At 33.0% G+C, this 288358-nt stretch overlaps 2 protein-coding genes, 1 long non-coding RNA gene and 1 pseudogene across 3 annotated transcripts in view; 2 read left to right on the top strand and 2 right to left on the bottom strand.

The window, feature by feature from the left end:
* Positions 1-59698: 59698 nt before the first annotated feature.
* LOC130672960 (putative nuclease HARBI1) lies at positions 59699-60388 on the top strand (annotated as a pseudogene).
* Positions 60389-77577: 17189 nt separating this feature from the next.
* LOC130672936 (uncharacterized) lies at positions 77578-259549 on the top strand. The gene is made up of 2 exons (XM_057477753.1): positions 77578-77594; positions 258902-259549. The coding sequence occupies exon 2, from the start codon at positions 258935-258937 to the stop codon at positions 259547-259549; it is 615 nt and encodes a 204-aa protein (XP_057333736.1). The 5' UTR covers positions 77578-77594; positions 258902-258934.
* On the bottom strand, positions 191475-192091 carry LOC130674970 (uncharacterized). The gene is made up of 3 exons (XR_008991191.1): positions 191958-192091; positions 191667-191875; positions 191475-191591 (listed from the first exon to the last, which is right to left on the bottom strand). It is a non-coding gene; the product is annotated as an uncharacterized LOC130674970 (long non-coding RNA).
* Positions 259550-287203: 27654 nt separating the features above from the next.
* The window catches only part of LOC130672928 (uncharacterized), a 1494-nt gene continuing 339 nt past the window's right edge, over positions 287204-288358 (bottom strand). The window contains exon 1 of the mRNA XM_057477742.1: positions 287204-288358. This exon is cut by the window's right edge and continues 339 nt beyond it. Within this exon, the coding sequence (XP_057333725.1) occupies positions 287204-288358 (1155 nt within the window).

Genomic DNA, 288358 nt, shown 5'->3' with positions numbered 1-288358 from the left:
CAAAAAACCAACAAAAGCCCTTTTTTCGTTGCATTGTTAAATTCATGTGACGATAGGAAAAAATTTTTTCTTCGAAAAAGCAATGGCTAATCGTTGAAGGGAGTTTATTCAAGTTTTTGAAACCCACCATTAACTTTCTGTGCGATCATTGGTTTCTGAGATATCGATAATCAAAGACAAAAGGATCCTTTTCCATTTGAAGACTGATATCTCGGCGAGAAGTGGACGTATCAAGGTCCATAAAAAACGAAATTAAAGCTGAATAATAAAGGTATCTAATCCTTATAGTAGTTAATAAAGAAAAATTTTTTTCCACGCCCGTAGACCAAAAAAAAAATTTTTTAAATTAAAAAAATTTTTTGTCGCTGGTTTTTCTGAGATTACTCAAAAACCGCCGAGACTACAGAATTTTAAAGTTCCAATCCAAAAAGTAGACACTTGGAGCTACAATTTCATTTTGTTTTTATTTCTTGTACAACCATTTCTTTCGAAGTTACGGGCTGTTGAAAATCGCAAAAAAATTTGGAATTTTTTTTTGATCCTTTAATTTTTTCCAGTAGTGTATTATACTCATATTATACTCATACAGTAAAATTATTTTCATAAATAAAATACTGGAAAATTGTAATGCACCTTTTACATGGGACAGAAATTGAAGGTCTACCTCGCGGTTTTGTTCCAGGTAGAGTGTAGAGATCTGTGCCAGTCACCTGGTGTTCTGGAGTTAGCTTTTCGAGTGTAGATGGCTTAAGTTTAAGGTTCACAATGTATACGGTAAGAGGATTCAACGGACAATTAAGATTGTTAATTGGCGAATTCGTTTCTGAATAAGAGGAGTCACCAAGATCTGATGAATTAGCACATCTGTAGCTCATGGTCCATTTTAGGCCACCTCTAAAAGGTGGATTCTATCCTGAGACACCACGTGTCTGAGGTATATTCTAACCCCGAATAATACAGGTCTAGATTGAGACCTAACTTCCAATGTTACGTGCCTATGTTATATGAATTAAAAACTACACCAGAAATAATAACAACACTGACACGATGAACGAATAAAATAAAATATTAAAATTTCAGCCAAAAAATAAAACTTCTATTATAATTTGTTAAAAAAATACATAAAATACTCGCAAAAAGTAGAATGTGTAAACTAGCGATGCGCACAGTACGAAGGTTGACACCATAATCGGCGGCAATCTCCCTCAGAAATAACAATACTTCCTCCCTGCACATCTAATTCATCCTGTTCAGTAAAGCAACCGGCTCTAGTTCTCTCCGCAATGTTTTTGTTTTTACTTGTACAACTTAGACAATTCTAATTTTCTCGCTTAGATGTATTTATATCACTTTGTTTGCATTAGACACCTAATCAAAAAATGTACCGTATATCAAGGATCACCTTCCTAAAACTGTACGTAAAAATTTGATAAATAATAATAAATCATTGGACAAGATTGATTTGAAATAATATTATTAATCATTAATCATTAATCATTTTCAATCGGAAAATCTTTTTTAATTAAACTACTTGAACATCACAACGAATTGATTCGAAATAATAATCAATATCATGCAATTAAGGTATTTAATTTAGATTTGGTCACAACGATAGAACATGCTTTTAGAAAAATAAAATAATTGTAAGTATAGAAATTCACTATTGAAATCGATAAAGTAGAATTTATAATATTTATGAAATCGAAACTAGTAGATGCCTAGATATATCATCATTTCCATATTTTTTCATTGAAGAAAAAAAAATTAAACTTAAAACTTTGTATAACGACATGAAATACGAAGATAGTAATGAGATAAAATCATTTATAATTGAATATGAATTTAAATATTGATGTATAAAATTATATAACTATACAAAATTATATGTGATTTTATATAATGATGTAAAATACGGCGATGACACTGAAATAAAATTATGTATGAATGTATATAAATTTATATGTTTATATATTAAATTATGTAAACATACGAAATTACACGAAGAGAAATTTATGGTAACCGTTCGTAGTACGTTTATGAAATATCATCCCATACCGTTGTGGTAATGATTACCTGGAATTATGGGATAGAGGCCCATACTTTCTGGGAAAAGTTCCCATATCGCATGTGAAAGAATTATGGTAATGATTACCATAATATTATGGTAATAATTACAATAATATTATGGTAATAATTACAATAATATTATGGTAATCGTTGCCATTATTCTATGGTAAACGTTATCATATATTATGGTAATCATTCCCATAATGTATGGAAATTATTACCATATGATTATGGCAATGGTTACGATATATATGGTAATGGTTACCATAATGTTATGGTAATGGTTACTATAATATATATAGGTGGCGTTCCTATAATCAACATTTCAAAAAAACCGGTTACCATGAATTATGGGAACCATTTCCATAATATATTGTAATTGTTACCATAAATTTCTCTCCGTGTGAATATAATTTCATATTATAACATAAAATAAGGCCGTAGCTATTATATTTGATTTTATATAATTACATTAGATTTTATATTTTCATATAAAATTATCTAAAATTATTCATAAGTTAACATATGATTATAAAATTTTTTTTTCCGGGATATCGATGATTTTTCATACAAATATCAATTACAAAATATTTATTCGACTATCAAATGGGGAACAAAACAAAATATTTGTACGATTTTTTGAAATCTGTCATTGATCTCGCAAATTTATATTTAAGAGATCAAACTTGATGAAAAATGTTATGCTGTGTACTAAATTTTTGAAAGTATAGAGAGAAAATATTATTTATTAGAGCTAATTAATATTTTCTCACATAAAACGATTGATTTTGAAATAGAATAGTTTACAAGAAAAAAAAATCAGGGCTTCGGTTGGCCCTGCGGGCAAGCCCCAAGACTTCCCACTGTTTTCGAGCTCAAGGAGTTAAAAAACATTACTGTGAATATATTTCTGAGCTCTTCGAGCTTAGAAATGCTATTGCATGCAATTCCTTTATATGAGCTTTTCAAGCTCTAACAAATGACGTTTTATGCTAGAGTTTGAAAAGTTAAGAATCAAAATCATTGATGAAGAAGCAGTTTTTAGGTAGATTTTTTTTAAAATCTAACTATTGTATTTGTCCTCATAGTCGATTTTTCAAGGAATTTCATCATAAACTATCATAATTAGTTGAGTAGAGTTTAAAAATACCATCCGTTAAAAAATTTATATATGTGGATCATTCCATGTCAAATCGACCAATAGTTGGAATCGACCCCTTTCGATTTGGACGAATTTTGGTCAGAAGTTTACTCTTATCATATAACGAAGTTCTGCCAAGGAAAAAAGAATAAAAAAATTTTTTTCAAAAGTTATGCAATTTTGAAAATTTCACTAATTTTCCTGTTTCTTAAACTTATTCTTCAAAGATCTCGAAAACTATTACAATTACTCTAATGATCTGAGCTAAGTTTTAAAGAGGATACTTAAAGGTACCAAAAAAAAATTTTTTTGAAAAAATTTTTCAAAAATTCGCTTTTTGGGAAAATTTTGAAATTTCCAAAATTGTAAAAGTCGATGACCGCCATCAAATTTTTCGCTCAAATTTTTTTCTAGAGTACCTCTAATTGATTTCAAAAGATCCTGAAATTTTTGAGTAGGGGTTTTTTTTTGCTCAAAAGATATAAATTTTTGAATTTTAGGAAAAAAAAATTTTTCTTTCTTTGGCATTGACTGAATAAAACAATGATAAATTCACTTGTAATTTTTAATTTTAAGGCTCAAAAATTTATTATAATGCAAAAGAGTCAATAAAAAACTTATTAACGTTTTCGAGATCTTTGAAGAATAAGTTTAAGAAACAGGAAAATTAGTGAAATTTTCAAAATTGCATAACTTCTGAAAAAAATTTTTTTATTCTTTTTCCCTTGGCAGAACTTCGTTATATGATGAGAGAAAGCTTCTGACCAAATTTCGTCCAAATCGAAAGGGGTCGATTCCAACTATTGGTCGATTTGACATGGAATGACCCATGTATGCATATATATATATATATATATACTGGTCACAGAAATTAAGGGATAGAAAAAAAATCCGAAATTTTTAGGTGATTTTCAACATGCTGTAACTCGGTGAAAAATGGTCGTATAAGAAACTTAAAAAGCAAATTGTAGCCTCAAGTTTCTAGTTTTCAGATCTGGACCTTAAATTTTTTTATCATGTACGGTTCCGGAGTAATCATAAGAAAACCAACGAAAAAAAAATTTTCAAATTTTTTCTACCGCCGGCATTAGAGTTACCCAAAGCGTATGTTTGTTAAGTTGACATTTAAAGCAGATGCAGTTACAGCGGTAAAAAAAATTTTAGTAAGTTTTTTTGACAATGATAAATCATTGCAGATACAACAAAAAAAAAAAATTTTGAAAAAAAAAAATTTTTAAATAAAAAAATTTTCATCGATAATTGATTTTTTTGATCGAAGAAATGAAGATTATCGGTTAAAAGAACATTTTCAAATCGAAAAAATGAACAAAAACCGAGAAACTACCAATTATGGTGATTTTTGACAAAATCGATAAATTTAAAGCTTCGGGGCACTAAGAAAGAAAAATCACAGCGATTTGAAATTTTCACGGGTTTTTCAGGACACTTTAAGGTTGAAAAAAAGACGAAGATATCCTTTGTTCTTCCGTTATATCCAAAGTTATAGCAAGATTTCCGAATATCCTTAAATTTGTGAATTTTGACCTGTTTTTTACAAAACAATATTTCTTTAAGAAAATTTTTTCTATTAAATGCCACTAATTTTGCCTTATAGAGAATGTTTTCCAGTTTTTAAAACCCTGTTTTCATTCTCTGTACGACCAATACATCCGTAGTTATTGATTATTCAAGCCAAAATGGACTTTTTTGCTTTGATCAATGATAACTCGGCGCCAAATCGTCGTAGAGACTTTTTCAGGCCACCAAATTAAAGGGCATAAAATTTCTTAGAAAAGTCAGACAGTTGGATTATTCAAAAAAATTTATTTTCACCCATAGAGGTATTGAAAGACCAGCAAAAATTTTGAAAATTTTTTTTTCGTTGGTTTTCTTATGATTACTCCGAAACCGTACATGATACAAAATTTCGAGGTCCAGATCTGAAAACTAGAAACTTGAGGCTACAATTTGCTTTTTTTAATTTTCTTATACGAGCATTTTTCACCGACTTACAGCATGTTGAAAATCACCTAAAAATTTCGGATTTTTTTTCTATCCCTTAATTTCTGTGACCAGTGTATTAAAAACTCGGTTTATTCAATTTTTTGCTGATAATATGATCTAAACTAAAGAACAAGTTAGATGACATTATACGATGATCGAAAGAGACTATGAAGAGAAAGAGTTAAGATGATTTCAGACACATTTAGCACATTGTATTTTGATTTATCCGAAAAAATACCATTTTATGTTATTTTTTAACTTTTCAGCGTCGATATCTTTTGAACTAATGAACCGTTTTTGACGTTTGAGGTGGTAATCGTCGCGTTTTCTTGAATTCTAGAGCTAATAAAAATTTGGAATCGATCCGTTCTGCCATTTTAAAGATATTTGGAAAAACCCGTTTTTTACCATTTTTTTCTCCAACGATATCTCTCGAACCGATTGAGATGGTTAAGGCGGCGATCGACGCGATTTATCAAGTTCTAGAGATGACCAGATTTTGAAGTTTATCGTTGAACTCGTTTCTGAGAAATCATTAAAAAACTAAAAAAAAATTTTTTTTTTGGAATTCGCAAACATTTTCGAGTCTACTTGATTAAATGATCTGAAATTTTTAGGAAAGTTAATGGCCACCAAGCTCTTTCGATTGCTACCTTAACCATCCAAATCGGTTCATTAGTTAAAAAGTTATAGAGCGTTCACATCCACACACACACACACACGCACACACACACACACACACGCACACACACACACACACACACACTCACACACACACGCACACGCACACACACACACACACACACGCACACACACACACACACACACACACACACACACACACACACACACACACACACACACACACACACACACACACACACACACACACACACACACACACACACATACAGACACTCGAACATCATTCTGAAAATAGTAAGAATAGCTTTCTAAGACCTCAAAACGTCGACATCTGATGAAAACTCGATTTTCGAAAATCGGCATGAAAACAATACCTTCCTGAATTTTCGGAAAATCATCGATTTTTTTAGCGGCAAGTTAAAAATGAACGTAATTAATTTTTAGAAAAATTAAAATTTTTTTTGAGTGATCAAAGATAACAATTTCGGTAATTATTTTTTAGGAAGATTTAACAATAAAGCAGTAGAATTTTTTACGATCCAATTAAATGCAAATTTTAAACATCGAGAATAACGTAAACAATTTATCAAATAAACTATATGCTTACATATGACATTAAAAGTACAAAATAACTCAGTAGTAATTATTTTTATTACAAAATGTAGTACATATTAAAATCATTGAATGGAGTTTTTTAAACGATAAATTTTCGAATCACCGTGGTAAGAACGATAAAACTCGCATTATTAGAGCATTGCGTGTCTTATCGAAGCGACAATCATTGTACGATCCCGAAGGCTCTTCGCTTGCGCACGAATATCGTTGGATCGACACGGTTTTAATGTTTTCACCTAAATAAACAACATAAGCAGTAACAATAATAAAAATAATAATATTTGCGCCCGTAGGAGTATTAGTAACAGCAAAAAATAAAACGTAAGTTATAAGGGAGGATAAATATCGTCTCCTTCGAAAATCTGAGAGACTCAACACTGCTACAATTTACGTGAATGCTTAACTTGTTTTATCATGAAAATTTTATAATGCGTTTCTGAGGCATAAACATTTGACTTCTCTGAGAACCAATAATCCAAATAAAGAAATTTTTAAATTAGACCCTAAAACATCTCATACTTATAACTACTTTCACTAAAGGTCTGATAAAATATCATTTTTATCTCATTTTGTAAAAAAAAAATCTGGGCGTCGGTTGACCCTGCGGGCCAACCCCAAAACTTCCCGCTGTTTTCGAGCTCAAGGAGCTTGAAAACATCACTGCGAGCTCGAAAATGCTATTACATGGAATCATTTTTTATGAGCTTTTCAAGCTCTAACAAGTTACGTTTTATGCTAGAGTTTGAAAAGTTAAGAATCGAAAATCATTCATGAAGAAGCGGCTTTTAAATTTTTATTGTAGACTATGTTCTTTGAAATAAATGTGTTGAGGCAGAAATCAATGTCAGTGATCAAAATCAAGATTTGAATGAGTTTTGACTTAGGTCAGAGCAATAGTATATGGAGTATCCGAGAAAAACATTAAAGACTGGGTTTTCTCAATTTTTTGCTGACAATATGTTTAAAACTAAGGAACAAGTTTTATGACATTATTTGATGATCGAAAAAGAATATAAAGAGAAAGAGTTGGTATGATTTCAGACACATTTTAGCACATTATATTCTGATTTATCTGGGAAAAATAACATAAAATGTTATTTTTGTAACTTTTCAGCGCCGATATGTTTTGAACTAATCAACCAATTTTGACGTTTGAGGTGGCAATCGGCGCGTTTTCTTGGATTCTAGAGCTGATTAAAATTTGGAAACGATCGGATGAGTCACTTCAAAGATAATCGAAAAAAACTGTTTTTTATCATTTCTTTCGCCAACGATATCTCTCGAACAAATTAACCGATTGAGATGGTTGGGGTGGCATTCTACGCGGCTTGTAAGGTTCTAGAGCTGATTAGATTTTGAAGTCGATCGTTCAAGTCGTTTTTAAGAAATCACGAAAAAACTAAAAAAAAATTTTTTTTTTTCGTAATTTGTCAATATTTTTGAGTCTGCTTGATCAAATGATCTGCAATTTCCAGGAAAGTTGAGGGCCAACAAGCTCTTTCGATTGCCACCTCAACCATCCAAATCGATTCATCAGTTAAAAAGTTACAAAGAGTTCACACACACACACACACACACACACACACACACACACACACACACACACACACACACACACACACACGCGCGCACACACACACACACACACACACACACACACACACACACACACACACACACACACACACACACACACACACACACACACACACACATATGCCCTGTTATGACAAAACGACGTATCTCAAGATACGTTTTTTGTATCGTAAGAAACTAATGCTTATTTTGATAAATAGATGAAATTGTTATGACAAAACACTGTAACTCGAAGAATAAAATTTAAACGTGAAGAAACTATACGCACATTTGATCAATGTTATTGGCATAATTAATTAAATTAGTAAAATTTTGATGATACCCAATAATTAAGTGACACTAAATAAACCTTTTTAGCTTTGTTACGACAAAACAGCGTATCTCGAGATACGTCGTTTTGTCTTAACAGGGCAGACATACATACATATACTCGGACATCATTCTGAAAATAGTCAGAATAGCTTCCTAGGACCTCAAAACGTCGACATCTGATGAAAACTCGACTTTCGAAAATCGGGGTGAAAACAATAACTTCCCAATTTTTCGAAAATCGTCGATTTTCTTAGCGGGAAGTTAAAAAAAGTTATAGAAGTTATTTTGCTAACGTATGTGTTAGAGAGAGATGGATGAGGAAACGAGATAGTTAGGTTCCTTGGTTGATTTTGGATGGTTAGTTAGTTATATGAGTTTTTATGTAGACTTGAATTCTATTTTTCACCATTTACTGATTGATTATAATTACTCTTGTTGTTATAGTTAGTTGACAATGAATTTAATTGTTCTCCGTGGGATGTTAAGAAATTATTATTTTCGTTATATGCTCTGCCATAATATGTTATGGTTGTCCGATGTTGTGTAGTTACCCAGACAGCATTAAAGTCAGAATGACTGCTTTACGACGTATTTTTGAAGGAGTCTTCAAGAAGTCTTATAATGACTTCTTAAAGGTGTCATTTTTAAGAACTCTAAATTAAGAGTACTTGAAGACTTCATAAATAAGACGTCAGTTTTGTGACGTCTAAATGTATTCTTTTTTTAACTTTTTTGAAGTCAAAATGAAGTCAAAATTAGGAACTCCTTAAGACGTCATGGTAAGTTCATTCTGAAGTCTTATCTGCGGAGTCAGAAAAAAGAACTCTTTGAGAACTCTTTGAGAACTTTTAAAGATGTCTTACTGAGTTCGCTAGGTGGCGCATTCGACATCTTGAGAACTTCTTAAAGACTTCTTTAACGTGTTTTTAAGACGTCCAAATCATAAATAGGAACTCATTCAGAACTCATCAAGACGTCATTTTGCTATCTGGGTAGTTAATTGTTGTCTTATTTTATTTCTGTATCAATACATTGGGATATTGTGCCTCAAGTTGTTGATATTTATTTTACTAATAAGCTTCTTGGAATATGGTGCAATAGTTACTGTTGCGTATTTAGCGTTATTTATGATTTTATTTACTGTCAATGGTGTCTATCATAGATTTTATTACCTTGTTTTTATTAATAATTATCAGCTTGTTTTATAGTTTATTTAATATTTTAAATAAATTTCAATGTTATTTGGGCTAGTGAATATTAGAAGGAAATGCGGCGAGACCAAGTGATTTGATAATTTAACGTAAAGACAACGATGCATAGATGTAAAGGTTATCAGGGTGGTGAAAATTGACTTTATAAAGAAAAGCGGAAGCCCGGGTTGAAAATAAAACTTGATTCTAGCTCGCTCAACCTCATTTACTTGTAAAGTTATCGATTTGCCGACGATTTTTCGATAAGATCTCGACTTTTTCGACTAAAATTATGTTTTTTTAAACTTATTGAACTTTTTTCATCTTAGTTTCAACTTATTTCAACTTATTCATATTTTTTCATCTTAGTTTGAACTTGTTCGTCTTTATTTCGAGCACGATAGTCACTCACCTTACTTTTGACTTGCTGAACCAAGTCGAAACAAAGTTATTTATTTGCCTTACTTTCGTCTTAATATATAAAAATTATTTCACCTTAGCTTTGACTCATCTGTCTTATAATTTAAGTCGAATAAGTCTAAACCAAATCTATTTTGACTTGATCTCGACTTTTTCGTCTTACAATTTAAGTCGAATGAGCCTAAACCAAGTCAATTTCGACTTTATTTCAAATTTTCCGTCTTAAATCGTGACAAAGTAAGCTAGTTAAGTCTAAACCAAGTCGAAAAATAAAAGCATTTCATATCTCCGTAAAAAAAAGTAGAGTTTGTTTTATGAAAAACGGCTCCAAATTTCGACTTCGTAAACATAGTCTAAATCAAGTTTTATTTTTGACATGGGTGAACATTACGCGGCATTATTTGAAGGTGGTACTGTTTGGGTCGCGAGCATTGGGGAGATTATCACGGCTCAATTTATTAGCTGGGATATTATTTCTTAATAAGTAATAAAAAACGGAATGTATGATGTATTCTTTCTAAATCAACAAGTTCTGACAACTCATCTGACCTTCGATGTGTTTAGTTTTAAAATTCAAAATTTTACTATTTAATTATACGTAATTCCGTATTTTAGGATGTTACGCCGTAACACTCTAACCTAGTCAACACTTTTTACTTCAAATGTAAAGACAACTTTTAATATTTCGATATTATTTACTGCTAATAAATATAATAAATTCATCTGTGACAAAAGTTTTTAATTTCAATTTATCTATGAAATGCAACGAAATTCTAGATTTCACATATCTATTTAATAATTATTCATAATATTAATTTATTTAGTATATAAATAAACACGCAGTCAATACTAATAAATACGTATTAAATACTAATAAAATTTGAAACGGGATTTGAATAAAATTTTTATTCGTATTTAGTCAACTTTTCATTTGCATATGACCATAATACGTGTTTTACTAAATACAAATAAATTATATTAGTATGAATTAAAAATGTCTCTCAGTGTATATAACAGTAGGGTGTGTCATTTTAAGGCTATATTTTTTTTTTTTTTTACTGCTATACCAGAAAATCTGGTATTACATGGAAAATAAAAAATTATGCCACTGGGCTAAAGGGTTTAAGTCCAATAGCGCCTTAGCTCATCAAAAAATTCAATTTCCAATTTAAATAACACGGGAAATTTTTTTTTTTAACTTTGAGTATTTTTAACTCGTGAACAAATTCATAGATCTGATTGACTAATACATATTTTTGTAGGAAATTGAACGCTCTACAAAAAAGGTCTCTTATTATTTTTCGATCGATCCATCTGTTCTAAAGTTATTAGAGCTCGAAGTCAAGTTATAGTAAATTTCGAGATCTTTTAACTTTTCCGCCAAAACTGTCACACTTATCATAAAATATTATAGAGTCTTTTCAGTTGACAATTTTATTCTCTACAAATTATTATCAGTAAAGTTTTTTCAAATTCCGCATTGTTTTCTAGTTATTTTCATTTCAATGTCGAGCTCTTGAAATCGATCAAAACACTACTTTTTTAAGAGCTTGAAATTAAAATGAAAATAACTAGAAAACAATGCGGAATTTGAAAAAACTTTACTGATCATAATTTGTAGAAAATAAAATTGTCAACAAAAAAGAGCCTACAACATTTTATGATAAGTCTGACAGTTTTGCCGGAAAAGTTAAAAGATCTCGAAATTTACTATAACTTTAATTCGAGCTCTAATAACTTTAGAACAGATAGATCGATCGAAAAATGATAAGAGACCTTTTTTGTAGAACGTTCAATTTTCTACGAAAATATGTATTAGTCGATTAGATATATTTATTTGTTCACGAGTTAAAAATACTCAAAGTTGAAAAAAAAACTTTCCCGTGTTATTAAGGAGATTCGACCGAAACTAGTGAGTCAAAGTAGTGTTTGAATTTTTTCGTTTGCTAAATTCTCCTAATAGTTTTAAAAATTCATTATTTTAATTTATAATAACATAACGAATTCATAAATTAATATTTATTACTTACTTAATTAAAGAAAGTAATGAAATTACTTGGTTACTTTTGACTCATATGATTTAATAAAAAGATTTGGCAACAGCGCGTTCTTACTTCTTACACATCGATACTCAAATTAAAGCGGAAAAAATTTATTTCTAATCTCGTCTCTCTTATTAATGTATTTCTATCTTTATTTTTTCTCTCAGCTGCTTCCACGACGTTGCTAAATCCTCAATAATATGAATCTCTGTCGATGAACGAGATTAAATAATAAATTTTAACTTCAATTATTCAAATAATTACAACGGTAATACTATATTGTTAAAATCTTATCGTATTCTAAAAATATTCAAGTTTATGGCCTATGGTTTTTTATTTCTTAAACTTGGGAGGTTAATAATGAAAAAAATCGAATAAGTCATGACGGAAGCTTGTCCGCCATAAGAGCCTGTGTATTAGAACTTTAAAAACGTCATTTTTAAATCGTTTTTTCTAAAAAACTAGACGGTGGATCATATTCAAATTTTAAGAATGCATAGATAAAGTACTTCTTTACATTTATACTAAGTTTCAAATCTGAAAGTTGGAAAATCCTTTTTACATTAGATTCGGTCGAACCTCCTTAAATGGGAAATCGAATTTTTTGATGAGCTAAGCCGCTATTGGACTTAAACCCTTCAGCCCAGCGGCATAATTTTTTATTTTCTATATACTACCAGATTTCCTGGTATAGCAGTAAAAAAAAATATAGCCTTAAAATTACACACCCTAATATAACATATTTTAAATAACGATCAAAGATTAATTTGAAATTATTCACTCAATAAAAAAACACCCAACATTAAATATGGACATCGCTATTAGTACATAATACAAAAAAATTGATTTTTAATTCTAATATACGCCAAAATAAATAAAACTACCCCCTCGCTATCAGCAAACTACTTTTTAAATACAAAACAAATGAATACTTTTTACTAGCATCCCAACTATATTGTAATTACACATCAATAAATCTATAAACCCATAAGTTATATCTATAAATCTATACTTCAAATTTATTCACACAAATCGGTTATACTATTAACCTGCATACTATCCCCACAATTATACCCAATAAAAAATAACCATAACAATGGATCCAAAAAAGATCATCAAATAAACCGTATTTCCTTCATAATTTTTCTCCATACAATTTTGAATCCCAGACCCAGCAGATCTATAAATAGAATAAAATTTAAATAAATATGCCCATAGTCTAAGAAAATACCGAGTAAGAATGTGTGATCAAGTATTCGGAGAGTGAGTTTAAAGTAAAATAAAAAAAATTGTTTCCCACTTGTTGTAGCCGTAGAACACAGATATTTTAGCGTAACATTGACACATGCACATGTACGTATAATATGTATCCCAATAGAACGCTTGGATACCTATAATTTGAGGGTAATCTTCAAGGGGTAAAAATTTTTCTTACGGTTACCTAGCGTGTAGTAAAAAATGAAGGTTTATGATGAAAGTTAAAGGGGGTTGGAAACCGGTAGATATTTGTAAATGGAAGGGGATCAATGCTTGACGTTTACAGCCAATTTTCACGGGACTGCATTTTCCGGTAGTGGTTAAATGTTAGTCGAGGTGTGTCTGGTATGGCCCAGTGGAGCGTATTCTCTACCCTGTCGGTACTTCACAACCAGCATGTAGACCTACCAGCAATTGACCCTATCCTCAGTCTTGCTGATTTCTTGTGTAAATAAACACCATTTGATTCAAACTCCAAACGATTTATATATTTTTTTAAATCATCCTAATAATTTCTCATTGCCATGACAATTGATTGAAAAAAACATTATTAATTTTTATTAGCAATGGTAATTTTGTAGCAAGAAGTAAAAAATATGGCATACAGAGTCAAAAGTTTTCCCGGATGGTTAGGTAAACTACGCAGCAATATCACACTTCACGATCGGTTAGGCAATACGTTATAAGCTGTGTGTACTCAGTACGGAGCATACCCGTTTCGCTCTTCTGGCTTTACTGGTATTGGCTACCAGAGTCCATACTACCTACGGGTCACACGGCACTCGGTTGACTACTGGACATGTTATAAACCGTTTTCCTCTTTCTATTCTTTTGCACGCCTCGGACGCGACAGCGGGAGAGGTTGTACTCTATAATCGACTCCCTTCAATCATTTCCACTAATTTTATAAATCACCTCTAAGGCAAAAAAGTACACTAATGTCTAAAGAACATTCTGAAGAGTAGTTTGGATTTAAATAAAAATTTTATATAGCCACACTATACTAAGAAATAAATGATTTAAAATAAGACTAGTCAACTGGGATATCCGTCTGTGAGCAAAATATCTCTCGAACAACTCAATTAATCTTAATATTAAGTAAAGAGCTCAACTGTTTAGGGAATTTTCATTTTGATGCAGAGAATCACTTCACAAAATTGGAACAAAATCCACGGGGGTTACACTCCAAAAAATATTCTATTTGGTAAAATGACCCATCCCACGCCAAATCGGACAGCAGTCTGATTTTACCTTTCAGAAATTTTTTTGTCCAGTCGTTTTCGAGATATTGATTTGAAAACAAAATCGTTCTTCTTTTTTCAAATGCCCGTAACTTTGCGGAAAATGGACCGAATGGGACTTTTTTTTTTAATTATTTTTTTCACCACACTTTTGGAATATAAAATCAATAAAGTTTCTAAACCGTATTTCTATGAAACCTCCAAATTTTCATTGTAAAATGTCAATTTCCAAAAAACACGTAGCAATCGATTTTTGTGAAAACTTTTTCTGAAAATCTGTTGCTTACCCCGCAACTTGAAAGCCTGGTCCCTTCATAAGCAAATGATAGGATCTATTTTTTTTTTTTTGAATTTTTAAAGTTTAATATTTCAGCTATCTGTATACTAAAAGTAAATAATAATCGTTTCTCTACAGGGGGGCTCGACTCTAATGGACAAAATATAATCTGTTTACTAAGCATGTAGGTATCTAAGGTTGGTGGCGCCTCGATCGAATAAAGTGCTGCCTCTGGTGGAATAATGTCATGTGCTATAGTCAAATTAAAAAAAGTTCCAATTTAAAAAAAAATGAAAAAAAAATCAAATGAATGATCAATTATTAATTTTAATTCATTAATGATTAATTTTGTTTTGTAAATAATTATTAAAATCAATAATTTTCGATAAAAATTATTATTAAATAATAAATTTTATTCTCAAAACTGTAGTTTTTATAATTAAAAACTTCACCAACTTTCACGGCTGAAATTAGCTCATGGCTTTTGTTGGTAGCGTTCCATTTTGGCACTCGGGGTTCGAGACTGATGCTGAGCAACTTTTTTTTTTTTTCACTTCTAAAATAAGTAATGAAACTTAATTTAATTACGGGAATGAAACACAAAATTTTTTGTTTGTTAGACTTAAGAAATATTATGTAAGCATTCATTTTTCAATAGCAATAATAAAATAAACAACAAAGTTAAACGAAGATAGAAATTTTTATAAATATGTGAATGTATGTATATACATATATAACTTGTATAATAATGTAAATCAAATCAAAATAAAGCTTTTTTATTTTTAAGAAATGTATAATTTTACTTACTCCTTTTTAAAATAAGTTTTACTTTAATATTATAAAATACTTTTTGTTTGCATGTATAATTTCGTATATAATTTTCCATAGAAAAGTAGGTTTATTATTATTATTATTTATTTATTGCACATAAAAGGGGTACACATTTTCCCTACTGCAAGGAGGGGCGGGGCTTCATAGAAATACATAATATAAATATTCTTTAAATCGGTTCCTTTTAATATACTGTCTATTGGGATTCAGCCAAGAATTTATTCCTTTTAGTGATGATGATCTGCATGAAACTATATATGTCTTTTAAACCTCTAGTATGCTTGATGTCAAGGATTTGACAAATTTCCGAGCTGGAGACTTCAAGTTGATTGATCCATAGTGATAGGTAAGTTGCTCTTTCTTGTTCGTAGAAGGGGCACCGAAATAATATGTGTTCAGCTGATTCAAAATTATTTAAGTCACAAAGCTTGCAGATATGTTTTGGATCGATTTTAGTTGTTATTTTACCAGTAGTAAAAATGCACATATATTGGTTTGCAAGTCGCAGTTGAGTCAGTAGACGTTTGTGTGAGATCGTGAGATTTTGAGTGAGATGGTAAGCGGTGCAGTCTTCGGCTGATCATGGAATCCTGAAGAGGTGAGTGGATGATTTCTCGTAGGCTGCTAAATCTTCAAGCCGTAGTTTACGTTTAAGATATTTGAGGGCCGGGGCAAGATTTCCCTTCCAGACTGACGGATCCCAGTTACCCCAAATGTGGAAGATATTCATTGTAGTTAGAATTTCTTTAAGAGAAGCAGCCCAGTTGTATTTGATGTCACCGATCAGTCCTCTAGGGTCTTCACAAAGTTTTTTTTTTTTGAGAAATGTATAATTTTACTTACTCCTTTTTAAAATAAGTTTTACTTTAATATTATGAAATACTTTTTGTTTGCATGTATAATTTCGAATAGAATTTTCCATATAAAAGTAGTTGCTAATAGCATAATAATTATATTCCATTATATATGATTAATATTTTTAAAGTAAAAATTAATGAGCTTAAAAAAAATTTGAAATATCGCCGGGAGTGATTAATACATTCTGATGGCGCTCCAATTTGCCAAGTCGTTTGTCTTTTGTTTTGAAAGTATCAATAGAAAAAAATTCTCTACACTATTATGTATGTGAGTTCTGATAAATATTTAATTTCTCAATTTATAAATTTAATTGTTCGATTGTAAATGGGTTTTATGTGTAAAGTACCTGGCTGTGCCTCAGGAACTGGCACGTTAGCGCACAAATTCCCGAAAGATGAAAAAAAAATTGCGTGGTGTCGTGGGACACCAGATAGGAACGAAGTTCCTTATTATAAAAATATTAATTTCAAGTTCTATTCGAGGTATAAAGAAAATAATTATTGGGGTATACATTTTTATTATGATTTTTTTCTCGATAGGTGTGTATGCTATAAAGAATAAGCATACACAATAGACTGGGCCAAAAAAATCGATTATTTTTTTTTTTCTTCGATACTGTAAAAATATTATTCCTGATGACCAAAAAAAATTATTGTGCAAGTTTGAGTCCTTAATATTGATATTAAGAGGTGTATCGTTACGACTATTTTTATGACAGAAATTTCATGTATTACCTCAAACTCGTAAATCATCTATCTGAAAAATTTGAGCAATGTATAGTCTTAAAGAAATTAAATTCCCTACAAAAAATCTCTATTAGGGAATTGCCGTAAAACGAGCCGTTTCCTCGTAACCGTTCCTTAAACATTGATTTGTTTTTTTAATTCTTTGATTCTATTTCGGATTTTTATAACTACTAGAAATATTAAAATTTTTTTTATGCAAGATTCATATTCTTGAAGAAAATTTAATGCTCTACAAAAAAGGTCTTCTAACATTTTTTGCTAAATTCACTCCTTCGAAAGTTATTCAAGGTTGAAGTTGAGTCAAAAAGAGGTCAATAACCTGAATAACGTTCGAAGGAGTGAATTTAGCAAAAAATGTTAGAAGACCTTTTTTGTAGAGCATTAAATTTTCTTCAAGAATATGAATTTTGCGTAAAAAAAAATTTTAATATTTCTAGTAGTTACAAAAATCCAAAATAGAATCAAAGAATTAAAAAAACAAATCAATGTTTAAGGCACGGTTACAAGGAAACGGCTTATTTGACGTCAATTTACCAAGAGAAATTTTTTGTAGGGAATTCAATTTCTTTTAAGAATATACATTGCTTAAATTTTTCAGATAGATGATTTACGAGTTTTCGGTGAAAAATGAAATTTCTGTCAAAAAACTAATAGTCGTAACGATACCCCTCTTAATATCAATAATAAGGGCTCAAACTTGCACAGTAATTTTTTTTAGTCATCAGGAATAATATTTTCACAGTATCGAAAAAAAAAAAAAATATAGTCGATTTTTTTGGCCCAGTCTAATACATACCTGTATGTAGTGTATAGCCACAGTTGCAAATAGCGCATTAAATTTATAATTGCATTAGTATTTCAATTAAATTTTTTTTTTATATTCCATAATCCACAAACAACAAATTAAAAATGATTTTGTAATTTTCTAATCAAATATCTTTGAATTTAAAATAATTTTTTCATTTTTAATCCAACATTTTTCGATTAAAAATTAAATTTAAAATTTTCAGTTCGTAAAGTATCGTTAAAATGTAATGGCTTAATTTTTAAATCTACGTTTTCAAATAAAACATTAAATAAAAAATTTCAATTCGGAAAACCAGATTAAAAAATTTCTTTCTAATCTCTAATTCCATATCTAATAATTAAAAAGTCAATTAAAAATTTTAATTAGCCATAGCTAAAGGGGATTAGAAAATTACATTCTGTTTCTAAATTTTCTATTTTCGAATAAAAAAATTAAATCAAATATTTTTAATTCTGAACATCGGATTTGTGTTGGTTTAATTTTAAATTCTCTGCTTACGCTGAAAATTATTCAAAAAATTTAATGCTCTGATGTCTTAACTATGCATGATCTTCTTAATTCGAATTCTATTATATCTGACGATCAACAGTAAGTTTAAAAATATTCAAACTTGAAGATCAAGTAAAACAGTATTCTTTCCTGTTATGTGCTGTCAAATTTTTTGTCTTGATTACTTATTTGATTGCGTACCGAATCTAAATTAAAAAGTAATTTTCAATTTTTGACCCCATGTGTTTGAATTAATGAGTAATTTTTTAATTTCTAATCCCACGTATCTGAATTAGAATTAATTTTTGAAATTTTAGATCCATGTGTCAATTTAAAAACTAATTTTTTAAATTTCAATTTCACTTCTCTTATTAAAAATTGGTTTTTCGATTCTTAATCCCACGTGTTTATATTTAAATTAGTTCTTCAATTTTTCAATTCAAGTTATTGAATTGAAAATTAACTTTGTAATTTTAATCGATATAATTTCAATTACGGATTGAAAATTCAATTTTTGATTGCAAATATTTTCATTAACGAATTTGCAACCCTGTGTATAGCCTCCATGCGTTTAACGTAGTAATAACGATCAGATGGTTCCACTTTTGACCACTAGATGGTGTAATTATTGAATGATATAGTAATAATAGCAAACTGCAATAATAATAACAGTCATCCCACAGACTATACATGAGACACTGTATAGCTATCATACATAGACTATACATAAAAAGGTTACGCTTTTTTCTCGCGTTACGGACGTTTTTTGCTGCCTAGGGTACCCCTCCGTAACGCTCCATAACGAACTTCGTTCCAAAAAATCATTAATATGGCAAACTAAAATAAACAATACAGAATTAAACAATTTTTCACCTGTTAAACTTCATTCTCTAAATGCATTGGTTTGTCATAAGCACTTTTCTGAAGACATGTATAGGGTGACAAGTGTTCGAACTCACTTACTACCGGATGCTTATCCTCATCTAAATCTTTCTAACGACATTGTGAAGATTTGTAACAGGGTAAAATAGATTCCAATGGCTATTTATTAAGATCTAAAATTGGATTTGTCCACGGTCGATAATGGGTCCTAATTATAACTCGGTTTATTAAATTGAGTGATTCGACATGTCACCGGGTGTCGCTAATCAGTGAGACCCGAACATCCGCCCCTTTCTTTTGCTAATTAATTTAGTAGGGATGAGTTTTCCGGGGGTGAATCGAAGAGTTATAAGGGAGTGCCGTGCCAAAAATCGAGAGAGTTCGTTGGACACCCAAAGAGAGTCAATCGGACGACCGAAGGCGATGGACGCCTAAGTGAAAGTTAGTGAACAACTAGAGTGATTGGACGCATCATCTACACCATTCTATACGAGGCAAGACGAGGACCTTAACAATCTGGAGCAAGAACAACCCGGACAATCGAGAACCAGAAGAGCCGATTCACCTGTAAGGAAAATTGGACGACAATTGGAGAAATAGCCGGACATCAGCTACGAGTCTCATCTGGTTGCTGCTGTAAAATTCATCAGGTAAAATTATAATTAATTAAGGCCGGAATTTATATTCCAATGGCAGAATTAATTATAATTAATTTGATTAATATCTTTCCGTTGGTCCTCGCGTGTATAAATTGGAAGTTGTAGGCCGTTGGCCATTACAACCACGCGCCTCGTGTTTTTCAAAAGTTGTGTCACGCCGCTCTTATTCGCCATTGTGTCTATAACTCTGAATTTATTTTATCCGAGGCCTTTGGCTGGAATAAAATAATTTTCCCGCGTAAATAACTAACTAAATAAATTATTCGATCACGTCAATAAATTAATTGAGGCCGGAATTTATTCCAGTGGCTGAATTAATTCATAAATAAACTTTAATTTACTCGAATTCGTCAGTAAGATTCAAGACCGAGTAACGCCAACTCAATGGCTGAATTTCTAGTCAATTCATAACGTAATTCTAGTCACGATTTAATTATAAATTAATTTTAAGTTAATTAATTAAAATATCTAAATAAAATGAAGTCGTAAAAAGGACACTAGAGTTGTGATATATTGTTATTGAGTAAAATGGAAAGAAACGGATTATTTTATTGTGAAGTAAATTAATGTATAAAATTACTGGTAAAATTATTAGTGGAAAATTATAAGGAAAAATTAATTAATTAATACTTAATCTAAACAACAAATAAATTAATTAATACGTGTAAAATCAGTGAGTTAATTGAAATTAAGGAAGTGATAAATTGTAATCGGAATGAGTTAATGCGGAAATTTTATATTGGAATTTTAGTTGAATTAGAGTCATGAAGTTTTGGGTGAAAAGATTGTGATGATATAAAAAGTACAAAAGAAAATAGAGTTTTAAGTAGAATCAAGTAATGTTAATTGAAAGAAATTGTGTTTGTGATGTAAGTCCGGTGGACAAAATTATAAGTTAGGTTTAAGGTATGTCCGGTGGACACTAATTAAGAAAATGCGGGTTAACGTCCTGTGGACGGTTTTTTAAAGTAGAAATTAAGGAACATAAGGTTTAACGTCCGGTGGACGGTTTTTTAATCAAAGTGTATTAAGGTTAAAGGTTTAACGTCCGGTGGACGGTTTTTTAAAGAGAGTGTGTGTGTGTGTTACGTCCGGAAGACGCTTAAAATACGTGTGTGTGGGAGTGTGGAAACGTCCAGGGGACGCATTTAGTTTGTCATAAGTTTAGTTTGTCATAAGCATAGTTTGTCATAAGATTATTAATTGTCATTAAGGAAAAATAAATAATAAGCAAGGTGCTTAAGGTTATTAAAATTAAAAGTAAAGTTTAAATAAATTTATTTCAGCCTGTTCACTATTCCTCTCCTCTCTCACAAAATATAAAATTTACGAACGACCCTGAGCATATAAAATAAATACAATTAACATCCGGTTCTGGAAGGCCGAGTCTATCTTCCAGTGGCGCCCTAATATTCGACCATAATACTTAGGTGCGACCGGACTTGGCAAGCTAAACACTCTGTCATAGATTAGTAAAAATGATACAGTAAGGATCTCAACATTTTTTCACTATTATTTTTATTCTTGTCAAAATTCCAAAGCTTCTAAATTGTACATTATATATTATAGATTGATGTCGGGTCAAATGTGCAAGAAGTTGACAAAAAAAATGATTCATCACAAATTAATAAAAAAAAAATGCAATAAATTATTACATAAATATAAAAAATATTGTCAGAACCAGAAAATAGATTATAAAAAATTGCGATCTCTTTCTACCTTTCAGCAAATCTTTATTGAAATGCAATTTGATCAAACCAATTAAAATCAAAGGTTTGTCAACAATCATTACCTTGCTACTTATACTATATAATTTTACGTTTTGTTAAGCATCTGTAAAATTATTGTACTGATCTTATTGTTTAGGGTAGGCGTTTTACTCTACCACAAAAATTATTGTCCTTATTAATACACCAACGATCTCCAGCTAACTACAAATTTTTAAGTAAAATATTTGTTATGTCAGGAGCTAGCTATCTCAATCAAGAATCGTCAAAAATTGCTTTTGACACGGGTATTTTCCCGTTTGTAAGACATTATTTGAAACTGGGAAGTCAAAAGCTAACAAAAAAAGAAAAAGTTTGCTAGTGGCTTGGGATGAAGCTTCAACTATGCCACATCTTTATTATGATTCGCGAAACTGATAAAATTGGTGGGTTTGAAGATTTCAGAGACAAACAAATGGCCAACTTTGCTAATCATGTTTTGGTTGTTTCGATTCGTTTTATCGTCAGTGGCTGAAGTCTTCTAGTTTATTGTGGTTTTTGTGAGAGTCAGACGAGTGTTGTTGATTTGAAACGCATTATGAAAAAAGTTATTGGTAAAATTATTGATTATGGATTCTTCCCGGTAAATACTGTACTATCATATTGGAATGAATAGGACAAGGTTCTTATCCTATAGAGGTTGATAATTGGTTAGTTGGAATTAAAAGAGTTGGAAGTTTATTAAAACAATGCAATACAGTACAATGGCACGTATTTGCCGAATGCTCATACAGAACTACTTTCACTCTCAGGTCAACTGACCCTCGACACTCATCCCGTCTCCCACTCCTTGTACTTACGCTTGCCTCGCTGAAGCAATCATACCAAAGTACCCATCGTACCTACTCTCATTCTGACTCTCTCACTTTCACTCTTTCTCTCTTGCACTCCTACACTCAAAATAGCATCTTACAACTAGACTTAATACTAACTGATGACCTTCGCTTTGCGCGTATACTCTATTTATTTTCGATATTACACTCGGCCATCCCTGCAAGGACATCTGCCCTCAAGTGTCTTTTTCTACCTCGCTGCTGCTTGAGTCTTCATCTTCGTCGTTGGCAACCCAAAGCTTCATAAAATCAGCAGTCGTTGGTGTTTGGTTTGGGCCCTCATGCTCCCCAACCTTTTGAACTGTATAGCGGTCATTCCGCAACGCTCGCACTACGTGATACGGACCCAAAAATTTACCTTGTAGCTTTAAACCCACTCCAAACTGTGTCCTTTTTATGGCCACTAGGTCACCGCTCTCATACTGCCTAGCATCCTTCCTTTCTTTGTTGCAGTTTTTTCTGTTTCTTTCTTGTGCTTCAGTGATCGCCTTTGCTGCCTCCTCACGTAACATTCACCGGCTTTCTTCAAATTGCGACGTCCACACTGCTTCAATTAAGTCCCTGATCTGCGCATCCTCCTTGAGCCGCATATCTACTCCAACAAGCAACTGGAATGGCGTCTTCCCAGTGCTTCAGTTGACCATCGAGTTCAAAAACTTTTGCACTTTGTCAACGTGTTTATACCAATCATCTGGATTTGGCGCCGTCAAACAATGACGGATTTTGTTAACAATGGGATGAGGGTTCGGTTAACTCTCTTTACCTGCCCGTTCCCCCTAGGAACTCCTGTTGTGATTAGGGAATGCCGAATACTTTCCTCGGTACAATAGCCCTTGAACGCATTAGACGTAAACGCTGTTCCTCGGTCCGAGATGATTCGTTTTAGATTCCCAAAAATGGCAGCTTGCTTCGTCAATCTGTCTAATACCTCTGCTGCATCAGTAGATCTAAAGGATAAAGCCACGTAAACTTGGTACATGCATCTACAATAACAAAAATGTGTGCGTATTTTTTCTTGGTAGCAGTCATTGGGCCCACATAGTCAATATGGTACGTGTCCAACGGCGTGTCTCCTTCGTCTAAAGGATTTAAATGCCCTTCTTGTTTACCCAACTTCCGCTGAGCTAAAATGCAGTTTAAGCAATTTTCTATTATGTGCTCGACCTTTTCTCGCAGCCCCTTAAACCAGAAGTCTTGCTTGACAATTGCTTCGGTTTTTGTAACCCTAAAGTGGCCACGTTCGTGCGCCTGCCTGACTACCTGAGTCTGTGTAGCCTTAGGTACTACAATTAACAAATCGTCTTTACAGATTTTGTACAAAATATTATTTCCAATGACAATCCCACCGGTCTGGCTGCACGTTACGGCCTCTATAAGCTTACGGACTTCATTGTCCTTGTTTTGTGCGCTTCTTAAATGTGCAATCAGCCCATCTTCACTCACACTTACATACATAATACTCGGCAATGGATTTCGACTTAGAGCATCGACATGCTGCATACTTGTACCTGGCCGATGCTGTACTTGGTACTTAAAATCACCCAACAACAAAGCCCATCGGGCAACACGCAAACATAGATCTTCCTTTCTCATCGTCATCGCAAACGCTTGACAATCAGTTACAATAGTAAATGATATAGGCAACAAATACACTCTAAACTTAACTAGTGCTTTTACAATAGCTAGCACTTCTAACTCATAACTTGTATACTTAGTCTCCACAGGAGTGGTTTTTCCACTGGCAAAATAAACCGGATAAAAACTCCTGTCATTTGGGTCTAATTGCATCAATATTGCATGGTGTATTATTGCCCTGTACCCTTCCATAGACGCATCTGTGTGCAACTCAGTTTTAGCCCCGACTCTGCATAATTTTAACACAGGACCATTGGTAAGTACTGTCTTCAAGGTCTCGTATGCTTCGGTCTCTTGGTCCCCAAAATAAAACTTTACATCTTTTTTCAATAAATCTGTTAACGACTTAGCAATCTTCGCGTAACCCCTAATAAATTTTCTGAAATACCCCGTGAGACCCAAAAAACTTTGAACCTTTTTAACAGATGTTGGTTTGGGAAAATTAGCCACGGCCTTAGTTTTATGAGTGGATGGTTTTATGGTGTTTTCCGAAATAACGATTCCCAAATACTCAATTTCTGTCAATAGGAAACGACATTTTTCCCAGTTTATTACCAACCCATGCTGTTCGGCTATCCTTATTATCATATTATCATTAGTAAACGTTCTCATGCCTCTTTCAAATTTCTCGCAAGAATAACAATATCGTCTATATAAACTATGAGAATACCGTTATCTGTAAGCTCTTTAAAAATCATAGTAATATATTTTTGAAATATAATAGGAGAAATCTTTAAACCGAATGGTAACTTTAAAAATTCATACTGTCCTATTGGCGTGACAAAAGACGTATATTTACAACTGTCCTCGTGCATTCTCACATGAAAAAACCCATTCTTTAAATCGAGTGTTTTAAAATACTTGAACCCTTGTAACGCGTCTAAACTATCGTCAATTAACGGTAATGGAAAATGCGGACACTCAATAAGTTCATTTAATTCGCGACAATCGACACAAACTCTAATAGAACCATCTTTTTTTCTTACTACGACTATCGGACTCGCGTACTCAGAATTTGACGGTCTTATTACGCCTTCATTTATCTACGTCTTCATTAAATCATCTACTTCTTTCTTTTCACAAGAAGCCAGTCTTCGCCGCCGTCTAAGTACTGGTTTCTCCCTTTTTAAAACAATTTTAGCTGTTAAACCAACATCTTGTGTCTTTTCCGGCTTAAACCTATTAATGATATCCCGCACGGCTTCTCGATAATACTTATCTTCGATATGAGATACGTCCATTTCCTTGATCTTATCCACAACATTTATATTGAAAATCTCGGGTGCATTTACGTTAATCTCCGCTTCGTCTAACTTCAAAAATGCAACGGAAAACATTTAATAAATCATCCCCTCTGAACTCCAATGAGTTCTCCACGTCTTTTAGAGCAATAACGTACAGTTGGGTCTGCTTGGGCGTCGGATTACTGGGGTTGCACACCCTCCTGGAGCATCAGCTTCGTCGTCGTTTAGAGGGTTCACCTCCAGGCCAGCCCCGGCGTCTTTCCGGACGCCCTGATGTTCCTTCTCCTCTTCTTCGTCGTCTTCCTCTTCGTTGTCGTCGTCGTCGTCTTGTGAACCGTGCTCCCGTTCTAATCTCAACGCGGCTATCAAACGCTGTAGAAGTTCTCGCTTTCAACCTGATAACCTGAGACGTCGTCCTTTGAGCTCCGCTTTCAGCTCTGGTATGGTCATTTGGGCAACTTCCTCATCAGTTGAACCTACCCCTTCGTTGGCTACCCCGTTGTCTGCCATTTTATCAAGTTACACTGTCACAGAAAAACTTTCAGCTTCTTTAAAAACTCAAACTTTTACTACACTCTAGATCACGGTTGAGCCCCTTAAGTGTACAATCATATCGGACTAAATAGGACAAGGTTCTTATCCTATAGAGGTTGATAATTAGTAAGTTGAAATTAAAAGAGTTGGAAGTTTATTAAAAACAATGCAATACAGTACAATGGCACGTATTTGCCGAATGCTCATACAGAACTACTTTCACACTCAGGTCAACCACTCCTACACTCAAAATAGCATCTTACAACTAGACTTAATACTAACTGATGGCCTTCGCTTTGCGCGTATATTCTACTTATTTTCGATACTACAATACTGTTTGCGACCAAGGTACCAATAACGTACGAGCAATAAAAGAGGTACTTCTGGAAGTAAACAAGTTACGATTTCAACATGGAGAACATAATGTTATGCCCTTTTGATACTTATTTTTATCATTGCGTGACCTTCTTTAAAACTATTACCGAGCGCATTGAGAGAAATTTTAATTGTTAAGATATATAACTACACAGTTAACATATAATAATTTTAACTTTAGTTAATGTATTACTTACTCTATATTTATCTCTGTGAAGATGAACTCTGAGTCCATTTCTAAATTAAATTCAGATCTTGTGGAATTGAGGGAACAAAGAGAAGCTGATATGAGTTCTGTGTACCAGAAACTTTCTGATTTTGCAAAGCCAGAGACCTTGGGCAATAGAGCCTTGTCATCTTTACAATCGTCTAGTATTACATCTGAGTTGCTTATCTCAGGAATTCCTGACCTGGTAATTAAAAATCTGTCTCCAATTGAAATCTCATCAGCTGTTCTAAATAACTTAGAGTTACCAAATTTGATTGGTGATGTCCTAACCGTACGTAAATTTGAAAACAAGAAAAATTCTAATACCAATTAAGATAAGCCTTTGTCTCATTCTTACTTGGTTTGCCTGAAGTCGTCGCAGATTCGTGATTTTATAATTGATAAGAAACGTAAGTCGAGAAATCTACTAGCAAGTACTGTTTTTCCTGCTTATGTAGACTCAAACTTCAAAGGACTCATTTATATCAATGAATTTCTTTCCCTGGAAACTCACCGACTTCTACAGCGAACCAAAGAGAAGGCCAAAATCAAGAGGTTTAAATATGTTTGGGTTAGAAGTGGACAAGTTTTTGCTAGAAGAGATGATGGCTCTGAAAGATTAACTATAAGCTGTGATTCTAATCTAGCTAAGCTGGAATAGCATTCTGTAGATTCAACTATAAACTCTGTTCAACAAAATTTACCAATAAATATCCTAAGCTTAAATATAAACAGTTTTGTGGGTCATATTGCTCAATTCTTAAACCTAGTTGCTATGAAGAAGCCTGATATAATTATTTTAACTGAAACCTGGTTAAAGCCATCCACTGATAATAGTATTTTCTCACTTGATGATTATATAGCTGTTCGTAAAGACCGAACTCTGCAACATTCTAACACAGGTCGTTATATTCAAGGTGGTGGTGTTGCTTGTTTAGTTCATAAATCACTCAAGGTAAAAATACTTCATATATCATCTTCAGAACATGTAAGTCAACCGGAATTTTTGATAACAAATGTTACTCTAACTACTGGGACCCATCTCTTACTTTGCGGTATTTATAGAAGACCAAAAGGTCTTTTCTTGAATGAATTTTTTGATATTTACGCAAAGCTTGCTCCAAATTTCAACAATATCATTATAGCTGGTGTTCTAAACTGTAATTTACTTGAAAATAGTTGCACTACTAACCACTTAAAGATTTTTATTGCTGAATCATCATTGTACTGTATTCCCTTTAGTGCTACATTCCATAAAAATAATTGTGACTCCTAGTTAGATGTGATTTTGTTAGATAATGAAAGTAAGTTGGCATCTTATACTAAATCTGACTCCCCTTTCATAGATGGTCTTGATTACTTATTTTGTCAGTATCTTATAAGTAATTCAAAACGTTTGGAAAAAAAGATTGCTTTCAGAAATTTAAAGAGCTGTGATCACATAGCCTTGTCAAATTCATTAGCAAAGTTTCTAAATGTGGGAAATTCGGTTTTTGAACGCTTAGATCCAAATGAACTACTTGATTTGTTTAAAACTGAAATTCTATCAACTTTGGATGTATTTGCACCAGTAATTACAAAAAAGATTGTTCGTCATCGTAATCATTGGCTTACAAAAGAATTAAAAGTGAAGTGCAAAGAACGAGATGAAATTTACAAGCGAGCTAGAAGAAATCGAGATCCAAATTTACTTGCTCTTTACAGAGTAAAGAGGAAAAAGCTAAAAGTTGAGTTGAATCGTGCCCGTGAAATATACTTGAAAACTGCTCTCTCAAATCTACCGCATGGATCAACTGTCTGGAGCAAACTTAAACATCTTGGATTAATTAAATCAAACTCTTCATGACCGCTAAATTTCTTCAACGCTTCTGAGCTCAATGAATACTATGCTAATATAGTTAGAAAACATCCACCTTGCAGTAATGGTTTTATAGATCTTTTACCTTTGACTTGTTCGAGGTTAGTTGAGTGCTCGTTTAAGTGGTCAAAAATTGATATTGTCGATGTTACTAAAGCATTACATCTTACGCTCTCTAAATCTAAAGGGAATAGTCCTGATGGGCTGGATTTAAGATGGCTGAGAGATCATTTTTCACAAATCTCACTCTTTCTCACTGCCTTATTCAACAGATCTCTTGACACCTGTACTTTTCCCGAGGTTCGGAAGACCATTTATATAATACCATTAAACAAAGTGACACCGCCTAGATCTCCGTCGGACACTAGGCCGATTGCAAATCTATCTCATTTAGCAAAAGTTTTTGAGAGAATTATTGCAAATCAAGTGGTAGCTTACCTGGAGGGTAATGACTTGTTTGATCCATTTCAGTCTGGATTTCGCAAACATCACAGTACGCAGTCTGCATTGTTAAAGCTCACTGATGACATCAGACAAGCTATGGATAAAAATCAAGTGACCTTGCTGGTTCTATTTGACCTAAGCAAGGCGTTTGACTACGTGGATCCAAAAACTATATTTATTGCACTTTTTGAGCTTGGTTTTTCAATTGAAGTAATAACTTGGTTTTTCTCTTACTTATAAAATCGATCTCAATCATTATTGAATGATTTAGGAATCCCGATAAGATTTCTGAAAACCTCATCAGGAGTCCCTCAAGGCTCTGTCCTGGGACCGATATTATTCTCAATTGTTATGAATTCCGTGGTCAAACAGTTAGTATTTTGCAAGCATGGATTGTTTGCTGATGACAAATATATCTATCGGCACTGTTATATTTATCAGCTTCAAGAAGCAGCCAGGCAGGTCACTGTTGATGCTCAAGCAGTTGCAGATTGGGCGAAGCAGCATGGTTTAGAGATAAACTTGTTAAAGACGAAAGCTATGATCTTGGGTTCGAGTAGTAAATTAAGGCAAATTCAAGCTATAGATGTTCCTCCTATTATAGTAAATGGTATTGTTATACCCTATATTGAATCAACTAAATGCTTAGGGATACATTTGAGCCAGAACTTATCTTGGAACAATCATGTCGCACAAATTTCCAGCAAATTTAACTCAGCTCTCCATAGTCTTAAAGTCAGGAAGAACATTTTTACTGTTGAGATCAGGAAGTTATTGGTATCAGCAACCATCCTACCTCTCATTGATTACTGCTCTGTTGTACTCACTGATTGTACTTTTGAAAATGATCTAAAATTGCAGCGTGCTATAAATGCTTCGATAAGGTTCATTTTTAATTTAAAAAAAGATGAACATATCACCCCGTATCGCCGAGAACTTGGATGGTTATCAGTCAAATACCGCAGGCTGTATTTTTTAGTATGCTACTTTTATAAGCTACTAGATGTCGGCAAACCTCGGTATTTACGTGATTAATTTGTTGAAGAGACTGATGTTAAGCGTTCAAAAAGACTGGCGGCTAAGAGACATTCGTCATTTAAATTGCCAAATTTCACCACTACTTATCTTGAAAAATCTTTTTTGGTAACTGTGATAAGGATGTGGGAGGAATTACCTGGTGAGATAGTAAATTCTTGTAGCTTAGAAGTATTTAAAAATAAAGTGTTCGACTATCTCTTGAATTTGGATCATTGACTTTTCAACTACAAATTTTTTATCTTGAGTAATGATAAATATTAATATGTCTTATAAACGGTTTTGACCTGTTCTTAGTCTTTATACTAGCAAGTGTAAATGAATTAGTGGAGTTTACCAGTAAAATGAATGTTATAGTTTATTATAGTTGAATCTATATTTGTATATTAGTTAAATCATACGATTTAACATCTAAAGTTCTTATTTTTGTTACTTTTAATGTACTTACATTTTACATTCTTATTTTGTTTAACTTTTGTATTTTGTATTTATGTAAATTGCCATTTGGCCTGTGCCTTGGCATAATAAAATCTAATCAATCAATCAATCAATCTCTCTCTCTCTCTCTCTCTCTCATTTTCACTGTCTATCTTACTTCATTTTTTAACGAGCAAGTCCTGATGGATGACAAAACTACAAACTTTTCACTTGACTACACTACTGACCACAACATTAATAGAACACTATACATATATACATATACATATATGTATCGTTAATTTCGTTCTTTATTTATTTGCTTATTTATTTACTTAAAATTTTCTAGATAATACTTTTATTATTAAAAACCAAGAAATTGTGCCTCTTTTTGATGGACCTCATGTTTTAAAAAGAATAAGAAATAATTTATTAACCAAAGACATCGAACTCTTCTTAGATAGTCACTCGAAGAAAATTGTAGGATATGCTTCATCGTCCGATATTCAAACAGCCTATGAAATAAATAAATTTCGGGTTAATGGAAAAAACAAGCGCCCAAAGTTTAATGATGAGCATATTTATTTTAAAAAAATGAAAAAAATGCGTGTTAAACATGCCGCTCAAGTTATTAGCAGAACGATGGTTAATTATATTAAGTATTTACTGGATTTACCATCTAAGGATGATTACCTAATATTTTATTAATATTTATATTAAATGAAGAGACTTCGAACTAATGTTTACGTTCATGTTTTTATTTTAGCGCCAATTAATACATTATAAGGACCTGTTGAATTACGAAGAGATGCTGCTATTACTCGCGAAGTTTTAAAGTTTTTCAATAATTTATTTGACTCTTTTAATGGCTCATCTGCTACCCAAGAAGGTGATGCTGTTTACAGAGTTAACGTTTCTGAAAATAATCCTCACCATGCCTTTTGGCAGTATGCTAGGAAGTTCTTAGGACAAATACCTTACGTAGATCGAGTCACGAGAGACAAAAAAATTGCTCCATCACTTGAGAACTGCTATTTTAATATTCGAGGGTACGAGAAACTATGGACAATTTTAAAAAGCTACGAGTTTACTGAATATTCACCTCGACATAAATCAAAACATTATTGGAAACCTTTTTAGCTGTATAAGACAATGAAGCCCTAACAGGAAATTAACTTGTTGGCAAGTACTTAGTGCTTCGAAAATATATATATTGGAAAAGATGGGATCTTTGTCCATCAGACATGGAAATGTTGAGCCTACTAATGAAGAAGATAGTGCAGAAGGAATTATTAGTACTTTTAAAAGCTTTGTCACTTATGTTCAAACAGATTGTGATAAAGATAATAACGATACTGGTGAAGACAATTTTTTGGAGACATTTAACGAAAGAAAAATTATAAAACCTACTTCCCAGCCGCATAAATCTTTAAACTCTACCAGTAATTTTTCTCGCAAAAATGAAATGATGGGGCAGATGTTAAATAAATGTCAGGGCTGCGCAAATTGTAGAGCTTTATGCAGTCGTGTGGGTTAAGATTCATTGTTTGATGACATGCATGAAAAGGTGCTCATCATTTTAAATCTATGGTGACTAATTGTTATCGATTCAGAATCAGTGAATGCCTCAAGGAAGCAGTAAAAGCTAACATTATCGATCATCAATGGTCTCAATGTGTTAAACATACTGAAGACTTGTATAGTGGAACAATCACTTTAATCGTTAATAAATTTATTATTGATTGGTGCGCAGAAATCGATAATCATTCGAGTGGAAAAACTGATGCATTAACGAATTCAAATTTCATGTTTTTAAAAGCATGGAAAAACTATCAAAAAACTTTAAAAAAATGTAATCGCACAGTAGAAAATATTGTGCAAAATCAACACAGTTTGTGTGTTAAAAACGGTTGACACGAAATTTGTGTTGAGATTCCGACACAAACTTTGTGTAAGCCCTTTTTGACGCAAAGATTATGTTGAAATATCGCCACAAGAGGGCGCAAAGAATTCCACAGTAACACACAAAATGTCTTAATAAAGAGTGTATAACACATTTTTTATGTTACAGAATAAAGTGACACAAACTTTGTGTTAGTTTAACACACTACAATTTTTAACACAAACCGTTTTCGACACAAATACACAATATTTTTTACTGTGCGTGCTGAATCGGATTAAAAAAAATATATGTTAATAAAATTTTTATTATAAAGTAAAATGTTTTAAAAACTTTTGTTTCATTCTGTCACGTAACCATTCAAATTATTTAATAACTAATTAGAAATAAGTAATTAAAAATAGTATTTAAGTTTAAATTTGAATGGTTACGCGGGCATTTCGTTGCCACGCCGGTGAGACAGCGTTTGCTCGCGCATGCGCGCGGTATGACTGAGAGCACGTGTATGCGAAAATTTTAATTTTTAATTTAAAAATAATTATACTTATTATTTATTATTTATATGGGAATATTTATGATTTTGCGTTATTCAGGGGACATAATGTGTGGTCACATTATGCCCCAATCATTGTTTTTATTTTGTTTAGTTTAAACTGGATATCCAGGTATTGAGGAGATGAAAATAGTCACCACAGAGGAGGGGAAAAATCGATATTTTCCCCTGCGATATCGACGGATAACATACAGTGTTAAATAATTATTATTTAATTATATATATATTTTATAATTATCATTTTGGTATAAATGCATACTAAATATATGTATTTAAATTATTTTGTATCATTCAGGTGGGGTAAAAATGTCTTTATAATTTATTTAATTAATTTAAAGGCCCGGGGCTAGGTAACAATGATAATGATAATTAAGGGCGATTGTTGCGCCACGTGGGTGGCCAACAAGTGGCCGGCCCATTAAGTACTCAGAAAGGTACGGAGAGTACAACTGAGTAGACGCTGTTTAACGTTGTTGATACGTCGCGAATTTTGTTACTTAAATTCATTGTTGTGTGTAGTCAACTGGTTTATATCTTTTGCTTAAAATAAATTCTCCGGGTGATTGAGTTCTTGTACGGATTGCAGAGTGATTTTGGAAGATAATCGAGTAAGTACTCTTGTATTCCCCTTTAATGCATTGTTACCTGTAACCTCCCCGGGGATTGTTGGAATTCGCGAGTCGAATAAGTCGACGGATTTTATGTTTAATACCCCTGAATGATACATTTGAATTTATGAAAGAATTGAGGGTGGTAAAATAATCATATTTTATTTGAATTATTTTGTGTAATTTATGATTTAATATTGGAAACTGCGCGGCTGTGGTGGTTCGCTATATAGATGTATCGATAGTTGCGTATATCGATAGCTACCTATATCTATATACTTATAGCTATAGCTATACACCGGCTAAGAAAATAAATTCCTAAGCCGGCGACGTAATAGTTCGCAGGAAAAATTCCTGGGCAAATAATAATAATTATTAAGTGGAATTATTATTATTATTATTAATTTATTATTTATATTATAATTTATTATATTTTATTATTATTATTTAATTAATTAACCCCGAATTATTATTTATATTTATTTTCTTTTTGTATACCCCAGTGGTTAAGCAATTTATATTATATTTTTGATTATTTATAATTGTTGAAAGAAGAATAATTATTTATTTAAATTAGTTTATTTTCTTTTGGAAATTCGGTGAATGAGAGTGAGAGTGCACCGTATTTTTCTCCCCCTATATAATGTAAAGGGGTAACCCAAGGTTTGAGGTGGTGATAATTTTGCGTATCGACATTTTGTTCATTTTGTTTAAGTGAATAATTATTATAATATATTTATAATTTATAGTGGATTTAAACTCAGAATTTCTTTTGCATTGTATAGATTCAGCCCCCAGGGGTTTATTAACGTGTATAATCTGTATTGAGTGAAATATTGTATCAAAATTTCTTAGTAATTTATTTATAAATAATTGGATCCAACAATTCTCGGGGAAATACTTTATATTTATTTTCCTGGGTCTTTTCCTGCTATATTTAATTTCATTTATTATTTAAATATTTTCAACTGTGTATATTATTTTCTTTTCTTGATTATTTCTTTTTTTTATTATTTCTTTCGATTAAATCCGCCTTGTTACTGGCTGTACTCGCTCGGATTTTCCCTCGCAAATTTCCCCCTGATAAAAATTTTGTCCGTTTTTGAGAAACGGTCTGGCGCCTACGCGCACTAACCCAGCCTGAGGGGCTGGTCCAGGCACACCCTATTTTTATTTTGCAACTTGATAACACTATTACTTAATTATAAAATTTAAAATTTAATTGAAGTGAAATTTATCAACGTTTTATTTTTCCGGACTTTGAATTTATAATTTTTTTTTATTATTTGTTTTTCACGTGGGTGACCGCATACAGTACTGGGGTAATTCGCGTCTCCGTCGCGAAATTTAAACTAGTATTTGTTATAATTCCTGTAATTGAATTAAGATTCATTACTTATTTTAGAAGTGAAAAAAAAAAGTTGCTCAGCATCAGTCTTGAACCCCAAGTGCCAAAATGGAACGCTACCAACAAAAGCCACGAGCTTATTTGAGCCGTGAAAGTTGGTGAAGTTTTTAATTATAAAAACTTCAGATTTGAGAATAACACGCGACTAAGTGAATCAAATTGCATGAGCATTTGATTGTTAAAATACCAGGAATATTTTTTTTCAGTAAAGCGAAGACCGACTTATACTCACCAGCCATGGCATGAGCTTCCTGGCGGATTCGTGATCACTGTAAAATCATCATAAAACGACGGTCAATGACCGTAAATTTACAGTACCGACAAATGACCGTATATCGATTGTTAAAGAAGCGTTATTTGATGGTGAAAGACAAGTGCCGTTGTGAAAATTCTCGACAGTAACTTTATAGTTGATGTTTTGTACGTGAATTATATTTCAGCTGACTAGTGACCGTAAATTAATAGGTAATGGACGGTCCTTCTATGGTCATTGATGAGTATAGGGATTGTCAAAAACCGAAATCTTGGCGGTCTATTTACAGTATTGAGTGAGTCAAACACTTGTCAATCGAGCGTATAGTGTCAGCAAGTGAGAAACTTTTTGTTAGTGAACTATCGATTAGTTGTCGGTCAGATTTTTCATTTTTTAAATGTCTTTCATAGCTAGTGATAGACTCCAAGCATACTAAAATTATTCGTGTCGTGAAAAAATGTGAAAAACACTTAAATAATAAAATTTTTAATTATCTTAAGTTCATTTGTATCCAAATAAATATATACAATTAACTTCTCCTCTCAAGTGTGTGATTCAGCACAGTGGTTAAGACGTCAGACTTCGAATCAGAAGGTCTTGTGTTCGAGTCTATGACTCGGCGAGGTGAATATTTTTTTTTTTTTCATGGCAGTTATTGTATACATATAAATCACTATATAAAATTATACTGTATTTTTTTTCCCGGGCAGTCCCATGAATTTGCAAATTTTACATCTAAATGCGTGTGATTGGAGAATTAATCTACCGTAAATTGAGCGTAAAATGTCGGTCAAAATGCAGTGCAATTATTCACATATGTTTGTACTTTCGGTATCCACAGTCGGTAAATCAACTATTACGACATTGGTGATCGACGCTCATACTATCGTTATTTAGCGGTATATAATAAACGATTAGATGGTGTCATTGCCGTAAGTGCTGAAAAAATATATGGTGAAGATTTTTCACAACCGCACTCGGAAACGATCGTCAAATCACTCCATGCAGTCGAATGTTCGACGGCAGAACTTACGACGATTTAACGTTAATAAACGGTAATTTTATCGTGCCGCTCAAACCGCTAGGGGTGTATCAGACGAAAAACTGACCAAATTATCTAATAGAATTTTTTCAAGTAAGGCATATAAAGAATGAGCATCGCCTGACTCTGTCTATACTATATCAAAAAAATTTGTTTTGATTTTTTGCGTCTCCTCATCATAAAAAATCACCGTAAATGCAGATTGTTTTATATTTTTTACGTCAGTAGTTTCATCCATAACTAGAAAAAAAAAAAACGATCCTGGAGTTCTTAGCTTTTCAACAAAGTTCCATTCTAATGTTTTAGCTATACTATCAACTACAGCTTTAGTTTTAGTCCTTTTCATTGATAATTTTTTTGCTATTATGGAATCCGAAAATATTATTGTCAGAATAGGCCCAAGAGTATCCATTAACGAAAACGATAAATATTTTGTAGCTATCGTCGCACCGAGAATTAATTCAGCTCTTTTAACCTGACGCTCTAATGGGGTTTCTTGAATTAGATTACTAATATCACAGTTATTAGCTGATTTTTTCAGGTTTGAGATGTGCTTAGATGATTTAGAATGACGAGTGAGGCTATTTTTATTATTACACCTAATATCAACTAAGCAGACTTTACAGAAAGCCTTATTGCTCACATTATAAACTGATTTTTCCAACCAATCTTTAAATTCTTTTTGGCAAAGCCAGGAATCACAAAATTTAGATGTTGATGATTTGTTTTCCACTAATCTTTTTATTTTTTTTTTTTATAAGGCTTTCCATCTTCACATTCTGACTCAGTAAGTTCTAAATTTGATTGCTCTGATGAACTTTGTTATTTTTCGATGAATTGTCTTCATCGTTTACTTTAGGCTCAAGAACATCAGTTTTTGTTGATTTCTATAAAACAATAATTAAACATGAACACAAACGTATATTGAACTAATTAAAATGATTTAAATTTGCTTCATTTATTAATGAACTTACTTTTAATAGCCAGTTATCCATTTCAAAATTGAAAATTAAATTTTACGTATTATTTTTTGTTAACTTATATAAAAATAGATATTTTTTAATAACATTCATCTGTGCATAATATTAAAACCATTTTCTATGTAATAGTAAGTAATATTTCAGTAGATAGAAAAATACTTTGATTGGTTGAGTGATCATGTTAATCAGGCCTGTAGTTTCTACTCTGCGCAACCTTTTCAGCGCAAGCAGTTGAATTTGAATTTGAAATATTAAAAAATGGCTCAATGAAAACTTTATAATTTTCATTGCAGTTAAAAAGAAATTATTTTTATTCGCATCTAAATTAAATTTTTATAATTGGTGTTGCCGAATGAGCAAATTACCCGCTTTTACCCAGTAATTCAAATTACTTGCTGGATTACCCGCTAAATCCTAAAATACCCGAAAAATGGATAACCCGCACATTGGCAACACTGGCTTTACGACGTCTTTTTGAAGGCGTCTTCAAAAAGTCGTTTAATGACTTCTTAAAGGTATCATTTTTAACAACTCTTAATTAAGAGTTCTTGAAGACTCCATAAATAAGACGTCAGTTTTGTGACGTCTAGATGTATTTTTTTTAACTTCTTTGAAGTCAAAGTCAAGAGCTCCTTAAAGACGTCGTGGTAGATTCATACTGAAGTCTTATTTGCGAAATCAGGGAAAAGAACTCTTTGAGAACTCTTTTTAAAGACGTCTTACTGAGTCTTTTCCCTAAAGACTTCTTTAAGGTGTTGATGAGACGTCCAAATCATAAATAGGAATTCATTCAGAACTCATCAAGACGTCATTTTGGTATCTGGGTATATATCAAATAGGTAGTCGTTCCTACCTTACTGAGTAATTCATCGATCCCTTCAGTATGCTTTTGAGAATCTTTTATCACCAACTGAAGGGTGTGCGTGAAACAATAATCATGGTACCAACCACCATGGCAAATAGCACTGGTAAGGTTTGCTGCATAATCCGCAGTACTAAAGATTGGAATATTTGGTAAATCTAATAAGTCCCATTCACTCATAATATCTTCAAGTATCGATTTTATATTTACGGCAGTGTGACAATCTTCAAATTGTCTCATGCCCAACATGACGTTCTTCAATTGAAAGTTGGTTGCCCTATAGTACACCGTCAAAGATAAATATTGATGTCCAGACCGAGATTTCTACCTATCAGTTGTAAAAGACAATCTCATCAATCCTACTGCTACATCACTTTTCAATTCATTCATTAATTCTTGTTTCGTTTTATTATATAAATCAGGACAAAGACTACGAGAATATGTAGTACGAGAAGGTGGATCGTAGGTGTTATCCACTCGACTCAAAAGTCTTCGAAAACCTTTATCCTCAACACACGAAAAAGGCTTCAGGTCTATTGCAATCATTTCCATGCATAATTGGTCGATTTCAGCTTTAGAAGGGGGCGCAAGTTTTGAACGTTTTGACGATTCATCAATATTATTATTGTTTTCAATTATTTTGCGTTTATTCCTTACTTCAAGACATTTACTGTGGAGATCAGGACGCTGTGATAATAAGTGATTCAGCATAGGCGACGTGGTAGCTGTTGAATAACATGTTCATCAATAAATATTTATCAATTAAATTAATTAAAAAAAAAATAATCAAACTTAAAAATAAACATTAACTTACATGTTGGTAGTTTCAAATCAGCAGAGCAGGTATTACAAATTGCCTTTCTAAATTCTTTTGTGCAAAGTTTAAAATAAGTCCAAACAGGGCTTCGTTGCGTACTGGTAAAGGTCTTATTCACTTCTGTAATTTCAATATCTGGTTCCACATCGACAATTCATACTTTCTTCTTTATAATCTTGAGATGACATTATTTTAACTATTAATTTCGACTTAAGATTTTGGTTCTTAATAATTTATTTACGATAATGATGATCGTTCGGGGGTCAATTTTTTAAATTAAAATTTTAGGTCTCGTGATTATTAAATCTTGTTATTGCTGTCAATAGTCAATTAAACTTGTTTAGTATATTTATTACTACATATGATATATACATCAAGTTTTGACAGTTGCGATGGTATGACACTTGCTGCCACTCATTTTATTTTTTAAGATTATAATTTTTATTTACCGCCAGAGCGTCTGTGTGTGATGTAGTGCGCTATCTTACAGCACTAATAGCGAGTGACTCTTGAGGTAAAGAAGGTAATGGAAGGTAGGAGAACTCGTATGCTCAGTCGTCTTCGGAATTCCTTACGAGCATGTTCAGATTTTTCATGGAATAAAAAATAATAAAGACACTCAAATTACACCGGCACACAAAAAAAAATGTCTGTACGCCGGGCGCCACCTATCTACGGGCATGTTTTTAGACCCGCTGAATACGAATTTCAAGCCAGTTTAGGCCGTCTAGCCTTCAATTTCGAGTAAATTGCAAGAAAACCCCCCAAAATAGCGAAAATTCAATGTTTTGGCAAGAAAAAAAATTTTAAGATCTAAGGCAAGCGTAATTTTCATGTATTTTGATCTGTTCAATACTAATTTCAATCGTACTTTAATCATAAACCATTTTAAATCTAAAAAAATTGTAAAAAATCATCAAAAATTGCAAAAATCAAAGAAAATTGGGATTATCTTGGTATAAAAAATTTTATGGACCCGGATTGACGAAGATTTTTATGTAATTTAACCTGCTTGATCTGATTCTGCAATAAATTTGGCCCATAGTCCCCTCAAGCATGCATAAAATTGCAAAAAAATCGATAAAACAGCAGAAAATTGCTGCTGAAAAAATTGAATAAAATCTTTTAAACACAATTAAATGAATTTCTTGTATTTTTTATTAACAAAATACAAGATTAAAATCTGAAAATGCAAATAAATTGTAAAATCTATGAAAATGATGTATAAACAGAATTAGAAGAATGATTTTCCCAACTTTTAAACTGTTTTCCGGTGGTATTGAACTCCTTTATTTTTAAATGATCGACGTATGGATACTCTATCGTTTGTTATTTTCTTATGGTAGATCTCTTCCGAATGTCCAGCAATAGTCTGCCATCATGTTGATATTCCAATTTCCTTGATACCTAGGTATACCATTTAACCATAGTGGAAACCTAACCATGCAAACAACCTTCTTAATAAGACAATTCATAGATAAATTGAGAACAATATAGATAGCCCGAACTAGGAATTGAACTCAGACCAATTCGGTATCGCGCCGAGTAATCTACCTATTACAGATAAAAAATACAAGAAATTCATTTAATTGTGTTTACAAGATTTTTTTCCATTTTTTCAGCAGCAATTTTCTGCTATTTTGTCGATTTTTCGCAATTTTATGAATGTTTGAGGGGACTATGGGCCAAATTTATTGCAGAATCAGATCAAGCAGATTAAATTACATAAAAATCTTCGTCAATCCGGGTCCACAAAATTTTTTATACTAAGATAATCCCAATTTTCTTCGATTGTTGCAATTTTTGATGATTTTTTACAATTTTTTTAGATTTAAAATGGTTTATGATTAAAGTACAATCAAAATTAGTATTTTACAGATCAAAATACATGAAAATTACGCTTGCCTTAGATCTCAAAATTTTTTTTCTTGCCAAAACATCGAATTTTCGCTATTTTTTGGCGTTTTTTTGCAATTTACTCGAAATTGAAGGCTGGACGGCCTAAACTGACTTGAAATTCGTATTCAGCGGGTCTAAAAACATGCCCGCAGATAGCTGGCGCCTGGTGTACAGACAATTTTTTTTTTTTGTGTGCTGGCGTTATTTTAAGTATGTCAGTGATGAATGAAAATTTAAAAAACAAACCAATTAATTGATTAATAAAAAAATATTTTGAATTACTCCAAAAGAATTTTATTTTAAAGTTTCACACGTTCTACTGAATATTTTCAATAGCGTAAGCCAACTTAGTGTCTTAAAAAATAATTAAATAAATTTACATCACAAAAGAATTTGTAATTATGTAGTTGTGAATGTAGTAACGACGATATAATCTCAATTGAAATGAGATTCGAAAAGGATTCGAACTATTCGAACTTCTCGAACAATTCGAATCTTCCGAACTATTCGAATATTCAAATAGTTCGAATATTCGGTTCGAATTTTGTATCGAAGTATTTGATTCGATTCGCAACGAATTATTAGAAATTTCGAATATTCGCACACCCCTACCACAAAAACCAAAAACTCCAAGAATGACCAGAAATAGCAGCTTCCACAGAGATAGTGGTCACAAAATTATCGCTGAGTCCTGCCAATCATAATAACAAAAAAAAACTGATCTTATATGTCTAACCCATAGTCCGTATTTCGAAGCGCTAGCATTTCAGCTAGACCTTCGCGCTCCACACGGAAGTCTCATAGGGTCAGGCAAGCATCCTGACATCAGTTGAAACCAGGTGGCAATTACTCAATCCCCACTCCTCGGTTACTCTGATTTGTCCACTTACTCAATATTTCCAGCTCCAGATGATAAACTCTGCACGCTCATTGCTCAATTCTCGCCCTTGATTCTTTCCTTCTAATTCACAAAGGTTAACTTAATAAAAATCTGTATCAAAAATTCTTAATTACTGTAAGCTAAATTATTGTCTTGAGTTATTATGCTCGACTATGCCCTAAAGTCAGTTAGTGATTTTGAGGTTAACTTTAATCTAAGCCTCATTCGAAAAATAACGTCATAACTCGCCTTTCCCTTGGAAAGGTTTCTTGATATGTAACAGGAAAAATTTGAATTTTCCGCGTTCAGATTAGCATAATTATCTATTCTGCGCTCCGTCGATAAAAACCATAACTACCCCAGGGTTATCCAGGGTAGAGCACGACTTATCGTCAGGAGTGGTAATTATAGGGGCCTGTCCGTCAGTCCCCCCTAGTTGTGAGTAGGAGTTTCCAGATTTCCGGAAGTTGCCGAATCTAGTCGAGTAGGTGCATAATTATAAGTGTCGGTGGAAATCGAGACCGGGACACAACCGGACAGACCTCCCATGGATCGAGACGCTCAACTAAACCGCAGGTAATTAATGAATTATTTACTTGGATTCTGTAATTGTGGAACCAAGCGATATAAATTATAAATACTACAGATACCAGGCCATAAGCAGGTATCTTTTATAACTATTACTAATTATTCTGGAAAAGCAGGTGAAGGAGAGTACGAGACAAAATTTGGAACTTTGAGAGACAAGAGGAGATAAGGAACCGACGAGACGAACTACAAGACGGAGATAAAGCAACAGAAGAAAACACCAGAATTTACATCAGGTATTAATAAAATTAATTTTCTAGGTCCAAGCCAGAATATTAATTTAATTCAATAAAAATACTTAGTCGTTCGTCGGGCTAATCCGCGTCTAGGCTCGTAATAAATTAATTAGTGTAAATTTTGTTAAAAATAATTTAAGCCAGACGTTGTCTAAACGGATCCAGGCCCTTCAGCTGGATCCAGGGCGTCGTTCACGATTCCAGGCCATTGCCGAAATTTTTGCGTCGTAGAAATTTCTAGGCCCATTGTGTAAAACACAAGCCAGAAATTCCGTGATCTAGTCCGAGTAAAATAATATTAATTAATTTAAATAAGTAAAATTAATTAAAATAGTTAAATGAAATTAATTGAATAATTAAAATAAAAATTGTAAAGAACCAATAAATAATTGAATGATCGATTAAACAGACGCGAGAAGTCTGAGAGATAAAAATACAATTAATTAATAATCAAATTATTAAATAATAGTAATTAATAAATTATCGTAATTAAAATTAATAATAATAAAAGAAAATTAATTAACTGGAAAGTAAAGAATCGAGGAAAGTCAAAAGTAGTCAGTGACGCATACTTGAAAGAATCGGGTAAATGTGATATTGAGATTACTGACGGAAAATTATTGCGATTAAAGATAATCATGAAAATTAATAAAAGTGATAGTGAGGAATCAATAAAATTAATCAATTAATAATAAAATCGTCTTTAAACTCAATTTTAATTAATTAATTTATTGTAAAAGTGTGGCGGGAAAGTTGATGGCCGGACGCCATTTTAAAATTATTCAAAGTCAGTGTGTGTGGAAATTAGTCCAGGGGACTAGTGTGAGTGTGTGCGTGTAGAGACCCAGGGAATCAAGGTATGGAAAATTATTGATAATTAAGATTCGTCAGGTACGTCGATTTTAAATTAAGATTTTAAAATAAATGTCAAAGGTAGTTGGCTAGTAGTGGCAATAAAGTTGTGTGCGTGTGTGTATGATGCCAAAGGTAGTTAAGGTAGTTGGCTTAGTTAAGGTTTAGAAAATCGTCAAAGGTAGTTGACAAGAATAAGTTTTAAAATCGTCAAAGGTAGTTGACGTTAGTTATAAGGTAAAATGTATAAGGTATAAGGTTTATAAGGTCTATAAGTTACAAGGTTTATAAGGTATTAGGTCGTAAAGGTTATAAGGTTAAAAGGTTTAAAAGAAAAGGTTTGTCAAAGGTAATTGACGTAAATAAATAAAAGGTATAAAGGTTAAATAAAAGTGAATTAAATTTATTATAAATCATCCTTCCTCTTCTCTCTCTTACAATTAATTAATTTACACCGACCCTGATGATCTACGATCCAGCTCTGGGAGGCCGTTATCACTTCCAGTGGCACCCTTGATAAAGGACGACCAGAGTAGCAGCATATCCCTGTTATAGATACACTGGAACCTCCTTCTTTTCTTTCATTTGATCTTGAACATAGTCTTATTTCCTGTTCTTGTCCGGTTCCTGTTTCAACTATTGATTCTATTAACTGGTACTGCTATCGCTGATGACCTATATTAAGCTTCCGGAACCTGAAAAATACTGTAAAGCTCGTATCCCTAGTCTTCAATACTAGAACCTAGTCCGGTCCTTGGCTTAAATACTAATAGTAAGTCTGTCATTGCCTAAGTCAGTGGATACCAGTCACTTACATAGGTTTTCTATAATGGGTCGTAACCGTTATTTTTCATAAACTCTGTAACTTAAATCTTCCGGGACTTAACTGTATATATGACGCAAGACGAGGTACCTGTTGCATTATAATTATTTTTTAACTTCTCGCTAAGAAAATTGAAAATTTTCAAGAATTCGGGAAATTATTGATTTCGATCCGATTTTCGAAAATCGATATCCTATTAGATCTTGACATTTTTAAGTTCCAGGAAGCTATTCTGACTAATTTCAAGATGATATCTGAGTGTATGTATGTGTGTACGTACGCACGTACGTACGTATGGATGTAAATATCTGTAACTCTTGAACGGATAGACCGATTTTTAACGTTGAGGTGTCATTCGCCGCGGCTTGTTTAGATCTAGAAGCTGAAAAAATTTGAGCTTTATCGGTAAGATGCGTTCGGAGATATTCCAAAAATAAAAATTTTTCGAAAATATTGCTTTTGGATAACTTTTAATTCGTTCAATGGATTGATTCCAAAATCTAACCGATCTCTACATTAAACGTCTCAATCGGTCAATTCGTTTGAGAGATATCGTTGGAGAAAAAATGGTAAAAAACTTTTTTTTCGAAAACGTATTCGCAACAATGTTTTCAAGCTCCTTGAGCTCGAAAACAGCGGGATGTTTTAGGGCTGGCCCACAGGGTCAACCGATAGACCGATTGTTTTTTCTGTATTCAGCTGAGCTATAATATGATGCGCTGTTTTCGGCAATGAAATTTTATTTAGGAGTTGTAAGTGAATAATTAATAATCAGCAGAAAAATATAGTAACTGGTATAACGTCCAGACAGACATAACACAAGACAGTCCCTTCACTTCGAGTCAAGACACTTGAAACCTTTATTCGGGTAACGGGGACTACGATATTTGGTGCTGAGCATGGATATAGGTCAGGAATATATTCATTTTTCTTAGTGCTCAAATAAACATTTCAGGATTCACAGATACAGGTAGTTTTTAATGAGTCTCAAGATGTTTGTTGTTACTATACAACAGGTGATGGCTGCTGTAGCTCCGTGTTGGCTGGAAAATTGGTTAGACACCCCGTAGCAAGTTGGGCCCTCCCGTTTGGCGTTGAATGGAGGTGATCACGCTGTGGTCGGCCCTTTTCCGGTGGCGCTGGGTTATTCACAATCACTTTCACTGAATTTAAGAATTTAGATTCGCGCCCGCACAGAAGGTTAGATAATTCCTAATTCCGCCCGCACTATGCGCGTAATCGCGAGTTCTAAACTAGAGCGATAATTGCTCGAATACAATTGAATATACCAAAAATGCGGAATGAGGCCCCGTCTTTCGAGAATGGCCAATTATTGTATTCTAGAATTGATAATAAAAAGGGCTTTAGAGGATAATAGAAATTCGCTATTGGGAATTAAACCGCACCTGAATTTCAGTGGAAATATATCGAAAATTAGACTGGAGTCTCAAACCAAGAATAAATTTGGAATAGATCTGACTACTTCCGAGCTGTTAGATGATATAATCGGTGTTAAGAAATGTAAAAATGAAGACAAAAGGCGAGACGAACGCACAATGGAGACTCTCGATGATCCACGATGAAGGCGATTTCGAACCTTATATATCCTCGCGGTCTTTGTTCTTATTTGGGTACTCATGGAGGGATCGTTAGAGGAAGGCGAATCAATATGGTCGTCAATATGGTGATAAGGTGAGTGGCGGATCGGAGGTAGAATACAATAGAGGAAGTGGTTGGGTGGTGTCACTTAGAGGAGAAGTATTCTGTCTTGGGACTTGGAACTAGGTATGAGAAGTAGAGGGGCGCCGAGTCAGGTGACTACAGATTTGGTGGACACGTAAGGTGATTAAGATGAAACGGGAAGGGTTGGCTCTTATCAAAGACAGCGTCACGGTTGGCTGGCCATCAACTTTAACAAAGACTTTGATAACTGAATTTTATTGGCTGTCGGGCAATTAAACTGGTTCGACTTTTATTGTCTAGCTGTTATACCAGATGCGTTTTTATGTATTCCAGCTACGAAACAAGTCATTCGTCTTGATATTGACACAGCTGCCACAAAAACTAGCATTGAAGACGTTACAGCGATTTTATATTCTTTTATTGAAGAGGAATATGTGTACTGTCGTACATAGAAATTATTAGAATATGGATCGACTCCTAATTGAACAAAAGACCGGATGCCGCGGCAAACAGAGGCTAGTAAAAATTTGGTGGCACTCTGCGGGAGGTAAAGAGTCGTGGTTGGAGACTCTTTGTGCTAGACTCTTAGTCGGCGTTTAAGTTGTACCTCTGTTGTGATTTTAATGTAGTAGTGCTCGGCTCACACAATTGCATTTGGGTGGTCTGATTAGAAATTCCGTTTTCAGCCTTCTGTGCAGCTGTCGAAAATAAGAAGCAACAGAAAAAAAGACTACCGAACGAAAGTTGCTTCGCGCGAGAAATAAAATTTATTCTGTATGACATAAAATTGTATAAAACTTTTAACTGATTATTTTCCCGCTTGATCTCGACGTAACACTGGAATGGAACTTTATTATCATAAACAGTACAGTTAAAATCTACTATTTAATTAACATTGGTTATATATTGACTCTACTATCTTAGCCTGTAAACACTCAAAATACTGTAACTGACCAACCTTCTTTCGCAGAAAATTTCCCGTCTTAGTGCTGTAACTGAAACGTATTCACGTGCGGTTTCACTGTAGCTGCTAGATCCGGATTCTCCTTTTTAGTGTTGTCCCACTGCACGCTGATAGTCTTGGCGTCTCATATTCCTCAGCTTTTCTCTCGGGACGTTACCTCCGTATTTATTGATTTATTTATTTAAACAATAGCCCAACAGCAAATGCCATTGAAAGGGCCACTAAGTACATTTTTATTGGCAACAGATAAAAAATAATATACATAATCCATAAAACGTTTACTTAGGATGGTGTAATTTCTCGAAGCCATATAGTTACAAGAACATTTATCCAGTAATTTACAATATAACTACTAATTATGAATTGCATAATGTCCGAGGTTTTATGGGTATTTTTAGCTTCTTAGTGAGGTTCAAACAGATGCTAAATCATTAATAGATAGATCTTGATTGAACCCTAATATATCACAAGCTCGATCACTTTTCTTCATAATCAGGTTACATAGATGTGCTACTCTGTATGAAGGAGCAGCTTGAGCCAATACTGATTTAGCTACGAGTGTATATAATAGGTTAATAACTCTTAAGTTACATGATGGCACCAGTATAGGCATCTGTTGAAGAAGCTTTGGACAGTCAAAAAGTCCTCTAACTAAATTTTTCGCAAACAAAATAGTAGCACAACTCCTCCTCTCCTCCCAAGTCAGCACACCAGCATCGTTAAATAATTGTAAATAATCAGTACCCATTTCAGGGTATACACCATTTTTTTGATAAGATAGATATTTAAGAAATCTCCTCTGTATTTTCTCAATCTCAATTATATGGTTTTTATAAATTGGGGACCATACTATAAATGCATATTCTAACTTTGGGCGTACAAGTGATGCATACAAGGTCTTAATAGTTTTAATATTCTTTAAGTTATTCGTGGTTCTAATAACGAAGCCAAGTGTTTTGAGGGCAGAGCTAGCTATGCTATTGTAGTGCTCTTTGAACGTAAATCGAGAGTCAAACAGTACTCCCAACTCTTTGCATACTGATACACTATTAAGTTTTACTCCATTTAAATAGTAGTCACATAAAACCGGTGAGCGAGATCTGGAGATTGTCATAACTTGACATTTGGACTCATTTACACAGAGCTAATTATCTCTGCACCGGAGTAGCTCTCTATGCGTCCCGATTTCTTTCTAAGTATTTGCAATCCTCAATTGTGTTGATTTTTAAGTATAACTTTCCGTCATCTGCAAAAAGCTCAAAAAAACAAGAGATATGCTCACGTAACGGGTTAATGAATACAAGGAATAAAAGGGGACCTAGATTGGAGCCTTGCGGGGTGCCTGAGCCAGAAATATACTCATTAGAGTAATATCCACTGAACAAAACTTTGTTTTTCCTATTAGTAAGATAGGATGACAGTAAGTTAAGAAGTTGTTCAGGTATACCTAAGTCTTTGAGTCCCTCTGTAAGAATTGAAATATTCACTCTGTCAAACGCTTTAGCAAAATCAGTTTCAATCATATCAACCTGCCCACCCGAAGATAAGACATCATAGACGTAGTGCGTAAATACTAACAGGTTGGTGACTGTTGATCTCTGCTTGAAGAAGCCTTGTTTGGCTTCTGATATATTAAGTTTGAAGAATGCTAGGAGTTTATCATAAATTAACATCTCAAAAATCTTAGCGAATACCGAAATAATAGAAATTGGTCTGTAGTTTGGTACCAGTGCGTTATCACCTGATTTAAAGATCGGGCATACTTTAGACGATTTCCACACCTCAGGAAAAATACCTTTACATAACCAGAAATTAAATTAGTTTTAAGAGGTTTGACAAGACATCCGACGCAGGACCTAGCCATGGAGCAAAGAATACCATCAAGTTCTGCTGTCATCTTATGTGGTAGTTTTTCTATGCTGTCTAGGAAGACATCACCAGTAACCAGTTCCATTCTACCTCATATATCCATCTGACTCACTTTCAACTAAGTATTATTAGCAATAGTACCCTCATCCTGTGAAAATACGCTACTGAAATATTCGCGCTGATACGGACCCATAGCTTTCCAGGCTTCTCCTCAATCCTAGTCGAATTTGACGTTTGATTGAAGTTGCATATAGTGGAAATCGGTATTTACAATATGCAGATTCCAAAAGTTTTACTGCATTTGCATCTTTAGAATATATCGCAAGATTATAATTATTTCCAGTTAAAATATAATAGAATGGAATCGTAGTTTTGTCCACTCTTTGAATTATTAATCGTGACAATTCCTCTGCGCACCTTTTCATATATTTCCTCTGACCTTTAGGAAATGCCGTAATTCTGTAAAAATTATCTTCAGATACATCTAATTTCAAAGCCATCAATATCACTATATATTTGACGATAACTTCACTAGCATCCTGAAAATATTCATCTTCCGTCTGATACTTATTATATTTAGAATCAAGAAATTCAAGAGCTGTTGTACCCCTCCGAGGACGATAATTACCACAAGCAGTATGATCTAATATAAAACTTGTAACAGGGTAAAATAATTAATTATTCCCTTATTATTTATAACAATCGACTGAGTATCGTGGATGAGTATCGTCAGTCACATATTGTAGAATTTTAAGTTTTAGTATAGTGAGTAAGTGAGTGTAGGGGAAGGCGAACCAGATGAAGAAGAAGAACCGATTAACGTCACCAGAGACAAGGGTAAGGGAAAACCTCTGGTGACAATTCACTATAAAAGACGCCGCAAAACCGCTCGAAGTCAGTCAGCACTCGCTAACGAACAGGTAGCATCTCTGAGAGGTGACGAGGCAGTTACGCCAGTTACGCCCTAACCCTAGCGAGGTGGTTTCGCCAGCTAAGCGATAAGAGGATAGCGAGGCGGTTTCGCCAGCATCTGCACGCTCAACAACTCCTTAGCGCGAGGTGGTCACACCAGCCAGACGCCAGGTACCAAGGTAGCAAGCCAGGAAGGTGCGGAACCGAAGGTAAATTTAGTAATTGAGGCAGGGTCGCCCGATTCAACCTCAGACATCCTACGTTGAGAGTCCAGGGGACTTACGTGGGAATCTCACCAGGTGTTGAGAGTCCGGGGGACTTACACTTGTAGTAAAATATAAGATAACTGGAGTGCGTGTGTGTATTACCGTAAACTTAGTACAATTATAATAAATAAGTAAATAAATTATTCATAAATCGAAAACCAATTCCTTTATCCACCTGTCCTCACACTTATAATAATTAATAATACATTACTCCGGTGCTAGGAGACCGAGAAAAAAACTCCTAGTGGCGCCCTTCTTGGAAGGTCGCCAGAGTGACGGATCAGCTCCTGGGGGAGTGGTTCTCTGTCATAAACTGATTATGTTCAAATATGTTTTATTCTTCAAAGCATCAACAAGTGAAGTATCACCCCTATTAAACGTGCCATTAATATTTTCGCCATAATCTAAAAAAAGTTGAACGACATATACACTGCATTGAGCTATAACCACATGAATCGCCCTCTGATCATAGCCAGCACGACATATTATATAAGCACCGTTTTTTAAAAGAAATTTAATGGTATCGTACTGATTTTCGTCCTTCACACAAGAATTCTTCTTATTAATGTTGTTCCTTCTAATTGCATACAGTAAAGGTTTTTCATACTCATTAACTTTAGAATCAACATCCATACCACTGTCAAGAAGGCTCTTAATAATTGATATATTCACATTTCGAGTCCCAGCAGCCAAATGAAGAAGACTGTCTTTATCAAGATCACATTCAAGTTTAGCTTTGTGCTTCAACAAAAGATTCACCATGTCTTCGTTATTTTTATAAATAGCCATACGATGGAGATCATGACCTTGATTTTCTGATACATAAGATAGTTTAAATTTATCTTTTCATGTGGACACCCATTTGATATCTCCGGACGTTACGTATTTTTTCACACTTTTACGAGTTTCATTTATACACGATGGATTTCCCAAAAACATTTGAACATAAAACAATTTTCCCAGAAATTATCACAAAGTTTGGTTATTATATTAATTTGTGCAAGCATAGAAGTTTGGTTGAACTACCACTGAGAATATACTCATATAACTAAAGGCTTGAAGAGTTCTATCAAAGTCCTGTGTTATAACTGCTGAAGGAAAACTTTCAGTAGTCTTACTTGCAAATGAAACCCAAACTATAAATATATAATAAGATTTGGAAAAGTATGCGATTTGGGTATTGGTTTCGGAGTAAAATATTTGGATTCAATGATATTTAATGCTTATCCAAAATGCATATCTTGTTAATTTCAAGCTGAGCCGAGTTCAACAAATTATCAAATTTTAGACTTCTAGTAATTTATTAATTGATTATCATAACAGCAATTTTATCAGTTTCTAGAAAAATGAATGAATAACTTTCTGGAAATATTTTAATCATTTTGGCCTATCGATAAGGCACCAAAATATTGACAAAATAATCAGATATTTATGATATAAGATTACGTCATACATGTGAAACCAATATTAATTAATAATTACTTAAATTAAAATACTTCTCACTATTGATGAGTGACCAAGTTACTCGAAATAACAAATTCTATTCATTTATATCCATTGTAATTACTCAGTAAATAAATTCCTATCTTAAATTGGAATATCTAACCCAATTATTAGTTTTTCTTTTATGTAAATTACATTACATGTCAAAGTGTCAATTTAAAAATATATATCCATACACGGAAAAAAATAATCGGTAAAGGCTACCGATTGGTCATCGGTAGGGGCAACCGATTGAAATCGGTAGAGATTACCGATTTTTTTTCGGTAGCAGCTACTGATTTCCAATCAGTAATCTCTACTGATTTTAATCGGTAACTGTTGTCGAAAATCGGTAATCTCTACCGATATTACATTTACCGAAAAAATAGTTTTTGTGGCCTACAACTAAAGTATAAATGACATGTCAACAAGTTTTAATTTCATTCAACAGTGATTAAAATTTTTATTATAGTCAACAGAATATTGAACTAAGTGCCGAACGGCTACAAAGTATAAATTTTTTTTTTTTAGATTAAGATACATGATACCAAATTCAACATGAAACTTAAATTCTTAACTAAATCCATTGTATCATTGATGGTGACACGAAATGCGTGATAATGATCATCGAAATACATTGTTTTCAGTGAAAACATGAGAAAAAGTATTTGTTCATTAACACTGACTATGTCCACAATTTTACCAAATAATGAATTATTATTATCATCAATTTCAGTAATGACAACCATACCTTGTGAATATTTTCGTCCATTAAAAGTAAAATGATTGGAACACTTAATTTCACTTCTGCTAATGTCAAAATATTCCTTGACATCGGAAAAATGTCACCTTTTCACAGGTCCAAGTGTCACTATGTTTAGTGAGGAGTCTACCGGTGGATAGTTTATGCACTAAAGTGAATCTTACGTTAAAAATATGGTGGCCTTGATAAAGGCCTTTGTGGTCTTAAGAAAAACCGTTTTAGTTTTCTACGTTTTACGAGAGAGCTGCAGTTGTGAGGTCCTGAGAAGAACCGTTCAAGATTGATAAGTCTTACGTTTAGACGAGGTCTACTTGACTAGCTCTGAAAAGAGCTAAGCCAACTTAAAGCGTAGTTCTAAAAAGAACTGATTGTTATAGAGATGGATCTGGAGACTATTCAAGCTTGCGCACTTGAACAGGCTTCGGTTGGTTAGTAGCTGATAGCCTTGCTCGCTATCTGAAGAATTCCTTACAGTATAACTGGTCAGAACTGAATGCGCTGCCTCAGTTCAGTTTCAGTTTCAAAATTCTCTTTATTTCTGATTAGGTTGAATACAAAAAGCTGTTAGTTTTGCTGTTATCTTCTTTATGACTTTTACAAAAATTAATATATAAGTTTCGTTTATATTTTGTTTTATACTTGTAGTTTGTACTTTTTATTTGTGAATCTTAACAACTAATCTTAGCCTATTCTTAACATTAGAACTTAGAGCTACAAAGTATGTACAAGATTTAGAATATTAAGTTGTGAGGCAATTTATATTTAATTTTAAATGGTGCATTAGTGTCACGTAACCATTCAAATAAATTAATAATTAATTAGAAATAAGTAATTAAAAATAGTGTTTAAGTTTAAATTTGAATGTTTACGCGGGCATTTCGTTGCCACGCCGGTGAGACAGCGTTTGCTCGCGCATGCGCGCGGTATGACTGAGAGCACGTGTGTGCATAAATTTTAATTTTTAATTTAAAAATAATTACACTTATTATTTATTATTTATAAGGGAATATTTATGATTTTGCGTTATTCAGGGGACATAATGTGTGGTCACATTATGCCCCAATCATTGTTTTTATTTTGTTTAGTTTAAATTGGATGTCCAGGTATTGTGGAAATGAAAATAGTCACCACAGAGGAGAGGAAAAATCGATATTTTCCCCTGCAATATCGACGGATAACATGCAGTGTTAAATAATTATTATTTAATTATATATAAGTTTTACAATTATCATTTTGGTATAAATGCATACTAAGTATATGAATTTAATTTATTTTGTATCATTCAGGTGGGGTAAAAATGTCTTTATAATTTATTTAATTAATTTAAAGGCCCGGGGCTAGGTAACAATGATAATGATAATTAAGGGCGATTGTTGCGCCACGTGGGTGGCCAACAAGTGGCCGGCCCATTAAGTACTCAGAAAGGTACGGAGAGTACAACTGAGTAGACGCTGTTTCTCATTTTACGTTGCTGATACGTTTTTCGTGTATAAATTAATTTGCGGTTAATTTCATTGTTATTTGTGGTCACGCTTGTAAAGTTTGTTTGTTAAATTCACCGGGTACGTGGTTATCTGAGTTTCCGTTTGGAATTGAAGCAGTAAATAGTAAGTACTTTGATTTCTCTCCATGCATTGTTACCTGTAACCTCCCCGGGGAATGTTGGAATTCGCGAGTCTAATAATTTGACGGATTTATACTTTACCACCCCTGAATGGTACATTTTTATATATAAAAGAAGTTGGGGATGCTAAATTAAGCGTATTTTGTTTAATTTGCGATTTAGCATTGGAAATTGCGCGGTTGCGGTAGTCCGCTATATAGATGTATCGATAGTTACGTATATCGATAGCTACCTATATCTATATACTTATAGCTATAGCTATACACCGGCTAAGGAAATAAATTCCTAAGCCGGCGACGTAATAGTTCACAGGAAAAATTCCTGAGCAAATAATAATAATTATTAAGTGGAATTATTATTATTGTTATTAATATTTATATTATAATTTATTACAATTATTATTATTATTTAATTAATTAACCCCGAATTATTATTTATATTTTTCTTTTTTTGTGTACCCCAGTGGACAAGTAATTGATATTATAATTTTTTTTTTAATTATAAATAATTATTGATAGAGGAATAATTATTTATTTAAAATAATTTATGTAATGATTTTCTGGGAATTGATATTGAGAGTGAGTGTGCACCGTATCTTTCTCCCCCTGTAAAGTGTAAAGGGGTAACCCAAGGTGGTGATAAATATTTTGTTGACATTTTGTCTAATTTGTTTAAGGGAATTATTATTATTATATCTTTATATTATTTATTGGATTTAAATTCGAAATTCTTTGCATTGTATAGAGTCGACCCCCAGGGGTTTATTAACGATTATAATTTGTAATAAGTGACATATTGTATCAAAGATTTTTTTTTGATAATTTATTTGTAAATAATTGGATCCAACAATTCTCGGGGAAATACTTTATATTTATTTTCCTGGGTCTTTTCCTGCTATATCTAATTTCATTTATTATTTAAATATTTTCAACTGTGTATATTATTTTCTTTTCTTGATTATTTCTTTTTTTTTTATTATTTCTTTCGATTGAATCCGCCTTGTTACTGGCTGTACTCGCTCGGATTTTCCCTCGCAAATTTCCCCCTGATAAAAATTTTGTCCGTTTTTGAGAAACGGTCTGGCGCCTACGTGCACTAACCCAGCCTGAGGGGCTGGTCCAGGCACACCCTATTTTTATTTTTTGCAACTTAATAACACTATTATTTATTTATAAAATTTAAAATTTAATTGAAGTGAAATTTATTCTATTAATTTTTTCATTATCAATATTAATAAAGAGATCTTTTCCAGTCTTTTTGAGTTTTTTTCTATGATAAAATAGAATCAACTCTGTTTTGGCAGCGTTGATCCTGATTTTCCATTTATCGTTATATGCAAGTAGTTCATCCAGTCTCTCCTGTATGAGTATGATGGCTTGTTTTTTGCAACAGGAAGCAGTGAATAGTGCTGTATCATTGGCAAATTAGGCAGTTTGTGTTATATCAACTCCATATAAATCGTTTATGTAATATAAGAATAGAACTGGTCCTAATATTGAGCCCTGAGGCACTCCTGCAGCTATATTTTATTTTAGCGAGGGAGTATCATTAATTATTACTTGGAATGATCTATTAGTTAGGTAGTTTTGAATTAGTTCGATAAGGTGTATGGGTATGTTGACTTGATACAGTTTGTAAGCAAGTCCCTCGTGCCAGACGGTGTTTAAAGCCTTCCCTATGTCTAAGAGAACCATTGCGGTAGATTTGTTTGTGTTAAAATTATTGGAAATATAGTTTGCTATTCTTACTAGTTAGTAAACTGTGCTATGTTTTTCTCTAAAGCCGAACTGGTCACTCGTTAGAACGTTGTTTTGTTTTTCGAATTATGTTTGATATTATTGAGGATGACTGTTTCAAATATTTTACTGAGAGTTGGGAGTAAACTTATTGGTCTGTAATTTTGGGGAAAGAGTTTATCTTTTCCCGGTTTTTGAAATGCTAATATGTTGGCTGTTTTCCAAGCGGTTGGAAAATGTGATAGTTGTAGGCAGCTATTAAAAATATAGGTTAACTGAACAAGTGCTTTCTTTTGTAGGTTTTTTAGTACGATGTTTTGAATGCCGTCTGGCTTGGGGGCTTTTCTGGGTTTTGTTTTTTTAATTATGCTGTCGATTTCTCTTGGGGAAGTTAGCGTGATTAAGTCGAGGTCAATTGGTTTTTGCTTAATTGATCTGAGTGTTTCTTTTACTAGCGTTTCTGTTCTATTGTTGCCTACTGTTTCCGTCAGGTGGTGAATCGATTCAAATTGTTGTGCTAAGACGTTGGCTTTCTCTAGATCTGAGAAGGCTAGTCCATTCGGTCCATGTAGTGTAGGTGTTATGTTCGTGGATTTTTTTGTAAGTACTTTGGCTGTCTGCCATAATGTATTGTCAGAGACTTTTAGTTTCTTTAAATTGCTGGTCCAACGTTTATCATTAAACTCAATTATTGCTGCTTTTATGTTTTTTGAAATTCTATTACGTTCTGATCGATAGATGCAGAGTCCAGTTCTATGGTAAAGTCGTCTGTTTTGATTTCTCAATTTGATTAGCTGAATAATGCCTTGCGGTAAAGGAGTATGGTTTGGAGTGTATTCTGTCTTAGGAATTGATGAGTCGATTGCTTTTTTGATAAGGTTGATCAGGTCAGCTACATTACTGTCGATAGAGTCTGTAGTTTTTAAATTTGGTTTAATGATGAGTTCGTCATTAATTATTGGTCTAAATTTGTTCCAGTCTGCTTTTTTATACTTCAGAAAAGTCTTTTTTTTATGGTCGATGTCGCTTCTATAGTTAACTTCTAATATTATGGGTAAGTGATCTGAGTCCAAGTCGTTTATGGTATTTATTGTGGTTACATACAGGATATTTTTTAGTATGGCTATGTCTACTATGCTTGGGATTCCATTATTTAAGGGATAAAGTGTGTTACAGTCGGGTGCTTCGATGGTTAAGTTATTACTATTGCTGTAGTTATATAATACCGTACCGTTATAGTTTTTAGTCTTGCAGTTCCAAAACGGATTCTTTGAGTTTAAGTCACCAATCATTATTACTGAATGTAAGTTATTCATGATTTGATTAAGGTCATTACCATCTATTTTATTCAATTTTCTGCCGCTTGTTGGTCGACAGTAAACTGAGTAAATGAAAATACTATTGTTGGGTTTAAAACCAATCACTTCCAGACTCTGGAAGTTGTAGCTGTTTTTGTCTAAGTAAGTCATTTAATGTCCTAACTCGTTTTATGATTTTTTTAATATCGCAAAGAGTATCAAGTATCTTTAATTCACTCACTAACAAACTAACTAATTCAATTTTTTCTTGTAATTCAATATCACTACTATTTTTTGTTACCTCATTATATCTTAAATTACTAGGTGTTTGTTGCAGAGGGTTCTGCTGTCCTGTTGATGGTGTTTGTCTTTGCTGCTCTGTAGTCGATGATGATCTTGGAGGTAGATAGTTGGTTTAATTTAGTGCTGGTGCTGGTTCATGTTGCAGTCGTTTCAGGTTTCTTCGCTTTTCTTTGGCTGCTAGATATGTTGGATATTTTTCACACCCACTATAGTTTGCTGAATGTTTGAGGTTACAATTTGCACATTTAGATGATTGTTCTTTTGTTTTATGACAATCTGCTGCTTTATGTGCTCCAGCACATTTAACACATCTTGGAAGATTGAAGCAATTTCTTGAGCCATGCCCAAATAGCTAGCAATTGTAACATTGAGTAATTAGCCTTGAGTTGTGGTATCTTTCAATTTTGACTATGTATGGATCTATATGTCTGATGCTGTTAATATTCTTAGATTCGACTTTTGCACTGACCGATAAAAAATAAAATGGATACATTTTTTCTGTGCCTGTCTTGGTTTTCATCTGTACTAGCTTGATTGGATAAACGTTTTGCTGTTTCAAGTCAGTTATAATTTCTGCTGGATCTAATTTAAGTAGTCCTTTGATCACAAATTTTTCTCTTTGTCTTCTTGTTGAGTATATGTGTAATGTTGTATGTTTTTATCTTCTAGATATGCTTTAGCTTGGGCATGTTCGAGTCTACTAGATGGATATATTGTTATATTGTCTCTTGCGAGTTTGAGCGTAGCTTTTGGCGCGGTGATCTTGAAGCTTTTGTTTATTTTAATTGAATTGTCATGAGTTATACCTTCAGTTTTTACCACTATTGGAACTGATTTGCAATGTTTAATGTTGTCATCTTGATCGTCTGAAGTGTCGGAAAATATTTCGTCATCCATGTTGTCCCCGGGAAGGCTTGTTAGATTCGCACTATCATTTTGAGTGTCAAGTTTTTTCGGCACTTGTTTATTGGTGTCAGGGTCTTCTTGTGTACGACGCCTTTTTTTATTTCGGATTCTTGTAGTCGAAGCTGCTGGCTTCATGGTAATTATTCAATCAAAACAATCTAATTTCTCACTTTTATAGGTTAGTCAGGCTGTCGTTCTGAATGTCCAACTGTTTAATCTCGTCAAATCAAGTAAGCAAAATAATCGAATGCGCTGCCGCTCTGAGCGTCCCTTCTTTTATACCCGAGAGTCGGGTTCAAGCATGTTCTCTGCGGAGTAAGAAAAATCGGCACCCGCGCTCCAATGAGATCGCTGGATTTTGAGGAGAAGAGAAAAACTTGAGAACTGGCCAATGAGAAGTCTCGATTGAGGCGGGGGAAGCTCGTTTTTGCAATTGCCATGCTTTGGAATGCTGAGAGCGAGCGGTCTGTCTCCATAGTCCGCGTAAAGTTAATGAGTTACGGTGTCTCTTCATGGTCCGCGTGAAGTTAATGACTTACTTTCGAACACACTTTTAATTCGAAATCTCCAGACACTGTAGTATGGGCCATTTTTAGTTGATTTTTGACCGCTTGTGTGTGTAATAAATTCCTAGTACAGCAAGTAGCGCTTGCGATTGCACGTATATCACGGTTCCGCGATTTACAGCTCATACTCCAGCAGTGCAGTAATGGGCCGATGTTACGAATTAGCTGCCCGTACTAAGTCATATTATGGGATTTTAGTGTCAGTGATCCAACAAATTCAAGATCAATAAATTGTAGTCTTCGACAAGTTTGTTCAGCACAATGGCATGATCGCATAATAATTTTGGAGTTGTCACTATGGGTGCGTTCTACTAAGCGTTCACAACGATCACGCTCACGACCGCGGTGTTCCCCGTTCCACTTGTTTGCGAGCGTTGCAATCATAAACTCAAGTGGAACGGATTATGGAGCGTTGATGTTGATGTAAAAATTACAAATGGCGAGTTTGAAAAAATATGAAGCAGGAGGTTAAAAAGGTTAGGTCACTATTTGTAAGTTTGAATAATAAATTTTAATAACTATTAGTTAACTTGACGTAATTAAAAAAAATATACGATTTAATTTTTTATATTTCATTTTAGTAGAGTATTTGTATAATTGACGTTTAAATATAATCAGAATGTCTTTTACGGCGCCAATTGGATATTATTTGATGCATCGCAATAATGCTTCAGAAGATACTTCATCTAGTTCAGATGAAGAGTGGGATGCAATTTTACTAAATTACGATCGTGAAAAGAGAAAACTTAGGCACGTATTGTTAATTATGAAAATGTAATTAATAGTCATTCAGGTGAAGATTTCAAAAGTCATTTCAGGTGAGTGATTTTCTGTCATGTAAAATGAGTTCTGACGAATGATAAATCACATTCAGTGATTTATTATACATAAATGGGCTAATGTAGGTATTCATTGATTTTTTAGACTTTCAAGGAACATATCCAATTATTTACATGATGTAATCGAAAAAAATTCAGTTCGAAATGTTCCAGGATGTACATGTAATATAATTCAGTTTAAATTAAGTTTAAACTAAACTAGATATTTTTTTTAATTTTCATTGTAGGTCAGTTTAGGACAGATTTAATGTCGGACGAGCCACTGCCGTAAGAGCTGTACGTCGAGTTTGTCACGGTTTATTTTTAAAAGCCTCAAAATTTATACAATGGCCTACGGGAGATCGTGCTATTGATGTCATGCGTGGATTTGAAAGAGCAAGTGGCTTTCTTAAAACAATCGGAGCTATTGATGCGACTCACATTCGTATGAATGCTCCAAAATAAAATCCAGTAGATTATATCAATCGGAAAGGATTCCATTCTATTCAGTTACAGGTATTTAACGATTGTTATTTCTAAGCAAACTATACATTTTGATAAAAAAATAAAAATTGATTTACATACAGTTAAATTGTTTTTCCAGCTCGTATGTGACCATAAGACTCTGGTAACCCATTGTTATGTCGGACATCCTGGGTCTATTCATGATCAAAGAGTTTTTCGTGTGTCATAAGTTGCAGATTACTTAAATGATGATGATATATTCCCAGAAAATAGTCATATTATAGGCAATTCTGCATATGAAATACATCAACATTTTTTTATTCCTTATCGAGTTACTGTTGAGTGACTGTTGAGAGATGCATTGGGTTATTGAAAGGACGAATGAGGAGTTTATTACATTGTCTACCAATAACAAGGGTTGATTTAATGGCAGAGTACGTTGTTGCATGCTGCGTGATTCATAATATCTGTATTTTACGAGAAGGTGAAATAAGTGTCATCATTATACCTGAACGTAATCAAGAAAATGGTGGAAACTATCCGCGTGACGTAAGGCGAAATGCAAGAATTCTTAAAAGAGATATTGTTATGAAATCCTTGTAAAAACGACAAGAAATCGATGGCAAATCCTGTTAGCGCTAACAGAATAGAAAACTATAATCTCACGATTATTTGAAAATTTCCAATTTTCTAGAAAATTTGTTGATACAGAATAACTTGAAAAAAAAATTGTATATGGGTCATTCCATGTCATATCGTCAGGTGGTTGGAATCGACTTCCTCCGATTCGGATAAATTTTGGTGAAGAGTTTTGTCTCACCATGAAACAAAGTTCTGCCACAGGAAAAATTTTTCTCAAGAGTTAAGCAAAATTGAAAATTTCACTGTTTTTTTCTATTTTTTAAGTTTATTTCTTTAATATTTCATCACTTACTGTACATTAAAAAAAAAAAACACCAATGCGTTTAAAGAGGACACTTAGAGGTATGAGAAAAAAATTTTTTGGGAAAAAAATTTTGAAAATTACCAAAATTAAAAAATTTTGAATTTTTCAAAGTTGTAACAAGTAAAGATCGCAGTGAAATTTTTGGCTAAAAATTTTTTACATTATACCTCTAACATATCTTAAGAAATTCTGAAATTTTCAGGAGGGTGTTGTTACATTCTGGCTTATCTATTAATCCGACAGAATATTTTTAATTTAACCAGGTTGACGTCGTTAGGGTGTCGATAGACCCCAGGTGCGTCAGCTGTTGACCTTCTTTTATTTTATGCAAAAAAATTTATTGACTTACCATGGTGGGGATTATGGGCCCCATAAGTCGGCCCAAATAATCCCTTGATACGTCCTCTGGGTGCGAACGAGACGAGCTTTGAAGACTCGGTTCCTTCGTAGAGGAAAGTAATCCCAATTGGTCGATCAACCACCAGAGCTCGAAGGCTCAACAACACACGAGCTTGGAAGCTCAACAACACACGAGCTCGAAAGCTCAACAACACATGAGTTCGAAAGCTCAACAAAAACTTCCTCCGACTTAACTCTCGGATGACCTTCGGTGAGGTCCGCGATAACACCTCGAATCCCGCGACCGAGCTGTACCGCACATCCTGACCTCCTGCGTCATCGGCCTCGAAGCATGAATTTTGGATTCGGAAAGGAAGTGCTTGGGCTGCCCGTATCGGCGCCCAAAACAGGTGAGAGTATTGGGCTGCCAGTAGCGGCGCCCAATACGAGGTATGTGATTTTTGGGCTGCCCGTAGCGGCGCCCAAAGTTTAAATAAGGAGTGTGTATTTGAATAAAATACGGATATATATTTTGCTTCACGTCCGAGTGACAGGATCAAGCCAGCAGGTTTGTGTAGAGTTCTTGGCTCTACTAGATCTTGTGATCGACTGTTTTGTAAACGACTGACTTTCAATCGACTGACTTGATTCTGTCGCTCCTTGGTATTATACATTATCAAAATGTTAACGTTGCATCTCAGGTTTCCTATGAGAGAATCGTCGTGGCCCGAGTCTCATGCATCGTCATCTGTTTAGACTATCCGCGAGCCACGGCGACTCTCTTATCGCAAGAGATTTCCGTTACATTGTTGGCGGTGAATAAAAATAATATCGCCAACAAAGTAACGATTTATTAATTTATTAATTATTTATGATTATAAGAAGTGTCGAACCGTTTATTCGCCCACTGTGGCGAATAAATAATTCGAGACTTCAAAAAAAAAATTTCTAAATAAAAATTTTTATTTAAATTTAATTAGAGCCAGAACGTAACAGTGTTTTTTTTCAAACTACGAATTTTTGAATTTTAGCAAAATAATTTTTTTCAATTTTTTCAACTTTTTTATTGAATATAATTATTCTACCACATGATTAGTGAAGTTCGAGCACTAAAATTTTTTGTTTATGTTCATGGGATATAAAAACAGAAATATCTCAAAAATTGCACATTATTGATTTAGCTTTACATTAAAACTTAAATCATGGAAAAAGTGTCACACTCTGCCATCTATGTACTTATAAATAAAATCACTATTATCGATAAAGCCCACGACAAAACTCCCTAGAGGGCTCTATTTCTTGTGATTATTATTATTATACAGATCAGAGAGTTGTTATTTAATCTTCAACAACATAAAATTGCTGAGTCTGTTCGTAAATATAAATTTCTGAGAAAATCAAATTAAAATCAAAGTTCGTTATGGAGAAGAAAAAAAAGTGTTCAATCGGTATATCTAGTAAAGAAATGTGCTCTGAGGATAATCTAATAGACTGTCAGTATTTTTCAGATGAAGACTGCATTTCTCTAAATGCCAGAAGTGGTACGGTTGTGAGTTTCATTTGTGCTGAACATGATAAGCAATTTCGTTCACATTACATTCTGAATCGAAAATTTTGTGTTAATCCTTATAAAACTCATAATGTGAAAGTATTTAAATCATTAAAAGTGGTTTCTTTTGAGTTATACAATCAGTGTAAAGTTAGTTTTTCTTCCATTGTTCCTGGAACTAAACTATGTATATCCTGTTTTTAAAAAATCCATAGTGATTTAAAAGATCACCAGGAAATTGATTCCAAAGTATTTAAACAAACCGCAGAAGTTAAAAGAAGTGGACTGGTTGAAGAGATTTTGGACAATTTAGATCGTGATTCAGCTAAAATGTTTATTACAGCTGATCCAGAGTAAACGCCAGTAGTAATTCAAAGCTCACTTGAGATGCTGAAAAAAATGTCATCCAATGTATCCGAAAAACTGCATTTATCAAATACTACAACTTCAACATCTGAAGTTTGTAGCTCAAATAGTGAAACTTTCACTTCACAAGATACTCATTTTGATCGTCTTAATACTGTTTCAAAAACATTGAATTTATCTCCGGTCAAAAAAAAAAGATTTAGATCGATCGAAAACTCATGCTCAGAAAAAATTACATGACATAAAATCCAAGATACAATCATGCTTTGAACATGCAACGGATATTTTTGATACTGCTGAAGATAATAATTCGACTATTGACGATAATCCAGAACTAACTGGAAGAGAAATAGTAGTACAATTAAAAAATAAATTTGATAATGCCAGTAAATTAAGTGAAAAGTTACAAATTTTATCTGTTCTTCCATCAAGTTGGCCGAAAGAAAAAATTGTAAATATCTTTGGAGTATCTTTTTACATGGTAAGAAAAGTGAAACAGAAAGTACAACAAGATGGTATTCTATTTATTCCTGATTCGAATAAAGGTCATCCATTATTGAAGACTACAAATAAAAAAGTTCAAGAATTTTTTAGAATTCAAGGTATCAGTAGAGAATTACCCGGCAAAAAAGATTACAAATCTGTGTATGAGAATGGTCAACGTGTGCAGAAACAAAAACGTTTAATTTTAGGTAACCTTACCGAAATTTATCAATTGTTTCTAGAAAAATACCCATATGAAAAAATAGGTTTCTTCAAATTCGCAAGTTTAAGACCACCAGAATGTGTTCTTGCTGGTGCATCAGGCACTCACGTTGTTTGTGTTTGTCTTATTCATGAAAATTTTAAACTTTTATTTCACGGTGCGAAGCTTGATAAACTAAAACTTCAAGATTATAGTCAACCATTATCATCATATCGAGACCGTATGAAAATGGTTATATGCCAAGAACCTACAAATGACTGTTATTTTGGTATCTACACTCATTGTCCAGGCTCAATAAAATTAAAAAGTATTTTAGAAAATCTCTTCACAGACAATTTTTTGGATGAAATCATACTTAATCAGTGGACTCAAGTTGATAGATGTTCTTTGGAGACGGTTATTAAATCAGCTGACGATTATGTCGATTTTTTTATAGAATCAATTCCAAAAGTACTCCAGCACGATTTTATTGCTAAACAACAAGCTGAATATTTCCAAACTGTAAAAAGTAATCTTGAAGTTGGACAAGTTCTTGTTGTTGCTGATTTTTCTGAAAACTATTCTTTCGTACTACAAAATAGTGTTCAAGGAATATATTGGAATAATACACAAGCAACAATTCATCCATTTGCTTGTTACTATAGATCGATTGATGGGAATGAGAGCAAATTATTACCTCTTAGTTTGATAATAGTTTCGGATTACTTAACGCATAACACCACTGCCGTTTACAGTTTCCAAGAGGAATTAACATCGTTTCTCAAAATTAAGATTCCCAATATTACAAAAATAATTTATTTTTCAGATGGTGCGGTATCTCAACATAAGAATCGGTACAATTTAGTTAACTTGCTTCATCATGAAGATGATTTTAAAATACCAGCCGAATGGCATTTTCATGCAACTTCTCATGGGAAAGGTCCGAGTGATGGGTTGGGTGGACTTATCAAGCGTTTAGTTACCCAAGCTAACCTCCAAAAAGAAGCTAATTAGCAAATACAAACACCCGAAGAAATGTGTAAATGGGGCCAAGATAATCTTCCAGGAGTATATTGTCATTTTGTTTCCAACAAGCAAATTCATCTGGCCGAAAAAAAACTCAGCAAAAGATTCAAAGATGCTTTACTAGTACAAGGAATACGTAGCTGTTATGCTGCTATTCCTATTTCAAGTAGGGTGATAAAAATAAAAAATTTATCATCATCACGAGAAGGAAAAGATTTTCGCTTAAGAAACACAGATGTTTATGACGTCATCGATGAACCACCACTAAAAACAAGGTAGAAAAATTAGATTTTCGAGTTGTTGTATTTTATAACAATTAATTTTTTGTTTAAAAATTAATACGATTTTGTCTCTTTTTAGATTGAGAAAAAAGACTGAGACATCAACGTCAGAACAAGGAATCACTAAAAAACGTCGTACTAAATAAAATGCAGCAAACTCTGAAAAAACAAGAGGATTAGAAATTATTTCTCATATACTAAATTAGTATTCAAAAGGATTCGAAATCTTGAAAATTAAATATTATTGAGTACTTTTTTAATGCTTATAATCCTTTCATTCAATCAGGGAAACGTTGAATCTTAAACATTATTCTTAATAAATAAACAATAATATATAATTTTTGAGAAATTTTTGTTTTTCCATCTCATAAACATAAGAAAAATATTTTAGAGCTCAAACTTCGCTAATCATGTGGTGGAATAATTATATTCAACAAAAAAGTTGAAAAAATTGAAAAAAATTATTTTGCTAAAATTCAAAAATTCGTAGTTTGAAAAGAAAAAACACCCTCCTGAATATTTCAGAATTTCTTAAGATATGTTAGAGGTATAATATAAAAAATTTTTAGCCAAAAATTTCACTGCGATCTTTACTTGTTACAATTTTGAAAGATTCAAAATTTTTTAATTTTGGTAATTTTCAAAATTTTTTTCTCATACCTCTAAGTGTCCTCTTTTAACGCATCGGTGTTTTTTTTTAATATACAGTAAGTGATGAAATATTAAAGAAATAAACTTAAAAAATAAAAAAAACAGTGAAATTTTCAATTTTGCTTAACTCTTGAGAAAAATTTTTTAAAAATTTTTCCTGTGGCAGAACTTTGTTTTTATGGTGAGACAAAACTCTCCACCAAAATTTATCCGAATCGGAGGGGTCGATTCCAACCACCTGTCGATTTGACATGGAATGACCCATATACTATTGAACTGTGTGTTATAAAAATTCAAAACTTACATAATTTTCTTTTCATATTAACTGTATTTCTATATTAAGCTTTATTTTTATATTAAACTTTATTATACAATCTATTTTTTTCTTGAATAAAAGTAATATTAAATTAACACTTAAATAATTTAAATACTTAAAAACTGGTTTTTAGAAAGACTTTAACATTTTTAGTCATTTATCAGCTAATTTTTCTAAAACTTTTAGAAACTTTTCATTCATTTCCATTCGTTCTCTGTGTCTTTTCATTTTATGTTCCTCATATTCTTCTCTTTGCTTCAATCTTTTTCCCAGTAAAGTTTTTATAGTTGTTTTGTTCGATTCTGGAATGAAATTTAATTTTAATATTACTTTCGCTATAAATAAAACTGCCTGACGTATTCAACTCACTTGATGAAGATTCGCTATCAGATTCTCTGGCACTATCGTTACTTTCTGATTGTTGCAATGAAAGACCAGTCGAAGATGCAACTGCAACTGGATTGCACCATGCCTTTTGGGCAAAAATTTCATCCATTATCTAAAAAAAGTATATGATACATTAAAATATTTATAAACAATAAATTGTAATAATTAATAACTTATTGAATTGTCATTATATAAAATTTGATTATACCTAAAAATTAAATAGGGTATTTACAAATTTGTACAAACCTCAAAAATCTGCCACGTCTTTCTGTCATTACCGGATTTGTTATTATGATCCTTTATGGATTTGTATGTTTTTTTTTTAACTTCGCAGCTTAGATGAGCATTGCAGTCCAGTTACATTGTATCCTTTTTTTTTAATTTTTTGGCGATTCTTTCCTACTCTGCTTTGTGGGACGATTTCCCACTCTTAAGGGTTTCTTCCATTGACCTATATGTCTCTAATAATAGCAATATACAGGGTGGACTCCACCTGTATAAAGAAACTGAAATGTGCATATACGTAACTGATATCCTCGTATATATATTTAACATAAAAAGCAAGATAACTATAGAATTTTTTTTTTAATGTACCTTCACTTTCTTGAGTTTCAGAGTTGAGATCACCTGTGTCCTCAGTATCAAGAGCTTCTTCATCAATAAAATCTTCGTTAGTATTATCAGTGTTGCGATCAAAATTCTCATAATCAATATTTGGAGATGTAGAGGATTGCGATTCCTGATTTATAATTCTATTTAATAGCTCTGCAGCAAAAACTACGTCTACAAGAAAAATAAAGGCCGTGGGACGATAAGTATACCGAATCGGCCCCAGATAGGGATCGGGCTCATTTTTTCAGGGAATGTTTGTACCCATGAGATACTTCGATGCTGCGAGTTTCAGGTCTTTATCTATAACCACTTCGGAGTAAATCGAAAAATACTGAAAATTAGAAAAAATTGATGTTCTCAAAGCGTACTTATTCGATTGATCTGAAAATTGGACATGTTTTGGGGGTTGATTATAGCTATCTGGAAAAAAAATAAGAGCTATTTCGGCTCACAAACACCTAAAAAAAACGAGTTTGTATTTTTAATTTCAATTTTTAAGCATCTTAACATTACGACACAGTTATGAAAATATTTTTTTTAAATTCCTCATCTAATTTCCTATGAATCTATGGCCTTTCGAAATTTTTAAAAACGGTACTGCATATTGAAAAAAAATAAAAACCATTTTTTGCTCAAAAATCGGGTTTTTCTAATAATTTTACTCATGAACTGATAAAATACAAAACTTACTCGTTTACTAATGTAGAGAAAACCATAAAAGAAATAAAATATCCTTACATTATTAAAATAATTTCATTCAATGTACTTAACTATTATTAAAATCTCTATCAGTAACTGTAATGAGTAAATTAGTATTCATTACTATCGTTATGTAAATCAACGTTGTTTCAGAGAACTTAAACGTTCCCGCCCAATATTCAATGAATTTAACAACCACAAGATGGCACTGTAATTCGAAATTGGTAACACTGTTTTTTTTTTGTGAAAAGTCACTAGGTCTGTAGATAACCTAAAAATTACTGAGTGTTGACATTCCAAAGAATTGGCTGTACTATTATCTATATTTAGTAATTATTTTTAATTGTTTAAATAACTGTTTAAGTGAAAATATGTCGACCCATGAAGCTAATAATCCAAAGTGTTGTATTTGTTCGAAGTACCTGAAAAAAATGCCGGGTACTCCAAAACATATAACATCTGACGAAGAAGCTGAAGAGTTTTCAACTGTTTTTGAGTGTCCGATTGTAGTTGGTGATATTCTTTGTTCGAATTGTCGCGTAAAAAAATATAAAAAAACCAAACTTGAAGATGAGAATCAGGAATTATCGTTGGAAGATGAACTACCTTCAGATAGGAGTGATCTTTTAGAAAGAACAGAATCGAGTTTATCAACAATGACTTTATCTCAATTAAGTACTCATGATCCATCTATTCATTTAGATGTTGCCTGTGATGATGAAATAGAAGAATGTATAGAAGTTTAAATGAAGAGAACTGTTGCGACTCATAGATATTGTTGTGTATGTTCTGTCTCGAATCAAAATCTAGTCGTTGTTCCTCAAGATGCCCGTATGCAATGCTTTACAAAGAAAAGAATTTTTGTTCCGAATGGGAATCGATGCTGCAGCGATGATCTCATAAAAAAACGCTTTTATACGGAGAATTTGAACCACTTAAAAGTTTATTCTAATTGGAGTAACTTAAGATCTTCAGAATTTTCTAAAATGATGGAAAATTTGGCTAAAATCCCCAGACCAGCAGCAATACTCAACACTTTATTTAATAAAGATAATATTACTCCTGTGATTGATGAAGATAGCGACGAAGACTAGTCACAAATTAGGAGAACAATTTTATTTATCATTTGTAGTAGATTAATATATTTAATTGCAGTTTCAATTGTTTATGGATGAAATATCAGCGTTGAAATTAATAAATAAAAAAAATTATTTTAATAATGTAAGGATATTTTATTTCTTTTATGGTTTTCTCTACATTAGTAAACGAGTAAGTTTTGTATTTTATCAGTTCATGAGTAAAATTATTAGAAAAACACGATTTTTGAGCAAAAAATGGTTTTGATTTTTTTTCAATATGTAGTACCATTTTTAAAAATTTCGAAAGGCCATAGATTCATAGGAAATTAGATGAGGAATTTAAAAAAAATATTTTCATAACTGTGTCGTAATGTTAAGATGCTTAAAAATTGAAATTAATAATATAAACTCGTTTTTTTTTTAGGTTTTTGAGAGCCGAAATAGCTCTTTTTTTTTCCAGATAGCTACAATCAACCCCCAAAACATGTCCAATTTTCAGATCAATCGAATAAGTACGCTCTGAGAACATCAATTTTTTCTAATTTTCAGTATTTTTCGATTTACTCCGAAGTGGTTATAGATAAAGACCTGAAACTCGCAGCATCGAAGTATCTCATGGGTACAAACATTCCCTGAAAAAATGAGCCCGATCCCTATCTGGGGCCGATTCGGTATCCTTATCGTCCCACGGCCTTTTTCATAAAAGAAATATAATATAGAAATTAGCAGACATCTGATAATTTTTGAATTTTAGTTAATAAAAAATTTATTGAAAAGAAAAATTAAAAAAAAAAATTCACATGTAGAAATTTTGAAAAACAATGAATGCCAGTGTTACGAAATATTTTTTTAGTATTAATTTATTTTTTAAATAAAACTAAAAATTATTAATTGTCTGCTGACTTCAGTATCGTAAAGAAATATATTCTCAATATTCTCAAATGTAATCTCAAATATTCACAACATCAAATTTTTTTTCAAAATTTTTTTTTTTCAATTTTTTACGATAACCGATCTTTTTGATCAAAGAAATGAAGATTATCGGTAAAAAAAAAACATTTTGAAATCGAAGAAATGAACAAAAACCGCGAAACTACCAATTATGGTGATTTTTGACAAAATCGATAAATTTAAAGCTTCGGAGCACTAAGAAAGAAGAATCGCAGCGATTTGAAATTTTCAGGGTTTTTTCAGGACACTTTGAGGTTGAAAAAAAGTCGAAGATATCCTTTGTTCATCCGTTATATCCAAAGTTATAGCAAGATTTCCGAATATCCTTAAATTTGTGAATTTTGACCTGTTTTTTACCTAACAATATCGCTTTAGAAAAAATTTTTGTATCAAATGCCATTAGGTTTGCCTTATAGAGAATGTTTTCCAGTTTTCAAAACCCTGCTTCTATTCTCTGTACGACCAATACATCCGGAGTTATTGATTATCAAAGCCAAAATGGACTTTTTTGCTTTGATCAATGATAACTCGGCACCAAATCGTCGTAGAGACTTTTTAAGGCCACCAAATTAAAGGGCATAAAATTTCCGAGAAAAGTCAGACAGTCGGATTATTCAAAACAATTTATTGCCGCCCATAGAGGTATTGAAAAACCAGCAAAAATTTTGAAAATTTTTTCGTCGTTGGTTTTCTTATGATTACTCCGGAACCGTACATGATAAAAAATTTTGAGGTCCAGATCTGAAAACTAGAAACTTGAGGCTACAATTTGCTTTTTTTAGTTTTCTTATACGACCATTTTTTACTGAGTTACAGCATGTTGAAAATCACCTAAAAATTTCGGATTTTTTTTCTATCCCTTAATTTCTGTGACCAGTGTATAAATGGTTTTTAAATATAATTGAATATTAATTTTACTTAAATTATTTAACATATATTTACCTTTGGTCGCACGTTGAGCTTCTGCTCGAGAAACAAAAGCTTCCACTAAGGTATCCCTTTCCGAATCGTACAAGACAATTTTTTCTGTCGCCATGTTTGTTTGAAATATTGCGTGCTAAATTTCTCAACGTCCACTTCGACCCACCTCCTAAGATGGGTCGTCGTGAGCTTGGCGTGAGCGAAATTAATGACGTCATTAGTGACGTTTTCGTCGCGAACACAACGACCGTGGTCGTCATGTGGAACGGCTGAAAGAGTGTTTTGAGCGTTGTGAACGCTTAGTGGAGCGCACCCTGTCAGCAATTTGCCGTAATTTCAAGTGAAACTTTCAGATTTCATTAGTTTAAGGTATTAAACCTCCAACCATTAAGCCAAAGTAACGAATAAAATATTACATTTCTGACGCCGACATTCGTATCTTTTTTTTATCCTTAACATAATTTAAGGCCGCAGAAGGAGGCTTATTACCGCTTTCTTACTGTCCATACTAAAATAGATCCATTTTACGAGTAATTGTGTCTTTGGTTAATAATTTATCAAAATAAATTAATGTGTACAATATTATTGTCATTTCATAGTTTCCCGACCCTTCAAAGATATCATGCATTATATCGACTGAACCATTTTCATACACATGATAATGTCCTTCAATATTAACAACACATTCTTCTTTAAGTCCCGTCACGTTTACGTCGTTTTTCTTGACGTCATTGTCATAGTTTTGTGTAGTACGCAATAACAAATTATCTTCAACTACAGACTTTTTTAAAACATCGTTTGATATTTTACATAACCTACAAGGATAATGGGCGGAAAAAAATTCAACAAATCCAAAAATCCCATTCATTCCCAAATTATCTATTAGAATCAAAGTGCATTCAAAGTACACTCGTATTGTTTCACTATTAATGGTTAAAGCTATTCTAATATTTTGTAATATCTTTATTTCATCAATTAATTTTCTAAAGACCCATTTATTACCGAATATTTTGCGGTCATTCCCATAAAAAAAAGTAGTTAAAGAATACAATCTAGCCTTGAAACCAAATGAGGCGATAAACATGCAAGTGTTGCATATGTGACTCCAATTTTCTGTCGACCAGCATGACTACCGAGTGGATTCTTTGTTTCAACTTCATCGTGGAAAACATGTATAGGAGGCATTCCATGCCAAATCACCGAGGTTTTGACCTGACCCCCTTTGATTTCACTGAAACTTTTTTATCATTTTCTATCCTACCAAAGACATTTTTCTGAATTTTTTCAGATTTTTTTACCCAACCCAAAAAAAGTTACGAATTTTTTAACAAAACCGCTCTTTTTTTTTAAATTGCTATAACTTTCTCACAAATTAACCTTTCGGCACTTTTTCTGTCAAAATTTGTGTTTTTAAACGTAGTTTTTAAAAAATAATACAACAAATTTTTTGGAAGTCACGATACATGAAATATTTCAGTTTTTTGAAAAAAATCGTCATTTTTTGGAAGTCCGAAACCTTCGATTCTCAATTTTTTTGTCTTAAAAAAAACTTCAACTAAGACAGTATTTAGCCCCGCTATTCCCATTTTATGCCGACTTTCCTTTATATTTTTTTTGTTTCGATTGAAAATAAAAAAATTTCTAAATTTGGCTTATTTTTTATGACTTTGCGCTGAAGTTTTTCTGGATTGTTTTTAAAAGCTCAGAAGTTGAATAAAATTCTACAAAAACAATCGCAAAGTGTATTAGGGGCAAGGATTAATTTTTTCAGAGGGAAATTCCCAATTTTTAAATATAGCAAAACCTAAACTTACAAATAACCTTCTCCATAAAACAATTTATAGATAAACTGAGAAAATTAAAGATAGCCTTATAGACAGTTTTTGATCAAATTGAACGGAATATAGTATAGTACCGGATATCTCACCTGGTAGAGCACTCGGCGCGATACCGACATGGTCTAGGTTCGATTCTCAGTTCGGGCTATCTTTATTTTTCGTAGTTTATCGAACAATTGTCTTATTCAGAAGGTTAATTGTAAGTTTAGGTTTTACTATACTTAAAAATTAGGAATTTCCCTCCGAAAAAATTAATTCTTGCCCCTGATACACTTTACGATTATTTTTGTACAATTTTATTCAACTTCTGAGCTTGTTTAAAGTTATGACTGATTTTTATAATATTGTAGTTCAACATTTTATAATTTTTTATTTTATTCCAAATATTTTTTAAGACAACTATCGGCGTTGAGAGCATAGCCAATTTTAATTCCATTGTTTGACAATATTTTAGTTTTATGATTTAAATCCTTTTTTTTTATAAATTGTAAAACTTCAAAATGTGAGTTTCTCTGAATTTGAGTTTAGATAATTGACAGCTTAATCCTAATAGCCTCTTAAAATTTATTTCTTAAGTAAAATTTAAACTTATTTTCCCAGACGACGTCGTCCAGCTGAACTAAATTACTTTATTGCCTTTTTCCTTTAAATGTCTTCTGTCCTAAGCCTATGTCGATATCATATGGTCTCCAGTTTTCTCTAAATAATTTCTAGCCTTTCTAATGTCTCGCTCTTTTCTCTTGTCTATCCTTTCTCGCAATACCTCCTCCTACTCCAAGGATTGTTACTCTTACAATTGCTGATTCCCAATCACAATGTCATTTTTCCCACCTTTTCTAAACACTTAGATTTTTACATAAAGTTCAAGGGTCCTGAGGTTAAAAGGGTCTCTCAGATACAAGACAAAAATAATAAGACAGTTACCACCAAGAACCCAAACCGTTTAGTTGAGACTTGCCTAGTTCTCATCCTTACCCAAATTCAAAGCAAATTCCATTTTGAAGTTATTACCGAATTTGTTTATTTATTTATATTCACCATTTTTGTTCAATTAATTTATAGAAGCATTTTGTTCATTATTAAATCACATCAGTTACTATATTGAAATTCAAAATAAAGAAACATTAATAAGATATTAATTTAACTTATTAAATTATTGCAATTGCATGAACATTAACATCCCATCCGCGATTGTGATAAAAAACAGAGCTTTTAACAACAATCCAAAAAAACTTCAGCGCAAAGTCATAAAAAATAAGCCAAATTTAGAAATTTTTTTATTTTCAATCGAAAAAAAAAAAATATAAAGGAAAGTCGGCACAAAATGGGAATAGCGGGGTTAAATACTGTCTTAAAAACACAAATTTTGAAAAAAAAAATTGGCCGAAAGGTTAATTTGTGAGAAAATTATAGCAATTGAAAAAAAAACGAGCGTTTTTTTTTGTAAAAATTCGTAATTTTTTTCGGTTGAGTATACAAATCTGAAAAAATTTAGACAAATGTCTTTGGTAGGATAGAAAATGATAAAAAAGTTTCAGCGAAATCGCAGGGGGTCGGGTCAAAACCTCGGTGATTTGGCATGGAATGCCCCATAGGTAAATATAATTCATCTGCATGTGATTCAGATCGTTTTTTTGAACAGAGAACCTTGCATTATGTTTGAAATGATTTTTTTTCCTGGCGTAAAAACGAGTTAATTTCGATTGTAGTGGAATATGGACTGCATGAACATCTTCGTTTTCAGTAACTATTTGATCTCCTTTAACTTTTTCGACTTCAGTTTGACTGATTCCAATGTTCTCAGGTTTGATGTAATATCCCTTTCTTTTGTACTGCTCAAATCTCAGGTGTCCTGTTGCAACAATGTTGAACAGGATATTGAATAATGTTCTACTATTGTATAAAATAGCTTAAACATCATCGATTTTATTGCCGCAACAATTATTATGGAGCAATAAACAAATTTGTTGCTCTAAAGATGGCACCAAGATATTATTTATAAATTCACGTCTATAGTCAATAAAAGTTTGCACTACATTTCAAGGTATAAGATTATTAGCATAAAGTTTCAAAGTAAATTTAAGAATGTAAATTGAGTGAATAAAACAAAACGGATCTGGTTTAGGCGTGAGGTTTTAAACAATTAAAAATTACACAAGAATTAATAAAGAATAAATTATAGATTTATTTACACTTATATACACCTTAAACTGTAAGAATATACACTTAATAGCGAATGCGACAATAATGTACTTGAGCGAATGCGGCAATAATGTACTTAAGCGAATGCGCCGTAAATTACACGTATAATAATTAACACGTGTTTAAGAGCGATTAGATTCACGGAATTAATTCAGATATTAATTACACGTGAATGACATTTTATTTATTCTCAATAAATAGCAGCCTTAATTTACTGACTAAATATTGGGAATAATTAGCAGAGCGATTTAGTTTTATTCAACACCAAAAAATACTTGTAATTAGAGAAACAGTTTTAGATACACGAAGTATACGGTACAAAAGCACGTTGTAGAATATAATGATGAAACGATGGCGCCTTCATTCGTTCCCGCTTGGAGGTGACGTTGACAGCATGGCTGTCCCAGCGAATTTTTCCATTGGCTTAAAAGCGCGCCAACAGGAAACAGTTAGTAGCCGACTTTTCTTATTGGCAGCCAAGTACGCCGTTATGAGACGAATTTTCTGATTGGCCGGCTAATATAATACGGATTATCTTATTGGCCGGCTAGTAGCGGGTTCTCATGCTGTTTTTACACGGTCATGAGCAATAAATTACAAGTGTTGGGCCCATATAGCGAGTGACCCAGCACTATTCTGACCTTAAAGTCAGTAGCGAGTTCGGCAACTCCCGGACTAGCGAAAATGCACGAAGCTTTTGAATTTAATCAAGCTCGTGACTGAACAAAGAATGTTTTCTTGAATGTCCTGATTAAATTCCATTGCAACTTAAAAGTAATTAATAACTACTAAAATATATAGTTATTAATAATGAAAAAACCTCTGATTATGAGTATCACAAATCTATTGACACATATTCAGTTTTAAGTTATTTTGAACAATTAGCCACATAAATATTACAAGAAACTTCAATGCAATCTATTTTTTCATTTGATTAATCAAATTGAACACTGCCTGACATGAAGGATTTTCTTCAAGTTCATACATAAAATTGGCCAGAAATATCCACGTCGGTTCACACTCAAACGTAAACTTGGCATTTAAGCTGTAAAACAATTTTAAGCACGAATCGATGGTTTCTATAGGTGAATTAAAAGTAAATTTTACATCATCCACATAAACAGATGAAGAAACTATGTTTCCTATCGGACCACAAATAACAGCATAGGGTTGAATTGTTAACTGGTAATTTTAATAAATCTTTTTTCTTTTTGTCTGGTAAACTCTTAATTCATCTTCAGTCTAAAAAAAAAAGGGAAAAAATGTTTTGATGATATTAATTACGTATCTTTTACTTGAAGTATCATACGAAAATGAAATAGTTCAAACTCATTCATTAATTTATAAAAATATTCTAGAACCTGATTTAAATTAATTATAAAAATTAACCAGAAGTTTTAAGTATTAACCCTTAACGGCCACACCTCCCTCAGGCCTCATAACGGCCACATGGAGTAACTCATTACCCCACGCTGAAAAACCCGGCCAGACAAGATTTGTAAATGTTTTTGAGACTTTTAACTAATTGGGTCATGTTCGTTGACGAGTTCTTCAATACTTCTAATGGTTTAACTTGATTAATTTATAGATGGTGTTCTAAAAACGGGTCATATAGGTCAAAATTCTGAAAAAATGGCTTTTTTTGCAAAAAAATTCACTCCTCCGCCATTTTGCGATATTAACGACTAAAACTTTAGGGTTATCCGCACAATATATACCACTACCATAAAAAAATAACAGTATCCACCAATTCTTCAAAAAGTATAGTTATTTTGCAAAATTACTATGGAGGCAAAATACAGGCTGAAAAAGTTATAGATCAAATTGAATGGAATATAGTATAGTGCCGTTTTTAGGTTTCCACTATATTTAAATGGTGTCCATAGAAAATGAACAACTTACCTTTATTTTATCAATTGACACTGAAATAAGTTGATAAAAATAAAATAAATATTGTGACTGAACTGCGGTTACGGCCACACTGGGGTAACTAGTTACCCCAGGCCGATAAAACGAACGCTCACAACGCCACTGTGCATTTCGTTGGCTTTCTATGTAGTGAAGTCACATCTCACACATACCTGCTACCGGCAGATGGCGTTTATTGTATTTATTTGAAAGGTTTAAGACCTCTAATCCCACTTTTTTTAAGCCTGGGGTTACTAATCACCCCGTGTGGCCGTTAAGGGTTAAATTGATGTTCACTAACGATCAAAAATTTCTACATCCAAATTTTTAAAATTCTGTTCAGTCACGAGCTTAGACAATTTGAAAAGCTTCGTGCATTTCCGCTACGACCGAGAGTAGTCGAACTCGCTACTGACTCGAATGTCAGAATAGTGTCGGGTCACTCGCTATTTGGGCCCAACACATACAATTTCTTGCCCATGACCGTGTCAAGACGGCATGAGAACCCGCTACCAGCCGGCCAATCAGAAAAATTGGCGGCTAACTATTTCCTGTTGGCGCGCTTTTAAGCCAATGGGAAAATTCATTACTGCAGCCATGCTGCCACGTCACCTCTGAGCGGCAACGAAGGAGGACGACGCTGTCTCAAGATCTATTCTACAACGTGCTTTGTTAACTTCAACCTTGTGTTCTAAAACCGCTTAACTTGTCGCATTCGCTGTCGCTTATCTATCTTGTCGCAATCGCTATCTAATGTCAATTCTTACCAGTTTTAAGTGTATAAAGTATAAACAAAGACCTAAATTATTTATCTATTAACTTTATGCAGTTTTTAGTTGTTAAAATTCCTTCACGCCTAAACCAGATCCTCTAAGTTTATTCGCTCACTTTGCAAATCAATTTCTGACTTCTTTCTTAAACGTTTGATACGTCAAGTTCATTTTGTGAGGAGTAATTTTATTTTGTTCTTACTTCAATGTGTAACAAGAATGAATTTTGGACGTCGCTTTTACCAGGCCTGTGATGATCACCTGGATTTTTTTATTTAGCAGGGTAAGTTCCAAAAAATAAAGGCGATACGAGTGAGTTTCTTGACCTAAAAACAAATATAAATTAATTAGTAATTACTTAACAAACATGTAACTTTACAGAATAAAGAAAAAAAAAACTCTGTTATATCAAATATATTGAGCTAAGTATACAAAACTTACATTGCCCTGTATATTGCACGACTCGTTCGTGCTTTACGATCGAAAAATTTTTTTTCGCCTCACTTCGGTAACTAATCAATTATTATACCCTTGTTAGTTTACGGAATTAAGATGGTTTGCATACTATTTTGAAGAAAATTTAATGGAGATTAATTCCATACTTTTCAAAAATTTATTTAGTTGAATAAAAACGGAAAAAACATCAAAAATAGTTTTAAAAAATTTCCTGTCCGTTAAGTATGAAACCCGTATACACGATAACTTGCGAAAAAATGCAGTAATTGAATCAAATTTTTTTTTAAAAAATTCTTTGAAATAATTGTAGGTCTCCTATTGCAAATGGCTAGGTAACTCAGTGTCGTTTAATTACAATTAATAAAAGAATAAAAAAGGCTGTATAACTATATATCTATATATCTATGTAAAACTAACATGGATGGTGATATATCTATACATTATACGGACATTTATTCCGCTAGGGGCGCTTGTGCATTACCGTCCTAGAACAGCTGTTTTTTTTGCTAATTGGTAGGCCTGAATTTTTTTTCAATTCAATTTTTTTTTATTTTTGTTTTTATTTACGTTTATTTTTTTTTTGTTATTAATCGAGATATTTTGAATAAGTTCTTTTATAATTATAAAAAAATAATAACATAATAAAAAACAAGACAAGTTTTAATGAAAGAGAATTGTATATATTTTAAATTTATTCGCACTTCCCGCCATTTTTTTTATTGTTATTTATTATTTCATAATATATGAGCATTACGAGTCGTGCACTTTTGGATTTTCCAAATTTTTTTCTTCTACACTGATAGAAGTATTTATTTGAGCCAAATAAGTTTGATTAATAGTTAACAAATGATTTATTAAATGAGATTTATTTGAGACAAATAAGCCATTTATTAATAGTTAATAAATGGCTTATTGAAATAGAAAGAAATAATAAATGAACCTACTTAAGTAGGGTTATGACAAACAATTTACAGTACCATTTAATTTTGATTTTTTAAAGTAAATAATACACACAGTAATTGATTTTAAATTGATTGCAACACAATCATTATACAAAATATATAAGAAAATAAAATATTATAGTATATCTTTTCAGCTAATAAGGTATTATTTGGCTGAACATAATGATATATTTGATTAAAATAAAATTTATTTGACTCAAACGTATGTTTATTGATACTTAATAACACTTTATTTCAACCAAATAAGGCTAAAAAAACTATTTCAAATAAATGCATTTATTTATATTAAATAAATACTTCTAACAGTGTAAACAATGAAAGGAACGAGTTTTGTTCCTTTAATTGTGTAATCATCGTCATAACGAAAAAATATTTTTTTTTTACTTTTCTTCCATTTTTGCGTTAGTTACTAAGTAAATGTGAGGGAAAAAGAAAAAATTTCCAAAAAATGTCACAAAAAATTTATCGAACAAAAAAAACAAGTTTTAGTTTATTTGTTTTCTTTGACCCTTTTGACATTTTTTGGAAATTTTTTGTGATTTTCCTTTCTTCCTCACATTTAGTTAGTAACCAACGCAAAAAAAGAAAGAAAAGTAAAAAAAAAATTATTTTTTCGTGATGATTATGATTAGACAATTAAAGGAACAAAACTTGTTTCTTTAATTGTTTACAGAACTTTGATCAATCACCCCCAAAAAACGGTTCGATAGATCTATTTTGAAGTTTACAGGGTTATCGGGGTTATATTGAGCTAAAAAAGTCCCTGGCAAGATTAGTTTTTTCATCGATATTTACAGAGTAGCGGTTGATTAACTAAAAAACCGAAAAAAGTCATTTTTTTGTACTTTCTTCTTATGGATGTTAAAAATTAAAAAAAATTTTTTTTTTCTTAAATGATGAAAGGTTCTTGTAGGCAATTTCTTCAAGTTTCAAACGCCACCCTCAAATTTACTGTGCGATCATTGATACCTGAAAAAATCAATGATCAAACCCAAAAGAATCATTGTTCGTTTGAAGGCTGATATCTCAGCGACAAGTTGTCGTACGAATCTCAAAAAAATGCAAATTAAAGCTGATTAAATTTGCTAACTGACCTATGCATTAGTTTAGATGAAATAAATTTTTCGCAGCCCGTGGACTCTCTCGAAAAAAAGACAAAATTAAAAAAATTTTTGATTTCAAGCTACAAAATGCTTTTTTTCGATACGATTATTTTTCACGAAGTTACAGCCTTGCAAAAATCACTAAAAAATTTCTAAAATTTATCTGTTCCTTTAATTTACGGCATGAGTGTATTTCTCGATATATGACGGCATAAATGTCTACGTATACGTTTACTTATATGGCTACATTATATAGTTTTAATTTAATGTAAGCATTCATATTTTCATTCATGCATACAATTACCTGAAAATTTAGTCGACATATTTTTTTTGCGCACATATATGTTACATATGTGACATATATGTTGCATATTATTTTCATATATATATTTTTCCATTCGGGTTATGACCGTTGTAATGGGTGTGCTTATTATATTAATTTTGATTGTGGTCTCAATATAATAAGTGTCCCACACATGTGCAAAACTTGAGGTGTTTTGCAAAACCTGTCTGACTGTCTCAGTACCTCAAGATGAGGGTAAACCCCGACTGGACCACGCAGTGAATAAAGTTTAGAAGAGAGAAATTTGTCGTTACTTATACTTGTAGGGGAAATGTTTATGAAATTAATTAATACGTAGATTATGTAAATTAATTAGTCTGGCGTTTACTCAAGACGAGGTCGTCTTACAAATTTTTATATGGATGTGAACAATTTTTACAAATGGCTGATGCAATGATGTGATTCTAATCTATAAAAACTACGACAGACTCGACTTGACAAAAATTATAACTGACTCTACTATGACAAAATTATAAATGACTCTACTGTTACAATTTTATAAATAACAAACTTTACAATCGATTTTCAACAAGGCAAAACTCCACTCACTTTAACACTATTAAACTCCAACGATTCTCTTTTGACCTCTGCCAATCCTCTCCTCTCCAACAAACTCCAACAATCCTCCAGTCCTTTAACCTCCTCGAATACAATCCTCCTTCACCAGGTCCCAAAAACACTTCCATCCAATTCTCCAATATTCCAAGTAATTTATTATAACTCAAAATAAGCTTCCACTCACCAGTGGGCTTATGCGCTCTTGGCAAATGGCGTATATGTGTAATTGACACTGGATGTTGTAATGTAATTTTATAGATAGATAGATAACAGTGCGGGAATTGCGTCCGTCGCTGATGAATGCCAAGAACCGAGAGAGCGTCGCTCGCAAAACGCCGAGCCTCGTACCCTTCACTTGCAGGCTGGCCAACGTCTACTAAAACAAACTGTCCCAAAACTCGACAGCAGTGACCCCGGCGATGAGTAAATTGTTCGGTTATCGGCCTTTGTTGTAGGAGGAGGTCACTTTCGTTTTGGCGCGAGTCGAATTTGAATTTGAATTTAAAAAGAACAAATTTCACCCCGTTACACCGTATATTTTTAGTTCAATAAATAACAACATAAGGTTTTTGGTATGGCTCCTATTTAATTTTATATTACATCAGTATTTTATGTGAATGGAAAGTTACGGTACTCAAAGATCTTTATTATCTAAGGAATAAAATCCTAACGTTGCATGATGCGTGACAATATTTTGAAGGAAAGTTTGAAGAAAATAGGTTGCTACCTGCTTTTAAAAAATCAACATTTAATGTTCAGAGCTCGAAAATTCTATAAAAATTAAATTTAGAAAATTTTGTACCGTTTCTTTTTTCTACATTAAGAAACCGAGAGTGAGGGAGTGAATGCGAATTGGAATAAGAGCCGTATTCACTCCGTATTTACTCTGAATTCAATAACCTTATGTTGTTATTTATTTAACCAAACGTATCCAATCATAATCTATTATATTATCACATCTATTTAATTTCATAAATGGCAAATATTATTGCTAGTAGACCTAGAAAATCGATCATCACTTACTTTTAGTGCAGATAGCTGAAATATACAACTTTAAAAATTCGAAAAAATCAGATCCTATCATTTGTCCATTAAAGGACTAGGCTTATAAGTTGCGGGGTAAGTGACAGTTTTTTAGAAAAAATTTGAAAGAAAATCGAAAGCTAAGTGTTTTTTGGAAATCAACATTTTATAATCAAAATTTAAAAAATTCATAGAAATAAGGTTCTGGAAATCTTTTTTATTCTGTATTCTAAAAGTGTCGTAAAAAAGAAAAATTAAAAAAAAAAAAAGGCCATTCGGCAGCCGAAATGGAAGTAGATTTCTCATTATTTGACTATTTTCACCTTTCAAATAAAAGCTAATAACGAAACAAAATTTTTTTTGACATTTTCTGAAAAATTCTCAAGATGATAAAACAAAAAAAATCAAAAAATTATAAGTGTAATGCCAAAAATTGAAGCTAAATAAATGAGCTTCAGAAGAATTTTTGATGATAATGCACTATATGTTTTGATTTGACGTTATTTAAAGATACCTATGCATATATTAAAACTATCGGACCAATGGTATTTCGGATCCTATTCAAAGAATTATGATATATTATGGTTTTATTCCTCGAAAATTCTACCATAAGGACAAAGGCAATAATTTTCTTTCAATAAAATCCACTAATATAATAATCTAAGATTACAATTTGATTGTGATATATCAAAGTGTCGTACTTAAAATTAGTACTAATATTTGGAATAAAAAGCCTATTAGAATATCAAACGACGAGTAGATATAGAGAATATTATCATCATAACTAATGTTAATACTGTTATTGATATATCATATCATTTATACACTGTCGATAAAACAAAATTGTATATGCCCACTGAATTGAGATGTTTGAATTTTATAGGTGTCACACTGCAATAATATAAATTTAAATAGCTCCATGAATTTACTAAGAAGTAGAAGAACTAATGCAATAGCAAAATTTCATTAAATGAATGGTAAAATAAGTAATTTCAGTGGTCTAGGCACATATATAGGCATGAAAATTAAAGCTTATTTGAAGAGCTTTCAGATGAATTTTATAGGAAGTCGATAAGTTATCACATTCAAAAGATATTAAAGAAAGAATAAGTAAAAATATGAATTTTGGACAATTTGAAAATTTTGAAATGCTATAACTTCTAAACTAATCAACCGATTGAGCTCGTTTTCAAACTCGAACAAGGTAGTCAACCACAAGCTACGTGTACTAAGTTTCACGGCGATCGGTTTAAAATTGTAGCTATAATCAAAGTGAAAACCTGCATAAAATTAGTTTTTACAATAAATTGTAAATTTTCAAAACCATTTATCTATTAGAAAAAATGGTTAAATCAATGAGTTGTATAGTCAAAATTGTAGGCAATCGAACGAGCTTTCACATAGAAGAAACAAAAATAAGCTATCTCACTCCGTTGGAAAGTTACATCCTGTTAAACGAGTAAACAAATTTTTTTTGGAAATTTTACAAAATTTCAATTAACCATAACTTCTAAACTTATTGGCCGAATTGGCTCATCTTCGAACTCATCCAAGGTAATCGTCCATAGAATAACTATACTGAGTTTCATTAAGATCGGTGTAGAATTGCGGAGGCTATCGTTGGAGAACGGCGCGTTATATTATATATATATATATATATATATATATATATATATATATATATATATATATATACATATATATATATATATAAATACATATATAAACTTTTGAACCAAATGTATTTCCTGACTCAGCTCGTCGAGCTGAGTCTAGAGGTAGCAAAATTTTTTGAAAATTCCATCATAAGGACAAATACAATAGTTAGATTTTTATGAAATCTACTAAAAAGAAACAAACATCCTATTCAGCCCATTTTTCTTAAAGTTACGGAAATTTGGAGAAAAAAAAACGATTTTTTTTCAAAATTGTACCATAATATAAATAATTAAAAAAAAAATCGGAGGTGCAATAGCAGAATGCTATCCGATTCGGCGTGGGATGCCCCATATGAATATATATGTATATATGATATCTAATCCTGCACAATTCAAATGTGTGAGTTTTGAAGAAGAAAAAATTGAAGTGCTAGTTTTTTTCAGGGGTTATTTATTCATGATGTCGATTAAGCGGGAGGAAAGTCGACACGTAAATCTGCATCTTAAAGTTTCAGATGCAAATTTCCAATGTGGAGATTTGTGTTAAATCAACACAATGATAAGGTTCAATATCACACTAGCGTCATATGTTTACTTTACGATAATGTAATATGTATATCAGTGTCTTTAATCAAAAACATCAAAGCATTTTTTATCGCATACTTTTTATGTACCTCGATATCGTGCACTTTACATCACCATACGAAATAAAAGACCAACAAAAATGTTCCCGAAAATATTTCAAAGTGAATGTCTGCATGCTCGTCTGTGATAACAAATAACGTAAAAAATTTCAATTAAAAATTGTACTGAAAACTTTTTAGTACGTGTTTAATTATTATAAAATTTATAAATACAATTTTAATTACCCAACTGGTTTTAATTAATTAATGCATAAAATTAGCAGAAACTTATATTTTACGAATTTGTAGACCTAAGCATTGATGGTCATAAACATTTTTAACAACTCCTAAAATAAGTTTACCTTGTTTTTTCGACAAAAGTAATTTAACAACCCGCATAAGAAAGCTATATATTGATAAAAATATGTAAAAATATATATGATAAATATGTGATAAATGGCGGCAAAAATATCAATATTTATAATTTTATATGTATTTTTACGTATCTTGGATAGTGCATTTATGATAATATATTTCTTTGAATATAATGATTCATATTTTTCGATATATATTATCTCATATAATGCTCAATATATTTTTGTCATATACGGATGGTGTATATGTAATTTATGAAGTATAATGTAATGAACTGTGTACAAATTTCTGAGAAGAACTTATATGTTTAACCCGTTGAGGTCACACACCTCCAAATAATAACGTAACGGTCACATTGGGTCTAGCAAACCCCACGAAAAAAAACAGTTCCTATTAGGGTCTTATTTAAGTTATTGATTTAAATCTTTTGCCAAACTTCAATTCGACATCCTCTCTAAGTAATCCAATAGATTTTTTTTTTTAAGATATTGAAATTGGGTAAGTGTGGGTATTACCACGGCTTGATGTGTACGCCCAACTTCAAAAGCATATTACAAAGATTCAATATAAGATATCGGCTTGGTTTTTAACTTCCCGCTAAGAAAATTACAAATTTTCAAAAAAAGGGAAGTTATTGGTTTTGGTCCGTTTTTCGAAAATCGAATTTCAATAAGATGTCGACGTTTTGAGTTCCTAGGAAGCTATTCTGAATATTTTCAGAATGATGTCCGAGTGTGTATATGTATGTGTGTGTGTATGTGTGTAAACTCTTTGTAACTTTTTAACTAATGAATCGATTTTGATGGTTAGCGGCAATCAAAGAGCTTGTTGGCCATCAATTTTGTTGTAAATTTCAGATCATTTGATCAAGTAGACTCGAAACTATTGGCAAATTACGATAAAAAAATTGTTTTTTGTAGTTATTTATTGATTTCTCAGAAACGAGTAGAACGATCGACTTTAAAATCTAATCAGCTCTAGAACATCCTGAGCCGCGTCGAATGCGACCTCAACCATCTCAATCGGATAATTTGGTCGACAGTTATCACGGGAGGAAGAAATTGTAAAAAACAATTTTTGACGAATATCTGTGAAACAACTGAACTAAACGATTCCGAAATTTCATCAGCTTTAGAATTTATTATAACGCGTCGATTTCCACCTTGATCATCGAATCGGGTCATTTGTCAAAGAGATATCGCGGGAAAAAGAAAAGATAAAAAACAGTTTTTTGCGAATATCTTTGAAGTAACTCAACTAATCAATTCCAAAATCTATAAACAGCTCTAGAACTCAATAAAATACGTCGATTGCCGCCCCAACCATCAAAATCAGTTAATTCTTTCGCGAGATATCGGGGGAGAAAGAAATGCTAAAAAATGTTTTTTTTCGAAAACAATGGCATACAAATGTATTTTCGAGCTCGAAGAACTTGAAAATGAAATCACACAAAGTTCTGCGGCAGGCCCGCAGGGTCAACCGATAGACAGATTTTTTTTATTTTAAATCGATAATTAACTTATCTAGAACTTTAAGAAAAATGAAAAGTATGATTTATTGTCGATTTCATTAAATAATTTGCATTTAAAAAAAAATTTCAAATGCTACTATTACCGTGGACCTTAAAGAGACTTGTTACAATTACTGTGTGACAATTACCGCGGAATCCGATGAAACAAAAATCAATAAAATGAATTATAGAAGCAACCGTTTTATTAAAGTAACGAATAGTTTTTATTATAAAAAATAAACTTTAAACTCTAATAATGCACATCACGTTTAAATTATTGTATAGCTAACCATTACGATTAATATTATAAGTGATATAAGAACATTCGGTTCAATCAATATTATTATTATTTTTTTCTTGACAGCTCTGCAATAATTTTGCCTCTTTGCGCTTCTTTCACCCCTAATAATTGGTTATTGCTTTTTTTTTTTTCAATTACAAGAAATTATGTATCACTCATTTCTAATATAATGAAAAAAATCTACGGTCATACTCACACTCGCGATAATACCCACACTTACGCTAATTAAAAAATGATAGGAAAAAAAAACTTGTAAAATTCAACTTTTTTCTACAAAAAAATGTATTTCAATTGCAATTTTTAAAATAAGTACAAAAAATATCTGAGCATTGGTTGGCTCTGAGGCCCAGCCCCAAACTTTTCGCTGTTTTCAAGCTCAAGAAGCTCGAAAACATTCTTGTAAATACGTTTGCAAGCTCTTCGAGCTTGAAAATACTTTTGTATGCTATTGTTTTCGAAAAAAAACGTTTTTTACTATTTCTTTCATCAACGATATCTCTCAAACGAATTGACCGATTAAGACGTTCGAGGTAGCAATCGACACGTTTTATGAAGTTCTAAAGCTGATCGAATTTTGAAATTGATTTATCCTGTCATTTTTGAGAATTTAAAAAAAAATTTTTTTTTCTAATTCTTTTGTTAACGGTTTTTCCCGAACAAATGACCCCATTTCGATGGTTGAGGTGGCATTTGACGTGGCTTATAAAGTCTTAGAGCTGATTAGATTTTGGAATTGATTTATTAAGCACATTAAAAGTTATTTAAAAAAAACATTTTTGAAAAAATACTATTTTTGGAATATCTTCGAACACATTTCACCGATCAAGCTCATTTTTCTACGGCTTTTAGATACTAACAAGCCGCGTCGAATGACACCTTAACGATTAAAATTGGTTTATCCGTTCAAGAGTTATAGATATTTACATATATACGTACGTACGTACACACATACATACACTCGGACATCATCGTGAAATTAGTCAGAATAGCTTCCTAGAACCCTAAAACGTCGAAATCTGATAGAAATTCGGTTTTCGAAAATCGGATCGAAACCAAGAACTTCCCGAATTTTTGAAAATTTTCAATTTCCTTATCGGGAAGTTAAAAATAGCGAAATATTGAAAAAAATAGTCATCAAGTAGCAGACAATATCAAAAACAGTATTTTTCTTACTAACAGTAATAAACTAAATATGATTCCTTTCAAATTATACTATGATACCCATAAATTGTAATTAAATTGATAAAAAATCTGTCTATTGGTTGACTCTGCGGGGCAAGCTCCAAAATTTTCCGCTATTTTCGAGCTCCTTGAGCTCGGAACTATTGTTGTGAATACATTTTCGAGCTCTTCGAGCTTGAAAATACTTTTGTATGCCATTGTTCTCGGAATGAAAAACTTTTTTTACCATTTTTTTCTCTAATGATATATCTCGAACGAATTGACCTATTGAGACGGTTGAGGTGGCAATCGACGCGTTTCATTAAGTTCTAGAGCTGATCAAGTTTTGTTATTGATTTATTTAGTGGTTTTTGAGAAATTTCAAGAAAACTAAAAAAAAATTTTTTTAATTCTTTCGACAACGGTTTCTCTTGAACGAATGAACCGACTTTGATGGTTGAGGTGGCATTCGACGCGGCTTATGACTTTTTATAACTGACTATATTTAGGAATCAATCATGGACGTATACTATGTCATATAGGTTTACTCTCTCACGAATCGGATTTAATGAAATCGACTCCTAAGGGGGGTTGTGGGAGCGTCAAACATTAACATGCTCCCGTTTCTCAAATATATTTCTTACAGAGTTGTAATTCAGCACGAATGGTTGCTATGTCATGCAGATATCTCCCATTAAATGGCTATTATAAAATGGGCTCCAAAGAAGGTATGCGAGGGCATCAAACATTAATATACTCTCGTTTTTTAAATATATGTGTTACAGAGTTTTAATTAGGTATGAAGATTCATTGTATCATGTACTTGTATGCTGAAATACGTTTCAAACTTACGATATCAATTCTTTATAAACTCTTCAATTGAATTACTTTGATAAATCTATTGTAAAAAAAAAAAAATCATTGTATTTCAATTAAAATATTAAGAACCCTCTCCTTTATTCGAGATCTTATGAAAAAGATGCGTACATTTTGAACTGAAAAAAAAATAAACAAATAGTATTTTTCGAACCATCGATATGATAGTGGTGTTATTATTTCTATAATTGCATTTTGTGTCATTAGTTCTCTGTAGCTTATTACGATTATATCAATACAATTTCAGAGGAAGTTATAGGTCGAAGCCATAGTTATAGAAATAATTTTGATCATATAAAAAAATCATCACTCAACTTTAATTTATGCCCAGCGAAGCAGGCGGGTAACAGCTAGTGTAAATATATATTCTGGCTAATATAATATACACTTATGAACGGCTTATATAATATATATTTATAAATACGGTAAAAGAATTGAACGAAATGAATGTTTCATTCAATCTCTTCATATATTTTGTTCATTGCATACTGTTGCAACTATCAATATCAATGCAAATAAAATAATCATTCAACATTATTTCTCTACTTGAAAATTGCGCTGAGCAATTTAAATATTGTAATTTCACGTATCAATTCGTATCTGAACATCCGGTGCTTGTGTATACATCCGTACCTACAGCATGTATATAAACATGGATTCGTACATGACCATTAAAATAGCAGCGCTAGTATAGTATATCGATTTTACTGCGGTACGAGCGTGAGTAAATATGAAAACCCTTTTGCTAGTAAATATTAATATCATTTACTACTGGTACGCAAATTAATTAATTTATATAAACGGAAAATTATTAATCGTACATCGTGGATATTTGTTTAGTAAATAATATTTACTGAGAAAAGCGGATCATTTTTTCTACATCAGTTAAGTATTAAAGGGTGTTTTATATGAAATATAAGAACTCCTCTTGAATAATTTCATGTTGGGCGTCTTGTTAAAAAAATAAAAATCACATTATTATAAATGTTTAAGATCAAACATAGAGAGTTTTTAAATACTGTCACTGGTAACTGAGCCAGCGAAAACCATTTGCTGCAAAAGGGTTGTGTGGTAAACTGGCAACTCTCTTTTGACAGACTGATGAATGTCTAGTGGTAACAATCGAGAAATTCAACATAAAGAGCCGGTAGAAGTAAAGTGAATAAAATATATAAAAAATAACATGAAGATAGGTATAAGGTAATAGTTCTGAAATTATGTATAACATGATATTATTATATCTAAGTCTATTCTCTCAGATTTCACTCAGGATCCATCGAATTTTTGTGTTCATCTTGGCATCTGGATCTAAACGTATCAAATAAATCATATACTTTTATACTCAATTTATTTTTATCATCAAATTGATTAAATAAAACTCATAACTTGTACGTTGTCTCAATAGTATCAAAATATAAAATAATATCAGCCGGGAGCACATGATCGGGCATTTTTACCATGCTTATAATGGTACCAGCAATAGTCGAATTTTTGTACTTTCCGGAGACGATGGTGTCGGTATGCTCTAGATCGTGTATTTGGACGTTGCTCCTGAGTAAGCATTTCGCTATACTCGGCAGTCAACAGTGCAAGTTGCTTACGCAAAACAGCGAGTTCCTCTGCGGTGGATGCGTACATTTTGAAATATTAAATATAAAAATAATGTTTCAAATAATAATATCACCTGCACTTAAAATTATATTATTTCAATTTTTCTACGTATCCAGCGATGACTCGACGATTCAACTAATGCGCTACCTCAATGCTGTTCACCTTTGAATATCGCAGGATTGTCGTCTGCTTCTCTAGTCTGTTTTAAAACTTATAAGTATTTATAATCCATAGGATAACTTAAATAAAATGATCAACTTGATACATCCTTCATGAATAATGCACCAAATATGATCAAATTTCATCAATTTGTGTTTTCTATAAAATTATAAGTTTCTTTAAGACAACTTGCTTATAAGACCATAGAAATTTTTATATAAGAATCATTAAACTATAACAGGGCTATGCTGTTACTCTGGTCGTCCTAATCAAGGGCGCCACTGGAAGTAATAACGGCCTCCCAGAGCCGGATCTTAGATCATCAGGGTCGGTGTAATTTTGTTTAATTGTAAGAGTAGGAAGAGGAAGGATACTTTATAAATAAATTATTATAAATTTAAATGAACACTTAAACCTTTTTATTGAATTAACCTTCTAAATTAAACCTTAAAAACTTTTATTTATAAACCTTTCATTATTTTATAAACCCGCATTATTTTAAAATTACGTCAATTACCTTTGACTATTTATTTTAGCAACTTAAACCAACATCACACACACACTCTCCTTAATAAGACTACTCCTATCTAGCCAACTATTTTTGGCAATTCTTTTATTTTAAAACCTTAATTAAAATTTTTAACAATAATTTTCCCGCCATTATTCAATTCAATACACACATACATTCACTCAAGTCTCCGGGACTTATTCCACTCACACACTGAGTTAAAAATGGCGTCTTGTCAGCGACAAAATTTTCCTGCCACAATTTTGTTAATAAATAATTTAATTAATTAAGATTTTTATTAAGAGATTATTCTTAATTAATGTAAGAAGCGACCATATTGCCCCGGAAACCTAGGCTGCTGGTCAGCCTGGCTGTGACGTCAAACCCACCCCCATCACGTGACACCTCAGTTACCCCACTGGTCAAGGGACCCGAAGGCCTCAAAGGCAGAGGCAGAAAGATTACTATTGTACTGGACGGTTGAGCGGTCACATCGTCGAGTAGATATAGATATACCTACTTACTCACGTTGAACATTGTCGGGTTTAAGCTTGTAAAATAAATACTTCTTTGGTTTAAAACCTTGCGTTAGTTATTTCTTACATTAATTAATTATTTACTACTATTAACCTTTTCTATTAATCCTTAATTCTTTGACGTACTTTATTTTTCCACTCTGTTCCATTAACTTCAACGCCTCCGTCACCTTCAACCAACTCTACTGAGTAAATTTTATCCTTATGTTAACTCAAGTACTTTTATCATAATAATTAATTTTTATTTTAATATTTAATTCTTTAATTAATGTAATTTATACTTTAATTAATTATCTACCAGTGACCTTGACCGCGGAATTTTTATTAATTACTAACGAATCAATTATTAGTCATTACTAATTTTATTTAGAGTTATTCTATTTATTTTATTAATTAATTAATTTTATGACTAGATTCGATAATTTCCGATGCGTGGGTTACACGATCCCCCTGGAATATTCTAGAATATTTCCGGCAACCTGCCTGGAAATATTTTCTACGCAATAGCTCCGGCAACCTGCCTGGAGTTAATTAATTAATTATTTTTATATAATTTAACTCTGGTTAATTTGTTAATTTTCAATTTACGGCCTAATTTATTTAATTTACGATTTATATCAAGACGCGACGATACTTTACTTACGACTACGTATTAAATAAATTTTTTCGGTTTCCTCTCTGGAATAAAATTTATATAAATACCTTTACAATCTTTTACTCTAGCTACTTCTCGTCCTACTCTCGCTCTCTTATGAACCTCCATACTCTCCTTTTTCACTTGCCTTAAATCTTGTCCCCGATCTCCTTCGACCTATTATTCAAACGCAGTAAGTGAAGTTTTCAGAAGTACCGGCTACCCGCCTGGTATTTTATGGCAATTTTGATTTTCTTATCACTTGGTTCCACACAAATTAAACCAAGTCACAATTAATTAAATTTACCTGATAATTATTCAAAGGCGTCTAATAATGGTGTCTATTCCAATGAAGAACTTCACTCTCTGCGGCCTAGAAAACGTCTGTCCAGTCCGGTGATAAGTGTCGTTTCCCGTTCCTTCTTCCGATTTTAATTACTTACTCCCCGCATGACTTCGGGCTCTCTTCGGACTTCAGTCACTCCTACTTAATACTAATTGGGGACTGACGGACGAGCCCCTTCAATCTTCACTCCCCGGTCGACTAGTCGCATCCTACCCGGAATAACCCTCGGTGGTATTGCAACTATATCGACGTATGCATAATAGATTTTGATTTATTTTAATTTGAACGCGGTAAATAAAATTTACCCCGTTTCAAAACTATATAAATTTTTATATAATCATATTTGATTTTATATAACCGTATTAAACTCTATTATAATTATTCAAATTTACTTATAACTATTGTAAAGTCACATAAATTTTTATAAATGATCTCAATTCCTATAAGAAATTTATCAGGTCACATAAGATTTTGTATGATTTATATGATCATACAAGGTTATGCATAACCTTCAAAACGTGCTCCTGTAATTCCATAATGTTATATATACCTTTATATAAAATTACGTGAAATTTTATTACAATTTTAAAAGATTATGTGAATTATTATAAGAATTTTATTAGGTAATGTTATAAACTCATATATAACTTCGTAAAAAATCACATCAACTTTTGTGAAACTCTTATAAAATTATATAAATTCTTACAAGAATTTTATAGGATTATATGAGTTCTTATATAATCATATATATAACTGTATATGAGTTACAAAATTTTATTCGGTAATGCCATAAACTCATACATAACTTTATAAAAAATCCTTATAAAACTATATAAATTCTCGAAGATTTATATAAGATCGTATGAACTTTTATATGATTGTATATAAGCATATATATAACACTTTATCTAGTAATTTTATAAAGTTATATATGACTTTATATTAAATCCCATCAATTTTCATAAAGTGGTCACAAAAGTATATGAATTCTTATAAGAATTTTATAAGATCATATAAGCTTTTATGTAATCACATATGATTTGAATATATTTCTTATTCTCTAAACATGAAGTGAAATAAGTGAATATTCACTGATTCTGAGTGTCAATCAAACCCCTTTTTGGAAATAGTATTTCGATTTGCACTTTGAATTAGTGAATATTCACTTATTTTTACTACTTCATGCTTAGAGAGTATATGATCATTTATAAATTGTATATGAATACGAATGTTTAGATACGATCATATGAAAATATTAAAAAATGATATTTTTTTTCAATTGATAAATTTTGAATTCGATTAATTTTTACAGTATTCACAGATATACTCATCGGAATAATCTTTATCTACACGTGCACAGGAATCATAACACCATTTCTTAGAAAGTTTATATCAAATCCATTATCCCTTAGTTTCCGAATAAAGTCCATTGCAATAAAGACAATTACAATTATCAGTTTTAATTTGTGAACAATTTTTTTTCTTCAATTTTTTTTTTGTGTTTTAGATTTTATTTTAATTTTGCTCAGTCCAGGTGTCGTGTAGTTGTGAAAAAATCATTATAATCAATTTTTTTTTAGTAAGAGTGGGGAAACGAATTCTTACACATTAAAAAATATTTTTTGAGTGATACAAAAGTGAATATTGTTGTCAAGAGAAAGAAATACATTCTTACGGTTGAAAAAACTGTTTTACAAAACTAAATAAAGAATTTCTATAAATTATTTTTTGGAGGGGGGCGTTATACCCCAGAACAAAATTTTTTTTTTAAGTTTCAGCAAAATGTTTATAAATTTGTTCGAGATAGAATGAAAGTAAACTGATTTGATGGTTAAAAGCCACAAAATGTAATAGTTGGCTTAGGGGGGACCATCTTGCCCCACCCATCCTTATAATATTTAAAAATTGAACGATTCAAACATTCAGAATTCCGCAATATATTTTTTAAGATTATTTTATTAGCAGTTCCTTCTTACATACTTACTATTGATTATTCTTACATTATTATTTCTGAAACTCTGTCGGGAAGATATGCCTAAGGTAAGCTTGACTATTATTATATTTTTTTTTTACGACGTTATACTTAGTCGTAACGAATATTACTCTGCATTATAACTTCGTTAAAACTTTACTCGAGTTATATGTAAGTCTGCAAACTAAAATTCTCGAAACTTCTGACAATCGTAGCAAAAAATTACTTCCAAGTTACGTTATCAAACTGACGTTTATTCAACAGATGCAAATAAACAATCCACTAAAATAAGTTACTCAATTTTAACTATGCGTGTTTGTATCGATCAATTCAATGGCAACCTATATCTTTCTGATATAAAGAAATTATAATATCCTATAATATTTAAATATTAAAATGCTAATTTTTTTAAAACTATTATTTTGCAGCCCTGATTAAGACTAAGCAGAAACTAATGCAGCTACTATTTACTCCAACTTTTTACGCTAACTGCTAGCTTTATCAAATTTTGTAAAACCTAAAGATTAAACCAATTTAAATGATACCCTGGAATACTTATAATGTAGCAAACGGTAACCGATATCAGTACCTAGATCGTAGCTGCACGGGCGAGCTGCTCACTAAATTTACCCGCAATATGATACATTATACTTATCCAATGTACAATAAACCTCAGCATTAAAACAGAAACTAGTTCAATCAGCAACTAATCTACACACAATATGTGTAGATTAAAAAAGACCAAGGTATTTGTAGCGTGCACAGTATTACATTAGTCAGGTTACCGGATATTTGCTCCGTTGAATTCGTTTGGGGATTGCTCTCTTCTTTTTTGTTCTCTTATTTCTAAGCCATTGTTTTCTAGCTTACTCCATGACTGAGCTCACTGATTGTGCGCATGGCATAATCTCCACAAATGATTTAATCATCGTCATTATGTCCATTAACTCCTACACTCAGAATTAACATTTTCAAACTGACCGTCAAAAACATCAGTATCAATGCCACCAATCGTAACAATAGCTTTACCATTTTCACTAATTTTCTTTTTCTTTATATAGTTCTATACGTCTATGCATCAATATGCATATCTATATCTAAAAATAATAACAGGGAGAAATAATAAAAACAGATAGAGTTAGCAAAAGTATAAATCAAACTTAGCAATAAATTGCGTTCGGGTAGACACTTTTTCTTCATGCAAGCATGTTGCCTGAAGAAATTAAAAGTTACCGTTGTGCGAAATCTTTTTATTGTTCTTCTTCTCCTAACTTTCTTTTCCTACTGCTATTTCTTGTTATTCTTCAAGTGTTTAGCCCCTCCGCCTTGAACTTGGTTTCTACAGTTCTAAGAAAGTCACGCTACGTGATAGAATAGACAGCAAATAAAAAAACAAAACAAGTGTTTGTGTATAGAAACGAGCGAATTGAAAATGGTGTACTGGTCGGTCGCGTAGTAATGCTGACGATGGTAGACCTACTGATATCGTATGAAAAACAGATCTTAGCAGCTGTGCTGTACTCTTCCTTCTCTTCCTTCAGACCAATTGTAAAGTCATGTATACTGAAAGTTTAATTCACCGGTAAGTCTGAAATACCGGATCGGGTCATGAACTGCGTAAACAGAAAAACACCAAAAACTCGAAAAAATACAAAGACGTGGACATGCACATGCACACTACGATTGTGTTAAATTGACGACCAAGTTGTGTTCCACGTATAGTTTTTTTTTTTTTTTTTTCACCGACTATTAGAGCAATTGGATGTGTGGGAATAATTTGTGCCTTTTTTATTGTGTCAAAGACCATTAACATCTGGGTATAAGAGATTCCAACATGAAACAACTATTTCCAACAGATTTTAAGCCTGATTCCGGCTTCCATGTTACCTGCACTCGTTGCGCAATTCTCGGGTGTTTAGTTATATCGAGTTCTCTCTAGGGCTTACGCCACGGATTATATTGAGTATATTATATAGCATTAAAATAACGTGGAACAACTGGAACCCATAGTCACAATCAACGTACATAGTATGTAGTACAAAGATCCTTCTCTGCAAAGCTTAACCCCCAGCAGACAGAAATATCTCTCAGGAGAGAGATCCGATCTGTCTGCTGTTTCTCCAGAGACGCTAGATTGTGATCGTCAGTGACTGTAATTACATCGTAATTTATGCGTGTCACGATCCCAACGATACTCTGAACCAGCTTTTATAACTTATTGAAATCATACCGATCCAGCTTTTTGTTAATTCTCTCTTCATATTACTTGATTCCAGTCATATATTCTGTTACACTTTTTATGTTGCACTCAATTCTCTAAAAATACAGCGCTAACTTATTACACTAGTAGTTACATTTATATTTATTGCTCTACGTTATTTTAAATTGGTTTTAATGTTTGATAAATGGTTATTTGCATTTGTTTAAATAGAGACAAGGGAACCATTAAAACATTTAGTGATAAACATTTCCCCTTCTTTCTCTCTTTCTCGTTGACTGTCTATCTCTTAATGTTACAACAACACAGCGAGCACACACCCTGACCCATTCATTACATTTTTACGAGCCAACTTTGACCCAACTGTATTTAGACCTATGGTCAACTATATCGCTTAACTCACTTACCATTACATGTTTTTCCATCATTTACATATATATATATATATATATATATATATATATATATATATATATATATATATGTATTTAGGGTGGCGCAAAAAAACCGACTATTTTTTTTTTTCATCTCGCATGAAAATTTGTTGGTTTACGATGTTTTAAGAAGCCTCTCCACAAATCAGCTCGATAAAAAATTTTTAAGAGGTCGCTCACGAATTTTGAAAATATCAAAAATGATCGAAATTCGGATTTTTATTTACAAATTTTTTTTTTTCTCGTGGCATTAATAGTTTGTACCTGTAAAATCATGACTATGCTGAAAATTTCAGCCTAAAATTAAAATATTTGAACGGCGCTCAAGAATTTTGAATGTTTCCAAGCGCAGTTTCTTGGACGTTTTTGAGCGACCCTTAAATATTAATAATAAAGCTTCTCGATTTTATCACCATCAATTTGCATGACAATGAATGAAAATATAACCTGAGAAATAGAAATAATAAATTATTTACATACTTTTTTATTTTTTGATTCAATTTTTAGGTTTTTTCGCTTATTCAAAAATTACCAAATTTTATTGTTTAAGACTGTCCTGTATATTTTTGGTTATGCAAAAATTATATTTAAGTGAAATGACAATAATTAAGTTATAAAAACTAATTCAAACTATTAGTTACATATTATCAGTTAATATTCGAAATTCTTGAGCGCCGTTTAAATATTTAAATTATGGGCTGAAATTTTCAGCATAGTCATGATTTTACGAATATAAACTATTGCTGCCACGAAAAAAACAAAAAAATTTTAAATAAAAATCCTAATTTCGATCATTTTTTATATTGTCAAAATTCGTGAGCGACCTCTTAAAAATTTTTGATCGTGCTGATTTGTGGAGAGGCTTCTTAAAACCTCGTAAACCAACAAATTTTCATGCGAGATGGAAAAAAAAAATAGTCGGTTTTTTTGCGCCACCCTAATATATATATATATATATATATATATATATATATATATATATATATATATATATATATATATATATATATATATATATATATATATATATATATATATATATATATATATATATATATATATATATATATATATATATATATATATATATACAGGGCGATCCAGAATTACTTTCACAGCGAGAAAATTTAGATAGAGGAGGTGATTCTAAGCATGAAGTTCCTTTGCCACTTTTGAAAATTTTGAGTAGTTTTTTAGTTATTCAACATTTTAATTGACCAATCATATGTGAGGACTGGAATTTTAAAAAAAGTAAAAAAGAATAAATATTAAGTTTGGCAATGACGCAATTATTAACTTCAAGTCATACATAAATTTTTTATTTCAAAAAATTCGAATTCTGCAAAAGTTTGAAGAACGAAAACAAAATACGCAATCGCAACCTCAAATATACTCTTATCATACATTCTTTAAATTGAATTACTGAGAATTGTGAATAATAATTATGCTTTCATCATTAGAGTCAGGACCATGGACAATCAAAGCACAATTATGTTTTTGGGACATTCCACGCTAAATCGATCACTTTTGAAACAAACCCCTTCTGATTTCACAGATAGCTTTTTTTTATTTTCTATCTCACTAAAGGCGTTTCTCATAATTTTTTAAAATTATCTTACCCAATCAAAAAAAAAAATAGTTACGAATTTTTGAAAAAATTTTTCTCTTATTTTCAAAATTGAAGCCTTCTGAGAAATCAAAATTCAAGACTGAGAATAAGATGAAACTCAAGACCAGAAATAAGACAAAATTTAAGACTTATAAGAAGTCAAAATCAAAGACTTAATTCGAGGTTGAGAATAAGACAAATTTTAAGACCAGAAATAAGATAAAAATCGGAACTTAAAATAAGACCAAATTCAAGACAAAAAGTAGGACAACAGTCAAGACAAAAAGTAAAACGAAATTCAAGACAAAAAGTAAGACGAAATTCAAGACAAAAAGTAAGACAACAATCAAGACAAAAAGTAAGACGAAAGTCAAGACAAAAAGTAAAACAACATTCAAGACAAAAAGTAAGACAACATTCAAGACAAAAAGTAAAACGAAATTCAAGACAAAAAGTAAGACAACATTCAAGACAAAAAGTAAAACGAAATTCAAGACAAAAAGTAAGACAAGATTCAAGACAAAAAGTAAGACAAAGAGTAAGACAAAATTCAAGACAAAATTCACGACAGAAAGTAAGACGAAATTCAAGACAAAAATTAAGACAACATTTAATACAACAACTAAGATAAAATCAAGACAAATAGTAAGATACAATTTAAGACGAAACTTTAAACAAAACGTAAGTCAACATTTAAGACAAATAGTAAAACACAGTTTGAGACAAAAAGTAAGACAAAATTCAAGACAAGAAAGTGAAGAAAATTCACCACTGAAATTCAAGACAAAATTCAAGACGAAAAGTATTACAAAATTCAAGATATAAAGTAAAAAAAAATTACCACTGTAGATAAGACGATATTCAAAACTGACAGTAATTTAAATTCCAAGACTGAAAATAAGACAATATTTAAGACAAAATGAAAAAAAAAAAAAAAAACGTTCCGATAAGTCTATTTTTGCCAAAGTAATGGAATTTTGAAAATAAAAGAAAAATTTTTTTCAAAAATTCGTAAATTTTTTTTTTTTTAATGGGTAAGATAATTTTAAAAAATTATGAGAAACGCCTTTAGTGAGATAGAAAATTAAAAAAAATATCTGTGAAATCAGAAGGGGTTTGTTTCAAAAGTGATCGATTTAGCGTGGAATGTCCCAAAAACATAATTGTGCTTTAATTGTCCGTGGTCCAGACTCTAATGATGAAAGCATAATTATTATTCATAATTCTCAGTCATTAAATATGAAAAATGAATGATAAGAGTATATTTGAGGTTGCGATTGCGTATTTTGTTTTCGTTCTTCAAACTTTTGCAGAATTCGAACTTTTTGAAATAAAAAATTTATGTATGACTTGAAGTTAATAATTGCGTCGTTGCCAAACTTAATATTTATTCTTTTTTACTTTTTTTTAAATTCCAGTCCTCACATATGATTGGTCAATTAAAATGTTAAATAACTCAAAAACTACTCAAAATTTTCAAAAGTGGCAAAGGAACTTTATGCTTAGAATCACCTCCTCTATCTAAATTTTCTCGCTGTGAAAGTAATTCTGGATCACCCTGTATATATATATATATATATATATAGTGACTGGGATAAGGTTCATGGAACTTAATCACTACGATAAATAAATTATCTGACTCCGATTATTGGTGTTGACAAAATAATAAATAATTAGTTTTATTTAATGAATTATATAATACAAGGTAATTCTGGTCGCATTAGATATGTGCGTAGCTAGTTGCCGTGTATCTCTCTATTGTATGTGTGTACTGTGTGTCGTTGAGTCACTACCGAATATCGTATCCGCGTGGGGAAAATATTCGGCGATTGATGATGATCGATGGTTGACGGACTTATGCGAAATTATGAATTTTAATAATATATGTAAGTAGTGACGTAGTCGCTATATATATATCACGCCGTACAAATACTTTCACTCTTAGTCTTGCTCTATATGAAAATACATGTAATTACATTCGGCGAACGGAAGAGGAGCATGGAAATGACTCAAGAGTCACCATACCGCTCTACATGTACATTTCACTCAGTCTTAGAGTAATTAAACACCCAAATAGCTATTGCCGGCTCGCTTGCACCCAAGTCCAGCGCTATCCTCAACCAATAGGTAAAAGCTCCCACTATTTTACTATGTGATCTGCACTTGGACAATTTTGAGTCGCTTTTATGCGAAGCCACTTGGACAAAACTTACTAAATCGCCGGGGCATTAAATTTTCTATTGACAAAAATAAAAAGCATGTTAAACTACAGGATCCTTTTCACCCTCTTTATGTACAGTATTTTCTTCAACAAGACAACAAACCAATACGCGTCAGCGAATTTCACAATCCTCTTTGAAAAAACTTTTTCGGTTTTTTTAAATTCAAAGCACGTGGTATTCATATAAGGCATTAAATGTGAATCAACGGTTTGTCTCATAAATTTTTTTTTTGTCATAGAAAGGAAAAGAGGAAGAAGAAGAAAAAAAAAAGAAATTCACGTGCGCATTAATTTGGCAACTCGAATCGTAGTCACGTTGATGGCGAGGTTGTAAACCTAGACTATAGAGTTCTGATTGTTTTAAAAAATTATATATACACATATATCTTAACATTATATGTTATTCTATGTTCAATTGGTTTCAATGACCTGATATTTGACTTTTTTTTTATTTTTCTGCTCCAAAGTATAAACTGATAGAGTGAAAATTGAAAAATATATTTGCTTAGTAATTAAAAATAAAGTGACTTTATGGCTTTGGACGTTGAAGAGAATACGTTGCCTAGGGTTGCAAAAGTAGTATAGTAAAGAGTTAAAGGGGGGTGACGTTGAGGAGACATTGAAAACGAGAAGGATGAATAGGGTAACTAACGAGGGTTAGAAATGAGAAAAGCGAAAGAGTATACTGAGACAGAGAGAGTGAGGGAAAAAAAATTGTGTAGTGTGGATGAAATGTATAGAGACTTCATTCGTTCCAAAGTATGTGGAGTTGCTACGAAATACAGGGAATCAGGAGTACAAAAGTAGGTAAAAATAAAGAGGTCGCTAGTGTGAGTGGGCAAGAGTATTGTATATTCAGAACAATAACACCCAAGTATCTTGCTCGAAATATAGTTCGGGGATGCATTAAATAATAGACATCTCTGATTGCGATAGCGTCGATTTTAAAAAACTAAAGAAGTAAACATTAGATGGAAAAAAAAAAATGTTAAAATTTACTCGAATTATCAATACTTTTTATTGTTTTAAACATTACTGCAGCGCCCGGGTGTGATCTTGTAGTATATTATAAGGTACAAGGTTAAAATATATGAGTGATCTGTTAAAATATACTTATGGTCCAAGATAAAAGGACAAGATAAACATATAGTTTTGAAAATTTCCAATAGTAAAAAGTATTATTTTGAATCGTATAGTTTCATTGGCAGGACGATATTTTTCAGACTGATCGTTATTTTATCTTGTGCAACCATACTTATAATTTTTGTTCTAAACCCTCATTTTTATTATTTGAAATAATAAAAACTTTTTTTTTTTCGTTCTAATTTATATTTGTTTATTGTGAATTATTTACTTCTGGCCATTACCGTTGCTCTCGTAGTACAAGGTTACATTCGGGTTTCTGATTTCACCTCCTCCCTCTATCCCTTCTACCATTGTCTGTTTTCTTATCGTCGTGCATCTAATTGATTGCGTCCTTGTCTGTATTATGAATAACTGATTTAGTCGGTACAGTATATAATTGTTCGAGTTTGTATATAAAAAATCATCAGAAAAATTTCAGCCGATTCACGGGCTCGAATCGCCGAACCTTTCGCGAACAGAGTCCAGTCCCTGGCACTTAGAGCGCTCGACCACCTCATGCGTATGAAAGTCGAAAGTTATTTTCGTACTTAAATGGATGATGGTAACGCATGAAATTTTACTGCATCAAACAATAAAATTTGCTAAGGCTGATACATACTTTTTACAAATTGATGAAGTATAATATACAGTTTCACATAGTTAATCTCCATTGATTTCAGTGAGGATATTTATTATTTGCTTTAATAATAAATATCCGTGAAAATTTATTTATTCCCATTTATATCATTAAATTTTACTGTTTACTACGATTAAAATTAAAAAAAAATTCCTGGTAAAGTTTCCTATTTAAAGGACTTTACAAAATAACATTCTAACTAAATTTATTATTTTCTATCCTTTATATTTTATTATTTGAGACTTTAATTTCTTATTTTACAAACAACGGATATTTAAGCTTTGGCTGTTAATCTTTTAAGTTTAATTTTTTCAGCATTTACTTTGTCTTTTTTATAGTTTTAAATAATAATTTCATCTAAATAAACTGTATGTTTTAGCATTCGATTTATAATTATTATTTATTATATATTTAAACCATGATTTTACTATTCGAATGAATAAAAATTGCTAAAAATATTATAATTATTAGACATCGAGCTTTTTTTACTACACTTCCTTTTTGTCCGTGTAAAAAGAGTATTTTGTTGTTCAATTTCTTAAAAGATTTCTTAAAGCGTAGATGTTTTCATAATATATTTTATGAAGATTGTTTATTTAGATATATATGACCGGATATGATTTTTTTTGGTTTGTTCGATCAGCAAGTGCGAAAAATTCTTAGGGTATAAACTCCCGGTAATCTTTTTCCCGTTTTGCCCGGAACAGTCTTTGACTGATTTCCGGTTCTTTCCGGCAGAACGATCAAGATACATGGCGTTCCTTTTATATGGACTGTTTTTTTTTATGCCGCATTCGAAGAAGGCGGCATTTTCACGGCGCCGCGAAATATAACTTTCGTTCTCGGACTGGCGTATATATTCTTATATTGTCAGTACGTGAATAGATGCACAGTTAATGAGGTTAGAAATAGATGTAGGAAGTTTATCGGAGGTCTGGCCGATTTTTTTTACTGAATTTACCCTGTGGAAAAGCTCTCATAAATTCTGTTAAGATATTGAATATTTTTCATAAGAATCTATGAGCTTCGAAAATATCTATGAGATTTAAAAAAATTCTCATATGAATTTTTATGAGAATCTATGAGTCAAAGCTTTTAATGTTTTCCTATCATGATTTCCGTACTAGATTTTTAAAAGAATGAGTAAGATTTTTTAATTTATGACATTTTGTGACTCGAATTCCGCCAACGATTATAAAATTGAATAAGTACTTTCACTTCTATAAGATTGTTACAGTTTATTCTAATGTATTTTCAATAAGAATTGATCAGGTGAATTCCGATGTTATAATACTTACAAAATCTCAATGAGATTATTTTTTTATACGAAATTTTTAGAATTTGTAAGTTTTAATAAGAGTTATCCTAGGAGATAATATCTTATTGAATATCATAAAATATTTGTCATATTTCATGAGAAAATATTTAACAAGTATTTCTTCGAAATTTTATGAGATTGAATCAGGAATCACATGGACAAATGCAGACCTTTTTCTCATAAAAATTTTATGAGAATTAGTGAGAAAATCTATAATCGAATTAACTTGTAAAAACTTAAAAGATTTTATTTGAATTTAAAAGCTATGTGATTTATGAGTTTTTGTAAGTTGTAGTTAGAAGGCTATTACTTATAAAATATTATGGAGTACTTATGAGATTTGATAAATAATTTCGATTCACATAAAATATTAATTTTATCAGATTCATTCAAAAATAATTGCTTAACTTTATTTTTTTTTATAAGAATTTACACCAAAAATACTAATATAATCACTTTTTCTTGTACTTTAAATATTTTAATTGTTCGGAGATGAGTGAAAATATAAGTTTTATGTGATTTTTTACAAACCCAGTATTAATTATAATATCTATGTTGACCGATGCGTAATTTCTTAAGTTTAAATGTACATTTCCTGAATAGAATTGATCTATTTTTTCTTTTGTGGTTTCGAGCTGCTATTTCTTTGACTATTATTTTATTAATAATTATTATGTTATTTTTTGCACTTTTGTTCATTACCTGGACATTTTTTATGCACTATAGCACATTAATGCACATCTAACTAATAGTCCAATTTTACAATTGTCTTCCCAAAACTTGTATTCGAAACAAAATTCCGCGAATATCTCTCAGTTTTATGAAATTTATCACAATAGATATTTTAGAAATCAGTCTGCGAGTGATTGATAAACCGTAAAAATAAAAAAATAAAAATTCGTCTTCACTGAGATCCGAACTCACGTTACTTCCATCATGAGAAAAGATCGATATGGAGAAGGGGGAAGTCACCAGTGCTAGGCAGCAGCAGCGGGAGTAGTTCGGTGCTTGCCACGAGATCGCGCCTACGATTTGTAGTGTCCCTGGTAAGACATTTATTTCAGAAGTGTTATATTCCAAATTTCAATACGATTATGGTCGAGTACTCCTCTGTCATTTCACAGAGCGACAAGTACCTTTTTGGATTGTACTATAGTATATCCTATAATACATCATGACTTTAATATTTAATATTAATGTTTACTTGAGTAATTTTTGATGAATAAATAAACTGACTTAATTTCATAGATTTTTCGGGAATAGATTGTTGAAGATTTTCTGCGTAAATACTCATACAAATATTTTTGAGTCTACATAATAAAAACTTTTTGAATTCATGCTATAAAATTCAATAATTTAGCATATAAACCTTAATCAATACTAAAGAAACGATAACTTAATCAATCCCATAAATTTTTTCATTACTATATGGAAAATTACTGTACTCACATTGATTAATCAGTATCAAATCTTATATGATTACTTCAGAAATCGTCTCATACAATCTTATTCATTTCCAAAATCTACGCGATTGTAAACTTTACATTTTTCGAAAACTGGTAAATACTTATAATCACACAATTATAGCTTCTGTTTCTTATAGATTCTGATCATTTATATGAGAATTTTAAGAAAAATTTTTTTTTGATGCACTATCTATGAGAGAATAATTGTATAAGAATTTTTGAGATTTTTCGCGGACGAATACTGATCGTTTTCTCATCCCGGGAAAAAAAGATTTTATATGATCCTATATAAACATATATGTTTATATACAATTTATGTATGATCATATAAGAAATATATGAAAATTATATATGATTACATAAAAGCTTATATGATCTTATAAAGTTCTTATAAGAATTAATATACTCTTGTGAGGACTATATAAAAATTGATATGATTTTATATAAAGTTATATATAACGTTATAAAATTACTAGATAAAGTTTTACATGCTTATATATAATTACATATGATCATATAAAAGTTCATATGATCTTATAAAAAGTTTATGAGAATTTAGATAGTTTTATAAGGATTTTATAAAAATTGATATGATTTTATATAAACCCGGGAAACAGTTCTTATAGAATCATATATAAACATATATGTTTACATATTATTATATGAAGGCTCACATAATCTTATAAATTTCTTATAAGGATTCATATAATCTTATAAGAATTTTATAACATTTGATGTGATTTTATTTAAAGTTATATATAACTTTATAACAATACCAGGTGAAGTTTTATATGCTTATATATAATCATAGATGATCATATAAAAGCTCATGCGATCTTAAAAAATTCTTATACGAATTTCTATAATTTTATAAGGATCTTATAATAGTTGATATGATTTTTTATAAAGTTATATATGAGTTTATGACATTACCAGATAAAATGTTATAAATTATATGCAGTCATATATGATTATATAAGAACTCATATGATCTTACAAAATTCTTATGATAATTTGTATAATCTTATAAAATTTTTACAAAATTCGATGTAACTTCATATAAGGTTATATATAACATTATAAAATTACAAGAGCACGTTTTATATGGTTATACATAATCATGTATGATCATATATGATCATATGAAATCTTATATGACCTTATAAAATTCTTCTAAGAATTCAGATAATTAATACAAATTTATGTGATTTTATATGAAGTTATAAATAAAGTTGTATGATTACAAAAGAGTTTAATACGGTTATATAAAATCATATATGATTATTGTTGGATAGTTAGCAATGCCTACGCTGTCGTAAGTGTGCTCTGTGTGCATGCTTGCACTTTACCCGTCGTCTAGTATATATATAGTTCAGTCTATCAAGAGCCTTACTTGATATTGCCACGTGCACGTCGTATTGTCGTTTACTCATTTACTATTAATTGTATTACTGTTATTATAAATAAACTTAATCCAAACACGAATATTAATCCACTTATTTACAATAGGTTATGGGCCCAGGACGTTCTGGAAGCTGTGAGATTAATTTTGCGTGAAGTTGAAAAGTGTATTACGTCGTTGATTATAAAAATCAGTCTTGTGCGTCGTGCCGCGCGATATAACTATGGCGAATACGAACGCTAACATACAGGCGTTATCGAAGGACAATTACGATACGTGGAGGATTCAAATCGAAGCCTTGTTAATTCAGAAGAAATTGTGGCAATACGCAAATGGAAGTGTCGTGAAACCAGACGAAGTGAGTGGTAATGAAAATGAAGTCGCAAGATGGATTGAAGCAGATCAATCGGCCAGAGCAAGTATTATTTTAGCAATGGCACCGTCGGAATTAAAAACTATTAAAAATTGTTAAACGGCGAATGAACTGTGGCAAAAGCTGGAGCAGATCTACGCATCAAAAGGCCCGGCGAGGAAGGCGACGCTGTTAAAGTCGCTATTCATGCGGAAATTAAACGAAGGAGGAGACGTACGACAGTACCTCGACGACTTCTTCGACGTAGTGGATAAGTTAGCTGCCATGGACATCGAAATCAACGAGGAATTATTAACAACGATGATGTTACATGGACTACCACCAAGTTTCGAGAATTTTCGATGCGTCATCGAAAGTCGAGACACATTACCAAAGCCGGAGGACTTAAAGATTAAGATTCTTAATGAAAGTTTAGCCAGAGCTAATGACTCACAAGAATTTGACGACAAAGCATTTGCAGTGAGCTCAAGGTCGCATGTGAACACACAACGTACGAATGATAGTAAATATAAGAATCACGGAAAATGTTACAAGTGTGGTAAATTCGGCCATTTCGCTAAAAATTGCCGTACAAAGGGTGGCGGAAAATCATCACGAGCGTCAGTGAGCACGACTGAAGATTTTTATGTGCAGGCACAAACCAGAGAGGAAGCTAACAAAGTTCAAGGTCAACCTAAGTTGAAGTGGTGCCTGGACAGCGGGTGTACAACGCATATGTGTGGCGACGAGAGTTTACTAATAAGTAAAACGGCGTGCGATTCAATATTGAAGTTAGCGACGGACGCTTCAACAACAGCAAAAATTAAAGGCGTGGCTAAAATAGCCATTAGTGGTGGAATACGTGAGTCAGCAAATTTTCACGATACACTATATGTGCCTAGTCTACGAACAAATTTAGTGTCGGTATCAAAAATCACAGATAAAGGCAATAAAGTAATTTTTGACGACAAAACGGCGACGATAAAAGATTCCAAAGGTAAAACAATCCTAGTTGCGGATCGAATTGGAGATCTATACTTTATTCGACAAAGTACAAGCGAACAAGTCCAAGTCGTTACCCGAACAGGTAAAGAAACCTCAGAAAGACCGTCGAAGTCTGATGAAGCAGCTGAGAGTCCATTGAATCTCTGGCACAGGAGATTGGGTCATATAGACCAAAACGGAGTAAGAAAATTGTTCGAAGAGCAACTAGCGACCGGGATTAATTTATCACGAAGAGGAAGAATCGACGTATGCGACGTTTGTTGCCGCGGGAAGCTGTCAGCCAGACCATACACGGAGAGAGTCGACAGGAGCAAATCGGCGTTAGAAATTGTACATTCAGATGTCTGCGGGCCCATGAGGGTGAATTCAAACGGAGGAGCCAGGTACATGGTGACGTTTATCGACGACCACAGCACGTGGTGCGAGATCTACTTCCTAAAAACAAAAAGTGAGGTATTAGATAAATTTAAAGAATATAAAAATATAGTTGAAACTTTTACTGGCCGAAGGATAAAATTTTTGCAGACTGACAATGGCCGTGAATACTGTAATAATGAGTTCAATGAGTATTTGAAACGCGAAGGGATCCAGAGGAGATTGTCAGCGCCATATACGCCCCAACAAAATGGAGTAGCTGAGAGAAAAAATAGAACGCTACTAGACACAGCCAGGTGTATGTTAATTGAGGCAGGACTACCTCAATCATATTGGGCAGAAACAGTGGCCACAGCCAATTACTTAAGAAATCGCTGCCCAAGTAGGTGTATCGGCGGAAACACACCATATGAAGTTTGGTATAGCAAAAGACCAGACTTAAGACACCTGAGAGTGTTCGGCGCGAGGGCATACGTTCTAGACAAGAGCGTGGGACGCGGCAAATTGGACCCAAAAGCCAGTGCAGGGCGTTTGGTCGGCTACGACCAACAATCGAAGGCGTACAGGGTACGTCTGGACAGTGGAAAGGTGTCGATAACACGCGACGTGCGTTTCGACGAAAATTTAGAGCCAGTGAAGGACTACGTGGACCCACTGAAAGGACCAGAGATGGACCAAGTTCCTGAAAAACCATATACAAAAGTATCGCAGAAGGCAACTGAGGTCAAGACCTATGTAGAGGTTGATTTGACCCCATTCGGCGAGGAGAAAGACGACGAAGAGGGGGAAATAGAAGAAGAGGCAGATGCAGCGATCATGATGCCCAAAAGACTGCGAGGAAGACCCAGACTAGCAAGATCAGGAAGTCGCGGTAGACCGTAAAAGGTATTCCGGACTGATAGTACATCCACCGTCGTATTACAAAAACCGAGAGACGATAACGTTGAAGACAATGTATTCGACGATGACATTACTCGAGGTCAAAAGAGACCACTGGACTCGTCGTTGATACAGGTAGAAAAGAGACCTAGAGGGCCAAAAAGCTCAGACAGCCAGGAGGAGAGCGACGATGAGACGATAAATATCGTCGAGCAGATGGCACTTAATACGGACGTGCAAATAAACGATGCTTTAAACGGAGCAGATGCTGACCAGTGGATGAGAGCAATCACCGAGGAAATTAAATCACATTTAGAGCATGGAACCTGGGAAATCGTGCCCAGACCGGCAGACAAAAACGTCATTGGAACAAGAACAGTGCTGAAAAACAAGCTAGATGCGGACGGTAACGTCGAACGAAGAAAAGCACGCATAGTTGCGAGAGGCTTTACGCAACGACCAGGATTCGATTATCATGACACGTTTGCACCGGTAGCCAGATTAGAATCCGTCAGATTATTGATGGCGATAGCCGTCGAATTGGAAGCAAAAGTCCAACAATGGGACGTAAAAACAGCATACCTAAATAGCGACGTCGAAGAAGAACTATATATGGAATTATCAGAATTCCTAGTTCAAGCCGTGGATGAAATAGTACGCCATGAAAGACGTGATTCAGAAATGCGAAGAGCGGCATTAAAAATGCAGGAGGCATTGAGGCAAGAAAACCAAGTATGCAGATTAAGAAAAGCGATATACGGACTAAAACAGTCCGGCAAAAGGTGGTATAACCATCTACAAGGCATATTGAAGAGATTGGGATTCCAACCACTGACGTCGGACCCATGCGTTTTCAAGATGACTCATCAAGGAAGCATAGTCATAATTGCCGTTTACGTCGACGACATGCTAGCAATAACCAATAACGACGACTTATTAAACGTCATAAAGAATAAATTAAATAAAGAGTTAAAATTAACAGATCTCGGCAAAGCCAAACATTGTCTAGGCATAGAGATAGACCAAAAGGACGGAATAAAGCTGCGTCAGAAGAGATATATCCATGAAATATTATGTGAATTTCAGATGGACAGCTGTAACGCTACAGACATACCAGCAAGCCCAGAAGCAAAACTGGAAGGAAATACGAATCCAGGAAAGATGACCAAGAAGTATCCTTATCGAGAACTGGTCGGGTCATTGATGTACCTAGCGGTCGGCACAAGACCGGACATCGCACACACTGTGAGTGTGTTGGCTCAATTCAATGATAAGCCAAGTGATCATCATTGGGGAGCGGCGAAGAAGGTACTGCGATACCTAAAAGGAACTCCAGGATATTCCTTACATTTTCGACGGCCAATAGATAAATTGGAAGGCTACGCAGATTCCAATTGGGCTGGTAGTACCACAGATCGACGATCCTACACAGGATATGTATTTTTATTGGGCGGAGCTGCAATCAGCTGGCAGGCCAGAAAGCAAAAAACTGTTGCCTTGTCGACGGCTGAAGCAGAATATATGGCGCTAACTGAAGCGGCCAAGGAGTCCATATTCCTAAACAGATTCCTGGAGGAATTGGGAGCCTGCGGAGCGACGGATGGTACTATCTTCAGTGATAGTAAAAGCGCTATAGCGATAGCAGAGAACCCGACTCATCATTCAAGGACGAAACATATAGACATTCGTCATCACTTTATCAGGGAAAAGATATTAGATGGTACCCTGCGATTGGAGCATGTACCCAGCGACGAGATGTTAGCCGACATCTTCACTAAGTCATTGAAGGCCATCAAACATTCTCGTAATTGTGAGGCCTTGGGGCTGATATGAGCCACGTCACGTAGACATTGAGAGGGGGTGTTGGATAGTTAGCAATGCCTACGCTGTCGTAAGTGTGCTCTGTGTGCATGCTTGCACTTTACCCGTCGTCTAGTATATATATAGTTCAGTCTATCAAGGGCCTTACTTGATATTGCCACGTGCACGTCGTATTGTCGTTTACTAATTTACTATTAATTGTGTTACTGTTATTATAAATAAACTTAATCCAAACACGAATATTAATCCACTTATTTACAATAATTATATAAAAGTTTATATAGTTTTATGATTCTTATATATAAATTTCTATGGTCTTATAAGCAGGTTATGTTAAAGAAACTTGTAATTTGATATAAAACACAAATGTGATAAAATTTGATCATATTTGGTGCATTATTTATGTAGGATGAATCAATTTGATAATTTGATTTAAGTAATGCTATAGCTTGTTGAATACTTATAAGGGTAAAGCAGACTAGAGAAGCAGACGGCAATCAAGCGATCATCAAAGTTGAGCAGCATTGAGGTAGGACATTAGTTGGATGGGTGAACCCCTGGCAAAATAGCAGTTAACCGATAGATTTTTTTTTTTTTTATTCATGCATGATTATATACACTTATCCAAAAAATTAAAGGAACAAGAAAATTTTATAAATTTTTTAGTGATTTTTGGAAGGCTGTATTTCCGTGAAAAATGATCGTATCGAAAAAATTAAAAAAGCAAATTGAAGCTTGAAATCTCAAGTTCAAAGATCTTCCAGCAAAATATTTTTTTGAGCCACGGTTTTTGCGGAATCATAAAAAAAAGGTCGAGACAAAATTTTTCTAAATTTTTTGGTTTTGTTTTTTAAGTCTACGGGGCCGGGAAAAATTTTTTCAAAAAAACGAATTCATGCCTCGTTTAGGAAATTTATTTAGCTGCAATTTGCTTTTTTTTCGTTTCTCTGTACGAAAATTTGCTGCTGAGATATCAGCCTTCAAATGAAAAAGGATCCTTTTGTCTTTGATCATTGATATCTCAGCAAGTAATGGTCACACAATAATTTAAAAGGCAGTTTAATAAACTTAAATAAATTCCCTACAAGCTCCATTTTCGATTTTTTCCTCTTTACCTTAATGTACTGAATAACTAACGCAAAAATGAAAGAAAATAAAAAAAAAATTAATTTTTTCATTTTGGTAATGATTACACAAATTAAGGAACAAAACTTGTTCCTTTAATTGTTTTGTAAAACTTTGAGCAATCGGTCTGGACAAACGGTTCAATGGATCAATCTGAAAATATCCAGGGTTTTCGGGGACACATTTTTTTATCAATATTTGCAGAGTAGCGATGAGTTGACTAAAAAACCAGAAAATGGCCATTTTTTGTGGGTTTTTCAAATGGATATCAAGGATAAAAAAAAATTTTTTTTTGAAAAAATCGAAAATGGAGCTTGTAGGGAATTTATTTAAGTTTATTAAACTGCCCTTTAAATTACTGTGTGACCATTACTTGCTGAGATATCAATAATCAAAGACAAAAGGATCCTTTTTCATTTGAAGGCTGATATCTCAGCAGCAAATTGTCGTACAGAGAAACAAAAAAAAGCAAATTGTAGCTAAATAAATTTCCTAAACGAGGCATGAATTCGTTTTTTTGAAAAAATTTTTCCCGGCCCCGTAGACTTAAAAAACAAAACCAAAAAATTTAGAAAAATTTTGTCTCGACCTTTTTTTTATGATTCCGCAAAAACCGTGGCTCAAAAAAATATTTTGCTGGAAGATCTTTGAACTAGAGATTTCAAGCTTCAATTTGCTTTTTTGATTTTTTCGATACGATCATTTTTCACGAAAATACAGCCTTCCAAAAATCACTAAAAAATTTATAAAATTTTCTTGTTCCTTCAATTTTTTGGATAAGTGTATAATTGATTATATATCATCAGATCCTGCAAATTTTGAGTTCTGGTAATATATAAGTTATTGTATGTGTGATTAAGTAAAATCATTTTTTCCCGGGTATATATAACTTTATATGATTATATAAGATTATCTAAGATTTTATAAAGTCATATAAGTTTTTATAGGACCAATTTAATGGTAAGACTTTATATGATTTTATATGAGTCACTTTTATATGATTTATATGTGATCATATAAGAACTTTTTTTCCCGGGATAGCCAGTTTTTTTTATGAGATTTAATAAGACCTTTTCCACAGGGTTTCTCATACAGGTATGCTCATACACATATGTGTTTATATAGTCCTCTGCACTTCCTTAAAAGTTGATTGTAAGCTTATATTCACTAATATAGCTGGCTTAAATCTATACATTTTTCATATTCGTAAAAGTATTTCAAACTCACTGACTAATGAAAAAGATAAAACGAGGATGAGATCTTTTTTTTTTTATTACACAGAAAAAACAGTTAACTTGAATCAACGAACATATCCTTGATTCAAGAAATTTTTTTTTGATCGATTTGGAAAATAAAAATTTACTTGCCCCAAGTAAACAATTATCTTCAAATTATTATCTTAAATTAAAATTATTTTTTTAACGTCAACATATTTTTACACTTAAATCAAAAAATTTTCACTTGTTTCAAGAGTTTATATTTCTTAAAGTAAGAGGTATTTTTTTTGGAGCAAAATACATCATTTTTTTGTAGCAATATTGCATTTTTTTGGTTAAAAAAGATAAAATTTCTCGGAACAAGTACTATTCTTTTTACGTAAGTATTTTTGTATTCTCCGACCAAGAAAACAAAAGTTGCCTAAGCCAAGAGAAAAAATTTCTTGGGAGAAAAAATCGATATGGAGAAGGGGAAAGTCACCGGTGCTAGACAGCATCAGCGGGAGTAGTTCGGTGCTCGCCACGAGATCGCGCCTACGATTTGTAGTGTCCCTGGTAAGACATTTATTTCAGAAGTATTATATTCCAAATTTCATTACGATTTTGTTCGAGCACTCTTCTGTCATTTGACAGAATTACAAGTACCCTTTTGAATTGTACTATAGTATATCCTATAATACATCATAACTTTAATATTTAATATTAAAGTTTACTTGAAATTCAAGTCGTGAATAATTTTGCTCGGCAAAAAAAAAACAAAAAATTACGTTGCAGATTAAAAAAAAAAAAAAAAAGAATTAACACGTCAACCCGTCAGAGAGAGAATACATTTTTGACTATTAAGAAAAATTTAAGTCTTTATTGAAGAAGCAAACTTTTGGAGCAAGTCATTTTTTTTTCTTGGCCCAAGTATCTTTTATTTTCACTTAAGCAATTTATTTTTCGGAGCAAGAGAATTTTTTTCTTGGGCCAAGAGATTTTTTCTTGGCCCTAGGGGTTTTTTTTGTTCAAAACTTTGATTTTTTGGAGTAAGAATTTTTTTCCTTGGGGCAAGAAAAAGTTTTTTGGCCGAAGTTAAACTTTTTTTTGTTCAAAACGTTGATTTTTTGGCAAGAGATGACTTATTTTCTTTAACCAAGAATTTTTTTTCTTAAACCACGAAATTTTCAATTTCGCTTCAAAAATAAATTTGTTTTTAACAAGAGAATTTACTGTCTCGAACCAAAAAAAGTTTTTGAATCAAGCGTTTTACTTTTATTGAATCAAGAAAGAAAATTCGGAAGACAATATTATTCTTGAACCAAGTTAACTGTTTTTTCGGTGTAAACATCGTGGTTTCACAATTACTACGTTGCAGCAAATAAATCATAATACTATTTACTCCTAATATATTGATTTATAAAACGTTATTTAATCTTTTCTTCGAGATCGAAAATGCTATTACATGCAATCATTTTTTATGAGCTTTTCAAGATCTAACAAATAACGTTTTATTCTAGAGTTTAAAAGTTAATAATCAAAAATGATTTATGAAGAAGCGGCTTTTAAATTTTTATTTTCGATTATGTTCTCTAAAGTGCATGTATTGAAGCAAAAATCAATGTCAGTGATCAAAATCAAGATTTGAATAAGTTTTGACTTAGGTCAGAGCAATTATATATGGAATATCCGAGAAAAACATCAAAGACTGGGTTTTTTCAATTTTTTGCTGACAATATGTTTAAAACTAAGGAACAAGTTACATGAAATTATCTGATGGTCAAAAGAGACTCTATTGAAAAAGAGTTGGTATGATTTCAGACACATTTTAGCACATTATATTTTGATTTATCCGGAAAAAATAACATAAAATGTTATTTTTTTAACTTTTCAGCGCCGATATCTTTTGAACTAATCAACCGATTTTGACGTTTGAGGTAGCAATCGGCGCGTTTTATTAAGTTCTAGAGCTGATACGATTTTGGAATTGATCGGATGAGTCACTTCAAAGATAATCGAAAAAAAACCGTTTTTAATCATTTCTTTCGCCAACGATATCTCTCAAACAAAATGACCGATTGAGATGGTTGAGGTGGCATTCGACGCGGCTGATAAAGTTCTAGAGCTCATTAGATTTTGAAGTCGATAGTTCAAGTCGTTTCTGAGAAATCACTAAAAAACTAAAAAAAAAAAATTTTTTTTTTTCGTATTTCGCCAATATTTCCGAGTCTACTTGATCAAATGATCTGAAATTTTCAGGAAAGTTGGGGGCCAATAAGCTCTTTCGATTGCTACTTCAACCATCCAAATCGATTCATTAGTTAAAAAGTGACAAAGAGTTTACACACACACACACACACACACACACACACACACACATACGGTCGGACATCATTCTGAAAATAGACAGAATAGCTTCCTAGGACCTCAAAACGTCGACATCTGATGAAAACTCGACTTTCGAAAATCGGGGTGAAAACAATAACTCCCCAATTTTTCGAAAATCGTCGATTTTCTTAGCGGGAAGTTAAAAATCTTGTCTCAAGAAAATTTTTCTTCAACCAAGAAAATTTTCAGCGAGTGGAATGAAAACCGAAAATTTCTTGAACGAAGTGAAATAATTTCTTGAATTTCAAATCTTGAATTAAGAAAAAAAATTCTTAAGCCAATACATATGTCATACTCGTTCCAATAATAGAATTACTTATTTCAAAAACTTGCATTTCTTATTATAATAAACATTTTTCTTAACCGAAGTATGTTACTTACTTATACCAAGAAATAAAAATATTTAGTTCAAGAAAGTTATACACTTATTCAAAGAACTATGATGTTTTGAAACAATAAACGGTACGAACTCGAACTAAAAATAAAGGAAGTTGGTTTAAAAAATCTTAACTCTTAGTTTGAGTGTAGTGTACTTTCTCTGACCAATCACACAAAAAATCTCAAACCAAGATTACTAGAGTCTTAAGCCAAGATAGTTTTCTCTTGGATTCTCACTCATAGATGCTCCCTCCTTCGCATCCTAAGGAATGAATACTCCCCACTCTCTCTCTTTCTCACACTAGCGTAGCAAATGGATTTTGAGTCGACCTTTTTATTTTAAATAAATTAAAAATTAAATAACTAAATTATATTATTAAAATAAATTAATTAAATAATATTGAATAATTTCTCAATTTTTTTTGTAATTAAATTTGTTTTTTTGTTTTTAAAACTTTTTTATTTTTATGTCGAAATTCATTTATGAACGATTCATACGATCCGTTCAGTATTTTGGTAAAATGTCAAAACTATCATTTTTCTAAATTATTGGCATAACATTTGTAATATTAATTCTATGTTTAGGATCTAAAAATGTGACTGACCATAAGCCAGTATGGCTCAGTATATGTGGGCAAGGTAAACGTATTCTGACAAAGGCCGGGATGACTTAATTGGTAAAGCTCTCGCGTGGCGCCGAATCGATCTGGGTTCGATTCCTGGGTTAAGCGATAATTGTTTTTTCTCAATTTGTTTTAAATGTTTAACTTATTGCGACACTGGCCTATCCCTTATGAATGCTTTTGATGCAGTATTTATTTGCTTCACAGCATTGTTTGTAATATTTAAACAAAAAAAAAAAATTGTTCAACAGAGAAATGAAAAAAAAAATAAAATTTTTTAGCTCGATAAATTTATTTGCTTAATTAAAAAAATTAATTTCTTGGCTGAAACATTTTTTTGTTTCGAAAAAAAAAAACATTTCTTGGACCAAGAAAGTTTTTTCTTGGTATAAAAAATTTTTTTTCTTAGTACAAAAACTTTCTTTTTTTAGCTCAAGACACTGTTTCTTGACTCGATAAGGTAACATTAGTCTTTAGACGAGAAAAAAATTTCTCGAGTTAAGAACAAACTTTCTTGGCCCGAGAAAAATAATGCTTTAAACCTAGAACAAACTTTCTTGGGCCAAGAAAGTTTGTTCTTGGTTTAAAACATTATTTTTCATGGTTCAAAAACTTTTTCGTTTCAGCTCAAGACATTTTTTCTTGACTTAAAAACGTAACAATTTTCAGCCAAAAAAAAAATTTGTTGAATTAAAAAAAAATCTTCTCGAACCAAAAAAAAAAATTTTCGAAGTCATTTTATTTCTTGCTTCAAGATTTCCTTTTTTCTGTGTTCTCGTCAAATCGAATATTTCAAAATTTCGAATAATCCACATTATTTATAAGTTTTCGAATTATTGTAAATTTTCGAATAATTCGAAAATTTAAGAATGATTCGGAAAGGTTTTTACTATTAAAAAAAATACGAATAATTCGAAACTTTCCAAATTATTCGAACAATTTCGAGTACTTAGAAACTCCGAATCATTCGTAAATTCTCGAATTATTAAAAAATTTACGAATAATTCCAAAATTTTCTAAGGGACGGCTTAAAATTATAATAGTTTGAAGAAGAATTTAATTTTTTTTTATACCTCAGTCGAAGTTTATTACTGCTATCTCTTATAACCTCAAAGTTCTTTCGCGAGATCAATTTTTTTTTCTCAAGTGCTGTTAATTATATCTTTAAATTATTATTAAATTAATAACTAAAAAAAAAAAAAAATGAGTGAATCATTTTCATCTGATGAGTCCGTAGATGAAGAGGAAGTTTTGCAAAACTTCAATGAAGAAGCAGAATTAATCAGTAACAAAGATACGTTGCTAAAAAAGTCGGCTGATAGATATAATCTTGTTTATGACACTTCCAAAAAATGGCAGCTAGAAAACAAAGGTTCTCTGTCAATCTCCGATGAAAATAATTCAATTGTTTATTTTAAAGACTTGAGTGGAAGGTTAAAGCCATCTACTCTATGGAGGATTTGGTCAATGTTAAAAAAAACTTTGAACAATCTAATCAATATTAATATTAGTAAGTTTCAAAAATTAAAAGCTCTAGTCAAAAATAATTCTAAAGGCCACAAGCCAAAAAAATCGTTAGTATTTAAATGGCTAGTATTTATATTCACTTTTATGAATTACTGAATAATTTATATTTAATCAGTTTACACCTAAATTTATTATTATCATGATTTTCATTCATTTATTATTTTTGATATTTAAGGTTATTCTCATCTTTGGTGTCTGTGGAGCTTTGAGGTGTGATGAGCTAACTAAACTTGAATGTGGAGCATCTTGGTAATAAGTATATCGTTTTGGTCAACGATACACAAAATGATATGCCCCGCCAATTTATAATTGGAGGTCATTTCTATGGGATAGTCAACCAGTACATTTCTTCAATTCCTGATGATCAATTCACTGACAGATTTTTTATCCAGTTTCACAAAGGAAAATGTCAGCGTCAAGTTATCGGCAAAAATAAAATTGGAGAGATACCCCAATTGATAGCATGATATTTAAACTTGGAAAATCCGAAGTCTTACACCGGACATTATTTCGTCGAACGAGTGCAACGATATTGTCAAACTTGGGAGCGAGTACAACAATGCTGAAACAATTAGGTAGTTGGAAATCAACTAATATACATAGAACAAGGTAATTATTTTATTCATTCAATTACGTTTAGATATTTTCTATTATTTACGAATTCTTTAGTTACATGATAATTTAATACTCTGATACATATCAAAATAATACACGTTTTTAAGGTCTTACTTATAAATGGTTTACTTTTTACAGGATACGTCGAAAATTCTATGAAAAATAGAGAACAATGGTTTCAATGACGTCGTAATTAAGAATGAAAAAACAGAATCTACTCATACAAATCTTCACTGTGATAATTTTTCCGATGACTTTGTAATAGATGAAGACGAAACAGAATAATTTAAAATGACCAAGTTGACGTCGTTAGGGTATCTATTAATCCCAGGTGCGTCAGCTGTTGACCTTCCTTTATTTTATGCAATAAATTTTATTGACTCACCATGGTGGAGATTGTGGGCCCCATAATTCGGCCAAAGTAATCCCTTGATGCCTCTGAGTACGAACAAGACGACCTCTGAAGACCTGGTTTTTCCGTAAGGGCAAGTAATTCCAATTGATGGATCAAATCACCAGAGCTCGAAGGCTCAACAACCCACGAGCTTGAAAGCTCAACAACACATGAGCTCAACGGCTCAACAATACACGAACTCGAAGGCTCAACAACACATGAGCTCAACGGCTCAACAACACACGAGCTCGAAGGCTCAACAACACATGAGCTTGATGGCTCAACAAGAACTTCCTCAGATTGAATTCTCGGACAACTTTTGGTGAGGTCCGCGATGACACCTTGAATTACGCGACCGAGCTGTACTGCTCGTCCTGACCTCCTGCTTCATCGGCCTCGAGGCATAAAGGATGATATGATACGTGGTGAAGAAGCCCAAACTGCTGTTTAGCGCTCTGAGCAAAGGAAGAGTGGAACAGCTAGTAAGCGTTCGCTTCTTAAAGGTTCTTTAGAGAAAAGATTTGTATTAAGGTTAAATTTTAGGTTTTATTGATGACAGGAGAATCAGTCAGTTAATTAGTACAGAGTTTCGTGCTCTTTGAGATCTCGTGATTAACTGGCTGATTCTGCGGCTCGTCGACTAAGTACATTCATCAAAATGTTAACGTTGCACTCAGGTTTCTTATGAGAGAAATTTTGCGGCCGAGTCTCATGCATCCCGAGAGAGAAAAGTACAACGGGCCCAGGCTTGGCCCAAGTATGTAAAACCTTGGCCCAAGCTTGTAAGCCAGCCTTGGCCCAGCCGTGGTAGGACTCTGGAATGATAACATTGAGCCAGACCTGGTTGCTAGATCTGGCCAATGCTTGGTTGCCAGTCCTGGCCCTGACTTTTTTGCCAGACCTTGCACATGCCTCGAGAGAACGAATAAATTTAATTTTAAAAAAATTTTATTATTATTAACCTCGTAGAATTTATGATCATTACCGTTTAACCTGTCTAAAGGAGGTAAATGATGTGAAAAAAACTTGGTGAAAATTCTGCTGAGCTACTGGACGAACCTACTAATGTTGAACTGATACATTTATATGATCTACTTATTAAACCATAGGTATAGCCAAACTTGGGTAATTCTACCTTGGCCCAAGCCTGGCTTGCCATTGAATGGCCATGACAGAGGAACCCAGCCTTGGTCCTTGGGTAATCATTGTAATGGCCAAGGCTAAATTACCCAATCTTGGCCCAAGCCTGGGCGCCATCGGATGGCCAAGGCTAGGATACCTGGTCTTGGCCCAAGCCCGGGTAATCATTGTAACGGCCAGGACTGAGTACCCAATCTTGAGCCAAGCATGGGCCAATATAGATGTGACAAAGCTAGGTTCCCCAGTGCTGGGCCAAGTATGGCCCTGTTGTTCAACTCTGGCGGCTCCTGCATGGGTCGTCATCTGTTTAGACTATCCGCGAGCCACGGCGATTCTTTTATCGCAAGAGATTTCCGTTAAACTGTTGGCAGGGAAAAGGAATAATTTCGCCAACAAAGTAACAATTTATTGATTTATTTATCATTCTAAGAAGTGTCGATCCATTTATTCATCCATTTTGGCGAATAAATAATTCAAGACTTCAAAAAAAAATTCTCAAAATTTGTTTTTTAAATAATTAAAACCAGAACGTAACAACTGTGTTATTTATTTTATTCAAAACTAAATAGGAATATAAATATAAAAATAAATATAGTTTTTAGATTATAATTATCATTTTATTCTTTTTACGATGTTGTTATGTCCGACTATTAATTATTTAATATTTGGTTTGCGTGGATTAGGCGTTCGGACTAACCAATGCAATTTTCGGCTCAAATGTTTAGTTCGAGCCTTATTTTATTTTAAGGGATACGTTTCGATGTGAATCTTCCTTTAATTCCAGTTTATATTTAAATAGAGGTATCTTTCTAAATATATGAATATACTATATGTTAATCGATACATACAATTGTGAAATTATGGCTTCCTTATTTCCGCCTAAGTTTGAGGCTGATTGAAATTTGGTTATTGAGTCGAGAAAGAGAAAATAGCCACTTATGAATTTCTTACCTTTGCGCTAATAATTTTTTTCTTTGATTATTTTTTCTGCTGGGATACTCCTTCGCTGTAAATCTCGGGACCCCTGAATGTGTTCTCTCGCTGTGAACCCTTGAATTGATTGCCGTCTCTCTCGTACAACCGATCTTCGAGTGAGGGTAGGATGTTAATACTAACTAACTTATTTTAATTAATCAAACACAAAAATTGTTTTCACTTTGGTTTTTCCTTTATTTTACTTTTTAACTTTAATCTTTAGTAAAAATAAAATGCCTTTGTTTTTCTTGAGAGAAAATAGAGATGATACTCTTTAAAGGATCGTATCTTTATTTTTGAACGTTTATTACACTTTTAGTATACACTGAGATTTTTCTGTTTTTCTATGTTTTTAATTTTTTGTTTTATAGGAATAATATTCCTTTAATTTTCCTTATAGGAAATAGAGATGATACTCTTTTAAATGAGCGTATTTTTAATTTTAAACATGTATTCACTTTTTATTACAATAATTAGTATCTCAATATTATTGCACTAGACAATGCAATTAAGCACTAAACTAACAACTCACAACCGATAACACTATTATTTTCGGAAACTTTTATTCTTTTCCTTGTATTATATTTTTTTTTCTTCGCTATGCGGCTTCATAAATTGATTTCTTTAAGCTGTATATTTTTAAGTATTTTTCCACTGATATAACTTTTTCTTTACTTTGTTTTCTTTGTATATTTGTTATAAAAATATAGTGTATATATTTATTTTATTTGTTTTGTAATTTTATTTCCTGAATAAAATAATTTGAGAAATTTTTGTAAGGATACTGCTGTACCTAATTGCGACTTTTCGCTGAAATTAATCAACTGATAACCGAAAAGCAAACCGGTGCTCGGTAGAGTAAGTTGCTCTTCGAAATTTTTAACGCTGCAACCATGGGGGTCCAAGTTTGGAAAAGAGGGGGTTTTCTGGTGAGGTGCATCGTTTAAGATGTCCCGTTGACGCAAATCAATTTAAGTCAATGCTTGTTGTGAGTGTTACCACGCATTAGAATAATTGTTGTAAAAAGTAAGTGGGGAACTTAAGAAGGATAAGGGAATGAAAAACAGAAGAAAGAAATCTGTTATGACGTTCTGTATCGCTCAATTGAACCCACCCTGGTTTCTCTTATGAGAAAACGGAATATTTATTCCCTAGGAGTGTTCAACATGAGTTTGAAAAAGTTTGCGAAGTCGGACATAACAATGGTAACATTGTAATTTTTGTAATCATTTTTAATCCGAAAAGTCTTTGTTGAAATTACAATGTTGAATAGTAAAAAATGTAACCTGCGTAGCAAACTTTAAAATAAGATATTTAAAAATTGATGCTAATGGAAGTACAGTCCGCGATTACGATGTTAACATCGTAAATTTTAGTGGAATTTCCTTTCCGTGTATGAAGATATAAATCATTTTTAGTTATTTTGCTATTAAATTAAAATTAAATTTTTTATCGCATATTCTCTTTGACGCATCAGAAATCCAGCTTTAAATCTATTTCATCCATTAGAAAACCTCAAAAATGTTTTATTAATAAAACGGAATTTTAAAACCAAGTAGATGTAAAAATAAATGAAAAAATTTTTAGAATCATTATAAAGTAAAATAAATAAAAGAATTACGATTTACAAATAAAATACCCTCTGTAACTATTTCGCGAATGTCAGGAATGTAGCAAATTACTATGGAAAAGCTAAAAGGAGGAAAAAAAAATAATATCTCAGGGATCACGCTTGCTTGTTCGCAATATACACAGCAAGTCCAGGTGGGATTATCGAATTACCCCTAGAGATCAAATTTTCCGTTCCTTTGATATCATTATTGAGTACCTTTGCACCCCTGAAAGTATTGCACGTTCCGCGCATTTTGAAATTCGGATTTTTCCCTTCTCTATCATCCTCTATTCGTGTTCATCAAGTTCATTCTTGATAGTGGTTACTAGAATATATCCTACGCCAGTGATACACCAATATGTATGTATAAAAGGTAACTAAAGAGAACTAGTAGCAGCGGGAGATGGTGCGAAAAGAGAGAAACGAATCACAATGTTGAGCACGTCTCGTTCGCCACAGATTGACTCCACGAAAACAGTTATTCTCAGATTCAAGGGGTCTGCAGCACATTGATAAGCCACCGGCTCATAATAAGTTACAACAAGCCGATGCATCCTTTGAACACTAAACCTATAAGTTATCTACCTAACAAAGTTATCTAGTATGGCGGAAGTAAATTACAAAAAACGTTTCTACGTGCAATTTTGACAAATTAAACTTCACGGGCGTGTTCCCCATGGCTTAAGTAAAAGATACTCAACGCATAATGCACTTTCCTTATACTTCATCTATATAAATCATCTTCATTCAGTTCATCATTTTATCAAGCAAGGTTCTCCCATAAATTTTTACCTAAACTATAAATATATGTAAGTAAGCACATATTAGTTGTAATTCATTTTTATTTTTAAATAATTACTATTTCTATTATAAAAGTATGCTTTTCTCGAGTTAAATGTACGATGTATTCAATGGCTGCATTTCGATCATAAAGTGAATTTAAGATATTGTTTAATTTGCAAAATGTTTTTTATAGCGAACAGTCCTTACTCTACTGCCTTTACTAATTCGATTCGAAATTTTTTATTAACATACAACAAATTAGTAAAAGTTTTAAAAGATATGCAGCAACATGAATTCTCTAGTATAACGACAATTACCAAACCAGAGTAGTGAGATTATCCCGAAAATCCTACGTATACAAACGAAAGATCCATCCTCATCTGAAATTGCATCCAAAGTGTCAAATGGTCGACATTAATCACCAAGCGGACGGGATATACCAACGTTAGCCCGACGTAACCATCTTCCATCAGTATAGACAATGACTAGGGCAATCTCCGTCAACGTCTACCCAAACATGCCGTTGATCCTCAACCCATACAATACCACACCGACTGCATTTACATCCATACATCTATCCATATATATATATATATATATCAATGGATATATATATATATAAACGGTTACACTATAAACAGTAGTAGTGTTAGCTCGAGGCTGTGCCGTTGTCGCACTCTCATTGGTATATAGTAGCAGTACACACGGTTTTAGCTGCTAGGTTTGATGCAAATGAGGAGACCAGGGCTCTTCCGGAGGACTTTAGTTTATACAACTAAACTGGAAACATTGAAGGGTATATGCAGTACTACACTGAGAGCAATACCACTAGCAAAATAGCAGAACAGTCTGCTAGCAATAGTAGTTAAAGAGAAATACTGTTTAGCACTTGGCTCCCTGTTGGTTAATCCTCCAGTTCCTATTCTTTAACACACAGCATTACTTCGCCACGCTAGGTTGCGTGATCACGCACGCAATTTTTGAGTACCTAGTCATATCCTGATGATTATGGTGATGACGATGACGATGACAATAAAGGAAAAAAAGGAGCGAAAGGGTGCAGGAGAGAGTATAAAGTGAGTAAAGGGTCTGGTGGGTGAATATAAGAGTGGGGTGCTTAATGAACAACGATAGAGCGCGTGAAGATGAGGGTGGCTGATTCAAGAAGTAAGCTTGCACACAGTCCCACACCACGGTGTTCTATATATATATTTATTGATGTTTAACTACCATAACCCTCCTGCTGGAATGCAGATATATGTTTGGTGAGATATTTAATTGAAATACGGAGGCACGTTCCTGCGGTTGTAGTATCACGAGCGTTCTCTGACGATCCCTTGCCATGCTCTACTCCTTCCTTACTAATTTAAACTAGTATTTTGTCAGTGTTAGTGCTACTATTAGTATCCTTGTAGATATATATATATATATATATATATATATATATATATGTGGTATGCGTCGTTGCTTTCAGTTATATTCGGCATCACTCAAATAGGTATCTGATGACTTTAAGCAAATGCTGGGAAAATTAACCGGAGGCCAACGGCTTTCGTGCTTATTGACTGCATATTTCCTAAGTTTTGACTAAATTTTTGAGGTTATGTCGTGGTAATTTCCAGATGCTATTTGCTGCTGTTAATCATTTACTGGTTTGAGAACAAACAATGTCGGGTTAAATTGATAATTGTTTTTAATAAGTTTTGTTGGTCATATTTAAATATTAAAATTTGGTTGAATTGCGTAACGTATTTTTTATTCCATAGGCAGAAAAAAATTGATTACCAAAAAAAGCATAGTTAAAAAGTATTACAAAACAAAGTATAGCTATGCGCAGTGACAGTTTTGAGATTTAAATTATTTTGTATGAGAAAATAAAAATTCTCATACAATTCTCATACGTTTTTTACGAGTATTGTGTGAGAGCTGATAAACTTGGTGAACAGTTTTCCAAAAGGGAGTGGTATATAGTTATATAGGTTTATGAAATGAGGGTGTACACATGTTGAAGAAGAGGAAGTATATAAGTCTGTATGTATATAACACGCGATAGATGAAGGCTCCAAGGAATTCTTTCTCTTTCCATCCTATCCTTTCTGCACACAATCTCGGTGGCCATGCGTCAAGCTAATCTCCGTCTCGTAGAGAGGGTCTCCCTCTTTTACTCATATTCCCTGTAGTTTAAATTCAGATATCACAGTGCTGAAATTCAGAGTAAAAACTTCTATTATCAACATATCACTTATACAGTCAACGCTTCCGATAAAATAGAGTTTTTTAAGATACATTACATAAGATGTATATTTTTGGATGTTCTACTCCAAAAAAAATAATTACTATCTACCGAATCTTAAATCTCCCATTATATTTAGACCTGCATATAAATAATATACTTATCATTAGATCTATGTGGGCCAGTGAAGTCCAAAATACAAAGGCCAAAGTATCACATATTAAATATACTAGGTTTTGAATTTATGGGCAATTTCAAAACCTTCAAAAATAAAAAATTCAACAAAGTTCTAAATCTGAGTAGATCCAATAAAGATTCAGATATCTATGCAGATCTAAGGCAATCTTATTAGATCTAGACTATTATTTCCCGAGTATATGGGATAAACGAATAAAATGGCATAATACTTTTTTTTCAACTTTCGGCTTTAATTTATTACTCTGATACTCACCTCAAACCAATTTGAGATTCCTGCGATTTATTTTCACGATTTTTAACTTCCCGCTAAGAAAAACGACGATTTTCGAAAAATTGGGAAGTTATTGTTTTCACCCCGATTTGCGAAAATCGAAGTTTCACCAGATGTCGACGTTTTGAGGTCTAAGGAAGCTATTCTGACTATTTTCAGAATGATGTCCGAGTGTCTGTATGTATGTATTAGGGTGGCCCAAAAAAACCGACAATTTTTTTTTTCAAGTCTCTAATGAAAATTTGTTAGTTTAAGATGTTTTAAGAAGCCTCTCCAAAAATCAGCTTGATAAAAAATTTTCAAGAGGTCGCTCACGAATTTTGAAAATATCAAAAATGATCGAAATTCGGATTTTTTGTTTCTGAATTTTTTCTTTCTCGTGGCAGCAATATTTTATATCTGTAAAATTATGACTATGCTGAAAATTTCAACCCAATATTTAAATACTTAAACGGAGCTCAAGAATTTTGAATATTAACTGATAATATGTAACTAATATTTTGAATTAGTTTTTGTATTTTGTTATAACTCAATTACTGTCATTTCACTTAAATATAACTTCTGCATAACCGAAGATATACAGGACAGTCTTAAACAATAACATTGGGTAAGTTTTGAATAAGCAAAAAAACCTAAAAATTGAATTAAAAAATAAAAAAGTATGTAAATAACTTATTATTTCTATTTCTCGGGTTGTAGTTTTATTCATTTTGATACAAATTGATGGTAAAAAAATTGAGAAACTTTATTATTAATATTCAAGGGTCGCTCGAAAACATCCAAGAGACAGTACTCGAAAACATTCAAAATTCTTGAGCGACGTTTAAATATTTTAATATTGAGCTGAAATTTTCAGGGTAGTCATGATTTCATAAATATGAACTATAGCTGCCACGAGAAAGAAGAAATTTAACAATAACAAAAAAATCCAAATTTCGATCATTTTTGATATTTTCAAAATTCGTGAGCGACTTCTTGAAAATTTTTTATCGACCTGATTTTTGGAGAGGCGTCTTAAAACATCTTAAACCAACAAATTTTCATTAGAGACTCAAAAAAAAAATAGTTGGTTTTTTTTGGGCCACCCTAGCATGTATGTGTGTGTATGTGTTTGTGGGTGTGTGTATGTATGTGTGCGACCGGTCTATAACTTCTCAACTAATGAACCGATTTGGATGGTTGAGGCGGCAATCGAAAGAGCTTGTTGGCTATCAATTTTTCTAAAAATTTCAGATCAATTAATCAAGTAGACTCGAAAATATTGGTGAATTACGAAAAAAAAAATTTTTTCAGAGTTCCAAAAGCTATAGATTGGAAGATACAAATTTTTTCTAATTTGTAACGCCCCCACACACCTCTGGGAGTGGAATATCATCGAATTAGTTCTTAGAAAATTCAAACATGCCAAAAAAATATTCTGGCCTAGTTTCAGAGTTCCGAAAGCTATAGATTGAAAGATACAAATTTTTTTTAATTTATAACGCCCCCGCACAGCCCTCTGGGAGTGGGATATCATCAAATAAGTCCTTAGTAAATTCGAGAAGCCAAAAAAAAATTCTGGCCAAGTTTCGAAGTTCTCAGAGCTATAGATTGGAAGATACAAATTTTTTTTAATTTATAACGCCCCCGCACAGCCCTCTGGGAGTGGTATATCATAAAATTAGTTCTTAGTAAATTCAAACATGCCAAAAAAAATATTCTGGCCTAGTTTCAGAGTTCCAAAAGCTATAGATTAAAAGATACAAATTTTTTTTAATTTTTAACGCCCCCGCACAGCCCTCTGGGAGGGGAATATCATTAAATTAGTTCTTAGTAAATTCAAACATGCCAAAAAATATATTCTGGCCAAGTTTCAGAGTTCTAAAAGCTATAGATTCGAAGATACAAATTTTTTAATATTGTTAACGCCCCCACACAGCCCTCTGGGAGTGGAATATCATCAAATAAGTCCTTAGTAAATTCAAGAAGCCAAAAAAAATTCTGGCCAAGTTTCGAAGTTCTCAGAGCTATAGATTGGAAGATACAAATTTTTTCTAATTTGTAACGCCCCCACACACCTCTGGGAGTGAAATATCATCGAATTAGTTCTTAGGAAATTCAAACATGCCAAAAAAATATTCTGACCTAGTTTCAGAGTTCCAAAAGCTATAGATTGAAAGATACTAATTTTTTTAAATTTATAACGCCCCCGTACAGCCCTCTGGAAGTGGTATATCATAAAATTAGTTCTTAGTAAATTCAAACATGCCGATAAAGTATTCTGGCCTAGTTTCAGAGTTCTAAAAGCTATAGATTACAAAATACAAATTTTTTAAAATTGTTCACGCCCCCGCACAGCCCTCTGTGAGTGGAATATTATCAAATAAGTCCTTAGTAAATTCGAGAAGCCAAAAACAAATTCTGGCCAAGTTTCAGAGTTCTCAGAGCTATGGATTGGAAGATACAAATTGTTTTTTTTTTTCAGTTTTTTATTGATTCCTCAGAAACGACGTATACGATCAACTCAAAAATCTAATCAGCTCTAGAACTCAATAGAACGCGTCGATTGCCGCCTTAGCCATCTTAATCGGATTATTTTGCTCGAGAGTTATCGCGGGAGAAAGAAATGGTAAAAAACGGTTTTTTGTGAATATCTTTGAAACAACTGAACTAAAAAATTCCCAAATCTTATCAGCCCTAGAACTCAATAGAATACATCAATTGCCGCCTCAACCATCAAAATCGGTTAATTCGTTCGCGAGATATCGTGGGAAAAAGAAATGCTAAAAACGGTTTTTTCGAAACCAATGGTATACAAAAGTATTTTTGAGCTCAAAGAGCTCGGAAATGTATCTCCAACAATGTTCTCTAGCTCTTTGAGGTCGAGGAACTCGAAAACAGCGGCAAGTTTTGGGGCTGGCCCGCAGGGTCAACCGATAGACAGATTTTTAACTTCCCGCTAAGAAAATTGTAAATTTTCAAAAATTCGGGAAGTTATTGGTTTCGGTCCGATTTACGAAAATCGAATTTCCATCAGATGTCGACGTTTCGAGGTCCTAGGAAGCTATCCTGACTAATTTTACGATGATGTCCGAGTGTATGTATGTGTGTACGTACGTACGTACGTACGTACGTACGTACGTTCGTACGTACGTACGTATGTATGTATGTAAATATTCATAACTCTTGAACGGATGAACCGATTTTGATCGTTGAGGTGTCATTCGACGCGGCTTGTTAATGTCTTGAAGCCGTAAAAATTTGAACTTAATCGGTAGGGTGCGTTCAGAGATATTTCAAAAATAAAATTTTTTCGAAAATGTTTTATTTGGATAACTTTTAATTTGCTCGATGGATTTATTCCAAAATCTAATCAGCTCTAAAACTCTATAAGCCGCGTCGAATGCCACCTCAACCATCAAAATCGGTTCATTCGTTCAAGAGAAACCGTTGACGAAAGAATTCAAAAAAAAATTTTTTTTCGGTTTTTTCGAAATTTCTCAAAAACGACTCGATAAATCGATTTCAAAATTTGATCAGCTTTAGAACTTGATAAAACACGTCGATTGCCGCCTCAACCATCAAAATCGTTTAATTCGTTCGCGAGATATCGTGGGAGAAAGAAATGCTAAAAAATGGTTTTTTACAAAACAATGGCATACAAAAGTATTTGCGAGCTCGAAGAGCTCGAAAATGTATTCACAATAATGTTTTCGAGCTCAACGAGCTCGAAAACAGCGGGAAGTTTTGGGGCTGGCCCGCAGGGTCATCTGACAGACCGATTTTTTTTTTTAGTGACTGATTAATTTTATTTGACTTTAAGACCAACAAGACGTTTATCAATTTTTCTCAATATAATCCTTTTGCTTAAAATTATTTTTTTCTATTTTTATTTAAATAGACTGATTTTTTTTTTTTTAATACAAAAAGATATTTATAATTTATTACTATTACTACAATAACTTAAACGATGTTTATCAAGTAGCATTGAATGTAGATGTAAATAAATTAAATTGATAGATAAAAAATATAGTGAGTGAGAGAGAAGTGATAGAATTTAAGAATTTTGTATATATATATGTAAGTATATAACATTTTTCATATCACAAAATCAAATTGACTTTTCAAAACGAATTCAACGTACGTATGAAGGTGGATAAAATGGTATGATGGAAAACGAACGAGGAAAGTAAGGAGGTAATGAGATATATATGTACTAGTAGTAGTGTAGGATGCTCAGAAATTTTACTAGAAAGATATTTGACGCAAGGCAACGTGAAAGCGTGACTTGAATTTGAATATCACCGCTTTGATCATTCCAGATATACGAGCATTGATGGGAAGCATATAGACAACTTGTTCTCGTATATAATAGAAGAAGTTATAGCAGTAGTAGTAGTAGTAGTTTTTTTTTTTTTTTTTTTGTTGGGACGAGGGTGAGGGAAAAATGCTATCACGCACCGTAGAAGACAATATCCATATGAACAGCATGAACTGCCCCTCATATGCATATTGCCCTCCGTGTTCCGGACTCCTCCCCCAAGGATGTATCACTTAAGATTTTACTATAAGTAGATAACTGTATTCCTGGGGGCCCTACCGACTAAAAACCTCACTCTCTTCCTTCTTCTGACCTAGCACTGTGGGACCGCTTGAGCATTACTTCGCAGTGCTAGTCCTCCTCTTCTTCTCGCCGTCACTGATGTTACGTCTGGCAAAAATTGGACGACTTTATTTTAATTTTATAATTTTTATATAAGTAAAACAGAATAATGAGAGTATACATTAAGTGCCTCAATGGTCAGTTTTAGAAATCGTTTTGGTGCGTCACAAAAGCTTTTAACGGCTTAAAACTAAAACAAACAAATAAATAGGAATTTATGACTTTTCGAGTACTAGATAAGAGGGTTACGTGCGTTAATATCCCCGGACAAAATATCCCCGACAAAATATCCACGACAAAATATCCCCCGACATAATATCCACGCGACAAAATATCCCCGCGACAAAATATCTCCAGTCAAAATATCTCAGGATAAAATATCTTCATGACAAATTATATGTAGACAAAATATCCACGAATATTTACGTTGACCAAAATTTTTAATAAAAGCAATTTAAAATAATAAGAAAGAAATAAGTATAAAACGTTAAAGATTATATTGAACTTCTTTACTAACATTAATAAAAATAATTGAATTGAAATACAAAAAAACGTAAACTTATTGATTAATTTAATTACTGTAAGTAATATAATCTATTATCAACTATTAGTAATTACCAACTATTTAAGGTCACTTTTCATCAATAGTTTTAGTCAAATTTAATATTAATCATAAATATCTGAATGCATCCGTTTGCAATAAAATTGTGCTCTTTTTTCAGAGGTTTTGGGTAAGTGTAATTACAAAAATATATTAACACACATACATGCAATAGTACGTGTTCTTTTTTTCAAGCATTTTGTGTGTGTGTAAATACATAAATATCTGAATGCATCCGTTTGCAATAAAATTGTGCCCTTTTTTCAGAGGTTTTGGGTGTGTGTAATCACAAAAATATATGAACACACATACGTGCAATAGGACGTGTCTTTTTTGCAGGTATTTTGTGTGTGTGTAAATACAAAAATATCTTAACGCATCCACTTGTAATAAAATTATGCCCTTTTTTCACAAATTTCTTCATCGATTATTCAACGATAGGGATATTTTGTCAACATATATTTTGTCATGAAGATATTTTATCCTGAGATATTTTGTCTGGAGATATTTTGTCGCGGGGATATTTTGTCGCGTGGATATTATGTCGGGGGATATTTTGTCGTGGATATTTTGTCGGGGATATTTTGTCCGGAGATATTAACGCGTGTCACCAGATAAGAGCTGAACACATTTTAAACTCATTTAAAAAATGTTTTAACAAAACAAATGACTCATTTTTAATATTTTAACTAAAAGTATTTCATAAAAATAATTCATAAAAGTTATTTCATAGTCTGATAAATAATAACATTGAATATTTTTATAAATAATAAATAATGTTTAAAGGTTCTAAGTGAGAATACTAGACCTGATGACCAATAATTAAAGGTTGTAGGTGAGGACACCAGACCTGATAAATAATATTTGATAAATAATAACTAATAATAAATAATATTTTAATAAATAAATAATAATTCATAATAGTAAAGATGATGTACATGAGTACATGAGTATGTGTATGTATGTGTGTGTGTGTGTTTTGCTCACGTGTAAATGTGCTTGCGTGTGGGTGGACACATATACGCACACATATGTATACATACACATAAGAGAACATCCACCTGTAGTGGGAGTTCAAACGACACTCTCTGGAAAATCTAAGAGTGAGGATAAGGGCCCAGGAATTCGGACACTTAATTGGTCACGCTTTTCCCCCCAATTGAGGTCAACTGGAACACCGCGAAAATCGAGACCCAAAAAATTGGTCATGTGAACTCTCTCTCTTGACCAGGATCTCCAAGTATGCGGATCGTAAATCAAACTTAGGTTCAGTGGCCGGGTTCCCCCGGGATCCTCCACGTAGAATGGACAAGTATATTTTTAATTAGAGTCAGTGAGCGTTATACTAAGTGTTCTCTAGTATGTCCTTTTATTTAAATATTTTTGCAACGGTAAATACTGCAAGGTGGAAACCCAGGTATGTTAATAAATATTTAATATAAAATACCACAGATAAAATTTTGTAAGAGACTTTAAGAAAGAGTCTGGTCACTAAATTTTATACTTGAATTCATATTTGAATAATTCAATTTTGTAAGAGACTTTAAGAAATAGTCTGGTCACGAATTTTATATTTGAAATAATATTTTGGATAATTAATTTTATTTAAGTGTTGTTTAACATTCAAATTTTGTGTTTAGAATTTATATTGGAATAATTAATGTTTATTCGTTTTTAAATTGTATTTAAATAATTAATTTTTGCTAACTGCCGTTTATCATTTTTATTCGGTTTAATATTTGTATTTGGATAATTAATTTTATTAAATGTTGTTTACACTTAATATTGCGTTTAAAATTGTAATTGAATAATTTTTAATAACTAAATTTTTGTAATAGTTATTTAGCAAACAATAATATTTGTACGGTTTTACAATATATGTATTAAATTTAAACCGAGAATTTATCATTTAATTTAACCTTCACCAACAATATTATTAAGACCTCTGGAGTTCCCGGTCTATAGGCTTCGGCTTGGGCCAAATACTCACAAACTTAAATAATTACGTACCAATTTTTGGACGTAACACTGATGTTCTTCTTACTCTGCTCTATTCGATTTCTTCTTTCTTCTTCTCTCTTATCACTTCTCGGGCGTACGTTGTCATGGTTTTGAAATTGTCTGCCGTCGCCAACATCCAAGGTATCACCAGGTCAGCGGCATTTGACACTTCTTTCTCCCCCTGAAAGCGCAGCCGTATTTCAGACCAACGCTGACAGGAAAAGAAAGTGTGCTTGTCCGGGAAAAAATGATTTTGCCTAATCATATATGATTATATATGTTCATATATATGATCATATATGATTATATATAATCATATATGAAGTTATATATAATCATGCATGATTATATATGGGGTCATATATAATTATATATAATTATATATGACCCCATACATAATTAGATCTGATCATACCTGGCTGTTATAAGCCCATATATAAGTCTATATATAATTAGATCTGATCAGATCTGATTATATATAAGTCTATGTATAATTAGATATGATCATACCTGGCTGTTATGACCCCATATATAATCATACATAAGTCTATATATGATCAGGTCTGATCATATATGAGTCTATATATAATTAGATATAATCATACCTGGCTGTTATAACTCCATATATAACCATATATGAGTCTATATATGATCAGATCTGATCATCTATAAGTCTATATATAATTAGATATAATTATACCTAGCTGTTATAACCCCATATATGATCATATATAAGTCTATACATGATTAGATCTGATCAGACATGATTGATACAAACCCATATATAATTAGATATAGGCCTATATATAATTAGATCTGATCAGACGTGACTGATAAAAACCTATATGTAGTTATATATGTCTATGATTAAATCTGATCAGATTTCATTGATATGAAACCTATAAATATTTAAATATATATATATATATATATATATATATATATATATATATATGTCGGAGATAAAATTGTAACTGGGTTTTCCCAGAGGCTTTGGAAAGTCCCAACTACATTTTAGTTTATATTTTTCTTAAACAACGATACTTAACAATAATATTTTACAACTTAATCGGATTGGGAAATTTTTTAAGCTTGTTGTAAAATATTTTTATGACGGTAGGCTTAGACTTGGAGTGGCATCTGCTCACCAAACGTAGCCACGGTCAGAGGATAGTTAAATAATTGCAATATAGAATAAGGCAGTTCGTTTGGGTCTTTTCAGGTAAAGACAGAGAGTTTTTTTAGAGTAAGAGTTCAGAGTGCAAACGCACTTCTGTTTGAGCTTGAGTCGACAGCACCTCGTATCCTGCTGACCGTGTATTCGTTCTCAAGTCTAATTTTACTGTCGTGTATACTTTGTTAACTCTACGATTGAGTTGTATATTAAATTAGTGAATACTGTTGTACCACTTGTGCATTATAATCCATATAGTTATTTGAGTGTAGTTATTGTAATCTTTAGCCTTTAGTGAATACTTAATATTGTGTAACGATAATCTTAAATTATAACATATTGTAATACTTTAATTGTTTGTAATACTTTAATCATTTGTGAAATCTCCTCGAGATTAATTTTTGTGCGTGACGATAATTATTTTGTTGTTTATCTGATATTTTATTGTTTAAATAAAAATGTCTCCAAATAATGGTGATAATAACGACGATACCACGAGTACCCCTCAACTACCTGCTGACCCTCCGACATATATATATATATATATATATATATATTGTACCATGAGGAAAATTCGACATCGACCCGTGGTTTAAAAATTATTTGAAATAATAAATCATTACCCGGTGAGCAACTTTTGGTGACATCTATGACGAAAAAATCCGACTTTGACCGAGCAAACGATCCAACGCATGGATTGAAACGGGAGATCCGGGATAGACGCCGAACTGAACGGCCACGTTATTTTTTTATTTGAACAATTCGACTCTGAACAATTTTCGATTTCGGTGTACGAACAATTTGAATTACGACTGAAGATCAATCCGAGTTTAATCAACGAACAATCATTCGCGACAAGTAATTTCGACCGACAATAACCGTTGTGCGAACAAGTGAACAAGCCGAAGCTCGGTCCGAATCTGAACAAAGTGTACGAGTGCAATAATTAATAAATAAGTGCAGTGCGTACGTAATAATAATTAATTAAATAATTAATTACGCGTAAAAATTATATGATCGTGCAAGTTAACGCGTTACCGAAATAAAATATTATTTTATATTTTATTTTATTTTATTTCGTTCGAGCAATTCTGAGAATTACGGATTATCCGTGTCTCATTCGCAACAGCAGTCTTGTCACCTCGCCGTGTAAGGATACTCTGACGTCACTCGTCAAGTATTTCTTTAATACTTCCGCTGTATGTGTGTCTCCGGACAATAAAATTATATTATTTTACTTTCGTCAACCGACTGTGTTTTTTTTTGAGCAATGAACTGATTTGTTTTCCGATCAAGTACGAGCAATTTTAATTTCGTTTATATCGAGTCAAGCCGACAACGGCATTTATATTTTTTTGTAACCGATAACTTTATTTCTGATACCGATCAATTTATTATTTTGTGTTCAATATACGACTAATTATTTTGTGTTAATTCTGATTAATTATTTATCGTAATCTTAAGTGCCTGACCTTTCCCCGATCCGCCACCCTGAGCCGATTTCGATAATTGTTTATTTGGTGAAATTGAAATCACCTGGCGCCCAACCATAAATTTTGAATAAGGTTGCCAAAAATCATAAGTGTATTCGGACTTCACTCCGGTAGATCCCCGGTGGTGAAAAACCCGTTACAATATATATATATATATATATATATATATTAAATAATATGACAATTTTTTAATATCAATGTTATTAAATTTTTATTCTGTCAACTATCAATCAAACTTAAATCCCCAATACTTAAAAAATGTTCAAAGGTTTCGGCAGTAATTTAAAAGTATAAAGTATCAATTTAATTATTTGAGTTAAGTAATGCCATAAACGTTTCTTAATTGTAAGTGTATAACAGACTAGAGGATCAGACTACAAACCATCGATAACCAAAGTTAAGCAGCATCGGCGTTGGACATTAATTGGATGGGTGACCTCGTAGTAAAATAATTGTCGATGGTCAATAATTTTTTTTTTTTTTTTTTATTTAATTTTAACCGACATTGATATTGATGAAGACAATAAATCCTAATTAAACTACTTAATTAATAATTTACAGATATTCTAAATGAGATTCTAAAAATGACTATATTCGTTCATGCATGATTATATATAATCATATATGATCATGTATAAACAGATCAAGTTATGTATGATCAGACCTGGCCAATTTTTGGATCTGATCATATATAGACAATTATGCATGATCATATATGATTAGGCAAAATCATTTTTTCCCGGGTGGTAGAGTCGAAAACTTGCGGACAGTACTGGCAATAAGGATCGGTTCGGATCCTCATGCGATACAAGTACTCATTAAACTGGCCGTGACCGGACAGAAATGTGGAAAAGTAGTAATCCACCTCTCCTTCTTTCCGTGAAATCCAGTCACGGACTCGTTTAATGAGCCTGAATGTCCAACGTCCCGTTTCCGCAGATTCCCATCGCTCTTGCCAGAGTTTCAGGGTCTCCTCGCGTTCTCGAGCCTTAACTCTTTCCAACGGTTCTTCCTCAGCCCGACGGGCATCCCAGATGCGTCTCCTCTCGAACCCTAAGAGGTCGATCGGAATCACACCCGCGATGACCATCACGGCTGCTTCTGAAGACGTTCGGTAAGCGTAAGCTATCCTCAGTGCGCCTCTCCGTTGAACAGATGCCAGTCGTCGACGATAGCATTCTACTTTAAGTGACTCACACCAGATTTCTGCTCACCGAAGATGTCTAGTCACCGAAGATTTCACTTTCAGATTTTACTCAACAAATTATCTAAAATTATCATTTAGTTATCATCATTATCGTTTAGTTTGGGATTAATAGAAAAGTTTACTAACTTCGTACTTAAATAGTAAAACTAAGCAGCTATTGATAAAGATAAAAGTTTTAAGAACTTGAAATTGAATAATTTTACTTAGATATTATAATTATTGAAAATTTGTACTTTTACAAAAAAATGTACTAAAATTAAAAATCATAAATATCAATGTTTTAGAAATTTGTTATTTATTGTATATGATGTTGAAGAGCTGATAATAATAAAATTAAAAAAAAAAGAAAAATAATGAAATTTTTATTTTTTCGTAAAAAAAAAATCCGGGCATCAGTTGGCCCTGCGGGCCAGCTCCAGAACTTCCCGCTGTTTTCGAGCTCAAGGAGCTCGAAAGCATTATTGTGAATCCATTTTCGAGCTCTTTGAGCTCGAAAATACTCTTGAATGCTTCTGGGTTCTTACGAGCTTTTCGAACTCAAACACATTGAATTACATTACAACATGGTTTATTCGGAGAAAACGACATAAAATGCTAATTTTTCAACACTTCATCGTCGATAACTTTTAAAATAATTGACGTATTTCAATGTTCAATGTAGCAATCAGCGCGTTTTACTAGGTTTTTGAGCTAATTAAATTTTCGAAATGATTAGGGGTCATTCCAAAGGTATTTGCGAAAAACCGTTTTTTACCATTTCTCTTTCCGACGATATCTCTCGAACGAATAAGCCGATTGAGATGGTTAAGGCAGCAATCGACGCGTCTTCTGGAGTTCTAGAGCTGATTAAATTTGGAATAGATCGTTAGAATCGTTTTCGAGACATTTAAAAGAAACAAAAAAATTTTTTTTCTTTCGTAATCCTCATTTATTTTTGGGTCTACTTGATCAAATGATCTAAAATTTTCAGAAAAGTTGATGGCTAACGACCTCTTCTGATTGCAGCAAGAACGATTTGAATCGGTTTATCTGTTTAAAAGTTATAAACGATTCACACGCACACACAGACACACACACACACACACATACACACACACACACACACACACACACACACACACACACACACACACTCACACACACACAGAGACACTCATCGGACAACATCCTGAAAATAGTCAAAATAGCTTCCTAGGACCTCAAAACGAATGATCAAAATTCAATTTTCAAAAATTGGGGTAAAACAATATCTTCCCGAATTATTGAACATTTACAATTTTCTTAGTGGGAAGTAAAAAATTTATAAGGATAAAGTTTTAAATTAATTTTTAGAGAGTAAAACGTTAAGTCTCATCTATATTTTCTACTTACATCCTTCTTGGTATTATTTTATTTATTTGAAGGAAAGAAAATAAGAGTCATTCAAGCGTGATATTGGCTTAGTTTCAAGGCTTTAGATGGTGAACAAGCCTTAAGAATCAAACTTATCCCGGTATTTTCGGTGGTTAAAAATTCTCTTGTATACAAAAAAAATTTTATATGATTTCACATTGTGAAAGTAGTAAATAGATCAATAAAAAAAAACTAACTCAATTTTTACACATACTGAAATTCTAGAACCACAAAGGAATAAAATGACTCAATTATATGAACTTCAAAGAAAAAAAAATTGTCTGCCTCTGCTATATACTCATGAGTATTCAAAATATTAGTTATGTATATATTTGCCGTTATTTGAGGTATGCAAATGTTTTCGGCGTTTCCGAACAAGTCAAAAACCTGCAAACGCAAAAGCTCATATCACGAAACAAATTATTTGAAACACACACATGCTGTGCTTGAACTTTTTACATATTCCACGTTTGCAGTATCCATCACGCAGAGACGCCGATAATTATTAGTGAAGCAAAGGGGTCAGCTTTGTGTTATTGATTCCTTTATTATTCTATATTTTTCCAGGTATTTTTATTTTTACAGAAACTAAACAGTTAAATCAAGGAAGTGATTTGTATAGGAAAAAATACATAAAACAGTACGATACCTGTTGATAGCAGTACAAAAGTGTCTGATGTTTTTAGCATCACAATCAACTATTTTGCCTCTAATTTTACACAGAAAAGAATATACGAAATATCGGTATGCCTTCACATATAATTCATATTTACCAAGTATGTCTGTTGCATAATCAAAGCGTTTGGAAAAAATTAAAAATAATAAACTTAGAGTTAAAAATTACCCGCGTAAAAAAATTGTTAAAAAAATGTGTGCTATAGTCAACTAGAAAATTTAAGATAATTTAAAACTTCTTTTAAACTTTTCAAATATTAATAACCCAAAATCAGAGTTTAAAATCTTGCAAGAACCTAGAAACTCTAGTTTTATATAGTGGAACCTAAAGATGCAAACCTTCTAAATAAGACAATTTATAGATAAATTGAGAAAAATATAGATAGCCCGAACTGGGAATTGAACCCAGACCAATTCGGTATCGCGCCGAGTGCTCTACCAGTTGAGCTATCCGGCACTATACTATATTCCGTTTAATTTGATCTATAACTTATTGAGCCACACCGTCCATCGTACGGTAATACACTAATTTTATATAGTGGAACTTAAACTAGCATCGAGAAAGAAAAAGATTTCTTTAGTACTTAATTTGGATAGAAAAATAACTCCTTTAAAAAACCTATAAATATCGACTGGAAAAATAAATGACAGCATTAGTCGTTAAATACGCGTAAAAATAAGAAATTTTATGAATACTTAATTCATTATAATCTAGTTTCGTCAGTTGTATTTTATTATGAACAAAATAACCTGTCAATTTCACAGCTATTTTATATTTTTAAAGTATTTCTTTTATTACTTATGATGTACCAAATGTATCTCTATGCCCTATGATTATCACTGGTCTTGTCATTATGATAGCACCTACAGTTCTTATCGTTTCTTAATGAAATTTTTTAAACTTATTCCATAGGTGATTATTTTGATCAAATTCGAAGATGAGCTAAATCGATCGATTATTTTTGAAGTAATAGCTGTTGGAAATTTTCACGATTCTTAGAAAAATTCTGTTTTTATTTAATGTTGTAGTTAATATAACATTAAAACTAAAACTGATAGACGATTTCAGTAAAAAGTATCTCAAAGCTTGTTTAGTAAGCTTTAATTTTTACTTTGAATTTTATGTTTTCACCACTTCTTCCAATAATTTTATAGCCTTGAAAATTCTAATGGAATCAAAAAATGGTTTTCATTCCACATAACTTATGCATTTCCCATTATAATACAATTTTGTCACTTATATTATATTGTGAACAAAATAACCTATAAATTTCACAGCTACTTTATATTTTAAAAGTATTTCTTTTATGATCTATGATGTTTCAATCGCACCTGTACGTCCTATAATCATAACTGGTCTTGCCATCGTAATAGCGATTACAATTATGATCTCATACTAATTCAATTTTCTATAATTCGTTTACTTGAAGGTTAGTTTGGTACATCTATCAATATAAATAAAAATCAATTGCTGTTCGTTAGTCTCACTAAAACTCGAAAACGGCTGAACCGATTTGGCTAATTTTGGTCTTGAATTATTTGTGGAAGTCCAGGAAAGGTTTGAAAGGTGAATAAATATGAAAATGCTCGGAAATAAATAAAAACAACAATTTTGTTTTTCTTTTGATGTGTTCCCCGTCATTCAAAAATCAAATTGAAAGAATAGTTTATTCTCTGTTCGGGGTATCTATATTTTTCTCAATGAATCTATAAATTGTGTTATTGAGAAGGTTTGCATGATTAGGTTCCACCATATTTAAAAATATTAAAAAATATCTCAAAACTAATTTTTGAATATAATGGAAACCTAAACATGCAAGCCTTCTCAATAAGACAATTTATAGATTCATTGAGAAAAATATAGATATCCTGAACTGGAAATCGAACCAAGACCATGTCGGTATCGCGCCGAGTGCTCTACCAGTTGAGCTACCCGGCACTATCCCAGTGAACACATGACCTTATTTTGACGTCATACGTAGGTCATAGCAATGTCACGACACCTGATGTAAATTTGATGTCAATCTGACGTTCTACATGACTTTAATATGATGTAAAGCTTGTGACATCATATTGATGCAAGCATGACTCTTGTACGACGTCACAGTTATGACTTGTGTGTTACGTACGTTTGACATAGAATCTACATCACATTGTTATGTAGTAATAAAGTCATTATCCGTATATCATAATGACGTAATTTTGAAATCATACATTTATGTCAGTAGCAAAGTCACGGTTAATTGCCAGTATTTCGAGAAAACTCTGTTTTGTAAGTAAGCAACATCGTGTGTAATTAGCCGAAAATAATAATAAAACTTCATTCATACCGAGCATTTTTTTTTATTAATCACGGATTCCTTTTGTTTGTTTTAAGTTTATTTTATACAGAAGTTTAGGTTTTTTATTTATCGATTGAGGCAGTACGAAGTCTGCTGGGTCAGCTAGTTACCTATATAATGTTTTGTCAAATAAACTATCTAAAGTTCTTTATCGAAAATAGTCGTCGTTTTTTACCCTTACACTTAAAAAACGAGCCCAACTTCATATCATGACTATACAATAACATGTATCACAAGATTTGTAAGTATAGATCTTTTTATATAGATTAATTGGAAAATCTACCTTCTATTTCGGTTGCCGAATGGCCTTTTTGTTTTAATTCCTACTCAGGCATTTTTTGAGCAATCGACTGGTTTTTGGTCTCGTTTTATTCGGCTGAAGTCCACTTCAAAATTGCTCTGAGTGACATAGTGAATGAGATACATTTTCATGAGAGTAGTTAAATTTTATTCGCAATGACTAAGATTTTCAGCCGGTGGAAACTATCGGCGTTTCGATTGATCCGTAAAATCAAAGAACTATACAAAGAATGATGAAGCTCGATTAATATAATACCAACAAAAAAAATAAGAGAGACCTCTACGGAAGTTTGATTTGTGACGAAAATTAAATTAAACTTAAATCATTCTAAAACCCTTCAACAGAGAAAAAAAAAATAAACAATGACCTCGAAAATAATGAATGTTCTTAATTATTTCTTATAGAGTATTTAACGCACTACAAAATTTGCATAAACATTTTTCTCGAAAGTCAATAGCTGGAATAATAATTGCCAACAATTAAGATTTTTTGGTGAAAAATTCTGAAAGTTAGAAGTCTCATAACGTTTGAATCGTTGAGAATGCATTTGTGTTACTCCCAGAAATTTTAAAGAGGACTCCAAGCCCTAAAAAACAAGACCAAAAATGAGTCGATTGCTCAAAAACTGCTTGAGTAGGAATTTAAAAGAAAAAAGACATCTTTTCCATGCTTTTGAAATGGAAAAACTTTGAAAATAGAACGTGACCTCTTAAAATTCAAATTAAGGGCTTAAATTTTTAGGAAATTTTTTTTTTTTGTCGTCTACAATAAAATTTTGATTCATTTCCCTGCTTCATTGAAAACAACCTACGATTAACCAAATGAATTTATATAAATTCCATATACAAGCACTAAAGATAAAAAATTTTAATTCTAAAAGTGAAAGTACTACCAAAAAAAGTTTATCATCGATAAAAAAATAACATCGAGTTAACTTTTTCTCTAATAATTGCTTCATTTTGTCCAACATAATGCTTTGAAATTTAAAATTCATTAAAAGAGCCCAATTAAAATAAAATGAAAAATAACTATACAATAAATTTCTAGCTAGTAGAACTAAAAGAGTTTGGATACTCGAGCAAGGTGTTTCTTAGCACCTCCGTGATAGCTTATAAGAAATAAGAGTTGCTGTGCCTTGATTGCGCTTTTAGAGTTCATGTACGTATCGAAGAAAACGAGACACCGGTGCCATAGTAGTATTGTTGACCAATGCGAGACGTCGTTTTTTTACCTATACAAGATAACCGACACATAACAGTGCAATGAGTCCAATTGAATTGAATCAAAAACAAAAAAAAGAAAAACCAAGATGACGATAAGGGAGCCTAGTTAAGAGTGAAAAACTAAAGAAATAAACTGCACTGCAGGCGTAAAGTTAGTATTATACAGAAAGAAAATAATTGAAGTGTGTTTTAAACTTACACGATCAGTTTCTTTCACTTCACGGTGGCGCTAACGTCAATCCTATCTTTATAAGCAATTCTTAAGTCTCTTAAGTGTTTAAACTTCCACTTCTACGTCTTTTACATTTCCTGTTCTAATATAATTTTTTTTTTTTATTTAAGTAATTTAATAAATTTTTTATAAGTTAATTCTACAAATTTAGAAAGTAAGTTAATTGACTATGAAAACTACCACAATTGTAATTATTGTTAAAAAAAAAATTACTTAGAAAAATTTACTATCACGAATTTTAGAGAAGACTAATAATGTTATTATTAATTAAACAAGGTACATAATAGATTCATGAATTTGTTCCATTAGCCAATAGCTCGTAAATCGAACTTGATCTACTTTATGTCATATTTAGACTTACTATTCACTAATTCTCAATTTTGACTTTGTTAGGACAAAAAAAAATTTTTTACAAAAGCTGTTTCTATCATGTGGGCTCACTATTTTACTTTCTTACCTTACAAAATATTTATTTCGTCTGTATCAATAGTATGACCACTATTTTCTTGCTTCAACCAATAATACATAAATTGTACACTAATTTTCATTTTAATATTTTAATTAAAGATTTGCTTATACGTTAGGACTATGATCATCCATCTGATTTCAGTACAATTTTATTTGAGGCAAAGATGAAGACAGAGACAAAGATATTGTATGTATTAGGGTGCTTAAAAAAAAAAAAATCTGGGCGTCGGTTGACCCTGCGGGCCAGCCCCAAAACTTCCCGCTGTTTTCCAGCTCAAGGAGCTTGAAAACATTACCGTGAATATATAGGGTTACCAACTCAAAATTTTTTTAAATCCGGAGACTGTTCCGCCCAGAGAACTCTGTAACAAATATGTAGATGTAAAAAAAAAAAAAAAAAAGGTTATTTGTTTTGGATGGCTAAAATAACAAATCAGAGTAATTAGGATTATTAAATAATTTATTTTAAATTTATAAATAAATAATTTAAACGTGTAACAAATTAATAATTTTGAAGTTAAAAGTTTTTTCTTCAATTGGTTGATATCATATATCAATAGTTAAAGAATGTTATTATTATTAGTCAATATTGTTGTCAATTTGTGATAACATTAAAGTTTAGTTAGTTTTTTTTAATAAAATCATACTTAGAGCTTTTTGAGTTGCTTCTAGCAATGATTGCTGTTCAGGTTTACATATAAAGTCAAAAAATTCATCACAGTTCATACTAATATTAATTTTTACACATAGCTCAGCTTTAACCATTTCAACACTCAAGTTATTACGTTCGTCAGTCCATAAATTGTTCATCAACGAAAATATTCTTTCTACAAATGCATTACTAATAGGTATTGATAAAACTTTACTAACAATTATAAATAATTCAGTAATTTCGGTGCACTGAAATAATTCTAGCCATTTTTTATCTATAGATTTATCACTATTATCAACTTTTTCACGGACTAGATTCACAGCGCTGACTTCGTCATATAAACTATCTTCATTTACATTAATTAATAGTTTTTGAGACAATTCTAGGACTTTGTCATAGATTAAATCTTGTTTTAAATCTAAAATACTAAAATATCGATACGGACTACCTTCATAATCATAATATTTATCTAGATAATCTATAGTTCTTTGGTAAACTTTATCAGCTTCCGCAACGAATTTTTTTCGTTGAGAATCAGTTAAATATTTTAAAGCTTGTTTTACTTTTGCACCATAGAAACCATCATTTAATCGAGTCTGTAATTTATTCTTCAAGTTTTTCATTGTATTATGAAAATCTATACTAGTCAAACTTTTAGTTTCGAGTATTAGAATTGACTATATAGTGATGTACGAAATATATATAATTAATTGTTAGAAGCATCACTTGCGATTGAAAAGTACAAAGAATCTTGTTCAAGAGGCTTAATATCATTTATCACCATCTCAATTGACTTTGGAGATAACACGTTTTTAACGATAGCTTCAGCCTTAGTTCTACCACAACGAATCTCTTTGCTAACCATTGAATCATTAAACATTTTTGAACTCAGTTTAATTCCACAATCAGTACTTAAATAGCTGTGGTGATGTTGGAGACCATGATAAACAGAAGCAACTTCAATTTGAGCCTTTTTGTTATCAATTGCTGTTGATTTTACTGGAGCAAATTGAGTTATTAAACAATTTTTTTGTCGTTCAGATGTATTTTTTTTGTGCATTGTAGAATTCATATGCTTAGTCAAAGCAGTTTCACCATCCCATTTGATAGTAAATTGAGATGAACAGTAAACACACTTGACTGTTTTTTCATCAATTTTTCTCATCCAATCCGCATACAAATGATTTTTTTTCCATCTTTCGTTGAAAGATGTTTCGTACTTAACTTTTTTTGGTCTTGGCTGTTCTGCCATTTTTTAAAATTGCACTTTTGTATTCAATAAATAATTTTAATGATAATTTGTATTTTTTGTTAAAATTATAAAATCTCTGATAAGACAAAACTATTATTTAGCAGCTACCTGAAAAAATACATGATATATGAGAATACATATTAAGGTTATAAAATGTCATTAATTTAAAAACCCGAAGTTAATCAGGTGATAATAGGTAATGAAAATGTATGATATCAATACTTACATTTAAATAATACTGATCATAAGTGATGCCTTAAAACTAATAATCACATAATAATTAATTAAATATTCTACATTTTAAAAGTGTGAATTTACGTACGTCAACATCAACATTATTTACTTGTCACAAGTACGTACGCGCAAGCGTGAGAATTCAAAATGCGAAACTTGATTAGCGCGACTAATGCGCTCTATATTCTCGGTAAATTATTAATATAGTTCCGTACATTTTGTTGCGACAGAAAAACAAAACTGTATTTTTTTCATAAAAGTAAAAAAATCCGGAGATTATTTTTGTAAACTGGAGTCCGGACAATACATTATTTATCTGGAGTTTCCGGACTAAAACTGGAGAGTTGGTAACCCTATGAATATATTTTCGAGCTCTTTGAGCTCTAAATTGCTATTACATGTGATTATTTTTTATGAGCTTTTCAAACTCGAACAAATTACGTTTTTTGCTAAAGTTTGAGAAGAGTCAACTAAAGTTAAGAAATGAAAATCAATAATAAAGAAGCGGTTTTAAAATTTTTATTCCCAATAACGTTCAATGAAATAAATAGACTGAGGCAGAAATCAATATCAGTGATCAAGATCAAGATTTGAATGAGTTTTGACTTAGGTCAGAGCAATAATATATGAAATATCCGAGAAAAATATTAAAAACTGTGTTTTTTCAATTTTTTGCTGATAACATGATTTAATCTAAAGAATAAGTTAGATTACATTATATGATGGTCGAAAGAGACTATAAAGCGGAAGAGTTGTTATTGTTTTCAGACACATTGTATAGTACATTATATTTCGATTTATCCGGAAAAAATAACATTTTATGTTATTTTTTTAACTTTACAGCGTCGATATCTTTAGAACTAATTAACCAAGTTTGACGCTGCAATCGACGCATTTTATTGAGTTCTAGAGCTGATTATATATTGAAGTCAATCGTTTCAGCCGCTTCTGAGAAATAGAAAGAAAACTAAAAAAAAAATTTTTTTTTCATAATTCGCAAATATTTTCGAGTCTACTTGATCAAATGATCTGAAATTGTCAGGAAAGTTGATGGCCAACAAGCTTTTTCGATTGCCATATTAACCATCCAAATCGGTTCATTAGTTAAAAAGTTATAGAGCGTTCACACACACACACACACACACACACACACACACACACACACACACACACACACACACACACACACACACACACACACACACACACACACACACACACACACACACACACACACACACACACACACACACACACACACACACACAAACACACACACAAACACACACACAAACACTCTCTCTCTCTCACAAACACACATAAAGGCACTCGGACATCATTTTGAAAATAGTCACAATGAATAGCTTCCTAGGACCTCAAAACGTCGACATCTGATGAAAACTCGATTTTCGAAAATCGGGGTGAAAACAAAAACTTCCCGAATATTTTGAAAATCATCGATTTTTTTAGCAGGAAGTTAAAAAAAAAACTTTTTTTTCACTTGGATACAGGTTCAAAAGTTTCATTTAGATACAAAAATATCAGACTGATCACAAAATGGCAAAGGATCTTTTTTGTAGATTATTTTTTTCTAAGACATTATCTTTCTCAATATCCTTTACGACTCTTACCCTTTACGGATTATTTTCATTCTAATGTCAAGCTCTGAAAATTCGAAAACAATCAAGCAAGCCATTTCTGTAAAATTCCACAAAAACTGAAAAAAAAATCGGTCTATCGGTTAACCCTGCGGGCCAGCTGTTTTTGAGCTCGTAGAGCTTGCAAACATTATTGTGAATACATTTTCGAGCTCTTCGAAAATACTTTTGTATGCCATTGTTTTCTAAAAAAACATTTTTTTGCATTTCTTTCTCCCACGATATCTCGCGAACGAATTAAGCGATTTTGATGGTTGAGGCGGCAATCGACGCGTTTTATTAAGTTCTAGAGCTAACTAGATTTTGAAATCGAATGATTTAATTTTTTTGTAGATATCCGAAAAAAAACGTTTTTCACTATTTTTTTAATCAACGATATCTCGCAAACGAATGGTCCGATTATTCTATGATTATTCGATTGGTTTATCAAATTCTAAAGCTGATCAAATTTTGAAATTGATTTATCCAGCCGTTTTTGAGAAATTTCAAAAAAACCAAAAAAAAAATTTTTTTTGAATTCTTTCGTCAACGGTTTCTCTTAAACGAATGAACCGATTTTGATGGTTGAGGTGGCATTTGACGTGGCTTATAAAGTTTTAGAGCTGATTGGATTTTACAGCTTCAAGATATTAACAAGCCGCGAGGAATGACACCTCAATGATCAAAATCGGTTCATTAGTTCAAGAGTTATGAAATACACACATACATACACTCGGACATTATCGTGAAATTGGTCAGGATAGCTTCCTAGAACCTCAAAACGTCAAAATCTGATAGAAATTCGGTTTTCGCAAATCGGACCGAAACCAATAACTTCCCGAATTTTTGAAAATTTTCAATTTTCTTAGCGGGAAGTTAAAAATTTTTTTTTCGTATTTGTTATGTATCCTAGTGTCTATTTGATAGATCGCTCTGAAATTTTTAGGAATTTGACGGCCAACAAACTCTTTCGATTGCCGCAAGAACTATTCCAATCGGTTGATATATTAAAAAAATATAAAGAGTTTACATCCACACACACCCATACACTCTAACATCATTCAGAATTTGGTCTGAAAAGCTTTCCAGGACCTTGAAATGTCGACATCTTATAAAAATTCGATTTTTGAAAATCGGGATGAACACAATAACTTCCGACTATGGAAATCGTCGATTTATTTGCAAATATGTTTGGTGAGAAGCCACTATAACATAATTTTCATTTTTTTTAATTTTTTTCCTATCCATGATATTTGTTTTTTCAATTTACTGTCAACATATTACCACACACAACACCGCGTTCTCGCAAATGTACGTAAAAAATTTAATTTACAGTATTTGCGCAGCAGGAAATAGATTAACGCGTAGATGTATACATTATTCAAATACATTTATTTATAAATATAGTCTTATCTAGAGTTGTGCGGCCATATCAAGTTAAAAAATAAATTATAGTATATACGTCAATAGTATATCTACAACGTATTTGAATGTTTACATAATGAGGATTAATATATATATATGTTAATTGAATTAAATAGTTTATCAGCGATTAGACATATTAAGTCATTGGTTGGTGACATAGGTCATGGATTTTTTTTCATTTTATCAAGTCGTGACATCCGTATATTTGTAAGCAAATGTGAGCGATAGAAAATTTTTATAATTATGACACGTGCCTTGATCTTTGTTAATGTTTATCCTATCAAGATCAAGTGCTATCGCTGTATGAAATTCTGGGATAAATTAGATCGTTAATGTTTGACGTTTGTTTTAGTGCATATTATTTTCAAATTCAAATCTTTTTATTTCTTATTATCGATTTAGAATTATGTACCTCTATTGTTTTATAGGGGAAGGTGAGGCAAGTCGGCCCCCCTAAGCCAGTTATTACTTTTTGTGGCTTTCAACCATCACTGTTAGAAATTTCTATTGTAAATTTACGAGAAACGGATTGGAATTTATTATCCGAACCTTTTTGTCATTAAATTTCCCATACAATTGACTATCAAAATTCAAGACCAACTGTCTTAAATTTAAGTCAGCATTTGGAATTCAATACCTAAAGACTCTAAATTTAAAACCTTGATTGAAAATTCATATCCTCGAGACTATGAATTTAAGGAGCCAACGGCTTAAAATTTTAAATCGTGATTGAAATTTCAAACCTAAAATACTAAAATTAATAATACAGTCATACTAATTTTTGTATATATATATATTTATATTTATATATATATATATATATATATATATATATATATATATATATATATATATATATATATACATATATATATATTTATATATATATATATATTAGGGTGATCCAAAAAATAACAAACTTTTTTTTTTCTTCCAAACAGGTTCAAAAGTTTCATTTAGATGAAAAAAGACGCCTGTGAAAATTAGAGCTCTCAATATTAACATTAAGAGGTTCCTCATCGCACTTTTCTATTTTCCATAAGAATAACATGGGAAAAATTTTTTTTACGTCTTCTGATTTTTATAAGTAGCTAACGATGCGTCATAGGAATGATTGGCAGGCATATTTTTGTAGGAAATTGAATGCTCTACAAAAAAAGATTCTTTTCATTTTTTGAGGAATCTGCTTATTCAAAAGTTATTTGAGGTTGAAGTCGAATTCATGTTAAATTTTGAGATTTTCGTACTTTTTCGGCGAAACTATCAGACATATTACCAAATATCATTTGTCCTTTTTTGTAGACAATTTTATTCCCTAAAAGTTATTTCGAATAATGTTTTTTCGAATTCCGCATTGTTATCTAGCTATTTTTATTTTAATGTCAAGTTCTTAAAATCGATCAGAAGACTATTTTTTTATGAGCATGACATTAAAATAAAAATAACTAGAAAACAATGCGGAATTCGAAAAAACATTACTCGAAATAACTTTTAAGGAATAAAATTGTCTACAAAAAAGGATGATTGATATTTGGTAATATGTCTGATAGTTTCGCCGAAAAAGTACGAAAATCTCAAAATTTAACATGAATTCGACTTCAACCTCGAATAACTTTTGAATAAGCAGATTCCTCAAAAAATGAAAAGAATCTTTTTTTGTAGAGCATTCAATTTCCTACAAAAAAATGCCTGCCAATCATTCCTATGACGCATCGTTAGCTACTTATAAAAATCAGAAGACGTAAAAAAAATTTTTCCCATGTTATTCTTATGGAAAATAGAAAAGTGCGATGAGGAACCTCTTAATGTTAATATTAAGAGCTCTAATTTTCACAGGCGTCTTTTTTTATCTAAATGAAACTTTTGAACCTGTTTGGAAAAAAAAAAAAAATTTTGTTATTTTTTGGATCACCCTAATATATATATGGGGCATTCCACGCCAAATCGACCACTTTTGACCCCGACCCCTTTCGATTTGGCTGAAAATTTTTTTTCCTTTTATACCCGATTAAAATCATTTTTCAGAAAATTTTCAAATTTTTTTACCCAACCCAAAAAAAGTTATGAGTTTTTCAAAAATAAGGCTTTTATTTTATCAAATAGCTATAACTTCTTCAAGAATTGACTAATCGGGACGTTTTTTTTTTCAAAATTTTTGTCATTGAATGTACTTTTAAAAAAAAAATACAAAAAAAATTTATGATGATAAACTCTATGAAATTTTCAGTTTTTTTGAAAAAAACCGTGATTTTCTTAAAGTACGTCATGTTTTATTTTTTTTTTTTATTTTCTCAAAAAAAACTTCATTTAATGCTGCAATTTTTCCCGCCAATCCTAGAGTGGGCCGACTATTCCTTCTATTTTTTTTTATCAATTGAAAAAAAAATTTTTGCCCAGTTGGGCTTATTTTGCTAAACATCAGTCTGGAAATTTTTGAGGATTTATAGATGACATCCGGCTTTGAAGAATTGAGACGAAAAAATTCATTGATAGTGGTAATCCTCCAAAATAAGCCCAACTGGGCAAAAATTTTTTTTTCAATTGATAAAAAAAAATAGAAGGAATAGTCGGCCCACTCTAGGATTGGCGGGAAAAATTGCAGCATTAAATGAAGTTTTTTTTGAGAAAATAAAAAAAAAAAATAAAACATGACGTACTTTAAGAAAATCACGGTTTTTTTCAAAAAAACTGAAAATTTCATAGTTTATCATCATAAATTTTTTTCGTATTTTTTTTTTAAAAGTACATTCAATGACAAAAATTTTGAAAAAAAAAACGTCCCGATTAGTCAATTCTTGAAGAAGTTATAGCTATTTGATAAAATAAAAGCCTTATTTTTGAAAAACTCATAACTTTTTTTGGGTTGGGTAAAAAAATTTGAAAATTTTCTGAAAAATGATTTTAATCGGGTATAAAAGGAAAAAAAATTTTCAGCCAAATCGAAAGGGGTCGGGGTCAAAAGTGGTCGATTTGGCGTGGAATGCCCCATATATATATATTGAATTTCGAAAATCGGACCGAAACCATTAACTTTCCTTCTTTTGAAATTTTCAATTTTCTTAGCAGGAAGTTAAAAATTGTTTAAAAGTTAAAGCTGATGATTGTCACTGTCTCTATTGGAATGGACTTTATTCGGAAGTTATAGAATCGTGGATTCAATATAAAAATTGTAAAAAGTGGTTTTATGATTCCTGTGCAGGAGTAGATGAATTTTACTCCAATGAGTATATTTGTGAATACTGAAAAAATTTATCGAATTGAAAAATTTATCAATTTAAAAAAAAATAATTATTTTCAATTTTTTTAGTGGTCAAATTTTTTCCAGGCACAGAGAATCAGCCGAAAATTGAATAAGATATTAAATTTTTAATAATTAAACGATAAAAGTATGATAAAATTTTTTTTTCCAGAATTTTCGGCTCGTCTATTTTGCCTCAGATATCATAAGTAGGGCTACAAATGCGCAAATATATCGAATTTACAGTAATTAGAAGAAAAGCGGAGAAAAAGTTTTGATCAAATTTTTTGAGGGGGCCTTCTTGCCCCACCTTCGCCTTCTATTATTAACTATTACATTTTTTTTTAAACATCTTCAAAAGTTATTTGTTTTTGAACAATTTTGTGAGTATGTATAACTCGATAAAATGCACTTCTCGTTCATAATGCAAATGATTGAGCGAAAAAAAAATGAATTTGGTAGCTTCCAAAATTTCTTAGGGCGGCTTATTTTACCCCACATTGTTTATTTTTATCTTTTTACGGGTGAGTAATATTGACACCGAAAAATTTACTCGTAATATTTTCCCTTCTGACTAATATAAATTTCTTTATTCAAACTTGTGAAAAATACTCGACGATGAAACTTAATTTAATAATAAAAGTTATCCCAGTTAATTCATAGCAACAAAAACTATAACTAAAAATTCAAGAAGAAAAAAAGCAAGCTCAAAGGTTAATAAATGTATAATACAAGTTTATTGTGTATAGGTGTAATGATCCCTCGGGTATATAAAACTTCAGTTGATAAGTTCCCCGAAGTCACCATGAAGAAAATTAGTTCCGCAGAGAGTGTGAAAAACTAAAGTACTTCCATCAAGATTACGTCGCGACAAATCAAAACAACACATAATATACTCTAACACCCCAGAGCTGTCAAAAAATTTTGAAAACCTTCTTCCCTTTCTCATCTCCAGACTATCATACATTAAAAATTAGCTGCAGCCAAACAGAATCAAATCCCTCAGCTTCCGCAACTGTCTATTATTTAAGTAACAAGAAAAGTTTCTACACCTCTCCACATATTATGAGGGATAATCTTCATTCATAACATTAAATCATCAACAAAAAAACCGTTACAGTGTCTTGAGATTTCTAACAGCCTGAACCCAAAAAATTCGATAATTAACCGTGAGGAAAATGTGTTTTTTTTTTTTGTTCGTTTTTATTTATGAAGTGTAAAAATCAAGGCCACAAATCTATAAGGACTTGATGGAATAAAATGCGATACATTAACATCAATATACTTGAAGAAGCTTCATAAAGTATACAAAATTATTGTGTGTATATATGTATATAAGGGAGAACAATAAATTGAAAAAAAAAGTCTGCAATCTTGAGTCAAATCGTGTGTGTGTCGTAACGAATTTTCTTCAGTACGTTAAAAATATATACAATTACAAATCATAGCTGAACCGGCAACTGGTATCAAGGGTTTTCTTTGACCCACCCTAACACTTATGCCGTTTCCATTCATTCTCATACCTGGCAGAATATAATGCATGATACCTGGACACTCTGACCCACAATTGCGTATTATATTTAATAAAAGTAAATACTTGTGTGTAAGAGTATCCAGTATCCAAAATTTCCAGTGCCTGGTGTCCGGCGTATGATAATACAGTATTAGCTTTCTTTCTACAGTGGTTTTACACTGGAGATTTTCATTATATAAGGTACTGGCGGGTAATAAGGCCTAGCTAAGGGAGATTGTGAATAGAATCGAGAATATTGCATTTAATTATCGAAATGTATCATTAATCTTTATTTCAATGCATTTAAATATAGTGGAAACCTAAACATGCAAACATGCAAATAACCTTTTTAATAAGACAATTTATAGATTAATTGAGAAAAATATAGATAGCCCGAACTGAGAATCGAACCCAGACCAATTCGGTATCGCGCCAAGTGCTCTACCAGATGAGCTATCCGGCACTATACTATATTCCGTTCAATTTGATCTATAACTTATTGAGCCACACCGTCCATCGTGCGGTAATACAACATTAGCTATAAGATATAATGGAGTAATGGCAATTTATACCACAGACAAATAAAAAATTAAACATTTAAAAAAACCATACGAATAGACCTTATTTTACTGCGGTAGGGTAATAAGGCCTACGGGTTAAGCAAACTTGAATAGTTTAATTATACTTAATAAAATTGGTATTAGAGATGAATCATTACTTAAATTTAGCAGCAATACTTTTTTAAAGACAGAAGATTCGATTGCTTTGCTCAACAGCACTTAAAACTATCAGTATCCTTTTTAAGAGTCAGAAGACTAGATTGTTTTTTATAATTTCTTCTGCGCTATGACATCATATGCCGGATGACAAAATATAGAAGATAGGGAACGTGGTATCGGGACTCAATAAACTTGTCGTAACATCTCTATGCTAGACCCTTCTACTAGAGTAGCCTTTAGCGGAGGTGGTTATTTTAAATATCATTTCTGTCACTTAGGCCTTATTACCCGACAGGCCTTATTACCTGCGGATACCTTATTTAAAAAATACTATGAGATATATTGCACATAAAATGTGGGCACACGGGTAGAGAACAAATCGATATGAGCTAGTCTGCGCTGCAGAAATCCAATCTTGGCCACTACTCTGGTTCCCACGGTATAAATCTTTTATCGATAGATAACAATCGTTTGAGACTAACAAAACTAATTTATTGTTTCCCAATGAGTGTCGAATACTCAGATTTTTGTAGTCTTATCATTATCACTAATCAGGTTTCTTTTTTATTCAGATTCATTTTTTATGGTTGAAGGGGATGAAAAATTCATTTTTTTTAGGTAGATTTTTTTTTTAAATCTAAGTATTGTGTTTGTCCTCATGGTCAATTTTTCAAGTCATTTTGTCATAACCTAGCCCGGGAAAAAATCACCATGCATGATCATGTGTGATAATGCAGGATTCATGCATGATTCGTGCCTGACCGTGCAAGATTAATTCATAATTTATGCTTGATCCTGCATGGCTCATTCATGGCCAGGCATGACTCATTCGTGATCAAGCTTGCTCATGACTTATGTTAGAAATAGTTGTATCCAGAGATGTGATCTATCAGGAAAGGTCATGGTTGAGCATGCTCTGTCATTCATGATCATGGACGGCGCAGACATGATCGTACAAGGCTATGCATGGTCAATTTTAATCTTCCACGGTTATATACAACTAGTGAAAAATATTTATGAATATTCAGGCTTGACCATACATGACTAAGCATACTCGTTCATATTCATAAATGAAAGGTCGTTAATAGAAACTGTGTTAGATTAATTATAATTATTGTTTCCTTTTTATTTTATTATTTATTTAATTTAGATTAATTGCCCGGGAAAAAATCGGCATGCATGATCAAGCATGATCATTTCAAGATTTTTCAGTCATTTGTTTGCTCTGACCCCCCCCCCCCCCCCAAAGACCAAAGATCTGCCTAAATAACAAATATATTTAATATATATTCTACATATATGTCGCTTACATTTCATCATACATATTTGTCGTACAAAAAAATACATGTGCTATTAGACTGGGCCAAAAAAATCGACTATTTTTTTTTTTTCGATATTGTGAAAATATTATTACTGATGACAAAAAAAAAATTATTGTGCAAGTTTGAGCCCTTAATATTGATATTAATAGGTGTATCGTTACGACTTTTAGTTTTTTGACAGAAATTTCATTTTTTACCCAAAACTTGTAAATCATCTATTTGAAAAATTTGAACAACGTATATTCTTAAAAGAAATTGAATTCCCTTCAAAAAATCTCTCTTAGTAAATTGACGTAAAACAAGCCGTTTCCTTGTAACCGTGCCTTAAACATCGATTTGTTTTTTAAATTATTGTTTCTATTTTGGATTTTTGTAACTACTAGAAGTATGAAAATTTTTTTTAGTCAAGATGCATGTTCTTAAAGAAAATTTAATACTCTACAAAAAAGGTTGCTAAGCATTTTTTGCTAAATTCACTCCTTCGAAAGTTATTCAAGGTTGAAGTTGAGTTAAAACGACTTTAATAATCTGAGTTATTCAGAAAATGTAAGGTACAGAGAAATGAAAAAAAAAATTTTCGAAAAACGAAAAAAAAAAAAAAACTCCAACAAAACGTAAAAAAATTCTTGTTTTTTTTCGATGAGTTGACTAAGACCCAAAAAAAAATGGCCAGTTTTTGTGGGTTTTTCAAATTGATATTAAAGATAAAAAAAATTTTTTTTTTTTTTAAATCGAAAATGGGGATTGTAGGGAATTTATTCAAGTTTCTCAAACTGCCCTTTAAATTACTGTGCGACTATTAGTTGCTAAGATATCAATAATCAAAGACAAAAGAATCCTTTTTCATTTGAAAGCTGATATCTCAGCAGCGAATTGTCGTACAGAGAAACAAAAGAAAGCAAATTGTAGCTGAATAAATTTCCAGAATGAGTCATGAATTGGTTTTTCTAAAGAAATTTTTCCCGGCCCCGTAGACCTAAAAAACAAAACTAAAAAATTTAGAAAAATTTTGTCTCGACCTATTTCTTATGATTTCGCAAAAACCGTGGCTCAAAGAATTATTTTGCTGAAATATCTTCAAACTAGAGACTTCAAGCTTCAATTTGCTTATCTTCATTTTTTCGATACGATCATTTCTTACGAAAATACAGCCTTCCAAAAATCACTAAAAAATTTGTAGAATTTTTTCGTTCCTTTAATTTTTTGGATAAGTGTATTCTTATACTTTATTTATATGCCACATATATATCACATACATCATAAAATATCCTTTTTGTATATTTTATTTCCATGGGGGGAAAATTCTGAAAAAATGATTCTTTCATATTTTTATCCTCAATTTAAAAAAAAATTAATGTTAATCCATTTTTCGGCTGATTTTCTATGGCTGAGGCAACTTTGGCCACTAATGATATTTGAAAATAATAATTTTTATTTATTGATAATATTTTTTAAATAATGCAAAATAATCGGTAATATCAAAAATCAAAAAACACGTTTTTTGGGTTCAAAATAAACGTTAAATAAGAAATATAAAATTATTTTTTTTTAATAAATAACAATTAGTAATCAAGCTAATCAAGGGGAAATGATTTATTACACCTAGAAAAATTTTTTTTGAGTATTATAAAACCAAAAATTGTTGTCAAGAGAAAGAAACACATTCTTAACGATGAAATCAATTTCAAAAAAAAAAAAATCGGTCTATCGGTTAACCCTGCGGGCCAGCCCCAAAACTTCCCGCTGTTTTCGAGCTCTTCGAAAATACTTTTGTATGCCATTGTTTTCTAAAAAAACATTTTTTAGCATTTCTTTCTCCCACGATATCTCGCGAACGAATTAACCGATTTTGATGGTTCAGGCGGCAATCGACGCGTTTTATCAAGTTCTAGAGCTGATTAGATTTTGGGAATGATTGGTTCAGTCGTTTTGACGATGTTTGCAAAAAACCGTTTTCTACTATTTCTTTCGTCGACGATATCTTTTGAACGGATTATCTGATTGAGACGTTCTTGGTGGCAATCGAAAGCTTTTATCGAGTTCTAGAGCTGATTAGATTTTTGAATTGATCGATTCGACAGTTTTCAAAATATCCAAAAAAATTGAAAGAAAAAAATTTTTTTTTTTTTCGTATTTCTTAAATATCTCAGAGTCTATTTGACTAAATGGTCTGAAATTTTTTCGAAAATCTAAGTTCAGAAGATATTTTTCGAATGCCGCAAGAACCATCTAAATCGGTTCATTCATCAAAAAGATATGAGAGGTTTACATCCACACACACACACACACACACACACACACACACACACATACACACACACACACACACACACACACACACACACACACACACACACACACACACACACACACACACACACACACACACATACATACATACATACATACAGACATCGCTCTAAAAATTTTAGAATTGCATCTTAGCACCTTCAATCGTCGACATATGATGAAAACCTGATTTTTGAAAATCGGGGTGAAACCAATAACCCCGAATTTTTTGAAAATCGTCGATTTTCTCACCAGTAAGTTAAACAATTATCATTTTTTTGAGGTGGCCTCTCTGCCCCACAAAACAAAATTTTTTTTTTTGCCTCCGTATTCACCAATGATGTTAAATTTAATTTTTTTTCACGTATATTACATATAAAAAATTTAATTTAATGAAATTTGATCAACATTCGGAAATTTTATTTTTTCAAGTTTTTTAAAGGGTACCCCATTTTGCCCGCCAAAAATAAAAAATTTATTTTTTAACGGCTTAGTAATTCCTTCCTTTTAACTTAGTAATTCCTTCAGTACCCCCTTTTGCCCCCCCCCCTCCCCTAATAATAATAATAGTAATTATAAAACAATCATGTAAAAACAAAAACTTGTAAATTTCACAGCTATTATATATTTTAAAAGTATGTCTTTTATTACTTATGATGTATCAAATGTACCTCTACGCCCTATGATTATCACTGGTCTTGTGATTACGATAGAACCCACAGTTCTTATCAGATCTTAATAAAATTTTCTACATTCGAGGTAACCAGTCCAACAGATACATTTTTGTACTCAAAAACAAAAAAATAATATTTCAGTATTGAGAAAAATAAACAAAAGTAAGAACTTGGAGATTTTTAAATATTTATTAAAAAAAAAAAATGTACTTTTGTATAAAAAAAAGTACACGAAAAGAAAAAAAAGGGAATTTTTCCAATTTTACTTGGGGAAAATTCCTTGGTTGGCATTGTAAATTTTACCATGCCAACATGTGAATTGTAACAATGTCACGTGGTAGATTTTGCTTTGTTACATTGGAATTATTCCTATATTGACAATGTAAATTTTCCTATGTCAACATTGGAAAAATAACTATATAATATAGGAAAAATTACAATGTTAACATGGAAAAAATTCCCATGTTAACCCTTAAGGGTTAACAAAGTAGAAATTACCATGTTTATAAAAGTGAAATATTTGTAAACTGATGGTTTTTTTTACAGAATTATAATTTTGACTAATAATTATAAATTTTGAAAAGATTATGCAATAGATAATTAAAACTCACACAACTTTGTTTTCAATTAAAACAATTATATTTGATAGTAATTGTTATTAATTTACAATAAGAAACATTTGAATGTATGCATAAGTTAAATAAATAAATAAATAAGTCATATCCAGCGTTTCGGAACATATTTTTTTTCATTCGCGTTCGATATTACGGATCTAACAGTGCAACTTTCAAGATCAAAAATGCCAAAGCTTTTCCAATCATCACAGTGGTATCAGAATTCGAATGCTTGAAAATGTCGATCATAAATGCATTCAAATTTAGTTCCATAAATAAAAGTTTGGTTAGTACTATCCATCAATATTATTTGGATGAAATAAAATTGTGGTACATTTTCTGCGGGCTTAACTAAAACTAGTTCACTCTTTACAGTATCTCCCATATATTTTATATAATTTACAACTCGATAGCTTTCAGGATCTGATGAGAGTAACGGTACTAATGATAAGAACGATTTATGACTTCTCAAATCTTTTTTTTTTTTTTCAAAATTATATTCCAGTGGCTGATTTATACTTTTTTCACCACACAAAAGTCGATAATTCAGTTTCAGCTGTTGTTTGACTGCTGCTGTATGAGGGACATTTCTTCTGCTTATAGCGACTCGCTCATATATTTTTAATTCTCTGTGTTTGCGTTCAGAGCTCATAGAGTTGATATTACAAAGTGGCCCAAATAATCTCATAATTCTGTCGTAGTGAACTAACAAGTGATGTTTTACTTTTTTACGGTTTTTGAATAACTCTGAGTGTAGTTGAAGATATTCATTAATGATGACTTCCAAATAGTCGGCAGTATCAATGTGACAGCTCTTTACTGTAACTATCTCAACAATCTGCTTTAGTAATATTGTTAGCTCCCAATGTTTATCATCAATTTCAGATCAGATCACCGAGGATTAAATTAATGTTTTGAATTAAACATAGCATTTCAGCAGCAGTAATGATTATTTTGTCAGTCAAATGGCTCCAAACGATTTCGCCTGGTTTGTTTTCTTTCTCATTGTACGGAAAATTAAAAGCACGAATGCGATTATTCATTTGTTGAAATGAAAAATATTTTTTGACATTAATAAAATGATTTAGAACTAAAGCTAAATCATACTGTGCAACGCCTTTAAGTAAATCATGCATGGTGTCTACAGCTGAATTTTTTGTCAAGTGAAATGCTTGATGATCATTGAAGCAACAAGATTCTTTAATGCCTGTTAAGGAAACATTATTGGTTTTAAGATCATCTTCATAAGTTTCCATTATTCGCATGGGACAAAACTCTTCATTATTTATAAGATCCAAATCATTTCGACTCGTATAAGAAAATCTACATGGAAAATTTGCTCTAAAAGACTCAGCAAATTCATTTATGCTGTGTTCTCCTAGATTATCATAGCTACCACGTGTTCATAACCACTTTCAAATCAGTGTAAATTATGATAGACTCATTGCAATCAATTAAACTCAGTGTTCAATTTTCTCAAGATTTGATGTACTCAAATATCATACGTTTGGTGCTCTTAAAAGTAATCATTGAGTGTTCAATCATTAACGTCACTCGGTAAACTCTGTTTTTATATTACTTATTATTATGACATTCTTACAATCGACTAAGTGTTCAAATAGAATCAAGTAATTATCTCAACTATTTCAATTAATTACTCAAGCTCAATTTAATAATTTGTATTCAATTAATTACGTATTCATGAGCTCAAACAATTAACAGTATTAATAAATTAAATCAACGATTTAATTTTGTAACCCAGTGATATTATCTGCTGTGACACATGAAATTATTGTTATATTTTTTAATATGCGTATTTTTCGAACATCCCGACCACCAACCAGTCTTGGCATGCATTGATTACTATTATTACAACACTAATGCTGATCAAATTTTGAGATTGATGTCTCGAGTCGTTTTTGAGAAATTTCGAAAAAACTAAAAGAAATTTTTTTTCTTAATTCTTTCGACAACGGTTTCTCTCGATCAAATAAACCGATTTCGATGGTTGAGATGGCATTCGACGCGGTTTATAAAGTTTCAGAGCCCAGTTGATTTTAGAATCAATCCATCAAGTACATTGCCCGTTATCAAAAAAAAACATTTTTGCAAAAATTTTATTTTTGGAATATCTCTGAACGAGCCTTACCGATCAAGCTCATTGTTTTAGAGCATTTAGATATTGACAAGCCGCGTCAAATGAGACCTTGACGATCAGAATCGGCGCATCCGTTCAAAAGTTACAGATACATTTATACGTACTTACATACATACACTCGGACATCATCTTGAAATTAGTCAGAATAGCTTCCTAAAACCTCAAAACGTCAAGATGTGATAGAAATTCGATTTTCGAAAATTGGACCGAAACCAATAACTTCCCGAATTTTTTAAATTTAACAATTTTCTTAGCGGGAAGTTAAAAGATATTTTTTCAGTATATTTGAAATTTCTCATGAACGACTAGATAAATCAATTTAAAAATCTGATTAGCTTTAGAACTCAATAAAACACGTCGATTGCCACCTGAACCGTCTCAATCGGTCAATTTGTTTGAGAGATATCGTTGGAGAAAAAAAATGGTAAAAAACGTTTTCTTTCGAAAAGAATGGCACATGAAAGTATTTTTGAGCTCGAAGAGCTTGAAAATGTGTTCACAACAATTTTTCCGAGCTCAAGGAGCTCGAAAACAGCGGGAAGTATAGGGGCTGGCCCGCAGGGTTAGCCGATTGACAGATTTTTTTATAAATGTAAAATATGAAACCTTTTACGAACGCTTCACTTTTGTAAAAACTAAATCTAAGTGCAGACGCTTCAATAAGCTGATCATAGAATCCGATAGATCGTGGTATAGATAGTTGCAATGATTTTCAAAAACATTTAACATTCTCAGAAATGACTTTGATGTTTGATTTCAAACCAGCTTCTTATGGAAGATTAAAAGATTATAAATAAAGTCATGTCTGCATGTTAACATTGAACACTATTAATAATGATAACCTATTATAATGATTTATATTTTTTAAATCATAATATTTTATACCTATTAATCTTTTTTTTTTTCTCTTATTCTAAATATCTTTTTTTCTTTTTTATACAGTGATTTAATTTGTAAATTAAATAAGTTTGAAAATGATTTAAAATGCAATTTTAAAACTTTCGGGGAGTGGAACATTTTTTTTTTCGTATTATTATTAGTTTAAATAAATTATGCTATAAAATACTTATTGGGGTGTGTCAAAAAAAAATTTTTTTTTTTTTCTGTAGGTCTCATAGTCTCAAAAGTTTCTTTGGGACCTAAAAAAAATCCTCCTAAAAAATCAGCTCAATATCTCGAAAATTGAGCTGGCGGTTTACGTTCATTTTTCCATTTAAAATACACGTAAAAAAATTATTTTTTAGTTTTTCGAGGAAAAATCGATGAAAAAATTTTTTTTTCCGATTTTGACTATCATACTTTTATAGGAAATCTAATTTCCTACAGAAATATCCCGATAGTCATGCTCGCAACTACAATACAAAACAAGTTACAAGCCTCCAAAGTTCGAAAAAAAATAATTTGTTTTCATGTCTAATTATTGTTTTTGCTTTATTGTTATTTAATGAGTGGTATATTTTATTTTCTGAATTTAATTAGCAATCTTATATAGAAAATCAATTTTATTGACTGATTAACACAGGTAAGAAAATCTGTCTATCGGTTGACCCTGCGGGCCAGCCCCAAAACTTCCCTCTGTTTTCGAGCTCCTTGAGCTCGAAAACATTATTGTGAATACATTTTCGAGCTCTTCGAGTCTACTTGATCAAATGATCTGAAATTTTCAGAAAAGTGGATGGCCAACAAGCTCTTTCGATTGCCGCCTCAACCATCCAAATCGGTTCATTAGTTAAAAAGTTATAGACACACACACACACACACACACACACACACACACACACACACACACACACACACACACACACACACACACACACACACACACACACACACACACACACACACACACACACAGACACTCGGACATCATTTTGAAAATCGTCAGAATAGCTTCCTAGGACCTCAAAACGTCGACATCTCATGAAATTTTCGCAAATCGGGGTGAAAACAATAACTTCCCAATTTTTCAAAAATCGTCGATTTTCTCAGCGGGAAGTTAAAAAAAACTTAATCGTCACGGTTTTGAATTATTTTATACCTTAAAAGCTCAATGATTTTCTTTTTCTTTCACTTTATGAGCATGCTAAAATAATAATATCTTGCGTAAAAATATATTTTCTGTAAACGATTGCAAATTAAAATTCGGAAAAAATACCACCAATTAAATAACGATAACGTAAAAACAACAATTATAAGTAAAAAGAAAATCTTTTTTAACTTCCCGCTAAGAAAATTGAAAATTTTCAAAAATTCGGGAAGTTATTGGTTTCGGTCCGATTTGCGAAAACCGAATTTCTATCAGATTTTGACGTTTTGAAGATCTGGGAAGCTATCCTGACTAATTTCACGATGATGCCCGAGTGTATGTACGTATGTATGTATGTTTGTATGTAAATATTTGTATCTTTTGAACGGATGAACCGATTTTGATCTTTGAGGTGTCATTCGACGCGGCTTGTTAATGTTTTGAAGCTGTAAAAATTTGAGCTTAATCGGTAGTGTGCGTTCGGAGATATTTCAAAAATAAAATTTTTTCAAAAATGTTTTATTTGGATAACCTTTAATTCGCTCGATGGATTGATTCCAAAATATAATTAGCTCTAAAACTTTATAAGCCTTTACTTTATTGACGAAAGAATTGAAAAAAAATTTTTTTTTAGTTTTTTTGAAGTTTCCCAAAAACAACTGGATAAATCAATCTTAAAATTCGATCAGCTTTAGAACTTGATAAAACACGTCGATTGCCACCTCAGCCGTCTTAATCGGCCCATTCGTATACGAGATATCGTTGATTAAAAAAATAGTGAAAAACATTTTGTTTGGGATATCTACAAAAAAATTGAATCATTCTCTTTAAAAATCTAATCAGCTCTAGAACTTTATTATAAGAATAATTATTATTATAATTAATTTATTTCCATAAATGAAAAAAAACTTAATTTATAAAATAAAATTCAAGTGTTCATTAATTATAATTAATAATTGTAATTGTATAATAATTGTTGTTATAATAAAGTTATTATCATGAATGAAAAAAACTTATTTTATAGAATAAAATTTAAAATTTAAGTGTTTAGCAATTCACGAACTCATATGATGTAATTATATTTTTAAATAATTAATATAAATAAATATAAACAAATAAAAAAAAATATCATATATAATTAATAATTATATATTTAAATACGTAAACGTAGTTGAATAAGTCATAATTAATTTAGTTATGATAATAATTTTATTTTTTCGTTGTCAATTATAAATACTAGCGCCATCCCTAAAAAAAAAAATTATTTAAGTCCTTACGGAGAAAAATATCTCAGATAGTACTCATTGCTATCTTACATAGAACTCTCTACTATGATACACAGTAACCAGCAATATGTTGACATAGACGCAAGCGCTATCTGCAGATAGCAGTGGGTAATATGTTTAAAAAGTAATCTTTGCTATCTGACATACGACTGGCTGCTATGTACATAGAACTGGGCAATATGTAAGAGTGTACTATGTAGGATAGTAGTGAGCAACATCCGACATGGTGCTGAGTACAATGTAGAGAGTAGCCAGTACTACGTAGATAGGACCCACTGCTATCTCAATTTTTTTTTTCTACAGATGGCACTGACTACTATCTGACATGGTAGCCAGTTCTATTTATTTTTTTCCGTGTACAATCGAAAAAAAAATTTGTTTCATTGATTTTTCCTCGAAAAACTAAAAATTAATTTTTTACGTGTATTTTAAATGCAAAAATGAATTTGTAAACCATCAGCTCAATTTTCGAGATATTGAGTTGATTTTTAAGAAGGATTTTGTTTAGGTCCCAAAGAAACTTTTGAGACTATGAGACTTAAAGAAAAAAAAAATCATTTTTTTTTGACACACCTTAATACTTATATTGTGCAGACCATAGCTTTTAGAGTGTGCAATAATCAAAACTAATCAATTTATTCGAATGTATTAAAAAAAAAAAACGGTCGAAAGTCTAAAAGTGCTCACCCCAATTGCAGACATTATTTTCAATCATTAATTTATTTTCATTATTATTTCATAATGTTAATTATTTTTTTTTAAGTATGAATTTTTATTCAACTTTGCAAATATTAATTTATTTTTTTAATTTCTTATTTTCAGCTTAAATTTTTTTATTAAATTTTGTTTTAAATATCTTGCTTTTTGGTCTCAAATGTATCTTTTTTTCCAATCTTACTGTCACGCTCGTGCTGCTGCCAGTATAGTTGATGGAGAGAAAAAATGAAAAAAAAATAAGAGTAAAAATATATAATCAAATGGCAGCTTAATTTTTTGTGAATGATAAGTTTTTACGTTTTTTATAAATTTACAATTAAACATAAAGGATTCAGATAGTAATTTTTAAAAAATGTTCTTGTGAAAAAAAATACAAAAATGATAAAAAAAAAATCTGTCTATCAGTTGACCCTGCGGGCCAGCCCCAAAACTTCCCGCTGTTTTCGAGCTTCTCGAGCTCGAAAACATTATTGTAGATACATTTTCGAGCTATTCAAGCTCGAAAATACTTTTGTGTGCCATTGTTTTCGAAAAAAACCGATTTTAGCATTTCTTTCTCCCACGATATCTCAAGAACGAATTGACCGATTTGATGGTTGAGGTGGCAATCGGCGCATTTCATTGAGTTCTAGAGCTGATAAAATTTTGAAATTGTGTGGTTTAGTTGTTTCGAAGATATTCGCAAAAAACCGTTTTTTACCATTTCTTTTGCCCGCGATAACTTTCGAACGATTACTCCGATTGAGATGGCTAAGGCGGCAATCGACGCGTTTTATCAAGTTCTAGAGCTGAGTAGATTTTGAAGTTGATCGTATAAGTCGTTTCTAAAATCAATACAAAACTAAAAAAAAAATTATTTTTTTTTTCGTAATTCGCTAATATTTTCGAGTCTACTTGATCAAATGATCTGAAATTTTCACGAAAGTTGATGGCTAACAAGCTCTTTCGATTGCCGCCTCAACCATCCAAATCGGTTCATTAGTTAAAAAGTTATAGACCGGTCACACACATACATACACACACACACACACACACACACACACACACACACACACACACACACACACACACACACACACACACACACACACACACACATATACACACACACACATACATACATACATACATACAGACACTCGGACATCATTCTGAAAATAGTCAGAATCGCTTCCTAGGACCCCAAAACGTCGACATCTGATGTAATTTCGATTTTCGAAAATCGGAGTGAAAACAATAACTTCCCAATTTTTCGGAAATCGTCGATTTCCTTAGCGGGAAGTTAAAAATCGGTCTATCGGATGACCCTGCGGGCCAGCCCCGAAACTTCCCGCTGTTTTCGAGCTCCTTGCGCTCGAAAAAATTGTTGTGAATTATAACCGAGACCCCCAGTCCAGGGTGTGACCCCTTGTCCAGGAAGCCAAGATTAGATTCAGTTGATGAAATCAACTGTTTTGTGACTAGCTCCTCTACAGGGCGGGGAATACCCGATCCTGGTCACAAGGAATATTTAGAAATCCTGAGAGTATAGGAAGCTTATCAAATAAGAGACTCGTATAGGTGATATATATAGATAAAATAAATGACAATTTTATTTAACCAATTTACCCAGACAACAGACCCCACTTTACAATAATTAATTAAATAAAACTGCGACAATAATTAACGACACAAGCTAGTGAGAGTGAAGTTGATCTTGATAATTTACTGACGCCAAAATGGCGAGCACAAAACACTGACTCGACTTTATAATTTTATCTGAATTTACTTTATAATTTTTAATTACAATATTATTTAATTTTCACTCTCGACTTTATAAAAACTTCCAATTTATTTTATGCTATCCAACTGAGAGTAATTATTTATAATAAATTCAATTTATTTAATCCAAATGATAATATTAATCTTACCAGAGTAAGAATTAATTTATATAAAACTTTATTACTGGAAAACACCCACGTCTCGTGATTCTGCCATCTTGGCACGTTTGGCGTCTAAGTCAGCCCAGGTCCACATCTCCAAGTTTCCGTCGTAGACAAAATTCCAAATCTCCAAAACTCCAACCAAACAAACTCCGACCAGACAAACTCCACTGCTTTCCTGGACTCCACAATATATTTTCACAAGGTGTATAATGGACGTAGACTGCTTCCAAATTAATTCCAAACAGGTATCGAGTAGAAATGAATATATGTGATGACAAGTATAACAATGGTAAGCGAGATGAGCTCAACTGTAGCTGACACAGAATTGTCCGTCCTGCCTCTCAGCGAGTCGGTTACTACCTCGTACTCCAGGCTAGCGCATGCGTTCTGCAACTTTGCCTCGTGGCAATTTCCAATTGGTGTAAGAAGATGTTAAATTATCTCTCGTTGTCCAGTTACCGTAGGCAGCCACCAGGTTCTAGTTATTTCCCGAGCATGATGTTGTAATAATAACCAAATCCCGGTTACAGAATACATTTTCGAGCACTATGAGCTCGAAAATACTTTTGTATGCCGTTGTCTTCGAAAAAAAAAAACGTTTTTTACCATTTTTTTTCCAACGATATCACTCAAATGAATTGACCAATTAAGATGGTTGAGGTGGCAATCGACGCGTTTCATAAAGTTCTAGAGCTGATCAGATTTTGAAATTGATTTATCCAGTCGTTTGTGAGAAATTTCAAAAAAACTAGAAAAAAAATTTTTTTTTAATTCTTTCGTTAACGGTTTCTCTTGAATTTCTTTTGATATGGTTGAGGTGGCAGTCGTCGCAGCTTATAAAGTTTTAGCGCTGATTAGATTTTGGAATCAATCCATCGAGCACATTACAAGTTATCCAAACAAAACAATTTTGAAAACATTTCATTTTTGAAATATCTTCAAACGCACCCTACCGATCATTTTCATTTTTTCACAGTTTCTAAGAATTAATAAGCCCCGTCGAATGCCAACTTGGTGATCAAAATCGGTTAATCCGTTCAAAAGTAACAGAATACTTACATGCATGCGTATGTACGTACACACATGCATACATTCGGACATCTTTTTGAAATTAGTCAGAATAGCTCCCTAGAACCTTGAAACGTCAATATCTGTTAGAAATTCGAATTTTGAAAATAGGACCGAAACCAATAACTTCCTTTTTTATGAAAATTTTCAATTTTCTTAGCGGGAAGTTAAAAATGAGGTCGATATTCGTGTTTTTCGGAAGTTATCGTGTTCAAGCGAGTCCGAACACCCGATTGGCGCAACTAAATGTTATATTGAAAAATGTTCCTTAATAAATTTGCTTCAAAATGGTATATACGCGGAGAAAAAAAATAGTAATTTTTCCTATGCTGGCTTATTAACTATTACTATGTGGACATAGGGATTTTTCCGATGTAAACATAGAGAAATTTTCTATGGAAATATAGGAATTATTACTATGTTAAAATAGGAATAATTCCTACGTAAACATAGAAACTTCTACTACGTTAACATAATAAAAATTCCTATGCAACATAGGAATTATTCCTATGTTGACATAGTGTTGCGTAATCACAACTACATTCAAATTTGAATATAGTTGCACTTCCGACAAATAGAGGCAGCACCTACTGGGGCCTAGTGTCTAGCAATTAAAACTTGACTTGCGCAGTGCGACGCATGCGCGTATGAATTTCCTGCCTCGTGTCGAGAATACCAACGCCATTATTCTTGCGTTCATATTATTTTACGTGACACCACGTGTTTTCCATAATCAATTAAATTTGCACTCATCTCGAGTGAATAAATAAAAGTAATTCGTTAATTACATTAAGGGTTCATAACTCTCTATAAAAATATAATTATTTTTATAATTGCGAGCAGCAGAGCTCATAAAATAAATAATGAAAAGCATCAAGCAATCCAGTGATCTACAACCTGTTCCTAAGGAGGTTAATTCTACGGAAATTCGTACAGGTGCTTAATTTCTACTTTATAAATTAATTCAAGTGCTCATAAAATTAAAAGACTCAGGTTTATTATTTATTTAATTATCATTATGCTCAATTTCTTAAATTAAAGTTATTTTTCGCTCGGTAGTCTCTGCTATCATGCTACCACGTGTTCAACAAATAAATTAAAATCAGTGTAATTTATTATGAGCTCATTAAATTCAATTCAATTAAGTAATCATTATTATGAAAACTCAATAACTAAATTAGTTATGCATTCAGTGCTATTAAAAATATTAATTAATGTGTTCAACAATTAACTTCGCTCGGTAACCTCTGATTTCATGTTACTTTTCATTCTGACATTATTGCGATCAACTCAGTGTTCAATTAAACTCAACTTCATTATTTTAATTCATTTATTTACTCGAGCTCAATTCAATAATTTGCATTCAATCATTTACGTATTCATGAGCTCAGACATTTAACAGTATTGATAAATTAAATCAACGATTTAATTTGTAACCCAGTGATATTTTGTGCTGTGATAAATAAAAATATTGTTATATTTTTAAATATGCGTATTTTTCCAACAACCTAACCACCAACCAGTCCTGGCATGCATTTATTGAATTTTTATTACAACATTTTATGTGGTCCTTCGAGCCGGATAGACACTAGGATAGACACTAGGCCCCAGTAGGTGCTGCCTCTATTTGCCGGAAGTGCAACTACATTTAAATTTGAATGTAGTTGTGATTACGCAACACATAGAAAAATTTCTTGTGTTAAAAAAATTTATAAGAGGATGAGATTTTTTTTCTTTTCAAAAATTCAAAAATTCAAATTCAGACAAAGTTGGTATTACTAAGAAGTTCACCGATCGAAACGCGTTAAAATGAACCATTTATGTGCACAGAAAAAACAGTTAACTTGAAACAAGGAAAATATTCTTGATTCAAGAAATTTTTTTTAATCGATTTGGAAAATCAAAATTTACTTGCCCCAAGTAAACAATTATCTTCAAATTTTTATCTTGAATCAAAATTTTTTTTCTTACGTTAACATATTTTTAACGCTTAAATCAAAAAATTTTTACTTGTTCTAAGAGTTTATATTTCTTAAAGTAAGAGATATTTTTTTTGGAGCAAGATACATTATTTTTTTGTAGCAATATTGCATTTTTTTGGTTAAAGAAAATAAAATATCTTCGAACAAGTACTACTTTTTTTACGCAAGTATTTTTGTATTCTCCGACCAAGAAAACAAAAGTTGCTTAAGCCAAGAGAAAAAACTTCTTGGGAAAAAAGATCGATATGGAGAAGGGGAAAGTCACCGGTGCTAGACAGCAGCAGCGGGAGTAGTTCGGTGCTCGCCACGAGATCGCGCCTACGACATGTAGTGTCCCTGGTAAGACATTTATTTCAGAAGTGTTATATTCCAAATTTCATTACGATTTTGGTCGAATACTCTTCTGTCATTTGACAGTACTACAAGTTCACTTTTGAATTGTACTATAGTATATCATATAATACATCATGACTTTAATATTTAATATTAAAGTTAACATGAAATTTAAGTAAGAAATTTTTTTTCTTGGGGCAAGAAAAAGGTTTTTGGCCGAAGTTGAACTTTTTTTCGTTAAAACGTTGATTTTTTGGCAAGAGATGGCTTATTCTCTTCAACCAAGAAATTTTCAATTTCGCTTCAAAAATAAATTTTTTTGGAGCAAGAGAATTTACTGTCTTGAACCAAAAAAAAGTTTTTGAATCAAGTGTTTTACTTTTATTGAATCAAGAAAAAAAATTCGGAAGAAAATATTTTTCTTGAACCAAGTTAACTGTTTTTTCTTTGTCACTAATCCGGTTTAGTGTTAATGAAGCTTTCAGAAGAAGGACCTCAATGTTTTTTGTATTATATCAATTATTACAGAATAAATTGTTTATATATGGGGCATTCCATGCCAAATCACCGAGGTTTTGACCCGACCCCCTTCGATTTCGCTGAAACTTTTTTATCATTTTCTATCCTACCAAAGACATTTTTCTGAATTTTTTCAGATTTTTTTACCCAACCCACAAAAAGTTACGGATTTTTGAAAAAAACCGCTCTTTTTTTTTAAATTGCTATAACTTTCTCACAAATTAACCTTTCGGCACTTTTTTTTTTCAAAACTTCTGTTTTCAAATGTAGTTTTTATAAAAAAATACAAAAAATTTTTCGGAAGTCACGATATATGAAACATTTCAGTCTTTTTAAAAAAACCGTCTTTTTTTTAAAGTCCGAAACCTTTGATTCTCAATTTTTTTGTCTCAAAAAAAACTTCAACTAAGACAGTATTTAACCCCGCTATTCCCATTTTGTGCCGACTTTCCTTTATATTTTTTTTTTCGATTGAAAATAAAAAAATTTCTAAATTTGGCTTATTTTTTATGACTTTGCGCTGAAGTTTTTTGGATTGTTTTTAAATGCTCAGAAGTTGAATAAAATTGTACAAAAACAATCGTAAAGTGTATTAGGAGCAAGGATTAATTTTTTCGGAGGAAAATTCCCAATTTTCAAATATAGTGAAACCTAAACTTACAATTAACCTTCTCAATAAGACAATTAATAGATAAACTGAGAAAAGTAAAGATAGCCCGAACTGAGAATCGATCCTAGACCATGTCGGTATCGCGCCGAGTGCTCTACCAGTTAAGATATCCAGTACTATACGATATTCCGTTCAATTTGATCAAAAACTGTCTATAAGGCTATCTTTACTTTTCTTAGTTTATCTATAAATTGTCTTATTGAGAAGGTTAATTTTAAGTTTAGGTTTTACTATATTTAAAAATTGGGAATTTTCCTCCGAAAAAATTTATCCTTGTCCCTAATACACTTTACGATTGGTTTTGTACAATTTTATTCAACTTTCGAGCTTGTAAAAACAATCCAAAAAAACTTCAGCGCAACGTCACAAAAAATAAGCCAAATTTAGAAATTTTGTTATTTTCAATCGAAAAAAAAAAAATATAAAGAAAAGTCGGCACAAAATGGGAATAGCGGGGTTAAATACTGTCTTAGTTGAAGTTTTTTTTTGAGACAAAAAAATTAAGAATCGAAGGTTTCGGACTTCGAAAAAATGACGATTTTTTTGAAAAAACTGAAATATTTCATATATCATGATTTCTGAAAAATTTTTTGTATTTTTTTCTAAAAACTACATTTAATAACACAAATTTTGAAAAAAAAAAAAGTGCCGAAAGGTTAATTTGTGATAAAGTTATAGCAACTAAAAAAAAAAAAAGCGGTTTTTTTCAAAAATCCGTAACTTTTTGTGGGTTGGGTAAAAAATCTGAAAAAATTCAGAAAAATGTCTTTGGTAGGATAGAAAATGATAAAAAAGTTTCAGCAAAATCGAACTGGGTCGGGTTAAAACCTCGGTGATTTGGCATGAAATGTCCCATATATTACAATAATGTGTAGTGATTTAATTAGTTAATTTCAATAAGTGTTGATTTGACTTGCGCTAATTATTTATAAGTCAAAAGTCCCGTGTAAAAAAAATTTTCATTCATAATGAATTTGGATCTGAATTTCATGACGAAACTCAGATCATGACTTTCATCATGAATTTACTCCATCTTTTCGTCTAGTAAATCTATATTAATTCTAAAATTAATTCATTATGTCTTTGAATCAGACTCAGGATGACTTCGATAGAAACTTGACTGAATTTTTACCATTTGTCAAATTTATCGATTTAGAAATTACCAATAAATTTCTCCTATCAATTACTTGATTTACGTAAATCAGTTTCGATTGTAAAATTAATTTAATGAATGAACTTTGGATCACTTGGATGAAAATTTGACTGAGTCATAATTTTGTCGTGATTAAAGTTCTTGATACAAATTCATGATGAAAGTCATATTTGTGTCACGATCTGAATTTCGAAATGAAATTCAGATCTAAATTTTTTATGAAAAAAAAATTTTTTACACGGGGCCATTCTAATCTATAGTAAATTACGTTTTTTTATCAACTATTAATCTCATGTCACTAACTTTCAGGCTTTAAGTTGAGTTTATTTTAAAAAAATTATATTTCTACAAGTCATACTGCTTTTACGGAGTGAACGTACAGTTATAAGTCCCATGTTTTTTTTTTTGTAGTAAGCAAGCTGACATATATGTAAGGAAATTAGTAATTTATCTTTTTTAAAATTTTATATACGTAGGAATTATTACTATGTCAACACAGTAGAATTTCCTATTTGCACATAGGGAAATCTACTATGCAACATAGGAAAATTTACTATGTCAACATAAGAATAATTCCTATGTTATATAAGAATTATTGTTATATAAAAATTATAAATCAATTATAATGCACACCACAGATCAAAAGGTGTGCATGAATAAATTAACTGGAAACAAAAATATATTTTTTATAGTAAATTTACTATATTAAAAATGTAAAATAATTCAAAGTAAATTACGAAGGTCATGTAAGCTTAATGTCAAGAATAATTCCCACGGTCTCTCGTATGAACGGTTACGCAGAAGTTAACCAATATCTACCCGCAATTCAGAAAGCACGATATGAAGCTGAATCATTTCGTCTCATCTGTCAACTACGAGTATGGTGCAAAGAGAACACTCGAGGTAAGTAAGTTTCCACTTGTCGCTTTCGGAAAGTGAAACCAAATTGTAACATACCCCCACATACACGCAACCGTTCAACAAATTTGATGAACTGGAAGAAGTTACACGGTATGTCGAGAAGAGTACACTACATACCCAGTACTAATAAGTATTCTCTAGACTCTAGTTTCTTGTCTTAGATTCAAGATTTAATTCCTGTTCATCTTCTCTAGTGTCTTTACTCGAGTCGACCCTTAAACTGCCACGTGCAAGTTGAAGGTTACTAACTTATAGTGTCTCACCTAAACATATAATGATAATAATGATAATAACGTATACTGTTATTAAATATATGACCAATAAGTGTGCAATTGAATGAATCTGGACACTTAAATGGACGTATGGTATAAAATATAAAATTTAAAATGAATAATAATGATAAATGTACTTGAGGTCACCAGGAAATTACAAAATGATACACAAAAGGTAGTATCAACTTGTTTGTATATATATATCGTTAATTTTTAACTTTCATTATATATTTTTTTACAATAAACAGCTGTGTGCAGACTGACTCATACGCCTTACTGCTGACAATGAGTGTGTGTACTTTAGTAGCCTTGGGTTGGACACCGACAGATTAACTGACGACTGATTGCGACATTATTAGACCACAGTTTAAACTAACCATATGTATCTTTTACACTATTATTAATGTACTTACATTTTTAAATGTATTTCAAAGTTATAATTTACTATAATTATTATTATTATTATTATTATTATTATTATTATTATTATTATTATTATTATTATTATTATTATTATTATTATTATTATTATTATTATTATTATTATTATTATTATTATTATTATTATTATTATTATTATTATTATTATTATTATTATTATTATTATTATTATTATTATTATTATTATTATTATTATTATTATTATTATTATTATTATTATTATTATTATTATTATTATTATTATTATTATTATTATTATTATTATTATTATTATTATTATTATTATTATTATTATTATTATTATTATTATTATTATTATTATTATTATTATTATTATTATTATTATTATTATTATTATTATTATTATTATTATTATTATTATTATTATTATTATTATTATTATTATTATTATTATTATTATTATTATTATTATTATTATTATTATTATTATTATTATTATTATTATTATTATTATTATTATTATTATTATTATTATTATTATTATTATTATTATTATTATTATTATTATTATTATTATTATTATTATTATTATTATTATTATTATTATTATTATTATTATTATTATTATTATTATTATTATTATTATTATTATTATTATTATTATTATTATTATTATTATTATTATTATTATTATTATTATTATTATTATTATTATTATTATTATTATTATTATTATTATTATTATTATTATTATTATTATTATTATTATTATTATTATTATTATTATTATTATTATTATTATTATTATTATTATTATTATTATTATTATTATTATTATTATTATTATTATTATTATTATTATTATTATTATTATTATTATTATTATTATTATTATTATTATTGATATTATTTTAATGAGCGATAAATGTTTTATATATATAGTCGAGTAATTATAAAATAAAGTAATTAATTGTAAGCGGATAATTTTCTTAGAAGCAGATTCAAGTCACGTGACCCTTGCAAAAGTAGTCTAACTGCAATTTTGTCTTCAACTTTGATCTTTGGTTCAATACCCCGGGCCAACAAGTTAATGTAAGCTGTGAGCTGCAAGTTTACTCTGCAGATGAGATAATTAGAGTCACGTGTTAACTTAGTCGAGAGTTTGAATTTATGCCTGATAAGAAGGCTTCAACTATGAAATTTCTTCATTAAACTTGGCTTATTTGTAATTAGTATTTTTTGTTTATTTATGTATATTTTGAGTGCTGGAAAATTATTCAAAATATTTCATTGACGATTGAAAATGAGAAACAAATTATTTCATTTAAATATTTCATGAAATATTTTTCAGTACCAGAAGTCGAATTGCATGTCAAATAAAAAAAAAAATTGTTGTTTTAAAAATTAATGAAATGAGAGATTTAACAATTTATGGAGAAACCCGAAGAACATTCGTCCACAGTGATAATTGATGTTGATGTATAAAATTTGGGGAACAGATTTTTATGATTCAGGTCTCCTTGCAAACTAAATCAGCGAGAAAAATAAAATACAATTATCAATAATGAATTTATTATTATTATCAAATTCGTTATTACTTTATGAAAAAAATCAGAAATGGACGGAAAAAATTATTGTATGAATATTGCCATGTCATTTATTCTAAAAATTACTCTAATTCGAGTAATCTTGGGCCATTACGACTTTTTGCTTTTGAATTACGAAATTTTACTCTATCAGTGAGTAAAAATCAATCAGATTAATTTTTACTCACAATTACGAGTAAAAAATTACCCCAGTGGCTGTCTTAATAAATTCTCTCTAATTCAATTTTTACTCGTAGGTTATGATAAAAAATTTGATGATTCAATTTATATTGAATTACAATAAAAATCACAATTTATAGGCTGACATTTCTATAAAAAATCTAAATTCATCTAATTGTATTAGAATATGTCGTAAAATAAATATGTTGAAAAAAATAAAAAAAAAAATTACTCATATTGTGTTGAAAAAGAATAGATACAAAATTTTTTTTAATTTTGAAATAAATATTAAGTTATAGAGAGATACAGAGATCATCTTTTTTCCAAGCCTACGTTTGTGTGCGTAACATGTAAGTTGTCGCGAGCAAAATAAAACACATTTAATCAATGATTAACGAAGACTACTAAATTATTACTCTTCAGTTTAGAGTAAAAAAATACTTCAATAGATTTGGAATTTTATTCTAAGTACAAGTAATTTTTCATCAAAACATCAATAGGTTTAAAGAAATGCTATATTTGGGAGTAAAAATTAATATCCCTCGCGGACTTGGGATTACTCCGAAATCATGGTGAAATTTCGGTGAAATCATAGTGGAAAGATAGTGAACCCGTAGTGAAATGACAGTGAAATCACTGTAACTTTGTGCCATTTGCTTACTGTGTGATAATTATCATCCGATGGTAATTTTATGATGATTTCACCATCGATTCATAGTAGAATCACAATAGCATAACAGTCAATTTACAGTAGTATAGCTGTAAGTTGACAGTAGTATTACTGTGTATTTACAGTGATTTCACTATCAGTTTATGCTGGATCTGCAGTGCTTCAGTCATGCTTTCTCAGTAATAATACCGTGATCATACAGTGATTTCACAGCAGTCTTACTATAGATTCTTCGTGAAATCACAATAATATCGCTGTGAATTGACAGTAATATTACTGTGATTTCTTAATCATTTAATCCTGGATCTGCTTAGTTTTCATCGAGATTTAGGGGCAATATTGAGATCCTATATTTATTGATTCAAAGATAATAATAATAAAATTAATAATAATATTATAATAGCAATAATAATCCTAATCTTGGTTTTTCAATAAATAATTTTTCTTGTTTAAAAAAATTATTTAGTATCCCTTTGTACGTTTTCATGTAATTCCTCTGGAGGATTAACTGCTATTTTTTTACCCTCGGTAAAGAAGGAATTTTATTTTTTTTTTACGCATGATGGGACTCGAACTGCCGACCTTTCGATTGAGAGTAGCTTAAGTCATGTACTTTAGCCCGCTCGGCCACCACACGCATTCGGAACTAAATATTTAATCTGTTACTTCATGCTATTCAATACTATATATACTCAAGATTAAGCTATAAGAAAAATTATTTTATTAAATACTATAAAATTAAAAGAATTCGATATTTATCAAAAAAAATTTTTGCCTTCATTTGTAAATCATCAAGTTTTCTTAATTTAAGAATATTTTATTTTAAATTATGATAAATAATAAATATTTACTATTGAAATATTAATCTAAATGATGTTCTCTTTATTTTTTGCAGTAGTTTAAATTCAATTTATACAGTTTTAAAAAAAAAGTTATTCAATTTTTTTATTTATTTATTTTTTTTCATAATTCTGAAGAATTTTACCGTCTTAAGCTTTTATAAAATTATCTAAATTAGATAATTACAGATAAAGTTTCGCTCGGAAATTCCTAAAATAGCTAAATTTATAATAAATAAAATACATATGTGCCCAAATATTTGCTAAACTTACAAATAATTATAGGAGCATTTATGAAATAATTGATATTATTTTTTTTTTAATTCCATTTCTATCGATTAATGACATTAAAAATTCAAATTTTGATTTTGAAATTGGATTAATGATAGATGTACCGTATCAGATCACTATCAAAGTAGAGTGAAATCATGGAGAAAACACTAATAATTTGCTGTGAAAATATCATAGAGTCACAGTGCTAATACTACTAGGTTGTCATGGGATCACGGTAAATTCATGGTTAAACCACTATGAACTGACTGTGAAACTATTGTAAAGTCACAAAGTTAACACTATCAGATTACTATGGAATCACAGTGAATTCGTAGTGAAATCACGATAAACTGACTGTGAACCCATGATAAAGCCTCAGTGTTACCATTGTTGGGTTACCATAAATCGATAGCTGATCGACAGTAAAATTATCATGAAAGTATGGTAATTTAATTCTAAACCTACAAAAGAATCACAAGTGAAATCACTATGGAACTACCATAAAATTACTGTAAAATTACTATATAACCAGAGTGACGAAATGGCACAAAACGACTGTGAATTCACTATGAAATTACCATCAATACACAGTAAACTTACGGTAAAATTGATTTCACTGTGATTTCACAGTAACCCCGAATCCGCGAAGGATACGTAAAATAAAAGTCGGTAGATAAAATATATATCTGCTGTTAAAAAATCACTCACTAGTAGAGTAAAATATAGTCTAGTGATATTAATATTTCAACGAAAAATATTAAAAGTTGAAATAAAAAATACTAATTTTTTGGAATGGCCCAGGATAACTCGAAATTGTAGAATAATCTTCATCAAAAAATTATTTCCGTGTGTACTAAGAATAATTATAAAGTTGTTCTTAAAGATTTAACTTCATCATTGATCAACAACTTATGCAATTTGTTCGGTTTGATAAAAGTGGAATTGCTTATTTTATAGGTTATAAAACTGTAATTATCTTACGGGGGATAGCCACTGTGAGGATCGAAAAAATAGGTGATTTTCGGGAATTTTTTTGACTGGAATAATAAAGGAATTTGGGGATCGGGTTTTTTTGTTTTATAAAGTATACATTGAAGATATTTCTCCTAAATTATTATTAAAAAATATCATATTGTTTCAAAGTTATACGCATTTTTGTGGAGTACCAAAAAAATTTCCCCCACCACGGTGTCATCTCTAACTCAAAAACGGATTATCAGAAACAAAAAAACCAAACGGCGCTGTAATCTGTATGCATGTGGTTGTCGTTCCACATAGAGGACTTTGAAAGTTTGGATTTGAAAAAAAATGGCCACATTAAAAATTTTTTCGTTTTTTTTTCTCATTTTTTTGGATTCAAACAGCCTTAAAAAATCTTAAAAATCAAAACTTTCTAAACCCCCTACGTGCAACTTTAGCTACTGAATAGACGAATACGAAAAAAAAAAGTTGCGAATCGGTTCATATTCATAAAAATTACAGATGCCAACAGTTCAAAAAAAGTAGTTTCGAGAAAAACGCGTTCAAAGTTTTTAGTCGATGCAACGGTCAGTTGACGTGCTGTCACAAAAATGACTATAACTTGAAAAATATTCGGAATTTTCATATAAAACTCTAGATACATATTTTTGAACATATAAACTTCGATTTAATGAAAAAAAAATATTTTTAACTTCCCGCTAAGAAAATTGTAAATTTTCAAAAATTCGGGAAGTTATTGGTTTCGGTCCGATTTACGAAAATCGAATTTTCATCAGATGTCGATGTTTTGAGGTCCTAGGAAGCTATTCTGACTAATTTCAAGATGATGTCCGAGTGTATGTATGTATGTATGTACGTACGAACGTATGTAAATACCTGTATCTTTTGAACGGATGACCCGATTTTGAACTTTAAGATGTCATTCGACGCGGCTTGTCAATATCTTGAAGCTGTAAGAAATTGAGCTTGATCAGTAGGGCTCGTTCAAAGATATTTCAAAAATAAAATTTTTTCAAAAATGTTTTTTTTGAATAACTTTTAATGTGCTCGAAGGATTGATTCCAAAATCTATTCAGCTCTAAAACTTTATAAGCCGCGCCAAATGCTACCTCAACCATCAAAATCGGTTCATTCGTTCAAGAAAAACCGTTGTCGAAAGAATTAGAAAACAATTTTTTTTTTACTTTTTTTGAAATATCTCAAAAACGACTCGATAAATCGAATTCAAAATGTGATCAGCTTTAGAACTTGATATAACGCGTCGATTGCCACTTTAACCGTCTCAATCGAGTTATTCGTTTGAGAGATATCGTTGGTGAAGAAATGATAAAAAACTATTCTTTTCGAAAAGAACAGAATACAAAAGTATTTTCGAGCTCGAAGAGCTCGAAAATGTATTCACGACAAAGTTTTCGGGCTCAAGGAGCTTGAAAACAGCGGGAAATTTTAGGGCTGGCCTGCAGGGTCAACCGATAGACAGATTTATTTTTTGAAATTTCACAGTGGCTATTCCACTTAATTAACGATAGTTGCGTAATATTACCGAAATATTATTAGCATAATTTTTTCGTTTTTTATAGATCTTAAAAGCATTATACTGATATCCTCATGCTTTGATCAAAGTTAATTTATTCTGCATATACACCATTTTAACACCGATTGGATGATACTGCTTCATTCCAGAAAGGAACGTACAACGAGCCCAGGTTGGGCCCAACTTTGTAAAACCCTGAGCCGAGCTTGTAAGCAAGTCTTGGCCCAGCCTTGGTAGAATTCTGGAACGATAATATCGAGTCAAGCCTGGTTGCCAGATCTGGTTCATGCTTGTGGATTTACTAAATAAAGAATTAAAAAAAAATTTTATTATTATTAATCTAGTAGAGTACATGATCATTAACGCTTGAACTATTTAAGTGAGATGAACGATGTTAAAAAAACTCGGTGAAAATTCTGCTGGGTTCTGGGTGCGAACTTCCGTCCTTCTAATTACTGGGTCCGAACGCTGGCTACTTGACCTACCTACCAATGTTGTACTGATACTTTCAAATGATCTACTTATTAATTAATGAATTCTAATGCAACCATACGGTTTTATGAAATATAAAGAGCAATTTAATTAATATTTTGAATTTAGAAAACAATAAAAATAAGTTCGTACTATTATTATTATAATTGCATAATTTAAAAAAAAATAAAACTTACTAAATTTAATTAATTATTTATCAAGAACCCAATTAAATTGTCCTGCTTTACCACCATTATTAAAAATTACATTTATTATGTAAATTTGTGACTTAATTCTTAATTAAATAAATTTTTATAAGTAAAGTCATAAAATTACGATTGTTGACTGCAAATAAAAACGAACTAAAAAATATTTTAATGGTTAGTCGTAAATAATTTCAATCGGAAAGTTAACATACTTAGTAATCGAAACTCATTTTGATTATAAAATAAATAATTATTGACTAAAAATAACTATAATAATATGTTATTTGAATAATTAATAAAAACACCTAGGTTAGCCAGTTCTGGTCCAAGGATGAGTATCCACAGGAATGGCCAAGGCTCGATTACCCATCCTCGGACCAATTTTGGAACGCCGTTGAATGGCCAAAACTGGATCTGCAAGTCTTGGCCCAAGGATGGGTAACCATAGGTATGGCCGAACCTGGGTTAGCCAGTTCTGGCCCTAAGTAGGCTAATCATAGGAATGGCCAAGGTTGAGTACCCAGTTATGGCTCAAACATGGGCCCATATAAGTAAGCTCAAGCTGGGTTTCCAAATGTTGGGCGAGGCATGGCCCCTTCGTCCAAATCTGGGGACTCCTGCATGGGATAGCGCTCCTACACTGTGTCTTAATTAAATAAAAGATGTATGATCGGAGATAATTATGAGAATATTGTTACAGTTTGTAACGGAGTGGAATGTTCCCACATTACAATTTTAATTTAATTTCAACTCGCGCCAAAAGATCCGCCCTCCTTCTTCAACAGCTGTCAATAATTGAGGAAATACAGTCACTGATGCGCCGGGGTCGCTACGGCCGAGTCCCGACATTTGGTTTTAGGGGTTGGCCAGCCTGAGTGAAGAGGTACGAGGGCCAAGGACGACGAGCTATCAGTCTCTTGGCTCGCAGCAGCCGCAGTGGACGGACGTGCTTTACTTCGACTACCACTAACATCTTGGTTTCCACTACAATTTCCATTTACTACTACTACACGTGCTGCTAATGATAATCAAAATGGGCCAAGAGCATATAAGCCCACCTCAGGTGGAAGCTTATTCTTTATTTAAGTTAATTTAAATTGGTTAATTACATAATAATTATTGTGGAATGGATCTGGTTGATTGGAAAGGATTGAAATGATTTGGTGGACTTGGAAGGAAGGACTGGTTGTGGGTTTGGTCTTGGAGGAAAAGGATCGGTGGAATGAAGGACTGGTTATGATTGGAGATAGCTGGAGTAAGTCGAGTCGTTTTGTTTTATTGTCGGGTTAACTATTTTATTTGTTAAATGAGATATTCCATTAATTGAGGAGTCGTTATTTAGTAAAGTTAGTCGAGTCAGTTTCATCAGTCATTTAGTTATTGTTCATCTCTTATTAATTATTATCTGTAAAGCGGCTTCGTTTAAATAAATGCCATTATTTTTATATTTAAATTTAACATATTTAATTAATTATTCACAATCTTTCTGATAAGTTAGGTATAAGATCTCTCTCCTAATTTTAACACTGCGTGGTCCAGTGCGGGGTTACTCTCGCTCTGAGATTACTGAGCATAACTGGAAAGGTACGTAAGACACCTTAAGTTTTACACATGTGTGGGCCCTTATTTTATCACGACCCCATTGAGCTGATAAGATAAGTGGACCCGTTACAAGTTGAAGTCACGTTCATGATTTATTGTTAATATTATTTTTATAAAAAATGATAAAAAATATGTGTAGTTATTAAACTAATTATTGTATAACTAAAATGAGTATGAGACCAATGTACGTTAGTTTTACGAGTTTGTTGAAGAAAAAGTTCTAGAGTATCGGATTTATAATTATTGTTTTAGCTTACCAAATATTATTTAATTATCGTTCAGCTCTGGTTAATTAAATAATTTATTTATAATGTATCGATACGCATCATTTAGATGTCAATTTACTCGGCGTTGAGATTAATTTTATTATAATTAGATTCAGTATTTTGTTATAGAGTAAAATTATTTGTATTATGCTACAGTATATGGTTTATTGATAAATAATGAATTTTGGATTGTTGTTATTTAATAAAAATTGAAAATTCGCTGATAATTTACATGAATTTGGGATGATTTGACCTGGACCACTCCCTCTCTCCATAAACCTACACACTGAGCGACCCCATGGCATACTGTAAATCTGTTTTTAGTTTTTCAGTTTCTGTTTGGGTTTTTGCTTATGAGTTCTGAGCATAATAGTTTTAGTTTCCGTTTTAGTTTTGGCTGGTTTTGGTGATCATTTCACAGATTAAAAATTATCCAGTTTTTATTTATGCGTGGTTTCAAGATAATTCCATACATCAAAAAGTATCTAACTCAAATTTATTGGTTTGGTAATCCCAGTGATAAAAATTACCTAGTGCCCTATTCGGATTAAGACTGGACGCTAAAGACAGGGAACGAAGTTATAACCAAATATCAGCGTATAGTTTTTGTCGTTATAGTGTGTGTGTGTGTGTGTGTGTGTGTGTGTGTGTGTGTGTGTGCGTGCGTGGATGTGAACGCTCCATAACTTTTTAACTAATAAACCGATTTGGATGGTTCTTGCGGCAATCGAAAGAGCTTGTTAACCATCAACTCTCCTAAAAATTTTCGATCATTTAATCAAGTACACTCAAAAATATTTGCGAATTACGAAATAAAAATTTTTTTTTTTTAGTTTTTTTTCAGATTCTCCGAAACAACTTGAACGATCGACTTTAAAATCTAATCAGCTGTAGAACTTGATAAAATGCATCGATTGCCACAAAAACCATCTCAACTGGTTAAGTTATTCGAGAGACCCTTGTAGGAAAATAGAATATTGACAACGGGGCCGGTCTTGGCACAATACTAGGCTACCCAGGCTTGGCCTGCCAGTCTTGTGCCAAGATTCAGCCACTACCCGAGTAACAAGCCTTGGATTGTCAGTCTTGGGGCAAGGTTCAGCCAATACTCAAAGAAAGTCTAAGCTTTAAAGAAAGTCTAAAAAATATTGCCAACCTTATGGTTATGTATGCCTATATATGACCGCAAATACCATAATTAAGCTATACATAGCCATATGCAAAACTCACCTGGCGCCCAACAACAGCAGAAACCGGAACAGCCAAATAGTTTGCGAGGGGAATAGTTCGCCTGACGGATTCCAGGCGAGCTAAATAACCGGTCACATATTTTCTTTTGTACTCTGTAAAATATGCGAAAATGGATGGTTCACTTTCATATGTAGTATACCCATATATAGTTATATATAAAAGCATTCGAAAAGTTTATACGCTTATAAGTAACTATATATACCCTGATCAAGCCCTATATGGTCATATATAATATCTAAGACATTCACAAATAAAGGCTGCGAGTTCATATCTGACTCTAGATAACCATATCTGATCATACATAGTTATATCTGGACTCATTCGAAAAGTATATATGCTCGTATATGACCATATATGCCTTAATTAAGCTACATATGGTTATACATAATACGTGAGGTGCATAAAAATCAATGATTCATGTTGTTCTTGAATCGTGTCCATACGATATGATAGATAATTATCGATCGTGGAACTTTGGACAAGGTTAAGTGAAAAAAATTTAATGAAACGTCCAAATAATTAATGATTTAATTCTTTCATTCAATCGTGTCCAAATTTGTGCGAATAATAATTTATTGATGGTCAACTTTTACGTATGACTGCACGCAACCATTTATGTTCATAAATGATTATATATACACGGAAAAAAAAGAGCTGGTGCTGCAACAGGACCTGGCCCTGTGGCAGCAACAGGACTTAGTCATGTTGCAGCAACAGGAAAGTCCTGTTGCAGCAACAGGTATATTCCTGTTGCAGCCACACCCTGATTAAAAAAAATGATTAAAAATGATTTCACGATGAAATGTCCATAAGAGACAGGATTAGAAATGATTTGAAGGATTAAAAAGTATTTAAAATGATTAAAAAACAAATTATTTTAAATACTTTTTAATCATTTTTTTTGATCAGGGCAGGAATACTCCTGTTGCAGCCACAGGAATATTCCTGTTGCAGCCACAGGATTATTCCTGTTGTAGCCACAAGATTATTCCTGTTGCAGCCACAGGATCATTCCTGTTGCATCCACAGGATTATTCCTGTTGCATCCACAGGAATAGTCTTGAATTCATAATGAGTATAATATATGGGGCATTCCACGCCAAATCAACCACTTTTGAATTCGACCCCTTTAATTTGGCTGAAAATTTTTTCTCTTTTTCTACCCTATCAAAAACGTTTCTCATAATTTTTTCAAATTTTTTCACCCAACCGAAAAAAAGTTATAAATTTTTGAAAAAAATGGCTTTTTTTATTTTAAATAGCTATAACTTTTTCAAAATTCGACTGATTGGAACGTTTTTTTTTTCAAAATTTTTGTTTTTAAATGTACTTTTTGAAAAAAAATACAAAAAAATTATTGCAACCTATTTTCATTGTTTTTTTGTAGATTTTTAGAAAAAATCAAAAATTTTTCGATGTTTACCATTTTTGATTTTTGATTTTTTTTTTTATATGAAACTTTGACATTTTCTGCAGATCCTCAAATTTTTTCAGAGTGATGTTTTTTCGATTTATATTTTTTTTTTCCAATTTAAAAAAAAAATTATTTACAACTAGCCTTATTTCTCATAACACCATGCTTAAAATTTTTGAGAGTGCTCAGAAAATTTTCAAATTTGGAAAAAAAAATAAAAACAATAAATTTAAATGGTCATGTTCGAAATAATTTGAATTTTGTTCGAAAAATCATGTTTAAAAATAGAAGGACCTTCTGAATAATTTTTTTGTATTTTTTTCTGAAAACTACATTTAAAAACGAAGAAAATGAAAAAAAAAAGTTTTCGTTTGGCCCATTTTTGGACAGATGCTGGCAATTCAAAAAAATTCCTTCTACACTCATTGTTTTATGGTTAAAAGAATTTTTTTTTGAATTGCCAGCATCTGTCCAAAAATGGGCCAAACGAAAACTTTTTTTTTTTTTTTTCTTCGTTTTTAAATGTAGTTTTCAGAAAAAAATACAAAAAAATTATTCAGAAGGTCCTTCTATTTTTAAACATGATTTTTCGAACAAAATTCAAATTATTTCGAACATGACCATTTAAATTTATTGTTTTTATTTTTTTTTCCAAATTTGAAAATTTTCTGAGCACTCTCAAAAATTTTAAGCGTGGTGTTATGAGAAATAAGGCTAGTTGTAAATAATTTTTTTTTTAAATTGGAAAAAAAAAATATAAATCGAAAAAACATCACTCTGAAAAAATTTGAGGATCTGCAGAAAATGTCAAAGTTTCATATAAAAAAAAAATCAAAAATCAAAAATGGTAAACATCGAAAAATTTTTGATTTTTTCTAAAAATCTACAAAAAAACAATGAAAATAGGTTGCAATAATTTTTTTGTATTTTTTTTCAAAAAGTACATTTAAAAACAAAAATTTTGAAAAAAAAAACGTTCCAATCAGTCGAATTTTGAAAAGTTATAGCTATTTAAAATAAAAAAAGCCATTTTTTTCAAAAATTTATAACTTTTTTTCGGTTGGGTGAAAAAATTTGAAAAAATTATGAGAAACGTTTTTGATAGGGTAGAAAAAGAGAAAAAATTTTCAGCCAAATTAAAGGGGTTGAATTCAAAAGTGGTTGATTTGGCGTGGAATGCCCCATATATATTTAATTATATATATATATCAATAGGGGAAAGGGGGGGGGGAATGGTTCCCCCAAAATTTTTAACATGAAACGTGTTGGGGGGGGGGGTAAAATGGGCTGCCTAGACTTCGAAAACCCACGAATATTTTTTAGCCAAACGGGTTCCAAAAATTTTTTTAACAGAAACACGGACAAAAAGAAATGTTGATGCAACAGGAACGTTCCTGTAGCATGATCCTGTAGCTTCAACAGGATATTCCTGTTACAGCTACATGACCAGACCTGTAGCTGTAACAGGAATGTCCTGTAGTATTTACAGGTCTAGTCCTGTCGCAGCTAGAGGATGAATTTTTTTTTAGAAAAAATATTTAATGAAATGGACCTTCAATTTAAAAATAAATGAAACATCACATGGTAAAACAGTTATAAAGATAATATTTTCTAAAATCTTAGCGATTTATTTTCTTTAACTAAAACCACAAAATACAGAAAAACTTTGAGGTAAAATCAAACCCTATCAACAAATTGCACAGTCTTTAACTTTTCTTTCGAGTAAGTTGTGTTGAAAAAGTCATAAAGTAGACATCTATTAAAAATAATGATTAGAAAAACTTGATGCATAAAAGTTTTTTGTGATTAATAATTTATTGCTGAATTAATTGTCAAAAGTACGTTATTATATTAAATCAGCTGTCTAATTGCAATATAATTAATTTCATCTTTTTCAATCAACAGACATGGTACGATAGTTGGTAAATCTTTGTGATTTTTAATATAGTCAGGACGGCTATGTATTTCAACAATCCACGCGTGAAAGTGATGATCGAAAGCGATTGGCGATATGAAGTACATTATAAAAAAAATATCATTTCCTACATTATATATTTTATAAATTTTTCCGAACTGTGGTCTATAATTTTTATCAATATCTGTAATTACTACAGTATTTGGTTGATATCTATGTCCATTGTAATCAATATATTGCAACCATTGAATATCTGATTCTGGAGTATCGGGAAAATATTTATTTTTTTCTTCGTCAGGTTCTTTAGAATTGAATTTAGTTATTTGATTTTCAAAGTTGGCAGAAATCATTAGATATGAAAATTTTAATTGGCCTCGAGTCGCTACAGTTATCAATATATTTTTTTTACAAAATGTTGTTACTACCGGTAATTTTGTTCCTTTATGCTTTGATTCACATCTCATACTCGAGTGATGAATTAATGGACTATTTCGTAGTAGGAGTCGGCCATAATGCGTCATATTATGTGACTTAATAGTGAGATTACCCACGAACTTTAAGTATAATTTGTTGTATTCCATAACAAGATCATTTAAAATTGCTTGATCATTACGAACAAGACTTGGAGCAGTAATTATGTCGAAGATTTGCCGTAGTTTTTGGTAAAAAGGCCATATTGCATTGTCACGTGGGACAAGATCACCAACCATCAATCCAAAGTAGCGAATAAAACATCCCATTTCTGACGCAGACATTTTTTAAGTATTGCTATCATTCAAATGTTTCAATTTTATTGCTGGTGGCTTATTACCACTCTCTAAAAGCCCGTAAGAAAAGGTTTCCATTTTATATACAAGTTCATTGTGTGTAATAACCTTGTCAATAAAAATTAAATGATAGACGATTGCTCTCATTGCATAACTACCCGATCCTTCATTTACGTCGTGCATAATATCAACTGCTTGATTTTCAGTAATGTGATAGTTCTCAAATTGGTGAAACACACATTCTTCTTTGATCCCAGTCAATGACATGTTTTTTTTTCTGGATCTTGTTGATAATTTATCGGATTACGTAATAAATTGTTATTTTCACAAGTTGAAATTTTTATTGTTGCGATAGGCATTGAGCATATTCTACACGGGTATCTAGAATTAAATGATTCTACAAACCCTAAGATACCATTTAATCCTAAATTATCACCTACGATTAACCCACACTCAAAATAAACTTTTTGGATTTTATTATTAATTATTACGTCAATTCCATTTTTTTTTCAAATCCTTTAAATCGTCTATTACTTTTTTTAAAACCCATTTATTTCCATAAATTTTACGATCGTCACTATAAAACAGAGTTGATATAAAGATACAATTCACTTGTGACACTAAATGAGGTGGTAGGCAAGGTATAAATGCATATACAGCGCCTAACTTGTTTCTTCCCGCATGGCTACCCAATGCATTTCCGGCTTCTATGTCATCTTCAAAAATATGAATTGGTATGAAAATTTTATTTTCATGATGAAGTGATTTTTAAAGCCATGAACTACCTTGAATATAATTCGATAAAACAATCTTATCATCTTGTAATTTTTTCATGGAGGACAATAATTGTTCCAAAACACCTGGTATTTTCAAAAAAGTTTCAAGAGTGTGTCGCAATGAGATGTGAACAGCATATACTGGTTCGTTTGTTGTAATCACAGCAGACTCTTGAACTTTTTCAACTGTCGTATACCCAACGATGAACTCTTGTGGCAATAACAATTGAGTGTGTTTTTTATATAATTCAAATCGTTTGTGTTCAGTGTCGACAAACTGAAACGGATGCTTATAAAATTTAAAGATAGATTTGACGTCATTAATTATATCCTCATTACATTTATTTTGGAGCAAACATTTCATTTCCTGCTCTAATTGTGGGATACAAGTTTCTGCGATAAACTCGATTATATGATTAATCACTGTTTGGACTTCACTGCGTGGAATTGCAAGATTATCATATAACGATAAGTTCAATTTCATAATTTTTGATTCAAAATCACTTAGTGTAGCCATTGCAATAAATATGTGTAATGGTTAATAACTAAAAATAGTTATCTTTTAACACACACTTAAAAATAGAAAATAAAACTCAGCTTGAAAAACCATAAAAAAAAATAAGAAAAATATCCTTCTGACATATATATTTCCTTTTGGAACACTTAAAAATAATAATTTACTTTTTGAAGTTTATTTAAATCATTAATTAAACTTCAAAAAGACGCAATTTTTTTACAATCAGGTAATTCATAAATATACTTTGCTAAAAAAGTCCAGACGTGTTCACACTCTTGAGTAAACTTAGCATCAAGACTATAACAGATTTTTAAGCAATAATCGACTGCTAATACCGGTGTTTTTAAATTATATTTAATATCATTTATATAAGCAGATGAGACAATTCCATCATTAGATGCATAAACTACAACATGAGGCTGGTTAGATAATTTATACTGTGCGTAATACAAAGTTTTTTCTGCAATAAACTTTTTTATTTCACCGTCAGTTTCAGCATAAAGTAAAAAAGATTTTTGGATGAATTCTTTTTCAGGGCTAAAGCGCTCACCAACTTTTTTGGCTTTAACAGTGGAAACTGGTAGCATGAATGGCAATATCAAAAATGCGAACAATGCCTCATTATCTGTTGAAAAACAATCAAAATTAAAAATTAATTAATTTAACGTGTATCGGTAGCTAACCTGTATCAATGAATTGATTATATCTTTCGAGGCAATTTTTGATATGATAATTTCTTTTTTTTTTGCCAGCGTAATAATTTTTTTTTACACGGTAGGCCACTTTTCTACCAACAAATGACTTTTTGATTCATATGAAAGATTAAAATCTGAAATTAGCTTAAAACAATAGAATAATTAGTAAAAAATCTAACAAGCACGTTGAAGGAGTGTTTATTATCATTTCGAAACTCCGATTCGAAATGAAATTCACTGTGAGGGAGTTTATTTTAATATTAAAACTCCGAATCGGAGTGATTGCGGATTTGAAAAAAAGTCCAGATCACTCCGAATTCATTTCCGATTTTTTACAGTGTAGATAAATATTCGAATAAATATTAAATAATTACCAGTTCATAGCCGTGAGGACCTTTCAGGCATGGGAATGTGTTAAAATAATTTATGATAGATTTTTTTTTCCATTCTAAACGATTTTTAAAAGTCTTTATCCACTTTCTTTTTATCTCATCAATGGGTTCTAAGTTACTTTTAAACCAATCAATGTCATTGTTTTCTTCATAATTTACTGTGATCAAAATAAAAATATTAAATTCATAAACTGAAAATAAATGAATAAAGTTTACAATAATCAATTTCATACATGGTTCAGAATTAATTTCTTCAGTTTTTATCAGTCCAGCTGATGCAAGTAACCTGCACCATTCCTGGTATTTGTTATAAAGACACCCTCTTGCATTTGTTTTAAGATTTTTACTTTTACTTGAAGGTATATAATACAAATCCCGATCTTGATTCGGAAAAAGCTCACAAATCGAGTCTGCTAACTCCAAAAATCTTGCTCTTGTTACTCTTCAATATTTTAAATACATTAAGATTAAATTATTATATTACACAAATAAAGATTAAATTAATAAAAGAGTGTGCTCATTACTTAAAGAGTGAATTTGATTCGAATTCCCTTTCAATAAAAAGATCGGATAATAATGGTCTGTCAACTGTTTCATTTAATTTATAAGTCTCAAGAATAATTCTCCCTTTCCAACACGACTTTAAAAAACCCTTAAGAGAAATTGCCCTTGAAGCTGTAAAAAGCATGCAAAAAATATATAGATATTACTATTTCTATAAGAGTACAAAAACTTTGAAAATAAACCGATAATTTCGGCTGTCATTCGGATTATAAATATAAAAAAAGAATCTGATTCCTTCGTAAAGTGTGAAAAATAATAGGAGGATTAGGCCTACGAGATGTTGAAGGATAAGATGTTTCGAAAGTATTAGTGGTAGAATTTTGAGACAAAGAACCAAAAGATTTCCGAAAAGTATCTGTTAGAGTATCAACTGCGAAAGTATCGGCATCTTTTTTATTCATTACTTCTTTGCATGTAGCATATTTAGTTTCAAATTTTTTCTCCAGCCCCATTGAGGAATTATTTCTTTTAACGCATCCGGAGTTAACCAGAAGAAACAGTCTTCATCAACAGCATTTTCTATAATAAAATAATATTATTGGAGCATATGTAACGTTCTGTTTAAAAAATCTTATAGGTTAGAAGCGCAAACTATTAAAACTAACAACACTTACCTCTAAAATTATTTTCTAAAATCTCCAAATCCCATTCCTTCAACTTATTTAACACAAAAGAAACCATAAAAATATTTTTTGACGATAAACACAGTACACATTAAAACGATACCAACTAATAACAACTCATAAAATTATTTTTTGACGATAGACACAGTACACATTAGAACGAAACCAAGTAATTACAACTCATAAAAATATTTTTTGACAATAAACACAATGCACATTAGAACAATACCAACTGATCACAACTTTGTTGACAACACACGTTGATTGTTTTAATCAACACTAATCAGCTATCTTTACTTCCGGTTCAGTATGTCTCTAATTTGAATTCGTGAAGTAAAGCATCTCTATCTTCTGCGCATGCGTAATTGAATTAAAAGTAATTGGTTTAAAATTGTTTGGCGGTAAAAATTCAATAATAAAAAAAAATTCGATTTTTATTATAATAATAATAATAATAATAATAATTAGTTTTTAAAAAATTTCACATTTCGAAAATTTCGGGAGTAATTAATAAAATTAATTTTAACATTTAATGAATGAGATTTATCATTCGTTAATATTCATATTAAATTAGCATTTAGTAAATTGTTATTAACCAACATAATAATTATTAATTAATGATTAAATGAATACTAACAATAACTGAATTATTAATAATAATTTAAAGAATAATCTAATTTATATTTCTTAATTTATATAAATATATTTAGGAGAAGGGGAGGCAACATGGGCTGCTTAAGTAAAAAAATTTTCAAATCCTCAGTTTTTTTACTTGTTTTACTTTTTTTTACTCCCTTGCCAAGTATTTGACTGTCATTTATTCTGTCCATTAAAAATAAAAAATTAAAAAATGCGGGGCAAAACGGATCCCCTCAAAAAATGTTCATAATGCAAGTTTTTCAGTTTGTTGCAATTTTTTTTTTCGTTCTGCTGAGTTTTTAGTATTATCTTGCTGTGTCTATCAAAATGAAAAATCTTGAATAGTTGGGTAAAACGGGCCCCCCAACAAAATTAATTGTATGTTTCTCGCTCGTTTTATATTTTGAAACTTTTTTCTATGTATTTAGTATAAAAAAGAGTTGATAGTAGAGATTTGGACCTTAAAATAACTTGATTCAAAGTTTTCTGTTGGATTACTATTCGATTAATTCGAAAAAATTGAATTTTAGCTAGTAATGTTGTTGAAGTCGTGACCTAGTTTGCCCCTTATCATAATTCTTTAATCATTTCTGTTAAAAAAATTTTAGAAACCCGTTCGGCTAAAAAATATTCGTAGGTTTTCGAAGTCTAGGCAGCCCATTTTACCCCCCCCCCCCCTAACACTTTTCATGTGAAAAATTCTGAGGGACCATTTTGCCTCAGTGTCCCATTTGGCCCCTCGCCCGCCCCAAACACTTTTCATGTTAAAAATTTTGGGGGACTCATTCCCTCCCCCCCCTTTCCCCTATTGATATATATATAATTAAATATATATATTATACTCATTATGAATTCAAGACTATTTTTGTGGATGCAACAGGAATAATCCTGTGGCTGCAACAGGAATATTCCTGTGGCTGTAACAGGAATATTCCTGTGACTGCAACAGGACTTTCCTGTTGCTGCAATATGACTAAGTCCTGTTGCTGCATCATGACTAAGTCCTGTTGCTACCACAGGGCCAGGTCCTGTTGCGCCAACAGTTCTTTTTTTTCCGTGTACTATATATGGAACTATCCGAAAAATTTTTATGTCCATATATGACAATGTCCTGATCAAGCCATACATGACCCTAAATAATATGTAAGGCAATGTAAAAATAAATGGTGCACTTTTATATATGACTATATATGGTTGTACATAGTCATGTATGGAATCGTTCAACAAGTATATATGCTAATATATGGCCATGTAGTCTCTATATATGGTCGCATATGCTCCATATATATCCCGTACAAAAAATGATAGATCTGCGATGGATTGGTGGTAGATCTATCCGAGATCAATGAGAAGTCTACCATCGATCTGTGATAGATTTATAAGAGGTCTATGATCAGCTTCTCCGGGGAGACAACTGTCTTTTTTTATTTTTAATAAACTGAAAAAATGATGATAGTATAAATTAATTTGAATGAAATGTTCGGGTAAATTTTCATAAAAAAACTAGGTTATTTCGAATAACGATCCCATAATTGAACTGTTTTAGAAAGACATAAATCAACCGCAAATCTGACACAACTTTCTGATGGATCAGTTTCAAAGGCATGAGTGCGTATAAAATTGTGCTTTGTCGAATCAGCCAACTTACACCTAGAAAAATTAATATTGGATAATTTCTCTCTTTATTTCAAGTATTTTTTGAAGTAAAAAAGATTGACCAAAAAGTTTTCAGAAAAAAAGTTTTTCATATTTTTTATAAGTCGATAGATTTTTATTGGAACGTTTTTGCAAACATTTCGTTTGTTTTTGTATTTCTATAAATAAGCATAAATACAAATTTTTTTCGTTGCAAAATATTTTTAGACGCCCAATCTCAGAAATCATAACAGCGACAACATGAGTGAGATCAGTGTCTTTAGATTTTTAAATAAAAAACCATTGTCTAACCAAAACCAAATATTTTTTTTACGTGCATAGGATTATCGGGTACCCGAAAAGAATATGAAGATCTTTAGGCTCTAATAGCACCTGCAATGCGATACTTTCAACTGATATTTGTAAAATAAACCACCAATCTAAGCTAGAGCTTTAAGAGACTTACGATTGATGTTTATGACTAATTTCTACCAGATCCACCGTGACAGCTTTCTGATAGATCTGTGGTATGACTACCACAGATCTTCATAACAAATCTATCATACATCTATGATTTACCCTCGAGCTTCTTTCTACTGTGATTTGGCTTGAATAATGAGACCTCTTATAGATCTATTACAGATCGATGGTAGTCTTCTCATTGATCTCGGATAGATCTACCACCAATGTATCGCAGATCTATAATTTTTTGTAAGGGTAGTCGTATATGGCTACGCATAATTTGTTTTTTCCGGGTTTTTAAATAATTGAATGATAATTAAATATATTGATCGACATAGTTGCAAAGATTAAAAAAAAAAAAAAAAAATACAAATAAAACTAAATAACAACAAAAAATCAGGTGTAAGGTAGAGTTTCCATAAATTCAACCGTGACCTTTTTCACACAACTACTCTTTATAAAGTTTAGTCACGTTTTTACCTACTATAAAAAAAAATAATCGTCAAATCCTTCCAATTTATTTCCTCGAAAATCTCATTTAGAAAACACAAAAGATAATCATCATTACTAAGCAAATAGAAACGTAGGTGACATACACGATCAATTACTTCGGATCATTTATCATTTAAATAATCATTATTCTACCATCACACGCCTCTACAGCGGCGTAATAATCAATAGAGATAACTACTCAATATTTTTTTTTTATTTCAAAACTTATTTATAATTATATTGGTTACTATGTATTAAGTTGGATTTAATATAAATAGTCTGCTAGATGTCATCGACAGTTTTTGGCTCAGCTTTAATAATTATTTTCAATATTGTCATATCATTATTTAAGTCAATATGTGGTTGAAAAAATAGAGAAAAACAGAAAAAAAGCCGTCTGGGCGCAGCACTGGTTGAAGGCCCATGACAAAATGAATATGGATACACCTATGCCAAAAATTAAAGAAACAGGAAAATTTTAGAAATGATTTAGTGATTTATGCAAGGCTGTAACTTTGTGAAAAATAATCGTATCAAAATTTAAAAAAAAACATTTTATAGGTTGAAATCTCTTGTTTCGATGCATTTTAATTAGATTTCTTTTACAGTTACGGCTCTTTCGCAAACATGAAAAATACCGCAAGACAAAAATTTTCTAAATTTTTTTTATTCCTTTAAAGAGTCCACGGGCTGTGGAAAGATTTTCCATCTAGAAAAATGCATAGGTCGGTTAGCAAATTTATTCAGCTTTAATTTGCATTTTTTCGGAATTTGGTATACGAACTTGTCGCTGGGATATAAGCTTTTAAACGAAAAATGATCCTTTTAGTTTTAATCATCGATATTTCAGGTATCACTGATCACACAGTAACTTGGAGGGCGGCGTTAGAAACTTGAATAAATTTCCTACAAGACCCGTTCATCATTTCTTGGAAAAGTTTTTTTTTATTTTTAGCATCCGTTAGAAGGAAGTTCAAAAAAAACTTTTTTTTCGGTTTTTTTTTAGTAAATCAACCGCTACTTTGGAAATAAATCTCGATGAAAAAACTAATGTTACCTTGTATTTTTTAGCTTAATGCACCCCCCATTAACCCTGAAAATTTTCAAATTGATGTATCGAACTGTTTTTCGGGGGTAATTGATCAAAGTTTTGCAAAACAATTAAAGAAACGAGTTTTGTTTCTTTTGTCGTGTAATCATCATCAAAATGAAAAAATAATTTTTTTTTACCTCGCTTCTATTTTTGCGTTAGTTACTAAGTAAATGTAGAAAAAGATAAAAAAATGTATAAAAAAAATTTGAACACGAAAAACTTGGTTCAATTTTATTTTTCTTCGACTTTTTTTTTCACTTTCACTGTTATTTGAAACAATAAAATATATTTATTTTATATAATGACACTCACTAACTCGATATTTATTTACATAAAAAAAAAGACTTCTTGGTGCAAAAAGCTTTTATTCGTTCCAAGAAATTTTTTTTATCGTGGATTGAAAGCAAAATTTTTTGAGCCGAGAAAATATATCTTGCATTAGAATACTAAAAAAATTTTTATTTTTTATCCATAATGCAAAACATTTATTGCGCCTAAAAATCCGTTTTTTCTTCGTACATAAAATCATTGATAATATTTTGAATTAAGTGATAATATCAGATAATTGGGTATAAATATATCAATTCATCAATATCGATTAGAAATAAGATTCATGTTAAATAATTTATGTATATTAAGTGTAAATATACATGTAAATAAATGCAAAGTAACCACAGCCAAAGACAGTACGAGCCATATGACAAGATTCGCACGTGCACGTGCACCGATCGCTTTTATCCTGTCCGATGAGAAACGACAACTATCACCACCAGTAATCGCTTGTTTAATTATTATTATTATTATTATTTTCTTTACTTTTTTTTTGTATTTCTTGTTCGAATAGACCTGTCGCAAAGTTTTCGTTACGTGATCTGAGTTAAAAGTTATTGCCAATCTCAAGACTAATTCATCATTTTAATTACTCATCTCCGTAGTTGATTGCTGATATCAAATTAATACATATTTTTATTAATTATTAGTTCATTTAATTTAAATTGAAATTATTAGGATAAGTAGCACAATAATAATGAAAAAAACAATTTTTATAACAATAATAATAATAAGTATTGAAGTAAAAAATAAGTAAGCAATAAATGCCATGGGTATTATTGCACCGAGTAATATTGAGAAAATCGTCCGGGGCCTATTTACGATCGGGATAATTTACGGTCTACGTGACTTGACAGGTAGGATAAACTTACGGCTAAAACGTGTTTGGTGGTTACATTGGGGTTTACTGGAATTACTATATAGTTTTTATGTAAGTATTATTTGCGAAATTAGTTTTTGTCATTTATTTTTCTAAATTATAATATCAAATTGCCCTCTTCTGTTTTTTTTAAGCTCTTGTACATTTTAAAGTTATACTTCTTTTGATGTGTTGATAGTAAAATTTTAATAAGTACACGGAAAAAATGAACTGTTGCTGCTACAGGAATAGATCCTGTAGCATGAGTTTGTTGCTGCAACAGGACGCGCCTTCTTACAGTTACAAGATCAGTCCTGTTGCTGCTACAGACCTATTCCTGTCGCAGTCACAGAAATAATCTTGGTGTAGTCACAAATCTATACTTGTTGCGACCACAGGTTCATTCCTGTTGTAGTCACAGGAATAGTCTTGAATTCATAATAAGTATACGAACGTTCAGAACTTCAGGTACATTACTGAATTTCCTTTGTGAAGTTCTTGTATGAAAATCCAGGTACCCATAGTTTCCCATGTGGATGTCCCATATAGAAATCCAGAAACCCATGGTTTCCTATATGGGTTCTTATATAAATCCATACTATCCTATATGGATTCCTATGGGAAACCATAGGAATCCACATGGATTTTTCTGATAGGGTATATTTTCCCTGTTTTATGCGGTTTCTTATAATAATTCTTCCAATTTTGACAGAGGTTTAAAGTTACATAATTGTTTTCTAAGTTATAACCAAAATTCCATTATTCTACGTTTAACATTATTTGACTTCGAAACCCATAAAAAATGTCCTAAAAAATTGATTTTTACTTTAGTTTTATCTTAAAATTTTGAAATGAGTTAATAAAGAGAAATTTACTGCCGTTTCCCATGCTAAATGCTTGTTTATAAATAAAAAACAAAAGTAAAAAATAATTAAAAAAAAAAAAAAAAAATTGGAGTAAACGCAAACAAAATATCCGCGCGTTTGAAATTTTTGTAAATTAATTGACGATTTAAAACCATTCTAAGAAAGTTCAGGATGTTCCAATAAATAATATTCCTTCATTAATCATCAATTGACGTGAAAAATATTTTTTAACGAAAAATTGATACTTAATATTAAGTTAAATTATTTCTTATTCAAATAAAAAAAAACAATAAATAATTAATAGGAACCGTCTTAAGAAAACAAAAGAAAAATCTAAAAACAAATACACGACAATAATTACAAAGAAAGAACTGAATCTAAATAGCAAGTAAAAGACAGCGTTGATCATAGAATGATTCACAGGGTAAGATAAACTCATGGTAATTGCGCTTCGCACTTTGTACTGCTCAACATACGTCGCACGTGTGCATTACACTATTCAAATACTCTTATGACAATCATTAGCGGACGTGTGGGAGATCTTTTAACAAAATACAAAACTACTCCATATGTTTTCTCAACTATCTCTTATTCGAAAAAATAAAAAAAACCAACTTTTCGTACTCTAATGCGTCAATTATAAACTAATCTCATCTATTACGAAGTAGATGTATAAAAAACAATAAATAAATAAATATATGCTCACTTCTTTGTTCGATTAGTCGTAGTCACTTGATAAATAAGAAATGACAAAAAGTATAAATAAGGTCACACTGCATCTTTACATATGATAGTACTTATATACATATATATATATATATATATATATATATATATATATATATATATATATATATATATATATATATATATATATATATATATATATATATATATATATATATATATGTACATAAGTATTATACTCTAGTATTTGTATTACTCATAATTTCTTACATTGAATCATTGAATGACCTACTAAAACTTACCACCGTTACTTATATTATTATTTATTTAATTTTATTTATTTACATTTTTTATTACTTTTTGGTTATTTTTTTTTGCAGACTTAGCAGACTTGGAAAATAAATAATACATTCGGTATTATCGAATTATCAAGTCACGCATGATCTAAAACAGAGTATAGCCGACATGGGTTTCGTGACATCTTTTCGATTTAGCATACTATAAATTAGTGGTTTAACTATAATAATTAAATGAAATTACATTTAAATATCAACTACTGCTTATATAGTTCTATATTATCTACTACCTACTAGCCATCTGGCATTTATCATTCTTGTTATTTATTGCTGATAATTGCAATTGATGGGTAAAAACAAGAAATATTCATTATTATTATTATTCTTGTTATTATTAATATTGATTTTTCAATTTTTTTATTTTTTTCTTATTTTTGTAAATATAATATAGAGTGAGTTAACGTGTTGAAATAGATATGTATCTAAATATTAAAGGAGTCAATGAGTGTCAATTAAATTATGTAGTACATAAATTGATAGTTAATAAATCATTGAATGAAGATGGAAGATGTAACCTTTTTAGATTTTCATTTTAGATTTTTGTTTTATACACCGGAAGATTGGAACCTGACTGATTACTGTTCTGCACTTGACTCAGTATGGTGTTGGAAAAAATACTCGATTGTGGTGCAGCATCACACTGATTACTGTGCACGACCTGACTGAATCGTGTGCGCATATCACTTAGTCAGGTTCCGCACAGCAATCAGTGTGGTGCTGCACCACAATCGGGCCTTTTTTTCCAGCACCGTACTGCGTCAAGTGCAGAACAGTAATCAGTCAGGCTCCAATCTTTCCATGTAGGATAATAGTTCATAGTTCTTAATCGAAACTTAAAACAGTTTTGATATAGCTTGGAGTTTTTTTAAATCACATAGTCTACGAAGAAAATTTTCCATCAAAATTTACATTGCTAGTTCAGTAAAGCAGGATCAACTAATATCAGTGGGACTTTTTACCCGGAGATTAATTTATGGTAACAATTACATTATATTATGGGAATGGTTCCCATATCGTATAATAGCAGGTTTTTTTAAATTCTCGATTAGACAACGATACCCATACAAATTATGATAATCATTTCTATCTATTTGAATTTCATTCCTATACAATGGCGAAACAGTTCATATAAAATTATAGCAATATTTCTTATGTCACTATTGTAACCGTTAACACATATTATGATAATAATTCCTATGATGTATGTGTAACGGGGTAAATTGAATTTACCGCGTTCAAATAAATTCAAAATAAAATCTATTGTTCACACCGTCGATATAGTTGCAATACCACCCAGGGTTATCCGCGTAGGTTGCGACTAGTCGACCGGGGAGTGAAAATTGGAGGCTCGTCTGTCAGTCCCCAATTAGAATTAAGTAGAAGTGTCGGTAGTCCGAAGATTCCCGAAGCCATGCGGGGGGGGGGTCGGATGTTATAATCGGGAAGACGGAAGCGAAGCGACACTTGTTACCGGAACGACCAAACTGACCAGACGCACAAATTGAGTTTCAACGATCAACGGACGCCATCATCCACGCTAATTAAATTATAAAAGCAGGTGAAGGAGAGAACGAGAGTTTTGGCGAGAGAAAGAGAGCGAGAGGACAAAGACCGGACAGAACGAGACAGAAAACATTGAGGAGAGGACAAAAGAAATACATAAAGACCCAGGACCAGATACCAGACGAAAAACGACGAGGACAAAACAGCGAAAATTTAATTGTGTAAAGGTATTTATATAAATTTATTCCAGGCCGAAAGCCGGAAATATTTATTAAGTATTTAGTCGTATATCAGGTATCGTCGTGTCGAAATTAATTTGGGAAATTAAAATTAAGGAATCGGCTAGAATTAAAATATATAAATTAATTAAATCAAGTGACTCCAGGCAGGCTGCCGGAGCTATTGCGTAGTAAAATATTTCCAGGCAGTTCGCCGGAAATGTTCTAGAAATTTCCAGGTAGATCGTGTAACCCACGCACCGGAAGTTATCGGGTCTAGTCCATATTCTAGTCGAGAAATTTATTAATTATTAAATTAAATTATCCGAAAATAAAACAAAATTAAGAAAATTAATTTATATAAAGTAAAAGAGTGTCTCGGGAAAATTTAGAAGATTTCGTAGTCAAGGTCACCGGTAGTGACAAGTAAAATTATTAATTAAGGAAATTAAATTAAATAAAAGAATTAATTAAATAAATAAATAAATTAAGTGAAATAAATAAATGAATTAAACGGAAAAAGGGAAATTTAAGAATGGAATCGTTAATAAAATAATCGAGTATTTGAAGGAAAGAAACGTTGATAAAAGTTTCGGGAAAAGTTATCGAAAAATAAAATTTAAACACGTAAGGGAATTAATAATATAATTAAAATAAACAATTAATTAATTAAATCAATCTTTTTAATTCAACATTTAATTAATTAATTTAATTATTGAAAAGGAAAAGTAGTAGTGGGAGAACTAGTCTATGGCGAGACGCCATTCGGTTCAAAATATATAAAATTGAGTGTGAGTGTGTAATAGTCCAGGGGACTGAATAAATGAGTGTGTGAAATAAGGAAATAAATAATTGCGGGTTAATTATTATTGTAAATTTATTAAAGTGTGTGTGATAGGCCAAAGGTAACGGCTATATTTAATTTTGCGGGTTATTAAAATTGGTTAAAGAAAATATTGTGGGTCATAATTAAAATAAAGGTTTATATAAAAGATTTAAAATAAAGGTTTATATAAAAGATTTAAAATAAAGGTTATATAAAAAGGTTAAAATAAAGGTTATAATAAAAGGTTTATAAAATAAAAAGTTTATGATAAAATAAGGTTTATAAAAAGGTTATAAGGTTTATTAAGGTATATAATTATAAGGTTTAAAAAGGTTTATAAGGTACAAAGGTTATAAGAGAATAAGTTAAAAAGGTTTAAATGAATAAAAAGGTATAAAAGTGAACGTTAAAATTATATTGATTTATTTATAAATTATCCTTCCTCTTCCTTCTCTTACAATTAACCAAAATTACACCGACCCTGACGATCTAAGATCCGGCTCTGGAAGGCCGTTATTACTTCCAGTGGCGCCCTTAAAAAGGACGACCAGAGTAGCAGCTTAGCCCTGTTATATATGGTAAATACTTAAATCTCAAGAAAATTTAAATTTATATTATTAAATACAAAAAATTTAATTTTTTTCACGGCCGCACCATATAGCTGTACGGTGTCCGCACCACCACCATTTGGTGAAAAGTCCCGCTCCACGCTGAGTATTCACTCCCTCGGCATATTTACACGACAGCACATAGCCGAACCAGCACAAAAGCATAACATTAGAATGTTTATGAAGATTCATCAAGGGCTATATCAGGTGAACCTTATACCAGATAAGGCCAGAATCGGGATATTTCACTATTTTAATGTGGTTCTGATAAGGAACTCGTCAGATTTGTCCGACGGCAAATAACTTTTCTTTTTTAATGATACTATCCTAATCTAGCCTTGATAAGAAACTTGGCACCCTTACGGAAAAAAACTAATGAACACTACTGAAATTTAATTAGTATTGATAAATGTTTTATTAGTGATCATTAGTGACCACTAGGGTGGCGCAAAAAAACCGACTATTTTTTTTTTTTCGATCTCGCATGAAAATTTGTTGGTTTACGATGTTTTGAGAAGCCTCTCCACAAATCAGCTCTATAAAAAATTTTCAAGAGGTCACTCACGAATTTTGAAAATATCAAAAATAATCGAAATTCGGATTTTTCGTTTTAAATTTTTTTCTTTCTCGTGGCATCAATAGTTTATATTTGTGAAATCATGACTACGCTGAGAATTTCAGCCCAAAATTTAAATATTTAAACCTCGCTCAAGAATTTTGAATGTTTCCGAGTGCTGTCTTTTTGACGTTTTTGAGCGACCCTTGAATATTAATAATAAAGCTTCTCGATTTTTTCACCATCAATTTGCATAACAATGAATGAAAATACAACCCGAGAAATAGTAATATTAAGTTTTTTACATACTTTCTTATTTTTTAATTCAATTTGTAGGTTTTTTCGCTTATTCAAAACTTACCAAATTTTATTGTTTAAGATTGTCCTGTATATTTTTGGTTATGCAAAAGTGATATTTAGGTAAAATAACAATAATTGAGTTATAAAAAAATATAAAAACTAATTCAAACTATTAGTTACATATTATCAGTTAATATTCAAAATTCTCGAGCGCCGTTCAAATATTTGAATTTTGGGCTGAAGTTTTCAGCATAGTCATGATTTTACAAATATGAACTATTGCTGCTACGAGAAAGAAAAAAATTTAGAAATAAAAATCCGAATTTCCATCATTTTTGGTATTTTCGAAATTCGAGAGCGACCTCTTGAAAATTTTTTATTGAGCTGATTTTTGGAAAGGCTTCTTAAAACATCGTAAACCAACAAATTTTCTAAGAGATCGAAAAAAAAAATCTGGGCGTCGGTTGGCCCTGCGGGCCAGCTCCAAAACTTCCCGCTGTTTTCGAGCTCAAGGAGCTTGAAAACATCACTGTAAATATATTTTCGAGCTCGAAAATGCTATTATATGCAATCATTTTTTTATGAGCTTTCCAAGATCGAACAAGTAACGTTTTATGCTAGAGTTTAAAAGTAAAGAATCAAAAATCATTAATGAAGAAGCGGCTTTTGAATTTTTATTATCGATTATGTTCTCTGAAATAAATGTGTTGAGGCAGAAATCAATGTCAGTGATCAAAATCAAGATTTGAATGAGTTTTGACTTAGGTCAAAGCAATAATATATGGAATATCCGAGAAAAACATTAAAGACTGGGTTTTTTCAATTTTTTGCTGACAATATGTTTATAACCAAGGAACAAGTTACATGACATTATCTGATGATCGAGAGAGACTATATTGAGAAAGAGTTGGTATGATGTCAGACACATTTTAGCACATTATATTTTGATTTATCCGGAAAAAATAACATAAAATGTTATATTTTCAACTTTTCAGCGCCGACATCTTTTGCACTAATCAATCGATTTTGACGTTTGAGGCGGCAATCGGCGCGTTTTATTGAGTTCTAAAGCTGTTTAGATTTTGAAATTGATCGGATGAGTCACTTCAAAGATAATCGAAAAAAACCGTTTGTTATCATTTCTTTCGCCAACGATATCTCTCGAACAAATTAACCGATTGAGATGGTTGAGGTGGTATTCGACGCGGCTTATAAAGTTCTAGAGCTGAGTAGATTTTGAAGTCGATCGTTCAAGTTGTTTCTGAGAAATCACTAAAAAAAAAAAAAAAAAAAAATTTTTTTTTCGTAATTCACCGATATTTTCGAGTATACTTGATCAAATGATCTGAAATTTTCAGGATAGTTGGAGGCCAACAAGCTCTTTTGATTGCCATCTTAACCACCCAAATCGATTTATTAGTTAAAAAGTTACAAAGAGTTTACACACACACACACACATATACACTCGGACATCATTCTGAAAAAAGCCAGAATAGCTTCCTAGGAATAGCTTCCCAATTTTTCGAAAATCGTCGATTTTCTTAGCGGGAAGTTAAAAATTAGTCGGTTTTTTTGCGCCACCCGCGTGACCACCCTGCTTAAAAAATCCGATGGATTCTTATAGCTGTATATATAAGACCCTATATTTAACTATAGCACTTCTCATAGAGCTCATTTATTCTCATAAAATCTCTATGGGAATTTATGACAATCTATCGATTCTATGAGATTCTCTAAACAGGGCATTAGTACTCCGACTAGTAAATCTTACAACACTATTAGATGTGATTAGGGTTGAAGAGAGTTTTATTGTTGTTCATTATTATAATTATTAAAGTCTTATCTCTTACCCACGATGCTGAATCACAGACTTGACGGGGGAAGTTAATTGTATTTATTTGAATACAAATGAACTTTAGAAAATGAAAGACATTAATAAATGATTGATTTTGTTATTTGCATTGTATTTAAGTATATTATTGTTTATACACGGAGAAAAAATACATTCTGTATTGTAATTATTACTAAACGTTGAGTAAAATTTACTAGTCAGTAATTATTACATAATAAGATACCCGGGAAAAAATGTTTTTATAAAATTTTATAAAATAATATAAAATTTTATACAATTTTATCAAATTTTGTAAGATTTTATAAAATTTCACAGCAAAATTTTATAAAAGTTCATACAATCTTGTAAAATTTTGTAATCTTTTCAACAATTTTATAAAATTTTCTAAAATTCAATAAAATTTTATAAAATAAGATCTGAGTAAGGAACTGAATAAATAAATGTAATTTTATAAAATCGTATGACATTTTATAAAATCTAATAACATTTTATAAACTTTTACACAATTGTATAAAATTATATAAAATTTTATACAATTTTATAAGACTGTACAGTGAAATTTTATAGAATTTCATATAATTTTATCAAATTTTATAGAATTGTATAAAATGTTATATGGTAAGATCTTAAAAGGGAAGTAATAATTAGATAAAACTTTATATTATTGTACGAAATTTTATAAGATTTTATAAAATTGTATAAATTTTTATACAATTTCATAAATTTATTTAAATTTTTATACAATCTTATACAATTTTATAAAGTAAGATCTTAGTGAGGGATGTAATAATGAAATGAAATTTGATATAATTGTATGAAACTTTATAAAGTCTTATACGATTTCATAAAATCTTATACAATTTTATAAAGTCATTCTTCAGAAGGGAAGTAATATATAGATGAAATTTTATAGAGTTTTATACGATTTCATAAAATTATATAAAATTTTATACAATCTTATACAATTTTATATAATTTTATGAAGTAAGTCCTTAGAAGAGTAATGTTTAGATGAAATTTTATAAAATTTTATAAAGTTGTATACGATTTCATAAAATCATATGCAATCTCAAGAAATCTTATGCAAATTTATATAATTTTATAAAGTAAGACCTCAAAAGGGAAGTAATAATTAGATAAAATTTTATATAATTGTATGAAATTTTACAAAATTATATACAATTTTGTAATATTTCATTAAACTTTAGAGAATTCGATGTCACTATTGCATTTAGTGTGGGGTGGCATTTTGTAAAATTTGATCAAATTTCACACAATTTTATAAAGTTTATGACAAATTATTATAAAAATTGTTAGAAATTCAAAGTAAATAGACAAAATTTTCAATGGCCATAAAAAAAAATTTCATTTTTGCAAGCAAAATATGGTGATAAACAAATATGAAAATTACATGATAAAAAATATAATTGGTTACCTAAATATATACAGGGTACCCCCAGAAAAATGTAGAAAAAAAAAATTCTGAATATTGAATAAGATTGATTTTATTAAAATTTTTTGTAAGTTTTTTATATTAAGAATTTCATATTTTACACAATTATTAGATGCAAAGGAAGATAAAAAAGTTTCTAATAGTTTTTATCATAATACGTAGGTCTTTAACATTTTTCGACCGGCACTCGATTCTTGAAAAGTTTAACGAAAAAAATTCAGAATAATGCTCAATTATATCTACAAAAGTAATTTTGGGATGGTTACAATAGACTTAAGAAAAAAAATTTTTTTTAATAAAATTTTAGAAGTACCTCGTTTTGCCTACCCCCGCCACCCTTACATATTTATACATATATATTACATAATGTGATAATTTTGAATTTAATGTTTTTAAACTTTTATTTTGTCAACTATCAATTAAAATTAATGCCTTATTACTCAAGGAAAACTTCAAAGGTTTCGCCATTAATTCAAAAATATAAATCATTAAAAATCAATAAATTTAATTAATTTTAAAATTTTATGTCCATTAAACAGTTGATAGTTGAATTATTCAAATCTGTTTTTTATATATAATTATAAATTAATACTATGAAATATGACTGATAAGAATTCATGATCAGTAATCATAAATACAGCCACAAATTTTCCTAGACTACAAGTGACCAATAAACGAGCGGAGCAGACTACGATTCTTCAATCACAAAAGTTAAGCAGCATCGAGGTTGGACATTAATTGGATGGGTGACCCATCCCGGAAAAAAAATCATTTTATAAAACTTTATAAAATTTTACAAAATTTTATAAAATGTTAGTACTAAATTTTTGTAAAATTTTATAAAAACATTTTTTCCCGGGATATTAAAAATTACTATACGTAATGTATTTTTTGCTAAGATAATTATATTTTTTACTATTTGTATAGTAAATTTTACTATAAGTACTATTAATAAATACAAATTTAAGAAAGTAAATTTTCTAATACAATATAGAATTTGTTACTATACAATATATTAAAAATTACTATACGCAATGTATTTTTTGCTGACACGATTATATTTCTTTACCATCTGTATAGTAAATTCTACTACGTGTAGATAAAATTAAAAGTTGGTAGGGATAGCATATACAAATATGTATTGCAAGTTCTGAAGCTTTTGTTCAAAGGAGACATCGGGCCGTCAGACACATGAAAGGATTCGCGCGGGGGAGATCAGGGTTCGAATCTCGGTTGAAACAAGTGATTTTTTAAAAAACAAAAATTGACACCAACACCAATACAGATCACATAACAAACAATAATAATCAAAATAATAGCAATAATAATAAAAAGTTAAAAGCTAATAAAAATTTTATTTTATTTTTTTCTATTCTAATACAGTAAAATTTACTAAACGGGATAGTAAAATTTACTAAACAGGGATAGTAAAATTTACTAAATATAACTAAAAATTAATTTGCATTATAGGAGATTTTCCATAACCAGTATATGAGAAATTACTAAACGACTTGTAAAATATGCTTATCTCTCGGCTTCGCCTCAGCCAACAATTACATGTGATCTGAGCCATTTCTTACTTTACTTCCCTAGGTGTGTAATATAATATTAAACTTGACTAAAATTGTGTTAATTTTTTATCTCAGTTTTTTATAACTTAATTCATTGTTGAAACTTTGAAATTCTTTAGCTGTCATCCCGCTTTTGGTCTTGTTGGACTATTTCCAAGAAATTTTGTATTGCAAAATATTGCAAATAAAATCGATTTCTGACAAATATGTGCACGTCAGTTGAATTATTTATGAAGAGTTCCAGTCTTTATCAAATTATATGAGTGAAGTGAAATAATGAAAAAAAAATCTGGGCGTCGGTTGACCCTGCGGGCCAGCCCCGAAACTTCCCGCTGTTTTCGAGCTCAAGGAGCTTGAAAACATCACTGTGAATATATTTTCGAGCTCTTCAAGCTCAAAAATGATATTACATGGAATCATTTTTTTATGATCTTTTCAAGCTCTAACAAGTTACGATTGATGCTAGAGTTTGAAAAGTTAAGAATCGAAAATCATTAATGAAGAAGCGGCTTTTAAATTTTTATTATCGATTATGTTCTCCGAAATAAATGTGTTGAGGCAGAAATCAATGTCAGTGATCGAAATCAAGATTTGAATGAGTTTTGACTTAGGTCAGAGCAATAATATATGGAATATCCGAGAAAAACATTAAAGACTGGGTTTTTTAATTTTTTGCTGACAATATGTTTAAAACTGAGGAACAAATTATATGACATTATCTGATGATCGGAAAAGACTATAAAAAGAAAGAGTTGGTATGATTTCAGACACATTTTAGCACATTATATTTTGATTTATCTGGAAAAAATAACATAAAATGTTATTTTTTAACTTTTCAGCGCCGATATCGTTTGAACTAATTAACCAATTTTGACGTTTGAGGTGGCAATCGGCGCGTTTTCTTGAATTCTAGAGCTAATTCAATTTTTAAATTGATCGGATGAGTCACTTCAAAGATAATCGAAAAAAACCTTTTGTTCTTACTTCTTTCGCCAACGATATCTCTCGAACAAATCAACTGATTGAAATGGTTGAGGTGGCATTCGACGCGGCTTGTAAAGTTCTAGAGCTGGTTAGATTTGGAAGTCGATCGTTTAAGTCGTTTCTGAGAAATCACTAAAAAACTAAAAAAAAAAATTTTTTTCTTTCGGAATTCGCCAATATTTTCGAGTCTGCTCGATCAAATGATCTGAAATTTCCAGAAAAGTTGAGGGCCAACAATCTCTTTCGATTGCCGCCTCAACTATCCAAATCGGTTCATTAGTTAAAAAGTTATAGACCGGTCACACACATACACACACACACACACACACACACACACACACACACACACACACACACACACACACACACACACACACACACACACACACACACACACACACACACACACACACACACACACACACACACACACACACACACACACACACACACACACACACACACACACACACTGGGCAGTTGACTGGGGCAGCAAACATACTAACGCCCGAGGAAAAGCACTACCAGAGGCCTTTACTACACTGGATGTAGTTTTGCTCAACAGTGGTGACATGCCGACTTACACCAAAGGTGACGCAAGCTCGATTGAAGACCTCACTTTTGTCAGTAATAGCCTTGCTAAAGGTAACTACAATTGGAAAGTGTTGGATATCTACACTGCCAGCGACCATCATGCGATATTCTGGGAAATATCAAGCAACCAGAACCACAGGAGACCAATCAAGAAACCAAACAGCGTTGGTTAGAAGGTAAAATCCTTTGACCCAGAAGTATTGCTAATAGCCCTCGATAGTGATCCGATAAACACTGGATGTGCAGAAGAACAGACTAAGGACCTGATGAGGAAAGTAATACATGCTTGTGATGCCAGTATGCCTCGTAAACGTGGCATAAATCCAAGACCTTCGGTGCATTGGTGGAACGACCACATCAGCGCCCTTCGTAAAGAGTGTCAAGATGGTCATGACCCACCTGAAAAAACAACAAATGCCATCACCTACGTGTCCTCAACTCCTTCGGAAAATCGTCACCGCACTGTTTCCACAGCAATACAGTTTCGACTATCAGTTAGCGCCAGGCAAACTGAATGACATTCCACCTGTCACTGAAGAGGAACTGCTGGAAGCTTGTAATCGTGTAGGAAATAATAAAGCGCCGGGATTTGACGAAATCCCTAATATAGCCTTGAAGACCATCATAAAGGCAGCACCAACATTATTCTCAGACGCTTACAACGCATGCCTCAAAGAAGGGACTTTTCCTCGTAAGTGGAAACAACAACGCCTAGTCCTACTTCCTAAAGAAAAAAAACCAACAGAAGAGCCGTCATCTTACCGTCCACTCTGCATGTTAGATACAGCAGGTAAGATCTTAGACCGTATAATCCATCAAAGGATAGAAGTGTTTGCGGAACCGGTCTTGGCGGATAATCAACATGGTTTCCGAAAAAGACGATAAACCCTGGATGCGATCAACCTGGTTGTTACCACGGCCAAGGAGGCGATTGCAGGAACAAGATGGAAGGGTGATACGAAAAAGTACTGCCTGGTGGTGACTTTAGACATCAAAAACGCCTTTAATTCCGCAAATTGGGACTGCATTATGCAAGCTCTCCAAGGAAAAAACGTACCAGTATACCTGCGTAGGATAGTGGCTAGCTTTTTTACAAATAGAGTCCTAAAGTATGACACGAACGATGGTCCAAAACAATACAACATTACCGGAGGTGTTCCACAGGGTTCTGTTCTTGGTCCACTTCTGTGGAATATGATGTATGACGGACTGTTAAGACTGAAACTGCCAAGAAACGTCAAACTGGTAGCGTATGCGGATGGTGTAGCCGCAGTGATCGTTGCCAAACATCTTGACGAGATCAACCATATGTTCGGCATTGTTGAACAAGTCAAGCAGTGGATGGACACAATGAATCTCCAACTAGTGAAGCATAAGACTGAGGCAGTGCTTAGTACTAGCAGAAAAGCGGTAGAGACCATCAAGCTGAAAGTCGGTGAACAAGAAATCACATCACAATCGTATATCCGATATTTGGGCGTGGTGCTTGATGCCGGACTAAACTTCAAGCAGCAGGTAAAACACGTCAGTGCTAAAGCATCAGTAGTGAGAGCTAGTCTCGCACGACTGATGCCTAACGTCGGAGGCCCAAAGCAGAGCAGAAGGCTATTACTGTCATCAGTAGTCACATCGGTGCTTACTTACGAAATATCCATTTGGGCGGACGCACTGGAGTTACAAAAATCGTGGAGAAAGGCTGGATCAATATACCGTCTGAGTGCTGTAAGAGTAGCCAGCGCCTTCCGCACAATATCAGAAGAAGCAGTGTGCTAGCGGAGGAAAGACGGAACCTTTACCAACGAAAGAGGTCAACCACATTGAGCCCTAAGGAACTCAGGTCAGAAGAACGGCATCGCAGTATCGCACGTTGGCAACTACAGTGGAATGCTGCAGAGAAAGGTCGGTGGACGTACCGTCTCATACCTCGGATTGATGTTTGGTTGAACCGGAGTCATGGTGAAATCAACTATTATTTAACGCAGATTCTATCAGGACATGGCTGCTTTCGGGCTTATTTGCACCGTTTCAAGCATGATGATTCATCGAAGTGCCCGTCCTGCCCAGGAGTCAATGAAGATGCAGAGCACGTTTTCTTCGAGCGCCCACGATTTTTTCCACAGCGAGATGAGCTGGAGACGATCCTGAAGAAGAGAATCCAACCAGAGACAATAGCAGAAGCAATGCTGGCATCAGAAGCTGCCTGGAACGCCATCAACACGTTTGTCACAGGAGTCCTCACGGACCTGCGTTCTATAGAAAGAAAAAGAGCGAATGCTGCCTATTAGATGAAAGAAGAAATAACATCTTAGCTACTAGAAGGAAGAGCAGCAGCTAATTCCTCCCCCTACGATGTAATGCCTAAATGGCGGGTCCGTGGGGGATAAGAGGATAGAAGATAAGGGGTTTAGGGTTTAGTGAGTATGGGCGCTAGCGTCGAGTTTTAGTAAGACGCTGCGTCGAGTCTCACATATCCAGGCAAAACATCTATGCCTGAAATCCGTAAAAAGGATTCCCCCCTCTTGAAGAAAAAAAAAACACACACACACACACACACACATACACATACACATACACATACATACACTCGGACATCATTCTGAAAATAGTCAGAATAGCTTCCTAGGACCTCAAAACGTCGACATCTGATGAAAACTCGATTTACGCGAATCGGGGTGAAAACAATAACTTCCCAATTTTTCGAAAATCGTCGATTTTCTTAGCGGGAAGTTAAAAATTTCCCGTGTTATTTAAATGGAAAATCGAATTTTTTGATGAGCTAAACCGCTATTGGACTTGAACTTTTTAGCCCAGTGGCATTATTTTTTATTTTCTATATACTACCAGATTTTCTGGTATAGCAGTAAAAAAAAATATAGCCTTAAAATGACACACTCCAATGATTATATATATTTTTATATAATTAAATTAGAACGATTTATATAAATATATATAGTTATGTAAGACTATATATGAATTTATATAATTACATATATATTTATGCATACCCTCGTAAAAAAGAAAACGAGGCGCTGGCTAGAGATTGTCCAAATCTAATATGGCCACTTTTTAAATGTCATTGGCGATTTCAATGATTTAGGTTATATATTTGAATATTTAAAATAATTGTTATAACTATAAAATCAAATAAATAACTTGATAATGATAAATTTATTAATGATTAAGATTATTATAAACAAATAAAACCAATCAACACTAATCATTTGATGAAATTAACATAAATTTATATAATAAAAATACTATTTTTTATTATAAATTTTATAATTTTTTACAAACGTACTGAATTACATAAAACAAATAAAATAACTTAAAATTTTAATGAACATTTTTTATCTTTCTTATCACTACTACAAATTTATTGTGACTTAGTAATTTTCATTATAGTTTAATATAATTCAATACATTATTTTTTATTGCAAAATTTATAATTTTTAAAAATAGTACTAAATTACATTGAAAAAATAAAATGTCTTTTAAATTTAATAAAATTTATTATTTTTACTTATAGCTACTACTTATTATTATTATTATTATTATCACTCAGTAATAATCACCTTTTATTTAATGTAATTTATTCATTTTTTTTTTAAATAAAATTATCAATTTTTCACTTACAGCTAGTACTCATTATTATCGTTATTTATTATTAAAATCATTATTACTGTTATCACTATTATAATCACAGCCATGATTTTCAAAGTTTTTTTTTGCAATTTCTCGAAAATTTCGGTTTCCCTCCCAATCTTTTGAATTGGTAAGAACTGTTTCCACTGCTTTAAGTATCTCAGTATAAGAGCTAATATTTTTTTAATCGAAAAAATCATACAAACATTTCATAATATTGTAATTTTTTAGAATTGTTTTTTCACCAGATTTTTTACAACCAGTATATTGCAAAGCTACATCTCTTGTTAATAAATTTTGGAAAATTAATGTTAGCTGTTTAAATAACATGGATACCTTAGGTGGATACCAAAAATCGATAATAAAAATAAAATCAGATCGTAATTGTATTTCTGCACCAAGCCTTTTGTCAAACTCATCAAATTCACTTTTTATTGTGAATGGAAAGTCTATACTGTAATTTTAAGCAAAAGTCGATGCTAAAGCTACAACTGTTTTTTGAGTATACTCAGATGATTGTAATGAACTAATTATTTGTTGTTGATTTTGTAATAATATTTCTAAAAAATCTGTAGTTTTTTTTGTATAGTCGATATATGATTAGCGATGTAAAAACGTATTTCGTAGCTTTTCGGGGTTTATAAAATTCAATTCATTTATTTTAATAAATGGTATTTTATCATTAACAAGTAGACATTCATTTTTATTTTTTACATTATATTTATCTTCAAGAGTAACATCGTCACATTCATATATTTTAGTTTTTTTATAAGCTTCAAGTTCACGTACTTGCAATTTTCTTTTTCTTGTATAACTACCTTCATCATCAGAAGCTTATTCATGTTCATTATCACTTGAACTTACATCAGACTTGGTTAGATTGGAAGACTTTATAGATTTATTCATTTGATCCAGCATGCTCTGAGCTTCTTTTTTTAATAATTCCTTGCGTTTTTCTTTTGCAACTTGTGCACTTAGTTGATCAGGTGGTACTTCCACATTTGAAAAAGCAAACTCTTCTGTTCCTAAAATTGATAATTTGTCCATACCTTCTTCATAAGATCTTGCTTGTCCTTTAATTATTACGGAAAACGTAGGCCAATCTTCACAGGGATCGTCTTGATTTTGAATCATATTATGCAATAAATTAAAAGTTTTTTTAACTTCCCGCTGAGAAAATTGGAAATTTTCAAAAATTCAGAAAGTTATTGGTTTAACCCCGATTTTCGAAAATCGAGTTTTCATCAGATGTCGACGTTTTGAGGTCCTAGGAAGCTATTATGACTATTTTCAGAAGGATGTCCGAGTGTCTGTATATATATATATATATATGTGTGTGTGTGTGTGTGTGTGTGTGTGTGTGTGTGTGTGTGTGTGTGTGTGTGTGTGTGTGTGTGTGTGTGTGTGTGTGTGTGTGTGTGGGTGGGTGTATGGATGTAATCTCTTTATATCTTTTTAATGAATTGACCGATTGAGATGGTTGAGGTGACAATCGAAAGAGTTTGTTGGCCGTCAACTTTTCTGATAATTTCAAATCGATCGATTAACTGGACTCTAAAATATAGAAGAAATACAAAAAAAAAATTTTTTTTCAGTTTTTTTCAAATTTTTCGAAGGGACTCATCCGATCAATTTCAAAATTTAATCAACTCTAGAACTCAAGAAAATGCGTCGGCTGCCACTTCAACCATCAAAATCGATTCATTCGTTCGAGAGAAACCGTTAACGGAAGAATTAAAAAAAAAATTTTTTTAGTTTTTTTGAAATTTCTCAAAAAACGACTCGATAAATCAATTTCAAAATTTGATCAGCTTGAGAACTTGCTAAAATGCGTCGATTGCCATTCAAGGAGCTCGAAAATAGCGGGAAATTTCAGAGCTGGTCCGCAGGGTCAACCGATAGACCGATTTGTTGTAGAGCATTCAATTACCTACAAAAACATGCCTGCCAATGATTCCTATGATGCATCGTTAGCTACTTATAACAATCAGAAGACGTAAAAAAAAATTTTTTCCATGTTATTCTTATGGAAAATAGAAAAAGGCGAAGCGGAACCTCTTAATGTTAATATTAAGAGCTCAAATTGTCACAGTATTTTTTTTTTCGTCATTTCCAACAATATTTTCGATATAATGAAGAAAAACAATCTGTCTATCGGTTGACCCTGCAGGCCAGCGCCAAAACTTCCCGTTGTTTTCGAGCTCCTTGAGCTCGAAAACATTGTTGTGAGTACATTTTCGAGCTCTTCGAGCTCGAAAATACTATTGTATCCTATTCTTTTCGAAAAAAACCGATTTTAGCATTTCTTTCTCCCATGATAACTCAGGGACGAATTGACCGATTTCGATGGTTGAGGCAGCAATCGACGTGTTTCATTGAGTTCTAGAGCTGATCAAATTTTGAAATTGTTTGGTTAAGTCGTTTCAAAGATATTCGCAAAAAACCGTTTTTTGGCATTTCATTTGCCCGCGATATCTCACGAACGAATGAACCGATTTTGATGGTTAAGGCGGCAATCGACGCGTTTTGTTGAGTTCTACAGCTGATTAGATTTTGAAGTCGATCGTTCGAGTTGTTTCTGAGAAATCGATAAAAAACTAAAAAATTTTTTTTTCCGTAATTCGCAAATATTTTCGAATCTATTTGATCAAATGATCTAAAATTTTCAGAAAAGTTGATGGCCAACAAGCTCTCTCGATTGCCGCCTTAACCATTCGAATCGGTTCATTAGTTAAAAAGTTATAAGCCGGTCACACACATACATACACACAGACACTCGGACATCATTCTGAAAATAGTCAGAATAGCTTCCTAGGACCTCAAACCGTCGACATCTGATGAAATTTCGATTTTCGCAAATCGGGGTGAAAACAATAACTTCCCAATATTTCGAAAATCGTCGATTTTCTCAGCGGGAAGTTAAAAATCTATCTATCGGTTGTAACGGGGTAAATATTTAAAATTACAACTTTAAATCAACATGATTTCCCGCGGTTGATTAATTACCCATAGTACCCCATATGCGTTACTATTTTATCGACTTGTCGCCGGGCGTGCTAATTTAAGGGGCTCGTCCCCAAGACCCAATAAGGAAATAAGTTGGAGTGGTGGATTTTCCGATAAGGGCCGAATGATCGCGAACTTAGATTTGATAAGTGAGTGACAAGAGTAAAAACGGACACAGTCGGACGGACCGGCAGAACAGTTAGACGGGTGACCACACGGGAACTATTGAGGAGAATTAATTTGTTGGAGAGCGAACGGAGTCAAAGGAAATCGGCAGGAAGGCTGGAGAAATAAAGGACGCCACGATCAGTTTTGGGAAGAAATATTATACAGAGGTAAATAAATTGTCGGCAAGTGGCCACAATTTATTAATTAATTAATTAACTAAATAATAATTAAGTAATTCGTGAGCAGTCGCCATTTCCGATTTGATTATATTAGTATATAAATTGTCGGCAAGAAGAACAGAATTCGAAATAAATTTACACGCGGTCCGTCTGATAATTTCTCGGCAGGAGAGCCAGAAATTTTAAATAATAAATCTAGTCATTAACAAATTATAATTAGTAAATTAATCAATTTTTTTAATAAGAAAAATATAAAATACAAAATTTAAAATATTGAAAATTGAAAGAAAAGTAAAAGTGCTGTGAAAATAGTGATAACGATAAAACTATAATAAATTAAAATTAATATAAATGGAGTCAGTTCGTGATATGAAATTTAGGTATTAACGTGAAGATTAGCAATTAATTTAGAGAGAGATAGCGTCAGTCGTGTGTAACAGTTTTTCGGTGTCAATAAATTTTTCACTCAATAACTCGATACTCGAAAAACTGAAAGTATATAAAATTGTCGTGTTGATAAAGTGTCGTTATAAAATCGTAGAATCATTAAATGTATAAAGTAAAAATTACGGATATAAATTGAGATTAATTAAAAGTGCGTGTGAAATTAATTGGGAAAATAATAAATTGTAAACGCGTGTGTGTGTGTAATACAGTCCTGGGGACTCGAATGTAAAACGTGTGTGTGTGTGAGAGAAAAATTAAGTTTCCTGTGGAAACGTTTTAAAATAATAGATCCAGGGGATCTGGCAAGTTGCCAAATTGTTTTAATTATTTTGATCCAGGGGATCAGGCCGGTGGCCATATTCGTGAAAGTCCAGGGGACTAAATTTTAATTTTATCAGGATCCAGGGGATCAGGCTGGTGGCCATTTCGTATAAAAGTCCAGGGGACTCGTTTATTAAATAAGATCCAGGGGATCAGGCCGGTGGCCATATCGTATAAAAGTCCAGGGGACTCATTCGTTCGTCGTATTTTAAATAAAAGATCCAGGGGATCAGGCCGGTGGCCATTTCGTGTAGAAGTCCAGGGGACTCGTTCGTGAAATTAATAAAAGTCCGGTGGAAAAAATTTTATTTAGTTAGTGTTAAGAATAAAAGTCCGGTGGACAATAGTGTTAAAAATACTTATAAGTAAAATAAAAGCCCGGTGGGCACAATTGTGATTTGGTGAATAAAATCTAAAATTATATGGATTAAAATTGTGTGTAAAATTGATTTAATCCCTCAATCTCCTCACTCTTATAACTTTCAACGACCCTGATTTATAATGTTAACATCTCCGGTTCTGGAAGGCCGAGTCTTATCTTCCAGTGGCGCCCTTATTAAGATCAATTAATAAAGGGGCCAAACTTGGCAAGGTTGAGATATACCCTGTTATACGGTTGACCCTGCGGGCCACCCCTAAAACTTCCCGCTGTTTTTAGGCTCCTCGAGCTCGAAAACATTGTTGTAGATACATTTCCGAGCTATTCGAGCTCGAAAATACTTTTGTGTGCTATTGTTTTCGAAAAAAACCGATATTAGCATTTCTTTCTCCCACGATATCTCAGGAACGAATTGATCGATTTTGATGGTTGAGGTGGCAATCGGCGTATTTCATTGAGTTCTAGAGCTGATCAAATTTTGAAATTGTTTGGATCAGTCGTTTCGAAGATATTCGCAAAAAACCGTTTTTTACCATTTCTATTGCCCGCGATAACTCTCAAACGAATCATCCGATTGAGATGGCTAAGGCGGCAATCGACGCGTTTTATCAAATTCTAGAGCTGATTAGATTTTGGAGTTGATCGTATAAGTCGTTTCTGAGAAATCAATAAAAAACGAAAAAAAAAATTTCTTTTTTTTTCGGAATTCGCCAATATTATCGAGACTACTTGATCAAATGATTTGAAATTTTCAGAAAAGTTGATGGCCAACAATCTCTTTCGATTGCCGCCTCAACCATCCAAATCGGTTCATTAGTTAAAAAGTTATAGACCGGTCACACACACACATACATACACACACACACACACACACACACACACACACACACACAGACACATATATATATATATATATATATACAGACCCTCGGACATCCTTCTGAAAATAGTCATAATAGCTTCCTAGGAACTTAAAACGTCGACATCTTATGAAATTTCGATTTTCGCAAATCGGGGTGAAAACCATAATTTCCCAATTTTTCGAAAATCGTCGATTTTCTTAGCGGGAAGTTAAAAAAGTAGTTGATTTTTTTGATACAGCCTACTCATCTTTATATATAAAAATTACGTGTCACGTTGTTTGTCCGCGATGAACTCCGATTTTACTGAACCGATTTTAAATTTGATTTGCACACCATGTGCAATTTGATCCAACTTGAAAGATAGGATAGCTTATATCTCAATTTATAGTCGCAATATTATTTTATTGCAAATTATTTGTCTATTATTTGTCAGTCACAATTATCTGTAAGCTCCAACCGATTCTAACCGATGACGACATCTGTTGAGTAGATTGAGTAAGTATTCAATAGATGGCGCTATGTTAGAAATACAAATGTTTTAAAGTCCTCCTAGAGAGTAAGTCGCCGTCGGTTGTTACCCCCACTATAGAAAAAGAAGTCTAATCTCACGCCGTTACTACTCATTAACATTACAAACCGAAAATTTCCGACAATTTCCGACGGTGATATACTCTCTTCTAGGAGGACTTTATATAAGCTACAATTTGTTTATTACATTCACATGTAATCCGAGTTGCAAAGAGATACAAACTTTACTATTACCAGGACAACAAGCAATTCATCGCCATAACATAATTGCACGTGTGTTCAAACAAAAATTCAAATCCTTAATTGGTTTTATTGTTAAATATTCATTTTTTGGTGTCACACGTTGTTGGTTGTATTCGATTGTGGAAAAGCAAGGTTTGCCTCATGCCCACATTTTAATTTGGTGTGGGTTCGAATTGGTCTGGGTTCGATTCCCAGTTCGGGCTATCTATATTTTTCTCAATGTATCTATGAATTGTCTTATTGAGAAGGTTATTTGCATGTTTGCATGTTTAGGTTTCCACTATATTTAAATATACAGTCGACTCTGTCTGAAGGTTCGCTGCCTAAAGGTTCCCGCTGTCTATAGGTTCCACGATACATTGCTTAAAGGTTCCCGGATATTCCCCCACCCGCTTTCTCGAGTGAAGAATCACGATTCAGTTTTCAAGCGCTAACTTTAAATGCACGTTTTTTTGAGGTTATGTTTACTGCGCAATGTGTTCGTTTTTGCGTGCGCCTCGGCGCTCGAGGGGAATATATTGTAGAGGAAGTGCTGATGGTGGGGAGGGAACCTTTAGGCAATGGTCCTGTCCTGACGTGGAACTTTTAGACAGAGTGGAAACCTAAACATGCAAATAACCTTCTCAATAAGATAATTTATAGATAAATTGAGAAAAATATAGATAGCCCGAACTGGGAATCGAACCCAGACCAATTCAGTATTGCGCCGAGTGCTCTTCCAGTTGAGCTATCCGGCGCTATACTATATTCCATTCAATTTGATCTATTACTTATTGAGCCACACCATTCGGTTTAATATGACAAGAACCTTAGCCACAGCAACGCGTGGCCGGGTCTGCTAGTTATATATAATTTTTTTGTCTGGGGCTGATTAGTGAATCTTACAATATCCTTACAAAAATATTTATTATCTATATTAGAAAGATGTATTTCACTAAAATGCTATCTTAAAAATAAATTAATATATCTTTATCTGACATATAAAGTTTGACGATTTGAATTTAGGAACATTCATAAAATAGCCTACATCGAGTTAAATATTTGAATAATCTTATTACCATTTCCTTGACGCAGATGGAATCCTCTTGTAAGAAACTATATTATCACCAAAATGTAAGGGTGATTTGGGTATACATAAATTTTGACGTCGTTTGATAAATTATAATAGTATAGAGAATTTCTCGTACGATAATCATCCCGCAAAAAATAAAGTATGGAAAAATAACTAGCCACCATCATCCGTCTATCATTATTTTGCTATCTGGTCCACTACATTATCAGTACTGTCTCGACTAGTTGGAGCATTATTCCGTCCTTATTCGCAGTATAGAAAAAAAAAACAATGTTACATTACGAGTATGAATGATGCAGAAGATCCCTTTATCATTATACTCGTTTTACCGAGGAAAAAAATTCAAGGAAAAAGTTATTCACTTTTATTATTGTTTAGTAAACTAACGCGTCTACATACTTTCCATTTTACTACTGGGGTTCTAATATCATATTTTCTTTATATCACAAGCTTTACCTTCTTAATTTAGCGGCAAAAAAAAATTTACTGAAATCCTTATGGATAGTGAAAAAAATTTTTTTTTTAATTGAAACTTTTATAACTGATCAAAGTACCTTAAATATTCATTTAATACTAACTTACAACTTTGTGTAACAATTTTTAGGTAGATTTTTTTTTAAATCTAACTATTGGATTTGTCCTCATGGTCGATTTTTCAAGGAATTTCGTCATAAACTATCATAATTAGTTGAGTAGAGTTCAAAAATACCATGCGTTAAAAAATTTATATATGTATGTATATATATATATATATATATATATATATATATATATATATATATATATATATCTATACTAATATATAAATCTATAGGCTCTGTCTGTACATGGTGTTTTTATTTCGAATTATGCGTCAAACATAATTTTTATGACCTACTCATACATTATCTACCCTTTTTGGAATTTTCATCTGTCTGTCTCTCTGTCGGTTTGTACCTTTATAACTGATCAACCACTCATCTGATTGAGATGAAACTTTTTATACATACAGAAGATGCTGTCACTTAGAATATAGGCTACTTTTTAAATTAATTATAAATCAGAATTCAGGTATATAAATTATTTTTCTAAAAGTACAATAAAAAAACAGTTAAATTACAGCCATCAATTGTTTTTATTCCATTAGCGTCAATTATTTCTATATAACGCATATCAATTGTTTTTTATGTTTTTTTTTCATAGATTAGATTTTGTTTCATTTATCAATTGTTTCTGTCAATAAAATTGATAGGTTATCCCAATGCCTTATTAAAGAACTAACTAACTTCATAAAACAGTCCAAATAAGAGTGTCTCATCTGACTTATTTGTAACTAAGTAAGAATGTAAATCTATTTAATTTATTACTTGAATTTTTTAAATTTTTTGTATGATATATAGGATTAAAAAGACAAAATAACATATCTTACACAATATGTAAATTAAATGAAGATCATAACCTATAAATAATCATTTACGTTATTTATCAACCGTTTTTGTGCATCTATACTAATATATAAATCTATAGGCTCTGTCTGTAAATGGTGTTTTTATTTCGAATTATGCGTCAAATATCATTTTTATGACCTACTCATACATTATCTACCCTTTTTGGAATTTTCATCTGTCTGTCTCTCTGTCGGTTTGTACCTTTATAACTGATCAACCACTTATCTGATTGAGATGAAATTTTGTATACATACCCGAGTAAAAATGCAATTATTATTTTTACGAAAAAATTATAAATTTTTATCGACCGCCGCACCACCGCTGCACCACTACCGCACCATACCGCCGCACCACCGCCGTTTGACGGACTATTCCGCCGCACGCTAAAAATATATTCTGCCAGCACCACCGCTGCACGACCGCCGCACCAATGCCTAAGCATAACCCCGATTTCACAAAAAAATGGCATTGATATGCCAAAATATCTATGATTAATTAAATAATTTACCCGGTTTATGGTGAGAGAAATTCAATTGTCCGGTAAAAGTAAATTATATATGGCCATATATTAAAATTTTCAATATTTACATAAGCATGGATAGAAATTTCAACTCAATTACAAAAAAGACTTACTCAATTTTAGTAGTTTTTTTTTTCTTTGATGATGCGGAAATCAATCAGATTTGTGATGAAATTAATTTCTAACCATGTAGAAATTTTCAATTTAGGAAAAAACGCTATAAATATCAACCAAACGCACACGATTTAGTAGGATTCGAACCCGGGACCTTACGCACGAAAAACCGACGCTTTAACGACTAGGCTACGCTACCGACATTGACTACAAAGTTTACTTGTGCTATATGAGATTGAAAAGAATATACTACTTTTAAATCACTAACCAAAAATAATTTACAACAAAATATCACAGCTATGGTGCGGCGGTGGTGCAGCGGTGGTGCGGCGGTCGATAAAAATTTATAATTTTTTCGTAAAAATACTAATTTCATTTTTACTCGGGTTGTCACGGCGGTGGTGCGGCGGTGGTGCAGCGAATAGATAAATCTTTAGTCGTCACGGTGGTGGTGCGGCGGTAGTGCAGCGAATAGATAAATTCTTTAGTTGTCACGGCGGTGGTGCGGCATTTATAAAATAATCGGAATTGTCACGGCTGTAGTGCAGCGGTGGTGCGGCGGAATTCTGTTTTTACTCGGGTATACAAGATGCTGTCACTTACAATATAGACTACTTTTTAAATCAATTGTAACTCAGGATTCGGGTATTTAAATTATTTTTCTAAAAGTATAAGAAAAAAACAGTTAAATTACAGCCATCAATTGTTTTTATTCCATTAGCGTTAATTGTTTTTTATATTTTTATTATAGATTAGATTTTGTTTCATTTATCAATTGTTTCTGTCAGCTGAATCGTATATCACAGTTTATTAAACAGTCAAAATAAAAGAGTCTAATCTGACTTATTTGTAACTAAGTAAGAATGTAAACCTATTCAATATAGTATCTATGGAACTATAAGGCTTACGGATTTAAAATTCAGCGTGAACGTTTGATATGTAATGTAGGTATTCTTCATAAGGGCGTTAATAAAATTTACTCCTAACAGGGTTTGCGGGGGCCTCAAGCGTTAATATGTTTCCGTTTTTCAAATACATAAGTTACAGTGATGAAATTCGGCATGAACGTTTATTATGTCATTTAGGGATCCCTCATGAAACGACTTTAATAAAATCAACTCCAAAGGGCGTTCGCGGGGGCGTCAAACGATGATATACTCCTGTTTTTTGAGTATAGGTGTAACTGACTCAAAATTCGGCCTGAACGTTTATTATGTCATGCCAGTACCCCTCACTAAATAACTATAACAAAATCGGCTCCCAAAGGGCTATGCGGGGGCGTCAAACGTTAATATACTCCCGTTTCAAAATATATGTGTTACATAGTTGAAATTCAGTGTGAGCGTTTATTATGTCATGTAGGTATCCCTTATAATACTGCTTCGAAAAATTTTACTCCTAAGGGGGTTTGCGTCAAGCGTTAATGTGCTTCCGTTATCCAAATACATACGTTACAGAGTTGAAATTCGGCGTCAACGTTTATTATGTCATGTAGGTGTCCCTCATGAAACGGCTTTAATAAAATCAACTCCTAAGGGGGTTCGCGGGGCGTTAAAGGTTAATATGCTACCGTTCATTGAATATATATGGTACAGAGTTTAAATTCGGCATGAACGTTAACTTTGTCATGTACACAGAAAAAAAAAATTCTCGACTGAAGATAGATATTCTTGATTCAAGAAAATTTTTTAGGAAACCTAAATTTTCTCAGATAAAGTAGAAATCTTCTCCGACCAAGGCAAATTTTTTTTTAACCAAGACAAATTCTCTTGGCTCAAGAAAATTTTGATTTGGTCAAGGTGACCGTGTGAATTGTTGTAAAGGTTTTATATCACGTAGAGGGTCGAGCCATTTCTGAGAAATTCAAAAAAAAACTGAAAAAAAATTCAAGGAGCTCGAAAACAGCAGGAAGTTTTAAGGCTGGCCCGCAGGGTCAACCGATAGACAGATTTTTTTTTTATTAAAACAAAAAAAAGTTCATTCGTTTAGATTTTTGTAATCAAGGAATAGAAAAAGTAAATAAACAATCAACTATTAATGATATGACGGACTTTTGACGAGTTTTTTCATATATTTAAAATAGTGCTAAAGAATCTTGATTCAAATTATTCCCAACAGATAATAGGTTAAACTGATAATTTAAATAAATCTATAATTGAGACTTTTGGAGCTCAAATTTATTGAGCTGTGGAAGATAAAATTTCCGCGTATATTCGTAGTGTATGGGATTTTTTACCGAATTTTCAAATAACTGTTATTTCTATACTCAATACTTTAATTGTTATAAGTAAATAATTCAAATAATGAGACTTCAAGAGTTCGTAACTATTGATCTCTTCATCATACACAAAAGGTCTTAATGGCAATTTTGTAGAGAATCAAATGTACTACAAAATTACTATTTAACTTTTTTTTCTACAACCAACATTTTAGTTTCCAGATGTAAAAGTAACGAATTTTCGTAAAATCCGCATATTCTAACGTCATTAATAGACGAAATATTGAGTGCACAGATTTGATTCTTTGGACTTATTTGTAGACAATTTATTGCTCATGTAGGTTCACTGATCAATAATGTCAAAAAAAAAAATCTTCACAGTTTGCAGCCATAAATAATGTAATAAAATAGTTTTCCCATGTTATTTAAATGGGAAAACTTTGAAATCGATGATGGATCTCTTAAAATTTAAATTAAGGACTGAAATTTTAACTGAATTTTTTTTTAGGGCTGACAAACAAATTTCTCGTGGGAGAGTCAAAAAAAAAATTGCCGAATTTTTTTGGTACACCCTAATAATCATATAAAGTTATATATCTGGGTAAAAATGATTTTTTCTAATCATACATACAATAACTTATACATGATTAGATCTTAAAATAAAAAATTGGCAGGATCTGATGATTAATGATTATATATAATCATGCATGAACAAAAAAAAAAAAGTATCGGTTAACTCACAGAAAAAAAGAAAATCTTGAAACAAGAAATAAAATGTGTTCGAAATTTTTTTTCTTGAATCAAGCGAAATTTTTTACTTTATTGAGGTATAAAAATTATTTGGATCAAAAACTTATTTCCTTCGCGGAAGGCATAATTTTCTTAGTCTGGAACATAAATTCTTTAAACCAAGAGAAAACTTTCTTGGTCCCAAAAATTTTTTTTTTGGTTCGAGAAGATTTTTTTTTCAATCCAACAAATTTCTTTTTTGGCTGAAAATTGTTACGTTTCGAAGTCAAGAAAAAATATCTTGAGCTGAAACGAAAAAGTTATTGAACCATGAAAAATAATGTTTTAAACCAAGAACAAACTTTCTTGGGCCAACAAAGTTTGTTCTTAACTCGAGAAATTTGTTTCTTGTCTAAAGACTGTTACCTTATCGAGTCAAGAAACAATGTCTTGAGCTAAACAAAAAAGCTTTTGTACAAAAAAAAATTTTTTTAAACCAAGAAGACTTTCCTGGGCCAAGAATTTTTTTATTTGTCGCAAACAAAAAAAAAATTTTCAGCCAAGAAATTAATTTCTTAAATTAAGTAAATAAATCTATCGAGCTAAAAAATTTTATTTTTTTTTGTTTCCTTTTTTTAATAAACAATTTTTTTGTTTGTTTAAATATCACGAACAATGCTGTGAAGCGAATAAATACTGTATCAGAAGCATTTATAAGGGATGGGCAAGTTTCGCAATAAGTTATATATTCAAACAAATTGAGGAAAACCAATTATCGCTTAACACAGGAATCGAACCCAGATCGATTCGCCGTCACGCGAGAGCTTTACCAACTAAGCCATCCCAGCCTTTGCTAGGTTACGTTTACTTTGCCCACATATATTGAGCCACACTGGCTTATGGTCAGTCACATTTTTAAATCCTAAACACAGAATTAATATTACAAATTTTATCGACAATAATTTAGAATAATGTTAGTTCTGAAATTTTACCAAAATACTGAACGGATCGTATGAATCGTTCATAAATGAATTTCGACATAAAAAGAAAAAAGTTAAAAAAAAAACAAATTTAATTACAAAAACAATTGAGAAATTATTCAATATTATTCAATTACATTAATTAATTAATTTATTTATTATAATATTATAATTCGGTTATTTAATTTGTAATGGGTGTACTTATTATATTAATTGAATTTGTGGTCTCAATACAATAAGTGTCCCACACATGTGCAAAACTTAAGGTGTCTTGCAAACCTGTCTAGCTGAACTCAGTATCTCCAGGTGAGGGTAAGCCCCGTACTGGACCACACAGTATTAAAATATGAAGAGAGAATCCTTATACCTAACTTGTCAGGAAGGTTGCGATAAATTAGTTTAATATACCAAAGTTAAATATAAGAACAATGGCATTTATTTGACGAAGCCGCTTTACAGATAATATTAATGACAGATGAACAATAACCAAAATGACTGATGACACTGACTCGACTAATTTCACAAAACTGACTCGACTAATTTAATTAACGACAATGTGGCTCTACTGACTCTAATTTAATAAACGACTCCAATCATAAAATATTATTTTACAAAACAAATAGTTAACCCGACAATAACCAAACGAGTTCACTTACTCCAACAATCTCCAACCTTAACCAGTCCTTCTTTCCACTGATCCTTTTCCTCCAAGACCAAAACCATAACCAGTCCTTCCTTCCAAGTCCACCAAACCATTCCAATCCTTTCCAATCAACCAGGTCCAATCCACAATAAATATTATATAAATACCGGTTAAATGAACTTAATTAAACTTAATAAGAAGAATAAGCTTCCACGAGCCGTGGGCTTATATGCTCTTGGCCCATTTTGAATGATGACTAGCAGCACGTGTAGTAGTAGTAGTAGTAGATAGAAATTTGTGGAAACCAAGATGTTAGTGGTAGTTGTAGTAAGACACGTCCGTCCACGGCGATTGCTGCGAGCCAAGAGACCGATAGCTCGTCGTCTCTGGCCCTCGTACCTCTCCACTCAGGTTGGCCAACCCCTAAAACCAAATGTCGGGACTCGACCATAGCGACCCCGGCGCATCAATGACTGTATTTCCTCAATTGTTAACAGTTGTTGAAGAAGGAGGGCGGATCTTTTGGCGCGAGTCGAAATTTAATTTAAAATGTAATGTGGAAGGATTCCACCCCGTTACAAATTTTTAATTTATTTTAAATTAAAAGGTGGACTCAAAATCCATTTGCTGCGCTAGTGTGAGAAAGAGAGAGAGTGGGGAGTATTCATTCCTTAGGGTGCGAAGGAGGGAGCACCTATGAGTGAGAATCCAAGACAAAACTTTCTTGGCTTGGGATTCTAGTAATCTTGGTTTGAGATTTTTCGTGTGATTGGTCAGAAAAAGTACACTATACTCAAACCAAGAGTTTAAATTTCTTAAATCAACTCCCTTTATTTTTAGTTCGAGTTCGCACCGTTTATTGTTTCAAAAAATCATAGTCCTTTAATTAAGTGTATAACTTTTTCGAACTAAATATTTTTATTTTTTGGTTTAAGTAAGTAACATACTCAGGTTAAGAAAAATTATTATTAAACTAAAAACTGCAAGCTTTTAAAACAAGTAATTCTATTATTGGACCAAGTATGAAATATGTGTTGGCTTAAGAATTTTTTTTCTTAATTGAAGATTTAAAATTCGAGAAATTATTTCACTTTGCTCAAGACATTTCCGGTTTTCATTCCACTCGTTGAAAAATTTCTTGGTTGGAGAAAAATTTTCTTGAGTCAAGATTTTTTTTTTCTGTGCTGCTATTTTGCCAAGGGGTCACCCATCCAATCACTGTGCTTCCTCAATGCTGCTCAACTTTGATGATCGCTCGATTGCCGTCTGCTTCTCTAGTCTGTTTTACACTTACAAGTTTTTTTACAATCTATAGCGTTACTAAAATCAAATGATCAAATTGATACATCCTACATAAACAATGCACCAAATATAATTAAATTTCATCACATTGGTGTTTCATGTAAAATTATAAGTTTCTTTAAGATAACTTGCTTATAAGACCATAGAAATTTATATATAAGAATCATAAAACTATATAAACTTTTATATAATCATATGTGATTTTATATAACCGTATTGAACTCTTTTGTTATCATACAAATTTATTTATAACTTCACATAATTTTTTATTAATTATCTGAATTCTTAGAAGAATTTTATAAGGTCATATAAGATTTCATATGATCATATATGATCATACATGATTGTGTATAACCATTGTAACGTAAATAGACTCTAAATATACTCGATAAACCCAATAATTACTCAAAAATTCTTACTCAATAACTCAAAACTCAAATTACATGAAATCGGGCTACGTTACACTTCGCCCACCAATCACCCCTCTCATCTCCTCCAGATCCTGACGGGCGCCAGCTGACTTTTATTTCCCCGGTATCGGCAACCGGTCTAAACGTACACGTAAATTAAAACCTCAAAACTATACCCTTTAGAGATGAGAGACATGACCGGTAGAAGCAGCATGTCCTGGTGCGCTCAGTACGCTAGGTTGTGGAGAGAGGGTCGCGGCTCTTTTCATGCGAAAGAAGCCGATTAATTAACTAATATAAAAGACATAAAAGAGCAAAACAAAACTAAATAAAATACAATAAAGATGACGCGAGAGTGACGCGGAGGACCCAAAAGACCAGCGGTCTAATATTCTCGGTCCATCGAACAAATAAATACCTGGGCAAGACATCGGGAACCTCTCGACGACGACGAATTACAAACTTAATACACTACTAGGTAAAATACAAACTAAAATATAAATAAGTAATGCGGTAATTTACGACAATTAATTAATGCGACAGACGGCTCCAAGAGCCCCATACACAGAGCCACCAGCTCCAAACGACAGCAGTCCACGGTTGCGGTCGAGGTCCACCATGGCGACTCTCCGACTCACCACCACTTACTCTAAGACTCCAAACTCGACTACTGAGTCGACCCGTTCACGAGCGACGCCAGGTCTCAACTTCCTTACTGGCCGGTAGTCACACAACTGTTACTCCATAATCTCCCACTCTAACTCGCTCGCTCCACTCCATCTCTTTCAATCTCACATTCTCGCTTCTCCATCCATTCTTACCTACACAAGCATACAAGCCGTGGACTCACAGGCCTTCCCGTAATATCACTCCCCGTGATATCCGAAGTTAGCGAATTGTTGGCTTCCTCGAGCATCGCAAACGAGGCCTGCCATCCCCCCAATAAACGTACACGTACCCCAGCTAACTCCGGGTACTACCACGAAGGGGCGGCGACATCTCAGTCGCACCTCCGCGATCACCACGCCAACCCTGAGGGCTAAGCCTAGGCCTAGTCGTCATCACTGGTCGAGAGGCACGTTATCTTGGCCACTATCCGCGACACAGCTAGACATCCCCCGTTAAATCCACGCTCCATCACACAGGCACTCCAAATCATATCACAAACCGTACACGTACTCTACCGCTCACTTAACTTACCGTACACATTTATACTCCATATGCTCAACTCACTATCTACTACACTCAACTCGACACACATACTCACTTTTTCTCTTACTATCACACGGACTCACAGTTACTCAACCTCAAACTCCATCCCCTCGGCAATGTAACGTCACACCATATAAAATGTACTCTTGTAATTTCATAATGTTATATATAACTTTATATGAAGTTACATGGAATTTTACAAAAATTTTATAAGATTATACGAATAATTATAAGAATTTTATAAGATCATATGAGTTTTTATATAATCATATATGACTGCATATAGTTTTGTGACGTTACGAAAGTTTATAAAACTAAACTAACATTTTAAAATTAGTCCCCTCATGTAGATTAGCTCGCCGACTCCAAGGTTTCAGCGAGGGTTGCGTAACTCAGAAAATTTCTTATTTATTTCGACTTAAAATATAAGGTAATTGTGCGGACGGATTGACAAATAAATAACCAATATGTTCGTATAAAGTATGAATTTTATTTATAATATTATAACCGAGACCCCCAGTCCAGGGTGTGACCCCCTGTCCAGGAAGCCAAGATTAGATTCAGTTGATAAAATCAACTGTTTCGTGACTAGCTCTTCTACAGGGCGGGGAATACCCGATCCTGGTCACAAGGAATGATTAAAGATGTTGAGAGTATAGGTAGCTTGTAAAATAAAAGATTTATATAGATAATATATGTGTATAAACTAGATGGCAATTTTATTTAACCAATTTACCCAGACAACAGACCCCACTTTACAATAATCAAATGAAATAAAACCGCGACAATATTTGACGACACAAGTTGGTGAGAATGACGATTTGACTTTGACAATTTACAGATGCCAAAATGGCAGGCACGACACTGACTCGACTTTATAAATTTTACTTTAATCGCTTAGACAATTTATAATTATGACATTAATTAATTTTCATTCTCACATTGACAGAAACTTTAAATTTAATTTTAACTCTCTAACTGAGAGAAATTATTTACAATAAAAACCAATTTATATAATTTAAAAGGTAAGATTATTCTTACCCAAGCGATAATTTATTTTATATAAAACTTTAATATTTAGAAGACACCTACGTCACGAGACTCCGCCATCTTAGCCCTCTTGGCATCGAGATCGGCCCAGGACCACATCCTCAGATTCCTTGGCGGTTTTATCAATGGGAAAAGAAAACCAACTTCTTCCAATTAACTCCAATAACCGCTGACTCCTGACAGATAAAACTCAGGCTTCCTGGTAATCCAGATGACGTAGAAATAACTCAGTTATAACAAAAACGTTTGGTGTAGAAAAGAAACGTGGATGCAGTTGCGAAAGAAAAGCTGTGAACTGTGTTATGGTTTGCCGAGAATTGTCCGTCCTGCCCCTCAGCGAGTCGGTTACTACCTCGTACCCCAGGCCCGCGCATGCGCCCTGTAACTTTGCCTCAGCAAATCCAGTTGGTATAAGAAAGAGTTATTTTATCCCCCGTTGTCCAGTTACCGTAGGCAGCCACCAGGTTCTAGTTATCCCTCGAGCATGACGTTGAAGAATTATTACCGAATCCCGGTTACATCCCCCCCACCAAACTCGTGCCTCGGATTCATAACTTTAACTAGTGGGCCTGTTGTCTGCCTATGGTATCTGCACAGAGGTTGAAGGTGTACTGGAAACAAATTAAACAAATTAAACAGCATAACTAGTATTTAAGTTTTAATGAAATGATTACAAGATGAATTGTTGACAAAGTAATAGAAAAAAATATAAAAGATAATATAAAAAGATAAAGTAAGTACTGGCTCACTGGCCTCCGCGATTTTAAAAATCGAGCGCGGGTGGAGCGCTAGCACGCCCTTGGTTTACACGGCGAGTAGGACGATAAGTAAGTCCGCCTTTCTGCGCTTGTGGAGCACGCCGAACAATTAAGGGACGCAACGGCTGAAGGCCGGGACTGTTAACTACAGTTGAAGTAGATAACATGCGAAGGTCTCCTGGACGTCGGGCCGCAGGAGTAAAGATGGGGTGCACAACCCAATAGTATGGGGAACGCGCAGTCTTCTCGACTGAAGGGAGAGCCAAAAATTCATTCGTAGCCGGGACGGGAACCTCCAACATTTCCCGCAGAGAGGCTTCTAATTCCTCTATGTCCTCATTTTCTCCGGCAGGTTCCTTCGGCGGAGATCCTGAACCCTCTATCTCCATGGGTGGCACAACAGGTTCCAAATCAGGCAGTACCGGGAGTACTGGTTCTTCGAGCCCGTGATTATCTGGCTCTGCCGCAGGCGCTGGGACCTGAACAGCGCGACGGCGTGACGCATACCGTGATACCTTTCTCTCGCGGTACGCGGCAAAGACGGCTTGCATGTGCCGCCAAGTTTCGTTTCTCGGGACGAAACTTCGGTGTCGAAGCCATTGCCGAAACTAAATAAAAGAAAAAATACAATTAGATTTTAAATTTCTTTAGCTCTCAAACGTTTACTAGAGCGACATAATTTTAGGTCAGGAACATAATGTTTTCCCAGGCTTTTTCCTGCTTCGTTACTTAATTCCACAACAAGTGGACTAACTATCCGTTTAATGAAAGCAGGACCTAAATATTTATGTGCAAGACTAGCATTATATTTTTTTGACTTATTACTCAGTTTTCGGTTGGGATATAACACCCGATCCCCGACAGTAACTTCCGGTGTTTCCCGAGCATGTTTATCGTGATATTTCGCTTGTTTCTCACTCGCTTCTCGCATTTTATTTTCGACTCGGTGACGCAATTCATCCATTCTTTTCATTCTACTCACCCACTCTGGATTCTCGCATTCAAGCTCATCTAAATCTAATTCAGGTATTTCACCTGTTAATCGAGGTTCACGTCCGTAGACCAAAAAATACGGAGACAGTCCTAAAGATGAATGTAACGAAGTATTATACGCAAGCTGAAATTCAGACAAGTGATCATCCCACTTAGTTTGGTCTTTATCTATAAACGCGCGGATCATAGGCTTCAGTGTACGGTTAATTCGTTCTACCGGATTAGCTTGTGGATGAGCTATAGCAAGAGTAGATAATTTAACCCCAACATATTTTAAATATTCAGTAACTTCTTGGTTAACAAACTCGCGACCGTTGTCAGTAACGAGTACCATCGGTTTCGACCAACGACCTATTACATTACGAAGTGCTTGAACAACACTTTTACCAGTCTGTCGTCGAAGTGGGAAAACCTTGATAAATCGCGAATAAAGATCTTGAATAATTAAAATATATTGATGACCCGCTTTTGACCTCGGAAATGGTCCTGTAACATCAGCTGCAATTACAGCCCACGGTCTAATTGGCTGTCGAGTCTGCATTGGAGCCTGGCTTGAAGTATTTTTAGATTTTATTTTCTTACAGAGTTCACAGTTATCGACGTAATCACATACGTCCCGATACATGCCGGGCCAATAATATTTAATAGCAATACGATAATACATTCGATCACGACCCAAGTGTGCTGCATCAGGATCCTCGTGATTACGACGCAGAATCTCCTGTACTTCAGACTCCCTAACTACTGACTTCCACGCGTCTTCATCTCCAATTAAATTTTTCACAGGATCAGGACGGTAGTATTGTAAACGATCATCCACAATACGCCATCCTGGGAAATTTCCTGGTCTATTTAGAACGTTAGCCTTCCTAACCTCATACCAATCTCGAGATTGAATATTTATACACTTAGAATTATTAGAATTAAGATTATCGATAACATCTGTCCAAGGAATAGGATCATTATCCTCGTACATCCGTGACAATGCGTCTGGACCATCATGTTCTGTTCCTTTACGATGGACAATAGTAATTTGATGGGAAAGCAGTTCCATTGCCCAACGAGCCAACCGACCATTCGGATCTTTTAAAGAATGAAGCCACCTTAATGATGAATGATCCGTTATAACAGTAAACGGGGCACCCTCGAGATAACAGCGGAGTTTTCGAACAGCCCAAACAACGGCAAGACACTCCTTTTCCGTTGTCGTATACCGCGTTTCTGCACCTCGTAATGGCCGACTCAGACAGGTAATCAGGTACTCAATACCTGAAGACGGATCTTGTTGAACCAGGAACGCTCCGAGACCTGAATCACTAGCATCTGTGTACAAAAAATATGGTAAATCAATTCGAGGAATGGCAAGAGTTTTAGCGCTGACCAGAGCTTGTTTTATTTGACAAAAGGCATCCTCTTCCTCTTGACCCCATTTCCACTCAGCTGTTGGACTGCATAATTTATTAAGAGGACCTTGAACACGAGCAACATTCTGGAGATGTCTATGGTACCAGTTCGCCATACCACAGAATCGACGGACTTGTTTTCGATTTACCGGACGCGGATACTGAACAATTGGCGCGATCTTTTCAGGATCAGGCCTCAACCCTTCCTGGTCTACAATAAAGCCCAAAAACTTTACTTCCGACCGAGCGAACTTACATTTTACAGGATTGATTGTGAGACCTGCTTCCCGGAATATCTCAAAGACTAGCGACAAGATCTCCTTGTGTTCTTGATAATTTTCACTAATTATCACCCAATCATCCAAGTAAGCAAAAACTTTATCTGACCAGACCCTAGGTAATTTTCGTTCAACAAGTCGCTGAGTAAAACGTTCCTTTAATTTATCCATTGCCTTCTGGAATGTCCCAGGGGCTCCAGACAGACCATACGGCATCCTCACCCATTCGAAATGTCCAAGACCTTCAACCGAAAAAGCTGTTAGTGGGATAGACGACTCTTCCATAAGAATTTGGTGAAATGCCTCCTTCAGGTCCATAGTACTAATGTACACAGCACCATGAAGAGCACTTAAAATTCTTAACATGTTTGGAAGAGGATGGGCTGGAACAATAGACAATCGATTTATTGGTCTGTAATCAACACAAAATCTCAGTTCCCCATTAGCTTTTGGTACCATAACTGGTGAACATGACCACGGGCTGTTACTTTCCCGGACATATCCCTTTTCCAGCAGGTCTCTTACCTGACGAGTTAATTCAGCTGAGATAACTGGACTCCGCCGATATGGACGAATATTAACCGGCTTGACACCAGGAGGAATAACAATCGAATGTTGAACCAGGTCAGTCAAACCCTGGTTTGGTACCGCCTGAAATTTCCCTATCTCAGCTTGAATAAACTGATCTGAATCCTCTTTCTCGTCAGATATTAAACCTGCACACAAAACACGAGATTCTTTGCAGTTAACAGACTCGAATGGATGCAACTCTGTACTGGCCCCAAAACGCCACGTTCTCGTTTCACAATCGATCCGAACACCAAAAGCCAAAGCAAAATCCATCCCAAGAATAATCGAATGACTGAGACCGTCCATTACACTCAGGTACTGTTCGCCTGCCACCGATCCAATCTGAATAATGAAAGGAGCGCCTCCCTTTGTTTTACATAGAGTATGATTTGCTAATAATACCCCACGGCGTTGAGTATCATCTGACTGAAGTTCACCAGAACTTAATTCAAAAATTTTTTCATAAACCTTAGAGTTTATATACGAGCGTTCACTTCCCGTATCTAAAAGACCATTTAATTGAACTCCAAATACCCAAACTGAAGTAGGAATTCTAGCGGTAATTATTGGTGGACCAGGTCCAGTACCTGTTAGAAATACTCTACGAGACGCAAGACGATTTTTTATTTGAGCTGGTAAAGGACGATTTCGCAACACAGATGGTAAAAAGGACGCTCGAGAAGATTGTTCAGCTGGAATATTGAACGAAAGAGATTTATCAGGGATTTGCCCTGTTTTCAAATCATCTGACTCAAAACCCGAATCAAATTCTTCGTCTTCGATTTCTTCATCTAAATCAGAATCACTTTCGTGATCAGAAGGAAGAGGTTCAAGACCACAAAGATACGGAGCGTCTACAAAATCAATTTGACTTTTTTCTTCGAATTCATCAGGACCGACGGAAATTATTTCCGGACATTTATCCGGCCATTCTTGTTCTTCCAGAACATAAATAAGATGATTTAAAACAGATGTATAATTATCATCACCGGTCTTATCTAAAAGTTTTATTATTTCATTATCATTTAATATAAAATCTTTACTATCATTATCTGGTAAAATTTTGTTTAAATAATTAAAAGAATTGCCATCAACTAGATTGAAATCTATTGATAAATTTAAGTTATCTAAGGGCCCCTTCACTAATCCCAAAGTTCCCTTAGGATAATCTACGTCAAAAATCTTTAAAATATTTTCCTTATTAATAAATATATTACTATCTCTAATATCACAGACATTTTCGGTACCGTCCTCCAAATCTAAATCTATATCTAAGTCTTCAGGAACCACGACGCCACCCGGCCCCGCGACCCTGGAATCCCCAACGTGATTATCTACGCCGGAGTCATCAGTTGCAGATTCGTCATCCGCACCGGCATCCCCAATGCAAACACTTACACCAGGAGCATCAGCAACAAACACTCCGTTTGTGCTGGCATCCCCAATGTAAATATTTACACCAGAGGCATCAGCTACAGATGACCCACCTGCACCGGCATCTCCAACGCGAACACCCACGCCAGAGGCATCAACGCCCCGCGACCGCGAAACGTCGGTAATTTTTTCCACTTCCCCTACCTTTACCCCTACTCCTACTCTATCCTCCACTCTAACACAAACATCCATCTTATCACTAACCTTCTCCTTGTTCTTATCACTTTTCTTTCTCTCTTGAAATTTATTTCCCCTATTATCAATAAACAACTTTAACTCACTAGACTTTACTGGACGGTACTGACAAATATTATTTAAATTATTAGAACTTTTATTTCGAAAATCAATAAATTGTTGATAATTGATTCTACGTTGTATTTGCTTAAGGCTGTATTTCCTTCTCTTTGTTTTTAAATTTCCAATTTTAATTTCTGACACCCCCGGGTTATTTATGTTCCCACCCTTATCCGACGGAGATGTTATTCGAAAGGGTGTTAATCGTTTTTTGTATTATTATTCGAGATCTGGGATGCAGGTTGATCTACCTGAATGTATTGGACGGCAGTAGTTACCGGGTTAGATGTATTACCCGTTTCCGGTTGATATATCTTACACGCGTTTCTCGTATGTCCGGGCTGATGACAAAGATTACAGACATCAACTCTTGGGTTAACGCATACATCAAAAGTATGCCCGATTTGCCCACAATTATGACACGTACGCGGATACTGACTTTGAGGAACCGACCAAGGTAGATTATGAACGGGTGCAGGTACAGCAGCAGGTAATGGAGCCTGGGTATTACTTGCTGGAACTGGTGGTTGAGACGGAACTATTTTAGGGTCTGGTAATTGAGGAAATTGTTGAGGATTTGGATAATAAGGGTAAGGATAATAATATGAAAGAGGGATAGGGTATTGAGGTTGCTGTATACCTGAAGGCTGAGTAGATGGCGCGGGAGGTTGTACCGGCGCTTTAGAAATTGTTCTGTCTCCTTTAATTTGAACATTGAAACGTGGACGAGGTCGGAACTCGCTATTACGCCAGGTTCTTTGATTAGAACCTGTATTAGCACAAACTGTGATATTACCTTCCTCATCCTCGATAACCTCTTCAATAAGCAAAGACTGGCCATCCTCACCAGTATCAAGAGATAACTCAGCCCCTTGTAACGCAGCAAAACGCGTTTTCTCACGCGGTTTTATAAATTTACCTGCACTCGAATCACCAAAAACTCGACGACTTTCCTCCATTGCCTGAGTTGCTTCCCGGATAGCAGCATGTAAGCCATCATAGGTAGCCACCGACCGTGCAAATACCAGGTTTCTTAATTCGCCCTGTAGATGATTACGAATTGTAGTAACTTGCTCAAACTCGGACGGTGGTCTACTCATGAGACGATACATCTGCTGCATCCTGAAAACAAACTCAGATGAAGATTCATTGTCTTTAGGACGCATTTGGACTAGTTCCATCACTACCTGCTGGTCCGTTCTTACTGAACCATACGTATCTAAAAATTCCTCTCGAAACTGATTATAACCTACCCACCTTGGATAATTTACATCATACCAATATGACGTCTGACCCACCAACAAGTGACCCATTAATCGCAAAACCTCATCATCCGACCACCTCTGTCTCGACGCTTTAGCTTCGACTGATAAAAGGAATTGATCCGCACTGAGTTCATTTTGCGGAAATCTCAATTGCCAAACTTTGAGTTCATACATAATGTCCTTCCACCTGCGTTCCGACGCTGCCCGATTATCCATGATTGGGATAAGATTACGTGAGGCAATAGGCTGATTTGATAAATTATTGAAACCATTATTGTTGCGATTAAAACTAACAGGGTCAATAAACTGACCCTGACGAGAAAATCTCTGTCCAGGAAAATTTCCTGTTGGCAGGTTATGACTTGCTGATGCTGTTTGACGAGCCTCATTATGCAAAATACGAGATGAGCCATTTTCCCCCCCACCAAGACCGAGAATTACCGGGTTCGCGGTACTGACAGCCTGACAAGGGTCTCTCGCATTTTGTATAATTGGTTCTTGATTAACCGACAATCTATTAAAGATTAATTCCAGGTTATTTAAAGCCTGCGTGTGTGTTTGGCTAACAGCATTTTGAGCAGCTATTAAATTCATCAACCGATCCATCCTCTCCTCGACGGAAGCCAATACTGGGTTAACCCCAGGAAAAGCGTTATTGTCAACCGTATCGACAGAGGAGTGGCTTACATCAGCTCTCATATTCGTATTTCTATGTTGATTAAAATTACCCGGGTTTTCAGAAATGTTTCTTGAGTCCAAGTAACTTGATGGATTACTCATATTGTTATTAAAATTATTTATGGGCCTAGACAAATTATTTAATCCTAAACTCGGGTCTGGATTTGAATTGATGTTATTTGCATTATTATTTATGCTACCGAAACTTTCTAAATTATCCAAGTTAAATCCAAATGTACTTTGAGAATTATTTTGTCTTAGTGTAGTAAGATGACTCATATTATTTCTGACATCATTCTCAGACAAATTCAAATTCAAACCCGGATTTAGATTGTTTCTCAACGAGTTGTTATTATTTAATAATACATTCTCAGGATTACTCCTGTTACCCGTATTTAAAATTCGACCATTTACTTGTGAATTATCCACCAAGCTATTTTGTGACTCAAGCGATGACAACATATTTTGTAAATTATTATTATTTAGCGGAGCTTGAAGATTATTTCTTATTTGGGGAACATCGAGGGTCGAAATATTATTAACCGAACTCTGAGACGCACTAGTACTCGGTAAACCATCATTTCTGTTATTATTATTATTATTACTCATTGCCAACGAAGTACTTGTAATCGTAGCATTACTAGTACTCGTACTAGCATGAGTAATAACCAGATTATCCGTGACAGCCGAACTACTAGTGATCGTCGCATTACTCATATTCCCGGTATTATTTGTTACTAGGGGATTATTTAATATCGCCAGATTACCTGTGTTATTGGGTCTTAAAGACGGTACGTTTAGTACAGGCATTCTCAGCGCTGGTAAAATTCCCGTTTGCCGAGAAGCTGATTGTTGCTCTGTTACTACCGTGCTTGGTAACGACGCCACGGTTGACGTATTTGTTGACGTGTTAGGGTTTGCGCGCGCAGGTGAGTGTTGAACTCTACCTGTTCGTGCCGATTGGCCTTCCGTTACCGGGCTTATAACCACAACTTCATTCTCTCTTGGCGTTTGTTCGCCTTGACTTAAACGACGCGCAAAACTATTTTGACGCGTAGCTTTTGACCTCGTGGTCGCCATTTTGTCCTCACGTCACCGATACCGATAATCCGATTAAAATTCTCCACCCAGTAAAATAAAATTAATATTTCGAATGTTCCCTAAATATTCTACAGATTATAAAACGGTAATTCCCGTTTAATTACCCAAAACCAAATAATAAAATTCTACAGGGAAAAGCCTGGAAAATGTTCTAATAAAATTGTTAAATGAGCGAGTGCTCTGTGGGATTCTGGTGTAGGTGTGGTGAATTCAATAATTAAAAATTACACACTTTTAGAATAAAATAAATTTAACTGTTTATTTACACTTTATACATATAATTGTAAGAATACTGTATAGCGAATGCGACTAAATACTAGATAGCGAATGCGACTTAATACACGAGTATAAAGGAAACACGTGGTACTTTGTGATTCAACACACGGAAATTACCTTGAGTAATTTATTATTAGCGGATGACAATTTATTTATATCCAATAAATAGCAGCCTTGATATACTGACTAAGTATTGAATATAATTCAGCACAAGAATTACTTGAAAAGCACAAGAAAACTTTTATAATAGCGAAGCGATTTTAGTACACGAGGTGAACTGTTCAAAAGCAAGTTGAGAATATGAGGAAACGTTGTAAAGTGAAAGCTCACAACGGTTTCTTTATGACGTCAGAGCGGTAGACCAATCAGAAAATTAATAGCCGACGCTGACGAAATTTCAGCCAATAGCGAAAATCCACGTAGCTTGTAGAAATCTTGAGCCAATGAGTGCGTTTCATGTCGCAACTCTTTTATTCAAAGTTGGAACTAATTATTCAAATGATGGAATTTCCCCATTGGCCAAGATTTCGCGCGTAAGTTCAAATAGCGAAGGTGCTGCCGACCTATTGGTGAGGTTCGGCGTTCTCAGGTGGTAGCGAATTGGGTCTTGACTGAACAAAAATAAATTTAAAATAAAAAAAAAATTTTTGAAATAAAACGCAGGATATAAACCTGAGGCCGTTTCCACGTCGTTGATTTTCCAACGATTATAAATTTTCCTCAAGTTGACACCCGTGTCTTAATACTTTACTTAAATTTAATATCTTAAAATTAATCTTAAATTATATAAATTATTTTTAATTATAAATAAATACTAGTAATGATAATTTTTTCCGAATTATTACAGAAAAAAATAAAAATAATTTACCCGTGCTTCCAAATTAAACTGAACCAAATATACCCAAAACCAAATAAAATTTCCGGAAAATAAATTTCACAAACCCAATTATCCGACCGAGTACCGATAAAATTCTGCAGCGTAACATCTCACAACTTTTTTTTCACGTTTCTACCCAAAAAAAATATAATTTTAATAATTGATATTTAAAAAAAATTATTTTTATATCACCAAAAATCAATTATTAAACTCACCACTACACTCTCAAAACCTCTAGGTATTTATTTTTTTATTGTTGGGCGCCAAATATAACCGAGACCCCCAGTCCAGGGTGTGACCCCCTGTCCAGGAAGCCAAGATTAGATTCAGTTGATAAAATCAACTGTTTCGTGACTAGCTCTTCTACAGGGCGGGGAATACCCGATCCTGGTCACAAGGAATAATTAAAGATGTTGAGAGTATAGGTAGCTTGTAAAATAAAAGATTTATATAGATAATATATGTGTATAAACTAGATGGCAATTTTATTTAACCAATTTACCCAGACAACAGACCCCACTTTACAATAATCAAATGAAATAAAACCGCGACAATATTTGACGACACAAGTTGGTGAGAATGACGATTTGACTTTGACAATTTACAGATGCCAAAATGGCAGGCACGACACTGACTCGACTTTATAAATTTTACTTTAATCGCTTAGACAATTTATAATTATGACATTAATTAATTTTCATTCTCACATTGACAGAAACTTTAAATTTAATTTTAACTCTCTAACTGAGAGAAATTATTTACAATAAAAACCAATTTATATAATTTAAAAGGTAAGATTATTTTTACCCAAGCGATAATTTATTTTATATAAAACTTTAATATTTAGAAGACACCTACGTCACGAGACTCCGCCATCTTAGCCCTCTTGGCATCGAGATCGGCCCAGGACCACATCCTCAGATTCCTTGGCGGTTTTATCAATGGGAAAAGAAAACCAACTTCTTCCAATTAACTCCAATAACCGCTGACTCCTGACAGATAAAACTCAGGCTTCCTGGTAATCCAGATGACGTAGAAATAACTCAGTTATAACAAAAACGTTTGGTGTAGAAAAGAAACGTGGATGCAGTTGCGAAAGAAAAGCTGTGAACTGTGTTATGGTTTGCCGAGAATTGTCCGTCCTGCCCCTCAGCGAGTCGGTTACTACCTCGTACCCCAGGCCCGCGCATGCGCCCTGTAACTTTGCCTCAGCAAATCCAGTTGGTATAAGAAAGAGTTATTTTATCCCCCGTTGTCCAGTTACCGTAGGCAGCCACCAGGTTCTAGTTATCCCTTGAGCATGACGTTGAAGAATTATTACCGAATCCCGGTTACAATATTCAGTAAAAAGACAAATTATCAATACTTAACTAATTTACAGTTAAACAGAAGCAAAAACGTTTATACAATATTCTTAAACTCGATAAACTATAATAATTTATCCAATTAACAATATGAAATGAATATAAACTATACGGTGTGACGAGACGCGTTTCATTCCCATATATATATATATATATATATATATATATATATATATATATATTCCCTCTTTATAGATTCGCTCGCGGTACCGATTCTACGGATGCAATTTAACCTCCGCGCCACCCCAACTAACAACCGGGAGATGCCTGTGTTGTATAAAACGTCCGAGACTCGTCTTCTCTAAGAGTGATACCCCAAGTTTCACCCTAGATTGCACGAAGAAGGTAATACGCTTCTCCACGTGCAAATCGGCCTAGATTTTGCGTCAAAAATCGCGACAGGGAATCTACACCCACCTACAATCGTGTGATAACGACGAGGTTCAAATATAGAAGAGCCAATACCTGGTACTTTTATTTGTTGTTGCAGCTTCATCTGATGATACTCAGACCGAGAGCTGGATTGAAATAACGGTGCTGAGAAATCGTTTATAAGCCTTCTAGCACCACAGATCAACTCGGAGAAACGTCGCGGCGCCGCCTAGCGGCCAACCTCGAACTACTCTCCCTTCTCTCCTACGTATCCCAACTTTTCGCGTACTCTTTTTCTCTTACTCGGCCTATGTGCTCGTCACACTTATTGATTTTTTCACTTGGTCGGCTCCGCATTTGAAACTCGAACACGGATAACGGTGCAGCGACCTCTGGGTGTTGACTTTTCAATATATGTAGCGGAGTCAGTTGATAATTGACGATGGGTTCGGCGGATGGAACGATGCGCCTTGGAATGTATGCCTCGTCCTGTTGTTGCACTTGTGCCGGAATATCTCGTTCTTCCCTCACGACAATGGACCGAATCTTTTCCTCCACTCGCATGATTTTTTCTTGCCGGATCTTAATCAGTTGTTGGGCGGTACAAATTTCTGGTAGTAAAATGGCTTTGCGTCCGGATGCGGCGGCGGAGGCATTTAAAAACGTTGTCTTTTTACGGGCCGGTGTTGCCGGCTTTATCTCGGCTACCCAATCGCCTTGAATACGACCTGCGGTTCGGGGTACGGCGGGTAATTTCTTCCTGTTTGCGTCTTTGACGTCCTTACCGCTGTCAACTGAGTCGCCGTCTGTCTCCGTACTCGGTTCGGGAGATGGCAGTATGAGTTCTGACTGTACTGAAGCGGCCTCGTTTGCTGGCGGAGTAGATTCTGATGGTGATGCGGCAGACTCTGATGGCGGGTCGACGGATTTTGTCAGCGGTATGACGGGTTCTGTAGGTGGCGTAACGGACTCTGGTGGCGGTAAGACGGGTTCTGTCGGCGGTAATTTTTGTTTCCGTGCCTCTTTCTTTTGACGAGTGGCCATCTTGGCCTGCGAACGCGCGATGGTACGTTTAGCGGCTTGTAACAACGCGTGGTCATCCATCCTTCAATGAGTATGTTATTGTCCAGTAGTTCGACACCTAGTCACGATTATCATAAGAATAAATGAAATAAAAGAAATAAAGATAAAGACAAAATACAATAATAAAAAAAAATCCAAGTTACATATTTTTCTTAACTTAAACTTGATACTCATTAGCTTCTGTTTACCTGTATATCTTTTATTTTTCCAAAACTAAGATTAATTACAAATCAAAACAACCAATTGACAATGGTTATTTATCTATCTCACCAATGACTCCCTTTTTTTTTTCGATCGTGTTTTCAATTTCTATGACCGGAATATCTCTGATAGTGTACGGTTTTAAGTCTTTCACATGTACAATGTGTGTTTCAGCTCCTCAGCCGATCTCGAAAACGTTCTTACCGACGTTACGTACTACAGTATACCCACCGGTATATTTATTCGCTAGCTTACCCGAAAATTTATCGATCGCGGACGATACATGGTGCTCGCGCTTTGCGACTTATTCCCCTACTCTGGGTACCCAGTCACTCCGTTTCTCGTCGAAGTACCGGCTCTGTTTGGTGAACGCGCGCGCTAGGTTCAAGCGCACGAGGTCCATGGCCTCGTGTAAATTTTTTAAGTTATCTTGATGATGTTAATGGTGAACATTAATTCCGGTATTAATTCATCCCATGAACGCTGATTCTTTTTGATATATTGCGCAATAATCGTTCCTATTACCTTATTAGCCCGCTCAACGGGGTTACATTGGGAAATAAGGTGGGGTTCTAAAATGTTCGATTCCGTATTCTTTTAAGAGAGACGTAAACTCTTTACTGACGAACTGGCTTCCGTTGTCAGGCATGACCATACGAACGTGACCGAAACATGATAGAATGCGTTCTTTTAATGCTTTCACGATAGTGTCGATTTTGGCTTGCCTCATTGGTTGAATTTCCACCCATTTCGTGAACTTGTCTTGTAGGACTAGTGCGTAGCACATCTCGTTTGATGAACGGGGCTTCGGACCGATTATATCCACCGAGACAATTTCCCATGGAAGCTTAGCATTAACTGTGCCCATTTTTCCTGGGGTTAAGCCCTGATAAGGCTTAAACCCTTTGGTGACCTGCGGTCGGTTCGTCGTGATTTTCGCGCATGACTTTATCTCGTAGTGTCTCGGGCACGCATAACTTCCATGCGTCATTTCTTTCAGAATAATTGAGGCTGTGGTGCATATGGCGATATAAATTTCCGTTTCTTATACAGAATTCCGGGTAATGTTGTGGCCGTGTCTCGACCCCTTGTTTAACTCGCGCATACCACCCGTCTTTCAATTCCGTACTCGTGACCACTATTGTTTCTTGCACCCCTTCTGTTTCTTCCCCGATATGCTCCTCGTTGCTTCAAGACAGTGCATCTGCGACTTTGTTGAGCTTCCCCTTTCTATAGATTATATTAAAATCGAACTGTTGGAGATATAAACTCCACCTGGCGACTCTACCGGACGGGCTCTCTATTGTGGCCAACCATTTTAATTACTGGTGGTCGGCGATGACGTTAAATTTGTACCCTTCTAAGTATGGGCACATCTTCTGTATGCCCCCTACCACGGCCAAACATTCTTTCTCCGTAACGGTGTAGTTTATCTCACTTTTATTAAGTGAGCGGCTCGCGTACGCAACTACATGTTCCTGTCCGTTTATTTTTTGTGTTAATACTGCTCCTAGCCCTTCTTTGCTGGCATCGGTTTGCCGCGTGAACGGTTTCTCGAAGTCTGGGGGAACTAGTACCGGTGCGGTTTTTAATCTTTGTTTCAATGCGTCGATACCAAGATACCATCCCGATAAATTGACGAACTTCCTTCATGGTAGTGGGTACTTTCAAATCGTCGATGGCTTTGACTTTATCAGCGTCCGTCCTTATTCCCTCACCGTCAATCACGTGGCCTAAATAGACTAGTTGAGTCTTTAAAAACTTGCTTTTCTCCACGTTTATTTTCAGGTGAGCTTCCCGTAGACGCTGAAAAACCTTGCGCAGAATGCCCATATGTTCTTCTAGCGTTCGTCCAATCACGATGTTGTGGTTGGGTGCGTTTTCATCCCCAGACAAAACCTCCCCAGACAAAACGTCCCCCGACAAAATATCCCCAAGAACTCCCACTCAGTTATTTTAGTTGTAATCTTATTCAGAGTGACAATTCTAAACAAGAATTGATGTTGTGAGTATATGTAAAGATGATGCCACATAAACCACCATTTTGATGTTAAACTGACACGTGTACACTTAAATATCTACTTGAAAACTGGTCGATAATTTGTAGATATCGCGAATTAAGATGTGTAATTTGCCGCGTTAACTCGCCAAACTTATAATCTTTATCAAACTTAGAGTTTAATAGCCACCGAACAATATTAGGTTTCATCCCAGATGTGTTGGTGGAATCGTCAGTGAGGCACCTCCAACACATCCTGCCTCATACCTAACACTGAAGTTACCAAAAAATTATAAATGGGTTGGACCTATAACGCCACCGTCCATCGTACGGTTTTAAATAAAATTAATTATTAAATATTTTAATTTTTATTTAATCTATTACAAGTTGGTAAGTAACTGGCTACACGTATGTAATTAAACGCCATCTGTGTGTATACGGCTGACTTTTCTATTGTTTATGTGCCACATCACCATACAAACTCATTTCAAAACCGTTTCGAATAGAAGTCCCCAGGGTCAACCATCGGGGGATATTCTGTCCAGGGGATATTCTGTCCGGGGGCCAAAACGCACCCAACCGTACGAATCTACAAAAAATGCAAATTAAAGCTGATCAAATTTGCTAACCAACCTATGTATTGGTTTAGCTGAAAAAAAAATTTTCGCAGCCCGTGGACTCTCAAAGAAAAGAAGAAATTCAGAAAATTTTTGTCTTGCGGTATTTCTCATGTTTGCGCAATAGCTGGAGCTCTTAAAAATTCTTGAAAAAAGGCACCGAAACTAGAGATTTCAATCTATAAAATGCTTTTTTTAAAATCCCGATATGATTATTTTTCACTAAGTTACAGTCTTCCAAAAATCACTTAAAAAATTCCTAAAATTTTTCTGTTCCTTTAATTTATGACATGAGTGTATAAAAAAAATAAATTAAATCTTAATTTCTATTTCCCCTACCGTCTACGACGGCGTTTACGTTTGTTGGCCGGTTTGTTTGTTCCCCCGAAGTTGATTTGTATACTAGTTAAACTTCCTGGGACTCTATTACTCGTATACCACCCAGTATTTTGATGATACTCGCTGTATGACGCTAGCGTGTACGCACTGTAACGTTCGTAGTAATGTGGTTGGTAAACATCTGCCGCTATACTTGTGCTTGCTCCACTTTAAAACTCATACGTCTCAGTTGGATTGTAGTATAGCGTGTCATCTGAAGAGCCGTTCGGGTAACAATGGCTATCGGTTGCGGCATGGTTTGTCTAGGTGGCGCCGTTCGCTCCATCTGCGTCGTCCAATTTTCTCGGTCGTCCTTAAGTCTTTCGTCGGGTGGTATGCATAGCTCCAATACCACCTCTGGTGTTGCTGGTCTATCTTCCTGTGTTTGCGTGCAGCAGTCTCTTGTCCTGTTTGTTGCAGTTGATTGCGTGGCTTCGTCACTTCGTTGGCATTTTGTCTGCGTTTCAGCGTTTTTTTGTCTTTGGTCGTGTAGGTGGAGGTGGCTTTGGGTCTGCGCGTTTGCTAGTTTTGGAATTCTGATTGCTTGTATCCCGATACTTTGTCTGCTATTACCTTGATCTTTTACCGTCACTTTTTTGTTTTCGGTGGTACCCTTCTTTACAGCTACTTCTGCGATGGTCTCGTCAATGTGCCAGCTCGTCCGTGGGTTTACTTTCAGGGTTTTATTTTTGTTTATTTTTGCCTCCTCAATTTTTTGTTTTCTTTCATCCTCAGATTTTTGTTTCCTTGTCTCCTCAGGTTTTTGGTTTTTCCCCACCCCAAGTTTTTGTTTTCTCACGTCATCTGGTTTCTTCTTTGTTTTTTCTCTTTTCTTCAGCTTCTCTTCCTATTTACTATTATTGCCTGTTTTTATATTTTGAGGCTGGTCTTCTATTTCTATGATTTGTATTTTTTCTGTATCGTTCGTTGTGTTTCGTCAAGCTTTCCACTTTCTTGTTGGTCGTGACATTGTGTATTTTTCAGGCAGTGGATCTGGTATCCCTGAACTGGTGTATTCCTTAATATCCATTGTGGCTGCTGGTTTTTGCCTGAAATAAAATCCAGTTCGATTCTGGTTTATTATTTTATGCACTCTGTCGTTACTTATGATAATTGGTAAACTTTTCCACGAACTCGAAGATGCAGCGCTGGTATTTGACGAGGAACTTGACGATCACGAACTTGCCGAGGAAGACGAGCTCGATGAGGATAAGTTTGATGACGATGATGACGATGAACTGCTTGATGGCTTGGCTGGTGGCACAGAAGTCGATGTTATTTCACTGTTTTGTGTGTTATTTGTTACAGCACTGTCCATGTTGCCTCTCTCGAATGCTATGATCGACTGACGCTGCTTGGTCATCCCACCCTTACGGGACTTACTTTCTTCTGCACCTGCGTGCCATACTTTGTTACCCCTTCTTTCCCCATCTTTCCTCCTCTATGCTATCTCGTTAATATTGTGTGGCGTCATCTTCTGGAATAACTTTAAATCTTTCACATGCGCTCTATAGATACTGCCGTCTTCGCTCTGTACTATCGAAACTGTTCGACCTATACGGTCAATTACTGTAAAATAGCCGGTGTATTTGGCTGACAATTTGGCTGAGAACTGAGTTTCAGCTGACGATAGTGGATATTCTTTTTTTGCCACTATTTTTTGCTTCTATTCCAGGTGTCCAGTCTCAACGCCGTAAATTGTAATAATGACTTTGTTTCGTAAAAGCTTTCGCCGAATTTACTCTCGTCATTTCATGTGCTTCTTGTAGCAGCACTACTCGTTTTATCATGTCGTCCGGAGCCTTGTAACCGTGCAGCAGCGACTTTAAGACGTGAGAGTGAGGCTCTCTCGCTTCTTTTGTTCTCTCTCTCTCGCTCCCATATGGTTTTCTCGTTTGCGAGTTCGGCTGAGTCTTTGCGGTAGTCTTAGCGCAGCAGATATGTGGAAATTGGTCACTGCGCATAATTGGGAGGGGTCAACACGAGGTGCTGACCCGAGACAATTAATTTTAAGACGACACTTGTGCTCTAGTGCGCTGATCGACCAGTCGCTTTCTTTTCTCTACCTTTTTATAAATTAAATTTCTCCAGTGGTTTGTGGTTTTGTGGGTGAGGCTGTTTAAGCAAACCAAGTGTTTGTACTGTTTGGATTATTCACCTAAGGAGGCTAACGGCGGTGCTTACCCGGACCTTTCATCTACCCGTGGATCACCCAGGGATTTCGAGGATGCAACGTCGTCCAATTCCAGCAGTAAGTCCAGATTTTGGCTCACATATATATAAAATTAATTTATAACGTTGTATAATGTCTCTCTCTCTTCAACGCGGAAATTTCCCGCCAATCTTTGCCCATTATTCTCACTCGTTATCAATTAATTCCCGCGCGTTTCGAGTCCGCGAATTCTTTTGAATTACTTGTATATATATATATAAAATTAAATTAGTTTTAAGAAAAGGGGAAAATTGTATATAATGAGGGATCTTGGTTAAATAAATTTCATAAATTAAATTTATTCGAGTAGTAATTATTAACTATCACCAGAGTCCTTTAGCTTTAAGTTTATTTTCAGCCGCGTGTCCGGTCAGGACGAGTACCCGCTTCCTGAGAGTTTTCCCGTCTTTTGGAACCAGAACTTTAGAATAAATTAAGGAGAATTAATGATAGAAAATTTAAGTAAAATCAGTAATCTCGGGAAATTTAATTGACTGTGGTTCTTGGCTATCTGGACACGCAGTAGCCAGGGCCCACCGTTATATTTGGCGCCCAACTCGTGTTCCTCGTCCTGAAAAATTTTAGACCTGGTGATAGTAGATAATTTAGAATTATACCAATTTATAATTATAAAAATCACAAATAAATTTTGAATTTTCTTGTAACACCCCTATTACCGTTGAAGAGAGAAATTTTATACAACCAAAAATTGTGTTTATTGCACTGGTTGCCCAAAAATTTAATTATGTTATAAACTTAAATTTTAATAATAAAATAATAACTGGGTGAAATAAAATTTTAAGTATAAAGCGCGCGAGAAAAAAAAAAATCGATAAATTCCTGTAGCGCCGGTTAGACAAAGCGATACTCACCGGCTTACGCATCGGTCGCACGCGTCATCAGTAAACAAATAATAAACACCGGTAGAGAAAATAAAATAAAATAAAGTAGAATAAAATAAAATAAAGTAAATTCTTTAGTAAAATAACAAAGAAAATAAAATTTCTTTGGTGACAGTGTCATCCAAAATAAAATCAGAAGAATAAATAAAAATTTTGTTGAAAATAATTTTCAAAATAAAATTTTAAATAAATAAAGTAGTACTTATCTGGTTTATTCTGGTTTAGAATAAACCATTCTTTCGAATAACCGGTAATTTGAACTTATTTGGCATATGAGTCACCATAAATAAATTATTCTAGTATAATAAATTAAAATCAGTAATTACCGGTCGAGAACAGTCGTTAAGATATTTGTTTGAGGAAGTTTATTCTAAAAGAATAATTAGATTTAGTATAAAATAAATAATTAAAATAAAGTCAATACTGTCATCCTAGTATTGACAATAATTATCCAAGTAATCGGATAAACGTTCTCCGGAAGTTAATTCCGGTAAAATAATAAATTTTCTTGAGAACAAATAAAACTAAAGCTGTCATTTGGGGATTAAATATTAGTCATCGGTTTAGATAAAATAAAATTTTAATCCGGAAATAAAAATTATCCGTGTATATATTAATAATTGTGCTTCGTCATTATTTGTTTAAATTTAAGTCTATTTGGGCTCGTAAGCTGATAATAGCCATCGAGTAAAAATAAATAATTGAGAATTAAGTTGTTTGAAAATGAGTAATACGCGACCATTGACGCGCCAAAATTCTAAACAACAGAATAGGCAGGATAGCGGGGAGGTAATATTTGACGGGGTTGGTTCATCGAACCAGAGTAATCAATCCAGGGTAGTACATTCACCACCTTCGAGTACTACCGTTTCGTCCGCGAACTCGACAATGTCGGTTCCCCCTCCCACGGTACCCAGTATACCAAGCTTGGTTGTCACTGCAGGCACGCCGCTGCAAAACAGACCACCAGTCAGGCGTAGTTTAGGAAATAATTTAGCGACGGTACCAAGTACCACGTCAATGGTCACCACGATGACCACAACTATCGTTACAACCACACCGAGTACGGTAACAACTACATCAGTTACAACAATAAATACACCGATAACAACTACTACCGCATCGGGGTTAGTCAGAACGAATAATTCACCGGCAATAAATTCGAATGCGCAAATAAACCAAAGAATAAATAATAATAATTCACAAGCGTCTGTGGACGGGGTATTTGTTGAAAACCCCCCACCGGTACATTTACCACAGATTCAGCCTAATGCGGGATTCGTTTCTTATCCTGGCACCGCTTCAGTTTCCGCACAAGCTGAACAAGGGGTTTCTCAAACAGCGATAACTCAACTTATGAGTTGCATCCAAAGTTTGACCCTTGCTTTAAACTCGCAGCGGGAAAATACTTTACAAGTGCCTGTACGACTTAACACACAAACTGTTCGCACCGTAACTCACAGTTTTGGCGACGGGGAGTGTGGTACAGGACACTTGACACAAGATACTAGGGCTATGACGTCTTCAGCCCTCCCGGCGTACGAACAACCTGGTACCAGTGGAACCATGAATGTCCACAGTAACTTAGCAGGAATAAATAATAATATAAATAATAATTCAAATATTGATTCGAATGCAAATCCAAATAATTACCCACCACAAAACAACAATTTAAACAATAATATTAATGTAGATAATAATTTTAACAACAATAATCACCCGATCGGGTCACAAATTAATAATGTAAACGATAATAATTATTGCGAACTAAGAAATAATAATAATTATCGCCCGATGAATAATTACGGGAATAACGGTAATGATAATTATGATATATTGGGGGAAAACTTAGGAACCGGTGGCTACCATGACAGATATTTAAATAATAATGGCAGTGAGAGATACCAAGGGTTTTTCGAGCAACCCAGAGCGAATAATTTAGCGTTACCAGATGTCGCGGCGGTCTCGTTACGTAAATGGCGGGATATAAGAGAAATCGTGAGATCTTGGCCTGTACGATACCCGCAAGGCGATTTATCCGCCAATAGTTTTCTGGCTTCATTTGAAGCCATGGCGTTTCGCGAGGGTTGGTTAATTACGGATTTAATAAAAATCCTCGGCTATATTTTTGTCGGTAAAGTTAATAAATGGTACGATACTTACAGTAGGCATTGGATAGATTATGACCATTTTAAGCGGGAATTTTTACGAGCATTTGGCTCACATAAAACAGATACGCAACTCTTAATGGAAATTGGTCAGTTAAGACCAGAAGCCGGTGAATCTTCAACCGACTTTGTTTTCCGAGTACAACAGAAATACGGTGAAATGCGCAACCCTCCTCCCGAATCTGAACAGGTGACGTGTATACGTAACCATCTACCTAGAAACTTATCAACGTTGGTATTTTCTAGGCTAGTAAATAATTATGATGACCTGTTATCGGTATTACATGAAGCTGCCGTATTATTAGAGGAGAACAAACGCACGTTAGAGTCATCCGAGAAGTCGAGTTCCAAAACGAAAGAAAAATCGCGTTTCTCAGCAGTACATACGTCACCGCGTAACTCTATTTTGGTTGATATGATGAACGGGAAACAACCACTGATTATTGAAGAAATTCGTGAGGGTGAGGACGGTCAATTTATTGTTTGCGCGTCGGCAGCAACGGTACAACCTCCTCAACAAAGTTTTTCATCCTATCGTCCTCAAAATAATAGAGCGCGAAATTCAAATAACGCGAGTAACAACGGTAGTTTTAACGTCGCACCGCGCTCGTATAGTGAAGTTACTGCTGGTCGAAATTTAGACCAAGATTTCTGTCACAATTGTGGACAAAATGGTCACACATTTGACCAGTGTAACAACATTAGAGTTGATGTCTGTAATTTTTGTTTTAGAGCAGGGCATATTAAACAAAACTGCTTTCAAGCAAACGGTGGTCCACCCAACAAAGGGTTTAACCAAAATTTTAATTCCCGTCGGTCGAATGGTCCTGCCCAAGTAAACTTTAATAATAGAAATAATTATAATAACAATAATAGAAATAATTATAATAACAATAATGTAAATAGAAATAATTATAATAATAATAATAGAAATAATTATAATAATAATTCGTATGTAAATAGCAATAATTTTAATCAAAATCGTGGGCAATCTAATTTTAGAGTAAATGAAAATGGCAATAAAGCGGCAATCAGTTTCATGAGATTAATCGGGCAATTTCTCATTCTCAAGGCGATAATAATGTAAATAATAATCGTAATAATAACCCCTTTAATTGCGTCGAAGTTCAGTCGACCAGTGCTGGCGATGCCAGTTACCCTCAGTCGTCAAAAAACTAATCTCGCCCTCCTATTCCCCGAGGAGAAAGGGCGCGACATCCAGAAAATCGGTTAAACGAAGGAAAAGGGGAAATCGGAGCCCTAGTAATTATCGCGCGCACCAAATCTGGTTAAATAAACCAAATAAATTTAAAAGAAATTCTGTAAATACTTTAAATAAAAATTCTGAACCTGACGGCGTCTTAGCGAGTACTGTCGGTTCGGTTGAAAATTTATATTATGAAGGTTTAGGAAATAAACACTCGGAACCTGACGGCGTCTTAGTGAGTACTGTCGGTCCGGTGGAAACTAGTAATTATGAAAATGTTGTAAATAAAACTTTGGGACCTGACGGCGTCTTAGAATTGAGTACTGTCGGCCCGACGAAAGAAATTTATAATAAAAATTCGGTAAATGTAAATTTAACCAGACCTGACGGCGTCTTAGAATTGAGTACTGTCGGTCCGGTAAATGAAGTTTATAATAGAAATTTGCTAAATATAAATTCAACTAGACCTGACGGCGTCTTAGAATTGAGTACTGTCGGTCCAGTTGTTCTAACCAGTGGTGAGCAAGTAGGCGATATTATTTTAGAAAACCAAAATTTAAACTGCATTGGCTCCGATATATTTAATAGTAATAATTTTGAGACTGAGGTCGATTTAAACGACCTATGCGACCCAGTTACGGTCGAAAATAATTTTAATCAACAAGTAGATGATTCAATTAGCTTCGAGAATGAGGATGATAATAGTTGTGATAATAGAGTAGAGAATAGGTGTGTCGAGGAAGACATTTTCTCGGAATTTTGTAAAATATACGATAATGTAAACGGTTTATCGGTCTTTAATAATTTGTCTGTTTTAAATAAAGATTGCCCTATTTTAAATAATTTATTTGTTTTAAATACTGACGAAATTAACCGATGGGAAGGCTTGAGGGAAGAAGCACAGCCCACGGTTAATTTACCAGATTCTAATAATTTAATCGAAGATATTTATGAAAATTTTAATCGGGATAATTCTTATGAAGTTCCTCTAAATCTTTTGGAAAATTTTGAAGTTAGTGATTTCATTGAGTCAATTGGTTCTGATGAATCTGAGGAACCAGGTTCCGTTAATGTTCCTGAGGTGCCATATTTATGTGGATTGGAGCCACTCGAAAATGATGAGGAGACCGAAGAGACGTGGGAGGAAGAATTGGATCCAGGTTTTGAACCTGAAGATCCCGCGTTAACTGACTCTCCACCGTCTTGTCCTTCATCCCCACGTGCGTCGTATTTACCAGAAATATTTAAAGATAAAATATTACCCTCACGTATCGCAAATCGTATTGCATCTCGGACCAAATTTTATTCCGGTACTGGTCCAGCACCACCTATAATTACAGCACGAATACCTGTGTCCATTTGGATATTCGGGGTGCAAGTAAACGGTATAATTGATACGGGAAGTGAAAGGTCCTATATCAATCGGCGAGTTTATGACCAAATACGTGAGCTAAGCTCTGGTCAATTACAATCAGACGATACGAACCGTCGGGGAGTTCTTCTCGCGAATCACACCGAATGTAAAACTATCGGCGGGGCTCCATTCATTATCCAAATTAGTACAATAGCCGGAGAGCAATATTTGAGTGTCCTCGAGGACCTGAGCTATTCAGTAGTCCTGGGTATGGACTTTGCTCTTCAATTTGGCTTATTAATTGATTGTGCTAATAAAACTTGGAAGTTTAAAGGCACTGATGAAAGCCATCCTTTTCAATTAATAAATTGTAATGATTATAAAACCCGTTGTCAATCACTAACTTCCAATGAACAAAAAGATTTCGATGAATTTTTAAAATCGGAAATGTCAAAATTCGCGGAGTTACCGAACCAAGGTCTAACTGACCTCGTGCAACATACGATTACTTTACAGCCGGGAATAAAACCCATACAAATCCGTCCATATCGGCGTAGTCCTGTTATATCGGCGGAATTAAATAAACAAATAGACGAGCTGCTCGAGAAGGGTTATATAAGGCCCAGTAACAGTTTCTGGTCGTGTTCTCCGGTCATGGTGACCAAAGCCTCCGGCGATTGGCGTTTCTGCGTCGATTATCGACCAATCAACAAATATACTATTTTACCTGCTCACCCTCTTCCAAATATGCTACGTATTTTAAGTGCTTTACATGATGCAAAATATATAACTACGATGGACCTCAAGGAGGCGTTCCATCAAGTTTTAATGGCACCGGAGTCCATTCCTTACACTGCCTTCTCCGTAGAGGGTAGGGGGCAATTTGAATGGGTTCGTATGCCTTATGGGCTCGCGGGTGCACCATCAACTTTTCAAAAAGCGATGGATAAGCTCCGTGAACGTTTTGTAGCTAGAGTACATGAAAGAAATCTAACGAGGTCTTGGATAGACAAAGTTTTCGCGTACCTGGACGATTGGGTAATAATAAGCGAGACCTATAGCGAACATAAAGCTATTTTAACTCTAGTTTTTGAAATATTTCGCGAGGCTGGATTATTAATAAATCCAAGTAAATGTAAATTCGCGAGGTCGGAGGTGAAATTTCTTGGTTTTATAGTAGATAGGGAGGGTCTACGACCTGACCCTGAGAAAATAGCACCTATCGCGAATTTCCCGCGTCCGACGACTAGAAAACAGGTACGCAGTTTTTGTGGATTAGTTAACTGGTACCACAGGCATTTACAAAACGTCGCGAAGGTCCAAGGACCTCTAAATAAATTATGTAGCGTGAATACTGAGTGGAAGTGGGGAGATGAGGAAGAAAAGGCTTTCCAAGATCTTAAACAAGCTCTTGTTAACGCGAAACCGTTGGCTGTACCTCAGCCAAATCTTCCGTATTATTTATACACCGATGCGAGTGATACGGGTCTAGGCGCGTTCTTGGTTCAAAAAGAACTAGATACCGGGAAAGAGTTTCTTATAATATGTTTAAGTAGACCGTTGCGAGGTGCCGAAACACGCTATACTACAACCGAGAAAGAGTGTTTGGCGGTTGTATGGGCCGTAAGAAAATTAAGATGTTATTTGGAAGGATTTCCATTTGTCGTAGTTACTGACCACGCTTCGTTAAAATGGCTCCATACACTAAAAAACCCGAACGGTAGGCTTGCCCGTTGGGCAATGGAACTTTTGGCCCACCAGATCACGATTGAACACCGTCGTGGGACCGAGAACGAAGGCCCGGATGCCTTATCGCGCTTATACGAGGACCAGGAGCCCGTGGAGTGGTCCGAAGTCCTCGATGAAATTAAAAATAAAGGTGTAGATTTTGTACATATTCAAGTTCGCTCGTGGTACGACGTAAAGAAAGCAAACGTTAGAAAATACCCGGAAAATTTTGTTGATTGGCGAATAAATAATGAGGATAAACTAGAATATTATAAACCCGATTATCTAAAAGAATGTATAGATGATCAAGACGCGTGGAAATTGGTTTTAACAGAAAACGAGATTCCCGATATTTTGAAGGCAAACCATGATGTACCAGACGCGGGACATTTGGGTCGCGATAAAATGTACCATCGGATACGTACACGTTATTATTGGCCTGGTATGTATCGCGATGTAGGCGAGTATGTAGATAATTGTGAGACGTGTAAAAAGGTCAAATATAAACAGACCTCGTCTCAAGCGCCGATGCGCACGCGACAACCAATTGAACCCTGGGCCATTGTTGCAGCTGATGTGACTGGCCCATTTCCGCGATCTAAAACCGGCTATCAATATGTGTTAATAGTACAAGACCTATATACGCGATTTATTGAGGTTTTTAGGCTTCGTAAGCAGACTGGGTTAAATGTCAAGAAAAGTTTTCGTCGCGTTTTTTCACGTTGGGGATACCCTCTATTTTTAATCACCGATAATGGAAAAGAATTTATAAATCATGAGATTAAAGATTATTTAAAAGAAACGGGAATAAAATCTGTACCAACAGCGATCGCGCATCCGCAAAGTAACCCGGTTGAGAGAATTAACCGTACTCTGAAACCAATGATACGGGCATTTATTTCGAAAGATCAGACGTCGTGGGATGAGCACTTAGGTGAGTTCCAGCTCGCCTATAATAGTAGTTACCATGCTTCATTACATATGTCGCCATATTATTTGGTTCATGGTAAAGAACCACGGCTGTCGGGTAAAATAACCGGACTTGAAATCGATGACTTAGATTCAGATGATAATTCATGGCGCGACCGAGTAAATCGTCTTGACCAGCTACGACATAAAATCGAAGCTATAATGAAAGTAGAAAGTGAGAAACAAGCCGTATATCATGATAAGGGACTTAAAGAGCCACCTAAATTACAAGTGGGTGATTCGGTATATTACCCAAACAGAAAATTAAGTAAGAAAATTGATAAGTATTCGTCTAGTTTGGCTAACAAATTCTTGGGGCCAGCCATTGTCAATAAAATCATCAGCCCTTTAGTTGTTGAGTTAAAATCAGAGACTGGGAAAATTTTGGGCAATCATTATGTACCTGATTTAAAATTGCCCAGGCGCAGTCAGAGGCTGATGAAAACTGTTTAATTTGTTTCAGAGAGAAGAACGAGAGCGAAGAGTTCGTGAGCGGATGGCTCGCGAACCTGGGAGGTTTCGGGATGAAACCCACTGTCGCACGGTGATGCGACGGGAACGCAACGACGCTTTCCAAGCGGAGGCTGTTCGGCGAGGATTGGCGTTACCACGACCACGCCGTCCGTGTGTTGCCCCGGCATTATCACCACCGGTACCCTGCCACACCGTGGTCGCTCCGGCTGCACGACCAGATTTTACGGCACGCTGGCAGAAGGGTTGCACCCTGGCTCGGGCTGTGGAGAAGTTAGAAGGACGCCCATCAACAACTCGGTCTATACAGCCATCTTTTGTACCACCGGCGCGCCCCGTATCATCACCCGAGGTCACCCAAGCGCTCAAGCGCACTCGTTGGGACCCCATGGGGGACGAGACGTTGACCTCAGCGGAGGCTGAGGAGTTGGCTTCTTATGTGCCCACCACCGCTGCACCGGAGGTTGTCTTCGTCGGACCTGAAGGGGAATTGGTTCTACCTGAACCAGGGTCGGAGAAGGACCCTCTAGCGGAAGACAAAGAGGAGGTAGACAGCCAGTCGGACGACTCCGATCTATTAATTATAGACGAGGAAGTGGTCGTTGACCCTGTCGAACCCGCACAAGTTGCGGAAGAGTGAATTTGTCATTTATTTAAAAACTTATTAATAAATTATTCACTACCATTTAAATTTATTGTCAAAATTTCTTAATTAGTCCTTTTCAGCTTCCGAGCCCCAATCTCAAGTCTGGCGACGGGGAGTGTAACCGTGCAGCAGCGACTTTAAGACGTGAGAGTGAGGCTCTCTCGCTTCTTTTGTTCTCTCTCTCTCGCTCCCATATGGTTTTCTCGTTTGCGAGTTCGGCTGAGTCTTTGCGGTAGTCTTAGCGCAGCAGATATGTGGAAATTGGTCACTGCGCATAATTGGGAGGGGTCAACACGAGGTGCTGACCCGAGACAATTAATTTTAAGACGACACTTGTGCTCTAGTGCGCTGATCGACCAGTCGCTTTCTTTTCTCTACCTTTTTATAAATTAAATTTCTCCAGTGGTTTGTGGTTTTGTGGGTGAGGCTGTTTAAGCAAACCAAGTGTTTGTACTGTTTGGATTATTCACCTAAGGAGGCTAACGGCGGTGCTTACCCGGACCTTTCATCTACCCGTGGATCACCCAGGGATTTCGAGGATGCAACGTCGTCCAATTCCAGCAGTAAGTCCAGATTTTGGCTCACATATATATAAAATTAATTTATAACGTTGTATAATGTCTCTCTCTCTTCAACGCGGAAATTTCCCGCCAATCTTTGCCCATTATTCTCACTCGTTATCAATTAATTCCCGCGCGTTTCGAGTCCGCGAATTCTTTTGAATTACTTGTATATATATATATAAAATTAAATTAGTTTTAAGAAAAGGGGAAAATTGTATATAATGAGGGATCTTGGTTAAATAAATTTCATAAATTAAATTTATTCGAGTAGTAATTATTAACTATCACCAGAGTCCTTTAGCTTTAAGTTTATTTTCAGCCGCGTGTCCGGTCAGGACGAGTACCCGCTTCCTGAGAGTTTTCCCGTCTTTTGGAACCAGAACTTTAGAATAAATTAAGGAGAATTAATGATAGAAAATTTAAGTAAAATCAGTAATCTCGGGAAATTTAATTGACTGTGGTTCTTGGCTATCTGGACACGCAGTAGCCAGGGCCCACCGTTATAGCCTCTATTGTGGATGCGCCTTCTATTCTTGCTCTAGTAGAAGTTGGAGCATCAAGTTATCTTCCGTAATTTAGGTAAGCTGGTGTAAACTGTATGCTATTATGTTTGGAGGTATTGTATGCAAAGGCTATCTCGTTAATTCTATGAGCCCATGACCGTTGAGAATCCATAATAAATTGGCTAATCATGGTTTTTATAACCCTGTTGGTCCATTCTACTGGATTACAATGAGGTGAGTATGGTGGTGTCGTTATGTGTGTGATGTTCCATTCTGTCAGAGTGTCGAAGAAAATATTGCTGGTAAATCGGGTCCCATTGTCCATGATAATTATCCTGGGTTTACCGAATCTTCATAATGTTTTATTTTTCAGGGCCTGAACTAATGGTGTGGTTGTAGCTTTGCGTAGTGGTTGCAGCTCTACCCATTTTGTATATTTGTCTTGCATTACTGAAAGATAGCAGTATCCTTCCGATGATTTGGTAACAGGTCCTACTATATCCATGGCAACAACTTCCTACGGTCGTCGGGCTTCAATGTTGCCCATTTTCCCTGCTGATTTGTGTTGTGAAACTTTAAATCGTTGACACGTTTCACAATTTTGCACATAACTAGTTATATCATACTGCTTTCTGAGCCAGTAGTATGATCTAGATATACGTGCAATAGTCTTGGCGATTCCCAAATGTCCCGCTGTACGTTATCGTGGGTTTCTTTTATAATCTTCTTTCGTAAATCTTGTGGTACACATAATTTCCACGCATCTTGCCTCTCATCATAATTCGGTGTGTGATGTTTATGTCTGTACAGGTTTTTATTAATTGTGTAATCTGGGTAATTTTCTGGTTTCTCTTGCACTCCAATTTTAACCACTAGTACCATGGATCAGCTTGACTTGCATCTATGTAAAAAATTGTTTCTTGTAAAACTTCGTACTCATCTTCTTCAACTGGTTGTGGTGCTGTTGATAATGCGTCAGCTAACTTATTTGGTGCTCCTTTTCTGAAGCGTATTTCATAATCAAATTGCTGTAAATATAAAGCCCATCTTTCTAGTCTTCCCGACGGATTCTCTACGCGTTTTAGCCATTTTAGTGACTGGTGGTCTGTTAAAACTGTGAATCTGTATCCTTCCAAGTACGATCTCATTTTTTGGATACCCCATATCACCACCAGGCATTCTTTTTCTGTTGTAGAGTAGTTTATTTCATGTTTATTAAGAGTGCAGCTTGCATAAGCAATGACATATTCTTTGCTACCTCTGGTTTGTGTTAGTACTGCGCTCAGATAATACGAACGGTAAATCGTAATTTAGTGGTGCTAGGATGGTGTGGATGTGAAAGCGGACTTCAGCTTGTTGAACGCTTTTTCGTGTTCCGTGCTCTAATGCCATTTGACTTTTTTTGTAATAGCTTAGTCAGATTCTTTGTGATTTTCGAACATCCTGGGATAAAGCGACGGTACCAGAAAATCACTCCCAAGAATCTTTGCAGCTCTTTAATGTTTTCTAGAGTTTTTAGATTCGTAACTGCCACCACTTTTTCCGGATCCATCTGAATACCTTCCTTGTTAATGACATGTCCAAGATACCGGATTTACGTCTGGAAAAATTTACTTTTTTCATTATTAATTTTCAATTTTGCACTTTTGAGTCATTTCAAGACTTCCTTGATGTTCTTAAAATGTTCTCCTAGTGTTTTACAAAGTGTGACGATGTCGCCTAAGTAAGCACTAGCTCTTCCTTCCATATCCGGTCCAATAATTTGATCCAGGTTACGTTGAAATGTAGCCGGGGCTGAATGAAGACCAAATTACATGACTTTGAATTAAAATAACCCTCTGTTTGGGACCGCAAAGGCTGTGATTTCTCTGTTTTCCTTTTCTAATGGTATCTGCCAATACCCGTTTTGTAATCTATTGTTGTAAAATACCTGGAGTCTTTTAAGCGGTCGAGAGTAGCTTGCACATGCGGTAATAGAGTCGATGCAGAATCTATACTTATTGTTCTTCTTCTTTACAAGGACCACAGGTGATGTCCACGGGCTTATAAACGGTTCTATGATATCTTCCTTTAGCATTCTGTCCACTTCTTTGTTTAGCATGTCTTCCATTCCCGGATTTCTGGGGAAGTATCTAGTTTTTATTGGCTCGTTCGTCTTGAGTTTAATCTCACGCGGCTTTAGATTAGATTAGTCCTACAACTTTGTCCAGCTCATTAATTTACACTCTCACCAATTTCAGCATTTCTTTACTTTTCGCTTTCTACTCTACATCCTGCTGTGTTTCAGTATCTTCTGCTTGATTTTCACTGATGGCCATCATCGTAAAGATTTCTGTTGTCGTTTCGACCTCCCATGGTGGCTGTAGTTTTATGGTGAACCATAGCCGTGTTAATTATTCCATTCCGATGATTATAGGCTTGGACATAGTGGGCAAGATGCTGAATTAGCACTTCCTTTTGATGTCGAAAATTTCTATTGGTATCATCGCATACCCGCTGATTGGTAAGTTAGTGCCATCACCTGGCGTCGCTGAGGCTTTACACGGCTGCTATTCTACTTGTTGTAATAATAATTAAATAAATGCATGCCAGGACTGGTTGGTGGTTGGGATGTTGGAAAAATACGCATATTAAAAAACATAACAATATTTGTATTTGTCACATCATATAATATCACTGGGTTACAAAATTTAACCGTTGATTTAATTTATTTATACTGTTAATTGTCTGAGCTCATGAATACGTAATTAATTGAATGCAAATTATAAAATTGAGCTCGAGTAATTGATTGAAATAGTTGGAGTAATTAATTTGAGTCTACTTGAACACTTATTTGATTGCAAGAATGTCATGATAATAAGTAACATGAACTCAAAGGTTACCGAGCGAAGTTAATAGTTGAACACTTTAATCACTATGTTTAATAGCGTCAAATGCATAAATAATTGAGTTCATTGAGTTCTAATAATAATGATCACTTAATTTCATTGATTTGAATGAGCTTATAATAAATTTGAGTCTAGGTTGAACACTTAGTTAATTGTAAATGGTCATGACAATAAGTAACATGAATTAAGAGGTTACCGAGCGAAGTTAATGATTGAACACTTAATAATTACTTTTAAGAGCACCAAACGTATGATATTTGAATATATTAAATCTCGAGAAAATTCATCTCTAAGTTTAATTGATTGTAATGAGTCTAATAACAATAGTTTACACTGATTTTAAATTGGTTATGAACACCTGGTAGCATCATAACAGAGACTACCGAGCGAGAATAATATTTTAATTTAATTAAAATATTGAGCACAATGATAATTAATTAATTATAATATCGAGTCTTTCATTTATATGAGCACTTGAATTTATTAATTGATGAATAATTGAGCACCTTGAATGGTTTTCGTCGGAGTAACATCTTCAAAAACGTGGTCTTTTTTCACTTGAATTCTGAGTTCTTGATATTAATCAATTTGTTGAGTTCTGATTTGTGAATTATATAAATAATTATATAATTTTGGAGCTCGAGGATTTCTTAATTTATTTAGATAATTATTTTTATTTATTTTCTCGAGATGAGTGCGCAATAAAAAGATTAATTGAAGCACGTCTTAACACTTAACAGTACGTGTAGCGAAAGATAATGGCGTCGGTCTTCTCGACACGAGGCAGGAAGCAGCTAATGCGCATGATCAACTTTAAATTAATAGACGTGACCCCAGTAGATGCTGCCTCTACCTGCCGGAAGTGCAACTAAATTTGAATTTAAATGTGGTTGTGATTACGCAACACTACTGATATGTTGATCTCATTTATCCAGTCCCATGTGTCTTGGCTTATGCATGATATCGTTGCTCCAGTGTCTATCAATGCTTGGATGTTTTTGTTGCCATTCTTTATGTTTGTATACAGTTCATCATCTGGTCCTTGGTAACACTTTTGTATCATTTCTACTGATTGCCTGGGTGTTGAAAGCCAGTTGGTGCTTGGTTTGATCGGTTTGCGGATTCTCTATTGTTGGTTCGGATTGGTTCTATGGTTGTCTCTGGTTCCAATATGTTTAGGATGGCGTGATCCCTCTATAGTTCACTGCTGGGAATAGTCGATTCCCCAAGGAAGGATTGCTCTGCTGACCAGGTTGTTGATGCTGGTGGGATTGTGTCGCTAGTTGTGGATGGTAGCGATGGGCGATATCTATCGATATTTTAACTATCAATATGTTTTTTCTGAACTATCGATGTTTTCTATTGATATTTTTTTAACACGATATATCGATACTCGATTTAAATCTCACGACCATCGACAGTATCGACACTGACATTATCACGGGGTTATTTTTCTAAAGTTTAACTCTAAAAGTTGCTTCAATTATGAATGCCGCTAATATGATTAGTATTACAACAGTTGAGAGTAAGTATTTGATTTGCTTAAAGAATATAATTATATAAGATAATTATTGATTGAATAATTATTACATATTATTTTATTTTTGAGATAACTCAGGTTCAAGGTTATATTCCATTTATTTTCAAGTGAATGAAGAACCTTTACAACGAGTGGATAATCTCAGCTTTCATGTTTATCTAGCATTAAAACGTAAGCATATGAAAAATATAATTAATGATTTATTCATACTAATTTACTCGAGTTGGACTTTCGACGTAACAATATTATTAAATGAATATATATATGTATTTATTGATTATAGATTCCAACCACGACGCTTATCAGTTTGTATTGGATTTAATAAACAGCAAAACGTATCCCCTCAAAAATGCCAATTGGACAATTATCTACAAAAGCATCGATGGAATCGATTTTAAACCAGTCAATTAATTTATAAAACTGCACATTTATTTTGTTATATTTATAATTCTCATACAGTAATGAAATAAAATAATTTAATAATAAAAAAAAAATGTCAATTCTCCAGTTTCTTGATATTTTTGAATAACACGCTATTTTTATTTCTGTCTTTTTGTGTTGCGGTTATTTTTCACTTTACGCTCTGATAGCAATTAATTAAGTTGAGTATCAAAAACGAATTAATTTTATTTTGAAAAATATTGGTACACATCATAGGTCCATTTGCTTATTTAATTTGATATTAAATGTTTAATTTTTAACATTGATATTGTATCATGGACCAGGACCAGGACTATATTCACGGTTAGTGTACGTAGATAACCTCTAAATTTTTTTATTCTTTCGCAATAAAAATTTAAAATCACGAAATTTATTAAAAAGTCTTGAGTCTAATTTTTTTCGATTGAACAAGAAATTGTAGATACCTGATCATTCACGATGTGGTTTAAAATTAATAATCCAAGTGAAGAATCTTATGCAATTGGTGGATTGGATACTAAGGAATACTCAAAGCTTAAACGTATGCTAATATTAATAAATATTGATTATTAATACAAGTTAATAATTGAATTTACATGAGTTACTCAATTTTCTTATATTTCATAACTGCAGGTAGTGATCAATATGTCTACGAATTCATCAAGTCACTTATTGATTCCAACACGATACATGTAGGTCATGGTGTAATTGATTGCATATGGAGATCAATAGACGATGTTGACTAGTATGTATACATTAAAATTCTTCAAAAATATTTCGACATCATTATATGTATGGGTGTATAAATCAAATCATTTTATTTATCATTTTTTTTTCTAAGTGACGTTCTCAAATATCCACCTGAATTTTCAAATAATAAAGATCAAAATTCTCCTAAAAAAACATCCCACCAGCTTACTGATCCTTCTAAACAAACTCCACAAAAAAAACTGGTTATCTGATAGTGGTAAATGTTGGCACCATTTTTCTTATAATCTCTTGAGTTTTGTTAACACGTTTAAACTCTAAATTTGTTTTATATATTTTCATCTCCTAAAGCTAATAATCTATCGATTTCCACTCCTCCTGTTATTGGTATTGGTCTATTATCAATGTACGTTATCCTTTCATTTATATATAACTTTATTCATTGAATATCTTTATCTTAATTCTATTTATTGAATACTTTATTAGACTTACGGTAACTTTTTTTTTTGTAGTTCTAAAAACAAAAGTCATGTCTGGAATTATTTGACACCTATGAATTCTTTATCTGCACGCTGTAATTTGTGTGAAAATGCTTTCAAAACATCTGAAAATACTATGAATTTACCAGCGAACCTCACTTCAAAGCATAAATCTTATGCAGCAGTCAATTTCCAATAGGAAATTAAAAAACGTACAGTTGCAAACGTTATACAGTCCTCAAATGCTCCTAATCTGAAGAGGTTAGAAACTGCTGGTGGAAATCTTGTTGGCCAGCAGAATCCCGTTATCTAGATGTGTCAACGAGCCAAATCATATGAGGGTTAGTTTTTAAAATTTAACTTTTCATTCAGTTTCAGTTAAAATTATAATTTTATTAAATTTTAATTTTGTTTTTTTTGCAATGTAAATGGTGGTGTTGAAGCGGAAAAACTTGAAAATTCGCAGCTATATATGATAGCAGTAGATCATATGCCACTATGGATTACTGAAAAAAAGGTTTCCAACAATTTGTAAGGATTGCTACACCTCGCTATGCACTACCCAGTCGTAAAACTATTACAAACTTGTTATGTGCCAAGTATTATACTCTTAAAACTAAAGTTATAAAGAACTTGGAAAATGTTCTTCTTATTCTATTACTTGCGACATTTGGACTGACGCAACTCAAAAAAAGGCCATTCGGCAGCCAAAATGGAAGGTAGATTTTCCAATTAATCTATATAAAAAGTTTCATGCATACATATCTTGTGATTCATGTTAGTGTATAGTAGGGTGATCCAAAAAATAACAAATTTTTTTTTTTTTCTTCCAAACAGGTTCAAAAGTTTCATTTAGATAAAAAAAGACGCCTGTGGAAATTAGAGCTCTTAATATTAACATTAAGAGGTTCCTCATCGCACTTTTCTATTTCCCATAAGAATAACATGGGAAAAATTTTTTTTACGTCTTCTGATTTTTATAAGTAGCTAACGATGCGTCATAGGAATAAATGGCAGGCATATTTTTGTAGGGAATTGAATGCTCTACAAAAAAAGATTCCTATCATTTTTTGAGGAATCTATTTGTTCAAAAGTTATTTGAGGTTGAAGTCGAATTCATATTAAATTTTGAGATTTTCTACTTTTCCGGTGAAACTATCAGACTTATTACAAAATACCATTGGACCTTTTTCGTAGACAATTTTATTCCCTAAAAGTTATTTCGAATAAAGTTTTTTCGAATTCCGCATTGCTTTCTAGTTATTTTTATTTTAATGTCAAGCTCTTAAAATCGATCAGAAGACTATTTTTTTATGAGCATCACATTAAAATAAAAATAACTAGAAAACAATGCGGAATTCGAAAAAACTTTATTCGAAATAACTTTTAGGGAATAAAATTGTCTACAAAAAAGGTCCAATGGTATTTTGTAATAAGTCTGATAGTTTCGCCGGAAAAGTAGAAAATCTCAAAATTTAATATGAATTCGTCTTCAACCTCAAATAACTTTTAAACAAATAGATTCCTCAAAAAATGATAGGAATCTTTTTTTGTAGAGCATTCAATTCCCTACAAAAATATGCCTGCCAATTATTCCTATGACGCATCGTTAGCTACTTATAAAAATCAGAAGACGTAAAAAAAATTTTTCCCATGTTATTCTTATGGAAAATAGAAAAGTGCGATGAGGAACCTCTTAATGTTAATATTAAGAGCTCTAATTTTCACAGGCGTCTTTTTTTATCTAAATGAAACTTTTGAACCTGTTTGGAAGAAAAAAAAAAAAATTTGTTATTTTTTGGATCACCCTAGTGTATAGTCATGATATGAAATTAGGCTTGTTTTCTAAGAGAGAGGGTAAAAAAAAGACAACGACTATTTCCGAGAGAGAACTTCAGATAGTTGATTTGACAAAACATTATATAGTCAATGTACCAAACTAACCTTCCCGTAAACAAAGTATATAGAAAATTTACTTAATATGATCATAATTGTAATCGCTATTACGATGGCAAGACCAGTTATAATTATAGGACGTACAGGTGCGTTTGAAACAACCTAAGTGATAAAAGAAATCCTTTTAAAATATAAAATAGCTGTGAAATTTACAGGTTATTTTCTTCACAATAAAATACAACTGACGAAACCGGATTATAATGGGACAAGCATAAGTTATGTGGATTGAAAACCATATTTTCAACATTTTTTGATTCCATTAAAATTTTCAAGGCTATCAAATTATTGGAAGAAATGGTCAAAATGTAAAGTTTAAGGTCATAAATTGAAGCTTATCAGTCAAGCTTCAAATTACTTTTTACAGAAATGATCTATGAGTTTTAGTTTTAAAGTTATATGGACTTTAAAAGTGATTAAAAACTGATTTTTTCGAAAAATCGTTAAAATTTCAAACAGCCATAACTTCTAAACTAATTGACTGATTCAGCCTATCTTCGAACTTAACCGTGATAATTACACATCAAATAAGTGTAGAAAATTTCATTAAGATCGGATAAGAATTGTAGACGCAATCGTGTCCTCAAAAGTCCGTTATATTACATAAATATAAATATATATATATATACATACATATATAAATTTTTTAACGGATGGTATTTTTGAACTCTACTCAACTAATTATGATAGTTTATGACGAAATTCCTTAAAAAATCGACCATGAGGACAAATACAATAGTTAGATTTTTAAAAAAATCTACCTAAAAGTTATTTAGAAGCAGCAGTGCATTATTTATCAACAGATTATTCTGAAATAAAAAGTACTAATCTGTGTGTTGCATCTTTGAATGTTGAGCATACTAGTCATAATATTTCGGAGTCTTTATTGACAATTTTGACTTCATTTAATTTGAATGCCAGTAAAATCACTGCTGCTATTAGTGATAGTGCCGCAAGTATAGAGAAAGCAATTAGTGATACTTTTGGACAGAGTAAAGGTCTTCCGTGCTTCGCTCATCGTATCTCCCACATTGTTCCTGATGCTGTATCTGAAATGTCAGCCGTAAAAGAATTAATTAATAAGGTCAAAAGGATTGTAACAGTCACCAGAAGAAGTGTTCCTGCATCTAATGAATTATTAAGGCTTCAAATACGTGATGGAAGAACAGAAGATACATCACTTCGATTTATTCACAGCGTGGAAACTCGCTGGAATTCAACGTTCGCAATGCTTGAAAGATACTTCCTACTAGAGAATTATGTATATCCAGTTACATCAAAATGTGCCAGTCCTCCTCCATTGTTGTCTCACGAAGAAACTGCAATTCTTAAAGACATCACTAATTTGATGCAGAGTATCGCCAAGGTAATTACCGAAATAAGCGGTGATACTTATCTAACATGTAGTATCATCATACCAATTGTAGTATGTAAGATGAATACAATTAGACAAACGACACCTATGACTCCAATCGGAGTAGAATTTAAAGCGAGAATTCTCCGTCAAATGGAAAGGCGATTTAGTGACATTGAATCATATAAAATTCTAAGAATTTCCACAATACTAGACCCAAGATTTAAAAAATTACATTTCTCTAAATAATTATTCATAGATAGCGCAGTTTTGAATTCAAAATATGACTCACTGTAAACTCATTGCTGGCCAATATTTATTATTTACGGATAGTGATATATAAAAAGAATTTTCTGACTTGTTATTGGTTCTTTACCAGATTATATTTTTTGTTCAATATAACCAATTTATTATCAGCTTAATAAGCATAAAGTATATAAAATTAATATATCAACCTAACCTCAAATAAGTATAGACGGCGCTACATAAAAATATATTTGTAACTCACTGGTATCTCATGGTTGTCCAACAAAAATTAGGTACAGATAGAGCTTTACAAAAAATAACATTTACCTAATCAGTATCTTATAGTTATCTTGTCACTAATAGTTACAGATAGCGCTACATAAAATTATAACTGTAGCTCATCAGCACCCCATGGCTATCTCGTCGCTGATAGTTATAGATGGCACTACATAAAAATATAACTGTAACTCATTAGCATCTCAAGGTTGTCCAGTTAACATTAGTTACAGATGGAGCTGTATGAAGAATAAAATTCACCTTACTAGTATCTCATGGCTATTTCATCGCTAATAGTTATAGATGGAGCTATATAAAAATATAATTGTAATTCATCAGTACCTCATGATTGTTCAGCCGCTATTAGCTACAGAGGATGCCACATTAAAATATAAATGTAACTCACCAGTATCTAATGGGTGTCCAGTAATTATTAGTTATAGATGGAGTTGCTTAAAAAATAAATTTCACCTCACCAGTATCTCATAGTTGTCCAGTCACTATTAGTTACAGATAACACTACATAAAACATATATGGATCATCAAATTGTAGTCGATTCCAACGAGCAGTAGCAGCCTAGTGGATAACATGCAAGACTCGTCATCCCAAGGATCCGGGTTCAACTCCCGTCACCGCCAACTGGACATCACGGTAAATTCGATGATAAACTCATTAAAAAATTAATCTAAATACAAATTGTAAAGCCAGTGTAAAAAAAAAAAAAAATTTTTTTTTTTTTTAATTTTCGATTCATTATGAACTCATATTTTTTAGTTAGTCACTAACTATTTTTCATATCTTGTCATTAGCTCATATTTCTGAGTTAGCAATTAGCTATTAACAATTGCACACTCACTACCTCATTGTTTTAACCTAGCTATTGGATATGTTTGAATCTATCCACTGGCTTGTTCTGATCAGTCAGCCATCGGCTAAGATGACGTTACATAGTGAGGTTATGACTGGCTAATTCTATTAGGCAGTGATAAGGTATGACTCAAATATGTTAGCTACGGGCTGGCCACCTATGAGTTTCAATTTTACTCGGGTAGTGGATGGGGCTGGGCAGAGTAAGCTCTCTCGCCGGCCCCATGTTCATTTTCCTGTCTTGGACAAGTGCATTCGCGAGTAAACGTGTCTGGTTTTCCACACCATCTGCAAAATTTCTGCCATGGGTTCGGTCACTTCATTTTGTAGTGTCCATTCTTTCCGCGTCTCCAGCATGATTCTCCGTATACGCAATTGGTATTAATGGCTGACACATCTTCTCTTTTCCGTTCTCTTGGTTGAGTTGTATACTCGACTGTTGGAGGTCTAAATGACAATGATTTGTTGATTCTTTCGTTCTTCATTACTTTTTCGTAGTCGTTGGCTAGGTTAATCAGGTCACTGATGCTTTGTACCTCCTTTCTTCTGATGTAATATCGATAGTCCGATCTCATATTATGATAGAGTCTGCCTAACTGACTATACTTGCTTATGCTGCCATGCCTGCGCATTAATGTTTGGAGCGAGTTAATATAGTTCCGTGCTTTTTCTTTTAGACCTTGTATTCTATTTCTAATTTTTTTTCCCATTGTGATCTTATATCCACTGGTATATAGAAACTTTTTAATTGTTTTATGAATTCTTCCCAGTTCTGCCAGTTAGCTTTATTGTTCCGGTACCACAACAATGCTTTGCCCGTTAATAGTATTGGTTTGCATTTTAGCAGTTGATTTTTTGGCTGCTGATAACTCGTGCTTAGTTCCTCAATTCGTTCAAGAAATATCCAAAGGTCTGTCTAACCATCGAATTGGATGTCTTATTTTCTGATCTGATCCTTAATGTTTTTCCCTTGTCCCATATTTTCTGTCGAGACAAGGGGTCTCTTGTATGGGAAGTTTGTTATCGTCTAGACTGTTCTGGTAGTCAGATTTGTTCTAATAAATCAATACGTTCTCTTACTTACTCTCCCTCAGACTGTCGTTGTTGGGCTCTCAATTCGTTCGGCTTTCGTCTTTTATTTTCCTCTCTTATCCTTTGTATATCGGTTATCCTCATTTTGTCATTAATACGTTGCTGCTCCACTAGTCTAGCTCGTTCTTCATATTCTACCAGTCCCCTCCTGTCCTGTTCACGTTCTCGCTCAAATTGCTTGCTTTCTCTTGTTCCCTTATAAACATTGCTCTAAGCTCTTCGTATGCTGTTGTCATAGCTGGGTGAGTCTCCTGTGATCTGTTTCGTGGTGTAGAGGTCCAGTTCTGCGTCATCCAATCGACTTGTCCCACCTTGGCCCTCTGAGCCAGATAGTAACGCCGGTGGATCCATAGGAAGTGTCATTGGGGTACGTGTGAGAGTCCTGTTTGGACTGTTCTACCTATTGGACTGGGTTGATGGCGCTTTACTATTGTTCATGATGTTTCCTGCACCTTCGTTTCTGAGCTCTATTCTGAGTACCCGTCTTCAATCATCCTTTATAACCTTTAGTTCATGATGAATATTCCGTTTGGCCAATTCTTCTACTAGTTTTACTTTGTTCAGTTAATACAACCAGGAAATACCTTGCTTAGACTGCTTATCGATGTTGAACCGTTTTTATGTACGTGTGTTACTTATTACTACTATAAAACTTATAATGTTCAGTCCTTGTTCAAGTGCCAAATTCAGATGTAACATGTAACATGCGGTAATAACTTTAAGAAATAAAATAATTATCTGTCCCTCGATTCCTCGTTATTAGCTCACCGGGTCCGGGGATCAGATATTAAGATGAGGGAGGAAAGTCGGGTAAACTATTAATCAAATTTATTTTAAGGAAACTAAACAATTATAACCTTTATTGTGCAAAATACCGTATCCTATAATACGGCAATAGTTTTACAATTACTATAACTAGCAATAGCAGGGAAAGTCTTTGTTGTCCACTTCGCTATGTTCCAGGGTTCAACGTAACCCGTAAGCTCCAACCGATAACACTACTCCGGTCCAAAAATCCCAGGTAGTATTATGGAGAACTGGTTCTATGCTCCAGTTGTAGCTCAACCCCGTTACAAATCTTACACCTGGGGAACCACAGCAAACGTCTACAGGGTCTCCAGCCGGCACTCTCTTTACAATTCTTACAATGGTGGGAAGCCTGGTGAGTCCTCTAGCTTACAGCCAACCCGACGAGCTCAGCGTCTGTCACTTGAATGAACTGGTCGGTTGTTTCTGCACTCTCCCCACTCCGGACATGCCCTCTCGCAGCGCTCAGCGTACTAGATCGTACACTGACAAAGGTTCTGCAAAATCACAGTGTAAGTGGAGGTTCTTATGAAAAAGATTCCACTCGTTCTAATTCATCGATGTGCAAAGGGATAATTAGACCACTAGTGTATTCCACTGGTAGTATTCCCTGTAACTACTAGCAAGTGTATTCCACTAGTAGTGGCCGGTGAGTGTATCTTCAGCCGTCCCCTGGGTTGACTTTTAACAAATCTATTATGAGTTTCCACCTAGAGAAATAATTTGCGCCAATGCGCCATCCAACGGGTACTTTCGGAACTACATACCGATTCTGCGCATTGCCACTTCCCGTTCCCATGTGATTTTTTTTCTCTTCGTTTTTTATTTCCGTTTTCTTTATTTTTAGGTAGATTTTTTTAAAAATCTAACTATTGTATCTGTCCTCATGGTCGATTTTTCAAGGAATTTCATCATAAACTCATAATTAGTTGAGTAGAGTTCAAAAATACCATGACTCAGCTCATCGAGTTGAGTTTTGAGGTAGCAAAATTTTTCGAAAATTCCATCATGAGGACAAATACAATAGTTAGATTTTCATGAAATCTACTAAAAAGCTGTGACTTCCATAATTTTTTATGTCAACATCATGATTTAATAAAATTGTTGTTTTTATCATAGAAAACTGTGACCATAATGTCGATGGTGATAATGTTTCAGACGGGTGATTTAAATAGGCTATTAGTACAGTCTCGCAGAACGATTGTGTCTTATTTAATTTACACCAATTTAAAAACTTTTCATAAGCTTTGTTGTGTAACGCTTTCGATTTTTTTGGTAAAAGATTTAGTGTCGATTTTTGTGCCGCAGCAACCAAATTATGTGGAGTACACTGTCGCGTTAAATCGGCCATAGTTTATTTAAATCTATGACTGTTTTTAATAATGTGACAATGTTTAACAAACAATAAATTATATGATAATATTATAATTTTCACATTCACACACAGATTATGATTTTCAATAAGAATAAGACACTTATGATCACAATGCTGGTTTCCAATTGTCGTCTTTCTATTTGCGCATGTGCGAATTTCAGGATAAATGCGACAGTAGGAGTGTATGGAGAAAAAAGTATCGCTATCTTTTTTTAACTCGAGTGAACGACGGTCGCTAGGTAACTTCTATACATTTCCTATAGGCAATTACTTTTCAGCACAGTAAAATCATGCTGAAAAGTCCAACAGCTGATTTTTCGATATTGTTCTATAGTTTCGTCGAGTTATCGAGAGAAAGACCTACTTTACTCGCGCTACACGACGTTCGAATATTGAACTTTAAAGGCAGCAGTTATAAAAAAAATATTTTGCAGGAAGATCTTCAAACTAGAGAGTTTAAGCTCCAATTTGCTTGTTTTATTTTTTCGATACGATTATTTTTTACGAAAATATTGCCTTCCCAAAATCACTAAAAAATTTATAAAATTTTCTTGTTCCTTTAATGTTTTGGAGTCTATGAGCATACGAAAACTTTTTGTAGGGGTAATTTACCAAATTTTGAGCTAAATATTCATTTTATGACCCCTTTATCCCAATTCTACCATTGTTATCATTTTTGTCTATTTGTCTGTCTGTATGTACGTATGTCTTCTTCTAACTCACGAGTGGCTTCACCGATTCTAATGAAACTTGCAAAAATCAAAATAGCTACGACTGCGCGTAAAATAGGAAATATATTATGTTGATCAATCATATGGTAACTAATAAAATATGATAATATCAAATCGCATGAATTATTTTTGTTTTCAGACGCCATGTTAAATAGGCTTCAGATCGTCAACTGTTTATATGTAGGCGGTCCATAATTTCTAATTTTTGCAGAAATGTTGCTAACAATTTTGCAAATCTGCCTATGATCCGTTTTTCCATTTTGGGACCTACCAACTTGTATAGGAGTAATAAACTTTTAATAAAAAAATAAATTAAACTTAATTAGAAGGAAAACTAAAATTAAAATAGTGACCTCTTAGAGTTGAGCTAGAGAGCTCATCTTTTGGGGAGATTTTTTTTTTTGGCGATCACTAATGTTTCACGGGTAAAGAGCAAAAAAAAATAACATTTTTTTTGAACCACCCATGGATATATGTAGTGACTGGGATGAGGTTTATAGGATCTTAATCACCACGTTAATTAATTTTATCTGACTCCAATTGATTATATTAACAGACTAATAAATAATGAGTTTTATTTAATAAATTATAAAATACACGTTAATGCTGGTTGCATTTGTTATGTGTCTAGGTAGTTTCCCTGTATTTCTTTAATGTACGGGTGTGTACTGTGTAATGTGTCGCTAAGACGCTACCAAATATCATATCCACGTGGGGGAAAATATTTGGCGAACGATGACGATCGATGGTTGTCGGACTTATCTGAAAGTATGAATTTCAATAATATAAGTAGTAACGTAGTCGCTACAGTACTTCCCCTCTTAAAAAAAAAATATGATGCTTGTGTACAAATGAAAATTAATAAGAGATATTTAGAATGCAAAACAAAAATAATAAAAAACTAATTTGAGCATGTTTGCTACGTTGTGAGGAAAGTACTAGCTAGAGAGAATACTATAAATAATAAACAAAAAAAATGAATTTTATGTGTCGTCGCCCATAAAATAGACAGGTTTCAGTCTATCAATAGAAATTGCAGTGATGCTGCGTTTGTAGTTCACGATCAAATATTTATCGTGCCGCGTGATGAATCCGTACGGATCCTCATATGGAGCTGAGAATGATGGTCCAATTTGCCAGACTCGCATCAGTACGTGGGAACAAGTGTTGAGGTCTCTGAAACAGAAAACAGAACGCTCTCCATGACGCGAGGTTTCGGCCGATGCCAGCTTATTAAAATATGATTTTAAATCACGTAAAACGCTTTCAGCACTTGCGTGTTTATTTGACGGAACTAGTAGTTCACTTGGTAAACGAATCGGCTCACCGTATACAAGTTCGGCTAAGGTAGCTTGTATGTACTCTTTCCAGACTGCTCGTAAACCGAGTAAGACAATGGGTAGCACGTCATACCAAGTGTCGTCGTGATAGAACAGAGTGGCCTTGAGTTGCTGGTGCAGGCGTTCCACCAGTCCATTAGATTGAGGATGATACGGCGTCGTTAAAAGATGTGTCATGCCAAATAACTTGTTCAGAGATTGAAACAACGATAATCTGAATTGTCCTCCTTGATCAGACGTTATCTATTCGGTACACTGTATTTTGAGATCCATTCTCTAAACAGCGCGAGTGCGACAGTATCTGCGTCTTCATTTTTAAGTGCGACGGCTTCTGGAAACCGGGTAAATCTGTCGACGATCGTCAGGCACTTGTTGTAGCCACGAGATACTGGTAAAAAGACTAAATCGATGTGGATATGCTCAAAACGTTGCGTAGGCGATTTTAAACGAGCGAGAGGTGAAGATACGTGACGATGGATCTTGTTTTGCTGGCAGTTTATGCAACCTTTGGCCTATTCTTGACAATCTTTCTGGATTGATGGCCAAACATAGCGTTTGCTCACCAGTTTCTGAAATGCTCTGGTGCCAGGGTGTGCCCGAGAGTGCAGCGCGTTGAAAACTTTCTTTCGAAGTTGACCAGAAACGTATGGACGTGGTTTACCTGATGAAACATCACAATAAACTGCGACCAGATGGTCATTGAAGACAATTCGTTGCCACTGTGGTGACGTCGTTGCGTTGTTAAGACGATTTTGAAGCTCAGGATCATTCTTTTGGGTATTTACCAGCTCGTGCGTGGTAATCGGCGTCGAAATGGCTTCAACACGCAACAGCGTGTCTGCAACAATATTCTCATGTCCAGAAATGTGTCTAAAGTCACTTGTGAATTGGCCAATAAAGTCTAGGTGACGAAATTGCCACGGTGATGCTCGTTTAGTACGTTGCTAAAAAGCAAAAAGAAGTGGCTTAGGATCGGTGTAAATCGCAATTTTTTTACCTTCAAAAATATGACGGAAGTGTTGGACAGCTTCGTAGATGGCGTGAAATTCACGATCACACATCGATAATTTTTTAATGGAATGTTGAAGTTTTCTGCTGAAGAAAGCAAGCAGTTGCCATTCTCCATGAACTAGTTGTTGCAGAACTTCACCAATGGCAGTGTTTGATGCGTCTAAGAAAATAGCCTAAGTTGCGTCATCGTTTAGATACGCAAGCATTGCAGCGTTGGCTAATGCATGCTTTGCGTTGTCATAAGCCTGACGGAGTTCTGGTGTCTCAACGATCAGCGGCGATCCCTTGACTTGTTCTCCCTCGAGCAGTTTATTCAGCCGTGCAAGGATTACTGCAGCATTCCTGATAAATGTCCTGTAGAAATCTATGGTACCTAGAAAACCACGTAATACAGAGATCGTACTAGTGAATTTTAGGTTAATAATTGCGTCTTCCCTGTCGGGCAACGGCTTAATACCATTATCGCTGATGTAATGACCTAACAATTTTACTTCGTGCTGGCCCAACACCGATTTGGCTGCATTGATAACAAGTCCGTAGTCTTGTTAACGCTGAAATAAAATTTTTAAGTGCTCGAGATGTTGCTCCTGGTTTTCTAAAGCTACTAGCGCGTTGTTGATGTACGGGAAGACAAACGGTAGGTCTCGTGTAGCTTTATCAACGAAACTTTGGAAAGTTTGTGCGGTATTTTGAAGTCCAAACTTCATGTATGGGAATTCAAACAAGCCGAAAGGTGTGATGATGGCCGTCTTCTTGATGTCTTCTTCGGCAACGACGATTTGGTTTAAGGCTCTAACCAAATCTAGCATTGAAAATATCTTTTTACCGAGCAGCGTTGCGGTAAAATTGTCAAGTCATCTGACCGGATAGTTTTTGTGTATCGTGCGCGCATTGAGTGGTCAATAGTTGCCACATAGTCACCAATTTCCAGATTTCTTGGGTACAAGATGGATTGGAGACGCCCAAGGACGTTTTGACGGACGTGTGATACCCAGTTGAACCGTCTTGCGAAATTTTTCCTGCGCGATTTTCAATTTATTTGGCGCAAGACGTCACGCTTTGCATGATACTGGAGGTCCCAGTGTCGTCTTGGTATGATGCACTGTCAAATGCTTCTTTGCTGAAGTGATTCTTTCAGGTCGAGTTATAGCCAGGTATTTTTATAACAGTTTATGGTAAACTGTATCACCTTCGATTAATTTGATGCATTTTGCATCCGAGCGTATTGAATCTACGCGTGTTTGGAGACCAGTGGAGCCGTCACGCAATTGTTTGTGTTTGAGGTTGATTAACAAGTTAAAATGACTTAAACGATCGGCACCAATGATCGGTTTCGTGCCAGAGTGATGCAACCATATATTTCGATCAGCAAGCCATTCGCTGCATGAAGTTGGTATCCTACTGGTGTAGGCTTGCATTTTATTCACCCGTATGAATAAACAGAGAGATTTGAACCAGAATCCACGAGGTATTGTGTATTCGTGGTTAGATTGACGACGAATAGGCAGTTAGAAGATGCGAGAGAGTCGATTTTCGCCGCTAGTGACTTGCATTCACGTTTTTCGCAAACTTGCAGCCTGCCGTACATTCGTACGCGGTTTTACCACACCTTGTATGGTAATAACAGATGCCTATTTTCTCAAGCTTGCGTGGTTTCGATTTGCTTCGAGGGCAATGGTTTTGTCCTCGAGCTGGAGATCTGCCGCGGTTTTGGTTAAACGCTGTCGTGAGGGCTGCTACTTGTCGAGATAGTATGCTCACTTATCTCTGCAGCGCCATCGTCTCCTGCGAAGATGATGATGAAGCTAAGGCAGCGGTGTAAGTCACTGGAAACATCTTATGTCACTTGTCAGCTGTTTTGGCTAACTCGTCGATGGTAGCTGTGATTGGAGAAATGGCTATAACTCTTGTGTCTTTTTGGGCAAGCTTGCCAGCCATCTTGCTTTCAGAACCGCGTCAGCAATGGTCGGCGCGAGCGATTTAAGATGGCGGAGGAACTGTGAAGGTGATCGGTCACCGATCGCTTCACCATCTAGAAGCTGACGCAGTTTAGCGTCTTCTGACTTTGAGTAACACGTGATGAGCATGGCTTTCAACTCGGCGTATGCCGTCGTCGTTGGTGGGTTGATAATGAGGGTCTCAACCTCACATGCATACTCAGTGTCGATGAGAGAAACCGCGTAGTTGAATTTCTCTCTCTCAGTTGCTACGCCGTGGATCGCAAACTGAGCTTCTAGCTGCGCAAACCATAAACTGACTCGCTTCGGGTTTAAGTGAGGTGCCTTGAGAGAGTTGACAATTACTGACTTGGCATCCAAAAAGACATCCATTTTCTCGTCATCTGATTTCTTTAGATCAGACATAGTTAATGTATGAGAAATACTAACACAAAACTTAATACCATTGTAAGCGGATTAGTGTCCGTCGAAGCTGACTCACTGTTTAGGAATGTTCGAGTCACACAAAAAATTATCACTGGGCGAAAATTAGCGCGAACGATAATTTTGTTCACTGTATTTCACACAAAAATTCACTGATCCCTTTTATCACAATTTAATTTGCACTCCGATGGTGTCCCTTAAATTATAAACTAGTGCGGCATATGTCCAAAATGGTCCGCAATACACTAGCCGTCATAAAAGGCTTGCACAACACTTAATTCACGCACTTCACTGTTGTAGAGAACTCGCGGAATTAATGTGTCGCGATCAGCTCTCAGTGAAGACGTGATGTTGTACACTTAACAAGCTATTTGCCACGTGGAACGTGTGCACGAAATGGCATCCTATTGAATATCACGTCGGGCAGTCACAAATGTAGTGACTGGGATGAGGTTTATAGGATTTTAATCACCACGTTAATTAATTTTATCTGACTCCAATTAATTATATTAACAGAGTAATAAATAATGAGTTTTATTTAATAAATTATAAAATACACGTTAATGCTGGTTGCATTTGTTATGTGTCTAGGTAGTTTCCCTGTATCTCTTTAATGTACGGGTGTGTACTGTGTAATGTGTCGCTAAGACGCTATCAAATATCATATCCACGTGGGGGAAAATATTTGGCGATCGATGACGATCGATGGTTGACGGACTTATCCAAAAGTATGAATTTCAATAATATAAGTAGTGACGTAGTCACTATGTATATAAGGTACCGGTGGGTCATAAGGCCTAGCTAAGGGAGATTTCGAATAGAATCGAAAATATTGCATTTAATTATCGAAATGTATCATAAATATTTATTTCAATACATTAGCCATAATATATAATGAAGTCATGGTAATTTATACTACAAACAAACAAGAAATTAAACTTTTACAAAAACCCTACGAATAGACGTTATTTTAATACGGTAGGGTAATAAGGCCTACGGGTTAAACAAACTGGAATAGTTTAATTATAGTTAATAAAATTGGTATTAGAGATAAATCATCACTTAAATTTAGCAACAATACTTTTTTAAAGACAGAAGACTAGATTGTGTTGTTTAACAGCACTCAAAACTATCAGTATCCTTTTTGAGAGTAAGAAGACTAGATTGTTTTTTATAATTTCTTCTGCGCTACGACATCATAGGACGCATGATGAAATATAGAAGACAGGAAACGAGGTATCGGGACTCTATAAACTTGTCGTAACATCTCTATGCAAGACCCTTCTACTAGAGTAGCCTTTAGCGGAGACGGTTATTTAAAATATCATTTCTGTCACTTAGGCCTTATTACCCACGGGTACCTTATGTATTTATTAATAACGCATCTGATAAACTTTTATCAATTATTTTATTATTTCAAGAAATTTCAGATAAATAGCAGAGACTTAAATTGGAAATTATAAATAATCAGCCATCTACTGGAATCTTGGAAAATAATCATTAATTTATTATAAATTAATTTCTTTTAATCTCTATTAACTACAATTACCAATTGGTAGATAGTGGATAAAAAATAATTATATTAGAAAGGTTTTGTTCATTTTGATTTTTAATCACAACTGTTCTATATATCTTTTATTATAAAATTCACCCTATACAAGTACATATATGTATATCAGTATCAAATTCCACTGATACTGATTTCAATTACATGTATAAAAATCTTTTAACTTGGAAAATTCAAATACATTGTCGTTTTGAAGTACTGTTATTCTATAAACTGCTGACAAAAAAAGTATTAAGTTAATTCATTGATTAATTTCCTCATCACAAGATTATTTGTTGAGTTAATGATGATATTAAAGAGGGATTAAATTGGCCATAGAAAATAAATAAAAAAACACTCTATGATTATACGCTGATAAAACAACCTGATACCAGTTCATCAATAGGAATAACTTCTTAACTCTTCATTTATTTGCCCGTTTCTCAGGGTGCCGATGACTCGATTCAAATAGCTTTGTTAGTAATTGAAGGATCACCTCCTGCTATGCACAACAGGTAATACACATATATATATATATTGTAACGAATGTGAAACTGATCTTTAAAATATTTGAATAGCTAGAAAACAAATGCCTTCTTCTCTTGTTTTATAGATACGCGACAAAAGTCAGTCAGTCATATATTGACAGCTAAATAGCATACGTCTTGTATCAATAAACTATATCTTTGATCGCCTTTCTTTACTGCTGTTAATTGTGGTGCTGTTATTTATAATTTAATTGTGTTATTATTGTAGTGTATAAGTGATATTAATTTAAGTTACCAATTACTACAATATATATATATATATATATATATATATATATATTTATATATATATATAAATGATCTACACACACAAAAATATATCTATACATATATTTACAATCTTGTAAGATTCATCGGGTAAAAATCATCATCTTTGCTCTCATCTTGTAATGTACAGAATGATTGTGTTTGGCTCTCGACACTAGAGCTCAACCACACGATGCACTTCCTTACTCTCTCTCTCTCTCTCTCTCTTTCTCGCACCCTCTTTTTCTCATACCCAGGTGGTGCAGTGTTGAGTAAATGATGATTGCCGAGCCCATCAACGCTTCTAGGTTTTATAAGAATAAAATTACCTAGAATCGTTACTCACACACTCACTCACTCAGTTGAACTCCATGCGTCCATTTTTTTATTCTACTTATAATATACTGTTTACATTCAAAAGATTTATGTATAAAAGTTTTGTCGATCTAATAAAACACTGGTTCAATATGATGAACCAGAAAATTTCCTCATTCAACTGTTTCTTTATAGCTGGCTTGCCATGATTTAACTCATTTCTTTTCTATACATAAATTATATCAGGATAAAAAAAGTATATCAAAAAATTAATGTTCTGTTTTTTATTCACTATAAAAAAAAAAAAAAGAAAACAGTTTGGACGACCGTTGACCCTGTGAGCCAGCCCCAAAAATTTCTACTGTTTCCGAAAAAATTATTGTGAATACATTTTTGAGCTCAAGAAGCTCGAAAAACACTTTTGAATGCATTTGTTTTTTTCGGGCTTTTGATGCTCAGAAAGTTATATGTTGCATAGAACTGAGAAAATTAAAAAAACTCAAATATTTAAAAACGTAACTTTCGATTATGAGCTTTCAAGTTTTCGCGCTTGAGGTGTGCAAAATTAAGTTAGAAAATTGTATTTTTCGGTCGTTCTATTGTTTACTGGCCCATGACTCCTGAGGAATTTAACGCTATAAGTCACTAAAAATAGATATTTTATAGAAAAATCGTAATTAGTCGATTAAAAAATGTATAAAATCTGTTGTTTAATCATTTTTCTTTGTAACAATATATATTTTTTGTATCATTCAAGTGTATTTATAAATTTAGAAACAATTTAATATGACAAACTCGAGTTATTCATTTTCAAACGAGTATAGAGCATAGCCTCAGCCCTTTGTGCAAAAAGCATGCAAAAAATTCGGAGAACAGTAATTTCTTTAATGGCTTGAGGACGCCTCATCCAAACTAACAAACCGATTACAATAAATTATTCAGTGATTAAGAAGTACTGTGGAGCTTTCATATATGCTGCAAAAATATTTTCCCTGGTGTTAGTATTGGAAAATTTCTGTTTTATTGCTCGCAATGTATATGGCTTCAAATACAATCATTTGAATTACAGGATTCTCACACATCTAATGGAGACAATATGTATTGCATTTGAGAATGCTTTATGCTTCAACCTATGTACCTGTTAACGATGTTATAGTGACCATGAGTCGATGGTCAACTTGCCATTTTTTATTAATCATGAGAATTAATCGAGTGAACTATCGGATTATCTGGAGAACACTTGGATTGGTAAGCCAACACGTCGTAGAGATCGTAAAAAACGTACTAACGGTATCGGTTTATAGAATTATTATCAAACAACGATTGATGAAGAGGATTTTACGAATGATCCTACTGAAGGATGGATGAAGAATTGTAGTCATTGTATTGAAAGCCGTAGAAATTTTTCATATAAATTTGAAGTCATAGGATTTATTTATAATGGGATGGTTTGGTTATGGAAAATTTTCGAATTAGAAGATTTTGTAATGGGACTATTTTTCTGGTAATTTTTAACCGGTAGCTTTATGTGTGAGTCTGTCCTACGGGGACAAACCACATAGAATATTACCAAACTACTGAATCAATTTGAATCGCCTTCTCACTGTTGCCAAGTTTCGTGTGGTTTGGGGCTTATCGATTATTGAAAACAACACTAACCATTCTAAAATCAAATTACAACTAACGGAGAACCTATAATTTCCCTTTAAAAAAAAATACATTTACTTTGAAGATCTTACTAATTCAAATTACCTAAACAGACAGCAGGCTTCTTGGACACTTTGAACTTAAGTTCACTTTCCCATGCGAAAAAAATTTATAAAAATAAATGTCTCATATATGCAGTTTGGCTTAAATATATCCGGAAGTAATTTTTTTTTTGGGTGTTATGCTACTTATTTTAACAAGAGTCTAAACTAATTGAATTCATCGATCTCAACATGAATAGTATCAACATATTATTCGGATGTTCAAAATGAATTTCTTAGTTTCTTAATGTAGCAATGTTTTCACAGTTTTTATCAGTGAAATTATTATATAGATAACTGAATAGGGTAAACTACGCAATGGATGACCAATTTGTTGTAGAGACAGATATTTCGACTTATAAATACAATAATTAACTTTGAAACTCATTCAAGCTTTTATAATTGCATTGTGACATCATTTATCTGTTGATATTTTATTTATTTCATAACAGTTTTTATGAAATTACATATAATCAGCGTAAAATGTAAAGACCCTGTGAATGACCACTGTTTTTCATTGAATGACCGGGCACAATCCAGTAAATGACCGACAAATTCAGTTCTAATTAAAAAATAATTTTCATAGATACTTTTATTTAATCCGATCAATAACTTAATAATTTTATATCGGAAAAAAACACCGATTTTAGTATTTGTTTGAAATTTTATTATTTTATTCAACGAATCCTGACAGTCACAGTACCAATGCATTAAAATAGATGTTATATTTTTACGCATTAAAAATAATCATTTTTAATGCGATAAAATACTCGTGAGATATATTAGCATCACATTAACAATCCTAACTGTATAAAATAAAATCACACTTATTTAAATACACTTGTTTAATTATTAAACTTAAATAGTTAACGAATTTCGAGTACGGCTGAGGCAGCCGTTCAGCACGCGCGCGGCTCGGGCGATCACCGAAGTTAAGTTGCATCGAGCATGATCACAACTTGGCTGGGTGACCGTTTAGCCACGCGTCGGGTTCGAACAAAGGTCTCTGATGAAGCTCGGGATGAAGATCCAGTGGTCGGTAAAATGGGAATTTTATCGATCACTGGAGCTTCACCCAAACTGAAACTGTACTGGCTAGGTTTTCTCTGTGGTTTTCCTAGCCACTGCACCTCCATTGCACAAGGGAGCTTGTAGGGCATCACCGTAATGATGCAGCACAGTATAAGCACAAGTCGGGCCACAGCCGCACAATAAGGAAGCAGTTTGCGATTTGAAGGCAAAAATGTAAAAAGATACTCCTGTATTCTATACATTGAAATAAAGAAATAAAATAGTTAACGAATTTCGATCAACGTAAATTACTAATTTTATTATTCAACACTTTTTAATTATTATTACTGTAATCTTTAAATTGAGTGAAGATTTACAATTGGAAACAAAGAACAATCAATGTTAAATAAATAACGTGATAAAATTAATGATAAAATCTGTTATCTTATAATTTGAATCTTATTCTTCTACAGTCTTATTTATTTATTTATTTACTTATTTTTGGCACTCAGAGTACTCTGATTAATCAAAATCATTTGACAGAGGATTAATTTTTGAATTATTTTTAATCCTTCGAAATCATATAAATCATTTTTGAAATTTCACGATTAATCATATCAAATCATTCTTAATACTGTAAAAGCGTCAGAATATAAAATTTTTTATCATTCCGAATAATTTTTAACCCTAAAATAATACTTAAATTTCTGTCACCGGTTATGATTTGGCCAGTATTAGAAATCTCTAATTATAAATCAAATTTCGGTGGGTATGAACTGATTTCGAAGATTCTTTTTTTTAATTTCTCAAAAAAATATAATACAAAAAGTTGACTTAAGTCCAAAGGCGCTTTTATTTTGTAAAATCACCAAACAAAGAAAAACAGTAAACTCATTTACTGGCTATGAACAGATTCACAACTATTTTGTTGTGAAATATTTGCACTTAATATTTAAATAAATATAAGGGCAGTCGAATAAATTGAGACGATTGACGATACAGTACATTGATGGTAACTAACTTACAAAACTTAGAACATAATTTGGTTGTACAAATTTTAAAAGGATGCGAAAAACTGGAGAGGGTCACAATTTTAGTGGAAGGAAAATTAACACGAGTGATTGGTAAACAAGTAAAGGAAAGGGAAAAAGGGGCTGTGGAAAGTCGTACGTAGGTAGGTCGATTGGGACGGACCCAAAAGGCTAAAGGAGCGCTGAGAGGTTGAAGGTCATTACTTAAAAATGGCATTTTACTTAAATATTACTTAAATAAAATTTACAACTTCTTAAACGTAACTATATAAAAAATATTTGGAAATGTCGGGTTATTTTCCCAGGGTGCAATAAAGGATGCGAGACCCAAACGGTCGGATTGTAGAGCAAAAAAAAAAAGGTTCACAAAGTCACGGTCAACGCAGTTAAACAAAAAAGAACATGAAGAAAATTTAAATCTTATGGAAACGAAAAAATACAATTTCTTAAGACTAAACAGATGTCAAGTTGGCCGTCGTGAGAATTTTACAATTTTAAAATTAAACAAGAAGCAATAAATTTTACAATCTACAAAAAATAAGTTTAGAGAAAAATATAGAAAGAATACAATAAATTATTTTTCGTGAGAAAGTTTAAAATTTTAAACTACGAACTGAACATGCCGCCCCCCTTGAACTATCCAAGTTCAATGAGCAGCGTATGAATATTTAATCTAAAGGTAAAGGGCACAGTTTTTTAGTGCAACGTTTATATTCGCCGATCTTCGTCTTCAGGGTGACAACACGTACAATGCCGTCTTCTCCAGGATGCGTAGCGATAATGCGGCCCAAGGCCCATGAAAGCGGAGGAAGATTGTCCTCCAGAATCAGGACTAATGATCCCACTTGTAGATTGTCGGTTTTGGATTGGTGACGAAGTCCGATGAGATTGTTCAGGTATTCCTTATACCATCGAGTCCATAAATGCTGCTTGAGCTTTTGAGCGTGCTGCCATGCTGACAATCGATTGGATGGCGTATCGGAGAAGTCAACCTGAGGAAAGCTCGTCAATGGACCACCCGTGAGGAAATAGCCAGGTGTTAAGGGTAAGAGATCATGTGGGTCAGAGGACATAGGAGACAGCGGTCGGGAATTTAGAATCGCCTCGATCTCAATGACATAGGTTTCTAGTTGATCGTATGTTAATAGGGTGTCACCAACGGTGCGCAATAGGTGATGCTTAAATGATTTCACAGTGGCCTCCCAAAGTCCTCCAAAGTGAGGAGCCCTGGGAAGTATGAAATGCCAAGCGGTGTGTTGACTGTCAAGATATTGTTTTAATGACGATGAATATTCTTCGGAATTAACAAGCTGTTGTAATTCTCGATTTGCACCAACAAAATTTGTGGCATTATCTGAATATATTTCAGTAGACTTTCCTCTTCGGGCAAACAGGCGTTTGAGACTTGCAAGGAAAGCCTCAGTCGTGAGGTCACATACTAATTCTAAATGAACCGCTTTGGTTGATAGACATACATAAATCGCCACGTACACCTTTATCTTATTGCGATTTCGAAATCGCTTTTCTTTTATAAACAACGGACCACAATAATCGACTCCCGTGCGCAAAAAAGGGCGGGAGTGAGACACGCGATATTTTGGTAAGCAACCGGTGCTATGATCCGCTAAACGCGGCTTTACGCGAAAGCATGAAATGCAACTATGTATTATCTTTCGTGTGACATTTCGAGCATCTAGCGGCCAATAGGTTTGGCGTACGGAGTAGAGAGTGGCTTGCGGACCGGCATGCAAAAGACGTACATGCTCTTCGCGTATAATAAGTCGAGTTATATGATGCTGCGCGGGCAATAAAATTGGATGGCG

The sequence above is a fragment of the Microplitis mediator genome, chromosome 1, assembly GCF_029852145.1.
Source record: "Microplitis mediator isolate UGA2020A chromosome 1, iyMicMedi2.1, whole genome shotgun sequence".
NCBI classification, from domain to species: Eukaryota; Metazoa; Arthropoda; class Insecta; order Hymenoptera; family Braconidae; genus Microplitis; species Microplitis mediator.
Note: the sequence above shows the minus strand (reverse complement) of the source record. Positions and strands in the feature narration are given on the sequence as shown.

Bases quoted from the DNA above. Each gene is read 5' to 3' on its own strand.
- LOC130672936 (XM_057477753.1), top strand. From the start codon at position 258,935: ATGGCTCGCGAACCTGGGAGGTTTCGGGATGAAACCCACTGTCGCACG.